Below are 267,627 nucleotides of genomic sequence, written 5' to 3'. Positions count from 1 at the left end.
CTCCTCATCCCTGTCCTCACCCCAACCGCCAGCACCACCAGCCCCTGCACCCTCACACCCACCATCCTTGAGATCCTCATGTCACCCCAGACAGCTCCTCTCTTCCTTTCTAAGGCTTTGTAATCTCCATAATTTCTTACCTCTGTGTTAAGAGGAAACGACAGCCCCAATATTAGATTTTTCTCCCCAGGGAGAGAGCACACAGACAGCAGAAAAGGCTGGCTGGCTTCCTCTGCTCATCTCCCTTGGCCCCACCAGCACAGTTCAGCCTAGCAGAAACCAACCCAGTGCTGCCAGACCCTTCTAATTGAGGCCTAGAGCCAAACCCCACATAATCACAAAATCATTCAGCCCCTCGGGATCATCGAGTCCAACCCTCAGCCCGACTCTACAAAGTTCTCCCCTACCCCACATCCCCCCACAGCTCATCCCAACGGCCCTTAAACCCCCCCAGGGATGGGGACTCCCCCCTCCCTGGGCAGCCTGTTCCACTCTCTGACCACTCTTGCTGGGAAACATTTTTTTCCTGATGTCCAGCCTAAACCTCCCCTGTTGCAGTTTCAAGCCGTTCCCTCTTGTTCCGTCACTAATTCCCTGGGAGCAGAGCCCAGCCCCAGCCTCTCTGCAATGTCCTGTCAGGAGCTGCAGAGAGGGATGAGGGCTCCCCTCAGCCTCCTCCTCCTCACACTGAACACTCCCAGCTCCTTCCATGGCTCCTCACAGGATTTATTCTCCAGGCCCTTCCCCAGCCTCGTTGCCCTCCTCTGCCCTCGCTCCAGCCCCTCCAGATCTCTCTCGTGTTGAGGTGCCCAAACCTGGACACAACGCTCCAGGTGTGGCCTCACCAGTGCAGAGCACAGGGGGACTGTCACCTCCCTGCTCCTGCTGGTCACACTATTTCTAATCCAAGCCAGGAGGCCGTTGGCTTTCTTGGCCACCCGGGCACACTGCCGGCTCCTGTTCAGCTGCTCGTCAATGAGAACCCCCAGATCCTTTTCTTCCAGACAGCTCCAGCCACACCTCCCCGAGCCTGCAGCCATGCAGGGGGGGGTTGTGGCCCAAGTGCAGGACCTGGCACTTGGCCTTGCTGAAGCTCATCCTGTTTTACTCTCTTGCTCTTCAGACCTGACAACCTTCACCCCATCAACCCCCAAGCGCCTGGTCCTCACCCAGCTCTGCTCGGAAGGTCTGTCTCATGCTCTTCCACTCAGGCTTGTCCCCCTCGGCCTCCTGCCGAACAGTCTCCACGATCAGGTACATGATGTTCAGCAGCACCCTGCAAAAAGCAGAAGGTCGGGCGAATCACCAGAGGTTGGGATGAGTTATGGAGGCACTACCAGCACCCAGGGCTCTGAGAGGGGGGGCTGGAGCAGCCCAGACCACAGCCAGCCTCCATGCGCCCACTCCACACCAGGAGATTGGCGCTCAGGCACTGGGGAAAAAGGTCTCTGCAAATCAAAGCAGGAAAAAAAGTTGTTTTCCTGTACTTTACTGCTTTCATGTCCCCAACCAGCCACATGCCTGCTGTGCAGGCTGAGCACAAGGAGCATCTGCGGACTGAGCAGACCTGAGCACACCTGACGATGTTCATGGAGCTGGGGCAGAAGCTGGGACAGCCCCGGGACACCCTCTGGTGCTTGCTGGCCTGTCTCAGCTTGCCAAAGAAACCAGCAAACATTGGGTCCCCCTCCTCACCTCCCCGAGCAAACCCTCTCCCCAGGCCCTGCTCCGTACCTCAGGTCCGTGCTGTCAGCCAGGGAGATGGCAGGCTTCCTCACAGCACTGCTGCAAGCTGCACTGTTACTGCGGAGGGAAAACAGCCTCAGAGGGGCCTTTGGAGACATTTTAACTCTGCCACGAGCAACGCGCAGGCCAGAGCCAAACTCTGTAATAGATTTTGCTGCAGCAAGTCCTCTGTTCACAGTCAAGGGAGGAGGAACTGATCTGTATTTGCTGGCAGGCAGCAAGGCTCATAGGGAATTTCTGTATAAATCAGGCGTAATCCTACATTCCATATCCACCCAGAACAACAAGAGTCATTCCAGCGGCTGCAGAAATCAGAGTAGGGATAGACAGACCAGGAACGGGACTGCCACAAACTGGAAAACTCCTGCCAAAGAGCTCCAGAGCCATTTCTGAAGTGCTTTCCTCACTACTCACTCAATCTCCATGTTCAGCAGCTCCACCAAAGCGTTGAACGTCCCCACTTCCAGCAAGAGGAAGATGTTATACCTCATCCAAGCCTGCACCTCAGCCTCGGAGCCGCACTCCCCAAACGTGCCTGCAACAACACCCTCGCTGGATCCCACCTCCGCAGGGATCTCGAGGCCCTCCCATACTGCCAGAGCACTTTGTAGGGGAAATTACAAACACACTCTTAATTTTAAGGCAAAAAGTCAGATGCAGAGGACAGAAATGCCCACCAGTGGGTAACTCAGCCCACGTCTGGCAGAGCCGGGATAGCACAGGAAAGTCAGCCAAATTTTGGACCAAACTCCTATAAACTGCCTTGCTCCCACAAGAACAAGCTTCATTCCAGACATCCCAGGTGAAATCAACAATACAAGGGAAGAAGATTATTTTAAATATTTTAAATTGATAGCCTCCAATCCTGGCGTCACCTTGGGCAACATAAAGGATGGCTCGGGCAACCCTGAGCCTCTTCTCCCGTGCAGTGACCTCCAGCCCGTCGAGAAGCCGCATGGCGTGGGTGCGGTGCTGGTTCTTGTCCAGCTCGGTCCATTTCTTCTCCCTCACTGAAAAGCCAAAGCAGGCAGGCTGAGGGCACGGGGCATCTCTGCCTGCCCTGGACACAAACATCAATGGAAAAGCTCAAAAGGATTCAGCATGATGGAAAACAGAGCTGCCCCCAGGGATCACAGCACTCCTGGGAGCAATGCCCAGGCGTGATCGGCCCGGAGGGACCCTCTCCTGCCTTCCGTCAGGTCACTGGATGAATCACATTTATCCGAACCCATGCTGGCGGCCAGTGAGAAATGAGCTGGATGCTCTTCATGCTGCCAGTATGTTCCAACACAGACGTCCCAGTGCCAATGAACCACCTCGGCCGTCGACATCAGCAAACGCTGAACACACAGGAGGCAGCGAGCTGCACTCCAGAACCAGCCCACGCACGTTAACAAGGTCTCCAGTACAAACCACGTGAAGATTAAGCTTTCTGACACTACACTAACACATCTATCCCCACGTCTCCTTCGGGAGATGACTGACCCTCCCTAGAGGGGTCAGAGGTCCAAGAGAAGGGTCTTACCGTGGATCCTAAAGTCCTCCTCAAAGCACTTGCGGTTGAGCAGGAACTCTGGCCCTTCTGTGTAGCTGTACAGCTCTGCCAAAAGAGCACAGAGGAGAATCTCTAACAACATGCACCAAGGTGCTGGAGAAAGCTGCAACCTGGCCATGTTAATTGTAATTCTATCTAAGATGAGGAAAATGCAAAACACACACCCAGAATAAGGCTAAAAAAAAAAATTGCATGATATCACTTCCCTTTTAACATGAATAAGGTGTTTAAAGACAATAATGGAGCAATACTGGAGCTGACAGCTCCTTTAAGCACTACCAGGAAAGAAAATCATGGCTGATTAATTGATCCATCAAGATGAGTCCCTTACCAGAGAGCTCTGCTGCCCACTTGTCGGTATCTGCATATTCAAACTCCAAGTCTGGGGACTCCGAATAACCCTGAAAGCAGAGGAAGAATTCAGTTAAATTACAGAGTTTTTTCAGGAAAACCAAAATCCCCCAAGACATTCACAATTCACCTCATGCTCCCGCGAATCCAGGATTATATCTTCTGTTTAAGAGACCAAAAATGTACCCGCAGCAGCGTAAACGTTACCAAGGCAACTCCTACCCACCTCCTGCATCTCCATCCCAGCTCCGCCGCATTGAGCCATGCTGCGCTTCGCTGGTGGGCAGCCCCTGCCACTGCACCACCTCTAAAACACTCCGGGAGCCCCAAAAGGCCAAAAAATAAAGCAGGAGACGGGGTGTATTTAATCTCAGGGTGGGAGAGACTTATGGTGGGACTAGGGAGCTCCCAGAGCTCACTCATTTTGTACAGATGTCTAAAAATTTGGGCTATCCCCCCAAAGGGATGCCAGCAGATGTGATTAGTGAAAATGAAACTCCAAGCAGCTTCGGTGAGCCTGGAAAAACATCCAGAAGGCTTACAGCCCAAAACATCTGCTTCCTTTAAGTAAGACATTGACGTGGATCCCCCAGCAAAACCCTCCCGAATCTCGGGGCACCTACTCCTGAGCGAGGGGCAGATCCAGGCCCCCAGATGCTTGACGGGTAGAAGGTTTGTGCTGCTCTGCAGGGCTGGGAGCCGTTTGCCAGCCCCCGAGGCTGCCGCAGCCCTCCTCACAGCCCTCTCCTGTCACTTCAGGGAGCGTCCCCCACCCTGGAGAGGATGCCCATGAAAGCCGATGGCTCTGAGTCACCCCAGGAATGAAACCGGGTTTGGGGGGCACGATGGAAAAGTCAAGGGATCCATCAGCTCCCCCCAGGCCCATACAACTCTGCTGATCCCCCACAGCTCAGGGGTCCCTGCCAGGACCTCGGTGTCTCTTTGGAGGGGTCGGTCACCTTCCGCCAGAGCCACCCCTGGACCGACCCGAGTCACCGGGACCCGTCAACCCAGCCCTCGCCGCGCAGGGCCGGTATTGACCGGCAAAACTGGAGAGAAGCCCCCGGCCCGGGCGGTGAGAGCCCAGAGCAGCCTGGAAGGAGAGTGACCGCTGTCGGGCCCATGTGGGGGGCTGGGACGGAGCCACCCTCATGCCCCTGACAGGACAAACCGACCCGGACTTGGGGAAGAGATGAACAGGAAACCGGCACCGACCCGAGCCCGGAACCGACCCAGGCGGGGCTCTGGGCAGAGCCGGTAACAAACGGGCCTGGCAGCGAGAGGTCTCTCGGCTCCGCAGAGCTGCTGCCGGCCCGCACAGCCGCCGGTTTTGGGCCCCAGGGGAACCGGCACCGAAGCACCGGCTCCTGGGGGAGCGGCCGGTCCAGGACCGGCCCGGGGGAAGGCGAAGCCCAAGCAGGGCGGGCAGCACCGCGCGGGTCAGGGCTGAAGAAGACGGCGGAGCCCACCGGCACCGCACGGGCAGGCCCCGGGCCCACGGCGGGGAGGACAACGCGGCCCGGCCCGGCCCGCCCCGCCCGGGAAGGCCGCCCCCACCCCGCAGAGCCGGGCCCGGCGGCAGCGGCGCTGACCTCGGAGTCCTTGCGCGGCGGGCGGCCCAGGTCACGGGCCTTGCCGGGCGGCGCCGCCCCGCCGCGGGGCTTGTTGTTGCCCGGGAGCGGCCCCGCGCCCCCAACGCCGCCGCCGCCCGGCTCCATGTCGGCCGCCCTCCACCGCGCCGAGCTCTCGCGAGGACTCACCCCTCCCTCTCGCGGGAGCGGCAGGGAGAGCCGGGGCAGCGCCGCCGCCATGTTGGGAGTGGCACCGCCGGGTGTGGAGGGGGTTGGCTCCCGCCGCTCGGGCCGCTGCGATGTGGCTCCGTCCGCCGGCCCCGCCGCGGCGGCCCCGTCACCGCCCAGCGCCGCCCGCCCCCGGCGGCCACGACCGGGGCGGCACCCGGCCGGCCGGCGAGCTCCGCCCCCGCGCGGCCATCTTAGGTGTGGCGCGCCGCGGGCCTCCGCCATGTCGGGAGCGGCACTTCCGCCTTCGCGGGGAGGCGGTGCCCGGCCGCCTGAGGCCGCCATGTTGGGAGTGGCAGGAAGAGGCCTGGAACAAGTGAAATGTTTAAATCAGGCGGCTTGGGGGGCTCAGACCCCAAAGAGAGCGAGTACTAGAGGGCTCAGAGGGGAGCCAGACCCCAACAGAAGGGCCTGATGGGGTTTAAACCCCAAGTGAAAGGGCCTTGAGGGGCTCTGAGGGCGTCAGACCCCAAAATCCAGGGCCTTGGTGAGGCCCAAAAAGCCCATCTGGAGGCAACCAAAGGCAGAGCCTAGGCCAGGGCTTAAATCTCAGAACGAACCCAGGGTCCCCAAGGGATTGTATGTGCTCAACTCTTCCAAATAAACTGCCCACAAGCAAAATCGCTTTGTTTTTCCTAATAGTTTAATTAGACTTTAATGATTTATTGCTCATCTGCAAGGATTAATATTGCATTCATTAAAAATCATTCATATACAAAATAAACCTCTCCCTCCCGGCCCGACGCTGCCACCGCCATCCCCGGGCTCCCCACCCCCCATGACATGGCTTATACAGAGATGGAGCCCTTAGGGTCAGACCTCGGCCTAACGTGGATGGGAAAGGGGGGGGACCATGACCCCCAAGCACAGGGGTCCCAGCGTGGGTCCCCTCACAGGGAAGGGGGATGCTCTCGCCCCCCTCTCCCCGCCCATCCCAGCTCACTGAGCCAGGCATTGAGTCCCTCACAAAGTTTAAGGGAGGGTAGAGGGGACCCTGCAAGGCAGGCGATCCCCAAAAATCTGTGGGGAGGGCAAGTGACCCAGCGACAGTCCAGGAAGAGACCGGGCAGGGTGAGAAAGAATAGTCTAAGGAGAAGGAGACTGAGGGGAAGAGAGGAGGGTGATTAAAGCCATGAGCACCCCTCCCACCTTCCTCCCATCCTCACAAAGGAGCTTTGCACCCCCTGGGAAACAGCAGCACCCCCAACCCTGCAAAGCCCCAGGGAGGGACCCAGCCAGGCAGCGCTAAAAAGGCAGCCCCAGTCCGTGGGAGGAGGTGACCAGAGGTGAAGGAGCAGCCCCAGTCACAGGTACACAACATCTCCATTATCTGTGTACCGGGAGATGCAGGCAGCGAGGGTCCTCCTTCCCTTCACACTCTGGCCTTGGCTGGGGGAAGAAAGAGGCAATTTGAGGAGGATAAAAAAAGCCAAGAGAAACCTCACTGGGTTGGAAGGAGCTTCCCCTGCCCTGGGACAAGCTGTAAGAGATGGAAAAGAGAAACAAGTCACCAGTGAGGACGGCAAAGGAGGATGAACCGATGAGAGTGGCTGAAACGCACTGCGAGAGGGCAGGGAAGGGCTGAGAAAGCCCAGCGCGAGGGCCGGGGCAGCAGAGGGCTTTGCGCAGGTCTGTGGTGTAGAGGGCCCAGGCTGGGGTAGGGGGAAGGCTCATCTCTGCGTCCGTCTCAAAAAAAAAAGTGAAACACACCACCCCACCCCCCAAAAAAAAACCCCACCCCAGACACCCTTAAAACCACGCCGTGCTTCTCTCAGTGGGAGATGGGGCCGCTCAGACACAGCGAGCATCTGCATTCAGCAGGCAGCTGCATCCTCGACGCTTCCCCCCTCCTCCCCGCCTTAAAACATCTCTTTAAGGATCAAAAAGAAAAAGAAGAAAAAACAAACAAACAAAAGATGTTTTTAACTCAATTAAGGTGCAGTTTGGCTAAAAAACCTAGGAGAGATGAGGATAATGCTGGGTAAGCGACCCCCGTCTGAATTCAGATTAGCACCCTGAAACAGTGAACTCCCCCATTCCCAGCCGGCCACCAAACCTGGGCCAGCGGCCACCAAACCTGGGCCACCTCGGCACAAGGACCTTGGCCAGGCTTGGGGACAGTCACCTATTCGCGAGGTGGCCAGCAGGTGCCACTCTGCTCCTAAACAGTGCTAGGAGCATTGATCTAGCAGCTAAAACTGGGCTCTTTAAGGCAATTTAGAAGTTGCAGATAATCCACACAAAGAAAGAAACATAAGATAAGGTAGAACAGCATCTCCATATCTGCAGGGATCCCGGCCGAGACTAACGCAGGCTGGAAAGGTGAAATTAAAAAAAAAAAAAAAAAAAAATCGCTGCAGGAATGAACTGCCCCTGGCACATCAGGAAAGGGAAACCTTCCCTGGGAGCCAGGGCTGGGAACCACCAGCGGCTTCAGCCACATGAAAGCAAGAAGCAAATCCCAGGTTGTCTGCCAAGATCAGACAGAGATGTGATCACGTAAAAGGGTGAAACTGAGAAAAAAAAGTGACCTTAAAATCACACTGATAAATGTAAAAACAGGTTCCTTTGTTGGTTTAAAAAAAGAAAAAAAGTAAAAGGTAAACCAAAATAACAATGATCTTTAAAAATAATCTCTCTAATGTTGCCTTGTGTGGTCTGGTCCTTCATGGGTATGGTCCATCAGTATCTAGAAGAGAAGGGAGGGGACTCTGAGGTCGTGGGTGCTTGGGGACACAGCTCCTGGGAGCTGCTACTGTCCCAGTGCCGGGAGATGTCCCCAACGGCACCCACTGGGTGAGGAGACAGCAGCTCCCTACCCCAGCTGACACTGACCTGTAGTAATTGGGTTTGAAAGGCCCATTTTTGTTGAGTCCCAGGTATTTCGCCTGATCATCCGTCAGTTCTGTCAGGTGGGCATCAAACGAAGGCAGATGCAAGCTGGCGACATACTCGTCTGGGAAGGGGGAGAGGAAAGAGGGGATCAGGGGGTGCACATCCCCCACTACACTGCTGGGGAGAGGATGGACAGACTCATCATATGGCACGAAAAAGGCTAGGGCCCCATGCTGGGTCTGGCTAGGCAGTCCTTGCATCTAGCATCACGGATTCACTGTCACATAAGCCTACAGCAGAGCTGAGCCCAAGCCCTGGTGCTGAGCAAGGCTGGATGTGCACCAAAAGGCACAAGGGTTGCATGAAAAACCTCAAGCAGGAAGGCTGCAGGATAAGGGGTGCCTGCCAACACTGCAGGTTAAGGAAAATAAATGAAACAACCTGCACGTGTTTTAAGGTTGCTGCCTCTGAGGGCCTCCCTGAACTTATTTTCTCTCTGGGAGTTTTTTCCAGCCCAGGTTTGAGTTTCTCCTTACATCTAAAACTGCTGCCTGTGGAATAAGTCAGTCTGGGTTCCCTTCACTCACCCATCTTCTTCGGCAGCAGGTACACGTCCTGTTTGTAACGGCCCTCGGGAGCGTTGTAAAGCTCAATCAGAGCCAGAGCCTGCAGAGATCACAGGGGACAGCCCGGGGACATCAGGGACAGCCACTGAGCTGGGCAGCACTGAACACCCGCAATGGCACAAAGCTCTCAGCAGCAGATAAAGGTTTGGGAGTTTGAGGATGGGGGACAACCATTTCCAAAATACCTTGAAGGAAAGGCTTCTACTTAAGGGTATGTCCCTCCCTGGGTCTCCATAATCCCACCACCACTGGGGAAGGACCAGAGAGATCAGCGAGATGACACCCAGCTTGTTTGCAGCATCTGAGCTTAACACCCTGGGAAAAACCAGAGCACAAGGACGGAGGAGAGAGGAGCAGCTCTGAGTCTCTTAAACCATACGGCTGCCGCATCACGCAGAAATGAAGGGATTGCTCGTTTTAAACTGGCAGCATTGCTCCAAAAACCAGAGCCACTCCTTCAGCATAAATCAAACTGCATCTCCCCCAAGTGCCAGTTCATGCAGCTGAGAGCCTGGCCCAAAACAAAGCCCTGGTCCCCATCAGCTTGGACCGACAAATGTGAGAAGGGAATTCCCCCTGTTCGCGTGGCTGTCCTCCCCCAGCCATCAGCCCCCTCTGTCTTTCCAGCCCAGCATGTTCCTTCCATCACTCGCCAACCAAGGGCCACACCAGCCTCGGCTGCTCGCACAGCCAGCACCGACTGCAGATCTCAGAGCAGAATCAAATTTAATCACCGTTTTCTTTGGACAGGCAGAGTCACGACAAACAGCACAAGACATAAGCTGTGTCTGCCCAGCTGAGCTGGCACTGATGCTGGGGAGCATTTTAACCACTGACCTCCAGATCCCCAAAACTCACCCCAGGGGAGATTTTTGTGCTGTTGAAATTAAAGAGTCCAAAGACAAAACAAAGCCTTGCTTTGAGGTAAGCTTAAACCTGTGCTGAGGGAGCTCTCCAGTGGCTTACAGCACAGCAGGAGTTCTGCCATGAAGCCTGGCCCATTTAATAGCTCTCCCAGCTGTAAGCAAAGCAGTGAGTTCATGCCATCATTAACTGCATCCCAGCCAAGAGGTGATGGCTACAGTATTTCTGGCAGTGGTGCCATCCCAAGGACCCATCCAACTGCGTGCTTCCAGCTTCTTCAAAACCATCCCCACCCCAAGGCTCGTGCAAGGCCCCAGATCATCCTCCGTCCCTTGCGCCCCAGCCCTGCAGCGTACGGACCTGAGTGGTGGCTGTGATGGAGAGAACGAAGGTGGGAACCGTGGAGCAGCTCAGGTTGAGAAGTCGGCCCTAGGAGACAGCAGGAGGAGTTTGCAGAGAGCTGAACTTGTCCTCAAAGCCAAACTGAATTGAGTCTCAAGACAGAAACCACATCTACCCCCTCCCCGGGGCAGGGGGCAACCACAGCACAGTGATTCAAAGCCCACCTATGTGACCAGAGCATTCCAACTCTGCCTCAGTTTCCACCCTAACCCTTAGCTTTAAGGCAGGGAAATGTTGTGGTCCCTAGAAAGAGCAAGTCCCTCCTACTGCCAGAAGAGCTCAAGTGGGAAGAGGAGACACCCAGCCAGTTTGCTGCGTGGGAAACCCTGCCAAAGCCAGAAGCAGACGGCATTTGGCTGATGGGGATGGCTCCCAGCTCAGAAGAACAGAGCCAGATGGCACCTCTGTGGCTGCACGTGGTACACGATACCTCCCCTGCCTCAAGAAAAGGGGAAAAAAAAAAAAAAAAAAAATCAAGAAACCCTTTCTCAAGCTCTGAACCTCCTCCTAGCACCCTTCCACCTGGTTAAATCTCTGTTACAAACTCCGGCGCACAGCAATTTCCTGAGTCAAGCAACACTGTGGCAGGGTTCTCAGCGCACCTCGGCCAGCAGCACCACCCGCTTCCCATCCGGCCAGATGACGTGATCCACTTGGGAACGGACCCGCTCCCAGGTCAGCTCCGGGGTCCGGAGGCTGGTCTGCAAGAGCAGGAGGAAGAGGCTGGAGTCACGGCGGGAGCGCAGCGGGGCAGGCGCAGCCGTCGAGGCCGCAGGCAGACTCACCACGTCGATCTCTGTGTTGGAGTGGCCCATGTTGCATACGATGCAGCTGTTCTTCATCCGGTCCAGATGTTCTCTGGTCACGACATTCTTGTTTCCTGCAGGCAGAAAGGGCACAGATGAACCCAAGGCAGTGGAACTATAAACCCTCTGATTTCTCCTTCCCTGCGCTCGAGTCAGAGAAGCTCAGATTGGGGCAACATCAGATGAACTTCCATGAGGATGAGAGCCCTCCTGGCTGTGACAACGGAGAAACACATGGGATGAGTGCTGAGCATTGGTCCCACAAATTAACAAGGCTCTAGGAGACCCCCAAATACCCTTGAGACACACAGCTGTGATGTCCCCTCCTCCTCCCAGGGACTGAGGAGGACTGTGGCCATATAGCAGACTGGGGGGTAGGAGGAAAAGCTCTTGCCAGAGCAGAGCTATTGCTCTTATAAAATTAGCAGCACATGGCAGCGAAGCGTCCTCCATCCCCAGCTCCCCCAGCACCCTTGAGACCCCCGCTTGGGAACGACTGCTCCTTCTCGGCCTGCTCCAAGGCTCACCCACAACCTTCTCATCCCTACCTGTGCAGGTGATGACGACATCCACCTGACGGATTACTTCACTCAGCTTCACCACCCGAAATCCGTCCATGCTGGCAAAAAAGGGGGAGAGGGACCACGATGAGGAGGAGAAGCCTGCTCCCTCTCTGCCCCAGGCCAGGAGGGATGGTGCTGTATTGCTGCAGCAGCTCCCAGCTGCTCACACAGCAGACAGGCTGTCCCTTCCACACCCCCAGGGACGCCAGATATGTGAGGAAGGGCAATACAAAGGATGCGGCATCAAACCTGCTCTCACAAATGTTGGAGGAGCCTGGCAATGTGTGGAGCATTCAGCCAGCCCTGCGTGAGCCCTTGAGCAGCCTTCCCAAGCCAGCTGGGGCAGGTGCCTACTGCCTGGTACCCCACCACTGCCCCAGCCCTTCCCCATCACACCCCAACAAGATTTATATTCTCTGAGATGAGCCACAGATCCTCCTGGCTCTGCTTCAGCCTCTGTCAGGGTTTAAAGGAAGCCAGAGAGCAAACAAAGAGATGCTCACAAGCAACATATAACATCTTACCAAGCTTGAAGAGCGCAGATGGGGTCGATCTCTGTGACGTACACGATCGCTCCCAGGGCTTTCAGAGCAGCACAGCATCCCTTGCCGACCTGCCAAGACAAAGCATCAGCGTGAAGCTGAACACAGGATGTGCAGAGCTCTACAATCCCTTCCCTAAAACAGCCCAAGCACATCCCAGGCTGGGAGATGCTCATCCCGGCCACCTGCCCGATGCCAGGAGCAGCTCAGCGATGTACCCGGCAAGTGGCACTTCTGCTGCAAGGCCAGCTCCCCCTCCACCGCCACCAGCCCTCCAGCACAGCCACCAGCTGGCAGGAGCTTTCCAAAACCAACACGCTTGCAGCCTGCAGAGCCCCCAGCACCGCAGGAGCCTTTCTGAGCTCTCCTCCAAGAGATTAAAGCCAGTCTGGATGAGCATGCACGTCCCCCCACTTGCCTTTAAGCCAAAGGCTTTCTTTGGCATTCAGAGCTGTCCTGAACTGATTGGGGGACAAATCCTTCATCTGACGTTCCCCACTTCAGCATGGGGGAGAGCAGAGCTCCTGTAACAGCACCTCTGACTCTATCCCTCGCCTCACTACAAAATTGAAGTGAAGTCTATCTCTCCACACCACTTACCCACACTGGGGCCTGGCTAATCTGCATGTACCCATGCTCAGCCCTGTTTTCTGACCAGCAAGACACTGCCAGGCAAGAAACACCTCCAGAGACCCCCTCACTTATCACCAACTCCAACTTCAGGTCTACTGACAATAGCCAGGCAGGGTAAACTGGGACTCCAACCCACATCCAAATGGGAAACCAATGAAGGTAGGACTCCCTTGTTTTGAAGAAGTCTGGTAAAACTTGGGACAGGCCCTGGAAACTACAGCTCCCAGCACAACTCACGGCTGGACAATCAGACGCCACCCCAGAGCACCTGGGCGAGAGCCAACGCAGCCTCTTGTTGAGCAGAGCTGGGCTCCACTGGTGTCTAAATAAATTAGTAAGCATGTTCCTGCTGGGAAGAGCATTTGCAGCTACTGCCAGGCCCTTTGCAGCGCGGGAAGATAAACACCCACGCAGACAGCGCACAGACGGAGGGAAGGTGTCAGCTCCCGGCTCCATGCTCTTCCAGGGCAGAATCATTTACAGGTTCGTGATACAATTCCCCTCTGCCAGAACGTTATCCACCAGCGAGATGCAGCCTGCCCCTCTGCCTCCTCTGTCACAGGCTTGGTGACAGCCAGGCTGGATGCTGAACTCGGTCCAGGGACAGCAGATGGGAGCACCCATGGGTAGTTGTAATTCAGGCCAGCATTCCCAGCAACTGTCGTACCTGCAGCCCAGCTAACCTGCAGGCAAACTGGGGAATATGATGCTTGTTCTGCAGGCTCCCAGCAGGTTCTAGCAATATCTCCCTGGTAATCGCTTACCAGGTTTGATCTACTCCTGTATCAAAGGTAAGTGGTCTTTGCACAAAGAAGCAGCAGGATGCTGAGCCCAGGGGAAGGATGGCACAGGGGGAGGCTGACTCACAGCTCCGCCGACAGCCGCTTACGAAACTCACCTCCCCATAACCACAAACCACCACTTGCTTCCCTCCAAACATCACATCCGTGGTCCTCTTCAGGCTGGGGGACAGAGAGAGACCTGTGTTGGGATTAGTCAAGCGCACACCGCTGATGGCCACAGGCAGCGCTGCGCCGTGAGAGCCTCCAAAACCAGATCCTGCAAGCACACAGCAAGGGCAAAGCAGCGAAGAGCCCGATCCCTGCTCGAGAGGAGCCAGAGCCAAATCCACCGGTGTGAGCGACAGCACAGAGGGGAAGAAGGGCTGGACTCACCCGTCCAGGATGGATTCCCGGCAGCAATATAGGTTATCAAATTTCTGTTTGGTGACGGAGTCGTTCACGTTCATGGCTGGGACGCAAAGCTTCCCGGCCTTGGACAGCTGGTACAGCCTGGAAGAGGACAGAGTTGGGTCAGAGCAGAGAGCAGCAACCCAGTACGAGATCTCCACATCAGCCTTCCCAAACGTCCTACCTGTGCACGCCAGTCACGCTCTCCTCCACAATCCCTCGGATCTTCTTGAATACATTGGGGTATTTCTTATAAACCCAATGGGTCAGGTCCCCACCGTCATCCAGGATCTAGAGAATGGGCAAGGAAGAGCGTGGAGCAGTCAGGCCTTTCACTGGGAAAAGCACTTACTGGGGACAGGACAGGGGAGAAAAAAAAAAAAAAAAAAAAAAAAAAAAGAGATGCATCTTCAGGCACTGATGAAGGGCTGTTTGGGCAGAGGCCTGAGGGCCAGGACTCCTGGGTTGCCCTAGTTGCCAGCAATTCGGGGTCTCCTCCAAAACACAGAGGATTTCTTACCCCCTGCATGGAGCTGATGGATCCTAACAGGGTTTTCTGCCCCTGCTATTGCTCTGCAGCCTGGAAACGTGAGCACAGGCAGCACTAACTAAACAGGCTGAGATCAGAAGGACGCCACAACATTCATGCCCTGAAAGCAAACAGTGGAGAGGAAAGGCTGCGGGAGCTGTCACAGCCCACTGACACATGCTATCGTGTCGTTAGTGATCACAGACCATGCAGCAAGGCAGTGAGAGGCATCATCTGCTTTCAGCAAGGGAAAGGTCCCCTGCAGAGACCCTCTCGCCTTGGGAGAGCGTGGATGGGATCTGTGTCGAGAGAGGAGCAGCTGGGGCAGCTCCCGCAGGGCCGATCCCAGCAGGGGGAAAAGAGGTCCCGTGGTTTCTCAGCTCGTTGGCAGCTCCCATGCCACCAGGCTGCACCAGCCCAAGACAGTGTCTCTGCAGCTCCTCCAACCCCCATGGTTGCCCCCAGCTCCAGCTGCTATTCTCCATGACCCCCACTTTAACGGGGGCTCAGAGGCCTTTGCAAAGCCAGCAGGTGCCCAGGCAACCCCAGCAGGACCCCAGGGAGGGAAGGGTGAGGAGCACCCAGTGACCACTCCATGGAGGAAGAGGAAGGGCTGGAAGAAGGCTCATTACCATGTTGGCTTGCCAGCCATCTACGTTAACACAGCGGTCAATGCACCACCAGAAGTCATCCTCCGACTCCCCCTTCCAGGCAAACACAGCAACACCTAGAAGAAGATGAGCATCCTTGGCATCTGCTGTGTTTGGCAAAGCTCTCTCCTGCTTGGCTAGCTTAGGAAAGCCATGGATAGGAGGGCCAAGGGGCGACACAGAGCTCAAACCACAGCCCACAACAGGATCAGACCCGTTTATCCCTCCCCTAGAAGATATTTGGTCCAAACCACCCCTTAAACCAGCTGTCTGGGACAAGGCTGCAGAGCCAGGAGGGGCTGGAAGGGCTCTGCATCCCCAGGCTCGGCTGTACTCACCAGCTTCTGCTAAAGCAGCTGCCACTTCGTTCTGGGTGGAATAGATGTTACAGGCAGACCAGCGGCACTGCGCTCCCAGCGCACACAGCGTCTCGATCAGCACCTGTGAGACAGCGGGGTGAGAGGCAGGCCTGGGGCAGCGGTGAGGGGCCCTGGCACAGCCCTGCACAATGGGCAGTAAGAGACCCATCAGGGACCGAGGGACCCTTCGGGGACCCATCGGGGACCGGCTCCAGCAAACATTGCCCTGGGGAAACACACACAGCAGAACCTTTGCAAAGTGTTTCCAGAAATGTGAAGGTGCATCCTTGGATTCCCCAAAGCTGGGAAGCTTAAGGGACTTTCTTCCCCCAGGAAAAGCTGGTGTCTCCCACCCCAGACACCCCAAATAAGCAGCCACTCACCGCAGTCTGTGCTGTAATGTGGGTACAACCCACGATTTTAGCTCCAGCCAAAGGCTTCTCCCCTTGAGCACGTTTCCTGAGTGAAATCAGAGCAGACATGTCTGCAAAAGGAAGAGAGGGCTTTAAATGATGGCTTCGTCCAGAGAGGCCCCTCTCTGCCAGCCCTGCTCTCCTTTCCAGGGTCTCAGGCTACATCCAGCCCTAGAATTTTTGTTATAGTTGTTACACAGACAAGGAAAAAAACCCACATCCCTGGCTTGGCAGATCTGTCCAAAATGGGACCAAAACACCAGTGCCATCTGTCACAACCACATAACAAGAGAGGTCTGGGACAGGTACTGCCCAAGGAAGGCAGCTAGGGACAGTCACCAGCCCTGCAGCAGAACAGCATCAAGGACAAGCAGCTAAAGAAGCTGAGAACAGTGCTGCCACATCTCTGAGAAGCTTCTTTACATGTGCCTGGATTATCTTTTTAGGCTCTGGTAGCATGCGTCCAAAAGGTGCCCGAAAGCGAAGTTACCCAATCACTCCCCTGGAAATGGTAACTCAGCTTCCCACAAGCCCCAGGGGGAAGGGTTGGGACTGTCAGTTTTCATGTTTCTGAAGGTGTTGCAAGATCCTTGCCCATTGAGGTTTCTCATCCAAAGCCACCAAAACATTAAACCCTGCAAGAGCTCTGCTGCTGTTAGAAAATGGATGCCTCACGTTAATGTTTGCTGTCGTGTCTAGCTCTTCCCCACATCATCAGCTGATTTGGGGGGGGCATAAAACAGGGCATTCAAGGCTGTAACAAGAGTTGTGGGAATTGCCATGGCTCAGTTCCTTGTCTCTGGAGAGCACAAAGCCCCACAAACGCCATGCTCCACTTTTACCTTGTTCAGCGATCTCGATCTCCCGGCGCCCAAACTCTGCCTGCTTGATGTTCTTCACACAGAAATTGCTGCTGCCTTTGGAGTTGGTTTGTTGTTTCTCTCGGGGGGACACCTCATCATCGGAGCTGTCCGTGTAGGAGGCAGCTAAAGCCAGGAGAGGAAGGCATGTTACCCCAGGTCTCAGAGACCTCCTACCCTTTTGGGTGGGTTTCAGTTCCGTTTCACTTCCCAGCTTTCATGCACAGACACTCATGGCTCAAACTACAAATCTCCTAAGGAAAGTGAGTGTCCAGAAGGAATTCTACACTCTTGTTCTCTAAAACAACCCAGAGATAACTGGGTTATCAACTAGCAATCAATACCCAAGCTTCAGGAAAGCCCAGAATTATTGCCTCCACATCCAAGTACAACACAGCAGCATGGAGCATCCTGACAAGCAGGTGAGCAGCATGTTCACAGCGGCACCGATGCCAGATCTGGGAGAAGATCAAGCACTGACAAGGAGCCTGGCACCTACCAGAGCTGTAGCTGTCAGTGGAAGACTGCGAGATGGAGCGGGACAGGGACCGACGGCCCGTCTTGGTTGGAAACTTGGTGAACTCCTGCATGTCATCTGCAAACTGGATTTGCTGAGAAGTGCAAAGGAAGAGAAGTGCTAAATCAGCAGGTGCTCCTTACGGCATGTCCTCTTTCCAGGCTATACGGGCCCGTGGGTCCCTCCAGTCCACCTTAACTGCTGTAGTCACAGAAATAAACATCATCAAATGCATCAAGGAACTGATCAGTGGCTACATATGCCAGAAATTAAACCCCCTCCTCTGCCTGATCATCTGTCACCTGAATGTTGAAGATTTGACACTTAACACCTGGAGACAAAAAGAGCACCCAACAAGGCTTGCAACATCTCCTTTAACCCACCTCTGACTCCCTGAGGCTCCTCCAAGAAAATCAGACTGCTTGTACAACACAAATACTGTGCAGCCCTCCAGACAAGCCCCGCACAGGCAGAGACCCTGCTCCCGACAGACCCGTCACAACTGGTCCCAACGGATTTCTGCCCAAAAGCACAGCAGCAAGGAAGCTGGGGTGGTCCCAGCAGAAACTCAGATCCCTGGTGCTTCCAGGCCCTTCCTCAGGAACAGAGCATCCCGCAGGTTAAAAACACGGCACCTCCTTCCAAAACCGACACTAAAAGCAGGGGGAAAAACCCTCAGCCAGAGAGAACATTTCAACAAAAAGTAGTTGACATTGCATTGGCTTTCAGTCTCCTCAGTGTTACAGATGTTTCCATTGTAAGAGAAGCCCTAAAACAGCCACCCCTCCTTCCTCTCTCGGCCAGAGGCAACTCAAGGCTCCGGCACCTACCACCAGCACATCAAATCAAAGTGCATTGGGCGGAAAGGAAGGGAAAAATAGCCCCAAACTGCTCAGCTGCTGCACTTGCCCCATGTGATCAGCCAGCAAAAAGCCCTATTACTGCTTCTGCAAGAGAAAGACGACAGAGATGAAAGGGAATTAGGAAAAGCGCCAGCAAATCCAGCCTGATGACCCCCTCCTCGGCACACTGCCACGCAGGAGACCCTAACAAAGATCCCCAGCGTGGCCTCTTCCCTCTGATCACATCGCTGCAGGATTTAATTTTGCCACTTAGCAGGGATGAGACATCATTGCAGGGAGTGGGATTAACAAAGCATCCCCACAGACCCAGGAGATCTCCAGAAGAGTCCTGAAGAAATCAAAATGATGGAAAGAGACAGGCCACAGTGGCCTCAAGGAGGGGTTTTCCATGCCACAGCCATCCCGAAAGCTCCCTGAAAGCTTTGATGCAGGAAACAGCCTTCAAGGGTAAACGAATGAAACTATTTACTTGAGATGATCTGGCCCAGAAAGGAGGAATCTGCATACTCTGGGTCTGGGGTGTCTGCAGCACTAGTATGGCTTTTGGGCTGTAAAACGGAGCCACGGTTCCTGAGGAAACCCAGCTGATGGGCCAAAAGCAGCACTGGTATTCTGCTTAGGAGTGGAAACAAGGACACGAAACCCACTGCTCAACCCAAGGGAGGACATGGGGGTTGAAGAAGGGAACAGACTAGCACCAGATCAAGCCCATCACCACACCCAGGCAGGCATCCCAGGCATTTTTGTGGGTGCTGCTGCTAAAAGTTTTTTAGCCAGCTCCTCCATACCGGACACATTTCCAGCCTGGTATCTGCTTCCCAGAAGACAGCCGTGCGGTTCTGACACAAATTGCATGAATTTGCATTAGTGGAAAGAATGGGAACGCTAAATGGGAGTTTGCAGGTTTGGTTTTGCAACTGGCTTAGGTCCTTGGGTGCAGAGGGAGGAACCGGAGGACATCATAACCTAGAGCACTGCTGGGAGAGCTGGTACCGAGAGATAAGAGGTGCAGAAGCACTCCCAGAGAGCAACACCAAGCAGGTAGCAGCGGTGTCCTCAGGGCACAGGGCCGGAAGCTGGCAGGCACAGCGGTTTCCCAACCAAAGAATGATATTGCTGGAATTTGTTCAAGGTCTGTTGCTTGGATCAATCTTTCCTGGATGGCCTAAGAAAGGCTTGTGCCACTTCCGTGCTGGTGTATTGCTCATGGGCATTTCCAGGGCGGGGGGAAAACAAAAGATCAGTAATTTCAGAACAGCAAGATTTCCAGCCCTTCGCGCCCACCTCTTCCTCTGGCAACTCATCAAACCAGAGGGTGTAAAAATGCTCCATAAAACAGCTGTTGGCATTAAAATAGCTTAAAGTGTTAGCTGAGGAATTTTCTCCATCTCAGGGAGATATTTCCAGGGAAGAGGTGAACCCAGGAGGGCAAAACCAGATAACTCAGACTTTGCTGCTCCGGGCTAGGATGCAGGTGGGTGTCTGTCCTCTATCCTTGCTTACAGCATCCAGGACACAAGAGCCCCAGGTCAGAGCATTTCCCTGCGGTGAAACGTGCTGCCTGGATGGTCTTGTGGAGCAAAGCTCGTTTGGGATGCGATAGGAAGGAGAGGGTGGGATGGAGGGCTGCTGCGCTTCCCAGCTCCACACCATCCCCACACCACCAAGACAACAGAGATGTACCAAACACTGTCATCCCCTTCAAGGGAGTGGCTCGGGGTGTTAAGCCAGCTCCAAGGCACAGTTTTGAAGAGAAATAGCAGTTCTATAAATGGGGGTTTTGAATCCAAGGGGGGGAAAAAAAAAAAAAAAAATCACTGCTAAGGAAATCAAGTGCTGAATTAACCACAGTAATCCCCACCGTGGCTTTACCAGAGCTCATCTAAACTCTGCAGCTTAGCAAAATCTGCCCTGTCTAAAATTATCAAACATGGCAAGCAGCTTCCAAATCGAATGAACCATTCACACATCAAACCTCCTCCAAGCCCAGCAAATTAACTCAGCGTCCGGCAACCAGCTGAGAGGAAGATGAGGGAGGACAGGGGGTGCTGCGGTCAGGCGAAGCGACCGAGGCGACAGGCGACGCGTGTGACTGTCGGCTGCGTTACCTTCCACGTGCCAGGCTCTCTAGCTGCATTAAAGCAACGGAGAAAATCTCGTAATCCCTTGGCTTGTCATGGGAATTTGAATGAATGGCATCCCCGGCCGGGGGCTGCGAGGAGTCGGCTGCGGCTGGCCGGAGCCAGGCTGGCTGCGGCGAGAGCAGACCAGGATCGGGACCGTCCGGCTCCTGAGAGCACGATCACAGATCACATCCCAAACTTCATCCTGCTGGAAGCAGCTTTTCCAACCGGGTGGAGCACAAGGCTTTAAGAACAAGGAAAATATTTTTTTGTCCCAAGAATTCATGACCAAGGAGGCAAAACAACACAGCATCGATTTCTCCACACAGAAATCGAGCGGGGGTGTTTGCCAGCATCGCCACCCCCGACAGGAGGAGATGGGCCGGGGTTCTGATGGAGCCCTGGCCAAATCATTAGCTCCTGGCTTGGTACAGCGGGGGTTTTTTGGGAGATGCCTAGTAGTAAAACACCAGGATCCGACACCTCCTGCCAAGTTTTGGCAAAGCGACGCTGAACGCGGCCCACTCCCAGTCACACCTGCCAAGCCAGAAGTACATTTTCTCCCCTTGCAAAACCTGGTGCGACCGTGCCCATTCCCATGCAGATCCGACTCTTCCCAAAAACGGCCACTTGTTTTCAGCTCAACCCACCTTTCCATGCCCTGGGTCTGGCCAGGCAGGAGGAACATCATCCTTGCTGATACAGCACCCCAAAAAGAATCAAATGAAGTTCTAGGGACCCCCAGGCCCTCCCAAGGCAAAAAACCTTGACACTTCGTTTGCCTGCACCGTCTGGTGCTTCCCAAAACCACCATGAAGTGAAACAATCGGCTTCAGCAAGCCTCTCCCTGCATTGTGAGGTACCTGCCCACGCGTAGGCACGGTGGCCAGGCAGTCCTGAACCCAGCAGCACACGTGCCCCCAGCACATACAGCGGCATTTGTTTAATTATTACAACATATGAAGGGCAAACAGATTCCAGATCTGGACTGCTACCCCCTCAATGAACCAGCAGCTCGTGACTGCTGGGTGTGCCATCCTCAATGGTTTATCCTATGTTTTTCCTCAGCAATCAGGCTGGGGAGCAGCTTTCTGAGCTTATCGAGAAGTTTCCCTGCTGCCTCTGAGCTGCAGAGGACTCTATAAATCCATCTGGATTTACCTTGGGCACAGATGAGCCAGGCACGTCCCTCTCACAGAAAACAACCCCACTTTGAATTTTAAAACTCTTTTCATCCCCAAAACAGCTCCAGAGAGAATGCTCAAGCTCCTTCACCATGCTACACGTCCCCAGTTGTGTCCTATGCAGCTTCAGGGGGCAGCAGCGGAGCAGGTTGCAGAAGGAGGAGAAGGCGGTTTTGGAAAATATCCACCGATTCACAGCCATCCCCAGGGCCTCACCAACCACTGACCCTGTTCACCGAGGCACAGGCTCCACAGGGGAAAGGACACGTGCTAGGGAGCAGCTCCAGGCTTCCATATTGCCACCATCAGATTTGCCTTAGCAACTCTTTTTTTTTTTATTATTATTATTTTTCATTAGGAATGTGAGGGGTAGCACATCCACAGTGGTGTAAAAAAAGCATCCACTTCTGGAGTAACTGGGGAGCGGGGAGAGGAGGTCCAAGAGCAGGTTTTACACATCACCCAAGATAAAAAGGAAGCAGTGAGCCACCTAAAGCTATCCAACTTCCTAAATTTCCTCTACCACGTCCAGGGACGTGATGACACAGCACGGTCACCCAGGAAGAAACAGCAAAATCAGAGCAGAGCACATTCTCAAAGCAACACAACTGCCTGGAAAGCAAGAAAATCTCCAACCCACTTCCACCCTCCCAGGAGAAAGTCTGGAAGGATCCAGGGTCCTGGGACCTCTCCTTCGACTGCAGAAAGCCAGCAGCAGAGATCAGGACTACTCAGAGCAGCCAGTTCCCCTTATTTAATCTCCTTTCCCAAACAAAAACTCTCTGGCAGAGGCTAGGAGGGCACTGATGGTTGCCCACGCTGCTAAGCCCTGACGTGCCCTGTCTTTTAAGTTCATCATTTCTTTGTCATTCCTGGAAATTCAGCCAGACGAGAAATGCTTTATAGCTCAAATCAGCACTCATCCTCCTCACCAGCCCCACTCGCACGAGACGTGACCAGCAGCTTGTACCAGGGCTGAGTTTTGCAGATCTGGAGATGAGCCCCTTCTCACACCCAGGCTTCAAACGCTGAGGATTCGTTATGTGCAGAAGAACCGTTTCATCCCGGGTAGCTGCGGCTGGTTTCTCACGAGGACCTGGGTCCTGCCACACTGCTGAGTTCAGGCGTTTCTAAAGGACAAGTTGTTTTAATCCATGTATTTGCAGAAGCGAGTTGTCACGTTCAGTCAACGCAGCAGCAAGGGAGGGAAGAGGCTCCCAGGGGCTGAGGTCTCTCCAGCCACACAACAGCATAGGAAAATAATAAATAAAATAAAATGACCAGCATGAGGCTTTTCTTCTATTCCTAGGTCAAAAAGAAGAGATGAGCAGCAGGTTTGCTTGTGCCACCTCCTCAAAAAGGGGACAGCACTCTTCCAGGCTTTGCTCCTGCAATCAGCAGGTCCCGGAGGGGACCCCACATTTCCCAAGCAGAAGAAAAGAGCTCTCCCCAAAATCCAGCCACGGCCTCCTGCCACATTTGCCCTGCTTGGGCCGAGGGGCTGAGGCCACCCCAAGCCCACTCTCCACAGGTTCCCAGCGTCTCTCCCCTGCGCTGGCCCCGGGGCTGGCAGCAGTCCCGCCGCGTGAACCAGTGAGCGTGGCTGTGCCAGGGCGCTTGGTTTGTTTAGAGGACTTGGCTGCTGCTGTCCTCAGACCCCCTCTGCCCCGCTCCAGGCTGGGAGAGCCAAGCCCCTGTTCCCACAGGACAGTGTCCAGACAAGGGGCAGGGAACCCACTGCAGCTCCCAGCCCTCGGGCACACAGGGGGTGCAGCTCCTGCTCCACAACCCGACAGGATAAGTGTATTTTTCGGGTGGAAATCAGCAAGGCAGACATGGATGTTACTCTGCTGTGAGGTTACGTAGCCCTGGAGGGGTATTCCTGGACCACAGCATCCCATAAGGGTTGAAGGAAAGGAAATCTCAGGTTCTCGGAGCAGAGGGATGTGGGCAGCAGGATCACTCACCATCCCCACTCCCAAATCATGAGCAAGGGGCGGTTTTTGAGGTGGATTTGGCCTCATGATTCACAAACCACTCCATTTTACCACCTCCAAGCTCCAGCCAAGCGAGACAGCACATACCTAGATGACAAGTGGCTGCATGAATTCCCAGGAGTCTGTGGCCAGGCTCAGAGGACAATCAGATTTCCAGTTCAAATCAGCTCAGCAGCAAAAGACACCCCAGCCAGAGCACGAGGCTGGGTGTAGGCGGGAGGGGGCTGCATTAGCAGCACCCATGGCTTCAGCCCCACCGTGCTGCAGGGATGCTGGAGGAGCAGGTCGGCAGCCGGGCGCTCAGCAGGCATCTCCTGATCCTCCACACCCACTGGCAGAGCACCAATGGCCCTGGAGAGAGCTCCAAGTGGCACGGCCCCGGCTAGAGAAGTTTTATGGAGGAACAGGACCTGCTTCTGCCTCAGGTGTGGCTTTTGCAACAGGACAACTTCCACCTGACAGTTCCCCCAACTCAAACTTTTAGAAAAAAAAACTCAAAGTGCTTCATTCAGACAACACAGCTGGGAAGAGCTGCCTGAGGGTGCTGCTCTGCTTCAAGGATCAAAGCACAGAGCTGAATCCAGCGCCGCTTGGATCTGTACCTGTAGCTCGCAGAGGGTTCATGGGGCAGGTTTTTCCTCCCCAGAGAGGCAGAGACCTGCCTGGCACTCTCCCCACTGACTCCCTGAGAAGGAACCGCAGCCAGATCTCTGCCTGGAAACCTTTACACCGCTCCCAACAAGGAAATAAAGAGCACTTAGGTCCTGGCAAAGTAAACTGGCCAAGCCCTGACACCAACCTCCATCCTTCACTAGCAGAGGAGGGCTGGCTGGGTAAAGCACCGGTGGGGGCAGAAAAAACGTTTCCATGAGTACAAGAGGAGAATTAAGGACTTTCACACAAATCCCAAAGCTCAGCAGAGAAGAAGAAACACCAAGAAAGAAATGGGCCCATTCCAAAGGTTAATAGGCTGGAAACCACAGCAAGATCTCTGTCATCATGGGAATCACTGTAAATGCTAGTTAAAGGAAAAATAAACAGAAGGCGGGATTAAATAAAATAAATGTGATTTTGAGTGCCCAGCTGTTAAATAGTAACTGGGAATAACTACTGCCTTATAAACACCTTGGGGTCAAAGGTGCACTGCCTCCAGCAAGAGCAGAGGGAAAGCTCCCCACCAGCAGATAAGGCACCACTCCTTGGACTGCAGGAATTGAGGCAAAGGCTTGCTCCCGGCTGGAGTGCAGAGGAATATCTCCTTCACAGCTGGATCAGCAAAGGTTTGAGAGCTGGGATCTTTAAGGGCACTGAACTCCCATCAGGTTAACCCTACGAACCCAGCACGGCTACCCGGATGGGGAAACAGTGCTTTCCGCAGCACAAAAGCCATCAGCTTGGTTTGCCGGATCATTAGCTCACACACACATCTCCCCCCTCATCAGACAGCCTGGAGATATTAAGGTATGTGGAGGAGAGACTTGGAAATAGGGGAAGCACAGCCCAGAGGAAATCTTTAATGGGTGCAGAGGTGGCCACGATGGGTTTAAAGATATCCCAGACTTCTTGCCAATGAATTCATCTGGTGCCCATCCAGCAGTGTCCCTGTGGCAGAGCAAGTGTTTGGGCAATAAGGTAATGGGTATTAACTGGAGTTACCTTGCTGGGAGCACTGCAGGGACAGGACTGGGGGTTAAGTCATTCGCAGCCGCTTGATGGACAAACAAGGGACTAACGGCCTCAAACAGGCTGGAGCTGGAAACTCGTGGAAATGTATTTGTGTGTCATAGCTGATGGGGAATCATCTTTAGTTAGCAGCAATTTTTAAATTAATTAGAAAACTCCTCTACAACCACAGCTGTGCAAGACCAAGGGAACACTTGGAAGTGCTGTCAGAGGGCTCAATCAGCTCCACCACATGGGTCTGACGCAAGGGTTAGACACAAAAACAAATTGAAAAACCCAAACCTCTCCTCTGTAATACTAAAGCAGCCCTTGTGTTTTTGGGGAGGAATCAGCCTACCCGGCACCCCGGGTGCCCCACCTGCCTCCTTTTCTCCCCCAGAAGTGGCTTGCAGAATCAGAGCATTTCAAGACCTCTTTTGGCCTTTCAAGAGACCAACACAGCAACCACCACCCAGGCGAGGCTCCAGCTACTCTCAGCTACACCTCGAAGACCCTCCATCCCTGTGCCACGGCTCTAAGGGGAAACACCCGGCAGGATCAGCATCAGAACAGGCGCAGCCTGTTTGAAATACATCCCAGAGAGCCAGGAAATACAGCTGCGCAACTGGAAAATTGGAAACGCATCCTCCCCGTGCCCCTGCCCTGACTAATCCCTAAAAGCCCCTGACAGTGGTATTTCCACAAGTGCACCACGTAGAGCTGCCCTTTTCTCATTTACCAATATAACTCTGTTTCCAGCCCTGGAAAAGACTTCAGTTTTGATACATCTGGTTAGCAAGGCAGAATAGAAACCCCAGGCTTCAGCTTAGGCTGCTCACTGCTCAGGACTCAAAGGAATCACTACCAGGACGGACAAACATCACCCTCCCGGGCACCGACTCCTCATGTCGGAACAAAGTCAACCCCTTCCTGCAAACAGAGTTGATTCAATTAATCCTCTTTCTTTTAAATGGGGCAGGAAGGATAAGAAGTGACATCGTTGTGGGGTTCGCAAGCTTGGAGGATGTTTGGAGAAGGGGTTGGTTAATGTAGGGCAATGCAGGCTCCGCCGCCTGCAAGAGGCTGATGGCTCCAAGGTCAACAGGGATCAGCCAGATGTTCTCGCTCCAAAACATGCCCAGGTTGGATACAAGCCTCTCCCCACGGTGCAAGAAATGTGTGATATTCGGGGCTCCCTGTGGGGAGATGAAAGGAAGAGAGACAGAAAACAGCAGACACAGGTTCAACCTCACCCCAGGCCATCTGGAAGGAGGAAACCAAAACATGAATTTCAGCAAGGCAAAGCCAAGCCCAGAGGAAGCTCCTTTCCAGGCTGCCTACCTTCTCTCTCCTCACAGAAGGAGCTATTCCCTACGCCCACACCTTGCAGATAAAACCAGGCTCCCACAACCCCCACCCAAATCACAGCTCCTGAATTAAGGCGTCTCCTTCTCTGCCAGGCACGAGCGGGTCCTGCCAGCGAACTCCAGGTCCGCAGGAGGCAGCCAAGGGGAAGCTGTACCCACCTCGGAGGGCCGCGGGAGCCTCACCCGAATTACAATGCAGCCTGTTTGACAAGCTGGAACATCATGTCCTCGGCCACCTAAGTTCTTTGGCTGTCACCAACCTGAAGTAAACAGATTCTGCAGCAGCAATAAGCTCGTTACCAAGGCCACCGTATTGATCCCAAAGTGTAATTAAAATTCACAGTTCAAGCAGCCCAATGCGACAGGGCAACCGGGGCAGCTTCCTAAAGGCATGAATAGCCCCAGCTTCCGCATCCCGCCTCCTCAGAGGCAGGGAGCCCACAGGGAGAGACCGACTGCTCAAAAAACACCCCAAGGGGCAGCTTTCTCTTTGAACCATCAATCAAGATGCCCTAGAGCGTCCGTTCCCCGTGCCATGCCCTGCCAAGGGTTAACCACACTCAGATGATGCTTAGCCCAAGGCTAGAGGGGTACAGTGCACATCAGGTTCAGGCGCTGCTGAGCTGGCCAAGTCCCCAGGGCTTTGATAAGGGGCTCGAGCATACCCCACAGAGATGGTAACAAGATGCTCCTCCTTGGTGGGACTCCCCGACCCTCCTACAGCAGCCCCCCACTGATCCAACCCACAGTCCCATTGAGAAAGCTCGGGGTGACGCTCTGTGGAACCATCAGCACAAGGTCCTTTGCACCCGCGGCTCCACAGGGCCAGCAGGAGGCCCTGGGACAGTCACCTCAAACGTCACCACCATCTGCTGAGTGAAGGTGAGTCAGAGTCCCCAGATAAGCAGCTCTGATCAAAGGGCTCAGCAGGAAACGCAACAAGCCCTCTGCAAACGCAAACGTCGTTCGCAGGAAACTCCTGATGATAAAAGACACAGCCAGGCATGAACAAATCTCTTCAACTGAGTGCTGAGGCCCACACCTCCCCCTGCTCAAACACCTGCGACGAGGCACTCGCAGACTCCTTGGAGGAACAATGAGGACACGATCCTCACCAAAGCCCCACATCGAGCCAGCTGGTTATCCAAAAGGATCAACTCCAACCTGGCCTTGAAGAGCTGCTTACCAGAGCCAAACCTCTAGCAGGGAGCACAGGAACAGGCTCCAACATTTGCCCTGGGTGGAAAGCACAGTGAAAACTGTCTAGATCCCAAAGAAAGTATTGTGGTAGGCCGGTCCCAAGCGGAAGATAATCTTGCATTTTGGGAAAGGCTTAAAGAAAACACTGCGCTTCTGACACTCCAGACCTACCTGCTCACGTGGGAAGGAGGCTCCCACCAAGCACAGCGGGGCTCGTAGGAGAGCCAGTCCAGCTCACATGGGTGGCCCCCACACCATCAGAAGATGACAAGAGACACTTCTGCAGGCTGGGGAGAATGAATATCCAACTCATCTCCCATCTCCAGAGCCCAGAGATCAGAGTGGAAACCCAGCCTAACTCACAGGACTGCAGGAGCAGAATGGAGATGCAAGAGACCCATGCCCTGGCATGTCGTTTTGAAGATGGCTTGTGTCTGTCAAACCTGGAAAATCTCCTTTCTTCCTGCTCTCTGGTTCAGTAACTTAATTAAGCATCTTCTGGCCTTGTAGTAATGCTGGGTCACAAGGACAAAGCTCCCCTCTGGACAGCAATGAGACCCTCCAAAAAGCCAAACTGCTAAGGACCCAAGAGTGTCTTACAACAGAAAGAATTACAATTCTGTTACCTAACACAGCACCACTGGTGACCTGTCTGCTCCCAGCCCCCAATAAATCATCTCTGTTTAAAACACCCTCGTGGTTTGCTCTCACCACGGGTCAGGTTATGACCAGGCTCAGCCTGTGACCATCTAGCCACAGTGTGTGATCACTTATGAGGCTTCTCCTGCACCCCAAGAAAGGCCAGAGCCATCCCAGGGGGTCCTTACAGAGTAGGATGAGCCGTTCAACACATCCCAGCCCAGGCACCTCATTATGAGAAGGAAAAACTACAGTGAGAAGAGAGTGAGAAAGCAAAAAACCAGAGGACTTGGGCAAGGAAGCTAAAACAGTCGAGCATATGGCATATGGCTAAACTACCAGGCAAGGAGGTGGTGGCCGCTGCCCTGGACAAGCACACAAAGGCAGAGGAGGATCTATGAGCAGCCAGTGTAGGGGATGAAATTAAAGAAAGAGGAAGAACAAGTGACTGCAGAAGCTCCATCACTACAACAAGGACAGGCTCATCGCCCCCAACAGACCAAAGGGGAAGGTGGTTTATTATCACCCAGCCTGGCAGAGCTGCAGGGACCTGAGATGACTCGGGACTGAGAAAAAACAGGGCAGAAACCCCAGCTCTGGGAAGGGGCTGCGTGCAGGGCAGGGAAGCAGCAGGCTGCAGCAAGGTCAGGCACAGCTCAGGCAGCAGGAAAGCGGCTCTGCAGACAACAGCAAAAAGCAGCAGCAGAAATGATGCTCAGGAGAAGGTGTCCAGCCCTCCCCAGGGGACAGCAGCTCCCCACAGGCTCCATCCCCCTCTCCCCAGCCTTCCCCTGCTCCCATCTCCTGCCACCCCCGTGCCAGCCAGCACGCAGCTCGGCTTGCTACCACTGCAAAGCTGCAGCGCTGTGCATTAGCATTCCCCGCCGCACAGCCTCCGCGGGACTCCGCCGGTGCCAGCATCCGCAGGGGCACAGCACCAACCCAAACACACCGGCCGCAGCCTCCCCGCCTTCTTGGGGCACGTCGTTGCCCTGTAGCTCATACTCCCCGAAAGCAAATTCGAGCTTTTAGCCCATTTCACGCTCCAGGCGTGCTGCATGAGTAAGCAGATCTGTCTGCGGAGCGGCCGTCTGTCTGTCTGCTGGCACCCAGGTGTGAAGGAGCCCGCCGGGTGACGATCCCCACGCAATAAGGACGCAGCGGGGATCGGGTGAAGCGACAGACAGGGACAACACTTGCCAAACCCCCCCCGCTTTGCCGCAAGCACGGCGCCACGTCCTTCCCGCTCGAGGGTACCCACGGCTCGGCTCGGCCAGGGGTTTAAGGCTCCGCTGACCGACTGACGTGAATTCAGAAAGCAACTGCTGTCAAGGGCACCCGCCGTCTCCAGGGAGGCAGAAGAGCAGACGCCCGGACGCAGCAGTGGTGGCACGCAGGATCTGGAAGAGTACAACCTGCCCCCGAGCCCTCCTGTCAGCCCCACACCCTTATTCACTTAACCCGGGCAAGCCACAAGCCTCAGCGTTCCCAACCTTCCCCAGCAACACCAAAGCACACACTGGAAAAAGTAGAAAGCTCAGCATCACTTACCTCTGCCTTTAAACCACTCCCTGCCAAAGAACCGCCTCACTCTGACCAAAGCTGGTGTTATTTTGCTGACAGCCCGATTTCCCATAAACTGCAGTGAAAAAGGAGCTTCGGTAGAGCCAGGCAACCCCAGCTCTTGGGGGAAAACCCCCTCATTTTGACAGTTTCATTCACCTCGACTGCACTGGCTCCTACTTAAATCCAGAATTGATCATATTTAATCTTTTAATCTCTTACCTCCTGTTCTTTCACTTTTTCACCTTAAACAAGTCACTGACAGGAGAGGAAACAAAGACATCAGTGATCGCCCAGGCTGGCTGCACAGCTCGGGCTCGCTCCGGGCGCCCCGATGCAGCCTGCCAACAGCAAGGAGGATGACGACTTCTTCTCAGCACCCGTGGGGCTGATGTGCCCCCAGCTACGTCCAAGGTGCTCCCCCAGGTCCAAACTGGGCACGGGACACTGGCGGGCTCACGCTGGCTCTTCCGCTGCACACTGGCACGTTCCCCCAGTGCCAGCCCAAGTGAAGGCTCCTCTTTGAAAAGCTATTCAGTGGCAGGTCACACAGAGGAGACAGAGCCTGCACCAACCTTGGCCACACTCCCACCCTCCCCATCTACAAACTCCTTATGCAAACTGCATCAGCAAAGTACAAGGAGTCCAAAAACCCAGGGAGAGAGCTGCTTCAGCAGCACACCAAGACTTCCCCTCCCTCAATGCTGGTAAATCACCTCTCAACCATCTTCTTCGCTGGCCTCTGACCACGCTGAGAGCTCTAGGGGCAGCGAGCACAAAAGTCACTTCAACTTGCATTGAAACAGAATTGTTTTAATGGTTTAATTGCGATCCTGCTTCGAAGGCATCTGAGCTGGGGACACTCAACATCTTATCTCAGGAGGGCAATTCTCCCTTCCTAGTCCTTTTATCCTTCTGCCAACGCCTTCGCTATTACAGAGCACTATTCGCAGTAACTAGCCAGGCAAGGAAAACAGTGGCCCGAAGCATTCTGTTCCTTGACCTCAGCTGCTTCGCACACTCCCCAAGATCTCCCTGCCTGCCGACGTTATCAGCCTCAAATGTCGTGTGTTGCTCTGGGCACTGTTAATATCATCACCCAGCCAGGAAAGGCTGCAGCAGCTGCCGAACTGACCGTGGCTCCTCGTGCTGTGCAACAAGCCCATGTGGGCAGCAGCAAATTCAAGGTGATACAGCATCCCATACCCCCTGAAACACAAGCAAACTTTGCCTCTGAGGATGCTGGATCAACTCCCTCCTCCACATACATCACATTTCTTTTGACGACGCATATTTTGGCCCCATAGCATAGTTCAGGATTAGTAGTTTGCTCTCCCCTCTCAGATCAGCTGGCTGCAGCCTCACTCACACTGTTTAGCTCCTCAGCTTTAAGGAGGACAATGGTAACGAAAAGGTGAAAACAATTCCCAAGTTTGAGCTGTGCTGAGCCACTGCTGGAAGAGAAAGATCCCAGCTCTGCATTCCTCTGCTCCTTCCTCCAGGCTATGTCCATATAAACAGGGCTGGGGCGCAAGGAGAGCCTCCAGACGCCTGCTCCCCTGCAGCAGCCATCAGCCTGGGCAAGGAGAGATGCCTCAAACACAGCTACCTGACAGGAGCCCCTCCACAAGGGTCAGATGCTCCCCCAAACCCACCGCTGGCCGGAGCGGGCGAGAAGAGACATTCCCCCTTTCAAAGAACGTTTCCATTCCTGCGACTGCTTTGCCTTTGCTTCCAGAACAGAGGCAGGCGGCTGCAGCCCCGGGGGGAACACGATGTTCAGCACAGCAGGGACCTCCGGCCGCAGCTGCACGGATCCATGCAGCGCCCGGAGCACAAATCCGCCTCGCTGGCAGGACCCGGACTTCAGCAGCAAATTACTGAGCCTGGTGCGGCCGCACCAAGCTGGGAGCACAGGTCTCCGAGTGCTCACCCATCAAAAAGCCAGTTACCCGAATTAGTGGAGGTCCTGCACCCTGCCAGGGTGGCACGGCCAGTGCTCGTCCGCCTGCAGTGCCATCCATACACCCCAAAAGGTGTTATCCAACCCCCAAAGGGTTACACAAGCAGGGCCCACACCACGGGCAGCGGCACCGGGAGATCTCAGGAGCTCCTGTGAGAAGGCCTTCAAGGATGAAAGGGTAAAGAGGTGACTGGGGAGAGCTCAGCACCCAGGGCTGCGTTGGCAGCCTCTGCCCCAAGCCCAGACACGCTTCCACCCCCACTTCCAACAGACCCCTTGACCCAAAAAGAGCTCCACGCTCCCAATTTCCTCTCGTCGCCCTTCAGAGCGACCTACAGCAGGATCTCCAGGTGACTGCTGCCAGCTCGTCCTATTTAACGGGTCCCTCTCCTCTGGCCCCACTGCAGAACACTGTCACCCCCACACACACAGCCCCCACTGGGGTCCCAACACACAGGGTACCCCGACCTTACCTGCCTGTCCCCTTGCCCGGGGTCACCCTGTCCCCCAGGTATCCCTATGGCACAGTCAGGCCCCCCACTCTGCTCCTCAGCTTTCTGTTCCCCACCTTCCTCACCCCTAGAGCCAAACCAGGCCCGGCCCCAGACCCCCTGCACGGGGCCACGTTTCCCCCCTGCTGGTGCCAGCCCCCATCAGCACCCCCTCACTCCCATCCAGCCCAGGGCTGTACCCCGATACAAAGCTCTCTCTCCTCAGTACCCAATCCCTCCCTGTTTCACCCCAAACTGGGCCAGCATCCTCCGCCGGGCTCCTCCACCCCGGCTTGGTACCAGCCGCCTCTCGACGGTACCAGTCCCCGCCGACTTCCCTCCCACTGAATGGGGACAGCCCCCCCTTCCCACTCACCCCTCAAACCGGACCAGTTCCCGCTTCCACATTCCCCCCCCCCGCCAGGGCTGCCCTTCCCAGAGCCGGGCCAGCCCCTCCCGAAACCGGGCGCTGCTCCCTCCGAACCGGGCCAGTCCCCGCCGGTACCGGTACCTTCTTGGGGGCCTTGGTGACGGTGGCCATGAAGGAGTACTCGGCGTCCTCCACCTCCTTGGCCTGCTTCACCTCCTCGCCGCCGGCGGGCTCCGGCACCGACATCCTGAGGGGGAGGAGGAGGCGGCGGCGAGGCAGGCCGCGGCCGCCCGCGGTACCGGGCGAGGCGGGGCACGGCGGGCAGGTGGGAACGCTCCGGTTCGGTTCGGCTCGACTAGGCCCGGCCGGTCCCGCGGCGGAGGCTCCGGTGCCGCCGGCTCTCAGCGCGCTGCGGCGGGGACTGCGGCCGCCGCGCTCGGCGCCAGGGGCGGCCCTGCCGTGACGTCAGCGCGTACTGACGTCAGTACGCACCCGACGGGCAAGTGAGGCCGGACGGCGGCGCCGGGAGGAACGGGCGCAGCGGCGCGGCGCCCCCTGGCGGCGGCGGGAGGAGGAGGCGGTGCGGGGGGCGGAGTCGGGGGCGGGGCGAAGCCAGGGGGCGGGGCAATAGAAACGGAGGACGGAACAAATCGAAATTAAATCACAGAAGATAAAACGAAAGAATAAGGTTTTTCGGGGGGAAAAAATATGTTTATGCAGTGGAAACAAATTAAATCAGGGGAAAAAGATGAAAATAAAACAGTGAATGAAAAATAAATCGGGGAGAAAAATAAATTGAGGAAAAAAATGAAAAATTCAAGAAAACGGAGAAATCAGGGTGAAAAGTCCAATGACACGGGATGGTGGCAGGAGCAGGACATGGCCAGGCAGCGGTGGTGGCCCGTGGGAGCTGGGCACGGGGACAGTGAGGACACGGGGACAGCGGGGGCACAAGGACAGCGGGATCACGGGGGCACGGGGACAGTGGGTGCCCTTTGGACCGCCCAGCCCGGCCGGAGAGGAGACATGCTGGGCCTGATCCTGCCCTGCTGACACCTCTGAGCCCGGCAAGGCAGAGGGAGAGGGAGCCCCAGGGGACATAGGGGGTGGGTGCTCAGCCCGGGGTGGGTGCTCAGCCCGGGGTGGGTGCACGATTCAGGTGGGTGCCCGGCTCTGAGTGGGTGCCAGCACCCACCAGCATGGTAGCCCCTGGCTCAGTGTCAGCGTAGGGCCAGGTCCGTGACCTCTCCAGCCCTCGTTACCCATTAACAAGCTGAACGGGGCACCGAGGTCCCTGGGAATCACCTGGATGTGCTGAGCCCTCTTTGGGGGTGCTGGGCCGGGGCAGGGCCTTCCTCCCCCTGCTCTTCCTCGTCCCACTGTCCCCAGGCACCAGAGTGTTCCCCCCCACTGTGGGGTCCACACAGGCCCCTTCATTTCAGGCAAGAACACCCACACCTTGCCCATGGAATGCCCAGAGGATGCTGGGGGGCCTCATCCTGCACCGTGGCGGACTCGGGGCTGACCACCCACTGGGGCACCCATGTGGGACCCTCGAGAGCACCCACACCCCTCTGGGTGCTAGGGTTGGAGTCTGAGGGTGCAGGCGTGGGTCCTCCTGACCCTGCCCATGGGTGTCCATCTGTCCTGCCAGGTATCACCCCACTTCCAGCCCCACCAGTGGGCGCCCACCCACCCTGCCCAGGCATCACCCCCAGGTCCATAGCGTCCCCAAACAGTCTCTGGGGACAGGCTTGTGCCTCTGTCCCAGGACAGGCAGGAAGGCAGCAGGCAGCAGCTCTGCCTGTGGGGCACCATGACCCCATCCCCATCCCCAAATCCCTCACGGGCAACCGGTGGGAGGCCCGCGCCCCACTCAGGCTTCACTTTCCCAGTGGCATTCCCTTAAAATAAAAGCTGGGAAAACATCAGCATTTGGGTTAAAACCCCAGGGGGGGAGGTGTGCAGATAACCGTTTTTAACCAAAATCGCTGCGTCTGGCCACAAAACTGCCTCTGGCCACCAAAATCCTCCAGCAGCTCCTTGGCCAAAACCCTGTCCCGGACCCGCTGTGCCCCGGGAACCGCGGCCCCGGGGCCCTTTCCGGGCGCCTCTGCCCCGTCAGCAGCTCTGCGGTGCCCGCGGCGGCGCTGGGGAAGGTTTCCCAGGGTGGGCAGAGCCCTCTTGGGGCACTTGGGGGGGGTCTTGGGGTGCCTGGGGGGGTCTCAGGGCAGCAGGACGAGCCTGGGAGGTCCCAGCCCCTCCAATGCCGCGAGCACCGGGGATGTGGGGAATCTCCCGGGTTCGGTGCTGGGGTGCTCGGGGAGGGTGCTGGGGCAGGGTGACCCCACTCTACGCCACTCCGTGCCCCCCCCGTGCTCGCATGGTTCCCAGCAGGTCCCAGGAGCCGCTCACCGATGCCTTCTCCTCCCACCAGCCATCCTTTCCCCAAAATCGCCTTTTATCACCCTATCGAGGCAGCTTTTTAAGGCACAAACACCCATTTTTTGCACCCCAGAAGGGACCCTAGGGTGCCACCACACTCCATGTCCCTCCCAGCCCTGTGGGGGAGGGGCAAATTTATTTTCTACCCTCCCCTATAAGCTGGGGGGATGGGGATACAGCTCTGTGCACCCCCCAGCTATGGGGTCATTGATGGGGGGGCTGAGAGCAGATTTTGCCCCCTCCAGGTTGTGGGGGGCTGGGTGGGGGTTCTGCTCGGGGCAGGGAATCACCTCTCTGCTCCCAGCCAGGTCAGCAATAGGGTGGGGAAGAGGCCACCAGTTGGGGACATTGGAAGCAGAGGGACCCTCCTGGCCCAGACCCTGGGGCGGGGAGACAGTTTTTCTCTTTTTACCTGCATTTTGCATATGCCTTTATAGCTTTGGACTGCTCAAAGCAGCTTGGGGGTCAGGGATGAGGGTTTGTGGGGTGTAAATTTGGAGGGGGCAGGTATTGTTGCTCCTCACACACATACACCCCCAGCAGCCAGGGATGCTCCTACCTCTGCTCCTCCGAGCTCTACCAAAGCATTAAGCTGCTATCACAGCCCTGCCATCATTCAGCTCCAGAGTTAACACCCTCTCCTGTGCAGCCAGCTTCCACCTGGTGCTGCTGGCAAGGCAGGGGCTTGCTGCCCCCAGCACCCCCAAGCCTGGGCACCCTGCCCACCCATAAGAGCAGTCTCTGACCTTAAATACCCCCCCAAATCTGACCATAATGATTGTGGCCTGAATCCGGCGGGATATATATAGGTCCCACTTCCCTGGGAAGGGGATGTGGACCTGGGAAACCCCCGGCTGCTGCTGGGGAGAGGAAGGGCTGGGCTGAGTCAGCTCCCCTCGAGGAATCCTGTTTGTCAGCAAACGCGGCAGCAAGCTCAGCCCCGACACCCGCAAAAGGCTCCCGGGTCCCATCCTGCCCTTCCTGTCCCCACTGGGTGAGCAATGGGGGGGCCTTAACCCTGCATCCCCCCAACGCCCAACCTCCCCTGAGCACTCTGGTAAGGGCTCAGGATGGCGTCAAAGCCCCCTCATGCCCCCGGTACGCCCCCCCCCCGGGGCTGCTGGATCCGTGCAAGGGGAGCGGGATGTGGGACTCCCCCGTTCCTGGAAGGCAAAGGGGAGATGGGATGGGGGGTGGCGGGGGGGGGAGGAAGGAAATGCCTCTTTGAGCACTGCCTCTCCAACTGAAGGGCTCGCAGGAAGCTTTGCCGAGAGCAGCCTCAAGTGTGTTTGCTTTAAACAGCTGCTTCCCAACCCTCTGTAGAGATTTCGGGGGGCCCCGCCACCAGCAAAGGGGTCCCGTGCCTGGAGCCCCTGGCCCGGGCGCTGCCGGGGGGATGCGGGTGGGCTGGGGGGAGGAAGGCCGGATCCATCCCTCTGCCCTCGTGGCCTTGAACTCCAGCGTGTATCAACAGGAAAGCACGGCGGGCCAGGAGCCTGACCCCGAGCCCTCACACCCCCCCCGCACTCCCGGAGCGGGGGCTGCGGCTGATTTCCCTGAGTCCCCCACAAGGCAGAGCCCAGAGCCACCCCCATGAGCGATGGGCCCCCCCCCATCCCTTGCAGGGCACCAAAGCAGAGCCCCGGTGTGGGGTGTGAACAGGAGGAGACACAGCCCTGGGTCTGGGATCCAGCCTAGGAGCATCCTGGAGCCAGGATGGGGGTGGGGGAAGGCTCCATCCCCCCCCCTTCCTGCATGTCCCAGGGTGTGGGGACAGCTCCAGCAGCACCCCCTCTCTCCCCCCAATCAACAGCACTGGGGACGGATCTCTTCTCCCTCCCCACACCCCCAAGATGTCCCCTCACCACCCCCCCCCCATACCTCCCTCCCCAGCTCCCACCCTTACACAGTGCTACACATCTCTGTTTATTAATAATATTAAATATACAAGCTGTTTTCTATTATTTTCTTTAAATAGACTTTAAATGACTTTGTATAAAATATTTCAACATTTCATTGTATAAAAAAAAAAAATTAAAAAAAAAAAAAAAAGAGGCAAAATAAATCTGACACAGCTTAAAGGCAAGTTTTCTCCCCCAGGAAGGGGGTTGGCATGGTGTCAGCATCTCCTCCACGGTGCAAATTGGTGCCGAGCTGGTGACTTACACCAGCAGCAAGTTTGGCCCCAGCCTCCCTGCTGCAGTCAGGGCTTTCCTTCTGATTTACACCAGTCCTTTGTACTAGAAACTCCTCCTTCTGGCAGTCATAAATACACATATATAAAAAAAAAAAATAATAGTAATGCTTTCTTTAAAAACAGTTTGGTTTGTCCACATTTTCTTCCATCGTATAAAAATAATACTTCAAAACCCAAGAGCAGCGCAGGCCACGCTTCACATTTGGGGCTGGAGGGATGCTGTGGTGGGGCAGGATGTGGTCCCAGCCCGGGGTTCAGGGTTATCTCCAGGGCTGGTGCATCCTAAACCAGGCTCTTCCCTAAGCCAGGGAGGGGAGCCGAGCTGAAAAGCCCCGGGGTACCAGGCTGGGACATCTCCACCTCTTCTGCCCCTGTCGATCCAGTCCTTCCCCAGCCCCATTTCCCTTCTCTAAAGCGCAGTCACAAAAGAAATCCAGTTGCAGGCGAGGCCAGCTCGCAGCAATAACCCTGTGAGGGGGCAGGACAGGCACCCCGTAAAATACTTCTGTGGGATAAAGACTTTCATCCGCTATATTAAAAAATAAAACGCTAACGGCATGACGGCGAGCCGAGGCCAGCTCGGCCGTGGGACCAGAGCCAGATCTCCGGCGGCAGGAGGATGGGGAGCGGGACGGTGCCAAGCGTCACCCCCAAGCCCGGCCCCGCGTGGGGACACGAGCACGGGTGGGCTTTAAATATTCACAGTGTGAGGATTTAAGTTGCAAGTCGGGGCTGGGGTCGCAAGTCCTGGTGACTGACCTCCCCCCCCCAACCCAGCATTCAGGATGCTCCAGCTGAAGCCTGGGGAAAGGCAGGGTGAAGGGGGTGGGGGGCGATGGGTGCTGGTCCAAACCCCGCCGTGCTGGGGTGCGAGAAGAGCCAGGAAGATTCGGGGAGCTGGTCCCCTCCACCTTCAGCCAGCACCGGCCATGTCCGAGCAGGATCCACCACCCCACATCCAGCGTCGCCGTCGTCCTGCTCAGCCCCGTGGTGTCACATCAGCCACCGCCGCCGTCCCAGCAAAGCCCCTCGGTGACAGTCCAATGCCTTCCAGCCTTCCGCTTCCCAGGGAATCCAGCTCGAGGTGCATCCCCCCATCCTTTTGTCCTTGCCAGGGAGGGGTTTTTTTGCAGTCTCTGGCCGCCGGTGTGGGGCGAGGGAAGAGGGAGCGTCAGCATCACGGTGGGACCGTGGAGGGACCGTGTGTGCCCACCCTCCTTCGCACAGTGGGGAGCATCCGGATCCATCCCCCGAGCAGCTTCACATCCCGCCTTGGGCCCTGGGGAAAGGAGGAGAAAGATGAGTGGGAGCCGAGGCTCTGCCAGGGAGGGCGGGGAGAGCAGGAGAAACACATAAAAACCACAGGAAAAAATACTATATATATTAAGAAAGTGCTGGTAATGGATTAATGGGCTGCAAAACCGCACGCTGGCAGTGCTGGGGCGCAGACCTGCTCCTCTCCGTGTCCTCCCACCCCATCCAGCCCCCGCCAGCAGCCAAATTTCCCTTCCCGTGGCTGAGGTCAGTGACTGTGGGGACGGTCTGGGGACTCTACACCGTCCCCAGGATCCTGGAGCGGAGCCCCGCGAGGTCCCATCCAGCCCCTGCTCACCTCAGAGGTCCCGAGTCTCCAGCTCTGGACATCCCCTCGCTTCCTGCAGCACCCTGCAAGGGAAAGTTGGGGGAGTTTAGGGCAGGGGGACCCAGGGCGAGGGTCCCCAAAGCTCCCCCCAGGCAGGATGGTATCACACCCACCTGCTCTCTGTCTCCTCGGGGTCGCAGTTCCCATCTTCCAGCGGCCGCTCCAGGACCTGTGTGGAGGGAGGGGGAACAGGGAGATGAGCCCTGGGGAAGGGGAGGGGGCTGCGGCAGGGGGGGCTCTCACCCCCAGCACAATGAAGGGGGGAAATCTTCCAAATAACATCCTCCCACCCTGTTCAGCACCACCACTTGTCCCCTCCATCTCAAAATGATGGAGAAGGCGGGGCTCAACCCACCCAGACCAAGAGACAAGTGGGGAAACTGAGGCAGGAGAGGATGCTTGTGCCTGGGGAGGAGGGGGGCCTTACCCTGGATTTATACTTGTAGAAGAGCAGCCCTCCCATGGCCAGCAAGACAGCCACCACGCTGGCCACCGTGATGTATATGAGGGGCTCCCGGTGGCCCTCCCTGACGGCTGGCTCCCTCCCGCGCTGCTCTGCGCTCAGAACAAAGCCAGAGTCAAAGCTGGGACCAGCCCCGCCGTCCTCGGGCTCCCGCAGCCGGCTCAGCCCCCAGCCTCGCACCCTCGCCCCATCCCCGGGGCCACCCGGTGCTCGGCCCCGCATCTCCGGGGCCATCCTGGAGAAACGGAGCTGCGTGACGGGCTCAGGTGCCTCGGCGGGACGGATCCTGGCTCCGCCACCGCCTGCCGAGCCGGCGCTGGGGGATGCTGCCGGCGTGGTGGTGCTGAGCCCGCTGGAACGGTCCGGGAGGATGGAGGCTCCCTGCTTCTGGGCCGGATCCCGCGGCGAGTGGCCGGCCACCGTTTCGGTGCCCCTGTCCACCAAGTCTCCATCCCCACGCAGGATGGGGATGTCCACCACTGCCACGTTAAGGGTCCCGGCCGGATCCAGGAGGGCTTCGGCGCTGTCGGCTGGAGCTGTCTGCTGCATCGCGGAGGACGGCACCGACACCGTGTCACCTACCCCGGCACCCAGGACCTCCTCGGTCCCCGAGCCGCCGTCCATGCTACTGGGGGGCTGAGACGGGGCGTCTAAGTCAGCGAGGGTGGCACGGAGGAGGCTGTAAGGGACCTGGGTGCTAGCGGGTGCCACCTCCCTGCCAGCATGGGTGGCAGCGGAGAGGGAGGGCTGGGTGGCAGAAGGGAGAGCAGGGGACAGGCAATTGCAGTCGGGATCTGTCCCCACACCTGAAAGAAGCAGAGAGAAGAGATGGCCGTGGGGTCACCAGCCCCCAAGAGGGGCCCAGCCAGAAGATCTGAGGTCGGGGGCAGCATCCCCGTCCCTCCCCGCAGCCCCAGGCAAGCAGGTCTGACAGGACCCCAAAAAAAAAAAAAAAAAAAAGCGAGAGCAAAAGTGAGGCAGGGAACAGGAGGGAGCAGGCAGGGACAGACGTGGCAGCACAAAGATGACAAGCAGTGGGCAGGATGAAGCAAACCCGAATCGCCGGGTGCCCTGAGCCAATGGCAGCAGGTTATCTATGACTTGCAGGAGCCGAACAGCCACGTTTAACATCCCCCACGCACAGGGACACGACACAGCTCCGACACACGGACAACCCCGAGACATCTCCTCCATGGGCATGCAAACACACAGCACGGGTGCTCGCAAAAGCACGGACGGCAACACGGGGCTCTTCCACCCTGGCAGACAACGCTCTCCCAGAAGGCTTGGTCAGGGGAAACTGAGGCACGGGGCAGCTGAAGTGACACGGCCAAGGTCATGCAGCATGTCGGTGGCAGAGGGGTCCCAGCACCTTGATTTCTTTGCGTTACGCTCAGCCCAGGCGCTCGGGCTTTGAGACGGAGCCCAACCAAATGCCTCCAGCTGGGCCGATGGAGATGCCTCCTCATTCCCCCTCAGCATCTCTCTCTGGCCTTGTTTCCATCAGGATTCAGCCCAAATCTAAAGTGGGGCCAGCCCTTTCTCCCAAGCCCGGCTCTCCCCAAACACAGACACAGAGCTCGCCAACACACTGCCAAGGCCACCCCACGGGGATGGCCACCAGCCGAGCGACAGAGACGGGGACCAAGGCAGACACGTGCCGTGCCCACGGTGCCCGCATGTGCCCACGGACAAGGACACGCGCCTGTCAAGCTGCTCCATGCAGGCGAGCCCGAGCCCCCCGGCCCAGCACGGGTTTGCTGGGCAGAGGCAAAGCCTCAGTGTCTCACCTGGTGAGGCTTCAGCTTTCCTGGGTCCCAGGCAGGTCCTGCGGTAGACCTGGCTGCAATCCTTCTCGAAGGTCTCCTGCTTCTGCAGCAGCTGGTTGATGTCCTGGAAGAATTGTTTCACCAGCACCAGCATCTCGTAGGGGGAGGTGGTGAACTCCTCAAAGCACATCTGTGAGAGCTGGAAGAAGAGCTGGGCTCAGCACCGTCTCCGTGACCGTGCAGGGCAGCTGGTGCCATCACCACGGGTTTGACCCCCTCCCAGCTCCCTGATCTCCATGCGCATCCCATCGCTGCTCCACTTCAAGGTCCTGCCCACACACCCACCCCAGGATGCTCTGGACTCCCCATTTCACCCAAGGATGAGGACTCAGACCCACACCCCCACAGACCTGGCACCCCACAAGGCAGGGGACACCGTACCTGTCTCTCCTCATCATCCTCCTCCCTGATGCAGGGGTCGACGTTCTCGTCGATGCGGCTGTACATCCTGCGCACCATCTGCATCTTCTTGGCGTTGGACGAGTTCTCCTTGAACTCCGTTCGCTCCAGGATCTTGCCCAGCAGAGGAAAGGCAGCTTTCACATAGCAGACAGAGTCCTTCTGCAGGGACACAGACATCCCCCCCCCCCAAAAAAAAAAAAAGTGAGACTGGTGACTGGATGGGCAGAGGGAGCAGCACCCATCCCACTCTGCCTGGGGGAAACTGAGACCTGGAGCCACAAAATGCCTTTCTATGGTCCCACAGGCTGCCCAGGCTGGGACTCAACAGCCCCCTGGCCAGGCAGGATGGTCCCTCCCAGGCCACCTCCCGCAAAGATGGACAGGAGAGGGGAGACTGGGGACCCAGGGACCTGGTCCCTGTCCCTTTCTGTCCCCTGGTACCCAGCAAGGAGCCACTCACCAACCGCATCTTATTGATGAACTTGAAGGAGACCCTGCCCGGGTGCTGCATCTGGGTGTCAGCCTGGAAGGAGAGAGCAGGATGTGACCCTGCAGCCCCAGGGAGTAACACAGGGGAAGGGGCAGAGGAGCTGAGACAGGCACCCCGAGGGAGAGAAGAGATTGCCTAAGCCCCCCAAATCTGCAGGGCGTGGGGGGAGGGTGTGGGTCTGCTCCCACCCCTGCTTCACCCCACACCATCCTCCTCCTCACACAGACACTGCGCCAAGGTTGAACCTCCGGCAGGGGTGAGCCCAGGACCCCCTCTCCCACCAGGATAGTGCACTCCCTGTATCAAGCACGCCCTGCCTCTTCCTTCTCCTCCTCCTCCTCTTCCTCCCAGCGCCACGGCAGAGCCCAGCCCTGCTTGATTCTCCCATGATCTCCCCTGCTCAGCTCAAAGCCAGGCTGCGAAGGAGCATCCTGCCACGCAGGAGGTGGCCATGACACCAAGGTCACATATCCCCCGGCATCACACAACACCGGGGTCCCCGCAGCCCCCTCCCCGTGACACAACTCTTTCCGATGGGGGTGAAAACCCACCCCAAACAAGCCCCCTGCCTCCGGGCCGGCATCCCAGGCTGGGAGGGCGAGGGCTGCCAGAATTGCCGGCCGGCAATTCTGGCAGCCCTCGCCCTCCCAGCCTGGGATGCCGGCCCGGAAACAATTGCTCCATTATCCCACAGAGGCTGGAGCGAGGGCTGGCTCCTCCGCCAGTGAGAAGAGGAGAAGGCTGCAATCCCCGGCAGGGAAACCACAACTTCCATTCAAACCTGCTCCATCCCCTTTCTCCCCCCAACCACGGACCCATTTTTAATCCCCGAGGGTTGCAAAGCAAAGGCTCCTCGGGATTGTGGGGCGCTGGGGCTTGCAGGGACAGCTCGGGCAAAGGAAGCTGAGCTTGCACACATGCTATCTGCCAGCTCCCGCCACCGCAGCTCACTGCTTAAAGAGGAAGAGGTAAAGCGAGCCCCGACGCAGCGGTTACACGCTGCGAGCCGGAGAGCTCGGTGCAAAGCAAGCGGGCGGTGAGGATTCAGAGGCACCGCTATCGCCTCTCGCCCGCACGCCCCGTTCGCTGCAACGATGGAATTTAATCTGCGACAACCGTGCAAATCCCTGCGTGCCCCCAATTCCTGTTTCTCCCCTGAACATCCGCGTGATTCCCCACTCGGAGGTGAGCCAAGGGCCAGGGCGAGAGATATGGCCCCAGCAGCCGGGATGGGGCCAGGAGTTGCCTCCCTGTGGGGTGGGTGCGAGCACCCGGAGCTGCCCACAAGCCACGCAGGATGAAGGCACCCATCGCCCCAGCCCGGCTGGCTCCAGCACCCGGCTAGCCTGGCCGGCGGCCCCCCTCACTGCCTGCCACCCACCCACAGCCCCATTGCCAGCCCAGCTTCCAGGCAAGCAGCTGGACTCAGGAATGCAGCCGGATTCCTCGGTTTAACCCCTGCGCAGCCGCCCCGAAAACACCACAGCCCCGCAGCATCAGTCCCCTCCACCTCTTCCTCATCGCTCCTGCGCCCACCCAGCCCCATTCATGTCCCCCTCCCGGTCACGCTCCTGCCAGGTCCCACTTCCCCTCTTCCTCCACGTCTCCCACAGGCCCTTTTCTGCAGCCATTCTTGACACAGGCACGACAGCTCGTCACCCCCCCACCCCGTGCCCGCTTGTGTCTCATGCCCATGGATGCTCAGCTCCTGGGTACCACCACTTTGCTGGTGGAGTTGAGAATAAGCTGATTTACTTATTTTCAGCCCGAAATAATGATGGATTTGTGCCTGCCTGGTTCTGAATGAGCTCCTGTCCCGCAGCAGAGCCCGGGGAGGGCACTCACCAGCTCCTCCAGCTCGGCCAGGTGCTTCTCAGTGATGATCTGCTGGCAATAGCTGTTCTGCTCCGTCTCATGGATGCTGCAGACCAGGAGGAGGAGGAGGGACGACAGCAGGGTGCAGCGAAGCAGGCACACCTGAGCATGGCAGAGCAAAGGCTTGGAGCAGGGCTCAGCCCCCCAGTGCCACCCCGAGCCCCCTGCTCTTCCCCACCACCCCTCAGAGTGGCCACCTTTGTGGTGGACAGGGCTTGACCACGGGCCAGCTGGATAACCCCACCATGGCCCTCCAACCCCCACACCCATCCCCATCCTGCTATTTTTAGGAGCGCCAGGTCAGCAGGGAATTTCCCAGTCCCGGTGTGGGGACTGCGTGGCCGGGACCCGGCTGGTACAAGCCCAAACACGGCTCTTGGCCACCTTCACATTCCCCATCCAGCCCTTGTCCCCTCTCCCGCACCATTTCTCCGTCTCTCCTGCAAATCTTCTCCTCCACCCCGGCTCCAGGGAGCCGTCTGGCGCGCTGACCCACCCATCCCCAAAAATCCTCTTCCCACCCTCCGGACCCCCCCAGCCTCCAGTGCCTGCACCCGCCGGGCTCTTTCCATGCAGCGGCTCTGGCGTCGCCCCAAATTCCCCTCCCAGTCCCCCTGCAAAGAAACGGGGAGGCCCCAAACCACGGCGGGACCCCAGTGGGCAACAGGGCTTGTCCCAGGGCCAAAACCCCCGAGGTGGGGATGGAGCAGACCCCCGGGGTGGGTGCATCTGAGGGCCCCCCCCCCCGCCTCGGTGCACCGGCACTGAGAGGGTGCCTGGGTGATGGGTGGGGGGCGGAATTTCCCTTGGAGGTTGTCCAGAAATCCTCCCCTCTTGTGAAACTGCAAGATGCCGCCCGGGCCACCACCGAGACACGGCTACGGCTGGCCGGAGCCTCACCCCGCCGGCGACGAGACGGGGCTGGAGCGGGGGACGGGAAGCGGGGCGGGGGATGGGGCTTCACCCCGCGGCGCCGGGAGCCGGGACGGGGCTTCACCCCGCGGGGCCGGGAGCCGGAGCATCACCCCACGGGGACCCCCGAAGAGGGGATGTGCCACGTCCCCCTGCACGACCGGGGAAGGGGTCCGGGGAGAACCGGGTGTGACGGAGCGGCGGGGGCTGCCCCCCCCCCCGGGACCCCGCGCAGGTGGCAGCGGGCGCCGTGCCCCGGGGGGTTGGGGGGTTGTGTAGCGGGAGGGGCCGCCGTACCTTGGCTCCGAGGCGGGGCATGGGGGCTGCCGTGGGGCCGGGGCGGCGGCGGGGCCGGGCGGTGCGGGCGAGGCGGCGGCGGGGCCGAGCGGGGCCGGGCTGAGCCACCGCCGCCGCCGCGCTCCCCTTTATAGCGCCGCGGCAGCATGTGGTTTATGAGAAAGGGCTGGCGAGCGGCCAGCGCGGCGGCCCGGCCCCGCTCGGCTCGGCTCGGCTCGGCCCGGCCCCCTCGGAGCGGAGCGGATCGAATTGGCTCGGCTCGATCGGCCCCCGCGGCTCGGATCGACCCGGATCGGCCCCCGCGGCTCGGAGCCGAGCGGTTTGGATCGGCTCGGCTCGGCTCGGCTTAGCTCGGCTCGGCTCGGCTCGGCTCGGCTTAGCTTGGCTCGGCTCGATCAGCCCCCGCGGCTCGGCTCGGCCCAGCTCGGCTCGATGGGTCCCCTCTGTGTGCGCCCCCCTCCCCCTGCTCCCCGCATCATCCCATGGACACACACACACCCCCCAGGCGCACACACACACACATGCACACGCACACGTGTGCCCACGCCAGGGATGGACACACGCCCCTGGATGTGCATGTGCGGGGCTGGGGCCTGCACGTGTGTGTACGGTCACCCCTGGGCACTTGTATGCTTGTGCACACGCAGCACACACACACGTGTTGTGGGGCTTGCACATGTGTATGGGCACGCTTGTGTCTGCACACAGGTGACCATGCACGCACACACACGTCATGGGGCTTGCGCACATGTATGTGCTTGCTCATGTCTGCACATGGGTACCTGTACAGACACAGCGCACACACACACACCACACACACACACAACCCAGAGCACACACACACAGAGAACACGCACACACAGAGCATGCACACACACACACACACACACATGACACCACATGTTCATGTGTGCCCAGGCCCCACACCTGCATGCCCAGACCCGCAGGCACACCCATGTACATGTGCACACAGACACACACCCAACGTGCACACACGCACAAACTCACAGAATCCCAGAATCCTCGAGGTTGGAAAAGCCCTTGAAGCTCCTCCAGTGCCACCATGACCCTCACCCTGACCGTTCCCAACTCCCCCAGATCCCTCAGCGCTGGCTCAGCCCGACTCTTCAACCCCCCCAGGGATCCCGGGGACTCCCCCCTGCCCTGGGCAGCCCATTCCAACGCCCAACAGCCCCTTCTGCACAGAAATCCTTCCTCAGAGCCAGCCTGACCCTGCCCTGGGCAGCTTGAGGCCATTCCCTCGGGGCCTGGCGCTGGTTCCTTGGCTCCAGAGACTCATCCCCCCTCTCTGCCCCCTCCTGGCAGGGAGTTGCAGAGGGCCAGGAGGTCTCCCCTCAGCCTCCTCTTCTCCAGACTGAACCCCCCCAGTTCCCCCAGCCGCTCCCCAGCAGACCTGTGCCCCAGACCCTGCCCCAGCTCCGTTGCCCTTCTCTGGCCACGCTCGAGTCATTCAATGGCCTTTTTGGGGTGAGGGGCCCAGAACTGAACCCACTCAGCGAGGTAAACTCCTACATCCACACCTCGTAGCCGTGCAGCTGTGCACACCCCTACGTTCCACACCTCCACGTTCCACGTTTCTATTTGCACTTAAACCACCAACACCCCCCCTCACACACGCAGCTGCACACCCACAAGCACACTCAGCCCCGTTCCCATGCAGCCCCTGATCTGCCAGAGCATCTGCCAGGCCGACCTGCAGCCCTGATGCGACTTTGTGCCTTGCTCCTGGTCCACGCCAGAAGTTTTCCCACAGAAAATCCTGCGTGGGTTTGACAACGTTCCCCTTGCAGCACGTGCCCCGTCACTCCCCAACACGCCGCCGTCCGCAGCCCACCCCAGCCAAAATGCCCCCGGCGAGATGTTTGTGCCACGCACGGGGCTGTGGGTGATTCGGGAAACCCGGGTGCCCTCACCATGCTGGGGTGGTGGGTGCAGGGCTGGTGGGTGCACTGTGTGCTGGGAGAGGCGCCGGGGGGGGAATTTGGGGTGTTGGAGTGTGTGAGCAGTGCAGGGATGGAGGTGTCAGGGACAAGAGGCGGGGGAGAGGCCCCAGGGTTGCTCCTGCAGGGGCTGAGGTGCTCCCGCGGCTGCTTGTGCTGCTGGTGGGGCTGGGCCCGCAGCAGGCACGGAGGTGTGCGAGCAGATCCACGTGCACGGGCAGATCCCTGTGTGCAGGGACGGACCCATTTGAATGGATGGACCCACGTGTGCATGAATGGACCCACGTGTGCATGGATGGGTCCACGTGTGCGTGGATGGACCCACATGTGCGTGGATGGACCCACGTGTGCATGGATGGACCCACGTGTGCGTGGATGGATCCATGTGTATGGATGGACCCACGTGTGCATGGATGGACCCACGTGTGCGTGGATGGGCCCATGTGCATGGATGGACCCACGTGTGCATGGATGGACCCACGTGCATGGATGGATCCATGTGCATGGATGGACCCACGTGTGCATGGATGGACCCACGTGCATGGATGGACCCACGTGTGCATGGATGGACCCACGTGTGCGTGGATGGACCCACGTGCATGGATGGACCCACGTGTGCATGGATGGACCCACGTGTGCACAACAGATCTGTTGGGTGCATGGGTGTGCACAGAAGGATCCATGAGTGTGCAGATGGACACGTGTGCAAGGATGTGCACAAACAGATCCCCCTGGAGATGCATCTGGGGACAAAACCCACCGGCGTTGAGGCGCTGGGCACGCAGAAAGCCCCGTTTTCTGCTTTGGGGATTCTCCTCTTTGCTGCCTGTTTGTTTGCAGGCAACTGGAAACTATTAGTTGCCATGAGGTGAGCTGTTGCCTTACCAAGTGTTTGTCATCGCAACAGGGGAGCAGAAAGCAAAATACTCCACAAAACACAACTGGATGCAAGCGGCGGCCCCGGGCTGCGGCTGTGACAAGGGTACAATGACAACCGGGCCGCGTGTCGGTGACAGCCACCACATCCGAGCTTGGAGGAAGCAGTGGTATCTGCTCCCCGGGGCCAGAAATGCTGACGGAGTTTCAGAAGCTGCTGAGGGTTTTTCTTGTTGCTGAGATAACCCCAAGTTAGCGGAGGGCCAGGATCGGGGACCCAGCAGAGGAACGACGGATATTTGGGGTTGGGGAAGAGCCAGGAGCCGTCCAGAGGTGGGGACAGCAGTGACAGCCCTGCAATGGCATCAAATCTGCACTGGTTCATGGGTGCCACGTGTGTCCTTATCACCCATGGGTGGCCCTTAGCCGCTGCACACAGATAAATATTGATGCTGAGGACGCAGGGGGAGGAAGGATGCTGGGGTTAAAAATGAGCTGTACTCAGAAAATAACCCTCTTTCTCCCCCCAGATGCCAAGAGATTATTTTCATTTTCCACGATGAGTTGTCCTGGGAGTCTCAGCAGCACCCAGCAGTGGGAAGATGCCGGGGTGGGCACCCAAGGGACACAGCTGGGTGACGCCAGCCCCGGGGGGTGACTCACAGGGACCCCGTGCCAGCACATGAGACCTTTTTTCACCAGCTGAGGACCACACTCCTTCTTATCTCCCGCACACTCATTCCCTCCACGCCTCCTTTTAAGTGACCGGAAAAGTGTCACATCCCCGAGTCATGGGACAAGCGAGCGAGGGCAGGGGGACGGGGGGACGGACCGATGGCATTGCACTCGGGTTAATAATCCACCCCCCGTCTGACGGAGGCTGGGAGCAGCAGCTGCCTCTTTTCTTTGGCAGGGAAGTGGCTTCTGCCCCTCCTCCCCTCCCAAACCTGCCGAAATCCCTGAGTCACGGGGCAGAAATAGAGAGGACAACAAGAGCTGTGGTGGCGGGTAACAGTGGTGGCAGCTCCCCCGCCCCATGCCTGCACCACAGCTGGTAAAGTTGTGGAGCGAGGAAACAACACCTGCCTGTCCCTCTCCCAGTTGCAAACTGGGACCAGTGGCACTCTCACTGCTCTGGTACTGCCTGGGGGCTGCTGCCCTCATCTCCCCCCCAGCCATCTCCAAGCCCTGGTGCTGTCACCCACGGGGGAAAGGCAGGATGAAGCCGTGGGAGCTCCTGGGCATCCGGGGGGGCTCCCCACACCTGCTGGCCCCCAGCACAGGGGGATGCAGGGATGCAGGAAGGGGGATGCAGGTTGCTCCCAGCTCCAAAGGGCCTGGACCAGACACTGGTACCATCCCACTTGCAACCACATCTCCTCCATGTCTGAGGTTAGAGCATCCCCAGACCTCGGCCCTCCCGCTCAGGGAGCTGGTGGGAAGCTGGTCTGGCAGCAATTCCTCTTCTTCCCAACCCCGATGGCAGCAGGAGCACATCCTGACCCAATGCCTCATTTTGGGAGGTGTTTTTTGGGCCAGCGAGCACCAAAGAGGGGGTAGAACCTGCAGCGCATCCAAAGCCACCCCCGGCTGCGTCGGAGGACCAGCCTTGGCCTGCAAACGGCCCCTGTGGAGAAAGTTATTTCCAGCAAGAAAGTGCTGCAAGCTCTTAATCAGTTCCTTCCCCGGTGATTCACTGCGGAGCCAGGACACTCTCCCCGCGGCCGGTGGACGAGTCTCCCGGGCGCTGCAGCAGCCCCAGGACCGCGGAGCCCTCCCCCCCAGCACGCTCCGGGCTGGAGCGGTGTGTGCCCAGGCTGGAAATCCCCGTGGGAAGGTCCCAAACCGGTTCCCTGAGGAGCGGAGGAATGCTGGTGGCGGGCACTCCCCCCACCCCGTCCCGCTGCCAGCGGTGGGGACTTGGGATGTCACGAGCAGGCGGCAGGATGAGGCTGGAGCTTTCACCCCACAGCGAGCCCCCCACTTCCTCCTCGCCATCCCTCCCATCCTGCTTCCTCCATCCCTCCCATGCTGCCTGCTCCAGACTGGGACCCTCTGTCCCGCTCCGGACCCCCCCATCCAGCCCTGATCACCCCCATGCTCGGGGTCCCCCAGCAGCCACCCCCCTTCCCATGGGGTGGGCACCCACGGGAAGGGAGCGCTGGCCGGATCCCAGCTCAGGGGAATTGGTGGCTGTCACCCGGCCAGGCTGGGAGCAAGGGAACCGCAGGGTCAGGCTGCGTCCAGCACCCGCGGAGAAAGTCCCTTTTCAGAGTTATCATAACCCAGGGTCTGGCCGTCCTCAACCGCGGGGGCTCCTGGGGGACCTGTCATCCCCCCCGGGGCGAGCTGGGGGGTCCCTGGGCATGGATACAGCTCAGCCCCTTGGCTCGGGGTGGGGTTGCCCATGCCAGGCGGTGAGGGGGGACAGAGGACGGGTTGTGGCCCCACATGGGTCACCGGCGTGTCCCCAGCCCTCGTGGCTGGGGCTGAGTCATGCCAGGCTCCAGCTCTGCTCCTCCCTCCACGGAGGAATGCGCCTGGAGCTGGAGCCAAAAGCCTTCCCGGGCGGCTGCCCGCCGGCACCCACCGAGGCTGGGGGGGACAAGTGGGTCAGGAGGTGCCACCAGCAGCCCCTCAGCTGCAGCGGTTTTGGGGTGGCAGCAGGAGGCTGCCCACCGTGCAACATCTCCCTGTGCCCACGCTCTGGGGGGCTGCACTCCTGGGTGCCCAGGGCTCCCCAGAACCCCCAGTATACCCTGAACAAAGGTGCTGGGGGGGTGGGTCACAGCGCCCAGTGTGCCCCATCCCCTACTCAGCCCCACACAGGGAGCACCCACCGCCTTGGCATCACCCGGTGCCATGTGGGTGAAACCCCGGCACCCACCGGCATCACCCGGCTGGAGCCAAGAGGGTGCTGACCCACGGCAGGGGGGGTCTGGGGGCTGCGCCAGGAACAGCTGGGCTCAGGTGGGGGCGGGTGGTTGAGAAGCAGCGGGGGGAGCGCAGCTCTGTGCCAGGACCGGGGGCAGGATGGGCAAAGGGCTTGGGAATGTTCCAGGAACTCCTGGTCTCGGCGCCGCCATGGGGGGAGACCGGCAGCACCCACCTCGGGAGGGCTGGGGGGTCACTGGCTGTCACCAGGGTCACTGGCTGTCACTGGGGGCAGGCACAAGCTCCAGCCAAACCCTCGCTGGGATGTCACGGCCCTCAGGCTGCCATGATGGATGGAGCCAGCATCATCCCTGACCTCGGCGCGTGTCCAGGTGGCTCATCCCACCCTCTGCCCCCGAAATCGGTCATCTGCACCCCATACGGGTCCAGCCCCAGGCTGACAGGGTGGCACCCCCGTGTCACCCACAAATGCCTGGCTGGAAGGGGTGTTTCGAGCCACTGACTCTGAGCGATGGGGATGCTGCCGGGGCGTCGCAGGGAGGGTCAGGAGCCATCCCTCACGGGAACAGAGGAGCCATTTGTCCTCCCTGCCGGGGCTGGTTGTTTATCTGCAGCCGGAGCTGTTTACATCAGCGACTGGCCCCGATCTCCACCACGGACACACACACGCAGGGCCCCATTCCCGGTTGCACTCCCGGCTCCCCAGGTGCCGCCAAGGCTTTTCTGGGGAAGGAGGGGGGAGAGGGGATGGGTTGGGGCGTACGAGAGCCCTGGTGAAGGCTGAGTCATGGCCTCATCCTGCTCCACACCCAGCTGCCGTCCTGCCCCGCTGCTGACAGCGGTTCTCCCCCGCACAGGATCCATCCCAGGGAGTTGCTGAGCTCCTCTCCCTGCTTGCATCCATCCCCCAGCTCCACGGGATGTCCCTACTAGCCAAAGTGACACCCTAAGGGACAAGGAACCATTCCCTGGTGTTGCAGGGTGCAACGGGGCTCAAACACCCGTCATCTTCCTCGCTGCAGATGGAGGGAGACTGAGACAAGCACCTATAGGGCCAGCTAGGTGAACAGATGGGCAGGGGGCTGGACAAACAGACAGACCATTACCCACCAGACCTGCTGCAGCGTGCAAAACCCCATCATTTTATTGCCTGGCACCAGCCCCAATCCCCCAGGGGCAGCTGGGGGCTAACAGCCCCTGGGAGAGTCCCATGCTTGGAGGGGACACGAAGGGCCCTGCCTGCCGGGGAAGGAGCCCTCGCCTCCCGAAAGGAAGCAGCTCCTGCCAGGAATTCGAGGCATTACTCAGCTCCGCCGCCACGGATCAGCTGTTTGCCTGCACAGAGCCTGTTTTTCATTAGCAGCAGAGGTTTTAGCACCCTAAAGCTGCCTCCTCCATCCTGCCCGTGGCTCCGGGATGGCCTCTGAGAGCCTGATCCCTACCTGGGGGGATGAGATGCTGACGGCAGGTCAAGGGAGGCCGGTGGAGGTTTAGCCCTAATGAAACTTGGCCATGAGAGCTCCCTACAGCTGGATCCAGCCCTTTTCCATCATAGGGATGAATTTCAGGCAGCTCTTCGGAGGCATCACGGTGCTGGGGGAGCTGCCGGTGCAGGGTGTGCCAGTGCCACAGCACCTGCATGCTGCAAGACCACCTGTGCTGGGAGCCCGGTGCCCTGGCCAGGGGCCAAGTGGTTTGCTTTGGGCTGAAAATAGGATGTTTGGACCCACAGCAATGGCTGATGGTGATTAAGAGGAGTTTGGGGATGTTGCAAAAATCTCTCCAGCCACGCGCTTCTCCAGCCAAACTCTACACTTGGGAAGGGTCTGGAATCCACTCGTGTTTATTAAAAGCATCTTTCAGGCTCTGGGAAACCAAATAAATGTGTTAAAAACACCAATTCCAACCCCCCCATTTCCAGGAAGCCCCAGTCCAGCATCGTGAGAGGGGACATGGCAGGACCGAGTGCAACCGGCGTCGTGCCGGCATCTCCCCGGGCTGGCAAGCGCAGCCCACTCCCGCCGCTCCCACGCTCCCCGGTCAACGCTGATGCTAAATCCAGCCTTTCCCATCTCCCTCGCAGCTGGACGAGGTGCTCCTGCCTCCATCTCAGCAGCCTCAGCTTCCCTGCCAGGGGAAATTTCCCATCCTGACACCTTCACCCTTTTCCCCATCCTCTCCCCATTACGACCTCCATCCCCCTCCAGGAGCAGAGCCGAACAGCCCCCGGCCATGGGCTGAACCAACTCCAGCTGTTTGCATGTGATTGGAGGCTCCAATTTTGATGCTTTTGCTGCTTTTTCCAAGAAAACTAATGGTCCTTTCAGCAGGTGAACTGTTTCCCTGCTCAGCCAGGGAGCAAACACCCCATCCCGCCACGGGGAGCATCAGCCGTGCTGTGAATGCAAGGCAGGGGGTTGAGCAGCACTGGGAAGTGGGGTGCTTATGGAGGCATGCAGCAAAGCTGGTCAAAAATAGGGGTTTTCAGCAGTTTCGGGGGACTGCAGTTCATGTTTAAAGGAGGAGGTGCTTCGGAGTAGCCCGGAACTGCTTTCCTCCCAGCCGATAGTACCGCGTGTGCCCGGCAGCAGGGTTGTGCACCTACGCCAAGAGCATTGTATCATCCCCGGGACAGCACAAACAACCTTCAGCCACCACCAGAAAAACACAGGCTGATGCATCTTGGCATGTGCTGCTGCGCCTCCGCCCATCCTCCCGCCCGGCAGCCCTCCGGCCCGTGGGACCGCCGGCAAAAACGGCCCCTCGGCCCCTTTGAAACCCCATGGAGCAACACTCTGTCGCAACTGGGTGGGCGGAAACGGTGCTCGGCGAGGCCGAAGAGCACGAAACCATGATAGGGAACCTGCAAGGGTGCTTGTGGCCCCCGAGAGCAGGCGATGCTCAGGGGGAGCCTCTCGCCTGGACCCTCCATTTGGGTCATTTTCTGTGTCCTTGCACAGGGAGGATGCTGAGTGCCTTCGAATCACGGAGAAAGTCAGCAGCCTCCAGTGTGGCTCCTCCTACCCCAAGCAATGAGATGAACCGAAGATCCCCAAAGATCGAGGAAAGGCTTAAATTTAGAGGCTGAGATTAGCCAGGCAAGTCTCAGCTCAGCAAGGAAACCTGGGTGTGAGCTGTGGCCCATCTGTCCCTAGACCTGCTCCCAGCCATGGGGAAGGGGCTCCACACCACCCCCCCTCGCCCAGCGATACCACTGGGCCAGTCTGCTGCTGCCACCCCCCTCTTGGTGCTCATAATTAAATATAATCCAGTGGAATTTCATCCCGCGGCCACTGCTGTCGCATCTGGAGGCTGGTGTGGTCTGCTCATAGCCGTGCTTCATTTCTAAGCAACCACAAGAGTTTTCCATCCTCTTTTGATTAGCGTGCGGTTCCCGCCCCAGAGCCCTCAGCCAGTTTGCCCCGAGCAGGGCCAGCAGCCCCACGCTCAAGCCAAGGACCTTGGCTGTGATGTCCCCAGCAGTCCCCAAGCATCTCTGATCTGTGAAGATTCATGATGACCCCCTGGCATGGCTGTGCCATCACCCAGGGACAGAGCCTGGCTCCCAGCAGCTTGGCCGGGGAGGGTGGGGACATGGCGATGGGGACCTGCCTCCTGCGGACAAGCGATCCCACTTCCCAGAAAACAAACCCAGGATGGGAATTGGCAGCTGATCAAAGGGGAGCTGCCCCACGTCCTCCCAAGCCAAAGGCTGCACAGCCAAAATACCAGCCTGATGCCAGTGGCACTGCTCCATGGCCCAGTGACTGTCTCCAAGGAGGGGGGAGCTCCTGGGTGCCCCCATCACCTCTTCCTGGGGAGCACTCGGCTGCAGAGGACACTGTCACCCTGCCCATGCTCCCCAATGAGTGGGATAAACCCCCCCAGGAGCTACTAGCTCTCAGGTGCCGGCCACCCAGCAGGTCCCTTCTGCTGTCCCCATGTCCCCAAGCTCTCGCTGGGCCCCATCCCTGCTCATGGTGCTGCAGCAGCAGCGGCTCAGGCACATCTGGGGCTGATTTTCCGTGTAAAGCCACATTGGCCTCTGGGATGCAGAAGCCGCTCTGGGAAACCCCGCAGGGCCGGAGGAAACAGCCCCGGGGCTGGCTCAGGATGTGGTCGCTTGACCAGGAGGAAAGTGGAGCTGGAGGGGCAGTGGGGGAGCGCTGCTGGATGGGGGCAGAGGCAGGAGAAACCTCCCCCCACCGCTCGCCCAGACCCCGCCAAGAACAGTCTCGCCGTGGCCCTGGGGATGTGATTACGCCGAGCTGGAAGCACGTCCTGCTGCGAGCCCAGGCGCTCCATGACCTCATCACCACGTGCCTTCAATGAGGAAGGAAAAGAGGAAACTTATCTTTTCTTTAAGAATAACCTTTGCCTGAGATCTTCTTGGGGGAGAGAGTGTGACCTACGGCCAGCACCACTCACCCTTTCCACGACAGCGAGCAACACCCCAGGGTGATGGTGACACAACACCCCAGCTCACGCGCTGCTCCGGCTCCGCTCCTGCATCACCAGGCTGTGGGAACATCACTCCTGGCCATGATCCACCCCCAAAACCCACCTCCACCTTGTCCCAGGGGCACAGCCACCCCTCAGGGCCACCCTAGGCATTGGACAGGGTCATCACTGTGCACCCATGGGTGCTGCATCCGCCCCCCACCCATCGTACATCCTTGATGCACGTCAAGGCAAGCTTGAGCCTTTGCAGTGCAGCAGCAAGCGTTGAGCAACAAGGCCAGGGAAGTTGTGTCTGGGCTAATAAACACATCGAAACCGTTTGTGGTTTCCGCATGGGTCACATCCTCCCTCTTGCACCCCCATGGTCATGGGCCCGCAGGGCTCAGCTCATGGAGGGCAGAGCTGTATCGCTGCCCCAGCCCAGGGCTGATGCTGGAGCCACTGGCAGATGCAGGAAGGGAAATGCCAATTAAAAAGAAGGAAAAAAGATTAGTTACTTCCAGTGAGAGTGGCACAGAGCTGGGATGGAGCCCATCTGCATCCTCAGGGATGCCAAAATTACACCTGGCTGCAGCAGGGACTTGGGCAGGATTCGGAGCGGGGACACCTCAGTTACCGTGAGCTGATGGAAACATTGCAGAAAAGCAGGACATGAGCTGGGATCAGCTTCCCGGGGAAAACCCAAACCACTCAGAGCTGCTAATTCCTCCTGCCCAGCGCCAGGTCTCTTGGCTGGGAGGTCCTGGGGTGGTTTGGCTTCATTTCTGCCCTTCCCCTCGCAGATGAGGCTCGATGTCACTGCAAGGTACCTGACCCCTTGCTTCAGGGCAGGGGGGGAAAAAAAAAAACAAATCCCAGGAAACCAGAGCCATGGCTGCCCTGTGCCCCCCGGCATGGAAAAAATAAACTGGAGATGCTCAGGGGCTGAAATCCTTTTTTTTTTTGGGGGGGGTGAAGGGGAGCTGAGCAGCATGTGGGGTGCTTCCCTGTCCAGCCCCTGTCCTGGGGGAGACCTCACTTCACCCAGCCCCCCCAGACTGAGCATCCTGGGGTGCAGCTGAAACCTGAGTGTCAACCCCCTCCTGAAACACCCCACGAGCCACCTCGGCACCAGCCAGGAGCTGACAGTGGGTGATCCCAGGGACTCGGAGGGAGGGAGCACATGTCCCAGCCCCAGCTCAGGACCCCCCTGTACCACTGTGCTGCCCCCACTGTCCCTGCCCCCAAACCCACCTCCAGACCCCGGGGTGCTGCAAGGACAGACACAGCTGCCTCTGCCCTGTGCAATACCCACAGCCAGCCCCAAAGCCAGAGAACCCCCTTATTTTAGGGCAGGGGACATCAGCAGCAGGATCCTGCAGATTTAAGAAGAAATAAAGCTTAAGTCCTACCCACAAGAGTGCAAACAAACTGCTGGCTCCTCTTCATACAGTGCCTGGCACTAGGAGCAAGCAGGATCTGAGCTGCTGCTGTAACAGAGAGATGGACTGGGACTGGGAAGAGAACCCAAGAGCCTCCCTCCATCCCTCCAAAACCCTTTTACTGAGCCAGGAAGGCAAATTTATCCTCCCCAGTATCAGGACTAACTCTTGGCAGCTGGTTTCTCTCAGCTCCCAGGACTCACCTGGCCCAGTGCGGCTGCGCAGGATGTGACCGAGCAGCAGCCAAGCAGGTTTTTTTTTTTTCCCCTTGGAAAGGGAAAAGTGGATCTGGGTTTGTAGCAGGGCTGGGCAGGGGGATTTCCTGGGGCGAAGCACAGGAGCACGGCGGGGGGGTGAACTCAGCCTCCCCAGTGGCACCACGTCTTCCATCCCCTTCCCGTGGGCCGGGTGACAGGGCTGGTGCAGCAGGACCACCGCTGTCATGGGGCAGGATACGTCCCCTGGAGGGGCTGGGGTGGGGGGCTGGGTTTGGGGGTGTCTGGGTGGATGTTTTACATGATGGAGTCACAGCTCACCTCCCCCCACACCCCCAGGAAGCTGCTTTTGGGCCCTTTTCCCCCTCCCTGATCTTCACCCATCCCAGCCAGGCTCGGCTGCTGGGTTACACTTGACTGAAGGAGGGACAAGGGACCTGCCAGGGGACAAGGAACCTGCCCGCCATCGCGAGGAGGGACTCATCAAAACCACCCCAGGGAGGAAAACCACCAGGCACTCTCATTAATGGGGCACCCACATCTCCAGGGCACCCTTAGTAATGGGGCAGACACATTAATGGGGGACTGTCACCTCTGGGGTGCCACTGTCCCCAAAGCACCCTTATTAAATGGGGCACCCTCATCTCTGGGGCACTCTCACCTCCATGGCACCCTTAGTAATGGGGCACCCACTTTAACAGGGCACCAGCATATCTGGGACACCCTCATTAATGGGGCACCCACCATCTCAGAGCATTCTTATTAACTGGGCAGAGGCATTAAAGGGGGACCATCACCTCTGGGGTGCCCTTATCTTTTAATGGGGCACCCTCCTCACCAGAGCATCCTTGTTTCCATGGCACCCTTAGTAATGGGGCACCCACAGTAATAGGGTACCATAATCTCTGGGACACCCTCATCTCAAGGGCACCCTCATTTCAGGGCAGCAGCATCTCTGGGGCACCCTTATGAACTGGGCACCCTCATTAAGTGACACCCTCCCTCCCAAGGCACCCACCCCTTCCACTCCCACCCATGCCCTGTTTTGGCAGCCCCACGGGTGCTGCATCCCCCATGGGTGTTGGGGCTGGCACCCCGAAAGCAGCCGGAGCTGGGGAGCACCCGTCGCCTCTCTGCCCCTCAGCGCGTGAGCAGCTCCGGGCCTGGCTTTGTGCTTGCAGAGCCGGAAACCAGCTGCGGTTTGGAAAAAAAGAGGAAAATGTGAGTTTTCCTCCTCTATAGGAATGAGACTGGGGGAAGGAGAAGTGGCTCTGGGTCCTGGGCAGCCCCGGGGAGCCCCTGCTTTACTTTCCTCCCTGCGTATTTGAGGAAGGATTTTATTTAGCTGATATAGATGATAGTTGGGACACTTTTTATTCCGGTTTCCTCCCGGCAACAGTCCGAGATGAGTCAGAAATCCAAAATAAAGAAAAATAAATTTAAAAATAAAGGGAAGCAAAGGCGCAACGCCCACCCCTCTTGTAAATAATAAGGGTGCAGCTTGTGCCATTGCTGCCGGATGGAGCTGCGGAGGCTGGAGCCAGAGCAGGCACCCCAAGTGCTGGGTGGTGTCCCGGGCCAAATCCTGCAGGATTATGGGGTGGTGGCATCACTGCCTCAAGGCCGGGTTCTGCTGGGATGCGTTCCCTGCTCCATGCCCCTGCAGTCGGTGCATCAAGTATCGAGCACCGCTCCTCAGGCAGAAAAACCCCATGCCGGCCTTCAGCGCCGAGCAGGATTTTGGCAGGGTGATGGGTTTACTCAGGCTGGAAAGGAGCCGGCCCTTCCCAGGAGCAGGGGAGGAGATTTAACCCCTCCGGCCAGCTCTATCTTGCCTCACTGTGCCTGTACCGCAGCGCTGGCTGGGGACTGGAGGTGATACCAGCACCACTCCCCCCCCACCTCAGTGCGATGCAACCAGCTGCTTTCCATGCCCTTAAAATTTGGGGCTGAGCGGGTGGTCCACACGGGCATTTGAAAATAGCCAGCGTGGTTTGGCCAGACACACTGCCCGGCGCTGCCGTGGTGCTTCTCGTCCTGGCCACAGCCGCAAATCCCCACTGTCCCTCCAAGGGGTTTTGCCAAATATGACCCCAAAGTGGCGGGCAGGGACGGGGGTGGCTGCAGACCCCCCCAGTGCCTCCTCCACGGTTGGTTCTTGTACCAGCATCTGGGTAGCGTTGCTTGCCAGCTCTTACTTAACGAATGTTATCGAAACGACTTCTGGTTTGAGTGGTGCTGGTCCCGTGGGTTGAGCCGCACCGTCGAGCAATGCTGTTTACAGCCGAAAAAACCCCGCAACGGTCGTCGGCGCTGGGTTTTGGCAGGAGCATGGGGCTTACTCAGGCTGGAAAGGAGCCGACTCTTCCCAGGAGCAGAGCTTTAACCCCTCCAGCAAGCCAGGCTCCATCTCAAATGCATCTTCCTGAGCCCTTTTCTCTTGACGCAGGGTCACACTTGGGTGCTGGTGGGCGCGGAGCCCCGTGCTGTGCACCCCAGGGTGTCCCCCAAGGACCTGAAATCCCCATTTCTGCTCTTCTGAAAAGCAGCCGCCTCCTGCGTGCCGGGGCCGGGTGTATCTCGGTCCTCCCCAGAGGAACAAGATTGTGCTTGAAAATTAAAAACAAAAGGGGGAAAGTTATAAATAACCAAAGCAAATAACTGAGAAAAAGTAGCTGCAAGGGCGATGACGGGGACGGTGCCCTGTGGAGCATCCCCCCGCCGCGGAGCAGGGCTTTCCTCTCCCTCTGCCCCAGACTGCCCATGGCCCCAGGTCTTTGCCGTCTGCGTTCTTGATGTCTGGGTTTGCACCACCCTGAAAGCTAGAAGCATGCTGCTTTGTTATTTTATTTTATTTTATCTAAATGCAAGCTGACATTTTCAAGTAATTGCTTGATTTCAGCATCTGGAGCCAGAAGGTCCTTTGTTACGGGCTGGGGTGACTACGAGCTTGAACCATCCCGGCTGCTGCCCCAGGCTCAGCCCTTCTCCGTGGCCTCCTCCGCTGAGCATCCTGCGCTGCTGCTCCAGCCCTCACCTGGAGGGACTGAACCCCAGCTCCTCCACTGACACCTCCATCTGCCAGACCCTGAGATGGCTCAGAGATGCTCAGCTCCCTCCTGTCCCATAGATCAGCCTTGGCCAAGGTGTCTCCAACCAGACCAGTGCAGACCGGGAAGGTGTAAACCTGCAGGCACCAGCTCAGACCCACCACATCCCTCCAGGACCAGCTACATCCCCTGTGAGCGATGACACGGTTCAAGCTGTCACCCCAGGGAGATGCTGGACGCATCTCAGGAGGCATCTCCCAGCTTCATGGAACTTGGCCTTCAACTCTTGCCTGTCCCTTAAAAGCCACGTTGGAGGCTGAACTGAGCGCTAAGAGATGCTCAGGTGGCAAAAACCACCCACAGGGACTGCAGAGCCCCTTTGTCTTGCAGCTCCTCTCCCCAGCCCCGCTGGCTTCTCCAGCCCTTGCTCACAAGGGGCCCAGGGACTCGTAGGGATGAGCTAGTGTCAAAACCATCGATGAAATCACCATGTCCATCAGTGGCAAGGTCATCGGTCACCTTCCAAACCAGGAGAAAAAGACAGCAGCTTTCAGTTGGATTCATGCTGAAGAGGCTGCCTGGGGCTTGTAGACAGGAAAAGACCAGAGACTTGCCAAAAAAAGTGTCCAAGCCTTCAGGGATTTGGATACTCTTCTCTGCAAGGTTTCGCAGAGGAGTTTTAGGGCCCAATCAACCCTTTGCCAGCTGGCAAACAGTCTTGGATGCTCATGGCATCCAGGCACGCTTCCCTCCCGGTGTCCAGCAGAAGCTGCACTGGGCTGAATAAGAAGGGTGAGCCAATGGTTTCTCCTCCCCACCCAGCTTCCCATGGGAGCCGTAAGGAAGGTCAAACACTTTCCATTCCAATTATTTATCGATGGAATGACATTTTTTGGCAGGAACCAGTTGCCTTTCAGGGCGAAAAACAGCCATTTGTGTCCCAGTAAGCCCTGACTGTCGGTGTGGAAGCGGTGCTGGGGGACTTGGGGCACCCAGACTCCTGTCCTGTGTCTCCTGTATGATCTCCTGTATGACTGTGGGCAAGTGTGGGAGGTGCCACCTGATGGCAGGAGCAGGAGTTGGGATTTTACTTAAAACACCTCATAGTGCTCCTAATCCTGCTCCCATTGCCCCCACTCCAGCTCCTCACCCTTTCGCAACCATCTTTTACCCAACTCCCACCCCCGAGGGTAGGAAGGACCCAAGGCACAACACTGGGGACACATCCGATGACATGTAAAGAGGAACCCACCCCACCCCATGCCCTGGGAACCTCCTGCTGTGGGATTTCCCCACCCAACTCACGCCACATCTCCCACCGCCCCACGCAGACAACGTCTAGGTGCCCTTTCACAATTTCCTCCGAAGCTTCTCCATCAAGCGAGACAGCATGAACCCGTGCTCAGCAGCACGCTCCTCGCCTGTTCCCTGCCGGGGACCTCACGGGTCGCTCCCAAATCAATCCCACTGCCCACGAGGTCTCTTTGAGCATTGACTCAGCAGCACATCACCTCGGGAAGGGAACCACTCGCCACAACCCATTGCGGCATCGCCCGCTCGCAGCCTTTTTTGGCTGCGCTCTCCGCACACCGACCAGCTCAGCATCATGTGCTGCCATCACCCATGTGTCGCCTCATTCACCGCCTTCATCACCCTCCCTGGAAAGATGCTGGTGAAAATGTGTTTTCCCTGGAAACACGGTCGGTTGTACTGCTTGACCTTGTCCTCCTCCTCATCGTGGCCTCAGGCTCAATATCTAAAGGCAAATCTCCCAGCCAGGATGTATTGGTCAATAGTGATGGGTTTGGGTCACTGACCAGCTCTGACTGCTCTGTCCAGGAGAGAAACTCAGCTCATTTTCTTCAAGGGAAGAGTTGGGGCTCCTGGGTTTTGCTGAGCTCCTTTTGCTGCCGTGCTGAGACCCAGTGTGGTCCCTCAGCCTCCCAGGATGAGAAATTTGGTGGCTGAGCTCTGATCACCCCTGAATTTGTGGGATTTTTAGGGATGGAAGAAAGTTCTAAGGATCAGATCCTGCTGCTGGAGAGGGGGCTGCTCTGGCAGAGCACATTGGGAAGCTTTCAGGTTAGGTTCACCCCTGTTTTGGGCAGCAATGATGAGGAGGGAAGGGGTGGGAGCAGGATGGATGAGCAGGACCAGGGCAATGGAGACACCAGCTCTTCCCATGGGGGAATTCATCCTAAATGTCAATACCAGAGCAGAATAAACCCCTTTCCAAGCTCTCCCTGGGCTCGCTGGGGTCTCCAGGCTGCTCAGGCTTCCCCGCGCTCTGGACATCCCCATCCTGGAGAGGGACACGCCCAGGGGTAGGGATGATTTTGGAGGTCTAACCACCCTAACCCATCTCTCTGCCCTCTTCCACCCCAAGTTGCGTCTCTCAGATGGTGCTTACCCCGGCACCCAGCCTTCCCCCAGCACACCCAGAGCATGGGAAGCACCTCAAAAGCCTCCAGGAACTTGCAGCAGCTCAGCCACTCCCGAACTGGCTGTAACCTGCTCATTTGCATGCCCTCATCACCTCTAATTAAACCCATATGTTGCCAATGCCCTTTCAGCCCCCACCATCTCTGGAAATTCCCGGGCTGTGGCTGGGCTGTGCTGCCAGGATGAGAGACAGCAAAGCAGGACGGGTCCCACATATACCAGGGTGACCCCGGGAGCACCGGGTTTCCCCTCTTTGCCCCAAAAGCAAGATGCTTTTTTGTGGATGTGTAGCCAAAACCATGGGGCCAGCTGCTTCTCTGGAGGTAAAAAAGGCTTTTTATGTGGCCATATGTGCCTTCACAGAGCTCCAGCCCTGTCTGTGGACAAAGATAATGGCTCAGGATTTGGGGGAACCCAAGTGATTCTGCAGCACATGCAGCTCCCTGGCTGCTCTTTTCCATTTTAGCCTCTTTGAAGCAAAAAAACTGATGGTGTGAAGGTCACTGGTCTCCAGCCAGGTCACAGAATCATCAAGGCTGGAAAAGACCTTGAAAATCATCTAGTCCAACCATTAAGCTAACACTCAGCCAGGAGCTGCAGCCGTGTGTGTCCCCAGCTGAGCTGGGCACGGGTGTCTACCACCCTTGTAACCCCCCCAGTGCATCACCCACTAGCCAGCACCTTCTCCAGCACCCTCCAGATATAAGAAAGGGAAAAAAAATCAGCAGCAGATTAAAAAGCAGAGGAGGATGGTGCTGCTTTCAGGGTGTTTCTTCTGGAAAGCCTTTGAGGACATCATCAGAGGGATTTTGGAAAGCTAAAGATTTCTTCCTGTTCCTCAGAAGAGATGGGATTCTCTGGGGAAAGGCAGAGCAACAAGGACCAGGATGGCCCATGGCCACAGAGCTCATGGTACCAGGCTCGGGGCTGGGAACCCAAGGGGTGTCCCGAGGATATTCCTGGGGAAGTGAGGTGGCAGCATCATGCCAGTACCTCTGGGGATCACAGAATCATCTCGGTTGGAAAAGCCCTTGAAGCTCCTCCAGCCCAACCATGACCCTCACCCTGACCGTTCCCAACTCCCCCAGATCCCTCAGCGCTGGCTCAGCCCGACTCTTCAACCCCTCCAGGGATCCCGGGGACTCCCCCTGCCCTGGGCAGCCCATTCCAACGCCCAACAGCCCCTTCTGCACAGAAATCCTTCCTCAGAGCCAGCCTGACCCTGCCCTGGGCAGCTTGAGGCCATTCCCTCGGGGCCTGGCGCTGGGGCCTTGGCTCCAGAGACTCATCCCCCCTCTCTGCCCCCTCCTGGCAGGGAGTTGCAGAGGGCCAGGAGGTCTCCCCTCAGCCTCCTCCAGACTGAACCCCCCCAGTTCCCCCAGCCGCTCCCCAGCAGACCTGTGCTCCAGACCCTGCCCCAGCTCCGTTGCCCTTCTCTGGCCACGCTCGAGTCATTCAATGGCCTTTTTGGGGTGAGGGGCCCAAAACTGAACCCACTCATCGAGGGGCGGCCTCACCAGTGCCCAGCACAGGGCTCAGATCCCTTCCCTGTCCCTGCTGGCCACACTGGCTCCTGCTGGCTCCTGTTTAGCCGGGTATCGATCAACCCCCCCAGGTCCCTCTCTGACTGTCAAATGGTGGTGGAGGAAGAGACGAAGCCCCCAGCGAGCCCACAACAAAGGGACACAGAGGGTGACCAGGACCCGGCAGTGGCTCTGGGTGCCACACTGGCTCCGTGATGCCCTCCTGCAGTGGCCGTGCCAGGCGGTTGCCTGAACCCCTTGGCAAGATGCGACCAGGGTGATGCAGGAGCATCCTCCGGGCACCCACCTGGGGCTCCCCCTGCTCTGACTCCACACCTACTGGTTCAGGGCAGAGGGGTTAAAACCACGGGCAGGGAGGGGACACGGTGCACTGGGGTGGCCATGGACTGGGGACAGACTGAGCAGGGTGCAGGGAGACAGGGTGACAGCAGGGCTTCACTGAACATCCCTCCATCTGCCCCCCACGTGTCACCCCAAAACAGCTCCAGGCCTGGCTGCCATGACAGCTGGGACATCGGCTTGTCACCATCACCACTAAGGACACCCCGTGGGGGGCAGGGCTTGTGGATTTGGGCATCACCGAGAGGGACATCCCGACCCTGGGGGCTGTGCCGTGCCATTCCTCCGGCCCAGGGAGAACGATGAGACACAATTTCCCAGCCCCCAAGGGGTTAAACCATCCCCACGCATCCCCAAAATGACGGGGAGCCGCTGGTCCCCAGCAATTAGGCGGCAGGTCCTGGGTACACCGCGGTCCGCCCCACACTTCGCCTCGGTGACGTGGGGACGGATCCAGGCTGGCCGGTGGTTTGTGCCGCTGGCCGGCACCCAGCAGCCGGGAGCCACAGCTGCTTTCCGGCACCGCGGCCCCGGTGGCACCTGGCTGGGAGCGATGTGTCACCGGTTCATTCCAGGAATTGGCGGCCCCACAGTCCCCCTCTGCCTGGGCACCCCCAAATCTGCACCCACCCCGCGCTGTCCCCAGCGTGGGGACAGGGTGGGTGACTGGTGGCTGTGGCCCCAAGGCTGTGTTGGTGTCCCCCCACCCAGGAGCTTTACAGGGCACAAAAGGGGGTGCAGGATGGGGCCATTTTTCTCCCCAGAATACCTGTGTTTTGAGGTCAACTCACGGATTCGGCACATTTTGACGCTGGGGGTTTCCAAACCTGAAATGGCAAATGGCTGCGGTGTCACCCCGGGCTGGAGGGGTGGGCGAAGCCTCCGAGCCCCTTCCCGGCTCTTCCCAAGGGGGTTGGTGGCCCCTGGGTTCTTCCTGAGAGGGCACAGCCTGGCTGGGGCTGCGCAGGGAGATGGTGCCTCCAGCTGGAAATCAAGGGGAAGAAAAAAATTTTTTTTTTAATAATATTTCTGCAGCCGGTGCTATTCCCAGCTTAACCAGTGGAGTGACTGGGAGGAGCTGGGAAGGGGCAGGACGAGCATCCTGTCCCTGCAGAGGGGTGGGCCATGGTTCTCCCCGTGCTGTGGGTGCTGCTGGAGGGGGGGTCAAGCCCACCCCAGACCCACGAGTGCCATAAAGAGCCGGGGAAGGAGCCGGATTCCTCCAGCCTGACGCAGCCTCCGAGCCACGGCCAAGCCCGGAGGGGCAACGGAATGCGACTGGGGAAACTGAGGCACGGCCGAGCTTGCAGCGGCGCTGGGGGTATCGGGGTGCCTTGGTTCAGCCCTTGGGATGTGGCTGGGGTGCAGGGGGAGCTTGGGGGTGGTCGGAGACACCCCAGGGTGCACAATTTGGGGCCAAGCCAGTGCCACCAGCATCCCCAGGTAACGAGTGGCCCGTGGGGTTTGTTGTCCTCGGCACGGGGACCTGGCTTCCTCCTCACAGCTCGTCACCCCTCTGAGGCCACCCCGGTGCTGGGGACGGTCACCGGGAAGGGACCCAGGTATCCGGGAGCTCTGGGCAGAGCCAGAAATGCTGTGGCACCCCAGTTCCCTGCTCACACGGCTCCCAGTCAGGGGTGCTGGGTGGACTGGGTCCCCGCAGGGTGCTGGGGAGGGGTGCTGTGGTGGTGCTGCACCCCAGTGTAGCCCAGCACTGGCTGGCTGGTGGCACTGGGTGAACTGGGGAGCAGCACAGGGACAAGCACCCTTCAGCCAGCCAGCACCCACAATCCTAAACAGATCCCAAATGCCATTTAAATCCCTGACAGAGCAGGACAGGTCCCTCGGGGGGGGGGGTGTGGTGGTGGTGGTTAGGGGAGGAATTTTGGCCCATATCCCCAAATGCCCCCCCCCACTTTTCTCCCCAAACCTCTCCCCAAGCCCCCCCTCAAGGCAGGGTGCCCAGTCCCTAAGGAAGAGGGGGGAGGGGGCCTGTGTCAGGGGACCCCCCTCCCTCCAATTCCCTTCCACAGCAGTATATCTACTGGGGGGGGGTGCTCAGCTGTTGGGGGGCTGTAACCCCCAAACCTCCCACAGGGACTGTGACACCACAGAGCAGATGGCTGCTTGTGCCCCACCTCGAGAAGTGTCACCCAAAGGTCCCCCAGCGCCAGGGACCCCGGTGGGGTCGGCGCTGCCAGTAGTTCCTGGGGTGGCACCGGGCACGTCGGGGACCTGTATTGGGGGGGGCTGCGCATCTAGGGGGAGGGGGGGGTACACATCTGGGGACACGGGCGACGTGGGGACGTGCTGCCCTCCGGTGGCCGCAGGTGGGACTGCACCCCGCCCCTCCCTGAAATGGGGAAACTGAGGCACGACCCCAACCCCTACACCCGCTCCCTGGGGGCCATTCCCAGACACTCCCCCCCCCACCCTGTCACTTTGTCCCCTCGGTTCTGCTCGTACCTGTCCACTGATGGTCCCTGAACACCCAAAGGGGTGTCACTGCCTGCTCCGCGTGACGCTCTCGGGTACGAGGTCCTGGAGTCGGTGGGGCCGGTTTGGCCCAAAAACATGGAAAAAAAAATGGAGAGAGAGGGTCAGCCCGGATGTGACAGCTTGGGGGGCCATGGGGGGCACAGATGGGACCCCACACAGCCAGTGATGCCCTTAGGGACATAGTGGCTACAGCCCACCCACCCCATCACCCCTCTCAAGCTGCACCAGGACCTGCCCAGAAAAGCCAAAAAACTCAAAAATGAACCCAAAAGCCACCTCACTGTGCCAGGGGAGGAGGGCCAGCAGGTCCCCCCGCTCCCACGGACACGACACTCAGTGTCCCCTGGCTCGGGGCGGGGGACACACAGACTGGGGCTGGCGCTCTCCCCGATGATCCTGGGGGTGCCCAGGGGCGGCTCCTGCAGCGGGGACCCTGCGGGATGGAGCAGGGCTGGGCACCCGGGGGCGGGGGTGCCCCCGCGGCGCTGGGGACGGTGACCCTGCTGTCCCCAGCCTTACCCAAGGTCACGCCGGATCTGGGCCCTTCCTTGGCACAAACCACCCGGGAAGTTTTCCCCGAGTTTCGGGGCGAGCCCGGGGTTACCCGCTGGGCACGGGCACAGAGGTCTGTGGGAGAGAGGGTTGGGTGCTGCCATGTGGGACGTCACCGAGGCTCAGCCCCAGGGAGGGGGGGGTGTGGGTGTGGGTGTCAAGTTGGCCTTGGGGTGGGGGCACCCTGTCCTCTCCAGGCTGCAGCCCACCTGGGTGCCCTGAGGGGAGGGCAGGGTGGGCACCCCAGGGTGAACGGTGGGGGCTGTGCCAGGTGGTTGTGTGTCCCCCCCCCAACCCCGCCTTGAAGCAGACGCCATCGGGCAAAGAGCAGGCGGGTGCGGTGACGACGTCAAGGCCTTGCCCCCACCCGTGCCACCTTCCACTGCGCGCTCCCAGCCTGGGCGGCCGAGCCAGCGGCACTGGGATTGGGGTGAGTGGGGGCACCCCGGAACAGGGACCCCCACTTAGTGACATGTTGGGGGAGGGGGGGTTGGCTCTGGCTGCTGGGTGAACCCCGCGGGGCTAGGATGGGGCAGGATGGCTGGGGGTGGGTGGGCAGGGGGGTCCTGCTGGGAACCGGGGTGATGTCACCGTTCTGGGGGGCCCCTGGTGTTTGGGGACACACCGGGGGTGACACAGGGACCGTGTCCAGCCCAGAACCCCGTAGCAGCATCGAGCTGCCCTCACTGCCCCCAACAAGATGGGAGACCTCTTCGGCCACTGGAGCAACCCCCCACCCCGGTGAGTACCCTGGGGACCCCCCCGAGGGCTCCCCGAGAGGGGACCACGCCACAGGGCACGACGGTCAGTCCGTCCGTTTGTCCATCCAGGAACGAATACGACGACAGCTCCGTGCTCCAACGGGCCAACAGCTTCGCCCGCCCCAGCGGAAAAAGCATCTACAGTGAGTGAGGGCTGCACCCCAAAACCCTCCTCTGCTCCCACCCCCCAGCCTGTCCCCGTCCCCTGACCCCGCGTGTCCCCGCAGACCAGCGCAAGGACTACGGCCAGACCCTGCTCAAGCCCCAAAGCGATTTCCAGCACCACGTTGAGGTAAGAGACCCCCCCCCAACAACCCGCAAGCACCTTGCTAAGGTGCCCCGCTCCGGTTGGGGTGGTCACCGGGCACCCGGTGCCCCCCGGTGCTGTGTGTCTCCCCCCCCCAGCACCTGCTGACAATGCGCCTGGAGAGGGACGTCCGCAGCACCCAGGACTGCCTGGAGCGCCTCAAGGTGCTGGAGGCTCAGGGACGGGTCTGGGGGCAGGATCTCATCCTGCAAGTCAAGGACCAGGAAGTGGTGCTGAGGGATGTGGAGAGCAAGGTAACACACCGCCCCCCCCAGGGCCAGGGCACCCCCAAAACCTGGTGCTTCCCAGCCACGGCACCCAGCTTTGCCATGGCACACACTGTGGACCCAGCACCCCCATAAATCTGGTGTTCCCCCAGCTGTGGCACCCCCTGCAGCTCTGGCACCCCCATAACTCTGGGATCCCCCCCCCCCAAATGGCCCTTGACCCCACCCTTGGCCCTGACACCCACTCCAGCCAAGGCACCCCACGAATCCTGGTACCCCCCTTCACCCCAGCTTGCACATCAGCCTTCCAACACCCCCCCCAGCCCTGGCACCCCCCCTGCACCCCCAACCCTAGCACCCACCTTGGCCTTGACACCCATCCTGGACCCAACCACCCCCCAAATCCAGTATTCCCCCACCTACGACACCCCCATAACCTGAGTACCCCCACACCTCCTTGGCACTGGCACCAACCACCACCCTTGCACCCCTATAACACTGGCACCCCCATAACCATGTCACCCCCCAACCCCTGCACCCCTACAAACCTGGCACCCACAACCCTACCCCACACCACTCCCCCCGAGACTCAGCACCCCAAAAAACCTGATACTCCCCTCACTGTGCCACCCCACCACCCCCCTTAACCCTTACACCCCCACAACCCTACAAGCCCCCCACGCCCCAGCACCCCTCTACCCTTAGCATCCCCTTAACCCTTTACCAGCCATTCTGGGGGGGCTGAGCACCCCTTTTTTCCCTCCCCCCGGCCAGGAGGAGCTGGACGCTTACCCGCTGGGCAGCGTGCAGGGGTGCTCGGCCGTGCTGGACGTCGGCGGCTACAACTCGGTGTTGACCATCAGCGTCCAGGAGCTGAGCCCCCCGGGGACCAGCGTCCTGCTCTTCCAGTGCGAGCATCTGGGGGTGAGCCCTGGGGGTGGGGGGCTGGATGGGGGGTGGGCAGCACCCCGGGATGGGGGGGTTGATGGTGCTGGGTCTGTCCCAGGCAGAGATGCTGAAGAGCAGCCTGGAGAAGCTGCTGAAGCAGTGGAAGGAGGAGCAGAGGAGTCAGTACAGGCAGAGGTAAGGGCGTGCATGGACTGGACCCCCAAGTCTGCCCCCCCCTCCCCCAAGTTGTGGTGGGTCTGTGGGGGGAGGATAAGCCCACGCTGCCCCCACGTCCCCCAAAGAGACCCTCTTTGTGGGCACAGACCCCCTTCTGCCTGCTTTCCTCTTCCCTCTTGACAGAGATCCCCCCTCACCCTCCTGGGCAGTGGACCCCCCCTTTTACCCCAGTACCCCAGCTCCTGGCTCAGCCCCCCTCCTACCCCACACCCATGGGCACAGACTCCCATAGCCCACCATTGGGCTCAGCCCCCTTCCCACCTCGCCCCCCCAGACAGACACCCCCCCCTGCCCCGTACCTGAGCCGCAGGCTCAGCCCCTGCCCCATCCCTCCTTGCCCAGGAGCAGCCTGGACATGCCACCGGGCCCGGCCCCCCCGTACACGCAGAGTCTCTACACGGCCCCGGAGCAGTGGGCAGAGATCCCCGAACCCGACTTCCACACACACCCCCAGCGGGGGCTGCCCTCCTCGCACTACGGTGAGTCTCGGGTGGGGTTTGGACCAGCACCAGGGTGGCCAGCAGGGACAGGGAAGGGATCTGAGCCCTGTGCTGGGCACTGGTGAGGCCGCCCCTCGCTGAGTGGGTTCAGTTCTGGGCCCCTCACCCCAAAAAGGCCATTGAATGACTCGAGCGTGGCCAGAGAAGGGCAACGGAGCTGGGGCAGGGTCTGGAGCACAGGTCTGCTGGGGAGCGGCTGGGGGAACTGGGGGGTTCAGTCTGGAGAAGAGGAGGCTGAGGGGAGACCTCCTGGCCCTCTGCAACTCCCTGCCAGGAGGGGGCAGAGAGGGGGGATGAGTCTCTGGAGCCAAGGCCCCAGCGCCAGGCCCCGAGGGAATGGCCTCAAGCTGCCCAGGGCAGGGTCAGGCTGGCTCTGAGGAAGGATTTCTGTGCAGAAGGGGCTGTTGGGCGTTGGAATGGGCTGCCCAGGGCAGGGGGGAGTCCCCGGGATCCCTGGAGGGGTTGAAGAGTCGGGCTGAGCCAGCGCTGAGGGATCTGGGGGAGCTGGGAACGGTCAGGGTGAGGGTCATGGTTGGGCTGGAGGAGCTGCAAGGGCTTTTCCAACCCAGATGATTCTGGGATTCTGTGCCTCAGTTTCCACAACAGCAGGGGGTTGGAGTGGGGTGATGGGCAGCAGAGTTGGGACCCCCCCTCTTCTGTCACCAGGCCTGCAGGACACCCAGCAGACACCATGGACCAACCCCCCAAGCCAGGTCACATCCAGCGTGGACCGAGATGTTGTAAGTCCCACCCCACATCCCCCCCACCTCAGACAGGGACACCCCAGCCCTCCCCACCAGCACCCACCGGGTCCCATCCTGCTCCTGCAGGATGTCCTCAACCATGTGCTGAACGACTTGGACCTCTTCGTGGTCCAGCTGAAGACAGCCTTGGGCTTGGCCAACACCACCAACCAGAAGAAGAAGAAGAAGAATAAAGGTGGTGAGGGAGGGCTGTGTCCCAGGAGAGGGGCTGGCAAGGGTCCGGGGGGGCACATCCTGGTGCCAGCCCCCCGTCTCTGCCCCCCCAGCGCTGCCCTCCAAGGACGAGTACACAGACTTTTTCCAGAAGGTGAAATACGCCTTCAACCTCGTGGTAGGTCCTGTTGGGCTGGATGTGACCCCAGTGCTCATGGGCACCCCCGGCATGTCCCTTCCTGCTCCACTGCTGGGTTGGGGGGCTGCGTGGGGATGGGGGGGCTGCGTGGGGACACCCTTTCCCCCTTTCACACAGGGAAGGACCCACCGGCACGTGCGGGAGCCAGATCCCTCCGAGCTGCTGCATCTCATCTTCACAGCCCTCTCCTTCGTGAGTGCCCCCCAAAACAGGTCCCAACCTCTCACCCAGGGGTGAGCAGCAGCTCTTCCCCCCTCCCCACCCCCCCTCCGCCCGAGGGGTTGCAGAGGCGGGGGGGTGAGGGCACAGGTATGGGGGTTGCTGCTCCATCACCACCACCGGCAGGTCCTGGACCACTGCCCCAGCCCCAGCCTGGCGCCGGCGGTGGAGGCCCCGCTGCTGGTGCCGGAGGCGGTGGAGCTGCTGGAGAGGACCCTGCACCAGGATGACTACGGCACCTGGAAGAGCCTGGGCATCGCCTGGAACAAGACCAGGTGGGGCCCAGCCCCCCACATCGAGTTGGGGGGGGGGGGGGGAGGGTGTTCAGCGACACCCCCACCCCCCCACCTTGGCTTTCTCCTGCCCATCGCAGGGCAGAGTACCCCAACGGCGAGCTGGTGCCCGGCTACATCCCCATCTTCTCAGACGGGTGGCTGCCCCCCCCCATGGAGCAGGGACAGCCGGGGGGGGCTCAGCATCTCCCACCGCCTGCCTCAGTTTCCTCAACTCGCTCTCAACACTCGCCCTTCTCTCTGCTCCCCGCGCAGTCGCCGGTCACCGGCCGGAGGGACAATCCTGGCCAAGTGTAAGTGCTGCCCCGCAGATGATGAGGGCGGGGGGGGGCAGGATCCAGCCCCTGGCTGAGTGCTTCCCCCCCCTCCAAAAAAACAATCTCCAGGGCCCCCTTCCCTGCCCAGGGGCTGGTCCGAGCCCTGTACGAGTTTCAGGGCAGGAACCCGCAGGAGCTGAGCATCAGGATGGGGGACACGCTGCAGGTAGAAAGCTCCTGGGGAGGATGGACTGGGGAACCCACCCTGCCCTGGTCCTGGAAAGGGGGTGACAGCAGGGTGCTGCCCCCCCACCCTCCCCTTTTGTCACCACACCCCTCAGGTCCTGGACCAGCGGAGAAAGTGGTGGCTGGTGCAGGACAACCGGGGGGAGAAGGGCTACGTCCCCAGTAACATCCTGGAGCCCCTGGGGCAGGGGGATGGGGAGGGACACAGCGCCAGCCAGGTGGGTGTCCCCTCTCCCGCCCCCTCCCTGCATCCCCCTGCCAGGAGGGGGTGTCAGGGGGCCACCCTGCTGTTCCCTTCCTCTTATGCCCCGCTCCAGGACACCCCCCCTAAACTACACCCCAACTCCTCGCCGGCAGAGGTGACAGCCTGGCTGAAGGACAAGGGCTTCTCGCGGATGTAGGTGAACCCCTGAGCCCCCCCCCCCATACCCCCCCTGAGCCGTGTGGCTTCATTTGAGGCGGGGGGGGGGGTGCCCTGCTCACCCCCGTCTGTCCCTCCGCAGCACCGTGCGGTGCCTGGGGGTGCTGAGCGGGCACCAGTTGCTGCAGATGAGCCCCGAGGAGCTCCGAGCCGTCTGCCCCGAGGAGTGGCGGCGAGTCCTCTTCAAGCTCTCCTCCGCCAGGACGTCCCTGGGGGTGAGGGACCCCCCCCCGGCCCTCCACAGCCCCCTCCCCACCCTGGGGTCCCCCCACTCCCCCCCAACTGCTTCTCCCTTTCCCTTCTCTGCAGCTGGGTCCCAGGGATTGAGCCACCATGTCCCCAACTGTCCCCACCACACCCCTCCCAGGATGGAGCACCCCCAGGCACTGCAGGAATGGGGGGGGGGGGGGAACCCCACACCCCCCATCCCGCCTGGACCCCCCAAAATGGTGAGCTACACCGTGGGAGTAAGGGGACACGTCCCCCCTCAAAGCCACTACTGCCACAAGCCGGTGCTGGAGGGCTCTTGGGGACCCCCCCACCCCAGGAGATGCGCTACCAGATCCCCCTCCCACCCCCGGCAGGGAAGTGAGGGGTGGGCAGCCCACCCCCCCATCCCCCCCCGAGGGGGACCGGGCACGGTGGAATGTGTGTGCACCCCACAAAATGTAAAGCGACGGCTGTGGAAAATAAAGAGTGACGAGTAAAGGGTCTGTGGGGACATCACCCCCCCCCTCCTCCTGTGTCACCAGTGGGGCCATCCCGGGGGGGCAGGGAGGGGACAGGGAAGGGGACTCGGGGTGCCACACCCCCCCCCAGCAGCACCCAAGGGACACCTCAGGGTCCCCATTGTGGGCACACACACCACACACCCACCTCGTGCCGTGCCCCCAGCCCGGGCTCTGCACTGCGGGGGAGTCGCAGGGCACCAAGCCCCCCCCCTGCCCCCCCAACTTCATCAGCGCTGCCTCATTAGTGGGCAGGAATGAGCTAATGAGAAGGGGGGAGGGGCAGAGCTCCTTCCCCAGGGGAGCGAGGAGAGGGGGGCTGAGCTTGTGCCCCCCCAAACCCCATCCAAGCCAAGGCTGGGGGGGGGGGAGCTGAGGCAGCAGAGATGCCCCCACCCACCCCACGCCCACCCCGCAGCGCTCAGTGAGGGGGCTCCGGGTGCCACATCTAAATCACTTTATTGTGTCAGGGGGGGCCTCACGCCAGCGGTGCCCACCCCACCCCACAATGGAGGGTGCTGGGGGGGTGAGGTCAGGACCCCCCCTGCCCCCCCCCCTACTCCTTCTTGTTGCCCCACTTGGCCATCTTGTTGTTGATGGGCATCTTGAGGAAGCGGCTGGACTTCATGTAGGCAGCCACCTTCTCCAGGGCCTGCGGGGAGGGGGGGGGCAAGGGCGGGGGGGTCACAAACCTGTACCCCTCACCTCAGGGAGGGCAATGCCCGGGGCGGGGGGGTGTCCCAGCTCACCCCAAAACGATCCATGAAGTCCTTGAGGTTCTTGAAGGGCTCCAGGCACTTGGGCTCGAAGATGCGGTTCTGCTCCAGCACGTCGAACATGAGGAAGTCCACGAAGGTGAGCTGGAGGGGGGCGGGGGGGGACAGGGACACCCCGTGAGGACCAGCAGGGGGACAAACCCCCTCCCCAGCCCCCCCTGCCCCCCTCAGGGGTCCTGGCGGTACCTTCTCCCCCACAAACCACTTTCTGTCCCCCAAGAAGTTGGAGAAGAGCTTCAGCTTGCCCGGCAGCTGCTCCAGGTAGCCCGGCTTGAGCTTCTCCTGCAGGAGGGAGGGGTGGAGGGGTGAGGCTGAGCGCCCCCCCCAACCCCAAGTGGGGTCCCCAACACTGACACAAGCCCGGGAGGGGAAGGGCCGCCCCCCCCGCGCAGGGGACACTCACGAAGTCGGGGTTGTAGCAGACCATCACCAGGCTCATGCGGAAATCCATGATCTGGTTCTCCAGCATGTCCACGCGCAGGATCTCCTCCTCCGTCTCACCACCTGCGGGGGGGCAGCGCTGGGGGGTGTCCCCCAGCCCAGCCTAACCCCAGCCCAGCCTAACCCCAACCCGACTCGAAGCCCAACCCTAAACTCAAATAACTCCAAGCCCAAACTTAACCCCAACAAAACCCCAACCCAACTCCAGGATCAAACCTAACTCTATTCTAAGACCAAGACTAAAGAACTCCAACCCCGAGCTCAAGCCCAAGCCCAAATCCAAGTCCAACCCAACTCCAACCCCAAATCTAAGCCCAACCCCAACCCAACTCCAAGCCCAACTCCAACCCCAAATCTAAACCCAACCCAAATCCACATCCAACCCCAACTCCAATCCCAAACTCAACCCAAACCCAACCCCAGCTCCAAGTCCAAATCCAGTTCCAACCCCAAATCCAAGCCCAACCCCAGCTCCAAGCCTAACCCCAAGTCCAACTCCAACCCCAAATTCACGTCCAACCCCAAGCTCAACCCAACCCCGAATTCACATCCAACCCCAACTCCAACACCAAGCCCAACCCCAAGCTCAACCCCAAGGCCAAGCCCAAGCTCAACCCCAAGGCCAAGCCCAACCCCAACTCCAACTCCAAGCCCAACCCCAAGCTCAACCCCAAGGTCAAGCCCAACCCCAACTCCAAGCCCAACCCCAAGCTCAACCCCAAGGTCAAGCCCAACCCCAACTCCAAGCCCAACCCCAAGCTCAACCCCAAGGTCAAGCCCAACCCCACGCAAGCCCAAGCCCCACCCCCACACTCACACATCTTGTGCTTGCGGGCGATGTAGCGCATGATGGCGTTGCTCTGCGTGAGCTTGGTGGTGCCATCAATGAAGTAAGGGAGCTGGAGGGGACACAAGGCGTGGGGCCACCAGGGCTCGGGGCCACCAGGACACACAACCCCCCCATAACCCCCCCCCGGCTCCAGGCCACCTACATTGGGGAAGTCCAGCCCCAGCTTCTCCTTCTCGTTGATCCATTGGCTCTTGTCGTAGTCGGGAGCTGGAAGGAGCGGGGGGGGGGGGGGGGGGCGGTGTGACACCATATCCCCCCCCCTAAAAAACAGAGAGCTTGAAGGGGTCATGGGGACCCCCCCGGCCCCCCCCTTACCTTCCCCGCAGCTGTACAGCTTGTCCTCGTAGGGGGTCTCGGTGTACTCCAGGAGCAGGCGGATGGCGTGGGCGAGCTGGGGGGGGACACTGGGATCAGTAACCCCCAAAATGGGGAAACTGAGGCACGCAGGAGGGCGAGCCCCGCCCCCACCTCCAGTCCCGTCCCCCCCCAGCCCCCCCAACTCTCTGGGTGTCCCCAAAAGCAACGCACCCCCCCCTCCCAGAAATGCACGGGGACGCCCCCCGCAGCCCCCCTAAAAGACATGAGGGACCCCCCCGCTGCCCCCCTCCCCTAAACCAGGGGGTACTCCATGCAGGGGGGGGGAACAGGCCGCTGCACACACACACCCCACACCCCCCCAAGGAGAAGGCCCCCCCGGCCGGGCGCAGCCCCCCGCCCCGCTCACGCCGCGGATGTCCCAGTAGCCCAACACCGCCATGGCCGCGCGCGCCGATCGCTGGGGCCCCCCCGGCCGCGTGACAGCCCCCCCCGGCGGCCTCGCCCCGCCCCTTCCTCGGGGGCGGGGCTTCATCGGGGGGGGCGTCTTAAAGGGACACGGGCCGGGATGCGGCTGCAGAACAGGGGTAGCATCCCCCCCCCCCCCCCCCCAAGCATCCTGGGTGGGGTTACGGGGCTCCCCTGTTTGCATTGGGGTGCTCCTTATTCTGGGGGGGGTCTACGACACACACCCCCCTCAAAGGGGGTCCCCCTTATCCTGGGGGGTCATGGAAATTCCCCCCCTCCTCCCCAAGGTACGTGAGGATCCCCCCCCCCCCCGTTTTTGGGGAGCACGGACACCCCCCCTAGTCTGGATGGGAACCCTCGTATGCTGGAGGGGGCACGGGACCCCCCCTTAAAACCCCTCCCAGATGCACGTGGCCCCCCCCCTCCCCCTTATCCTGAGGGGCATGCCCCTCCCCTTGGACCCCCCAGTGTGCCTTGGGGGCTCTGCACCACCCCCCACTGCACGGGGGGGTCCCCCTCACCCAGACTGCATGGGTGACCCCCCCCCTTATCCTTCAGGGGGACACCCCCCCCAGCGTACCTTGGGGTTCCCTAGTCCTGGGAAGGGCATGGGCCCCCCCTTGACCCCCCAGTCTGCAGGGAAGGGGGGGCATGAGGCCTCATTTGCACCCCCCAAGATGTATGTGGTCCCCTTTATCTTCGGGGGGGGGGTAAATCCTGCCTTGCAGCCCCCTGGACTGCGTGGGGGTCCCCCAGTCTGCATTACAGACCTCGTCATCCTGGGGGGTGTGGGTCCCTCTGTGACCCCCCCCCAAGCTGCAAAAGGGTCCCCCTTTCAGCCCCCCCAAGCTGCCTGGGGGTCTCATTATCCTGAGGGGCATAGACCCCCCCCTTGGGCCCGTGGTCTCCACGGAGGGTCCCCCTTATCCTGGGGGGGGGGACATGTGGGGAATGGCTTCCTCTTTCCCCTGTTACCCCCCCCAGGAGTCACTTACACAAAATGGGGGGGTCCCCGCACTCCCTCCCCCTTCCCAGCCCCCCCGCAGCACCTCAATGCACCCCACGCAACAGCCATACAAGGGGCAGCCCCCCCTGGTTTATTCTGCAAGGGAGGGGACTGGGGGGCACGGCGAGGGGCTCAGGGTGGGGGGCTCAGAGTGGGGGGCTCAGCGCGGGGGGGGGGCACCCCGCTCACTCCTTGGTGTTACACCACTTCGCCGTGCGCCAGAAAACGGGGGTCTTCAGGCAGCGCCCCGACTTCATGTAGGCTGAGATCTTCTCCAGCGCCTGCGGGGGGGAGACGGGACAGGGACATCGGGGTGACAGGGATGGGGACAGGGACACTGGGGTGACAGGGACGGGGACACTGGGGTGTCAGGGATGGGGACACTGGGGTGACAGGGATGGGGACACCGTGGTGTCAGGGATGGGGACACTGGGGTGACAGGGATGGGGACACCGTGGTGTCAGGGATGGGGACAATGACACTGGGGTGTTGGGGTTGGGAATAGGGACGCCAGAGCGTTAAGGATGGGAGTGGAGACCCCAGGGTGTCAGGAATGGGGACAGGGACATTGAGGTGTCAGGGGTGGCAATGGAGATGGGGACACCGGCGTGTCAGGGATGGGGATGGGGGCACCAGGGTGTTGGTGACAGAGAGGGAGACAGGGACACTGGGGTGTTTGGGATGGGGACAGGGACTTCGGGGTGTCAGGGGTGGTGACAGAGATGGGGACACCGGGGTGTAAGGGATGAGGAGGAGGACACTGGGGTGACAGGGATGAGGACACCAGGATATCAGGGATGGGGATGGGGGCACCAGGGTGTTGGGGACAGAGATGGGGACAGGGACACCGGGGGTGTTGGGGATGGGGAATTTGGGGTGTCAGGGGTGGTGACTGAGATGGGGACAGCAGGGGGTCAGGGATGGGGACACCGGGGATTCAAGGATATGGATGGGGCTGGGAACACCAAGGTACTGGGGGTGGGGGACACTGAGGTGCCAGGGGTGGGTGCAGGGACACCAGGGTGTCAGGGACAGGGCCGGTGGCACCGGGGTGTCCCCAGGTGTCCCCCCTCACCTCGAAGCGCTGCAGGAACTGGCCCAGGTTGCCCTGCAGCTCGGGGCACTCGGGGGCAAACATGCGGTGCTGGTCCAGCACGTCGTAGGCCAAAAAATCCACGAAGGTGAGCTGCGGGGGGGGGGGTTGGGGGGGGTGTCAGCCCTCACAGCGACACCCCCCCCAAACCCCCAGCACCCCACATTTACCTTCTGCCCCGCAAACCACGGCCGGGAGCCCAGGAACTGCGACAGCTCCCGCAGCTTCTTCGGCATCTGCTCCAGGTACTTTGACTTCAGCTTCTCCTACATGGGGGGGGCACAGAGTTGGGGTGAGTGTCCCCCCCCCTCCAGCCCCCCCCAGCACTCAGGGGCATCACCCCCTGACTGCAACCAGGCACGGGGTGCACCCCAGTGCACTCCCTGTGCTGCCTGTGGTTTGATTCCCCTTGTCCCCAAAGTTGGGGATGAGACCCCCGGGGGGGTCCTTTCCCCCGTGCCCCCCCCTCACGGGGGTACTCACGAAGTCGGGGCTGTAGCAGAGCTGGGCAAAGCTCATACGCAAATCCATGAGCTGGTTCTGCAGCACATCCACACGCCACAGCTCCTCCTCCGTCTCACCGCCTGCGGGAGATGGGGGGGGACACACAAGTCAGCCCCCACCCTGGAGACCCCCCCCCCCTTTGGTGCTGTGCCCCCCCCTTTCATCACTCACCCATGTTGTGCTTGCGGGCGATGTAGCGCAGGATGGCGTTGCTCTGCGTCAGCTTGGTGGGGCCGTCGATGAGATAAGGCAGCTGCGGGGGGGGGTGGGGGGTGATGCCATTGGAGGGGGGGGCAGCCCCCTCCCCACCCCCCACCCCCCCCCGTTCCCCATCCACCACCTACGTTGGGGAAATCGAGGCCCAGTTTCTCCTTCTCGTTGGTCCAGTCACTCGGGTCAAAGTCAGGGGCTGGAGGAGGGGGGGGGGGGCAGAGAGATGGAGGGGGGGCTCCACCAGACCCCCCCCTCCATCCCCACTCATCCCACCCATAGCAAATTGACGGGTGGGGCGGGGTGCGCAGTGGGGGGGTCCCCACTCTGCTCCGGGAGCAGCCACGTGTGCCCCCACCTTCCTCCCCCCTCCCTGGGTAGATCAAGGAGGACGCTGAGCGGGGCCAAGGTCCAGGGCGGGGCACGGGGCAGAGGTGCCCCCCCCCGGCAGGAGGGGGATCGGGGGGGGGGGCAAGAGGACAGGCTGTGCTTTCACCCTGAGAAATGTTTCTCCTTTGGCGAGTTTCTGATCCAGGACAGAGTGGGGTGAGGAGGGTCCCGGAGGGGGTGGGCGGACATGGAGGGGGGGGGACACCCTATTTGCCCCCCTCACCTGGCCCGGGGCGGTACTGCCGCTCCTGGTAGGGCGTCTCCGTGTACTCCAGCAGCAGGCGGATGGCGTGGGCCAGCTGGGGGGGGGACACACAGCACCCACTTTTTGGACCCACCAACACTCCCTCCTTGCGCTCCCCACCCACCGTGGAACCCCCCCCACTCCTCTCCCCCCCAGTGAAGCATTGCCACCCCCCCCATCCCCACTCACCCCACGGATGTCCCAGTACCCCAATATCAGCACCATGGTGGCACCCGGCTGCGGCTCTGCGGGGACACTGGACTGGGGTGGAGAGGCCGAGCCCCCCCAGCACCCTCCCCTTTCCCCTCCCCGCTCCCGTGACCGGGCGCAGGCAGGGTGCCAGGGTGTCCCGCTGGGCCCGTGGCCAGCGCTGGGGCTGCCACTCGCCGCTCAGGAGCCGGCCCCAGGCACCCCCACCAATCTGGGGGGACACCCCATCCCCAAAGCCAAGCCACAGGGGCGGGGGGATGACCCTACGGCAACAATCTGAGGGGGGGGCACCCTCTTGCTGCCTCAGTTTCCCTCTGGGACTGCGATACCTCCCCTGCCACACTTAAATCTCAGCGTTTTACTTAAATACTTTATTTTTCATGCTTGGTTGGTTTTTTTGTTTTCTTTTTTTTTTTTTTTTTTTTTGTAGTCGCCATCATGTTTTCCTGGGAGCGTTGGCCGCCGGCTCCCGACCGCGGGGGAGGCAGGACTGGGATGGGGGGGACGTGGGGAGAGGGTCATGCCCCACTGGGAAGGGAGAAGCCTCGTCCAGCCCGATCCGGGCCACAAACAGCTCCTGGGAGCGTGGGGGACAGGGACACGTGTCACCCCGGCCCCTTTGCCTTCCTCCCTGCAGTGACAAGGAGGATGAACCATCCTCCACCAGGCACTGTCCCCTCCAGCCAGCACCCCGTGTCCCTTGGGCCACCGGGTCCCCACCGATGTGGCATCCCCATGGGAGGGTGCAAGGGAGCCCCGGTTTGGGTTCCTGGGGTGCTGCTTGGCGTGTCCCCATGTCCCCACGGGGCAAGAAAGCGGACGGAGAGAGGGGCAGGTGATTAAAAAGCATCAGAACCTGGGCCCTGCTCCTGGGCTGGGTCCCCCACAACGTCCCCATGCCCAGCATCGATGCCCCCTGACCTGTCACCATGGCCTGAGCCCAGGAGGTGAAGCCAGAACCCCCCCGGTGGTGCCGGCACCCATGTCACCTCCTGTAGCCTCACCCCATGCCACCAAGCCTGGCAAGGAGATACCAGTTAAAAAAAAGAACAACAAAAAACAGACAAAAAAAACAAACCAAAACAAACCCAAAAAACCCCCAAGAAACGGAGAGAACCCAGCAAACCCCACCGGCCACGGTGGCCCCGTCAGGGTGCTGGGGACAGCAGCAGGGAGCGTCCCCTGCCCAGGGCGGGAGGTAGCAGGAGGGGAACGGCGGCGAAGCCCTGGAGGGATGCGGGATGACGGAGGGGTCCCCGCGGCAGCCCGGGGAGGTGGCGGGGGTGGAAATCAGTGGGTGCCCAGGGTGGAGGTGATGGTGAGAGCGTCCTCCTCCTGGATGGTCTCCAGCTCCTCGGTCTGCACCGCCTGCGTGATGAGAGTCAGCTCCTGGCACAGCGTCTCGAAGCGGTAGCTCACACGGATGTCGGGGACGTTGGTACGACGGATGTCATTGCCCTCCGGACCCTCCTTCAGGTAGTGGGGACCCAGCCAGTAGCTCTTCACCTGGGGAGAAGAGGAAGAAGCTCCCACAGCTGCCTTCACAGAATCCTCAGGGTTGGAAAAGACCTTGAAGCTCCTCCAGCCCAACCATGACCCTCACCCTGACCCTTCCCAACTCCCCCAGATCCCTCAGCGCTGGCTCAGCCCGACTCTTCAACCCCTCCAGGGATCCCGGGGACTCCCCCCCTGCCCTGGGCAGCCCATTCCAACGCCCAACAGCCCCTTCTGCACAGAAATCCTTCCTCAGAGCCAGCCTGACCCTGCCCTGGGCAGCTTGAGGCCATTCCCTCGGGGCCTGGCGCTGGCTCCTTGGCTCCAGAGACTCACCCCCCCTCTCTGCCCCCTCCTGGCAGGGAGTTGCAGAGGGCCAGGAGGTCTCCCCTCAGCCTCCTCTTCTCCAGACTGAACCCCCCCAGTTCCCCCAGCCGCTCCCCAGCAGACCTGTGCTCCAGACCCTGCCCCAGCTCTGCACCCTTGGGTGCTGCCAGCGCCCACCGCAGGGGGCTGGGGGGGTCCCGGGGGGCGTTACCTTGTGTGAGAAGCCGCTCATCAGGACGCTGTTGCGGGCCAGCTCGCACATGTCGCAGGAGCTGAGCTTCCAGACCTGGGTGGCGATGCTGTACTCCTCCATCAGCGGCTCCTGTGGTGGGGGGGACACACATGGCCTCAGCACCCACCCATGAGCCACCTCCCAGGGGGTCCCCAGATGGGGTCCCAGCTTCTCCCACCCTCTCTGGACCCCCAGCACCCACTGGCCTCGTCTCATTGCCGGCCACCACCAACCCTTGTCTCATCACTGTGGCTTGGCTGGTGGCCACCCTGTAGCCATTTTTAGGGGAGGGGGTGGAGGGAGTCAGTGGCCCATGACCCCCCACAACCGCTCACCTTGGTGAAGTGAAACTGGAGGGGGTCGTCGGTGGAGAGGGAGACCATGAGCCCCCGCGAGAGGTACTCGGGCAGGGGGTTGCGGTGGTAGCTGAGGAAGAGGCTGTTGTTGCTCAGCGGGGACATGGCGATGCCGATCTGCGCCAGGTAGTAGAGGTACTGCAGGACGGGGGCCTGGGTGGGGGACAGGGGACAGCAGAGTGAGGTGAGGGGGGTCCCCAGCCACACCCCCAGCCCCCACAGGCCCCCCCATCCCCGCTCACCTTGCGGAGCAGCAAACCATGGGAGATATTCTCCGAGACCATGAAGCCCGAGACGAGGTGATGGATGGGACCGGCCTCGCCACAGTGCGGGCGCAGGACGAAGGTGTGGAAACCTCTCTTCCTGCAATGGGGGGGCTGCCCGTCAGCATCTGACCCCCCCCAAGACCCTCCCAGGAGGCGCCGGGGACCCCGAGGTGTCCTTACCGTCGGAGGTGGTTGAGCACCGTCATGTTGGCGTACATGTAGTACAAGTAGTAGGAGTAGGGGGGGTTGTCCTCCTCCACCCAGTTGCCCGGCAAGGGGCTGTCCAGGTTGAAGATATGATGCTCCGGTTTGGATTCATCATCCACGCTGTCGAAGCCGTCCACCTGCAGCAGAGACAACCCCGGGGTGGGATGGTCACCCCTCCAGTAGATCTCCCCCACCCTGGGTCCAAGTTAGGGGTTGCGGGTGTCACCGGTGTCTGCCAGTGTCAACCCCCCCGGGGAGCAGGACGTGGCGTGCTCACGTGCTCCAGGAAGAGGTGCAGCTCCGGGTGCTGGGCAGGGTGGACGGTGGCCTCGTAGAGGGGCATGAAGATGTTCTCCAGCATCTCCTGGAAGTTGGCCAACTGCTTCTTCGTCCGGTAGACATCGCTGCAGGGAGATGGACCCCGCTCAGAGCCGGCTGCCCCACCCCGCCCCAGCCATCCCTGGGGTGTCCTTGGTCTCCCCACCCAGACATGGCCCTGGTTGAGGGCATCTGCCCCCCCCGCCCCGTTACTCACAAGAGCCGGGGCACCTGCACGAGCCAGCGGACGTTGTTGGAGTGGACGCGGTGGTTGACGGCCCAGCGGGCCAGCTTGTCCCACTCGTCCCGGGAGCGGCCGTAGATGGAGAGTCGCAGCTCGGCATTTTGGTACTTGCTCTCCTCCAGGTCGGACATCACCTCCTGCCGGGGAGGGGCGACTGTCACCCCTCGGCCACCGGGAAGCGGGATGTGGGTGGCATTGCCACCACAGGCATCGGTGGGAGGGAGGGAGGGAGATGTCACCCACCGGGGCCGCTCACCTTGATGATGTGGGCAAAGTACTTCCCCGAGACACGGTTGTCCGTCTTGATGAAGATCTCCCGCAGGATGGACTCGCCGATGGGGTTGTACTTGGCGTTGAACTTGTCGAAGCGGTGGAAGGTGTTGCGGTCCTGGCAGGGGGACGCAGATGTGAGCTGAGACCCCTCGTCACCCCAGAACCACCACAACACCCCTACCCAGAGCCACCAGCATCCCCCACCCCACCCTGGGACAATCCCCTGAAGAAGATCCCCCACCCCTGAGGTGCCTCTCCAGGATTTGGGGGTGTCCCCCATACCGCGTGGACATCCAGCGTGTCCACGCTCAGGTCGTAGGCAGTGAGGTTCATCGTCTCGAAGACCTCCTTGAGCGTCTGCTCCTTGCCCTTCTCCACATGGACGATTTCATCCAGGTGCTTCTTCATGGCCCGCTTGATGAAGCGCAGGAGATGCTTCTGGTTCATGCAGGACGAGGCGTGGATGTGGGTGTCCACCTGCACGGCCAGAGGTGCTGCTCAAGCCCCTGCTCAAGCCTCGAGAGCCTCCACGAACTCCTCAGCCAAGCCAATAACCCCCACCCCCACCGCCACAGGTACCTACCTTGCGGATATTGTAGAAGTCGCGGTGGGGCACCTTCTTCTGGGCCGCCAGCTCCTTCATCTCGTTGAGCAGAACGTGCATCTGGAACTTGGAGCTCAGATACTGCAGCCGGCGGTAGCAGAAGGATTTGCTGCCCGAGGTGGGGAGGGGGCATCAGTTTGGGGGGGGTGGAGCGGGAGAACATCCAGTCCCAAAAGGGCTGATGCCCACCAGGATGAGGGGACGCAGCCCCCAACTCTTAGACCCCCCTCCCTGTGCACAGTGACCATGAGCAAGGACGGACACACGGATGTGGGAGCTGCACCGTGTCTTACAGCCACCACCATGACACAGATTCACTCAGGTTGGAAAAGCCCCTCGGGATCATCGAGTCCAACCCTCAGCCCGACTCTACAAAGTTCTCCCCTACCCCACATCCCCCCACAGCTCATCCCAACGGCCCTTAAACCCCCCCAGGGATGGGGACTCCCCCCTCCCTGGGCAGCCTGTGCCACTCTCTGACCACTCTTGCTGGGAAACATTTTTCCCTCATGCCCAGCCTGACCCTCCCCTGTGGCAGTTTCCAGCCGTTCCCTCTTGTCCTGTCCCTGATCCCCTGGGAGCAGAGCCCAGCCCCACCCTCTCTGCAATGTCCTGTCAGGAGCTGCAGAGAGGGATGAGGGCTCCCCTCAGCCTCCTCCTCCTCACACTGAACACTCCCAGCTCCTTCCCTGGCTCCTCACAGGATTTATTCTCCAGGCCCTTCCCCAGCCTCGTTGCCCTCCTCTGCCCTCGCTCCAGCCCCTCCAGATCTCTCTCGTATTGAGGTGCCCAAACCTGGACACAACGCTCCAGGTGTGGCCTCACCAGTGCAGAGCACAGGGGGACTGTCACCTCCCTGCTCCTGCTGGTCACACTATTTCTGATCCAAGCCAGGAGGCCGTTGGCTTTCTTGGCCACCCGGGCACACTGCCGGCTCCTGTTCAGCTGCTCGTCAATGAGAACCCCCAGATCCTTTTCTTCCAGACAGCTCCAGCCACCCCTCCCCGAGCCTGCAGCCATGCAGGGGGGGGTTGTGGCCCAAGTGCAGGACCTGGCACTTGTCCTCGGGTGCTGTCCCCAAAGTTTTGTGTCCTCCCCCCCTCCCCCCAAGGACACCCCCATGGTGGGACCCTTCTCCTTACATGGGCCCGTTGATGATCAAAGCCATGAGGAAATTCATGTCAGCGATGAACTCCTGCAGGTCGGGGTACGGCAGGTCCAGCTCCGTGCTCCTGGAGGAGGGGACACAGAGGTGGTTCACATACAGGGACCCCCCCGCCAACACCCTGTGCCACCCACCACGGTCCCCCAGCAACTCATCACACCAGCGAGCCCTTCCCACGACTGACTTGTCGGTGAGGTCCTGCTTGGTGTAGACGTGCACCACGCCGTCCACCATCTTCAGCCCGAAGCCCAGATCAGCCGGCATGGTCTGGGGGTCCCACGTCTCATAGGGGTGCTGCTCTGCGAACGGGGGGTGCACGGGGGCATCTACGGCCGGGAGACACCCACCAAGACATACATCATCGAATGGCTCCCCCAACACCTGGCGTGGAGAGCCCAGCACCCCGCGCTCACCGGCGGCCACGGGGGTCTCGGGCACCTCCTCGTAGCCGCGGGTCTCCAGGGGTTTCTCCGAGAGCTCCTGCAGGTACCGGGCTGTGGTTTTACAGAAACTCTGCAGCGACAACCCCATGTACTTCTCCCGCAGGAACAAGGCCTTCACCACGCTCTTGGCCGCATCCAGAAGGTCCGTGAAGGGCACCTGGGGATGGGGAACACCCCAAAAAGGCCATTGAATGACTCGAGCGTGGCCAGAGAAGGGCAACGGAGCTGGGGCAGGGTCTGGAGCACAGGTCTGCTGGGGAGCGGCTGGGGGAACTGGGGGGGTTCAGTCTGGAGAAGAGGAGGCTGAGGGGAGACCTCCTGGCCCTCTGCAACTCCCTGCCAGGAGGGGGCAGAGAGGGGGGATGAGTCTCTGGAGCCAAGGCCCCAGCGCCAGGCCCCGAGGGAATGGCCTCAAGCTGCCCAGGGCAGGGTCAGGCTGGCTCTGAGGAAGGATTTCTGTGCAGAAGGGGCTGTTGGGCGTTGGAATGGGCTGCCCAGGGCAGGGGGGAGTCCCCGGGATCCCTGGGGGGGTTGAAGAGTCGGGCTGAGCCAGCGCTGAGGGATCTGGGGGAGTTGGGAACGGTCAGGGGGAGGGTCATGGTTGGGCTGGAGGAGCTGCAAGGGCTTTTCCAACCTTGAGGATTCTGGGATTTTGTGAAAATAAAGCAACCCCGAAGACCCTCGCCTGGTCTCAGTGGGTGGGGGGGCAGTTGAGGGGGGGCTCACCCCGCACTTCTCCTCCCCGGAGATGGTGACCCGCTGGAACTCCCGCTCCAGCAGCGCCTCCCGCTCCTTGGGGACGTGGTCCACCAGGTCCTCATTCTGCTCCTTGAAGAGCCTGTGGGGCAGAGGGTGGTTGGTGAGATGGTGACATGGTCCATCCCCATCCCGATGTCCCTCTGTGTGTGTGTCCCCCCATAACCGCCGGGAGCAGCACCAGCACCTGCCCCCGGGACTGCGTCCGGCCCCGCGGGCAGCAGGAGGGTGATGATGTCCCTGGGGATGTCACCACCCTGTTTGGGCAGCCGGGTGCCACCCACATCCCCACATGCTCCCCCCAGCAGACACATCCCTCAGCCCCACACGAGCACAATGAAAAGTTGCGGGGGGGAAGGGGGGGGTGGGGGGGGAGGACAGAGGACGAAATAACTCGTGACAGAGACAACTCCCAAGCGGAGACAGGAGGGAGGAGGACACGCAGCATCGCACCCCCCCATCTGGGGGGGGACAGGGCCAGGATGGGGTCCTGTGCCACCAGCAGGGCTGGGACCCCCCAGGTCACCCCAAATCCCCCCCCATAACCCCCTCCCTGGGTGCATTAACCCCTTCAGTGCCAGCGAGAGCAGATGGGGGGGACACCTTTCAGCTCTGTGTTTGGGGGATCGGCTGGGGGGGGGCGCTGGGTTAGAGCAGGGCCGGGGGAGGTCCACGATACCCCACCCCGTGTCCCCGGCTGGTGGCACCGAGCCGGACACTCACTGTAAGTCCGTGGCACTGTCAATTTTCAAGAAGTCCTGTTTGGCTCTGAGCAAAATGTCGGGCTCGAGTCTGGGGACAAGCAGGCGGCAGCGGGGCAGGGTGGGGAGGGGAGGGGGGGGGAGACAGTCAGGGTGGGGGAGAGGAGAGAGGGGCCGGGGAGAGAAAACACCCCGTTAATGCCGAAAACAACAAAAACCACACAGAAACCAGAAAAAATGAATTTAAAAAAGGGACACCAAGCGCAACACCCACGGGAGAGAGGACACAGAGCTGGCACAGAGGACGGACAGCCCCGCCCCGGGGGGGCACCAGGGTGGGTGGCCCATCCCCAGGCGGGGACCCCCGTCCCGTGGGGGGGGGGGGGGGGAGACACGATGACCCCCCCCACCCCCAGCTTACTTGACGTCCTGGCTGATCTGGCGTTCGAGGCGCTGCCGCCGCTCCTCCAGCTGCTCGATGGGACTCTCCTCCGGGAACTCGTAGGGCGCCGTCCGCATCTCGCTCTCGGCCAGCGAGCGGCAGAACAGCTCCTGCCCGGATCATCCCTGTCACGAGCTGTGCCCGGTCTCAGCCCGCAGGGTTGGGAGGGGAACGGTCACAGGGCGGGGGGGGGGAGGGGGCGGGGTGTGTGTGTCCCAACTAAGCTGGAGGATTTGGGGGTGTGGGTGGGAGAGGATGGGAAGGGAAAGGATGGAGGTGAGACCCCCCCTCACCACCACACACCCCCCTGAGACCCGGCACACTCGGTGCGCGGGACCCACCTCCGCGATTTCCTTGTATTTGCCGTCCATGGAGGTGCGAAGGTCGACGGGGAAATGCTTCAGGCAATGGGGGGTCCCGGGCAGGGAACGCGCCGACTGCAGGGGCCGGGACCCCGGCCCGGCCCGCAACTCTGCAGACACCGGTATGGCATGAGCTGGGGGGGGGCCCTGAACCCCCCCTCCGGGGCAGGGAGGGGTTAATGAGCCCTTCCACAGCCCCCCACCCCCCCGGAATGGGGATCCTGGTCCCTGAAGTGGTGATGGGGAAACTGAGGCAGCTCAAGGGCAGGAAGGGACCCCCCCCCTCTACTCCCCCCCTCTGCTGCACTGAGGGTCCCCATTGGGGCTGGGGGGGGCAGAAGAAGCCAGAAGCGTTAGTGAACGAGGGGCTCAGGATGCCCCCAGTATGGGGGGGACAGGGCACTGGGGTCCCCTCCATCACACCCCCCCCTCCCACCTCTTCTCTCAGCCGGGCTGCTCCATCCACCCTCTCTGCCCCCCCCTCAACACAAGCATTGCCCCCTCCGGCCCTGTTCATCCTCCTGCCCCCCCCAATCCAGCACAAAGGGCACAACCACGGTGGGGGGCGTACCCCCAAACTGGGAGGGCCGGGAAGCAACGCCCCCCCCCCCCCCCCCCCCCCCCTTCCCCAGCAAACAAGCCCCATCGCCCCGACCCCCCCGAGCATCCCTGGCTCCTGCCTGCACTGGGGGCATGGGCTGGGGAGGGGGGGAGTGCTTCCCAAGCCCCCCCCACCTCACGCCTGGCCCGCAGAGTGTGTGGGGGGGGGCAGTGTTTGTGTGTGGGGGGAAACCGACCTGGCCCCCCCAGCACCCCCCCAGCGTCAGAGGACCCCTCTGGGTGCCAGTACCCTCCTCTGCACCCCCCCACCCCCCCACTGCCAAACCACCACAGACCCGCATCGGGGGGGGGAAGCACTGCAAATGAGGCCCCACTGGTTAAACTGGGGCCACCAGTAAGAGCCCCCCCACACCCAGCACAGCTTGAGGAGGTGAACCCCGGCATCCTGCCCCCCCACCCCATTTTCCCCCCATAGCTCATCCCGCGTGCATCACCCAAACTGGAATGGGCCCATTGCTGAGGTTTGGGATGGGAAAACTGAGGCCCGTCCCGCTGGGCTGGGGGTGGTTCCCTGCCCGGCACCCCCCGACGCACACGCGTGTGCGAGAGCCGCTCAGGCAGAGCCACCCTCTCCCCCTGCCTCAGTTTCCCCCCACCCCGGTACCTGTGGGTGCCCGCCCGCGGCAGGCAGCAGTGGCAGCTGAGGGCACCCGGGGCAGGGATGGCCCTGGTGTCACCCGGGGTGTGCCTCACCCAGGGCACGACTGGCACACGGTGACACCCAAGGGTGCCCCATGCCACCGGCATATGCCCATCGCCCTGTGCCACCCACCCGGGACACGCCTGCCACCCTGGTGCCACCCATGGCCTCGGGCAGCCCCGGTGGCACCTCACCAGCAGCAGCGACAGCCGGGTGCCAGCCACAAGGTGCCACCTCGCCCTCCCCGTGTCACTGTCACCCCGTGCCACCGTCACCCCGTGCCACTGTCACCCTGTGCCACCGTCATCCTCTGTCACTGTCACTCTATGCCACCATCACCCCACACCACTGTCACTCTGTGCCACCGTCACTCTCTGTCACTGCCACTCCGTGCCACCGTCACCCTGTGCCGTCACTCTGTGCCACCGTCACCCCGTGCCACCGTCATCCTGTGCCCCTGCCACCCTGTGCCCCTATCGCCCCACACCACCACCACCCTGTGCCATTGTCACCCGGTGCCACCGTCACCCTGTGCCACCATCACCCCGTGCCATGGCCCCAGCCGAGCCCACCCCCGGGATGACACGTGAAGCCGTGTCCCCCCCCCCCCCAACACCAGCACCCCGACACCCCGCGGGGGTCCCACCACCCCGCCCCCCCGCCCCAGGTCCCCCCCAGCACACACCACCCGCTGCGCCACCGCTCCGCCGCAGAGGCCCCCCCGCACCCCGCCCCGCGCTCCGGGGAGGAGGAGGAGGAGGAGGAGGAGGAGGAGGGGGGGGGGGGTCACACACAGGACACCCCAACACCACCAGCCCCCCCTCAGCCCCCAGCGGCGGGAGGGGCCCGCTGAGCAGCCCAGACGCCACGGTGATGGGCACCCCAACGCACCCCCCCCCCCCCCAGCACCTTCCTCCCCCAAATACAGACAGATAGAAGCCCCCCCCCCCACTTTTAGCACCCACACCAGCCCCCCCCTTACACCCCCCCCCCCGCAGCATCGCCCCTTCGGGCTCGCCGTGACCAGCGGCCTGGACCACCCCGGGGGCTACCGGCACCGCGCCGGGGGGTGCTGGGGGGGGGGGGGGGGATCAGCCCCAGCCGTGGTGGCGGGGTCGGTGGGGGGGTTTGGGGGGGTGTTGGGGGGGCTCACCTGCGGGGCTGGGGGCCTGCAGGCTGCCCCGTTTCTTGAAGGGGCACTTGGCCGGGGCGGCCGAGGCCATGGCGGCTCCTGGGGTGCCGGGGGAGGCGATGGCGGTGGCGGGGGGACAGGGGGAGGGTGACGGGAGCGGGGTTGGTGGCGGTGGCGGTGGCGGCGGGGGGGCCCCCGGGGGCCCCGGCGGGGACTCTTACGGCAGCAGGGCGGCAGGGCCGGGCGATGGCTGCCGCTCCCTCCCCTGGTTGATGATTGATGCAGGAAACCCGGGGCTGGACCAAAGTCCCCGGCGGAGCCAAGGCCGGAAGCCGCGGCCGAGGAAGAGGATGGGGCGGGAGGAGGATGTGGCCGAGGAGGAGGAGGAGGAGGAGGAGGAGGAGGAAGGTTGTCGGAGCAACCGGCCCTGCCGCGGCGCTGGGCGAAGGGCGGGGGGGTGTCGCTCCGGCACCGGTGCTGTGCACCCCGGGGATGCGGTGCTGAGCTCCCCGCCGGGGACAGCCGTGCCCCCCCCCCCCAAGAGGGGGTTCATCACCTCTGAGAGATGGTATTGAACCCCCCCAAAGGGCAGCGGGACCTCCAACAACAGGGTATCACCCCCCCCAAGACAGGCGTTGTGCCCCCTCCAAGACAGGCATTGCCCCCCCTCCCAAGAAAGGGTGTTATTCCCCGCCCCCCCGCAGAGACAGGCATCACCCCCGTCAGAGTCGGGGTACCCTCCCCCCCCCGGCAGCAGCTCCGCACCCCCCGACACGGGCACCCCTCTCCCCAGGGTGGGCGCTGCGCCCCCCAGCACGGACCGTCACCCACCCCCCCCTTAGACATTGTACCCCCAAAAAAGAGCCAATACCCCCCAAAATGGGGCATCACCTCCTCCGACATGAGCGTCCCCCCACCTCAAAAGAGGGGACTCGCACTCCATCACCAGCCCCCTCCCCGATCCTGCAAGGGGGGGTCGGGGGGCCTCAGCATGTCCCTCGACCCTTGTGGGGTGACAGCATAGGGCTTGACCCCCACAGCCCCCCCAAACCCCCCCTTACTCACCAGCCAAGCTGGAGGCACCATCATACAGGGGACCCCCCCCCCTCACCCCAGAAGCCGCGGGGGTGTCACATCCTTGCACGTGTGTCCCCGATCCCCACGTGTCCCTACCTGCGCCCGGAGGGACGGGGACGGGCTCGGGTGGGTGCTGGGGGGGCGTTTGGGTGGGTGCCGGGCTGTGTCCCCACCGAGCACCCGGACGAGTCCCCTAATCCAGCACCGGAGCCCGGGGGGGTATTTTTAGCCACTGCTGGAGCGGAGGGAATGTCACCCGTCAGGGCCCGTCCCCCCCCGCGTCCCCCACCCCATCCCGCTGTCCCACAGAGTGAGGGAAAAAGGGGACAACGAGGTGATGCCACCCGTCAGGGCCACCTCTGTGCCAGGCTGGGGGGGGCACAACAGCCATCGGGGAGGGGGGCGACAGTGGGAACCCCCAGCCTGAGGTGTGGGCTATGGGCAAGAGCCATGTCCCCTCCCCAGCACTGTCTGTCCCCTCCCTGTGACACCGGGTGGGGGAGTTGGTATTTTAATTGGACCCCCTTCATTAGCGCCAAGTTCATTAGAGGCTCAGAAGGGGCTTTGTGTCCGCAGGGACAGCGGGGACAGACTGTCCCCACGCCACGGTGGCTGGCAGGGATGGCGTGGGGGGGGAGAGCTTGGGGGGGGACACGCCAGGTGGGATATGGGGACCCCAGTAAGGGAACATAAAGATCCCAGTGACCCTGTGGGGTGTAGGGATTTAGGGGACCTTAAAGCCGAATACCAGGGACCTGCAGCACCTTTGGGGGGACCTGACACCCCAACCTGGGGCTACTGGTGGGTCCCCCCCCAAGGGGCCACCCCTGCACCCAAAATCAGCCCTGGCAGGACAGGGTGGGAGCACCCACCTGCCCCCCCGGGGTTTGGGGGGACGCTGTGGTCCCGCTGGCCTGGGGGATGGGTGCTGGGCTGGGGAGGGGGGTGCTGAGCCCAGGGGGAGGAGGAGGAGGAGGAAGGCTGAGCACACGATCCCATTAAAGAGCTTAGGCAGCAGGAGAGCGAGGGGCAGCACCCAGCAGGGCAGGACTGGGGGGGCTCGTTACCCACCCGGGGTAAATAGCTCCCTTTCCTCCACAGGAGGAATCCCCCAGTGCCCCCGCCCCCCCGCCACCACCCCCGCAGCACCCAGGGACCCCCCCGGGTCGGGGGGACACAAGCCAGGGGCTGACCCCATCCCCAATGCCAACCCAGCACATGGAGGGACACAGCCCACAGACTCAGGGGGGTGCCCCAAACCCCCTCCTGAGCCATCCCGGGGGACACGGGGTGTCCCCATCACCCGTGGGCAGAGGGTGTCACACCGCCTGCCCCCTTACGTAAAGCCCCGTGCCCACCTCCCCAAGATGCTCCATCTTTTTTTTTTTTTTTTTTCCATGAGCCCTAATCTTTGCCATCTTGGGCTAATTGGATTTTCTGGGTCACATGGTGAGATAAAAAGTCCCCAAATCCCACAGTCCAAAAAAATCAGGTTATCCATGGGGAGTTAAGGGAGACAGCGGGGGGCAGTCGGCTCGCAAGGACCCACTGAGCTCTGCCTGCTGCAGGGCCCCCCATATCAGGTACCTGGCTTTGCCTTTTGGGGCTCCTCTTTCTCCCTCCCGTCGTCCCACCACCCACCCTCGGGGTGCGCACACCGGGGAGAGCTGGAAGAGCCTGGGGACCCAGAGGAGCTCGAGGCGTTCGAGGAGGAAGAGGAGACCATGGGGAGCGGGGCCAGCGCGGAGGACAAGGAGATGGCCAAGAGGTCCAAGGAGCTGGAGAAGAAGCTCCAGGAGGATGCGGATAAAGAGGCCAAGACCGTCAAGTTGCTGTTGCTGGGTAAGCGTGGAGGGGAGGGACGTCCCCGGGAGGAAGAGCAGGAATTGTCCCCTGTCCCCACCCGGCATGGGGGACCTTTGATGCTGGGTGGGATGTGGCTGCTGGGGATGGGCAGGGGGGAAACGCAGCCAAGGAGAGGGGACAGGGATGAGGACAAGGACAGGGAGTCCCCAACCCCATCTGCTTTTCTTTGCTTCCCTGCAGCTCATTAGCCCTCATTAGCCTGATGAGTTGCCGTTAGGGAGCAGAGGTTGTCCCACCAGTTGGGTGGCCCCCAGGGTTGTGCCTGGGTGGTTTCAGCCCTTGGTGGCCACAGGACGGGTGAAGGGGACAGCGTGGGGACAGGACACTTGGTCCCACCTGGGCCAGGCTGTGGCACATCCCAGGGGGGTCAGTGACACCCCGGGGAGCTCCTGCCACCAGCACCCCCAAACCCTGTTGCTGGGTGCAGGGTGGGAAGGGACAGTTCCTCAGGGGACCCCCCCCCGCACCCTGCTCGGGCAGTGGGGTGACCCCATGGGGAGGCATCGGGGCCCCGCAGGGCAGGGACTGGCGGCGGGGGCTTATCCAGGTGGGGGGCCGGGGTCAAGGCGATTAGCACCCTAATTCTAAGCAGCTTCCTGTGCTGCCCTAAGCTGCTTACAGCACCGAAGCCATCGCCGGCGACGCCCGCGGCGGGTGGGAGGTGTGGGACCCCGGGGACCGCCAGCCCGATGGGTCCCCACCACCCTGGGGGTCCCCGAGGTGTGGCCTGGCTCTGGGTACAAGAGGTGGCATGGGGGTGGTGGCACTGGGAGGGAGAAGGATGGGCTGGGGGGCTGGTCAGGGGAGAGGGAAGCAGGAGGGGGAGCGGCTGAGTATGCCCATCACTATGGCATCAGGCCTGCGGTCTGTCCCACCCTGGGCAGCACTAAGGTTCCCCCCACCCTTTCCAGGGGCTGGAGAGTCAGGCAAGAGCACCATCGTGAAGCAGATGAAGTGAGTACGGCCCAAAGCACCCACATCGTGGAGTGGGGGACACGCCCACACCCCCCCCACCCCCACCCCCAGAATGAGCCCTGCAGAGGGGGTGACAGGACCCCGGTCACCCTACTGTGTCATGCTGGTGGTGGCACCCTGATGATCCCCAGGGTGGGGTGATACTGGGAGGAGACAGGGGGACACCCCAGCTTGAAGCTGAGGCCACTGTGTGCCCCCCCCCGTCCCCAGGATCATCCACCAGGATGGCTACACGCAGGAGGAGTGCATGGAGTTCAAGGCCATCATCTACGGCAACATCCTGCAGTCCATCCTGGCCATCATCCGCGCCATGACCACGCTGGGCATCGACTACGCCGAGCCGTCCTGCGCGGTCAGTCCCCACCCCCCCGCGACGTGGGGCTGGTGAACCCCCAGAACCAGGGTCTGTAGTGGCTTTGTGTGGTGCCTGCCCCCCCCCCCCCCCAGCCCCCTGCCCAAACCTGGGGGCTTTTGGGGGAACAGGGGCCACGGGGGGGACGGTGGTGATGGGTCCCTCTTGCAGGACAATGGCCGACAGCTCTTCAACCTGGCCGACTCCATCGAGGAGGGCACCATGCCCCCCGAGCTGGTCGACTGCATCAAGAAGCTGTGGAAGGACGGGGGGGTGCAGGCTTGCTTCGACCGAGCCGCCGAGTACCAGCTCAACGACTCGGCCGCGTAGTGAGTGGGGTCACCAGCCAGGGGGAGGGACACACACACACACACAGATGTGCCTGGGGACCCCCCCTTGCCTGCTCATTGCCATTTCCCACCCCATGTGGCAAAATCAATCCCCTCCCTACTCCTGAGAATACCCCGAGCCCGCTGTCCTCCATCCCACCGGTGTCACTGGGCTGCAGCCCCCCCCGGCTGTGCCCCTCCCCAATGTCCCCACAGCCCCCCAGCTCCCCCAGGATTGTGCTGCCTCAGAGTCCCAGCATTTGGCAGAGCTCAAGCTCCCCCATCCATCCCCAAAAAGCCGGGGGGGGGCGGGGGGGAGGGGAATGGGCAGGTCACATCCCCTTCCGTTCCCCCCCCCCAGTTACCTGAACCAGCTGGACAGGATCACAGCCCCCAACTACCTCCCCAACGAGCAGGACGTGCTGCGGTCCCGAGTGAAGACCACGGGCATCATTGAGACCAAATTCTCTGTCAAAGACCTGAATTTCAGGTGGGTGAGCCCCCCCCACCATGATCCCCCCGCAGTGGGGAAGGAGTTCGGGGTGAACTTGATGCTCCAGGGACCACCAACGCCCCCTGACCCTGCTGAGGACAGGGTGCTGGGACCACCATGGTGGGGGGGAGGGGGGTGTGGTGGCAGGACCAGATGTGGCACCCCCCCCCCGCCATCTTTGTCCCCTCCCCAGGATGTTTGACGTGGGAGGGCAGAGATCGGAGCGCAAGAAGTGGATCCACTGCTTTGAGGGGGTGACCTGCATCATCTTCTGCGGGGCGCTGAGCGCCTACGACATGGTGCTGGTGGAGGACGACGAAGTGGTGGGTTGGGGTCCCAGAGGTGCCCGGCTATAGATGGGGGGGGGAGAGGAGCTGGGTCACAGAGGGAGGGGGACCAACACTCTGTGCCATTCAATGCTCTGCGTGATCCGGGAAAGGCGTGGGAGAGGCAGGATGGAGCCAGCTCCCACCCAGTTGCACCCAGTAAATGTGTCAGCGCTTACTCTGGGGCACGAGCAGCCCAACCGAGCCACAACACAGGTCGTGGGTCTCCCCCCACGAGGAAACACCGCCCCCCCTGCGTCCTTCCAAGCAGCTGGGGGCAAAGCAGCTTCCAACCGACCCCCTCCCAGGAGCCACAAAACCACCCGAGCAAACCCAAAGGAGCCGGACCTGGCCCAGGAGGGGGAGGAAGAGGCACCACCCGCTCTCAGTGAAGGCAAATCTCACCCAGAGGCACCTCTTGCCTCGCTGGGCCCTCCGAGGTGGGCAGAAAGGCGGCAGGAAGGGGCAGCTTTTGCCCTCCCAGCAAGTGGCAGCGGGGGGAAGGACGGCACAAGAGCATGAAGTGCTCCGGGTGCCCAGTGAGGGATGTGCTGGCACCAGGGGGAAGCAGCTTTGAGGGCAGAGATCCAGAGAGGAGCAACATGACAGCCCCAAAACGGGTCATTTCTTGGAAGAAATACAGGGTGAAGAAGAGCAGTGCAGAAGCAGAAGCAGGCTGTCTTCTCCCCTGCCCGGGGGACTGTGGCAAAGCATCCTCGCTGGTATCTCTGACAGCAGCCGACCCCATGGATGCTCCCTGGTGCTTTGGGGTCCAAAAAAACTTTGCTGGGAGCTGGGTCAGGGTCCACCACACCTGGGCCTTGCCAAGGCTGGGCAGGAGCACGCAGCCCTTCCTCAGCCCTAAAGCTGCAGCGTGAGGCATGTGGGGGAAGGAGAGAGCATCTTTCCCATCGAAGCCCCCAGGAGAGGCTGTAATGCTTCCCCTGCGCAGGATAGGGCAGGATTTGGCCAAAGCTCTGGGTTTTTTTGGCACTTCAGCCCTGCTTGCTGCAGCTGTGTACAGAAAAGCTGCTGCAATGGGAAGCTGGACAAGGCGAAACAGTCCCTGACACCCCTACAGAACACACCTGCTGCCATACAAAGGTGGAGGAGACCCCCCTTCCATCAGCAAAACTGCAAAAGCCCCCAGTCAGACTTCGCTCCAGCTGGGTGGAGCTTCTTCTGCCCGAGCATGCCCCTGCAGCAAACTAGAAACTGCAAGTCTGCTTTAAAACTGGAACTTTCCCTTTTTCCTGCTCCTTTCTGAAGCTGTGATCCGGCAAGAGCATCCCGCAGCACGGCCTGGATGCTGTCCCCATCACTGAGCACCTTCCAGCAGGGCTGCGAGGTTTTTCCAGATAGTTTTCTTACCTTAAACCTTCGTTTCTGAGCATCCCAGAAGCTCCCAGGAGGGATCGGAGCATTGCACTGCCCGGAGCTGCTTAACACCACTCCCCACCCTGAGCATCACCTGGATTTACCCGAGTGCCCCACGGGATGGGCAAGAGGGACACTCAGTGCAGGCAGGGGACAGGCAGCACAGACCAGTTGCTGCTGCAGCAAACGGGAGCATCCCCCGCAGCACGGGGAAAAGCTCTCATCCCAGGAACTGGGGGGGTTTGGGAGGCTGCAATGGCCAAAAGGTGCCAACGAGCTTGTTTGCTTACAGAACCGCATGCACGAATCCCTGCACCTCTTCAACAGTATATGCAACCACAAGTTCTTTGCCGCCACGTCCATCATCCTCTTCCTCAACAAGAAGGACCTTTTTGAGCAAAAGATCAAGAAAGTCCACCTCAGCATTTGCTTCCCAGATTACGATGGTGAGTCCGTTCATTCCCCCTCCCTGAGACCCCCCCAGACCACGGGCTCCAGCAGGGAACCGCGTGGTCCTGACACAGACACGGCATCTCGGGTTCTGCTGGAGTCCAGTCAAGTCCCTGGAGGTGGGAGCAGAGGAGAGGACAGATGTGGCCTTGGGAATGTGTTTAGAAGGATTTAAATGGGATAAAAATGGCTTTTCTTTTAAAGTGCTTTGCTAGGTGCTGTTGCCACCCAGCCCTTCTCCCCCTCCTCTTCCTCCTCTGGGGAGAAATTTCAGATCTAGCTCTTAAAAACAAGCCTTAAGCATCCCCTGCACCTCGCCCCAGCTCCAGTGATCATCTCCCATGGCAGCAGCTCAGCAGCAGCTTCGTTTCCTCCCTCTGCAGGTCCCAACACATTTGAAGATGCAGGAAATTACATCAAGACCCAGTTCCTTGATCTCAACATGCGAAAGGACGTGAAGGAGATCTACAGCCATATGACCTGTGCCACAGACACACAGAATGTCAAATTCGTCTTCGACGCCGTCACGGATGTCATCATCAAAGAGAACCTCAAGGACTGCGGCCTCTTCTGAGCATCTGGGTGGCAGGTACCTGAGAAACAGTTGTTTAACCACAAAAGAAGGGCTGGGGAAGGGGAGGGAGGATGGAGGTGCAGCAGAGCCTGCTCCATCCTGCTCTGCAGGGTGATGGGACATGGGTCCCCCCAGGCTTTGCCATCAAACAGGGTCTGGAAAACCCAGCCTGCAGAGCAGGGGAGGGGAGGATGAGCTGGGATGAGCGAGGACCAGGGGGGTTGGTGACCCACCAGCCCTGGGGGGACGGCAGCATCCCCCTGCAGGGCTTGGGGGGGGGGGGGGGGTCCAGTTCCTATCCACAGCAGCGTGGGCTCAGCCCAGTTGTTATTTTGAACTCATGTCGCCAGAGCGCTTCACACCCTTGCGTGCAGAGAGAGATGAAAACAGCAGATTATAGCCCAAATTATGCACCTGAGCAAGATCAAATCATTTTATCTCGGGGCCTCCTGTTGCCACAACAGGGTCACTGGTGCTGTGGTGGTTTGCAGCCCGGTCGGGGAGGCTGTGACACAGCCTTGGCCCCGTGGGGAAAACCCAAGTGACAGTCAAGTGCAACAGGGAGAAGGCATGGGAATCCCAGGCTGCGCTCTGCTGCAGTTGGACTTTTAGCTCGTCCCCACAAAGGTTTAATTAGGGTTTATAACCCTAATTCTGACACCTGCGTTTGCCCGCTAGCCTGAGCAGCAGTGGGAACTCCTTCCCCTCTCCCCACTTTCTGAGCAGCTCCCAGCCACCAGCTTTGACGCTTTGTTCTTCAGGGAACCTCCAGCGTTTCCCTTGTCCCTGAACATTAATAGAGAAGCAAGAAAAAAAAAAAAGAAAAAGCAGGCAGGCAGCTTCCCCGCAGGCAGAGGCAGGCTGCGGCAGGACAGGGGGTGCAGCCTTGGCCGCCAGCTCTGCATTGTGCTGTGAACAAAGCTGCTTTCTAAGCAGAGCACTCGGCAGCCTTCGACTGTGAACCCGCTTCTAGCATCAAGGAAAATATATAAATACTGTGCCACGGCAGCACAGGAGGCCCTGCCTGCTCCCGAGGTTGCAGGCAGCAGCAAGAGCTGCAGGGGTTGATCAGCGAGGGAATACAAGTGTAACGCTCCAGGCTTTTTGCTGCCGTGCCTGGGTCAGAGGATTTTAAGGCAATGATTTTTTTTTTTTTTTCCATCACCCAGTTCGGTGCAATGAAAAGTTGCTTCTCTAAGCCCACCCTTCCTGCGCTTACAACCGTCAATGCGTTGTCTGAAAGCCTTTAACCCCTTTTTTTTTCTTCCTTCCTGCTAGAAGAGACTTCAGTTTCACAGCGCCGTTCTGCTGAGCAGAGCCAAATGGATTAACTAAAAAATAAAAGTTACTCGGAGCCCACTTTTTCTACGACCCGCCCAACCATACCACCTCCTTTCAAGCCCAAAATAAGAAGGGGCTGAAGCTGAACTTCCAGCTCCCTTTCGTGGCCATTTCCTCTTTTTTTTTTTAAAAAAAAAAAAAAAAAAAAAGAAGAAAGAAAACCTTGCTCTCTGCAGTGCCTGAAAGGCAGCGTTTATAAATGAGATCTGGAGTGGTTTGACACCAAAGAGCACACGTCCCTGGTACGCCTGCCAGAAAAATTAGTATTAAAGCATCGTACCCTGGCGCAGGCGGGCAGGGCGGCATGATCGGGGAGGGCAGCAGAGAGGGCTGGGCACTCCTCCCCTCTGCAGCCCCTTTCTTCCCTTTTATCAAAGTGGAATTCATCGAAGCAGGAGTTCCTGGAGGCTGGGTGAGCTGTGAGTCATGCCTGGGACACAAACCTGTCCTTTGGCAGGAGAAACAAGGGGGGGGGTTGTGCCCTAAGATTTGAATTTCTCCCCAAAGCACAGCCCAGGAGGGAGCCGAGGGTGGGCAAGCAGAGGCAGGAGCACCTGCAGTAGGGTCTGGGGGAAGCAAGGCCGCCTACAGAAACGGGCTGGAGAAAGAGGAAATGGTTACTTGAAAGATTTTCATTCAGCTCTTCAGAGCAGTATTTGCTCTTTACTGTTTGTAAATAAATCTGTAGATGAGTCCTGCATCCTCGCACTGTTTACTGCAGAGATCACACACGCAGCTTCGTTTAACTGTAGGAAAAAACAAAATAAAGAAAACTGTAGGAAAACCAAAATAAAATAAACGCATGACACGGCTGTCTATCATTTCTCCCACTTGGATTTCTCTGTGATGTCTGTTCCTAAGCCCCGTTCCTGTGCCCTAGAGCTTGGATCGAGGATTGTTTGACACTCTTTGCATTCATTCCGCCCTCGGATCTCCCACCCAGATCAACCAGAGGAGCGAGGCCACCACCATCCTCCCGGGCGGCCAGAGGTGCCTGAGGCCACTGTGAACCACAAAACCTTCCCGACCAAAGCCCCCTCCCAGCCGGGCAGGATTTGCAGCCACAACCCCCCCCTGCATGGCTGCAGGCTCGGGGAGGTGTGGCTGGAGCTGTCTGGAAGAAAAGGATCTGGGGGTTCTCATTGACGAGCAGCTGAACAGGAGCCGGCAGTGTGCCCGGGTGGCCAAGAAAGCCAACGGCCTCCTGGCTTGGATCAGAAATAGTGTGACCAGCAGGAGCAGGGAGGTGACAGTCCCCCTGTGCTCGGCACTGGTGAGGCCACACCTGGAGCGTTGTGTCCAGGTTTGGGCACCTCAATACGAGAGAGATCTGGAGGGGCTGGAGCGAGGGCAGAGGAGGGCAACGAGGCTGGGGAAGGGCCTGGAGAATAAATCCTGTGAGGAGCCAGGGAAGGAGCTGGGAGTGTTCAGTGTGAGGAGGAGGAGGCTGAGGGGAGCCCTCATCCCTCTCTGCAGCTCCTGACAGGACATTGCAGAGAGGCTGGGGCTGGGCTCTGCTCCCAGGGGATCAGGGACAGGACAAGAGGGAACGGCTGGAAACTGCAACAGGGGAGGGTCAGAGTGGGCATGAGGGAAAAATGTTTCCCAGCAAGAGTGGTCAGAGAGTGGAACAGGCTGCCCAGGGAGGGGGGAGTCCCCATCCCTGGGGGGGTTTCAGGGCCGTTGGGATGAGCTGTAGGGGGATGTGGGGTAGGGGAGAACTTTGTAGAGTCGGGCTGAGGATTGGACTCGATGATCCCGAGGGGCTTTTCCAACCTGAGTGATTCTGTGATTCTGCAGGGCCAGGCCCACAGTACAGCTCCAGCATTGGTCAGGGAGCACCATGCTGTAGCAATCCAATTGTGGGGGGATTTTGCATGAACTTACTTAAAACGCATTAGTGAGAAGCTGTAGTAAAGCCTCAAGGCTGGCGAGAAGGGAACTGTCAGGCAGTCAGAGCTCAAGGCAACTCGGGAAAGGCTCCAGAACAGAAATACACTCGTCGTAGCTGCAGAGCATACAGGCAGCAGACACCGGGGAGGGGTGTGTGTGTGTGTGTAGCCATTTACAGCATCCACAAGCATCTCTCACGTATTTCACTCTATTTCTTTGAAAGGGGTTCCATTGACATGACGTAGTGGCATCCAGAGCAATCATTTTCCCATCAGGTTCAACAGAGGCAGCGAGACTCGGGCTATAAATAAGCAGTAAAGGAACCACTTGCCAATGAGGCTGATGCAGGCCGGGATGCGGGTTGTCCTCTGTCTCTGCCAGCACAGCTTCGGGAGCTGCAGAACTGGCTGCACAGAGAGCACCAACAGGCATGGGGGATAAAAGCATGAGGAATCTTTATTTACACCCAATTATCACACCCATTTCCCAGGGTTTACCTTCCTTCTCCAGCCAAGCACAAAATGGGGGGGAACGTTCCCAGATAAAATTCAGAATAAAACCAGAGAAAAGGCTGAACTGTTTACTCACCATTTTAATACTGCCAACAACTATAACAGATTGAAACTGTACACATGACAAACTGGGAAAAAGAGTCTCGATGCAATGGTTCAGCAAAGGAATGTACTGACGGGTTATGAACGTTACTACAGTAAAAACAATGGCAAACAGGAATTTGGCACCACATATACAAAGTAAAGGCATGCTCGTCAATACAGTTTAGGAGTCTCTGAACAGAAAAGGCCATGGTAAATGCAGAACAAGGTGCACCCTTTACAAAATTACCCACCGGTTTAGACCAAAATGCACAAGAATCGAGAGTGGTTGACTGAGTAGCTCTGTAGCAGCACGTGTTTCCCATCCAGTTTGGAGCTCAGCGTTTCATCTCTCCGAGGGAGGCAGCACGGGCACACGCTGACCGAAGCTTCATGCTCAGCACACACAAGGGATCTCCGTGTGGCCATCAGCAGAAAGCAGGGTCACCCCTAACCGTAAGCTAAAAAGACTCACTCATCCCGCTGCAGAAACTTCTGCAGGACGGTGACTAATTACACACCAGAAGAAGCCGAAGCTATCGCCATAAGAGCTCTAAGAATCCTTTAAGTAGTTGCAGAAATATTAAATCCTGACCATACCAAGTGTTAAAAACAAAGAGTTCCTGCTAAGAGGAATACTTTCTGCATGATCTGGTCACATGTGCATAGTTAAGTGATTTTTTTGTTTGTTTTTTTATTTTTAAAACAAGATTTGTTTGCAAATAAAGAAATAAAATTTAGTAAAGTTATAGTTTTCTTGATGGAAAAAACCTTAAAAACAGACTAGTGGTGGCTTGTTAACCAAAGAAAGAGAGAAAGCTACATATCGAAGGTCTGGAATCCAGCACCTCAACTTCACAACAGCTGTACACATTTGAGATTACACCATCCAAACGATGCCAGGATGATCTAGTCACACTAACAGTTGTTCCATCTTGACCTAACTTCAACATCCCATATCAATAAAAAGGTCCCTAATACAGAAGATTGTGCTAAAGAATGCAACGATTCTGCATGCTGTTTTCATTTCCCTGGTCCTGTTCATGCTTGCAGCTGTCCCCACGAGGCAGCAAAGAGTCTGGTTCTCAAAACGCCACATCATAAAAAAAAAACAAACTGAAAAGAAAAGAAGGAGCATTAGTGAGGCGACAGGCAAAGCCAGCCCGAGCTGGCGTGCAAGGCTTAAAGGCTGCGAGCAGCCCGGCTTTACCTTCTTCCCACGCCCCTTCCTTCTCAATAGAGTCCACATTCCTTCAGGTTGTTTTTAATGATAACATCTGTAACAGCATCAAACACAAACTGCACGTTCTTGGTGTCGGTGGCGCAGGTGAAGTGCGTGTAGATCTCCTTGGTGTCTTTTCTCCGGTTCAGATCTTCAAACTGACACTGGATGTAGGCAGCTGCTTCCTCGTATGTGTTGGAGCCTGAAAAAGATAAGATCCCTTACTTCGGGCAGCAGTTCACAGCAGAGATCTTTTAAGCACGTATTAAGCTGCTTAAACCATCTGCCTTATTCAGCTACAAATCCAAATCCACCATTAACCCCTTCTTGTAAATCTGGAGTCTATTCCCAGCTTCTGATGAGTGACCTTGCACAAGTCACTTGCCAACTGCTCCCTGCCCCGGGGCGCATTTTATGGTAATCATGCTGGAAACGTGGCAAAGAGTGCCAAATCACAGGAATAAGCAGGTTTGAAGGAAGGACCATTTTTAAAAGAATTAAATTTAAAATGCCTCAAGCAGTGACTAGGTGAAGCATCATGTCCGGGGCCACTGCAGGGAGGGCTGCAAAACAGACCTGCTGCAACACAGACACACCAGAATGTGGATGAGTTTCACAGCCTCTGCAACTGAAGTTAAACTAAACCGTTGTCCTAATAATGTGGAAAATGCAGAGTGGCTTTGATTTGCTGGAGTGCAATACTTTGCTATTTGTACTCCGGGCCATAAAACACAGGGACAAAGGGAGTTCTGAACCACAGCTGTGCATGACCACATCTCTTCCAAGAAAATGCGCTATCAGTTAACTGGACAGCCCAAAGATGCTGCCCAAGAGACAGAGTTGAGGGAACTGGGGAAAAGATAAACTTCCAAATTATCTTGGATTGGTAGGCTTTGACTAACTCATTCCTGGCCCTGACAACAAACCAAACCCAACCTCCAGAGCCCAACCTCACCTGTGTACTCTGGATAGCAGATCGTTAGTGGACTTTTCTTAATCTTTTCCTCAAACAGGTCTTTCTTGTTCAAGAAGAGAATGATTGACGTGTCTGTAAACCACTTGTTGTTACAAATGCTGTCAAACAGTTTCATACTCTCATGCATCCGGTTCTGGAAAATAGAGAAGGGTGCTGCATCATTCCAGAGTCATGAGGGGAGAATGGGATGGGGGGACAGACAGGTTTTACTGTGGAGGCCAGACTAGAGTCAAGCGTCACTGACAGGTCCCTGCTGCTGCTTCATCAGGAAGAGCCCGGGCACAGCCCTGAGCTGTCACGTCACCTCCTCATTCCCCAAGTCCCCCCGGATGTGTTTGTTCCTCTCCAGAGGTACTCGCACCTAGGGGAACCGGCTCCTCTCTGTAAGCAGGGCCTGGAGAAAAATCTCATTGATGCATAGCAGGAGCAGGGAGGTGACAGTCCCCCTGTGCTCGGCACTGGTGAGGCCACACCTGGAGCGTTGTGTCCAGGTTTGGGCACCTCAACACGAGAGAGATCTGGAGGGGCTGGAGCGAGGGCAGAGGAGGGCAACGAGGCTGGGGAAGGGCCTGGAGAATAAATCCTGTGAGGAGCCAGGGAAGGAGCTGGGAGTGTTCAGTGTGAGGAGGAGGAGGCTGAGGGGAGCCCTCATCCCTCTCTGCAGCTCCTGACAGGACATTGCAGAGAGGCTGGGGCTGGGCTCTGCTCCCAGGGGATCAGGGACAGGACAAGAGGGAACGGCTGGAAACTGCAACAGGGGGGGTTTAGGCTGGACATGAGGGAAAATATGTTTCCCAGCAAGAGTGGTCAGAGAGTGGAACAGGCTGCCCAGGGAGGGGGGAGTCCCCATCCCTGGGGGGGTTTAAGGGCCGTTTGGATGAGCTGTGGGGGGGATGTGGGGTAGAGGAGAACTTTGTAGAGTTGGGCTGAGGGTTGGACTCGATGATCCCGAGGGGCTTTTCCAACTTGAATAATTCTGTGATTATGTTTATCAGTTTCTGGGGGAAGATACTGCAGGCTGCTGCAAGGAACTGCTCATCTTCACAGCCCCTGGACAACTGTAACAAGGGAGCAAGCCAGAGACATGCCCACCCCAGGATTCCACCTCCCTTCTCCTCCAGCACCACACAGCCAGGCACTGGTAACTCCTCCATAACATACCATTTCCTCATCCTCAGCCAAGACAAGGTCATAATCGCTGAGGGCCACACAGAAAATTATCGCTGTCACGCCTTCAAAGCAGTGGATCCACTTCTTTCGCTCCGACCGTTGGCCGCCAACATCAAACATCCTGGGAGAGGCAGAAGAACCATCTCAGGAGCTACACAGATCTCCCTCCCCAGCCACCACACCGCTCACAGCCGATGGAGGAGGCTCAGCTAAGGACTCTCAAACAAGCAGAATTTTGGGGAAAACAGGTACACAGCCTTCCAGCAGCAAGGCCAGGAACTCCGAGCCCTCCCTTCCTCAGGAGAGTGGATTTTAAAACCAGAATTCTTTTCTTTAGAACAGTTTCAGCAGGAAGAACTAGATGTTACCTACATCACTATCCAGAAGTCTGCTGATTCACCAGGGCATGCTTATTTTGTTCTCTGTCTCCTATTTCCTTAGCAACAATCCATTTGCTTGACTGGACTCCAAACACCTACTCATAGCTCTTCCAGTTAATTTACACTGCATCTGACAAAGGATTATCTGGAACATACTACCTGCATGCTACTTCTGGGACGCAGAAAAAAATTAATGAGGTTAAGGAACAGTTTTATGTATTTGAAAAAAAAAATCTGTAAGCTACTGAGGTTTAAAGGCTGTAGAGTTTCTTACAGAATTTCTGTCTATAAAAAAAAAGGCATCTTGGACAGTTGCAACACCCTGCTCACCAAAATATTTTGATGAAGAAGCAGGATTGCCCAGAATGTTCTGATTGACTGTGACTTAATTAAATCAAGCCAGAGAGAAGTCAATATCCAAGAGCTACGAAAATCATAAACATTGATTTGTTATCAGAGCAAACAGGCAGACAAGAGAGAAGCTGCCCAGGGTGGCCCAAAAGCAATGCAATTTAATGACGCCAAACAAGGCAGCCAGAAGCACCATTCAGCTCACTCCAATCTTCTGATTAACGTAAACCGTCCCTGCGGACCGCGGGAGGAAAGATGAAAATCTCGGGGAGGATACAGGCTATTTACTTAGCACGTATCATTTGCCATTACTCTCTGCTGTTAGCGCAGAGACATCTGGAAAGGAACAGCATCCCCGACAACCCGGCTTCGCCGAGCTAATCCAAATTCGAGTCACAGTTCTGCTGAGGTACCTCAGCCCGTTATTAATGTCTGAGATTTAACATCAAGGCTTCCATCGCGGGAAAGGTGGCAGCTGCAGGGTTTAAGACGTATTAATGCTTTCCTTTGTGGTGCAAATCCCTCCAAGACGAGACACCTCGTGTCTCAGGCTCTGCACATGATCAATGACTCCGGGCAGGCTTGGGAAAGAGCAATTCTCCCTCTTTGCATCAGGGAGACACGCCTGCGAGCACTCAGCCATTTCACTTTAAAAGAGGGGTTATAACGATTAAACCCAATATGCCTGCTACCTCCAGCTCACTCTTCCATTAGTCAGACGTGATGATTTTTGATGAGCACCCTACACTGCAGCTGGAAATGCTAATCCTAATACAGCACGACCAAAAGACAAGGTTTTTTTTTTCCCCTGGATGAACCAGAAGCCATGTAAATAGCTCAGTGATGCGAAGTGTTTAGGCCTTTTTGTTAAAATGGTTCATAAGTTAAGACAGTTCAGAAACCAAAATGCTACTATTCTCCCAAAAAAGCGTGCAAACAAATCAGATTTTATAAGCAACACTTGGATTTGTTACGGCTCTTTCAAACTCCAAACACAAACTAAAAATAAGCAAACAAATGCTTATTTAAAGGCTGTGAGCAACGAAGACTTAAAAACACTGCCACAGACAAAGTGAAGTCACCCAAGATACAGGTGCTAAGTTCTCCTACATCTACATTACAGGACACAAATACCCAACCCCACAGGGCTCCAGGCTGTTTGTCAGGAGCACGCTCGGGATCCAAAGCGAGGATTTTCTAATGAGCAGATGAAGAGCAGGGAGGAGAGCTAAACTGCAGGCTAGCAGCCGCTATGCGGGTTAGAGGGAGCTCGATTAGTGATACGTAAAGGGACACTGCCAAGACAAGGCTCGATACCTGAGCCCTGCTAGGACTGAATTTAGAAGGCAGAGAGGACGGGCCAGCGCCATCCTCTGAGGTGTCACACAAAGGCAGCCAGTCCCCAGCACGCTTTGGGCATGCCCCGCTCCTGCTCTGCAGCAAGTGTCAGTCAGCACAGTCACCTACAGCTTCGTGGAGAACACCATGCAGCCCAGAGCCACCACCGTGACTGTGGGGAGAGCTCCCGTCTCCCGCTTCAAAGGAAGGGGTTAAATTCAAACTCAAAATCCAGCAGTCAGTGTCCTTTTAGTATATATATATTGGTTTTTTAATCCTGTAAACAAGCAGCCAGTACCTGTGTCTGCGATTCCAACATAAAAGCAGCTGAAAAGAACAGAAGAAGGCAAATAAAGGTCAAACCGGTATCTCCAGTGTGCAATGCCAGTAGAGAGGGAGTGTAACGGAGGCAAGGAGGACAGTTAAAAACAGGGCAAGGCATTTTTACAGCGCAGGTGTGGGACCTACCGCCCCCACCACGCACTGAAGACATCACCCGCAGTCCACGGGGACAAGCGCTGCCCTTCACTTACTTGAAGTACAGGTCCTTGAAGGTGAAGTGAGTTTCCACAATGCCTGTAGTTTTAACTCTGGTCCGCAAAACATCCTGCTGAGTCGGAATATAGGTCGGCTGGGATATTCTATCCAAGTCATTTAGGTAACTAAACCAGAAGAGACAACACAAGATGCGCTTTTTTTAGTTTGCTTGCTTGCCATGAATCTTTTATAAACTGCAGAAGAAAGTCATCACACAATTTATTCATCATCTTCACATAGTACAAACCTCAAACATGCAGAAAAAAAAACCCAACAAAACCACCCTTGGGTCTATCCCAGGGTTGATTTGGTGGGGTTTTTTTAACCCCTCCCCATATGACCTTGTGTGCTGGGTAGAGTTCAGCTAGCTGGGGAGCGCCGCCCGATAAGAAGCGCTGCTGATGCAGAAGCCATGCCAAGACTGGTATCTCTTGGGGCAATTCAAAGGAGTCAAGGTCTTTCGCATCAAAGCACAAGGCAATAAATCCAGCGGCTCGCTTTGAAAGGGCAAGAATACATCAAATGAACCAGGAGGAAAGAATTAAGCGTCAAGAACTAGCCCTGACACAAGCAGGTTCATTCCCCTCCTCTAGCAGCAGCGAACGAACCCTCCGCTCGCCAGCTGCCCGACGGCACGGCCGCCGGGGGAAGCTGCTTCTCTGCGGCACCGAGGCAACGCACCCATCAAGACCCCAACTAATTCCAGCTACAGCAGATTCCCTTTGAAGTTCGGCTATTGGGCACATAAGTAAGAGGTATACATCATTTCCAGCAGCGTCAGAAGTCCCACTCCAGCCAGAAACACCTCAGAGCTCATTTTTCCTGTTAAGGGGAAGGCAACGGCCCCCTGCTTCCGCAAAGGGGACGAGGATTGCTCCAGCTCTGTTGGGAGGGGACCAGCCACGTCTTTATCAGGAGGGGTTTTTAATCAATACCGTACTGCATAACCGGGAGATTTTAGTGGTGCAATGGCTCTACACTGGTGTAATAACCCCGCCCTCCCAGCCAGACGTTATCCCCACAGATCTCTTCAGCCAGGGATCGCACCTTCCTGCACGGCGCATGCCTGAAGGCTGTGCCAGGAACCCCAAATTTCCACCTGCCTTCGTCACCGAGCAGGCAACATACTGAGCAAGATCTCCCTCCTCCGTCAGCCTCAGCACCTCCTCCGGCCAGGACTGCCAGCACATTTGCAGAGCACTGACCTATTTTCTAAACCCCAGAAGAATCCAGCCTACCTGCCAGCCTCCTGCCCGTGCTCGCCCAGTGCCGCGGGGCTTTTCTCACAGAGCTGGTATCTACAAGTGGTTTTAGCCCAGAAAGGGCCAACTCCTCTCCTCTTCAGTGGGATGACAGGTTTGTGCACTGCTCTTTGACCAGAAATGCAGCACCCAAAACTTACACTTGGGACTGGCTTTAGTTTCAGCTCAGTGAAATAGAATTTGGAAGGTACTTACCTTCACAGGGTTTCTGTTATAAATAACATGTCCGGATTCCCACACCCACATCCCCCCTTTTTCAGATCAGTAGGAGTTTAGCTGGGATATGGTGGTTCAAAAGCTGATGGCAGTGCTACCTAAGAACTGACCCAGCAGCTCCTACCAGCTTGGCTTTGGTACAGGTCACACAGCTGCCCCGTACCACTGAAGTGATAAATGTTCAAAGCTGAAGCTGTAAAGCATCTGCTCCTAATTGCCAGCTTTCAGCATCAGAAGTTTGGGCAGTGAAAGTGGTATAATTCCTACTTAAGGCTCTTTAGGCAGCCAGTGAGGAGTGAATGGAGTCAGGCAACTCCCACCAAATGAATTGCAAAGTGCCACTCGAACACTTGCACATCAATCAGGGAACAAGGTGTATCAGATTAAGCAAGGCTCTAACCGCAAGCTGCCTTAAAAATAAGCTTTGCTAGACTAATTCCAGAGAGATTCAAATGGTAAATCCCATGGAAATGCCCAAGCAGGGGATTTCTCTGCAGAAGAGCCGCCCAAGCGCACGTGCACACAGCTTCCTCCAGCCACCCTCGCCTCACAGGAGGCAGTTGACTTTCTGGGCAGAGGAGACCCACCCAACAAAGCCAGGCTCAGAGCCCAGCCCCCGTGCAGACTGTTTCCCCTCTACCACATACAGATTTAGTGGAACTTGGGAAAAAAACCAAACCAACATACACCACCCCAACTGGAAAAGCACAGTCTGAGGGTCATGGTTTTGAGCAACTCATAACCACAGTCTGTCAGAGTTTAAAGATGTTCCCCACAAATATTGTTTCAGGAACTGAAAACATATACCTTACTGAATCTCAATATATCCCACACAGTTTGAATCCCTTTTCACAATCTCCCTCACCACCAAGGCTTCCTTCATCCGCTGAGGTTGCAACACTTGTTCCCCACCTTGGATCCTTGTGTTTACAGAGCCAGCTATTTCTCATGCTTCAACACCACCTTGCAAAAAGATGGTTTTGTTTTGTTCCCCCCCCCCCCCCCCTTAAAATGAGAACTGGAGTACAAAAACAAGCTGACCAAAAGCCTACAGCATAACTCCTGTTTGTCTTAGTGACACTTCAAGCCCTCCCAGGACATCGTGTGCCAGGCTGGCACTGGTTCAATACCTGCGTGTGCAAGGATCTGTAATTCCAGTCTGGTCAGAAAACCTGCCAGATTGAGTGTCAGCCCATCTCATGCTCAGACTGCTCTAGGAAACAGGGACTGCAGGAGGAAGATGCTCTGAAGTGGACAGTGTTCACTTGGTGAAGATAACAGAGTTCCCCTCCTCCACACGCTCACATGAACCCTGGAATGGTATTTTCCTAACAATTCAGTCATGTTTCCTTTTAGCGCTGGAAAAGAATGCTTTCAAGGCCAAAAATGGCTCTGAAAGCTCTGAAAGATTCATACAAAGCATTTATTATGAACAGCTATCTGCAGCCTGAGCTACGGGAAGGAGGGGCTGTCACCATCATGCCTGAAGGCAGAGCAGCAAACAAAAGCCAGCCCTTGCCAGGGAGAGGAGACAAGAGGGCAGAAAGATGCAGGTTTGGTACCCAGGTGGGTCAGATGTGCAGCCAACACCAAGCTTTCAAGAAATATTATCACAAGCACCTGTGCCAGTCTGAAAACACAAACAGTATTCTTCCCACATCCAGAATTAATCATCTCTAGGCAGGACTTCCTGCAGCAAGAAGAAAACAAGTGAAGACCTGGTGAAACCTATATTTAAGAAATGCATCTCTTTTGCAGAAATCTGCTTCCCCCATCTCCTCATGTTTAGCTGGATTTTGGCAGATTAAGCAGCACAGAAAACAAGGTAACAGAGCAAGATCTCCAGGAAAAAGGAATGTTGTCTTTTACCTTTATCAATTTGAATGCTTATCTGGGCCTGCTAAGATAGACCCCCAGTCTGCAGCACAGACTTACAGGTGAAAAAGCTCACTCCAAAAACCCGAGCTGTGATCCCAAGGTGGTGCTACTCGAGGGGAATCACAAGAAAGCAGCAGGAGGACAATGCCCTGCAAGCTAGTGCTTGAAAGCAAAAGGGAGAAAAAACCCACATAGAAGTAATCCAGGTTTTATCCAGCATCATGTCAGGGAATTCAGGCCAAAACTGCCACTTGGGAACAAGACAAGATATGCCAGAATATAGTTGATCAGAAACTATGCTAATTGCCTGTGAGACTGCAGATAATTACCTACAGCATCTGCAGACTGGTATCTGCATGAACTTCGAAAAAAAAGTAGCGAAACCAGCAACTAAAATACTTTAAAGCATTATCTGCTTGCTGACATTTCCAAGTATCAGATAGAGGTAATTAAGAGATGTGCGAGACAGCAACATGCCTCAGCACCCCCGCTGCCACACCAGCAAACAGGTTTTTGTTCTTCGTAGCTATTGCACCAAGAATTGTGCACAAAGGTCCAAAACGCTTTTCCACAGCACTGACTCGAGATGGGTGGGGGGGGGGGGGTATGAGGTACAGAGCCATTTGCTCACAGCATAAGAAAAATGAGAAGTTGCAATAAGGCAAGTAGAAATGTAGATGTTTGCAATAGCACACCAAGAACAGGGTGGTTGCTAAAGGGATATTATCAGCTGGTGCCTGGAGAATACACTGAGTGTTTACACTAGTGCTTGAACATCCAGTTTAGACCAAGAGTTACTCAGCTGTTCTTAAAGAAAACACATAAACCACTACGATTTCGTGACAGATCACTTGGATTAGTGTCACAAGTGGTTATCTTTGGGTGCTCGCTGTGTTTGCATTATGACACCCCGTTATTACAGTTGCCTCCTCTCCTCCCACCCGGCCTCCTGCCTGCCAGGGCAGCTCTGACGGGCAGGATCCCTGCCTGCACAAGGGGAAGTAGTGCTCGAAAAGGCAGGAAACAGCAGGAAGAAAAAGTTTTCAGAACAATTCAGCGCTGCCCTGAAAACCTTGGCGTTCTGCCACAGCACCCTCATTCTTGATGCCACCTAATTTTCATAAGCAATCATTCATACGTTCCTCTGGTTTTTCCCCCGTTCTGGGTTTCTCAGCAGAGGTCTCGTGGTCTGATGTGAAGCAACAAACAGCACCCAGTCAGCCAGAACCAGGCTTGAAACACAGCACAAGACTGAATTTTAGCTGGAAAAACCAGTCATCTCAAATGGGGCATGTATTTATAAAGACTGCTAACCCTGAAGTTTCAGTCCTGTTTGTAGGAGATATTGAAAGGAGCAGGGAAGTGAAATTCCCCCAAGGAGAACTGCAACAAATGCCAGGACCTTCACAACCACCACAAGGGACTGCAAGACATCCCTCCTATAAGCATGGACAAGGGAACTAATTGCTTAACACCAGAAGATAAGGCAGCTCAGGAGCCACACGTGGAGCAGAGAAGAAACAATACTGACTGAATGCTCATCTGGACAGCTGGTACGACGGGGGTCCTGCAGGTTTTAATGCAGAACACGATCGTGCAGTTAAAAGGCACCAACTTGCAGCATTTCCTGATTGCCAAGCCGCTGGGCAACAGATGGAAAATGATGCTGCTTTAGTGCAACTTCCTGTGGTCTTAGGACAGGAAGCAAAATTCTCTGATGCACTTATCAAAAGTGACACACAGGTCATCGGGCTGCAATCTCTCTCCCACGCAGATGTGACACCAGCCCATGACAGCCATTCGTCACAGCAGCTGTGCCCACACGAACCAGTAACTGGACACGAGTGAGCTGCAGATATTCAGGAACAGGAATAACCCTCTGAAATCCAGTCTCCGGAGGGCAGTCAGGACAAGTGGGCACCTACTAAAGCACATCAATGTCCTTTCCTCCCAATCTGCTCTGCTTCTGACCCCTTTCTACCCTGTCTTCCCCAGCCTGCCTTCAATTCTTCTCTTTCAAAGCTGACCATCAAGACCACAAAGCCATGTTCCCCATCTTTAGCTTCCTCAAGCTCCACTCAACCACTCATGCCTTCTGCTCTAAATCCTCTGCTCAAGAAGTCCTTCAGCCTTCCTTCCCTTCTCCATATCTTTTCAATAAATTATTCCCTCATTCATCCTCCTCATCTATCCTTTTTAATCCCTTTGAATATGAAGTTTCCTCCCTGCATGCTGTAAAGGCACACGCAAATCTGAGAAAGCCTCCTCTTGTCAACTCACCTTGATCTAAACCCATGATAGCCTGCCAAGGTGTTACAAATTTAGAAAAATTCTTATTTTCAAGCTAAAATATGCTCTGCACAGAAAGAGCCTGCAGGCAACCGAGCTGTGACACATCTAAAGTTCCTTTACAAAGCACTTCCAAACTAATTTTTCAAAGGCTTAAAACTTGGCTAATTTGAGACAGGTTTTCAGCTGGACATCAGGAGGCACACTTAACCCCAAAGTCATCCTTTCAGAGTTTCAAATATTTGTTCTAGAGACTCCAAGCACATGACTACTTTTGTTAAAAAAAAAGCAAGCAGCAACAACTGTTTTGCTCATTAAAAGAAATAGTTTCCCCTCCCTGCACTAACCTGCCTCTTGGAAATACATGAGGCATTTAGTCAAAATTCTCATTAACCAGCCAGCAGCAGCCTATTTATCTAGTCATAACTTTCCAATTGTTAAGCAATTGTGTGCATTTTAGAAACAGAACAATAAGCAGGTTTATAGCTAGCCTGCAGCGCTGCCTGTGTGGTGTCAGGCACAGGAACTGAAGTGCAGTGAGAGCTGTTAAGGAGAACAACTATGTGAACATTGATCTGCCAATATCACAAGATCCCACTATTGGAAATTGTTGCTCATCAGAAATTTGGTAGTTTAATCAGGAGCTCGGTTTCAGGCAGTGTTAACGCCTTCCTGTAGGGATAATGAAGGTGACGTGGCTGATCACCTGCTGTAACAAGCCATTTTAATGCATTATTCTTCCACTGAAAACAGACTGGCAAATTCACCTAGGCACAGAATAAGGAATGTGGGGTTTTTCCCAATACCACAGACAGGGAAGATAAAAACAGTAGAACTGATTTTGATGAGCTGAAATGCTGAGTCACCCTGTGAGCCCCGTGTAAACCAGTTAGACTCAGGTTTCCATCCGCCCCCTCTGAAGGGGACCCTCACCACCCACGTGCCACCCTGCCTGCAGTCACACCGGCCCGTTCTGAACCCCGTTTGCTTAGCTGGCAAGAGCCCAGAAGCTGGTAACAGTTTCTTACTATGATGCAGAGTCGTTAAGCTGATATTCTCTGGATCTGCTGAAGCAAGCCTGAACTCCAGCATCTCTCCATAACCGCTTAATCACGCCAGCGAGCTCGGCAGTCATCACGCCTTCCTCTGCGCTTCCAGCTAATACAAACAACTGACGGGCATCGTCCTGCAAGAGGGGAAGACAAAACAAGTTAGGATGTACACACCTTTACAAGTGACAGGGAGGTTTCGTATCAAGTAACGATCCTAGGGGCTGCAGCAATAAGCAATCACAGTCCCCTCTCTCCTGTTGTCCATCCAGTTTTCTCCCCTAAATCAAGTCATTTTTCTCCTGCAGTCAGAAAGGCAAATGCTGGGCAAGAAGCTCCAAGCCCGTGGGACGAGATGCACCGATCACGGGTGGCACAGCAGATTCACCGCTCCAAAGTAACAGGCAGCATCCACATCAGAAACACGACATGTCAGTAACCTGGCACAACGCCTCAGAGAACAGGTAAGCATGCCAATGTGCCACTATAACCATAACTAAACAATAAATAATAGTTTTTAAACTGGAAAACCTCTGTTATAGTCTTGTACAGTATGGCAACAAGGAAAAATTCGGTATCACAAGGAAGCTTTGGATGATTATAGGTTTAAAGCTTTGAGGACTGCCCACCTGCTGCTATAGCTGGCAGAAGTAAGAGAGAGAGAGATTTCTTAATAAACCGTTTCATCAGGAGATGGGATGGACTGATCAGGATTTGAACGTTTGCCCTAGAGCACAAAAAATTCTTCTCAGAAGTCTTAGAGTAGGACCTCAACAAGCAGGTTTTAAAAGTGAAAAACAGGCTGACCTACATCCCACACCGATGTTTATTTCTACATTGATCAGATCTACCAGCATCCTTTCAGGAGATGTAAGAGACCTTTCACTATCCAAGCAAGTTCTCAGCTTCAGACTGTCTCCTCCCAACATTGGCTCCTCTCACTTGAGCCTTAAACTGTACCACCCAGCACGTACCTAAGCTTGGGCAAGAGTCAAGTTGACATGCTACTCCAAAGGGCACCTCCCTAGCACAAGCCACGGGCACTTAACTTAATCAAGGTCTGAACTGCCACAACAGAGGTGGACCTCAGTTATGGCTCTTTGCAGGTAGAGCACTTATGGGTATGCTGACAGGTCACTGCTGTGGTTTGCTGCCAGACAGTTGATTTGGTTACCCTTGGTCTTTTTCTAAGAAAGTGTGGCAAATTGTTTGCCCTTCAGCGTGGATTGGGCATGAGCAAATTCTTGGCACGTGTTTCATGTTCTGCTTTTAAGAAGCCAGATAAGCCTGGGCAGGTCAAGTGAGAAAGGAACTTGGGATTTTAATCTTCCTCCTTCCAGCTACCTTACTTAGGCTGAGATCAAGCACAGAGGAAATGTGGAGGGGAACACCAGGGAGGATTCGGAGCAGCGGTTGAAGAGCAGCCTAGGTTAACATGCAAGTGAAGATATGCCCTTCAGCCAGGATGCTTTGTATCGTAAATTCAAAATATCTGTGGTTGCATCACAAAGAAACAGATTAGGTTACTTCACTTACCATCTATTAATTGTAAGCACAAGGAATTAGTGCCAGATAGAAAGAGTCACAGGCTGTGCAGCCACTGTCCTAACTGATACACACAATTCCTTTCTCCTACCCATTTTCAGGAGTCCCAGACTTCCCATTCTGTCTGTGCTTTCGTCAACGTCACAGGGGTCAAGCCTTTGCCATTTCAATCCCTCCCATCTTGAAGTGTTGGAGGTAAACACCAGTAACAGCCCAAGTAATCAGCAGAACTAGATGTGCAAGGAAAAGCAGGGCCTCAAACCCCCCAAAACTCAAAGGACAATTACAAGTAGTGAAAATGATTAAAATTTATTTGGTTCATCTTAAAGATTAACTGGCACAATACTGTGAAACCCTACTGAAGAGCGATGCGAAGCACTTTAAACCAAATCTGAGAATTTTGTTAAAAGTTCAAATAGTTTAGACAAAGGTTTGGGGATTATTTTTTTTTTAGCATTTAAAATACTGAAGTTTCTTACCTGCAACCTCAGTAAAATACTTGACACTTTGTACTGCTAATATGTTAAAGATTATGAAAGGTCTTTTGCTTCTGTATCTTGTAAGAAACATATTTCCACTGTAAGGGGACTGAATTTCTAGGATTCATTAACACAATTCACAGCACAGACTCAGACTAAGAGAAATAAGTGAAATACTTACTGCTCTGGCAACTTCCCCAAAGTCTATCTTTAGCCTTCCCATGGCTCTTATGATTGCAATGATGGACTGGATAGTATTGCTGTAGACAACCACTTTATATTGTTTGCATTCTTCCTCTGAGTAGCCATCCTCATGAATAATCCTGGAAGAAAACCAAGTTATCATTCCCAAGCCAAACCAGAAGGGCACCGCAGATTTTTTTTTTATTTCATCTCATACAAAAATGAAGTTTACACGCCTGCACTCTCACTTACTTCATCTGCTTCACAATGGTGCTTTTCCCAGACTCTCCAGCACCTGAAAAAGCACAGAAATATTCTAGTTAGCAAATCACATGAAATTCAAAGGAAAAGCAGAATGTACTCCTTCCAGTTCCCACTCAGAAGTTGATGGGGTCTGGAGTAAGATATTTCTTGTGCACTGCTCAGAGCTCCACCGCAGCGGTCCCAGCCCCTCGGGAGGGATCACTGAAGAGCACAGCCACAGGTACCTCCCTCCTGGGTTTTATTTACAGATGCTGACAGCCATTGTGCATTCATCTGTTAAAAAACAAACAAACAAACTAGAATTTCTGAGTTTCCAGAGTACACTTCTAGATCATTGGGGCTAGGTCTGAAAAACTGGGACAAGGATTTATCTAAGAGACTATCTGCCAGCCCTCTCTTCCAGCTCAGTAACTACAGTCCAAGGCAGCCTGACAGTTAAGTGCATCGACGCCATCAGCTGCTGCCCACCATTACTGAGCTGTGCAAGATAAAAGCATTAGCCTTAAATAACCAGGTGGATGTTAATCACAGATCCCGGAGCATTTTTACGAGGAACATCAGATTCAGAAGCAATCTTGTGTGATATACAGTGGAGGGGAAGTAGACCCAGAACAGAGCTCAAAAGCACACACAAATTGCTCTTGCAGATCCAGGTGAAGCAGTTTAAGACATTCAAGCCCAGAAATATGTTACTATGGCAGAGCAGGAACCCCAAAAATGGATCTTGGAAGTTCTCTTGTCCACTTAGCACAAAGTCAGCCACATGTTACCCACAGTCATTCAAACTAATACTTTTTTTCCCTACAGAGGAAAGACTAAGTGCACTCCCACAACCCACTGCTGGTGCGTAGTGCACAGGGATATCACTCCTGAGCTAGATACCTCTTAAACAGCTCCGGCAAAATTCAAAGAAGATACCTGTCTAGACTTGAAGTGGCAACTATGGTGTCTGAATCACCAGCAGGTCATGGGCTCCTGCTCTAACCCTCCCACTGCCAAGGCTGGTTCCCACAGCCACCAGACAACTCGGGGATCTTTGCGGTGGCACACCCATACACATCTATCCACAGAACATGCAAGGCAAATTTTAATTGATTAACAAGCTCTATTCTCTATCATTCCCCACAATACAAGGATTGTTATTCTGGGAAACTGAGGATAAAGAGACCCACAGGTTTAGCTCAGAAATGAGCCCTCGCCACAGGATGATTTCCAGCTGAAATATCAGACCTGCAGGCTGTGGCACTTGGCCCTGCACTGCAAACAGCCTTCCTTCAAAGAAAGGCAGAGAAACCTGGCTTGCCAAATCTCTGCAGACCTGGGGGGGGCTGAGTTATCCCTGTCTGTCTGCAAAATAACAGCTACTTAATCTGTTTTTCACAGCTTTTTCTCTCGAACCACAGAGCACTCACAAACAGCGTCCCCCTCCCACAGGCACGAGGCAGGAGCCACCTTTGCCCACCCGTGCAGCAGCTGACAGGGCTTGGTGCAGCAGACGCCTCCTCTGGGATTCAAAACCACCCCGTTATCACGGTTTCCAGAGCTGTGCAGTCAGCAGCAGCCATGTCCCAGCCATGAAGCATGTAAAAGGCACACACGGCGTTACTGCGTGTCAGCAGAAGCGCAGGTCCTGGGTTACTCTACCTCCCGTGACCACAACACCAGGAGGTCACTGCGGAGGAGCCTGACCAGCCAGTGGCTTCAGGGTTCCACAGCCAAAAAGGCTCACGCTGAGCTGCAGAACTGGGTTTGCTGAGGGCAAAGGAATGAAGTCGAGCCTGCCTGGATTTGGCTATATGACTCGAGAGATCCTGGATGGACGAAAAGACCCAAGCTCCCATTCGCTTCCAGCATCAAGGCACCAGATGTCCCAGCCTGCAGAGCCTACACAACACAGTGTACTAACCCAGAACGGCACTGCTACAAGCAAGGCGAGCTTTGTTGGAAGAGAAAAATTATTTTTAGATTATCAGACCAACAGGGGAAAAAAAAAAAACAAAACAAAAAAACCCAAAACAGCTTTCAGGAATGCCAGGGTCAGGCTGCGGCATACTTCTCCAGAAAAAAAAAAAAAAAAAAAGGCAGAAAAGCTTTCTGGTGTTTTCTTTGGGAAACATGGCTTCCAGGAAAGATCTTCCCAAGCCTCTTGCAACACCCAGAGAGGACAACACCATGTTCCAGTTTCATTCCCACATCCCTAAGGCCTCAAGAAGGCCAGCTCCTAGGAGCAGCACCTACTTTCACAAACAGGGTGTGACAGCAGCAGTGCTTTTTAAAAAGCAGAATTCACTTCTGTCTCACAACTTCATGTCAGATCAGCAGAGGAACCAGGAAATCAAATCCCTGAAGAGGTCACTTTGTACGGTTTGTGATGGATATGAATTATTCCCTTGCTTGGACCTTTGTACACCTTTTTGCCTGCTTATTTCACATTCCTTCGGGTTTGTTTTCCAGTTTCACTAGGAAAACCCTTTTGGCTGATAAAGGAATTAAAAGCACTGGCAGGACCATTAAGGTGCAGGTTACAGCTGTGGCTGGGAAGGAGCAAACACAACTGCTGCTTCCTGAACGGTTACACAACAGCCAGATACAAGCAGCTCATTCACCAGCGACGAACACGTTGTGCCAACCTGAGCCCAGCCCTGTTGTTGGCACATCAGGACTGCACGAGGACAATGCAGCCTTTACAGCCATCCACTTGTATTTCCACTCCCAAGTTCACCCCGGTCAGTTCCCAGATGTTAGCAATGGATCCTCAGGAATCCTCAAGGTATTAAATTACAACAGAAAGTTTCCCCAACATCAGACAAGGTCATTTTCAAGCTGAAGGTGCATTTCCTATTTGCACTTAAGACAACTTCAAACCAAACAAACAGCCACGTATTTTTACAGCTCTTGGCGGCCAAACAGAGCAGATGCAAACCAGCCTCTTCACACAGCAAGAGCTTTCACAGTCGGACAAGCACTTTCATGGCAGGTCCTCAAGCTGCCAAACGGGAGGAAACTCAAGTCAAACGGTGCCTTAATTCGTTAAACCCATTTGCAGGTGTCACGGGGTTGAATCTCCATCGCAGGGTGGCTGGACAAGGATTTCTGCTTCTTTGGATCCATTTTGCACAAGAGAAGAGAGAGGCAACACGAGAAACATGCTGGTGTTCAACAAACAAGTACCCAGTGCCTCTCCTGCCCAGCTCCTGGGGGTGCCACAGCCGGGATATACATCTAAGAGCACCAGCACCTTTAAATGCTGATTGCTCAGATACTGCCTAGAGTTTATCTGTCTCGACATCCCCCTCAAGGGACTGTAACACTAACAGCTGCCCTGCACAGTAGGAGAACTGTTTCCAAGATAGGGCATGTAGTGCAATTTAAATCAATTAGCCTTTAGTTTAGGTTGAAGTATTACCAGATTAGAGCCTCTCATAACAAAATACTTCCAGGCTGCCAAGCTGCATGTCTGCAAACTGAACAATTTCAACTTTTAAGTTATTCCTAAGCATAAGGCAATTCAAAATTTTTTTTTTTTTCCCTTCCCTCAAGCCTTAAAAGAAAAGCTATTGCCAGTTCAAGGCTCAAGTAGACTAGATTCCACTTTCAAAGCCATTCAGGAAGCATTAACCAGGATGAAAAGTGAAGCACATTTTAAGGAGAATCCTCCAAAATCTGCTCAGATGTTGGAGTTAACACCTTCCACCCAAGCAAATCCCAGGGCCTGAAGCACACTATGCCAGCAGGGCGAGACTCTGTCTGAAACCAGCAGCTTGCAGGAAACATCCTTCCCTTCAGCAGGCGGCTTTTCTTTTGTTATCGCCTCTTCTCCCAGCTGCCAAGATGTCTGTGCCTCTCCTCCGGCTGGCACGGATTTTAACAGAGATGGCATCAGGAAGGGCTTGGGAGTATTTGTGTGCTCCTGATATAGCTTCTCAGGCGCTCAGCACGGCAGCATTTGTGGTCAGATGTAAAAACGTTAATGCTCTATAGACTCAGCACTTCCACCCTGGTGAGGAACACAAAACCTCATTTTTTCTTTTCCACAGCCATCCTCCACATTCTCTGGATTAAAGTGCTGTGATTTGAAAGCTTCTGTGCCCTAAACCAGCAGTGTTCAACCCAGTCCCAAGAGCAGGAGTTTAGAAGCAACTTTTGAATGTAACCTCTTTGGGTTTTATTGCTCGTCGTCATATTTGCTGTCATTTCCTCCTTAGATTATCTTAAAATAATCTGCTGCTGCAGCAGGCAATGCTGAACTTGTACTACCTGTCATTTGACTGACAAAACAGTATCAGATACAATTATGCCATGACAACATAGCCAAGTTGGTTATACAACACTAATTCAAACCACGTTCAGTTAACTCTTTCCCTTCTCATTTCCAACCCCCCCACACTTCAGTGGAGTTTAGAGGAGCAGCGATCTACACTCTCAGAGGTTACTCACCCTATTACTTCTAAGGGACTAGCAGAGGTAGGAAATAGTGACCCACAACCTCTAAACCTCTCTCCTTACCAACATACAACCCAGAGCTGGCTCCTACAGCAGACGCTATTAGCAGTCACAGCTACAGAGGCACGGCCAAGCAGTAAGTCACCACCTCCTAAAGGAGTTTTTCTTGATGTTCCAGGTCCTCTCCTAGGCTCACTCTCTGCTCTTGCAAGAGCCATCCAGACAAGGTACCTCATTAAACAGTCATTTAAAAACGTCTGCCCTCCAGCTCCGTAGTCATTTGCTGGGAGCTCCTGCTGGGGTGGCAGCTGCTTGCCAATGAGATGGCCAATGTCAGGCACAGTCTCATCTCAATTGCTCAGGAAAAAAAAGCATTAACATTGCCCTGGTCTATTCCGAGATACCTGTACCACATCCTCCCACACAGCATAAGGCTTTTTTCAGGGGCCTCTCTCACATTGTGCCTATGCTTTTACTCTTTACTCCCCCACCCCAGACAAGGTCCACAACCATTTGCATTCTACTCTTACTTTCCAGCTCTAGCTTCAACATCTCCAGGTCTCACTTCTGTTCTCTGACACTTGAAACTTCTCTAAACATTTGCAGATGTACACACCGCACCAGCTGCTATTTTCCTTTTTCCAACTCACTAGAGTGGCTGTAAAGGGTTTGCATAAAGAGATCCATATTAGACCTACTTGGTAAACAGCTTTTAATCTGCACCATTTGTTGCCTGCTATCATGCAGCTTCATTTACCCTGATACAGGTTGTTTACACTTACAGTGTGGCTTAAACCTTCAGTCAAGTACCTTCAGTAGGGGGAGAAAAAAAAAAAAGAGTAGGAATTTAAATGCTACTGAAACAGTGCTCCAACCTACAGAAAACCGATTCTTCGCATTAGAAATCAAGATGACAAGTGCAAGTGGATAGAGTTACACTGAAATTCTTACGGACTCTGCAGGCAAAGCACCCAGCCTCTGGGACTGCAGGCACGGACCAGATGGGGAGCTAGAAAGAGTTCAGAAATCATGAAATATGACACCATATCTTACTGGGTTCAAAAAATATGAAAGTCAGAGCATTACTGGGATGTTTCTCACTGTAAAAGGAAAAGCAAACCTTTCCTTTTTGCTCCAGTTAGCACAACTACACAGGGATCACATTTCGTCACAAGAAACCGAGGCTGACCTAAACGGGGATGTTGTAACTCCATGGAAAAATTGTTTCAGAAGTCTTAACTTCACTTTTCCCAAATTAGCAGCAAGGAACCTATCTATCCCACAGCTCTGCTTGCACACCCTAGACACAAAGAGCAGCTAAGCACTTGCTGCTTTTTGTCGTAGTGGCTTGCCCCACTTGATCGATGCACACTCCACAAAAAATTCAGTGGAGTCCTTGCTTTCCACCACGTCCTCCAGCTAGCAGCCCTTCCCTCCAGAAACCAGCCCCAGCCAGGAGTCTGCAGCTCCTGCAAACCCCAAACCATCCAAGTAACACCCCAAGCACTTAGGGGAGAGCTTGGCACCACCTGACAACGCTCAACTCCCTCCTGGCCGAAGGGTACCAAGCCCGACAACCAGATCCCTTTTTCCCCTCTGGATGGGGAAGGAACCTGAGCAGCTTTCAAGCCATGTTAGTATTGGCCCTGGGAGAGCGGATGCATACAAAGGGGGGAAATTATCACCCAAGCACTTCCCCTAAGGAAGCCAGAGGCCTTCCTGGAGCAGGAGGTGGGAAGCCAAGCAACTCAGCATGTCCACATGCTGGAGATTACAGGGAAACAAGCTACCAAAACACAGCCTAGACTCTGAATTACAGGTCTACGCAACTACACTCCGGATAAAATGTTTGCTTTTAAACCAGTTACTAATTCACAAGGAAGGTAGGTCAAAGACTACCTACGTCTTCCAGACATGAGCACCAGTTCGCTGTTTCTGAAAGTACTAACAAATCTTAAGTGCGTTTCTTCTGAAGCCGTATCAAAACTGCATTAAATTGTACTTCAGGTGAGGAATTTCCCACCCCTCATTTAAAGGGAAAAACCCTGCAGCATCTGCAAGTTTCTGAAAAGAAACCAGGTCACTGCTGAAAAATTCTTACACAGAAGAGATGCACCTGGAATATCCATTAAAGTACAAGCGAGGAACACAAAAATTAACAGACTGACATGTTTCTGATTTCTAGCCTCTAGAGGAGAGCATGCACAGCTTGTAACTACAGCAACAGCCTGTATCAGCTTTAAAATCTCAGCAGGGGTTTGGCAGAAACTTTGCCAGACCATTCCTGAGGCAGGGTGATGCTGCAACCCTTGCTGAACTCTGAAATCCACGGGAATTTCTCAGTGTTTCCAATATTCCCTCTTAAACAGCTCAGGAATAACCCCAGACACTTTACTTGAAGAACACGAAGTTGCAGGGCTGAGTTACAGACCTGGGAAGACAACACGACCCTTTCCTGCTAAGGTGCAGCTGTGAAGTGACACCGAATGGCCTGGCTGTGCTTACAGCCCACCTGCAAAACCCCAAACTGAACAATCTCCCCTCCGACAGACTAAAAAGGGCCCAAAGCAACAACATGACAAAGCTGTTGGGGAGTCCAGCCCCTAAAATATCAAGGGAGCCATTGCAAAGCATGGAGCAGGAGCGATTCAAATCATCATAAACCCCGCTGGATATCTCCCTGATAAAACAGATGTTTCCTTTTGTCAACATTTATCCAACATCCCACCCTAGCAAGGCTACGAATGCTTACCCTTACACACAAACACACTCCTAAGGTCATTTTCCACAACGCTGCCCTCCTGGTTTGTATTCCACCTGGAAAGGCTCTCGGACAGCCCACACCCCTCCTGTAGCCCTTGTACCTGGGCAGCCACATTTCTGGAAAGCTGAACTATCATGTCCTCTTCCTTCCTGGTTTTCAACCTTATCATGCTGAACTCAAACCCTGACATCCCCACCTTCTTGTATATGTATTTCTAAGCAAGGGCAAGCTGCCATCCCTGCTAACAGTCCTCCCATCTGCCCCGTCAGGATTTTTTTATTTCAATGCAGCCCTGGAAAGGTCTTAGATATCACAAGTCCAAGAGGGGTTCAACAAACTGCAGAATCAAATGCAGCAAAAGAGCTGCGCTGGGAATCAGGAAAAAGGGAAAAAAACCACTTTAGAGAGAGGAGTGGCGTCATACCACAGGGCCTCAAACAGGCAGCTATTGTTGGAAAAGTAAACAGGAACCAGGACAGCTTAGGCTGACACTTACACTTTCACAAGAATAACCACACATCAGAAAAAACAATATATACAAATAAAATAGGGCATATGGCCTGACTAAAGCTTAACTTTGGAGGTAAGAAGAGCCAATGTAACAGGACAAATCACTTCAAGTTGTCGCTGCCTTTGGATGAAATGAAAACAGAGGGTTGTTTAAGGAATGTCATTTTGAAATCGGAAGTCACACGAGCCCTAGGATCCCTTCAACAGGCCTTCCAACAAAACGCACCATACTGCTTTGCCTGCCGGCTTACCTGGGCTGCAGCTGATACAGCTTTTCTGCCCAGAAGGTACCTGGAAGATGCCCAGGAACAGCAGCAGCCCTGGAGGAGGATTTCCCAACATGGAGACAACGCAAGAGCCGTGTCCGGGTGGCTCTGGCCAGCCCAGCCCGCGACTCACCCTGCGGTACACGCCGAGGAGCTGCACGTTTCCACTTTGCTTTCACACGCTCACAACAGATCGCAGGCACTTCATGCTGCATGCAATTGCATTTATTTTCCATATGAATCTAATAACGTCCCCATAGGAAAAATATCAGGGAAACAATTAGTCTTACATATATCATTCAGCCTTAAAATGTTTGCATAAGCCAGAGAGCTGTAAGACTTGAAACCATAAAACTGTAAATGCCTCAGTGATGAGCATTAACCCCTGAGCACCCAAGCATTATGTTTTACAAGCCTTTTTCTTTTTGCCTTGAAACTTTTAGGGCATTACCCTTGTATTACTTCAAGGCTTCGAACACGTAACAATTGTCTTAAAGCTTTTTGCAGAGGTTTTTAACGGGTGCCTCAGAAGAGCAAGCCTTCGAGTGCTTGGCATGGCAACTGCCTCCACACAGGGCAGCGCCGAGGCCAAGGCACATCGATCAAACCAAGAGAGGATGCCAGGGAGTCTGTGCCAGCACGGGGAGAGACCAGCAACCCATTTAATTTGCAGCACTTAAAGCAGACACCGTACCACACCACAGCCTAACGGCAGCCAGGGACTGAGAAATGCTGAGTTCAAAGCGCCAGCTCTGCTTCACACTGGAGGGTGGCTAAAAACATCCCGTGACCATTCAAAAGACTGAAATACCCCCAGGAATTCTGCACCAGTCAGGCCGACCACTGGGAAACACCGGGCTGGTGGAGCTAGCTGCCTTCCAACGCACTGTCACCCACACACAGATCTGAGTGGCCATCGACGTCACCTAGAAATTGCTTAAGGAGCTGCAGAAATAGCCACAAAATCATGCAATTACAAAATTGAAGAGGTTAAGAGTTCTTTTCCTTATAAAATTAAAGATAGAAACTGGAAAAATGAAAAAAGGCTAGTATTGGAAGACAGTCAGACTTCTGGGTGTTTTTCCCCATTCTTGAATGACTGTTGCACTAGATCTTAATGATAACATAAACCTGCAGAGGCACAACTAAGAGAACAACTGGTTTACAACCACTCGTAGCGGTGAAGTGGACAGACACCAAGTGCTGATGTTCCTCCCCTGTCATGCCTCAAGCACAATAAATGCCAAAGAAGTGACTCCACAAGCAAGACTTCTGGTGAATACAGGACACTGGTCTTACAGGGGAGGTCTTCTGCACTCAAACTGCAAGGCCAGTGTGCGAGAGTACCCGGGTGACAGCATGAACATCCTGAACTTCGGCAACGTCCCTTTTCACCTTTGATACAAATAATTTCTTCTATAAAAAAGTATTTTCATCCGTGGCCAGAATCAAATCAAAGTTCAAATCAGATTGAGAAGAGGGATGCTAACAGCCGCATTACCTAATCCTGACTCTGACACCACTAGCATGGGGGAGAAGAGAAGGGCTGTCACAGCCGAAACTGCTGAGAGCCACGAACCCAAACGCAGGAGAAAACATTTCCCTGGTGGAAATGAAGCCTTTCATTCTCCCCTTGAAGTGGCCAACTGGCCCAAGGGTGAGAATCATAAATACCAGCTGTGCCTCTTCTCTGCGAAGCCAGCACCAGCTACACTCGTGGTAGGATGCTGTAACCACCTGCACCATCGCCAGCAACCTGCATCCTAAATGTTCACCAAGGGAGCCCCGAGATCCCTCCTCCCCAATCAAAGCATTCAAATCCTGTCTGAAATCAGCTGCAAACACCTTCTCTTCAGAAAAGTCCCCTCTGTTGCATTTTAAGCTACCCAGCAAAGAGCCAGCCCAGGACTTCTGTTTGCAGTTGGTTTTGCAGCTCTTTGAGCAACACTCCTGGGAGTGTTTTAAACTAATTGCACCTGCTGTTGAGCAGTGTGGACTCAAGACACCCACTGATACACAACACGCTGCTGCGATGTGTCTTTTGGCTGAAGATCAAATGAACATCTCTCCTGGCTGGCCCTCCCAGGCACCCCTTTCTCACCGACAGCTCCTTACGTTCAGACCCACGTTTTTATGTTCAGACCTAAGCTCAAGCATGAGAAGCAGCTTCCAGTGAAGTGCTGCAGCATGTCACAAGCACAGCAAACATCCTCCCTAACCTGTCACCAGAGTCATCCTGAAGATGCACTCCACAGCAGCTTTTTCATCCTCCAAATGCCATGGAATAACCCAGTAATACCAATCCTTGTCAGGCAGGATTCGCACAAGGGGATGCTCTCAGAGATACCGGATAAAAAAAGGCACCACCTGATCTGACTGGATACTAGTCTGGGTGGAAGACAACAGAGAAACAGCCAAGCAAGGCCTATAAAATAGGAGTTATATCAGAAAGCAACAGATGACTTGGAAGGGGAGGGAACAGCAGGAAGGGAGCAGCTTGGAAAAGATTTTCATTAGCCTGATCTCCCAAGTATCAAGTTTCTTTTTGTGATGTGCCTGTTTTTAAAAAGTCAAACATCCACTGAATTTGATGCAGGGACAACAGTCCTGAGCTGTTAAAAACACTTATCAAAATAAGCAGCTGGGTGGGGAACAGACTGTCAGTTCTCCCACTGAGGGAAAAGCTCATTCCTCAAACACGAGGGAGTTCGTGGTGGACGGAGACCCCAAAAACACAAAACTACAGGAGGCTGAGCTCCACCGGCGCCTCTGCTCACCCCAGAGTTTGGATCCTGCTCGTTGTTTGTTTTTAAAGAAAACCCAGCCAGTGCCACCCTTGTAACCAGAGAAGGTTAAACAAGGCAGAGAAGTTACTAAACACCAACTGAGAAAACATGAAATAAGAGACAGGCATCGGATCACCGCCATCACTGGTACCCGCGGGGGAACAAAAGGGGACGGCACAGAGGCAGGGTATCACCTGAGCCTCGCCACCCAGTTTATGAAAAATAATCATCATCTGTCAGTCATTTCAAATGCAAACCCTGTTGAAGTCATTAAGAGACACTGTTTGACCCACTTGCCTGAGGAACAAGCGTCTTACGTATCTGAAGTGGGGAGCATCGTGCCTTTACAGCTATAGTTGCTTAAAAGTTAAAAAAAGCCACGTTCTAATTAAAAAATTCTTCTTCACAGAGCGCTCCCCTCTTCCAAGAAAAGTTATTTCAATGCTCTGCCTCGGAATTTAATGAAACTTGAACCATGTCCAGAGGGCTCTTGGAGGGTAGGATGAAATCCCAATTCCCTAGCCAGTCATTCCATCTGTAGCTGAGCTGTGGGCTATAAACTGTCTGTCCTCAGCTCCCAGGGCTGTGCCCAAACACACTTGTCTGTCTGTCCACAAGCACATGATGTATACACAACCCAGGCGGCACCAGCCAGCTAGAAGACCCATCCCACAGCTGGCTGGTGGCACTGGATGTGCCATCGTGCAGAAAACAGAAGTTTGCACCTACGCAGCAGCAGGCAGGGTGGCAAGATGGTCTCTTTTCCGAGTTGATTACATCATGGCTGAGTCCTCAAAAGAATAGTGAGGTTAAGTCACTCCAAGGAATTACTGTTTTGTCGATAAAAAACACATTTTACCTGCCCTGCATCTGGTTTTGGTGGGCAAAGGGTTGAAGAACTGGCAGAAGGTACACAGGGATCCTGTGCTTGATCCTCACCCAGGCAGGTGGGAAAACACAGCTGTAGGCTGTAGCTCCGGCATCTGAACACAGGGAAATGCCAGCACCAAGACAGATACTACCTCCATCTCGGCAGAGGACAAGTGCATGGAGCCCTTCAAGAAGCTCAAAGCACAGACAAGAAGTGCTGTGTCTTCAGAGCGAAGATCTGACCCATTATCAAATTGCTTCAAGCATTCTCGGCTGGGAAGAGGTCACCAGAGGGCTGGGACACTTCTGCACAAAGATCAGGATGTCTCAGACATCAAGAGCACCTTTCCCAACCCAAGATGGGAGTCAGGCACTGAACTGATCCTATCACAGCTCCCACAGGTTAAGCTAATTGGATTGAGGTATTTAATTTCCATCTTACGAAAACGCAACTCAGGGCTGAGCCCGACTGCTGTGTGAGAAAAATCCTCCCGTGGCCACAAGTCACAAGATACACACTGTGCACCGCAGAGAGCTTGTGGAAAGCTCCAGATAGCTCAAGGATCAGAGAGGACAACAGCTCCCTGCAGGTCCCCTGCATCACCCCAGCAGCCCCAGCCAGGGATGATGCTCCGATTGGTGGCCAGGACGACCTGAGCTGGAGACCTGTGCCAAACCTCAGAGCTTCATGTCACCCTTCAAAGAGGGTTAAGCAGCTCCAGAGCCAAGGAACAGCTGGGTCTGACACCCTGATGGTACCTCTGAAATGGGGACCCACGACAAAGCTGCTCTGCTTCTAGAAAAGCTACTTCTGATTAACAATATTCTAATTAGCAGCAACAGCTTTGCCCTGATTTGCATCCCTAGAAGGTACTTTTCTATACCAAAACAACCAAATGATGTTAAACACCAGTGCTGAGGAAGCTTTGGCGAATTTGGGGGAAAAAAGTTTGGAAAAATCAGTCTCAGAAAAAAGCTGTGGCTCCAGAAGCAGCAGAGCTTGCAGTTTGCTTGGTTAGTTATGTAGATGAAGGCTATTTTAGAACAAACTTATGCTTTTAATTATTTTTGCATGAATTAGCAGGACGCTTCAACATAATTACACAGACTATCTAAACCCAGTAAAACTGTAACAGGCTGAATAACGGTGTAGGCACAAAGAGTTCAAGGCTGGCTGCACCCGCACAGCCGGAGCCACAGAGATGCCATTTGCACAGACCAGGCTGGGCAGAGAAGTGAAACTGGCTGGATTTGGCAACAGGACAACTTTGTGCATCCAGCAATGAGCTTTGTCACTCAATGTCACACAAAACCCTGCTGAGACAGCCCAGCACGACGTGCCAGACCTTCTGAAAGGCGCTGGAAAACAGAGTTATCCAGGCTAGCACCTAAACTAACCAGGAAGGGTTCCTGCACCCTCCTCCATTTTGCCTGCTCATCCCAACTGGAAAAAATCCCACAGGTTTCTACATCAGCAAATTGGCATGTCTGTGCCTGCAGAATAGCGTTTTCCTGGAGGCAAACTAAGAGCAAAGAGGCAGAGTTTAGCACAGGGATTTGAGCAAGGACTCCCAGGCTGGTCCCAGCCTCCCAGGAGAGCTGGCTTTTGGTGCAGAAAAACTCTGCTACTGAGAACATTCACACATGAAACAACCATCACACAGGCAGGGGTTGGCACGACCTCGGGTCAGTCGCTATTCAACGCTCAGGTTTACTTTTGTTTTATAAAAAAGCCAAAAGCTTAGGAGTTGCTCAACACGCAGAGTTGTGAAAGGGAAACATTATGAAGTGATTTGAAATTCCTGCAGAGAAGCTGCTGCACAAACAGCTCCAGGATTATCTTTCACCAGCAACCTCACCAGCAACCCCACAGTTCTCAAACCCAGATCACCTCCGCCAGCATCCGAACCACCTCCTGGATGGAAGGTGCTGTAATAATCAAACCCTCCTGGAGGAAGGGAGTGCACAGCTGAAACCCCGCTCTTTCCTCTTCTGCCCAAGAAAAGATGATGCGCGTGGAAGAAAGGAGGAAGTCAAATGCACCAAAATCCTCCTAGTTTTGGGTCTGTTGCTAACTCAAGCTCTCCTAACACCCAGGCTCGGTGAAGAGCAGAGCTGGGAAAGACCGACCACCCTTTGTACAAGCAGGAGCCTTTTCTTAACCTACATAACTCTGCAAAGCCCAAACTAGGGCAGTTATTTTAACAGAGCTGGGGAAGAACGTATGGACTCCAAACTTTTTCTGTAAAGAAATACATTTCTTCAGAACTTCACTGCATCAGCAGTACTGCAAGAGTCTCACTCCAGTTACATAAACCACCGCATGATCTCTTACAACCAGTTAATGATACGAGACACTACATATCTTAGACATTTTAATACTATGTTATAAAAAAAAGCTTGCTCAAACAATGGAAAAAACCTCATGAACTTTTTCCATCAGCTTCTTGATGCCTTACTGAAAGGATGTTTGTTCCCACTGCAGATATTTTTCTTCTGACAATTAACTGTTCTGCTTTACCCACACATTAAGAGGGTTGTGTGTGGGGAGAGCACATTTCAGCATTCCCTTTGATCGCCAGGAATCATTACACTAATTTTTAAAACAAGAAAACCATGACATTTGAGAGAGATTGCAGGTTACGGCCAGGCACAAACCTGATCTGAGATAGCTTTTTTTTTTTTTAAATGAGGGTAGATACAGATCACTACTCCAGTGTCATGCCACGTGCAAGCCCAATTATTCCAGAAGAGCTTCTCCAGAGTCAGGACATGCACAAGCCCTTATCTGAAGACATGCTCAAAACCACAGCAATCAGGTATTCTGCCACCAGTCCAAAAGGCAGCTGCTGCTTGTACTTTTAAAAACCTCACCTGGTCTCTAGTGCTTTGAAACCAGTTATCATACAACCTTTTGGATACTCCCTCCACTCTGTCATTTGCTGACGAGGTCAGTCTTGGCCCCAAAGCCCTTGGTGCCTTCCCAGCATCACCACAAAGAATGCAAGAGCGCAAAGCAAAAACCTGACGTACAAAAATGCGAAGGAAAAATTATTCCATCGAGAAAATTTGCAAGTGTGGCTTACTAACATCAAAACGAACACCTGGGAAATAAAAGATTATCTTGACCCACAGCCAAGAAGTTTTCTACATACACACAAGATTGCAAACCTTGGAGCACCTCTTGCAAGGGTACAAGTGAAAACAGGCTAAATGGAGCAAAAAAAGTATTCTCAGGACAAGGATCACTTGGGAAGCAGAACTGTTTGTTAACACAACCGGCTGCAACAGAGACACTTAACACCGTTCTGGTCCTCATGAACTCCATCTGTCTCCCCAAGATAGAAAATGTCAGTATAACAAAAAAAAAACCCAACCACCAAACCCCTAACCTAGACATTAGAAGAGAAGGACCTACATGACCAGATGGTCCACCTACCACCCTGCACTGCACTGCCTGGTCCTGAGCTCACACGAAGCTGCAAAGGAATGGCACAGGAGCCAGCCCATGTCCGGCAGACCTGAGATGGGCAGCTTTTGCCTGCTCTGGACTCTAGTTATCACCCACAAGAACTTCAAAACATGTCTACCAAAACAAGGACCAAATAAGGCAAGAGTTCTCTGCTGAGGAGAACCTGCAGTTCTTTGAAGGAGGAATGCTCAATTCAGCTCTTCTCAAAACTCATGAACGTATTTTAGCCGGAAAAAGTAAATGCAGAGAAGTGACACTTCCTTTCTCAGCTGCCTGTACATACAGAGGCTTCAGCAGGGCAGTGACAGCGCCGCGGGTTTTGTACTCCTGCAAGCTCTGCAGAACCAGCTCGGCTACGGCAGAGTACACCGAACTGAAATCATCTTCTGCACAGTCAGATCCTATCAGGGATCAGTGGCAGCATGAGGCACAGAGCACCCAGTGTGATTACTGTCCCCTGGCCAAGGCAGCTCACATGCCATCATGGGCACTTTGAGTCTGAGAAACACAGGTACACAAGGGCCATTTTCACCTGACTGCCTGATAAAAGGATTTAATTCCACTACCCCACAATAAGCAAAAAAGCTTAACAGCCAAGCCCCAATGATAAAATCTCTGTATCCAACCAAAAGCACGGGTGCTCCCTTCCTTCTCTGACCCAGGAACCCGAAGATGAAAGGACACCTACGCCAGCCCAATGAGCACCTTCTGCTCTCAGAGCCCCAGCCCAAAGCTACTGGGGAGGGACTGTCCCCAAGGAGCAGCCAGGGGGGAGCACTGGTAACATCCAGGCTAGAAACAGAAGAGTTATTTCATCAGGCAGCAGCCAGCTAGGAAAAAGCCCCACCCCAGGACAGCAGCATGCTCCCCTCACCCCCCAGGAGGCCAGGCCATCTCCTCCTCCCTCACCCCTGAGAGGAGGCTGGGGACCCACATGAGGGTGAGAGGACAGGACCACACTTGGTGTTGGGGACCTCATGGAGAGACAAGCCCTCACCAGTGACACAAAGGCAGAGCTGCCATTCTACGTGGCTTTATCCCACACCCACCCTGGACACCCCAGTTCCTCTCCACAGCTCTCCCAGGTCTCCCGTCGGGATCCTGTCCCAGCCCTTCATCTTCTTCACACCTCCCCAGACCTGACAGGGATCTCTCAGGCCCCTCCCCAGCCCTCCTCACCACTCCTCTCCCCACCACTCACCCCCTAAACATCTTTTAACCTCGTGGACACCCTCCTCATTCCCCACGTCCCCTCAAAGACCCTTTCAGACCCTCCCTAAAGCCCTTCTGAGCCAAGTATAGCCCCAAGCCCCCTTCCCAGGGACTCCTTCACCCTCTCCAAGCCCCAGAGACTCCTCCCGTCGCCTCTCCGCAGAGCTCCTTCTGCCCTCTCAAACCTCGGCAGGCCCCGGGGGCGCCCCAGCCCTCTCTCACCCCCTCCCTGAGCCCGCGAGATTCACAAACCCCCTCACTAAAGCTCCCTGCGCTTCCCCCCACCCCCTTCGCTGCACATCCCCCGCGGCACTACAGACCCCAAACTCTTCACCCCCCGCCCCAAAGGCCCTCCTGAAGGCGGGAGACCTTCACCCCTCTCCCGCGAGACCCTCCTCAGAGACTTTACCCCCCTAACACCCTCCCCTGAGGCACCTTACACCCCCCCCCCCCCGGCCCCTCCTCACCGAGCAGCAGCAGCTTCACCTCCTTGGCCGCCTTCTCGCCGTCCTCCCGCAGGTTGCGGTCGATCATCTTACTCCGCTCCACCGCCGCCTTGTCCTCGGCGCTCAGCGTACAACCCATGGCGGCGGCGGGAAAGGCCGGCGGGCGGCCCAGCCGCCGGCAGCGGGATGGAAGCGGGGCCGGTGCGGGGCTGCGCCTCTCGCCTGCCTCGGCCCGGGCGGCTCCCTGAGGCGGCGCCGGATATCCGGTTACGGCGGCGCGGGGCACGACGGGAAGTGCAGTCCGCAGGGGGCATGCTGGGAGCTGGGGGCGGGGCTTCCGCCTCGGTAGAGCGGGGCATGACGGGAGTAAGGGGAAAGGCCTCGCTTCCGCCTCGGTGGAGCGGGGCATGACGGGAGCTGTAGTCCTCCATGGGGGTGAGGGGAGGCCCCAGCGCCCCCCCGGGGCCCGACCCGGCCCCCGCAGCCCCGCGTCCCGTTTCCACCGCCCTCCCGCTCACGAAGGGGGGGGCTCCGGCCCCACGCCCCCCCCAGAGGGACAGGCTTTGGCCCCGCAGCCTGAGGGGCCCCCGAGGGGATGTGTGGAAGTGGGGGGGTGTTCCCCGCGGCTGGGGAGGGGGCTCAGGGGACCCAGAGGAGCGGGGCCACCCTGCTCCCATCTCCTGATGGCCGCACAGCGGGGAGGGGGACCTGGGGGACGCCCGCTCCCGAGGAGACCCTCTGTGCCGGGGCCGGAGTGACCCCAAAACCCGACAGCACCACCCCCCCACTCCCCCTCTCAGCTCCAGCACAGGATAACTTGTGCCCCCGCCCCCCCCAACCCCTCCCGGCGAGTGTCATGGGGCCCCCGATCCCCCATGGGGGTGACAAGGACGCCCCCCCCCCCCCCCCCCCCCGCACCCCAGCGAGGCACTCAGACCAGCTCTGCCCTTGCAGCCATGTTTGCCCCCAAACCAGCCCCCCCCGCTCCGCGCTACAGCTCGGGTTTGGGAGAGGCGACCACCGGCATGTAGACCCCGTCCCCACCGCGCCACTCCGTCCCCTCCACCGTGTCCTCATCGATCTGCCCCGGGATGCGAAAATCGACGGGGGGCTGGTCCCGCTTGGGGCTGGGGGTGCGGGGCCGGGGCTCAGTGGGACAACCAGTGCCCTGAAGGAACTGGAGGAAGTTCTCCTCGATGGAGCCCTCCCGGCTGGGCAGCCGCAGGTCCTCCTCGGGCGCCTGCTTGAAGAAACAAGTGAGGAGCCGCCCCAGCTCGCCTCGGATCTGCCGGTTGAGGCACCCGTAGAAGAAAGGGTTGGAGGTAAAGCAGAAGTAACCGAGCCAAGTGACCACGGTCTCAGCCGCCGGCCCCACCAAGGGCTGGGCGCTCAGGGCGGTGTAGAGGTGGAAGGAGAAGTAGGGCAACCAGCAGAAGAGGAATTGGCCTCCCACGGCCAACAGGATGGCGGCCGCTTTGCCCCCCCCGAACGTCCTCTGCGGGGTGGTCCGAGGAGCTCCCGAGGTGGTGACCATGGTGGAGCGGCTGCTGAGCGACTCGGAGCGATGTCGCGGCGTCTCCATCCAGGTGGGGAGGGGGCCGTGGTGCATGGCGGCCACCCGCGCGACCTTGAACATGCTGCAGTAGACCACCACGATGATGAGGAGGGGCAGGAGGAAGTAGAAAGCGGCAAAGAAGACCACGAAGAACTTGCAGTAGGGACCACGGCTCCATTGCAAGGAGCAGCCACGACCGGCGGGGACCGGCGGCCGGTCAGGGGACAACCAACCCAGCACGGGGACGAGGGAGGTGGCCACGGCTTTGAGCCAGACACCAACAAGGACGCAGGCCACCAGCCCCACCGTCATCCTCACCTCGTAGCGCATGGGGTGCACCACGTAGTAGTAACGTTCCACGTTGATGGTGGAGATGGAGAGGATGCACATGCTGATGAAGCAGACGCTGAGGAACAGGTAAACACGGCACATGGCCTCGCCAAAAACCGGGCTGTCAAAGACGGCCGAGCCGGAGAGCATCTCCAACGGCATCAGGGTGAGGGCAGCCAAAAAATCCACCAGGCAGAGGTGGAAGACGAAGACGAATTTACGCAACGCCGGCGTCTTCACGATGACGGTCATGACGGCGGCGTTGCCCACGATGGCCGTCAGGTCGATGAGCAGCATGAAGAAGAGCCCCACCGATTTGGAGGCCACATCTTTAGGTTTGCCGTCGGCTGTGCCATTGGGGGGCATGGGGCCTGGGGAGGGCTGGAGCCCCCGCGATGTCCTAGAGCCGTTCCAGGCCCACGGGGCGGGCAGGGAGGGCTCCATCCTGTGCCTCCGCGCCGGCGCTCACCGGCCCATTGCCCATCCTCGGGGCGGCCAGCGCGGGGTGGCCGGGCATCGCCAGGGAGTCACATCCTCGCCCACCCTACACCCGCCCGCCCGCCGGCCCCACAGCGTGGTCCGGGGACGGGTGCTGCCGTGGCGGTGGCACTCAGAGCACCCAAGGGTGCCCCCCGGCCCTGCTCATCTCCCTGCTCCTCGTTGCTGGGCAGCGCCGGGCACCTGCAGGGAAGGTAGAACCGTCAGTGGAGGGGGGAGCAACCCTGGGGGGACACGTGAGAGCCCAGAGAAGGGGTGGCAGCTTAGTGGTGACCCCCAGCCACAGCACCATCACCCCCAGCTCCCCCTCAGTGATCCCCACCCCCCGGCCCGCCAAACCGTTTTCTCAACCGAAAGCCTCATTCCCTCTGAAAAGGAACGATTCTGGGGCTAAAGCCCCCAAACTCCAATGTTTCAACCCAAAACACCCCAGTGGGATCCTTCACCCAGAGCCTGGGGACCACGAGGGGTTGCGGGGATGGGTGAGGGGTCACCGGCACCCCGGACGCCTGGGTTCACCCCTTGTGCTTTGATGGCCGTGCGTGACCCCCCAGCCCAAGCCCATCCCCAGGATGGGTGCTGCACCCCCACCCACCCCTATGGGTGCTACCGGCTGCAAAGCAGAGCCCAGCAGTGCGGGTGGGGGGCTGGCGGCCACCCCGGAGCCCCCCACCCATGGGTGCTTCCCCAGCGGGGAGGAGGTGCCCATCCCCTGCACCCCGGGGAGCCCTCGGGGCGGGGGGGTGTTTGCTGATGGAAGGGGGGTGCAGGCAGCGGGTGCCCCCTCCCCGCCTCTCCCCTCCATCCTCGCCGCCCCTGGGCGATGCCGCCGGCTGGGGTCCCCCCTCCCACCTCCGGAGGGGTCCCCCGGTGCCCCCCCACCCCCAGCCGCATCCCTCCCGCGTCCCCCACCTCCCGCCCCCGGGCATCGCCCCGGCGGGTCGGCTCGGCCGTGGCACCTACCCTGGGGGGCTGCATGGGGCCGCGGGCCGGGCCAAGGGCGGGGGGGCCCCGCGCCGGGCGGAGGACGGGGGGGGCCCCGGGCCGGGCGGGGATGCTCGGGGCCGGGCCGGGGCCGGAGCCGCTGCGGCGAGGGATGCTCCGCACCCGCCCGGCTGCTGGGTCCTAACGCCTCCCGCCAGCGCGGCGGTACCCCGGGCACGGCCCCCCCCAGCCCCCGGCCGCGCTGGAGCTGAGGGACCCCAGAGGTGGGGGGGTGGCGGCCGGCTGGAGCCTGATTTTGTTCCCTCCCACCCCGGATGGGGGATGGAGGGTGGGACCCCCTCCGGTTCTTGCCCCACGTGTTGCTTCAGGCCTCAGTTTCCCCAGTCGCCCCCCAAAGGCGTTGTTGAGGGGATGGGGGCAGGGGCACTGGAGGGGGTTGGGGGAGAACTGGGAGGGAGAGGCCTCTCGGGGGCCTTGGGGTGGGGAGGCAAAGGGGGAGATCTGGGGGAGAGGGGGGGTGACAGAGCAGGAGGCACCCTGGGATGGGGGGGGGTCGGGGAAGGAGGGGACAGGGGGCAGATCCGCAGTGCGGGGGCACAGGGTGGGGATGGGAACGGGTGCGGGGGGATGCACAGGGCCGGGGGGGGCGCTCAGAGGGGCCGCAGAGGCCCCCGGTTCTGCCCACCCCCAGCTCAGTGCCCCTTCCTTTTCTCCCAGTTCAGCAGTGGAGCAACTGGGATCAGGGCCGTTCCTCCCCCCCCCCATCCCATCACACTCGGTGCCTCAGTTTCCCCAGAGCCATTAGCTTACAGGGGGGGTTCCCCATCACCTCCAAGGACCAGCACCCCCCCAAAAGCCTTCACAGGCTGTGAACTTCCTCCTGGCAGAGCCCCGGCCCCCAGCCCAGGGGTGCCTGGCGGGGGGGGGACGCACAGGACGGAGCGGGCCCCATCCCCGGGGCCGGTGTGCGGAGGGCGGCGAGCGGCCGGCGGGCGAGGCGTGTGTCCCTGCCGCAGGCCCCGCGCGTCACGTGCCCATTGCTAGGTTACGAGGACCCAAAAATAAATCCATCCAAACCAGATTAGAAACGCGGGACCTCGAATGAACCGACCCCATCGTACTGGGGCCCGCAGACGGCTGCCGGTGGCTCCCCGGTCACCGCGGGCACCGGTCGCGTGGTCTCCCTATGAGCAGGATGCAGGGGACCTGTGGGGGCACCCATTCTGCCCCACATCCCCCCCACACCCCACCCTGGGTCCTTCCACTGCCCCGTGCAGCAGCGCAGGGATCAATCCTGCTCCCCAGGGTGGGGCAGAGCCCTGGGCCCCCCCTCCCCACTTGTCCCTGTGTGCACCAAAACCCAGGAGGGGCGCTGGGTGCTCACCCCAACCTGGGTGCCCACCCCACCAGCTCCTGCCTCCTCCCTCCCTCCTTCATCCTGGGTCACCCATCCTGGCCCCCACCCAGCACCCCAATGTTTTGGGGGTGTCTCACAGCGAGAAGGTCCCAGCACCCCCTGAGTCAGGAAGGACCCAGCTTCCCTCGCCGGGTGTCTGAAATGGGGGAGCACACGGGTGTATCCTGAGAATGGGGGGGCCCTGAGGGTTTTTCCTCCTCCTTGGGGAAACTGAGGCAGGGAGCCAGGGCTGCTCCTGCCCTGTCACGCCGGTGGCGGCGCCGGCGCAGGCAGGTTTATGGCTTTGCTGTTTCCTGCCACCGGAGCATCAATAATTCAGGGCCTGGGCAGCTGGGCCACGGCGGCAAAGCCTCGCAGCCGCCTGCAAATTCCCCCTGACCCCCACCCCAGGCCACCCTGCACCCGAGGGGGAGAACCCCCCCAAGTCCTGAGGGCACCCCACGCACCCCCAGTCCCTCTGCTCCAGCTGTGCTGAGCACCCTCCTTGGCACCCACCCTATGTGGGCCCCCCAAAACAGGGCCCCTTCGTGCAGCCCCTGAACCTGGTTCCCCCCCTGCCTCCCCGTCAGTTTTCCCCAGGGAGGTTCTGCCCCCCACAAAGGGGCTGGCTGCTGCCCCCACCCTACAGCCCAGCCAGACCCCTGGGACTCGGTATGGTGGGTGCTGGGGGGGGCTGCCTTGGCATTATGGAGCTTGTGGTGCACCAGCACCCACAGCACCCCATTATCTTGCCACCTCAGCACCGAGAAGCCATGGCACCCCAGTGCTCCAGTACCCTGGCACCCCAGTACCTCAGGACCCCGGCACCCCACCATACCAGCACCCAGTGGCCCTGGCAGCGCAGCGCCATGGCACCCCGGTGCTGTGGCACCCTGCTGTCCTGGCACCCTGGCACAGAGCACCCCGGCACCCTGGGATACCCACACCCCAGCACTCCAGCACCCTGGCACCCCAGCACCTCTGCAGCCCAGAACCCTGGCACCCTGGAATACCCATACCCCTGCACTACAGCACCCCAAAACCCTGGCACCCCAGTACCCTGGCACCCCAGTACCCTGGCACCCCAGCAGCCCAGAACCCTGGGATACCTGTACCCCTGCACCACAGCACCCCACCATCCTGGGATACCCCTACCCCTGGCAGCCCAGCACCCCTGGCACCCTGGTACCCCAGTACTCTGGGATACCCCTACCCCTCCACTCACCCCAGCACCCCAGGATGCCCGTACCCCAGCACCCCTGCACCCCAGCACCCTGGAATACCTGTACCCCAGCACCCCAACACCCTGGGATACCTGTACCCCTGCACCCCAGCACCCTGGCACCACAGCACCCCTGCAGCCCAGAACCCTGGCACCCTGGGATACCCGTACACCCTGCACCCCAGCATCCCAGAACCCTGGGATATGTGTACCCCAGCACCCTACCACCCCACCACCCTGGGATACCCCTACCACTGCAGCCCAGCACCGTGGCACTCCAGCACCCTGGTACCCCAGTACCCTGGGATACCCCTACCCCTCCGCTCACCCCAGTACCCCAGGATGCCCGTACCCCAGCACCCCTGCACCCTGGAATACCTGCACCCCAGCACCCCAACACCCTGGGATACCTGTACCCCTGTATCCCAGCACCCCAACACGCTGGCACAGCTGCCTGGCTCCTCCAGCACAGCTGGAGACCCCTGACCGAGCACGCCGGTCAATGTGTTTGCCCGTGTGTGCATGTGTGTGTATGCGTGTGTGTGGCTGGGGGGGGGGCCACACACCTGTGCCCACACCCAGAGGGTGCATCCATGTGCACACACCGCGCCGCCGTGTGAACCTGGGGGTTTGGCACGTGTGTGTCATCAGGGGGTGCACACACGTGTATGGGGTGCACACGTGTGTGCACGTGTCTCCGCTGCGTGTGTGTGTGTGTGTGTGTGTGTGTGCGCACTCAGGCATGTGAGGACCTGTCTGGCTGCATCTGTATCCTGGCACCAATCCTGCCCGACACATCACCGAGGGCACGGTGCTGTGCCAGCTGCCCCCATGACACCCTGGGTCCCCCCCAGGTTCCCTACTGAAGTGACACAAAGGACAGGGACACCCCACACACACACTTGGGGGCCTGGAGGGTTGGGGTGTGGGTGCTCGCAGCCTCCGGGGCTCCCCCACTGCAGGGGGGGGTCTGGGTGCTGGGTGGGGGCCGGGCTGGGCAGTGGGTGCTGGGCAGGGATTAGCACCTGGATTAAATCAGAAAAATCGAGGGCAATCAAAGGACAAAATTCCCCGTCAGCCGGCCCGGGGCGGGGGGGTAACAATAGCAGCGGTGAGGGGACAACATGGGGTGTCACCCAACCGGGGAGAGCACGTGTTTGGGGTGCAGGGAGCGGCTGAGGGGGGACACGACAGAGTGAGGGGCACCCTGGGGACACTCTGCTCCGTGTTGAAGGGGGTCCCCTTTAATTACTGCCCCCCACCCCCCAATAAAGTGCTGCATCATCTCAGCGCGGTTTGTTCCGGCTCTTTTCCCTCTAATTTTGGACCCAAAACCCAAGCACAAATGTTTTGCATCTAAAAATACACCCGGGAGGCAGAGACACGGCTGCGCGTGCTGGGGGGGGGGGAACGGGGGGGGCACAGAGCACCCCTGCCTGGCTGGGGGTGGCAGCACACAGGGGTGCCCCTCGGTGGGGACCCCAGGGCAGGATGTGTCCCCTCCATCCTGGGGGTGGTGGGTGTCACTGGGATGGGGCGGTACTGGGGAATTCGGGCTGGAACCGGGATGTGGGCCAGTGCTGGGGGGATGTGGGCCAATGGCGGGGGGTTTGGGCCAGTACCAGTGGGAGCCGGTGCTGGAGGGTGTGGACCCATGCCAGGGGCTGTGGGCCAGTGGCTGGGGCTGTGGGCCAGTGGCAGCGGGCGTGGGCTGGCACGGCGGGATGTGGGCAGGTACCGCTGTTGGGGACCAGCCCAGCGGGATGGGGCAGGCGCTGGGGCAGATGGATTTGGGGTGGGGTTGGGATGAGGGCGGAGGTGGAACTGGGGCGAGGAGGAGGACCGTGAGGGGATGGGGATGGGGATTGGATGGGGATGAGGGTGAGATGGGATGAGGATGGGGACAGGAAGGAGGATGAGGATGGGGATAGAAATGAGGATGATGGGGATGGGGACAGGGAAGAGGATGGGGATGATGGGAATGAGGATGATGCAGATGGAGATGGGGACAAGGATGGGGATGATGAGGATGGGGATGATGCAGATGGCGACAGGGATGAGGATGATGAGTGTGGGGGTGAGGATGGGGATGATGCAGACGGGGATGGGGACGGGGATGTGGCTGGGTGTGGGGATGGGACAGGGATGAGGACGATGGAGATGGAGATGGGGATGATGAAGAGGAGGATGAGGATGGGGATGATGCGGATGATGTATATGATGCAGATGGGGATGGGGACAGGGATGAGGATGATGAGGATGATGAGGATGATGGGGATGGGGACAGGGATGAGGATGATGAGGATGATGGGGATGATGAGGATGATGAGGATGATGAGGATGATGGGGACAGGGATGAGGATGATGAGGATGATGAGGATGATGGGGATGATGTGGATGATGGGGATGATGGGGATGGGGACAGGGATGAGGATGATGAGGATGATGAGGATGATGGGGATGGGGATGATGCAGACGCAGATGGGGACGGGGCTGAGGACGAGGGGGTGAGGACGGGCCCGGAGCCGATGCCGGTCGGGGGCCGGTTCCCGCCGGGGGTCTCAGCGCGGGGGGCGGGCACACACGCGCGGCCCGGGAGGGGTTAACGGCCGCTGCCGCCATTGGTGGCGGGCGCGGGGCGGCAGCCAATGGGCACCGGCCGTGCGCGGGGTGCGCGCGCCGGGGGGGCCGCCCCCAGACCCTGTCCCGGGGCCGCGGGAGCGCGCGGCGGCCGGCGGGGCCCGGCCCGGCCCGATCGGCCCCGATCGGCTCGGATCGGCCCGGCCCGGCCCGGCTCGGCTCGGATCGGATCGGCCCGGCTCGGATCGGCTCGGCCCGGATCGGCTCGGCCCGGCCTGGCCCGGCCCGCTCGGCTCGGCTCGGTTCGGCCCGGTCCGCTCGGCTCCGTTTGGCCCCGCTCGGCTCCGCCCGGATCGGTTCGGCCCCTCTCGGCTCCGTTCGGTCCCGCCCGGTTCGGTTCGGTCCCTCTCGGCTCGGCTCGGCTCGGTCTCCCCTGCCCGCCCTCCTCCGCACCGGCCCCGGTACCAGGCCCCGGTAACGCCCCGGGAAGCGGCGGCGGCGGGGGGGGGGGGGGCGGGGAGCATCCTCCCGCGGGCTCCGTCCGCAGCAGGGCCGGGACCGGGGACCCGCGGGGGGTGCGCCGGGGGGACCGGGGCCGCCTCCGCAGCGCGGGGGGAGCGGGGCTGCGGCGGGTGGGACCCCCGGGGTGAGTCACCGCCTTGGGCAGCGCTCCACGGGACACCGTGACACCGGGTGACAAAGCCACCTCTTCCCGTGACACCAGAGGTGAGCCGCAAGGCCCGTGCATGCTGTGACAACGGGTGGCCAAAGCCACCCCATGGCGTGACACCGGGTGACAAGGCCGACCCACGCTGGGACACCGGGTGGCCAAAGTCCCTCCATGGTGCTCGCTGTGATACCGGGTGACCAAAGCCACCCCACAGCACATGCAGTGACACCGTGCCGTGACCCTGGGTGGCCACAGCCACCGCAGAGCCCTTTCAGTGACACCGAGTGACCAAGCCACCCCGTGCCGTGACACCAGGCAAGCCTGGCACGTGCTGTGACACCAGGTGACCGAAGCCACCCCGCTCTGCAGCACCGGGTGACCGAGCCACCCTGCGCTGTGACACCAACCGAGCAGCGAGCCCGGTGCGTGCCGTGACCTCGGGGGACCGAAGCCACCCCGTGCCAGCCCCGCCCTGCACGCCAGCGCCCGCGTGACCCCCGAGGCAGCGCGTGGCCATGGGGGGCGTTGGGGGGCCGGTGGCCCCGCTGCTGCTGGCCCTGGCGCTGCTGTCTCCGTGGGGGCCAGCGAGCGGGACCTGCCCCCCGCGCTGCGTCTGCGCCTCCAACATCCTGAGCTGCTCGCAGGCGGTGCTGAGCGCGGTGCCCACCCCCCTGCCCCGCTTCACCGCCGTCCTCGACCTCAGCCACAACAACGTGAGCCGCCTGCGCGCGGACTGGGCGCCGGGGCGCCTGGCCCACCTCCACGCCCTGCTGCTCAGCCACAACGGCCTCTCCTTCGTCTCCACCGAGGCCTTTGCCCACGTCCCCCACCTGCGGCACTTGGATCTCTCCTCCAACCGTCTCCGGGCGCTGGAGGAAAATCTCTTCAGCGACCTGGCCGAGCTGGAGGTTCTCCTCCTCTACAACAACGAGATCTCGGCCGTGGATCGCACCGCCTTCGACAACCTCGGCCGCCTCCGCAAGCTCTACCTGGGGCAAAACCGCATCGCCCGCTTCCCGCTGGAGCTGCTGCGCGACGGCACCCGCTTGCCCCAACTGGCCCTGCTCGACCTCTCGGCCAACCGCCTCCGCAGCTTGCCCGTGGGTGAGCTGCAGGCGCTGCCCGCCTGGCTCCGCGACCGCCTCTACCTACACGGCAACCCGCTGGCCTGCGACTGCCCGCTTTTCCAGCTGGTTGCCCGCGGCCGGCGCCGCCGGTTGAGTGCCGTGATGGATTTTCAGGAGGAATTACGGTGCCTGTTGCCCAGCGCCACGGCGCCCGTCGGGATCCTCGCCCTGGCTGGTCGGCAGCCGCTCAACTGCAGCGAGGCGCGGGAAGCGGTGCTGGAAGCTCACTTGGGTGACACCGTCACCCTCAGCTGCGACACCCGGTTACGGGCGGTGCGGAGCCGGCACTGGGTGACGCCGGGAGGCGAACGGGTGTTGGAGGAAGGCGGCAATGGCAGCGCCGCTCTCCTGGCCAACGGCAGCCTGCAGCTGCGGGCACTACGCCCTGAGGATGCCGGCACCTACGCTTGTTGGGTGGGGGGTCCCCTCCTCAACGAGACCCTTTACGTGGAGCTGCTGGTGCACAACTTCACCCTGCACGGGCCCCACGACACCCTCAACACCGCCTACACCACGTTGGTGGGCTGTATCCTCAGCGTGGTGCTGGTGCTCATCTACCTGTACCTCACCCCGTGCCGCTGCTGCTGCTGCCGCGGCGCCGACAAGCCACCGGCTCCCCGCGACGACAGCATCAACTCCTCCGTCCTCAGCACCACCCCCAACCACGCTGCCGGTGTCCCCGGGGAGCCTTCTCGGTCCCACTCAGCCTCCGCTACCGGGCCGGGGCAGAACGGCAGGTTCAAGGTCGGAGGGACCCCGCAGCCGCCCCCCCGGCACGGCCCCAAGGCGCAGAGGAAGGTGTCAGATCCGGACTCGGTCAGCTCCGTCTTCTCCGACACCCCCATCGTGGTGTAGGTGGGGGGGGACATACACACACATCGTGGGGACTGTCCCCAGGGACACCCCAGGGCCCTGCCACTCTTGACACTTGTCCCCCGTGGATGCGCCGCGAGCAGGAGGGGGCAGCCTGGATCCCCACTGCCGTGTCCCCAGCTTGGAGGGGGGGAGTGTGACACGCCATCGCCCCCCCCACCCCCCAAAGACTGAGCGTCGCTGCTGTCTCCCCACACCAGCCTCTGCCAAGGTCACTGCCCCCACCGTGGGACCGCGAGGGACAAAGGGGCTCCTGGGGGAACAGCGTGGCACCACCCCCACTGCCCACCGGGCACCGCAGGACCACGGGTGACAGCGCTCGGGCCGGCTCAGGGGGTCCCCCCACCCCCCGCCCCTGCCCCACCAGGGACGGCAGCACCGGGGGGTCCCACTTTGGCAGGGCACCGGCCCCCCCGCCCCCCGCCCTCCCCGGCATGTGTATCGCGAAGCATGAGTCCTGCCGGGGGAGCATGTGCCACCCCGGCCAGCGCTCGGTGAGGGGGGGACACGCAGGGGGCACATCACCCCCCAGGGACCCACGGGGTGCAAACACCCCCCTCCCAACACCCGGCCCCCCATGCGACCCACAGCCACAAGCAGAACCCCTCACCCCACAGGGAGGGGGACCTCGGGGGCTTCAGTACCCCAAATGGGGGTACCCCCTGCACCCCCCCAGCCCTGCACCCTGACAGCCCAGCCTGTGTCCCCCGTGTTCTGCCCCCCCACCCCGGGCCGTGTCCCCCCCCACGCTGGCAGCTGCCCGCTGATGCCTTGGCCAAAATAAACGTGTTTCCCCATCGTGACTGCGCAGCCCTCGCCTGGTTTTGGGGGGCTAAAAGAGTCGTTCCCCAAAATGGGGTCCCCTCGCTGGGCAAAAGGGAGGGGTTGGGGACGGTGCCCCCAGGGACCCCCCCCTGGGATGGAGGGTCAGGCCTGTGGCAGTGGAGTCAGGCTGAGCCGGGGGCCCTCCTGCCACCCTGACCCCACATGGTGAGGGGGGGGGCGCATGGCAGGGGTGGGGTTGGGGGAACAAGGGGTTTGGGGGAGGAGGGGGCTCCCCCCCAGCACCCAGCACCCCCTCAGTGTGCCCACCCCAAGGCCCAGCCAACCCTGTCTCCTCGGGCTGCGCTGGGAGGGGGCTTCTGTGCAGCACCCCCATGACCCCCCTGCTCCCACCACCACCCCACTGACCCCCCCCCAGCACCCCACAGCCCCCCAGTGGTCCCCAGTGCTTCCCCATCCCCACTGACCCCCCCCAGCACCCCACAGCCCTCCCAGTGGTCCCCAGTGCTTCCCCATCCCCACTGACACCCCCTCCCGGCACCCCACAGCCCCTCATGGTTCCCAGTACCTCCCCATCCCCACTGACCCCCCCCCCCCCCCGGCACCCCACAGCCCCCCAGTGGTCCCTAGTATCTCCCCTATCCCACTGACCCCTCCCCACCCAGCGGTCCCCAGTGCCTCCCCATCCCCACTGACACCCCCCCAGCACACCACACTCCCCCAGTATCCAGCCCCCCAGTCGTCCTCAGTGCCTCTCCATCCCACTGACCCCCCCGCCCCGGCACCCCACAGCCCCCCAGTACCTCCCCCACCCCACTGACCCCCCCATCTCCCCTCCGGGGCAGGGCCATGCGGCGGGGGCGCGGGGCTTCCCGCTCTGCAGAGAGCATTGATGGGGGGGGTGTCTCCTGGGGACCCCCCCTCCCTGTCCCCCTCTCCCCTCAGGGCTCCTGGTGAGCTGGGGACACCCGCCATCCCTGTCCTCCCTGGGTGCAGGGGACCCCCATCCCTGCAACCCGAGGACACCCCAGCCTCTGCCCTCTCAGGGATCCCCACAGTCCCCAAACACCACGGGGACCCCCAGCATACAGCCCACCCCCCCACTCCTTGTCTACAATACCTGTTTTTTTCTTTTTTTTTTTTTTTTTTTAAAAAAAGAAACAAAAAACAGCAATAGTAATTCTTATAAATATCCGCGGCCGGTGGCAGCCAGCATGGTGGCCCGGTGGTGGCCCAGTGGCCAGTCCTGTGCCGGGACCCCCCCGGCCGCGGCCGCCTCCTCGCCCGGGGGCTGGTTTAGCAGCAAGAGAACAACTGAGAGTCTTGAGGTATTTTTCTGGAGGTTGGGTTTTTCCTTCTTGTTTCCTTGGGCGGGGGGGAGGGTTGTTGGTTGGTTTTGGTGCCCCCCCCCCCCCCCCGCTTCATCGTTTTTTCAGCATTTTCCAGTGGGGGGCTTCCTTGCGCCCACGATGGAGGGACACGGTGGGGGGGGACACCCTGTGCCTGGCGGGGGGTGGCCCCGGTGGCCCCTCTGTTAATGGGCTTTGGACTGTGGGAGAGGAGAAGCTGAGTCAGTCGTGGGGACCCACGGTGTCCCCAAAGTTCCCCAACTCATCCCCCACCCTAGGTTAAGGTCCCCACAGCACCCACCACCCAAGGACTCAAGAGCACGGTGTCCCCCACCCTCCACCAGGGGCACCCACAGTGTCCCCGTGGTGTCCCTCACCTGTGACACACGGGTACCCCCCTGGCATCCCCAACCTGGGGTCCCTATGATGTCCCCTACCTAGGACATGGGTGTCTTAGAAGGTTCCTGCGGTGCCCCCCACCCATGGTGTCCCCAGAGGATCCCCCCCTGTGTCCCCCACCCATGACCCAAGACCACTGTGTCCCCCGAGGCCGGGGGGGGTCCCCATGGTACCCCCAACCTGGGGCCACACTGTCCCCATGCTGCCCCCCCTAACTGAGACCACGATGTCCCCCTGGTCCCCCCCACTCAGGACCAGGGTGTCCTTCAGGGCGCGGGTACACACCAGCGGCCCCAACCCCTCGAGAAGGTGGGTCCCCACCTTGTCCGCTGTGGGTGCTGGTGGCTGGGGGGGAGGGTGTCAGCACCACTGTGCACCCCCAAGAGCACACCAAGCACCTGCCCCCCGCCCCGCCATCTCATCCCTACCTTCAGGGTGCTCCGCTTCTCCTCGAAGCCCAGGGGGGTCCCCGGTTTCTTCCTGCGGACGGAGCCACCCGAGTCGGGGGGGGCCGAACCGGGGGGTGGCAGGGGGCCGGGCAGGGGGGGCGCAGGCTTGGGCTTGACGGGCCGGCAGTACGTGGCCGTGTTCTTGCGTTTCTTGACTTCATCCTCGGAGATACAACGCGGGGGGGGCGGCGGTGGCACCCCCGGTCCGTGCAGCGGCGAGCCGCGGGGGTCCACGGCGGCGGCACCGGGGGGGCCGCGGCAGTCCGGGGGGGCGAGTCGTTTCACCCGCGTCGTCGTACCGTTGAGGACAGCGGTGGAGGAAGAAGCCGGGCAACTCGGGGAGAGGGTGGGTTTCGTTTTGCCAGGGGGGGCCAAAACCTGGCAGCTGGGATTTTTGCTTTTAATCCCGTCCCCCGAACAGGTCCGTTTATAGGGGGGGCCACCGGCGGCGAGGGGGGGCTTCCGTTTGCGGGTATCCGGATCCATCCCGCCGGCCGCTTCCCGGGCTCGGGAAGATTTGCTGGCCTTGGTGGAAGGCAACTTGCTGAAGGAGGGCGAGGGGATGTTGGCCGGCAGCGGGGAGGTGATGGACTGGCTGCCGCCCCCCCCGCACTCGGGCTGGCTGCAGGCGGCCGCTGCGTGGGGGGACCCCACCGTGTAGTTGAGGCTGGCGGGGACTCGGCCCTCCCGGGTGCCGGGGGGGGTCAACGCCGACGAGGTCCGTGTTGGGGGTGAGGGGGTCGGAGCAGCGGGGCCGCAGGGGGGGATGGCGGGGCTGGGGGGGGGCGGGGGGGTGTGGAGAGGGGGCTCAGCGGCTGGTGGGATCTTCCTGTGGGAGGGGAGGGAAAGGGTGAGTTGGGCCCCCCCCCAAAGCCCTGTTCCCATCCCTGCCCCCATCACATCTCCCAAAATTCAGGTGGGGAGGGGGTGAGATGGGACCCCCCCAAATCCCTGCTTCCAGCATCCCACCGTGTCCCCCCCAGTTCAGGCAGCGAGGGGATGAAACAGGACCCCCCCAAATACCCACCCCTATCTTTGCCCCCACCCCCATCCTTCCTGGTTCAGGGGCAGAGGGGTGAGACAGGACCCCCCAAATCCCCACTCCCATCCCTAAATTCCCACCATGTCCCCCCCCCAGTTCAGGCAGGGAGGGGTGAAACAGGACCCCTGCAAATCCCCACTCCCATCCTTGCCCCCCCCGCAGTTCAGGTATACCCCCTCCATGCCACGCTGGGACCCCAGGGAAGGCAAATCCCTCCTTGGAGCCAGGGGGGGCGTTGCCCTCTGGCACCCAGCAGCACCCCCCAGCACCCGCTGGGCCCCCCCACGGCTGCCCCCCCCCCTCACCTCCACATGTGGGAGCTGAGGTGCCGCTCCAGCATGGAGCCCAGCGCCGAGCAGAAGCGGTCGAGCCGCCGGTTGAAGACGTAACAGCCCGGGCTGACCAGGCGGCTCCCGAAGGTGCAGAACTGGGGGGGGACACGCACACAGAGTCAGCATGGTCCCCCCCCAAACCCGCCCCCCCTGACCCGGAGCGTCCCACCCAGCACGGGGCCAGCAGCGGGATGCAGCCGGGTGGGGGCTGACAGTGGGGTTGGGGGGGTCTCCAGCCCACACTTGGGGTCCTCTCACTCACCGCCTGGGGCCGGGGGGGGCGCGTGGGGGGCCGGGGGGGCTCCTCGCCACCCTCCTCCTCACTCTCCTCGCTCGACACCCGGCTGCCCCCCTTGGGCAGGGGGAAGGGGAACACCCCCGTGCCCCCCTCCCCGGAGGGGGCCGGCGCATCCTCGGGGTCGCTGTCAGAGGAAAGCCTGGCCCTGAAGCAGAGGCGGGGGGGGCGGTGAGAAATTTTTGGGGTGCTTAATATGGGGGTCTCTCCCCCGCCACCACCGCCTGGGTGCAGGGGGGTCCTCACCTGGGGAGCGGGCAGTGCGAGTGGGGCGGCTTGGCTCGGCAGGGAGAGGTGCTGGGGGGGCCGGCGGGGGTCTGCGGCAGCGAGGAGGGGTCCTGCTGGGGGGGGGGCAGCAGTTCCTTCCCGGGGGGGCTCCTTTCCTTCGGGGACTCGCCCTTACGGGAGCTGGCCTTCAGCTCGGCCACCAGCACGTCAAAGTCCTTGGCCCGACCCTGCACCTCGCGGCGCTGGTGAACCGAGTGGATCTGCGCCAGGCGACAGCGGGGGGGGGTCAGGGGGAGGGGGGGGCGAGAAAATGCCCGCCGGGACCCCCCCAAAAACCTCTGGGCAGGATGATGGGGTGTGTCCCACCCCCCCCCCGGCTACCTTGCAGGTCAGGAGGCGGGTGCAGATCTTCTTGGTGTCGGGGTTGAGCACGCCGCACTGCCTGTTCAGGTCGCACTCCTTGCCTGCGGGCAGAGGAAGGCAGCGGGATGCCGGGGGGGGGCACAGGACCGAGCTGTATGGGGGGGGGGGGGGGGGCGCGGGGGGGGGGGAACAAGTGGTTTGCCCCCCCCCCCACCATGTGGTTGAGTTCTCCGCCAGTGTGGATGGCAAGATGAGAGCGGCGGCGGCGGGGGGGCTCCAGTGGCTGGGGGGTGCTGGGGGGGGGCCATGGTGTCACTGGGACCGCTGGGGGTGGGGGGGTCTCTGTGAGGGTCACCCCAACCCACCCCAGCCAGGGCTGGAGGTGGAGACCCCCCCCCTCCTCAGAGCGAGAGGCTGCAGCATCCCTGCTCTGGGCAGGGGGGAACAACAGCCCCAAGAGTCATCCTCTGTGGGGTGGGGGGGCCACCATCCCCTGGCCCCCCCATTTCACCCCCTCCCTGCGGCAAGGGCCCCCCCCCCTTTCACCCCCAGCCTGGGTTCTGCTCATGGCATCGCTTGGGGTCACCCGAGATCATCGTGTCCGACTCCCATATCTGGCGGGGGGGGGGACAAGGGGTGACGGACACGGGGACGCGAGGCGGGATTGGGGGGGCGGAGGGGGGTGTGTGGAGGGGGGTGTTCAACCCTGGCTCACGCTCTTGCCGCACGCCGCCGCCGCCGTTCCTCCGGGCCAGCCGGCACCGCGGGCAGAGACCCTAAACCTGCCGGGTGAACGGAGCTGCGGTCAGGGCACGGCCCCCCCGGGGTGCAGGAGGAGAGGCGGGAGATGCCCCCTCGGTACCTACCCCGCTGCCAGACCCGGCCGCCGAAATAACGGGACCGGGACGCCGCGCCGGGATCCGGTGCCGCGCGGCACCGACTTGCCGCCCCCACCCCGTCGCCGGCAAGGAAAGGGGGACTCACGCGCCAGCTTCTTGTGGGACCTGGGGGGCGGCTTGGAGGCGCCCGCATCCTTCTCCCCCGGGGCGGGCGCGCTCTCCGGTTTGCACCCGGGGCCGTCGGCGGGCATCGCCGAATCCCCCCCGACCCCGGCCGACACCGGGGGCTCTTTCGGCACCGCGGCGGTGGCGGGTTTCCCCAGGGATTCCTTGGAGTTGGTGGGTACGGCTTTGGGGGGCACCTTGATCCCGTGCCCGTCCGGTTTGGGGATGCTGGGAATCTTCTCCAGGTTGACCACAGGCACGAACAAGCTGTGGAGAAAATTTTGGGGTGGCGGTGGATGGATCGGGGCGGGGTCAGGGCGGCCCCGTGGCAGAGAAGGGGCAGAGCCACCCGTCCCGGCGCTCACCAGAGGTTGTTGTCCTTGTCCGGCCGCTCGGGCAGGGGCTGGACTCGCCCGCGGGGGCCCGGGGGCTTCTCCCGCAGAGCCTTGGCCGTGCCGGGGGTCCCGCCGGCCGCCGCCTGCCCGTTGATGGCGACGTGGCACTTGGTGGTGGCGGCGGCGCGGGCGTACAGCTTGCTGAGCGGGCCGTGGCGGCGTTCTGCAGGCACACGGGGGGGTTTGGGGGGGGAGATAATGAGAGGGGGGGAAGCCCAGCGTTAGCCCCAACGGCTGTGAGCCCCCCAACCCTGGGCTGTGCCATCACGGCTGCCTTCTTGCATCCCTCCCGGTGCCAGGGCAAGGGTTTGCCATGGAGAGCTGTTACTGGGGGGTGGGGGTGGGTATAGCCGTGGAGCCCCCCCCCGCCCCGGCTCACCGCAGTGTTTCTGGAAGGCCTGGGGCTTCACCACCTGGCTGCAGTGGTTGCAGACCACCAGGTAAAACTCGTCGTGCGCCGGGCAGTGGCCAAAGATGTTCATGTCTGCGGGGGGAGAGTTTGGTGAGCAGCACGGCCCAAACCGCCGGGTTTTCTCCCCAAAGGAGAGAGCTTACCTTCCTTAATCAGGGTCATGGCGTCCAGTTTCTTGCCACCACTCTTCCCGCTCTCCTCCAGCTCCGACCCTGATCCTGCCGGAGAGAAAAACCCCGTCAGGGTCCCGGCTTCCCCCGGCCGCCGCGTCCTGGCCGCTGCTCCCAGCACCAAACGCCGCCGGCGCTCCCGGAACAATTAAACCGGCTAAAATTAGACCAGAGGGACGACGGATCCATCCTGGGATCAGGGGCGGCTTCGTGGCGTGTCATCGCCTCCGAGGTCCCTGTCCTGTCACCCCAGGGCCGGCGGGATGTTCCTGGGGACAGGCCCCGAGCTGGCTGGGATGTGACACTCTGGGGACACCCCGGTCCCAACCCGGCCGTGCCCCGCAGCCCGTGGCCTCGCTGGCTGTGCCTGGCAGGTGTCCCAGCCCCAGCGCCTGCACTGGGCCAGCAGTGACGCTGTCCTGGCCAGCTGTGCCATACTGGGTGCCCAGTGCCATCCAGCAGTGCTACACTGGGCACGCAGTGCAGTCCAGCAATGCTATACTGGGTGCCCAGTCCATCCCCAGTCCTATCAGACCGTGCTATACCAGGTTCCCAGTCCTGTTCAGCTGTGCCATACTGGGCACCCATTCCTGTCAGGCCACGCCATACTGGTGCCCAGTTCCATCCAGCTGTGCCATACTGGGTGCCCAGTCCCATCCAGCTGTGCCATGGGCACCCACTCCTGTCCAGTTATGCCATACTGGGTGCCCAGTCCTGTCTGGCCGTGCTTTACTGGATGCCCAGTCAGTCCCATCCAGCTGTGCCATACTGGGTGCCCAGTCCTGTCCAGCTGTGCCATACTGGGCACCCACTCCTGTCCAGTTATACCATACTGGGTGCTGAGTTCTGTCCGGCCGTGCTTTACTGGGTGGCCAGTCCTGCCCAGCCGTGCCATACTGGGCACCCAGTCCCATCCAGCCATGCTATATTGGGCGCCCAGTCCTGTCCAGCCATGCCATACTGGGTGCCCAGTCCTGTCCAGTTATGCCATACTGGGCGCCCAGTCCTGTCCGGTTACGCCATACTGTCCAGGAGTGCCTGTGTCCCATCCAGCTGTGCCAGGAACCCACCGTGCCCGCCGGCTGCCCAGTCCCGTCCAGCCGTGACACGGGGCCTGATCCCAGTGCCCGCTGGGGCCGTGCCCAGTTCCCAGTACAGGGCACCTGGTTCCCAGTGCGCAGTGCCCAGTTCCCAGCACAGGGCACCCCGGTTCCCTGCCTGGGGCTCCCGGAACCCACCACCCAAGTCTGGGGCATCCGATCCCCTTCTACCCGGTGCGGGGTAACGGCGATAACTGGTTCCCAGTTGGGGCTACCCAGTTCCTGGTCTGGGCTACCCAATCTGACACCCGGGATGGGGCACCCGGTAACTGGCTCCCGGTAACGGGCGCAGGGGGGGGACTAAACCGGGCTGCCCGCTGCCCGCCTACCGCGCGGCGGCGCTAGGACCGGGGGCGGGGGGGCGGAGGGGGGCGGCGGGCGCGGCTCCGTTCACGGCAGCCCCCCCCGCCCCCCCCAAGCCCATCTCCCGCCCGCCCGCCCCCCCCCTCCCGCCGCCGCCGCCGCCGCCGCCGCCGCCCCTCACCCGGCTCGGCCGGCGGCCCGGCCCGCTCCACCCAGGCGCTCCAGCTCTGCCCCGCGAACTCGTCGAGGCTGGGCAGCCGCCGCTCCGCCGCCATCGCCGCCGCCGCCGCGCGCCCACGCGCCGCCATCGCCGCCGCCGCCGCCGCCGCCGCGGGAGCGCGCGCGCCCCCCCCTCCTCCGCCGCCGCCGCCGCCGCCGCCGCCCCCGCCCCGCGCGCCCCCGCGCATGCGCCGCGCGCCCCCGCCCACCCCGCGGCCCCACGGGCGGTGTAGTCCCGCCGCCCTGCCCCGCCCCGGCGCCGTCCCGGGACACCCGGTACCCCCGGGAGACCGACCGGGGCATCCCCCGTACCGCTGGGCCGCGCTGGGCGGGCGGCGGGCACACGTGTGACCCTGGACCGGGCTGGGGCCCGGGGCCGTCGCTGTACGGGGCTGGGCACCCCGGGACAACACGGACTGCCTGTGCGGGACCGGGGAGCCGGGGGCCATACACATGCCCTATAAAGAGCTGGGGACCTGGGCGTCATATACATCCCCTATACAAGGCTGGTGAGCCGGGCTTACCCCTGCACGGGGCTGGGCCCCCGGGGACGACATATAGTCCCTATACAGGACTGGTGACTCAGGGGTTATATATAGCCCCTACATGGGGCTGAGGACCTGGGGTTCTTATATACCCCCTATAAAAAACTGGGGAGATGGGGTTATCTACACCTCCTATACAAGGCTGGAGACCCGGGTTACCCCTATATATGGCTGGACAGCCAGGGGAGATACATACCCACTATATGGGGCGTGGGACTCAGGGGTCCTATATACTCCCTATACAGGGCTGGGGGCCCGTGGTTATTCCCTATATGGGGCTGGAGAGCCAGGGGGAGATATATATTCCCTGTACAGAGCTTGGGGGGTGTATATACCTCCTATATAGGGTTGGGGACCCGGGGGTTATGCCTATAGGGAGCTGGACAGCCAAAGGTTACATATACCCCTTATACGGGACTGGAGAGCCACAGGTTATATACAGCCCCTGTACAGAATGGGGGATCCAGGGGTTACCCCTATACAAAACTGGAGTCCCAAGGGTTACATATACCCCCTGTATGGGACTGGGGACGTGAGGGTTACCCTTATACAGGGCTGGACAACAGAGGGTTACATATACAGAGCTGGGGACCCAGGGGTTACCCCTATAGCCGCTGGACTCCCCAGGGTTACATATACCCACCGACACAGGGCTGGACGGCCAGGGGCTATATACGCCCCCCATACCCAGCTGGGAACCCAGGGTTCATATACATCCCTATGCAGAACTGGCCATCCAAGTGCTATATAGCCCTCTCCAGAGCTGGACAGCAGGGGTTATCCCTTATATGGAGCAGGATGCCCAGGGGTTATATATAGCCCCTATACACCAGCAGGTATCCAGTGTTTAATTACTCCCTGGAGAGAGCTGGATACCCAGGGTTATACACAGCCCCTATAGAGAGCTGGACACCAAGGGCTTATACATCCCCTTCGGACATCAGGCGTTATCCCTTATGGAGAGCAGGACACCTGGGAGTTATATACAGCCCCTATAGAGAGCTGAGCCCCTGGGACTTACACATACCCTAAAGAGAGCAGGACACTCTGTGTTATGTATATCCTTACAGAGAGCAGGACATCCAGGAGCTGTATATACCCCCTATATAAAGCTCCTTACCACAGAGCAGGACACCCAGGGGCTATATAGACCCTTCCATGGAGCAGGACACCCAGGAGTTGGATATACCCCTATATAAAGCCCCTTATGCAGAGCGGGTCACCCAGGAGTTGGCTATACCCCCTATAGAGAGGCAGACACCAGGGGTTACACACCCCCCCATATAGAGCTGGTACCCAGGACTTTATACGCCCCCCCCATACAGACGCGGACGCCCCAGGGTTACACCCAGACCCCCCCTATACAGAAGGGCCCCCGCCGTGTTGCGCAGACCCCTATATACAGCCAGGCAGCACCGTCAACGCCCCCCCCCGCCCTGTACCCGGGGTTACACGTGCCCCCCCATAGCATCCATACCACCCCAGGGCCAGCGGCGCCCCGTCCCCGGGCTGGCGGCCGGCGCGAGGTCCCGGGGGACGGGGGGGGGAGCCCCCCGGGGGTGCTACTGGGGGGGGTGGGCTCCCCCCCCCGCGGGGTGCTACTGCTTGTCGATGGCGCCCTGCTCGGCTGCGCTGTCGCGGGCCGCGGCCTGCGCCTGCCACGGCGTCTCCTTCAGCACGAACCAGCAGTTCCCGGCCCACAGCACGAAGTTGAGGAACCCGAAGAGCTGCGGGGAGAGGAGAGACACCCCCCCCCAACACACACACATCAAACAGAGCGGGGGGCACCCATGGGTGAGCCCCCGCCACGGGAACCCTGTGTATCCAGTGCGCTCCGTGGGCTTCATGCAAACCATGTGGCCTGCTGGGCGCCCCGTGAACCCCACGAACCCTGTGAACCCGATGAACCCCGTGAACCCCATGAACCCCGTGAACCTGGTGAACACCACGAACCCCGTGAACCCGATGAACTCCGTGAACCCCACGAACCCTGAGAACCCCACGAACCCCATGAACCTCACGAACCCCACAAACCCCGTGAACCCAATGCACCCTGTGAACTCCACACACCCCACACACTTTGTGTGCCCTACGCACCCCATGAACCCCATGTTGTGTGCCCCACACACCCCACGCACCTTGTGTGCCCCACACACCCCACGCACCCAGTGAACACCACACACCTCATGCACCCCACGTGCCCCACTTCATGCAGCCCATGTGTCCCGCGCACCCCATGTTCCCCCTGCACCCCATGCACCTCATCCTCTCCATGTGCACACCACGCACCCCACACGCCTCACCCACCCCAAGCGCCCACGCCAGGGGCTGCATCGCCACCGCCCACCCCAGCGTGGGGGTCCCCTATGGCTGGGAGGGGTCGTCTCGGTGGTGAGGGGGGGCTCAGGATGGGTGCCACATCCCACGGGACCAACGCGTAGTTGGCACCGTGGCCACGCAGCGCATGTGCGCACGTTTCCCCCAGCCTCTCCTGGCTGAGCTCCAGAGCCCCACACGCATGTGCACGCACGAGGGCTCACGCGCGTGTGCGTCTGCGTGTGCGCATCCATGCATGTTCAGGCATGTCTGTGCCTATGGGCACAGGGTGTCCGGGTGTGCGTTTTCAGCCAAACGCGCATGTGTGTGGGTGCACATTCACGTGCAGGGGTTTGGCAAGCGTGCGCAGGCACACACACACACACGTGTGGGCACGGGTGTGCACACGCGTGTGCCCCTGCAAGGGCTGAGAGCCTCCGAGCTCTGCTTGAAGCACCATAAATCTCTCCCCCAAGCAAATTAATAAACACCCGTGTGCACATGTGGGTGCCTGTACATACACCTGCGTGTGAACACCCGCGTGTGCTGGCGCCCGGCTCTCACCACGGAGATGTTGGCCAGCCCCATGGCCGGCGTGGTGCCGGCGTTGCAGACCACAACCTGGCCCTGGCAGACCCCCATGGCGGCGATGAGGCTGGCAGGCCGCGTGGCCGCCTTCACGTCGGTGAGCCCCTTGCCCCACGCTGCCGCCGCCACCAGCCAGAAGAAGGCGAAGCAGACGGTGACACAGAAATCCTGCCGGGATGGGGACAGCGGGCTCAGCTCCAGCGGCGCAGGATTTGTGTGTGTGTGTGTGTGTGTGTGTGTGTCCCCACCCCTCTTAAGGATGCAGCTGCCTTACCGCGAAGGGGAGCTTCTTATTTTCGCTGTAGAGGGAATGAAAGCGCAGGTAAAGCACCAGAGCTGCCATGGCGTAGAGGAAGGAGAAGACCCCCAGGGTCACAAAAAATTCTGCAGGAGCGGAGAAATCGCCGACGAGGTGCAGGGTTTGGGTCTCTGACTCCCCCTCACAGGCCGGCATCTCGAAAGGAATCTGGTATAACCTGGGATGGTGGGAAGGGGATGGTGGGTGGCCCAGGAATGGAGGGAATCAGAATCCCAGAATCATCTCGGTTGGAAAAGCCCCTGAAGCTCCTCCAGCCCAACCATGACCCTCCCCCTGACCGTTCCCAACTCCCCCAGATCCCTCAGCGCTGGCTCAGCCCGACTCTTCAACCCCCCCAGGGATCCCGGGGACTCCCCCCTGCCCTGGGCAGCCCATTCCAACGCCCAACAGCCCCTTCTGCACAGAAATCCTTCCTCAGAGCCAGCCTGACCCTGCCCTGGGCAGCTTGAGGCCATTCCCTCGGGGCCTGGCGCTGGGGCCTTGGCTCCAGAGACTCATCCCCCCTCTCTGCCCCCTCCTGGCAGGGAGTTGCAGAGGGCCAGGAGGTCTCCCCTCAGCCTCCTCTTCTCCAGACTGAACCCCCCCAGTTCCCCCAGCCGCTCCCCAGCAGACCTGTGCTCCAGACCCTGCCCCAGCTCCGTTGCCCTTGGCTCTGCCAGCCCGACATAACGGCACTGGGGTGGTCCCCGGGGATGAAGGGGACAGACCCGCTGCTGGGGCGGAACCTGGACCCTTTGCTGTGGTCCGGTGTCCCAGCACGGGGCTGGTGGCTGAGGGAAAGGGTTAAAACTGTGGCTCACAGCTGGCCTGGCTCTGTCCTCGATTAACAAGGATCCCCCAGCTGGTGTCAGGAGCCGGAGCCAGGGGATGCCTCACTCTGCTGGGGGTGCAGAGGGTCCCTGGCCGGACACGGCACCTCCCTGGCCGCAGGGACCATGCCTGTGCTCCCATGGGGGTCCCAGCAGCGGGGATGGGGTTTAACCCCAACCCAGCACCCCACGTCCCCTCCAGTTTGCTGTGGAGCCATGCTGGGTGCCAGGATGAGTTTCTGGGGGTGGGGGTTTGGGCTTGGTGCCCTCTCACCTGAAGGGGTACCCGAACTGGACGGAAATGGCGCTCATCTCTTTGGTTTCGCCACCACAGTTCACCGTTGCCCCGGTCTCGCCGCTGAAGGAGCCGCAGGCCCCGAAGGCAAAGATGGCGAAGAGCTACGGGAGAGGAGCAGCGGGTCAGAGCAGGGAAGGTGCAGGGTGGGGGCTCCAGGGATGCACTCAACAGGGGGTTTGTACCCCCCGGCGCTGAGTCACGGTGGCCACGGCGGTGCAGGGCGAGCTGTCACCCTGCAGCTGTTGGCCTCGTGTGCCAGTGCCAGCACCAGGATTTGCAATTGGGGGCGAAACAGGGCAGCGGTGGGGGCGATGCTCCATGGGGGGGGGTGGTGGGCAGCAAGGCCAACCCTCCCACTTAATTTTAGGCAGGGTGCTGAGCGCTGGAGCAGGTTTCCAGCAAGCTGGGAGCGTCTTGGGGGTCGTCCTGCCACCATCGGTCCCCCTCCCGCTGCCATTTCCTGTTCTTTGGCGCCGAGCCGCTCTCGTCTCCGGCGGGGGGTGCCGGGAAAACACTGTTCCCAAAGAATTTTCTGGCAACTCATCCCAGCTGAGCTCACGGCCTCCTAGAGCCGGCTGGGGGGAGGGTGGGGGGAAGCCCAGCGGCCAGGCATGACGCCGTGGGGATGGGCAGGCCCACGTGCTGCACCGAGGGTTGAAGCAGGAGCGTTGGTGGTTCTCCTCCTGCTTTCGGTTTCGGGGTGTCTGTGCACGCAGGGCCTGATCCTGCACTGCGGCCCCACTGGCAAGGGGGTGCCCAGCACCTCCCCGGGTGGGATTATCCAAAGCAAAGAGCTGTGGGATCGGAGGAAAAGGCCCCTCGATCCGGCTCCTCCAGGTGGGAGATGCCTAAATGGGTCTGACCTCACGCCCCCAGAGCTGAGCAAACTCCCCCCCCGGCCCTGCTGCGCCTCAGTTTCCCCAGCGCTGGCCCCCAGGCGTGGGGCCGGCGGGGAGCCCCCCAGCCACGGCGAGGCCGTGCTGCAGAAATGCCGCCCTGAAATACAATCCCGGAGCCATTCATGGCACAGCCGGGCCGGGGCCGGGGCCGCAGGCGCTTGGCTCCCCCCCAACCTCCGTCCTCAGGGTTCCTCCCCCCTGCAGCCCACGGACCCCCTCCTCACCCACCCACCCAGTGCCTCCCGAGCCCGTGGGAATGATGGGGACGTGGGACCCCGATGTCACCGTCCCCTCTGGCACTGCCGGGCAAAGCCACCTGCTCAAGGTCACCGGGGGGGTCGCGTAGCCCAAACCCGGGTGGCCCCGCACCCCGCTTCCCCCAGAGCCCACTCAGGATGGGGTCCCCATGCACAGGGCTGCCAGGGTGGGGGACCCTCCGGACAGGCAGGGGGGGCCTCTAGGGCCCCCTCATCCTAGGGGGGGCTTTAGGAAAGAAATGGTGCACCCCGAATCTGGGGGTGGGGGGAGAGTGCTGGATGGGGTCCTGGGGGACCAGCACCCAGGGGTGCTGTGCCCGGCGAGGGGGAGCGGGGGGGGGGGGGGGGGCTTGGCGCCGGGATCAGGCCCGGATCGGGGGGGACACACACCGTGGGGGGACACACTCACCCATTCCAGCACCTTGATGAACCCCAGGGGCTCCAGGAGGCGGCCCCAGCGCACCCCCCGCAGGACGCGGTCCTGTGGGGAGAGAACGGCGGGAGCCGGGGCACCGGGGAGGCACCGGGGAGGCACCGGGGAGACTGCCCCGGGGGAGCGAGGGGCTGCACCGGGGGGGCTACACCAGGAGACCGGGGTGTGCACCGGGAGTTGCCTCGGGCGGGGGCGCTACACCGGGGAACCAGGGGGGCCGCACCGGGGGACCGGAGGGGCTGCACCAGGGGAGAGACGGCTGCACCGGGACACTGGGAGGCTGCACCGGGGGTCTCACCGGGCGGCTGCATCGCCTGTTGCACCGGAACACGGCGGGGGCTGCAGCGGGAGTTGCATGGAGGGGGACCGGGGGCTGCACCGAGGGTTGCACCGGGAGTTGTCTTCGGAAACTGCACCGGGCCACCGAGGGGACACATCGGGAGACTGCCGCGGGCACCGGGGAAGGGGCGGGGGGGCACCGGAGCCCTACCTGGAGCCGAGGGGGTTTGTCGCCGGCGGCGGGGGTGCCGGGCTCCGACATGGCCGGGCCGGGGGCGGTCGGTGCTGCCTCCACCGCCCGCTGGGACCGCTCCGCTGTCAGAGCCGCCACCGGGAACCCCACCGCCCCCGGGGCAGGCAGCACCGCCCCGCCCCCGGCAGGGCCACCGGTCCGCCCCCGGACACCCCCGGGACAGCCCCCCCGCTCCGGTCCGCCCCCGGTCCCTCCGCCCAGCGCGGACCCGGCCCACAGCGGGATGGGCAGCGCCCCCCCGGAGATGTCCGTCCGTCCGTTCATCGGATCGATCGACCCTCAATTCGTCTCCCCGTGCCCTCCAGCCCTGGAACGGGACGAGGAGCCCCGGGGCTGTGTCGGCTCCCGGTACGGTGCCCACAGTCCGGTCGGGGCCGGTAACGGGTCTGTGGGGACCGCACCGGGAGCCGGGTGCCGGCCCGGCCCCGGAGGATCCTGAGGCATCCCGATGCCTCTGCCCTGACGCCCCCGGCCCGGTACCCCCGGCCCGGTAACCCCCACCCGGTACCCGCGGTGCGCCCGCCCCGCCCCGCCCCGCCCCGCCCCGCCCCGCTGCCGCTCTGACCACGCCCCCTCGCTTTGACCACGCCCCCCTCCAGCCCTCTCTCCAATCCCCACTGGCAGCCGCTTCCCCCGTCTCCCCTTCGCCGAGCCCGCCCCACCCGTTTTTTCATTGGCCAGACGCCGAGCGGCGCGAACCAATGGGAAGGCGGCGCGGGGGGAAGTAGGGCGAAGGGGCGGGGCGGCGCCTGCGCGTTGCGGGCCCGTTGGCAGGAAGCGGCGGAGAAACCGGCGAGGGCAGAGCCGCGCTCCCGCCTCTGCCGCCCGTTCCCCCCCCGCGTCGCCCCGCCGTCGCCATGTTCCTCACACGCTCCGAGTACGACCGGTGAGTTTTCATCCGCCCCCGCTGCCCCCCGACGGCGCCGTCCCCACCGCCCGCGGCCTGCGGCTGAGTCACGGGCCTGCGGCCGGTCGCCACCCTCCCCATCCCGGTAGGCCCTGGCCGGCGTCTCTCGCCTGCAGCCGCCGTAGGGCCGCTCCGAGCAGCTGCCGGGGAGGCCGCAGTCCTGCTGGGTCCTGTCCAAGGGCCTGTGCTCATCCCCCTGCCAGCGCCGCCCGGGCCCGCGGGGGTTTGCGGCCGTTCCTTCCCTGCAGCGGCTTCTTCCCCATATTTTTGTTCTCTTGGGGTTTTGAAGAGCCCGGTTGTGTGAAATACAGGGGAAGGGTGGGCACATCCCGTGTGACCGGGGTTTTCAAGTGTTGGGAGGCCCCCGGTGCGGGGGGAGGCTGTGTGCAGTGTCCCTGTGTGTGTGGGTGTTTTGTAAGGCTGTAGTTTATTTTGCTAAATGTTTCCCGAAACTAGGTGGCTTTAAAGAAATCCCATAAAGTCCACGGGGTCTGGTGGAGGAGGGCAGAGTCATCTCCTGCTTTGTGTAGTGGGATGGGAGGAGCTGCGGGAGTCGGGCTGGCCTGGTGTGTGCGGGAGGTGGGGATGGGATGGGGTGTACGGGGAAAAGAACGGCTCTGTCCTGGTAAAACAAAATCTTGCTGCCTCTTGGCGCTGAGAGAAGGCGCACTGTTTGGAGCCCGAAGGCAGCGTGCTTTCAGCATCCACAGTGCAAAGTGTGCCATGAAAACAAACCTGACAGGTGACTAGAGCTGCTGGTGTTGCCTTTGTCCTCTTTCTCTGTAAGCATCCTGAATCCAAACCCTGCAAGTGTCTGCATCGAGGATGACGGGCTCCAGTGAAGCTGTGACTTGTTCCAGCTGCCCCTCCTGTGATACCTGTCCCCAGCTGGCATCACTCTTCCTACTGTTGCTTTTGAATAAGGAACTTTCTTGTCAGCCTTCAGTTTCCTGCCCTTTACACCATCTCTGATGTTGTTCTTGCAGGGGTGTGAACACTTTTTCTCCGGAGGGGAGGCTGTTCCAAGTGGAGTATGCTATCGAGGCCATCAAGGTATTGTCAGCTTCATCTGGCTGCCAAACTGTGACCTCTTAGGGCTCTTTCAACCCCAAAGCCTGGGTTTAGTCAGAAATAAAACCAGGCAGGTTCTGTTCCCTGGGGCTCTGCAGCGAGGCAGGCTTTGGTGGGCTCCCAGGGCAGTACACAGTGCTGGGTGGGAGCTGCTGCCTTTCCCCGTAGGTGCCGCTCCTGCACATGAGTGCTCTGGCAGCTCTTTGCCAGACTTTCACCTACGGTTTGTAGTAGGAGAGTCGTGTGTCAGTATTTGATTCCTTCTGCCCAGCCAAACCTCCTGCACCTCTGCCCTTTTATGGTTCGTGAAGAATCCAAAGCTGTCGATTTTGCCCAAATGCAGGGGAATTTTCCCCTCCCTGTCTCCTACCAACCAATTTGCCCCTGAACCAAACACAATCTGAAGATGCTAATCCCCAAATCAAGCTTACTAAACTAGCGTTAAAGCGAGAGGTCCTGAATGCCTGTTCACCGTGACACTGCCTACTGGAGCTGGCATTGCCCTTCATGTCTGTAAATGCTTCTCTAAGACCTGCTTTGTCCTCACCTCTCTGAGCTAATGCAGTGTTCCCTTCTGGTCTGTGGGCTTTGTAAAGATGGAGTCCCTTAAAAAACCCTAAAATGATGATTTTGCTAGCTCATCTTTCCTTTTCTTAGCTTGCTCTTGTTGCAGCTTGGAGTGGGTCACTGTTTGCTCGGGTGAATTTTAAACCCTGAAGGTGAAGATTATTACGAGCAAACTTACCTACCTCTGCAGAGCTGAATGGCCTTTCTGGGGTGTTAAGCGTTCTTAATTGATAAATGTTCTTGTTTCTGAGAAGGTGGGTGTTGATTTGGAGTAAGTTTAAACTTGGGGGAAACTGGTCAAGTGATGAAGTGAAGAAGCTCTGAGCAGGCCTCTGTTTGGATTGGGGTAAAGGAGGGTCCTGGCTTTGTTTTCCCTGTATTGCTTTGGCTCCTTGCAGCACTACTTAAATGAGGAGGCAAAAAGTAATAGTTTATTAAGGCACTGGGAAGTAAAACTCTCAGAAGGATGTCAGTCACCGTGTTGACTTTATAATTACAAATCCATTTACTGGAGAAGCATGATATAGAAGCTTTCTGGCTGGTTTGGTGTTTTTTTTTTTTTTTCCAGATCAGCCTATAAGCTTACTGATGAAATTGCTGCAGCTCAGGTGGCTCTTGCGACATGTACTGTGCGGTGTCTGTGTGTTAGGGGTGTAGGAGGAGTTTTTATTCATGTGCTGCAGCTCCATTAACAAATCCATCTGAAATGACATCAGGTGTCCCTTCTTCCCTTGGGGTTTGTGCACAGCCGTGGCAGGCTGCATGCTGAAAGGAGTGTGGGGTGATGTCTAAAACTGTGAGTGCCTGCAACGGGGAGATTCCTCTCTGCCAGGCCAGTGGTTAGAGGTGTACCTACCTGGGGAAGCTTGCTGCTAAAATTATACTGCTACAATTTGGACTCAGCATCTCCACACTGCAGCTTGTACAGTTATTCCAGTAAATTCTATTCTGGGAGTGAGGTAGGGGCTGGTGGGGGCTGACAGGAGCCCTTGAGATCTGACCCCCCCCCTCCCCTTGGCTATGCTCGTGGCTGTGGTGACGCTGTGGTGTCCTGCAAGACCATGGTAAAACTTGCTGCAGGGGATTCCCTGGAAAACAGCACGTGCAAAATGCTCTTGTTCCTGCTGTAAATTCTGTGGATATGAGGACGCTTGGGAGAAAAAGAGCTAATGGAAAGAAAAATGCCCAAGCCAGAAGTACAGATGCAGTCAGAATTAAGGCCATTATGTGAAATCCTCCTCTCTTGCTTTAAAATTTAATTTCTGTCTTTCAAAGGAAGATTTGCAAGGCCTTTTAAATTCATAAGGCTTTAAGCTGTAAAAATTGATGTTGCTCAGGGAAGAGATTAGTGATTTGCAGCAGCCCTGCTGGGTTCTGATGAACTAATCAGCTGGGAAGCAACACAGGTTTAACCTTCCCACTTTTCTAGTTCAGATTGTAACATTTAAAATTTGACCTGCAAAGCTGTAGAGTCCTGTGGGTGGGTTTCTGTGTTGATGATGTGATTGCCTCCAAAACAAAACGCCTCCAAATAATACAAGTCAAAATTAACGTTGCCCCGTTCATCTTGATACGAGCTGTCGTGGCTAGACCCCCGTGCTGGGTGCAGGAGGTGATAACCGTGTGGTGGTTTTCAGCTTGGGTCCACGGCCATCGGAATCCAGACCTCGGAGGGTGTCTGCTTGGCCGTGGAGAAGAGGATCACCTCCCCGCTCATGGAACCCAGCAGCATCGAGAAGATTGTAGAAATAGATTCCCACATAGGTAAGGAGAAAGAAGTGAGCTTTGGTAGAGTTCTGGGAGCATCCCTCAAGTTTTGGAAGTATATTTTTTTATATACATATATTTAAGACTCTGTCCCCTGGGAGTGTCAGAGTGGTGTTTGAGCTGGCCTACCCTGCAGGCAGCTCAGCCGAGCGGGAATGCTCATCCCTCCCAGTGAACACCAGGTCCTGGCCACTGGTTTTCCAGGCTCTAGGCCAGCAGGACATAGTTACAAGAGCAGGAAGAGGCAGCTGAAGCACCCCCCACTCCCCCCCCCCCCCCCCAATGACCTCCCTTATGAAGGCTCATCCCAAATTTAGATCTGGGAGGGCAGGGAATTACTGCAAAAGGCTTGACTCGAGGCCAGGTTTTCTCAGAGCACTAAGGTTAGCCTGTGCCCCTGCTCGCAGCAGCCTCCTGGCTGTGAGGGGGCTGTGACAGGCTCATTACCAAATATGTCGCCTTGAAAAGCAGGAGACTTCCAAAATACCCATGTTGCTGATGACATGGATCATGGAAGGAGCTCTTGAAGAGTCTTAATTTCTTCTTCCCGTGTGCTTGTGATACAGCCCCTCTCTTCCTGGAGCAGGATCTGTGCTGGAGGCTCCTGCTGCATCTTCCCCAGCTATGGGTTGGCCAGCCCTCCCCACAGCAGGGGATGAATGAGTTCCCCTTCCAAGCAGGTTTCTCTTGGTTAGCTTCTCTTGGAAGGCCTCAAATGTGGCTCCTTTAACTGGTTTAGACGTGGGGTGGGTAGGAGATGTGAGTGGGAGAACTCGATTATGTTCCTGCCCTTCAGCTGCGTGTCCATCCTTGTTCTTGAGCAAATCCATTTGGATCTCGTCCCCTGTCCTCTCCAGCACGCTGTGGCATGGCGTTGCTGTGTGCTCCCATGCAGGGACCCACTCTGCCCTGCAATGGGCTTTGGGAAGTCTGGGGGGATCAGTGAAATCACAGAATCATTCAGGTTGGAAAAGCCCCTCGGGATCATCGAGTCCAACCCTCAGCCCGACTCTACAAAGTTCTCCCCTACCCCACATCCCCCACAGCTCATCCCAACGGCCCTGAAACCCCCCCAGGGATGGGGACTCCCCCCTCCCTGGGCAGCCTGTGCCACTCTCTGACCACTCTTGCTGGGAAAGGCTTTTTCCTCATGTCCAGTCTGACCCTCCCCTGTTGGAGTGGTGTGAAATGACTTGTGGTTTCCCTCTCTGATTCCAGGGTGTGCCATGAGTGGCTTAATAGCTGATGCAAAGACTTTAATTGATAAAGCAAGAGTGGAGACTCAGGTAAGACTTGACGTTTTTTCTCTTAAGGCAACAGCACTAGGCTCAGGGGCACCTCGGAAGCCTCTGGCATGGGAAGATCATTACAGAGAGGAGCTGGTGTGGAGTGGGAGGCTTGCAGAGCTTGTAGCTTCCCTCATGGGGCTTTTGCAGATCAAACAGGTGGAGTCTCGTGTATTTTTTTTCCTCTTTGGCATTGCACGTTTGGGAATCTTCTGGAAGGTTCTCTGGTGGTGTCTCATCACTGGCAGATGTGCTCCAGTGAATGTGTCGGACCGTGTGTAACTCTGGACACAAGACTGGTTATATTGGTTATATTTTTGACCCTTTAAATTTACTCAGTGCCTTGACTACTTGGAGATCCCAGGTACAAATCTCGGTGCTATAGTAAAGACTTTTCCTGTGAGGTGTTTTTCCTGCACGTCAGCACTCTTCCACCCTCTGGAGAACTGGGTAACCCCATCGCTTCAGAAACAGATCATGGGATAAAGTGCTCCGGCCTTGCAGTTTCCTTCTTGTCATCCCACGGCCTAGGTATCCCAGAATTTCTGAGGGATCCCTGCACAAACTTCTTCCCAGATTGTTCTGCACTTGCCACTCTCTTCCTGGTGCATCCCTCTCGCAGCTGACCGGGCTGTGCCCTGGGTGCCAGCAGCCTGCTCAGAGGGGCCAGAGGGAAGTTGCCTTTGTGGCTACACAGGGCATTGCTCCAACCTGCCATGTGAACGTTCCAGGTTTGTCATATTTTTGGGAACAAGGTGATAATTCGATTTTTTTTTTTTCTTTTTCCTGCAGAATCACTGGTTCACCTACAATGAAACCATGACAGTGGAGAGCGTGACACAGGCTGTGTCCAACCTGGCTCTGCAGTTTGGGGAGGAGGACGCAGACCCAGGGGCAATGGTGCGGAGCTGGGGGTGTTCTGGGGAGGTGCTTTTGGCTCCCCTCTAACTTTGCCCTTGGCCTTGCCTAACCTGTCGGCTCTCTTCTGTTGCAGTCTCGTCCGTTTGGAGTCGCGCTGCTTTTTGGAGGAGTTGATGAGAAGGGGCCCCAGCTGTAAGTTCGGCTCTCTTAATCCAGGCCAGCACCAGGAAGAGACAAAACCTCTCCTGAAACTTCCTAGGACATCTTAAGCACTTGATTCTGGGATTTTACTTAAGCCAAACACTTGGGGTTTACCCGATTATGTACCTAATGTGTGTGTTAATGCTTTTAAACCCTTCCTTTCAAAGCAGGGGTTGTAGCGGCCTGAGCACTGGGGGCTTGTTTAGGGTTGAAGAAAACACTGTGTTTTCACTGAATCCTTGCTTACTTAATGTGGTTTCCTGAGCAGGAGGGAGGCGTTAAAGCTCTCCTCACCCTAAGTTTATTCTTACCTTTCCCTAAAGGACTAGCAGAGCCACCGGTAACATAATATGTGGAGCCTGCTGTAACATTCCTTGGGGAGGTGGAGGAGTGCTTGTAACCTGAACTCGCGTGCTTCAAACACTCAGCCTCTGCTGGAGGTGCAGAGCCACCCCAGTAAGGTCTCCCCACAGGAGAAGTAGTGAAAACTTGCTGGTTTTATTACCAGAAAAAAAAGAGGGTGGGAAATAAAAAGGGAGATGATTCTGCTCTGAGCAGGGAGTGTATAGCCCTCCTTGCTTGCCAGCCCCCCGTGGGTCTGCAGGTGGCTCTCGGGGTTGCTCCTCAGCCCTTGGTTGTCTCCGTGTGCCAGGAGCGACCTGCAGCCACCATGCTAATTGTTGGTCCCCCCCACTGCGGGGTGTAAAGGGGGAGGCTGGCTGCAGCGAGGGGCTGCTGCGAGCTCGGCCCCGCCTCGGCAGGCGAGCTGTCGCTCTTTGAGCAGCCCGTGTTCCTTCCCAGCGCCCAGCTGTGCGGGGAGCTCTGGTGGGGAAGCCCTTGGGGGTGCCACGGTGTGAGACGGGGGGGGGGCAGCGGCCATTTGTGCTCTCGCCCGTGTTCCTGCAGGTTTCACATGGACCCGTCGGGGACGTTTGTTCAGTGCGATGCCAGAGCTATTGGCTCTGCCTCGGAAGGTGCACAGAGCTCTCTGCAAGAGGTTTACCATAAGGTAAAAGGCTGGTTTGGGGTTGACATCTCATGAGTGAGAGGTACCTCACGACCCCTGTACCTTCTTAGCCCTGCACTCGACACTGGTGAGGCCGCCCCTCGATGAGTGGGTTCAGTTCTGGGCCCCTCACCCCAAAAAGGCCATTGAATGACTCGAGCGTGTCCAGAGAAGGGCAACGGAGCTGGGGCAGGGTCTGGAGCACAGGTCTGCTGGGGAGCAGCTGGGGGAACTGGGGGGGTTCAGTCTGGAGAAGAGGAGGCTGAGGGGAGACCTCCTGGCCCTCTGCAACTCCCTGCCAGGAGGGGGCAGAGAGGGGGGATGAGTCTCTGGAGTCAAGGCCCCAGCGCCAGGCCCCGAGGGAATGGCCTCAAGCTGCCCAGGGCAGGGTCAGGCTGGCTCTGAGGAAGGATTTCTGTGCAGAAGGGGCTGTTGGGCGTTGGAATGGGCTGCCCAGGGCAGGGGGGAGTCCCCGGGATCCCTGGGGGGGTTGAAGAGTCGGGCTGAGCCAGCGCTGAGGGATCTGGGGGAGTTGGGAAGGGTCGGGGTGAGGGTCATGGTTGGGCTGGAGGAGCTTCAAGGTCTTTTCCAACCTCGATGATTCTGTGATTGTGACCTACAAGGATCTGCTAGTTTCCTTCCCGATGAGTGATTTATAACTTGCGCTGTAGAGGAGGTGCGCGAGTTTGTCAGGGTGGGACTCAGTCCTTGGCACTTGATCCCGTGATTAGATGTCAGCACTGAGCTGCTGCATGGGGATCTCTACAACAAGGAGTACTACCAGCATCAGCTTCCCCCTCAGCTGCAGCTGGAACACGAGACTGGTGTCTGAGATGCCGGTCTCTGCCTCTAGCAAAGTGATAATTAAGACCATGTCAGGAAGCAGTCTATAAATAAAAGAACTGCTCTACGAACACCGCTGGTCGGCATCAGGGCTCAGTATGTGCAGCCTGAGCATAAGGAATTAAAGCAAGTGGCTTTGTTTCACCAGATCTGTTAAGCCAGTGAATTTAATGGCTTTTGAGCTGCAAATACTGGTCCTATTTGCTATTAAACAGAAACTTTCTTCCCCCCATGAGGAGGGAGCTGCCCATTTTGTGTGGTAAGAAACCAAACGCTAATGAAAAGCACAACTGATGGTGTTGATTGCTGTGAAGACTTCCAGCCTGAGACTCAATAACCTAATTTGTTCCCTACCAGAATCGCCCAAGTTGTGGGCTCCGTGGCTTGTTAACCATCTTCCAAGTGCAAGGTTACAGCAAACCCAGCTATCATCGCCCCCTGGCTCTGGTTTCCCCTCATGCAGGGATTTACATAATTAAAACATGAAGGCTTCTGCCAAGAGGGAGTCCAGCTTTTCAGAGCTCCCACTGGAGCTTACTGGGGGGAACCACTTGATAACCCAGTGAAGAGAAATGGACCCAGTCTGTGTCCCAATCCTGACATAAAGGTTTATGTGCCCAGATTAACAGTTCTTAAGCATTGTACAAAGTTATACAGAAGCAGAAAGTCACCATCCTTGCAATTGTCACTTTCCTGCCTGAACTGCGCTTTGATCTCTTGTTGATGCTGTAGATAACTTGATAAGCTTTTAAATTTGCTGCCAGTGACAGCTTAAAGGATTTGAGAAGAGCGGGAATGAGAGCAGCACACAGTCACAGGGGTAATGTACTAGTAGTTGCTTGACTATCAGCAAAGCAGTTAATGAGTGATTTGTTTTACAGTCAATGACACTGAAGGAAGCAATCAAATCTTCCCTCGTCATTCTGAAACAAGTGATGGAGGAGAAGCTGAATGCAACCAACATTGAGGTAACTGTGACTCGATTGGCAGCGTGTGGCACAGAAATCTGCACAGCCTGTGGGCTGCTTCCTCTGTGTGGGTCCTGCTGCCTGCACAGCGAGTGTCTCGGTAGTTTCTTGTGTTTTCAGTGTCCAGGGGAGAAAGCTGCCCTCTTGCTTTCTGGAGAGAAGGGTTCCCTCTGCTTCTAGAGCAAGGTATGAGTTGGTGGAGCAGCTCAGGACTTCCCAAGCTGACGGCCAGCTGGCTGCAGGTCTGGTGCTGTCAAGCTGCTCGTAGCATGTTGTGTGTGGCACGTTGGAAAGGTTGGAGCTTGCTTTTGACTTCTAGAGGTGTGCAGCCTGGCTGACCCACGTGTGCTGGCAGAAGCAGTTCTCAGGGGGCTCCCTGAACGCGAGCTGGAGCCCCTGCTGACCTTCCACACAGGCAGCAGAAACCTGTCGTGCCAGCCGGGTCGCTTTTTCTTCCCCTGGATTTAGCCATTCTTTTTTTCCCTGGTACTTGTAATATTAGAAGGAATGAAAATTATACAGCTTCTGGACTTGCTATATTGAGTCTTGGGTCAGTGCCAAAAATCTGTTGGACAGGAGGACCAAAGAGGTGAAGCCTTCAGGAACAAATGTGCTCCTCTAACCTCCAGCTTTCTCCCACAAGCAGCCAGGCTCGTAGAGCTCAGCTTGACCCGAGCACACAGTGCTCTCAAGATCCCCACAAACATAGTGGTACTTGTCCCCTTAAACCCTGCTCCTTAGACTTGTCATGCTCCTTTTTAGGTAGCAAAGGTAAAAACTTTTCCAGTTTGGTAGTGATAATGGATAAATGATGAGCAAGGCTGGCGTATAGAGTTTGCTTCTATTTCTGGTGGGTTATGAGATACTAGACCTTTTCAAATCATGTTGTTCCATCTCCTGAGCTGCTCTCCTCCTGCTGTTCTCCCTTTCCTTTCCTCTGAGCACTGGGAACCTGTTTCCCAAACAGCCTAAAAGTGTGCACCCCATTTTTTAAATTAAATACTGCTGCTGGGGGATCCTTCCTGACACGATTAACTGGATTCCTTTAAAGGGAAAGGGCCAACAGCATGCTGAAAAAGTAGATGCTCTGTCCAGAAGTGATGAAATCTGCTTCCCCAGATGCATTCCCAACCTGCACCGATCAGTTCTCTCTTGATCAGCTTCAGGTCTCTTCTGGAAGATCCGCAGTACAGTGCAAAGAAAATTGAGGCAGAGGAGCATGTACAGTATCCTTATGTCATGTCCCCGTTTAACAGGGCTTAACTGTGCTTGGCAAAGCTCTGAACATGTTGAGGAATCATATCAGGGTTAAGTATGAGAAGAATGTGCTGAGGATTAAAAGGTCTCTATTGACTCAAGTCACCCTTCTGGCTGAAAATCTACCTGAAGTGGCTGCTTTGCTTTCTAGCCTTGTAGAAGTACGTGGTGCTCCAATTTATTTACTCTAGCCACTTCCCTCTCTTGTGTGGGATTTTTCCATCTAGCAGCAAAGAGAAGGAGCAGAGTGTCGTCACGGAAGAGTTAAATCCCATTGGCAGCGAAGGTCAGGAGCCTTAAACAATGTTATGCTTTTAAATTAATTACTTCCCCATGAAGCCTGTAAGGGAATAGTTGAGTAAAGCTTTTGTTTGCAGGGAGGTGAGGCCCAGGTTCAGGCAGACATGGAAAAGCAGAGTAGTTAGTGTCTCTGAATACTTGTTTTGGGTTTCAGGGTGTATCTATGTGTGTTGTTGGGTCTAGAGTCAGGCCAGCGCCCATACAGGTGCCTAAAGTGGCATCTGCAAGTGTCTGACTTGTCTGAGAGCGCCAGCTGAAACCTGGGCTGCCAGGGGCTCTCAGGCTGAGTGCTTGGGATGTTTCTCCTTAAAGAAAAAAAAGCAGCTTATGGCTACCCTCCCTCTACCCCAAAAGCGTGTCTGACCATCTTGTGCTGTTTTACGGGTGACCTTGCAAGCAGAGAAGCCTTGGAGGAGCTCTGGGATTTGCCAGGACCCTCTGCACCTTTTCTTCATCTTATTACAACCAAACACTGATCCCTTAAGAGCAAAGACGTGTGCCTAGTGCCGTGGGGTGCCTGTGAGCAGGTCTGGAGCATCCCAGCTATCTCCTGCAGCTCTGCCCTGCCCACCCGCGGCAGCTGGCTGTATCTCGGGCTCTCACGCCATCAGCTAGGTGTGAACCGAAGTCCCGCTTGCGTTCCTCTTCCAGCCCTGTCATTCTTCAAGGAGCTCTTGTTCTGGTGCTCGCCCCGGGAAACGTCTCAGCTGTCTGCCCTGAATGCTGCCTCCTCCTGCTCCTGGCAGAGGGGCAGGGCGGAGTATGTTGTCCCCCAGCTTCGTCCCTGGGGCTTTACCTTGGAAGAGATTTCTGGCCCGCTTGTACAGGGCACCAGGCAGCTGCAGGGTGCACAAGGGCTTATTGTTGGCATTTGGCGAGCAAAATGCAGGTTTGCCTCTGCCTCAGTTTCCTAGAACTAACCCTCAGTCCTCTTTTGAGTGTTTTTTACTATTGTGGTTCTCTGAAGGCATGTAACAGGCGAGGATTTGTACTCTTGGTTGGTTACTAGGGGAGAGGAGACACTTCTGCTGAGGGCCACGCTGCCCTGCAGTGAGAACCGCCCCTCTCTGTGGAGTGTTTGATGAAGGACTCGTATTAACGGGGTCTTTCTCCCCAGCAAGCAGCAGCAGAGTCTGCCTGTTCCCAACAGACATTCCCCACTGCTGCTACTATGAGGAGACTGAGTCAATTAAAAGCTATTTCTGCAGCAGGCAGCTATTTTAGGGAATCAAAGAGCATGTTACGGGGTGGAATGATCTTGCTGGGCTGGCAGATCAGGCAGCCGAGAAGGAACAGCTGCTCTGTCTGCTGCGGCTGCTCTGTTCCCTGCCCCATGCTGTCACTTCACATATGCAGGCACACTTAACCCCTTGCTCCTTCTCTTTCAGCTTGCCACGGTGGAGCCCGGGATGAAGTTCCACATGTACACGAAAGAGGAGCTTGAAGAGGTCATCAAGGATATTTGAAAAGGAGACTCCCTCAAAGGCTCATTCCCCCCCTCCCGATCAAAGCGAACTGACTCTCGGTTCCTTCTAGTACCTGTGATTTTATTTTCCAGCAGCATCCATAATTGCTCTTCTTAGAAGGCTCTTAAGGTTTTTTTACAGTTTCTGTACATAACTGCTCTCTACAATAAGAGGAAATGAGAATAAATCATTTTGTTACTCTAGGCTGCGTTCCTCATCGCGGAGGCCTGAGGTGGGGGGAGCGCTTAGAGCTGAAATCGGGGGGCAGGTGAGGGGGGGGTGTGCTGCTGCAGTCGGGGCTGCGGCGCTGCGGTTCTTGCCGGCTGCAGCAGGAGCGAGTCTCCCTCTCGTGGAGAGCGTCGTGATAGCGCATCGGGAGATCTATGTGTCATTTCATGAGTCTTGAAAAACATTTAAGATCTTTAGATCTGCTCGCACCTGTTTGGTGCATTCCCTTTGTCCTTCTCCAATGTTTGGTTTTGTTTTTTTTCTGTAAAGGTTTTGCTGGAGCTCTGACTCCTTCCCAGGGAAGAAATCCATAACCAGGCCTGGGGTTTGTGTTTGTTTCTAGGGGGAGCCTGGAAATACCCCTAACAACTGTGCTAGACGAGAGCCCCCCTGAATGGGAGTAGGTTTGGGCTTAATGGGACAGCCCCTTACCTGTGAAATTGTGCAAATACCACTTAATTTTGAGAATAGACTCCTTTTGACCAGCAAACTTCTGCTCATCCACTTCACAGGGCTTACTGCTTTTGTTTCGTGTTCTCCAGCAGACACAGAATCATTCAGGATCCTTCGGGATCGAGTCCAACCCTCAGCTCGACTTTACAAAGTTCTCCCCTACCCCACATCCCCCCACAGCTCATCCAAACGGCCCTTAAACCCCCCCGGGGATGGGGACTCCTCTATCCTTGTCCTCAAAATAGCATCTGAGAATTGAAGATCAGTCTGATAAGGGAATAAACTGAGATTAGCAGAGTATTTTCCTACAAAATCATGCTTGCATGGTCAGCACAGCTTCAGGGGCTGGGAAGCCAGCTCTGCCCTGGCCCCTGGTAGCTTGTTCTGTGCCGCTTTGTGAACGCTGGCAGGCAGCGGAGGCTGCTCTGCTCTGTCCTATTTTGAGAAATAATAATTTCACCCTGAACAAAACAACGTTGTCTGCTGTGGGAGACAGACGTGGCATGTGCTGCTGCCAGGAGGGGGATTGCCCTGGTAAATGGGGCCATTTCCAGTGTTACGTTTGACTGAAATTAGTAACTTTCCTCTCAGTTCAGGGCTAGGGATCGTCTGCCGGTCTCCAGTGGGTGTTTCATCACTTGGCAAAACCAAACAGTCGCAGCAGGCTGCGGCTGGTCTCACATCTGCCAGCCTCTACCTTTTGCGGAAGGGAAAATGCCAATCCTATTAATTTTTTTCCTTTGTTGCTGTTGCCAGACAGATGCAGGAAGGGAAGCCAGGTCTTCATGGCTGGAAGATCAGTCCTTGGATAACCTCAGTTTTCAGAATAGCTGAGCACCCTCAGGAGTTCCTGCTGTGAGTTTCCCCTCTTTGCCTAACAGTCTAAAAGAAACAAATTGGATCATCAGGCAATGCCTGAGGTTGTGGTAGGGGTTGAATACAACGCCCCATACCTGCAGGTGGAAGAACAAACATAACAAAGAATTAGTTGATGGACTTTACCCTTTGGGAATGCCTTCCTTGTAGCTTATATGTGGGGAAACAAGCCTGACTCTGGCTCTGCCTGCACAACTTTGGAGCACCGTCCTTGGTCTCTGTGCTCCTTATCCCTGAAATGAATTTGAGGCAGGGGTGAGGGCGGCTCTGGTTTGGGAGCTCGCCTATCCTGAATATCCAGCAGGCCAGGATGATATCCAGGGCACCACCCCAAGCGTCACCCACATAAAACCACCCCACAAGCGAAACTGTGGCTGTATCAGCTGTTGTGTGTGTGTAAGATATAAACAGCCTTTATCTTTAATGTGCTTCAAAGCTTTATACCCTCTCAAAGCTCAGTCCTGTTCCCTTCTGCTTTAGGAGGGAGATGGGTGAGTGTCCCAGCTGTTGTAAAGCACCCAGCCCCATGATAAACCCTGCTGTTCTGGGAGGTAGTGCTCTTTTTAGATTTGTTTGTGTCCTAGGAAACACAAAAAGCTAATTATTCCCAATGTGGTGCTCAGCAGAAAATGGTCCTTTATGCCCTGCCCTCATCACATGGGTTGCTGGTGGCAGCATCACATGAGAGCAGCTCCCCTGTAAGTGAAAATCGAGCCTTTGTGCTCCTTATCTGATCTGTCTTGGCAAACGAAAAGCCCGAGCTCTTTCCAGACAGACAACAGCCTAAATGTGCGAGGGGCTGAGGGTAACGGAGCCCTGCGTGCTCACCTCCCGCCTGCCTGATTGACATTGGCCCCTCTGCGCCCTCGCTGGGGTTACCTGAGCCATGCCACCCCCACAGAGCTGGGTTTACTCGGACTTTTCACACATCAAACTTGTAGATTGTCTTCTTAGGGGGTGGGGGGGAAGGCAGCAGGATGGCCCAGCAGTAAAATGAAAATTCCTTTTTTTCAAAGTAAAAGGATGAGAGTGGGGAGGGTGGGTACGGGCTCCCTGAGGCTTTCCCTTAGGTGTGGAGAGTGTGAAACGGAAGACACCAAGGGGGGTGGGAACTTCTGGTCCCTTCTCCGCCATCCCCCTGCCCTGAGCCGGGCGGGGGACACACACCTTTTGAGGGGGGGAGCCCCCCCCTCTCCGCGGGGCGGCTGCCAGGGGTGTTTGTTGTTTGACATGTTGCAGCCACGCTCCCCGGGGAGGGCAGGGCCGCGCTCCAGCCCACTTGTGCAACGTGGCTGACGTGCAGGGGTGTAACCGTCACCGGGCACGGAAACACCCGGCTCTGCCTGTACCAGCCCGGGGGGAGCCAGCCCCGGGGGGGACATGCTGCTGTCCCCTGTCCCCCCTCCCCTGCTAGCTCTGCGCCCCCAAAACCAGGCGCTGAGCCCCACGGCCACCCGCAGCTTCCCCAGGCCTTGTGCCTCGCCCCCCCCAGCCCCGGGACCCCTTCGCGTCCCGCCGGGGGTCCCCGCGCACGTGGGCGGCTGCACCTTGTGAATGGGCCGGGGTGGGCCTGGCGCGCCCCCGGCTACCTGTCGCTTCGGCCAATCAGAAAATTGCTCCGCCGCTCCCCACCCTCGCCGCGCCGCCAATCAGAGAGCTGTCGCTAGGTAGATTAGAGCCCGGGGTTAAACGGCAGAGGGTGGGCTCGAGCCCATGGTGCAAGCGCTGCTGACCAATCACGAGAGGAAGAGGGCGGTGATTGACAAAGGAATGGGCTAACCAGAAGGCGCGGGGCGGGGCGGGCCTCGGGGGAGGTGTGACTCGGCCGAGAGCGACGTCTCCCGCAGCCAACCACAAGACGGGGGCGCGGCGCTGGGGCGTGGCGCGGGGCGTGGAGCGCCAATGGCGAGCGAGGGGCGGGCGCGGGCGGGCGGGTGGCGGCGGGCCCGGTGGCGGGGCGGCGGCGGCGGCGGCGGCCGGAGTCGCCATGGGGCCGCGCGGGGCGGCGCGGCTGGCGGTGGCGCTGGCGCTGGCGGCGGCGCTGGGGGCGGCGCTGGGGCTGCGGGTGAGGGCCCGGGCCCGGTCCCCCCGCGGCGGTGGGCTGGCGGCGGCGGCGGCGGGCGGAGAGGCCTGCGGCGGCCTGCGCGGTGTCCCGGCCGCCCTCGGCAACAACACGCACCAGGTGAGCCGGCGGGCGGGGCCGCGGGCCCGGGCGGACGGACGGACGGACGGACGGACAGCCAGCCAGCCCCCAGAGCGACCGGGGCGGGGGACAGGGGAACCCCCGGGAGCTACCGGGGAGGGCGGGGACCCTCCCGGGGTCCGGGTCAAGCGGACAGACTCCCCCCGCCCCGCCCCGCCCCGCCCCGCCCCGGCCGGAGTCTTGTGAGCTGGACGGGCGGACGGACGGACAGACAGACAGAGAGCTCCCCGCCCTGTGCCCTGACAGCGCCTGGCGCGGGGGGGGGGGGGGGGATTTCTTGGGGGGGCGGGACAGACAGACAGACAGACAGACAGACGTGCCCTTTCCTGAAGTCCCCCGGGACGGACGGACAGACACACAGACACCCCCCCTCGTCCCTACATCTCCCTGGGACGGACAGACAGACCCTGCTCTCCCTGTGCCAGCTGGGGCCGAGGGGGGGCGGACTGACAGACATTCCGCTAAGAGACAGACAGACGGACGGACAGACAAACAGACACTGCCCTGCATGCGCCAGCCGAGGCACCTGCTGCAGCGGGACGGGCTCCGTGAGCAGGGACGGACAGACAGACAGACAGGACAGACAGCGCGGAGCAGACACGCCTCCCCGGACAGACTCGGGGGCAGGGAAGGACACACGGACAGACGGACGGACAGACGGACACTGCAGGGGGATCCCGACCTTGTTCTCACCGCGGGAGCGGCTGCGAGTTGAACATTAACCCGGGGCTGGCGCCGCTCCCCGGGGGGGGGCGGATCCGTGCCGGGATCAGTGACAGGATCGGTACCGGTATCTGTGCTGGGATCAGTACTGGTATCAGTGTCAGGATCAGTGCTGGGATTGGTACCAGGATCAGTGTCGGGATCAGTGCCAGGACCAGTGTGGGATTAGTACTGGATCAGTACCAGCATCTGCGCTGGGATCAGTGTCGGGATCAGTGTGGGATCAGTACCAGGATCTGTGCTGGATCAGTGCCGGGTTCCGCTGGCTCTCGGCCACCATCTGTGCCCGCCCTGCCGGCCCGGCCGGTTGCCGGTTGCCACTGGTTGCCGCTTGGTGGTGGTGGCTTTGCCAGCCCAGTTTGACCAGTCCTTTGACTGGTCCTGCGCCAATTCACGTTGGTTTTCCCCTTTTTTTTCCCCCCATAAGGTGAAGCCTCCTGCCAAGTGGGATGTGGGGATGGGGTGACACCGTGGGGTTCCCTCCCTGCCATCTCACCCCCCCTCCGTGGGTGATGGGGGCAGCCATGGCCGTGGCCTTGTTCCCAGCACAGGGCGCCCCTCCTCCCCTGCCCGCTGCGGGCAGGGCGGGCAGAGCCGGGGGCTGCCAGCAGCTCTGTCCCCAGACACCCCACGAGTGTCCTCAGGCACCCCACGAGTGTCCCCAACTGCCCTTAACCTCCTGCCCACTTGTGTCCAGCACTCCGGTCCGTACCACTGCCCCCCATTGCCACCGAGGGGGTCTCTGGCTTGCGGGCAGCTGCCTGACACCCTGCCTGCTCCGGGGGGGATGGTCTGACACGGGGGGACATGGGCTGGGGGAGCCTTTTCCAGCGTCTGAATGGGGCAGGGGAGGGGGCCCCAGCACGATGTGGGTGGGGGCTGAGTGGCACAGGGGGGGACCCTCCCACACCCGTGTGCCATGGGGACAGCTCAGTGTCACCTTCCTGGGTGTCAGGGGGAGGCGCCAGGACTCCAGTGTCCCCTGGGAGGGGGTGGCCATGGGGCACACTGCAGCCCTGCCCTGCTCTGGGGGGGGGCCAGTGCTCACCCCCCTGCCCTGGCTCTAAGAGTCCTTCTGCCATCTCTTCCCTCACAGTGTGTCTTTGACGATCTCAGTGGCTCCGTGTCACTCTCCTGGGTGGGCGACAGCACAGGGGTAAGCACTGTGGCCGTGCTGGGGGGGCAGCCCCCCTCCCGCCCAGCAGCTGTGGTTCCCTCTGGCGGGGACAGATGGACACCACAGTTGCCCCCTCCTGTGCCCGAGGGGCTGCGGGGCCGGTGGGACCTGAAGCAGGGACTGGGATGGAGGGAGGGGAGTGCCCAGGGAGGCGACAGCCCTTTGTGTGGGGGGGCAAGACAGCCCTTCTTCCTTTGTGGGGGGGTGGGGGGGCTGGCCTTGGAGCTCCGGGTGTGACCCTGCCTGTCCCTGCCCAGGTCATCCTTGTGCTGACGACGTTCCAGGTGCCGCTTGTGATCGTGAGCTTTGGGCAGTCCAAGCTCTACCGCAGGTGAGCCCCCCCCTGCCCTGACCCGCTCAGGACCCTGTGGGTGGCACAGCGGGGACCAGCACGCATGGGGGGTGGGCTGGGGGCAGGCCCTGAGTCCCCGTGTCAGCTCACGGCCGTGCTGATTCCTCCCTTGCAGCGAGGACTATGGGAAAACCTTCAAGGACATCACCAGCCTCATCAACAACACCTTCATCCGGACCGAGTTCGGCATGGCCATCGGCCCGGAGAACTCGGGAAAGGTGGGAGGGGGTGATGTGTCACTCAGAGAGGGGCCTGGGGGGGTGATCGACACCCGGCTGGACAGGAGCCAGCAGTGTGCCCAGGTGGCCGAGAAGGCCAATGGCATCCTGGCTTGTGTCAGCACCGGCGTGGCCAGCAGGGACAGGGAAGGGATCTGAGCCCTGTGCTGGGCACTGGGGAGGCCGCCCCTCGCTGAGTGGGTTCAGTTTTGGGCCCCTCACCCCAAAAAGGCCATTGAATGACTCGAGCGTGGCCAGAGAAGGGCAACGGAGCTGGGGCAGGGTCTGGAGCACAGGTCTGCTGGGGAACGGCTGGGGGAACTGGGGGGGTTCAGTCTGGAGAAGAGGAGGCTGAGGGGAGACCTCCTGGCCCTCTGCAACTCCCTGCCAGGAGGGGGCAGAGAGGGGGGATGAGTCTCTGGAGCCAAGGAGCCAGCGCCAGGCCCCGAGGGAATGGCCTCAAGCTGCCCAGGGCAGGGTCAGGCTGGCTCTGAGGAAGGATTTCTGTGCAGAAGGGGCTGTTGGGCGTTGGAATGGGCTGCCCAGGGCAGGGGGGAGTCCCCGGGATCCCTGGAGGGGTTGAAGAGTCGGGCTGAGCCAGCGCTGAGGGATCTGGGGGAGTTGGGAAGGGTCAGGGTGAGGGTCATGGTTGGGCTGGAGGAGCTTCAAGGGCTTTTCCAACCTTGAGGATTCTGGGATTCTGTGTTGGGATGCTGCCGAGCCAGGATACCCCCCCGCACCCAGCAGCTCCCCACCCCAGGCTGGACGGGCTGTGGTGGTTTTTCCTTTGAGTTCCTGGCATGGCTGAGCACCCCCCATTCCCCCCCCAGGTCATCCTGACAGGTGACGTCTCTGGTGGCAGCCATGGCGGCAGGATCTTCCGCTCCTCTGATTTTGCCAAGAATTTCATCCAGACGGATTTGCCCTTCCACCCCCTGGTGCAGATCACCTACCACCCCCAAAACTCAGACTTCCTGCTGGCCCTCAGCACCGAGGTGAGGGGGGAGCCAGGACGAGACCCTGGCTGGGGACAGTGAAGGCTTTTGGCGGTGCTTCCACAGGGATCAGCTGGATCAGGGCTCTATGGGGCTCCGTGCCTGGAGGATGCGTGTGGCCCCGGGATGGGTTGGGGGGGACACACACGGTTGAGGATGGGGGTTTGCAGCCCCAGAGTTGGGGGGAGGCTGTTGGGGGTTGGGGAGCTTGTCCATAACCAACCTCTCGGCTCTTGCAGAACGGCCTCTGGGTCTCCAAGGATTTTGGGGAGAAGTGGGAGGAGATCCACAAAGCCGTCTGCCTGGCCAAGTGGTGAGTGGCTGCCTGCTTTTGGGGGGGGGAGGCAGGGAAATGATTGGGGGGGGTGGGGGGCTGATTGCAGCCTGAGCAGCAAGGGGACACCCACCTACCCAAGCCCCTCTCTGAGGGATGGGATGAATCTGTGGGTGGTGGCATCCTGGGCCACCCTGTCCCACCTGCTTTTGGGTGTGTGTGTGTCCCCCCCTCCCCTCCTCTTCCTCAGGGGTGTGAACGACACCATCTTCTTCACCACCTACCTGAACAACTCCTGCAGTAAGTGCTTCTTGATCTCCAGTCACCTCTCTGGGGGCCCCCCATCACTTTGGGGGCTCTGTGGGGGGCTCTGGTTTACCCCTACAGATCCACCCTCCAGCAGAGCCCCCCACAGAGAGCACGGTGATCCCAGCAGAAAAACTGGGATTAGCTGGGAGTACCCAGAGCTGGGACACCGGAGGGGGACATATCGGGACGCTGCAGGGGGACACAGCTCCCGTGGCAGCTGACGAAGCTGGAGGCAGCTCCGGGCTCGTTAATCCACTGTCCCTTCTTCTTAAGAAGCTGATCTGGGGTTACTGGAGCTAAAGAAAACCTCTGACTTCGGCAAGACCTTCAAGGTCATCGGCACCAAGATTTACTCCTTCGGGCTGGGAGGACGCTTTCTTTTTGCCTCCGTTATGACAGAGAAGGTCCTTGTCCCCCTTCCTGGCACTGCTGGAGAGCAGGCAGCAGTGGCTCGTCCCTGCCTGCAGCTCTCCCTGGCCTCCCCTTCCTCTCCCTGCGAGGAGGATGAAGGGTGACGATGCTTTGGCTTCCCCAGGGTACCACGAGGCGCATTCACGTCTCCCTCGACCAGGGCGAGACCTGGAACATGGCCCAGCTCCCCTCTGTTGGGCACGAGCAATTTTACTCCATCCTGGCCGCTAATGACGACCTGGTGTTCATGCACGTGGATGAGCCGGGCGGTGAGTGGGGCCCAGGCTGCGTGTGATGGGGACAAGGACACATCCCAGGGCTGGGGGACACAACTGGAAACTTCTCTGCAGCAAGCAAGCCAGCGCCTCACCCCAGCACGGGGCTCTCCACACAGCGGTAACTCTGCTGCGCCTTGGGGGAAGGACTGTCTCATTAAGGCATTGCTAATTAGCAGGCTGCTGGCTTGGGTTTGCAGTGCGCGGGGATCTGTGACTGCGCTGGGTCCCTTTTGCAGCATTTGGGGGTTTCTTCTCTTTCTGAGACACCCCGGGGATTCGCTGATGCCAGTCTGCGGTGGTCCCCCAGCCCCTCCCTCACTGCTGTCCCTGTGTCCCTCTTGCAGACACGGGTTTTGGCACCATCTACACCTCCGACGACCGCGGCATCGTCTACTCCAAGTCCTTGGAGCGGCACCTCTACACCACCACAGGCGGGGAGACCGACTTCACCAACGTCACCTCACTGCGGGGCATCTACATCACCAGCGTCCTCTCCGAAGGTGGGCGGCCGCGTCTCCGTCCCCACCCCGAAACTGGGGTTGTGCCTCCCCAGGGATGGGATCTGGGACCGGGGGTTGCTGGAGGGGAGCGTGACCCTAGTGCAGGGCGGAGTTAGGACGTGCTGGGCATCCTCCTCTTCCTCCTCCTCCCGCCAGACAACTCCATCCAGTCCGTCATCACTTTTGACCGTGGTGGGGAGTGGGTGCCGCTGCGGAAACCCAAAAACACCACCTGTGACTCCACAGCCAGGAGCAAGGAAGAGGTGGGTCTGTCCCTGCCCTGGGGGGGGCGTCCCATTCCCCTGGGTACCCTCTGTCCTGGCTCTGCCGAAGGGATGCTCAGGGGTGGGTGAATCCATCCTGCAGCTCCCACTGGGAATACTAAGGGTGTGGGGCTGGCTGGGTGTGGGCCTGTGGGTTTCACCGTGGGCCCTTGGGTCACGCTGTGGGGCTGTGTGTCTCACTGTGGGGCTGTGGGTCATGCTGTGGGCCTGTGGGTCTCACCATGGGGCTGTGAGGCTCACCGTGGGGCCGTGGGTCACACTGCGGGGCTGTGGGTCACACCGTGGGGCTGCCTGACAAGCCCTGAGCAGGCTGGGGAGGGTCCAGCACCCCCTCGGAGTTACCAGGCGAACGTTCCCCCGCGGCGCGTGGTCCCCGCGGGCTCCTGGACGAGCTCTCCTCTCGCGCTTGCAGTGCAGCCTCCACATCCACGCCTCCTACAGCATCTCCCAGAAGCTGAACGTCCCCATGGCTCCCCTCTCCGAGCCCAATGCCGTCGGCATCGTCATCGCCCACGGTAACGAGCCTGGCGGGGATGGAGAGTCTGTATTTGCATGTGTGTGTGTGTCCTGAATCACGCTGTGCTCCCCCCTTTTCCCAGGGAGCGTCGGGGGGGCCATCTCGGTGATGAGCCCTGACGTCTACATCTCGGACGACGGGGGCTACACCTGGGCACGGATGCTGGAGGGGCCGCACCATTACGCCATCCTGGACTCGGGCGGCCTCATCGTCGCCATCGAACACACCAGCCAGCCCGTCAATGTCATTGAGTAAGGCTGCCCCTCAGTTACCGGGTTCAGTTTTGGGCCCCTCACCCCAAAAAGGCCATTGAATGACTCGAGCGTGGCCAGAGAAGGGCAACGGAGCTGGGGCAGGGTCTGGAGCACAGGTCTGCTGGGGAGCGGCTGGGGGAACTGGGGGGGTTCAGTCTGGAGAAGAGGAGGCTGAGGGGAGACCTCCTGGCCCTCTGCAACTCCCTGCCAGGAGGGGGCAGAGAGGGGGGATGAGTCTCTGGAGCCCAGGACCCAGCGCCAGGCCCCGAGGGAATGGCCTCAAGCTGCCCAGGGCAGGGTCAGGCTGGCTCTGAGGAAGGATTTCTGTGCAGAAGGGGCTGTTGGGCGTTGGAATGGGCTGCCCAGGGCAGGGGGGAGTCCCCGGGATCCCTGGGGGGGTTGAAGAGTCGGGCTGAGCCAGCGCTGAGGGATCTGGGGGAGTTGGGAAGGGTCAGGGTGAGGGTCATGGTTGGGCTGGAGGAGCTTCAGGGTCTTTTCCAACTGGGACGGTTCTGTGGATACGCACAGGCTGTGGAGGGGAGGGGCCTCGCTGGATTTTGGCGGGGGGGCTCCCCAAGCAAAGCAGGGGCAGGGGGGTGCTGTGGGAGGTGCCTCCCAGCCCACCCCGGTGCTGATTGACCCCTCGCCCGGCAGGTTCTCGACAGACGAAGGGCAGTGCTGGTACCAGTACACTTTCTCCAAGGACCCCATCTTCTTCACTGGTCTGGCGTCCGAGCCGGGGGCTCGTTCCATGAACGTCAGCGTTTGGGGCTTCCGGGGGAGCTTCCTGTCCCGCAAGTGGGTCTCCTACACCATCGACTTCAGCGAGCTGCTCAGCAGGACCTGTGAGAGCTGCCAGGGGCTGGGGACAAGCAGGGCTGGGGACAGCCATGGCTGGGCTGGGGGACTCTTGCTCCCAGCCATCAGTGCGGGTGATGGTGGCAGTTTGTCCCGGGGGGGAATTGTGGCCTTTGGTCCCCAATGCAGGGGACACACACGGCGTGAGCAGTTGGGGTTCCCACGCCCTGCCCGTGGCTCTGTCCCCCTGGGGCAGTGTCCTGCTGAGCCCTGGGGCGGTTCTGCCCCCTTCCCCCGGGGACCCCTCCTCAGGCACAGTGCTGAGCCCTCTCCCTTGCAGGTGAGGACAAAGACTACACCATCTGGCTGGCGCACTCCAGCAACACCAGTGATCCCACTGACGGCTGCATACTGGGCTACAAGGAGGAATACCGACGTCTCCGCAAGTCCTCGGTGTGTCAGAATGGCCGGGACTACACGGTGACCAAGCAGCCGTCCGTCTGTCCCTGCACGCTGGAGGATTTCCTCTGGTAGCCTCCGTCTTCGTGTCTCCCTCCTTCTGTCCCCGTTTTGGGCCAGGCGTTACCCTCCTGCAGTCCAGGTCCCCAAGTGGGGTCTCATCTCCTTTTCTCACAGAATCATTCAGGTTGGAAAAGCCCCTCGGGATCATCGAGTCCAACCCTCAGCCTGACTCTACAAAGTTCTCCCCTACCCCACAGCCCCCCACAGCTCATCCCAACGTCCCTTAAACCCCCCCAGGGATGGGGACTCCCCCCTCCCTGGGCAGCCTGTGCCACTCTCTGACCACTCTTGCTGGGAAACATTTTTTCCTCCTGCCCAGCCTGACCCTCCCCTGTGGCAGTTTCCAGCCGTTCCCTCTTGTCCTGTCCCTGATCCCCTGGGAGCAGAGCCCAGCCCCAGCCTCTCTGCAATGTCCTGTCAGGAGCTGCAGAGAGGGATGAGGGCTCCCCTCAGCCTCCTCCTCCTCACACTGAGCACTCCCAGCTCCTTCCCTGGCTCCTCACAGGATTTATTCTCCAGGCCCTTCCCCAGCCTCGTTGCCCTCCTCTGCCCTCGCTCCAGCCCCTCCAGATCTCTCTCGTGTTGAGGTGCCCAAACCTGGACACAACGCTCCAGGTGTGGCCTCACCAGTGCCGAGCACAGGGGGACTGTCACCTCCCTGCTCCTGCTGGTCACACTATTTCTGATCCAAGCCAGGAGGCCGTTGGCTTTCTTGGCCACCCGGGCACACTGCCGGCTCCTGTTCAGCTGCTCGTCAATGAGAACCCCCAGATCCTTTTCTTCCAGACAGCTCCAGCCACCCCTCCCCGAGCCTGCAGCCATGCAGGGGGGGGTTGTGGCCCAAGTGCATGAGCTGGCACTTGGCCTTGCTGAAGCTCTCCTTCTCCCCGCAGTGATTTTGGCTACTACCGCCCGGAGAACCAGTCTGTGTGTGTGGAGCAGCCGGAGCTGAAGGGACACGACCTGGAATTCTGCCTCTACGGCAGACGGGAGCTGCTCAAGACCAGTGGGTAAAGCTTGGCCGGCATCGATGCTGGAGCCAGGAATGGGGGAGGAACTGGGTGGAACCCCCCCCCAATCCCTGGGGAATCCTTCACCCTGCACCCAGCGGGGACAGATCCTGCCCCTTCACCTTAGCTGAGGGCTGACAGGTCGCTGGGATGTGTCCAAGGGAGCGGTGGGGTCACCGGGCGTCACCTCCCCATCTCCAGGTATCGGAAAATCCCCGGCGACAAGTGTTGGGGAGGGGAGAGCCCGAGCCGGGAGGAGAAGGACATGAAGAAGAAATGCACCAGCAACTTCCTCAACCCCAGCCAGCTGGTAGGTGACAGGGACACTGGCCAGGCGCGGGGACAGCGCTGGGCACGGGGCCAGCTCCTGCCTGGACCCGCGGAGCCGGCGAATCTGGGATGGGCAGAACTGTCCTGCCTAAATCTGCCTGAGGCCTCTTGCCTGCCTGAATCCCGCCTGGGTGCTGCGGGCCATGGTGGCTTTTATCCCCGGGGTGCTGGCTGTGTTTAGGGGGGTACGTTGCACCCTCCAGCGGCGGAAGCTCCCTCCTCTCCCCGCAGGCAGCAGCCACCAGCTCCACTCCCATCATTCTGGCCGTCGTGGCCGTGCTGCTCGTCACCGCCGTGGCTGGAGTCCTCCTCATCAAGAAATACGTCTGTGGGGGCAGGTGAGGAGCTGAGCAGTGGCTGGAGGCCCCCCCCCAACTCTCCCACCCCCCCAGGGATGACACTGTCCCTCCCCACATCTCCCTGCAAACCACGGAGAGGCTTCAGAGCCCCCCCACACCCCGGAGCCCCCCCCCACCCTTCACCCAGCGTGTCTCCAGGGTGGGGAGGGGGGGCTTGCCGGGGGTACAGGCGGTGTGCTCACGTCTCTGTGTATGTGTCCCCCCCACTCGCTGCCCCCGCCAGGTTCCTGGTCCATCGTTACTCCGTCCTGCGGCAGCACGCGGAGGCCAACGGCGTGGAGGGGATGGACGCGCTGGACCCCGGCACCCCGGCCACCAAGGGTGGCTACCACGATGACTCTGACGAGGTGAGCGCAGGGTGGGGGCCACCAGGCCTGTTGGGTGGCAGGAGGGGGGGGCCTGGCAGGGGACACCGGTGGGTGACGGTCCCGTCTCTTCCCCAGGACCTCCTGGAGTAGCGGCGCCGCTGCCGGGGACACACCGGGCTGCCCCCACCCGCCTCCGCGCAGGCAGGGCCCCCCCGCACCCCGGGGGTCACACAGGCGGGCGTTTAACTTAATATTTCCTTCCAGCGGGGGGGGGCGGGCAGGGGGGGTGCTTTTAGGGTCTTTTATTTTTCCCTTTTTTGGGCTATTTTAAGGACAACTGAGTATGAACTGGTGTCCCCCGTGGGGAGCACCCCCCCAACACCCCCCCTATGACGGCAGCGTCGGCTCTGGGATGATGGGGATGAGCCACGAGGTGTCACTGCTGCCGGGGCGGGGGGGGGGCAGATGAGGGGGGGCACAGCCAGGCTTGCCTGCAGCTGCGGCCCCGCTGCCTGTTTCTTCTCCAAAGCAATACGAGCTGGGCTGCCTGCACTTGCTGCCAGGGCCCCCCTGTGCCCCCCAGCTTAGTGGGGGGGTCCCCATGACAGTGAGTAACAGCTTGGCTCTACCCCCCCCCGTCCCTCCCCCCCCTCCCGGGCTGGCCTTGGCCGAGGGAGATGCAGCAATAATGAATTAAAGCTTGAAACTCTTTAGCGAGGGTCTGAGGGGGGGCTCAGCCCCCTGCCCCCCCAGCTGGCAGTGGTGCAGGCAGGACACAGGCAGGACGGGAGGGGCTCAGAGCAGCCCCCCCCGCCCCGGGGCAGGTCAGTCCTTCTCTTGGCCCTGGCACCACGGGCTGGCAACCCCCCCCCTCCATCCCCCCCCCCCCCCGCTTTCACCCCGCCAGGTTTTGGTCCCAGCACTGTTACAGTCTCCTTACACTGGAAATCCCCTTTTTTTTTTTTTTTTTGGGGGGGGGGGGGGAAGGGCTGCACAATGGCCCCCCCACCTCCCAGCCAGGGTGTGGGGGCTTTTTGTGACCCCCCCCCCCTGCCCCAGCTGGGGTACAGGGGCTTTGCCTGCCTCCCCCCTGCCCCCTCCTTGCCCCCCCCAACACAGCACGAACTCCAGTGAGGTTTTTTTTGGGGGGGGGGGGGGCACAGCCCCAGCACCTCTTGCATGTGCTTCAGCGTCCCCCTCAGGACTTACCTGGGGACAAGGACAGGGACAGAGTGTAACCCCCTAACGAAAAGCCATAGCCCTGTGCCCCCCCTCCACCCCAGCCCCCCCCCACCCTGTGGCCTGGATGGGGAGGGGGGGGGGGGGAACACACACACCCCCCCCCCAAGGCCAGTGCAGAGTCCTGTAAATAAACCTGGATGTGTTATAACTTTGTACTGGTATTTTTCTGTATATTTGCAATATTTGGGTTATTAGAAATAAAGCCAAAACGGACCCTGTGTGCCCTGATCTGTGTCGGGGAGGTTGAGGGGGGGCGGGGGGGTCACCCCTTGCAGGGGTGGTGCTGGAGGCGACCTGGGCGGTGGCAGTAATTAAAAAGACTATAATTTATTCTGGTTTAAGGCAACTCAATACAAACCCACAGCAGACGCACACGCGACACGGGCCCGGGGGGGGGTGGCACGGAGAGGGACCGTCCATGCAAGTACAAAAGTGAGGGGGGGGACACACACACGACACAAAAAAGGACCTGGGAACCCCCCCGGGAGCAGCTGGCACTCATTGCTGGAGGATGGGGGGTGCCAATGGGTCTGGGGGGGGGGGGGGGCTGGCATGCGTCATGTCACCCCCTGGGACTGGGGACGCTCTGAATGTCACCAAGGCCACCGGAGGGGACCCCACGCCTTGAGCGGGGGGGGGGCAAAAGGGTAGGGCGGGGCAGTGGGGCTCTTGTCCATCCTGGCTCTGTGCTCAAGGGGGGGATTGGGGGGGGGGACGACCCCCATGCCCCTTTTTTTTTGGGGGGGTGGCAGGATGTGGACCTCAGCACCGGTCCAGGGGGTACCGGGATGGGGACGAGCCACCATGGTCCTGGCTGGGTGCAGGGGGAGGGGGGGGCCACCATGGCCAAGGGTGCTCCAAAACCAGCGAAGGTTCCACACACACCACCACCCACCCCCCCGCCCCGAGAACCCCAGAAAAGGTGATTTATGGGGCTTTGGGGTGGGGGGGGAGGAGATGGACACACACACACCCCCTCCCACCCCCCCCAGGGTCTTTCATCCCTTGCCAAAGAAAGGGGGGGGGGGGGCTCAGAAAAACATCCAAGCCCCGGGACTGGGGTTGGGGCGGGGGGGGCGGGGACGACGCGGGGTGCCAGCCAGGTGCGGTCAGGGCTCGGGGGGCACCGGGGGGCCGGGGGGCTCGGGGCTGGGGGGGGCGGGCTGGGGTTTGATGCCCCGCGCTTTCATGTAGGAGATGAACTGGTCGGGGATCTCGGCCAGGACGTCCTTGGCCAGGCGAGCCATGCTCAGCACCGGGCTGCCCCCCCCGTCCACGTAGTCACGGAAGGGGACGAACTGGGGGGCACACACACACACACACCCCCCAGGATTTGAGGGGACCCACCATGGCCCGGTGTGTCCCCCCCCCCACAGACCCACATCCCAGTGCCCCTTCCCCATCCCCAGTGTCCCCGCGTGTCCCAAATCCCAGTCCACTGCCATGTCCCAGTGTACCCCCCCCATCCCAGTGCACCCCCACATCCAGGTACAACCCAAGGCCCTGCGCACCCCTTTTTCCCCACTGAAGACACCCCCCCCCCTCCATGGCCCAGTGCATCCCCCCCATAGCCCAGCACACCCCCTCCACGTCCCAATGTCCCCCCCTCAATGTCCCAGCACACCCCCCCATGGCCCAGTGCACCCCCATTTCCCAGTACATCCCCCCCCCCATATCCCAGTGCCCCCCCATGTCCTGCTGTACCTGCCCCCCCCTCCATGTCCCAGTACATCCTTGTGTCCCAGTGCCCCCCCCATCCCCATACACCCCCCAACCTCCAGTCCATCTCACCGTCCCTCCATGCTGGGACCAGTTAGTGCACCCCAGGAGTGACAGGGCCCATTTGGGGTGCCCCGCTATGCCCCCCCCTGCTGGGCCAGCATGGGGGGGGGTCCCTGCTCCCCACACAGGGGGGGTTGGTACCTGCACGATGTCACGCTCGGCTACTTTGCCGCGGGAGGAGATGCGGATGTCGTCACCATCCAGCTCCACCATGGCTGCAGGGGAGGGGGGGAGCGAGGGGGGGGTCAGCAGCACCTGAGTCCCCCCCCGCAGGCTGGGACCCCTTTAACTCGCCCCCCCCAGCCCCCCAGCCAGCAGCCCCCAGCCCTGGCAGCTGCAGGCAGGCATGTGCAGGCAGGGGAGCGGGGCTGATTCATCAGTGGCAATTACTGGGGGAGATTTAATTTGGCTTCGCTGCCTGCCGGGTGGCAGAGCAGCCGGCTGCTGGGGGGGGGCTGGCTGTGTGTGTCCCCCCCCCGCCAAACACACCCCAGGGAGCTCATTCAGCCCTAATGAACGCCTCCACTCACAACCACACCCCCCCACACCCCCCCCTACAGCTTGCAGTGAATCCTGCTGAGCCCCAACGAATTCACCTCATATTTCCCCCGCAGCCAAAGGCAGCTGTGCTCCCCCCTCCCCAAAACCCTGCCCTGACCCCCCCCAGCCCCTCCTGGGGACAGTGGGGGGCTGTTGAGCGGGAGTGGAATGGGGACACCCCCAGTTTTACCGTCGAACTCGGCCTGGCCGACCCCCACGATGATGATGGACATGGGGAGCTTGGCAGCCTGCAGCAGCCAGGAGGGGGGGCGAGGGGAAAAAAAAAAAAAAGGCATCAAATTTAACACATGCAGCCCCCTCCCCAGCTCCATCCCACCTGGCATTAATCCCCCTGCACCCGCCGGGCCCCGGGGTGCAGCGTCTTTGCCACTGGGGGGAACAGGGTGACACCCCTCGGGTGTTGCAGTGGGGGGCGCACGGAGCACCCCAGAACTTTCTCTGCTCCGTTTTGGGCTTCATCACTGCCACCGGCTGCACTCAGGGTGGGGATGGGCACCCCAATGCTTTGGGCTGCACCCGGGGCTGTGATGGGCACAGTGACCACCCCCAGCACCGAAAACGGGGGATGGGGGCCTCTCGGTGCAGCACCAGCACCCCCAAAACCAACCCCAAAGAGCACCCGGGGTGTTAAATAAAGCAGCAAAATCCTATTGCCAGGGCTGCGCTCCCTCCTGCTCCTGCCGGGAGGCCCCCCCCGGGGACACCCAGCACTGGGGGGCCCACTGGCCTCCTGCCCCCCCCCCAGCACCCACGCTCAGCTCCAGCATCCCCAACCCTCCCGCTGCCCCGGGTATCGGGGAGCCAAGATGGGGCAGAGGCCCTGCAAGGGGGGGTGGGGGATGCAGAGGAGGAGGAGGAGGAGGAATGAAGCTCCCAGCTCGCCTGGGTGCCGGGGTGAGCCGGGGGGGCCCGGTGGGGAGGCCGGAGCACGGCGCTTGTGGGGGCAAAGGTGCTGTTGGCGCTTCCAAGAGCCGCCTTGGCACCAAACTGCTTTGGTTTTCTTCGCAGGCCCCTCGTGGGAGGAGGCAGGAGCTTCCCCCCGCCTCCCCCTCCAGGCGACACCATGTCCTTGACCACCGATGGCACCCAGCACCCCGACTTGCTCGGGCACCCCAACAGCTTGGGGCACCCCATCTGGCTGGGGGTGGCACCCCTCTTGGGGTACCCCATAGTGGTTGTTGCACCCACAGAGCTTGCTGCACCCCTGCCAGAGGCAACCCCAAGCCCCCATGGTTGGGGTACCCGGACATTTTGGGGCTCCCCAGCTGGTTACTGCACCCACACCGCACCGTGTGCACCCCAGATAGCTCAGAGCACCCCACCCTTGCCCCCCATCTGCAGGACTCACGTTGACAATGGCCTCCTTGGTCTGTGCCATGTCCGAGATGACGCCGTCGGTGATGATGAGCAGCACAAAGTACTGGGACCCATCCAGCACCGCCGCTGCCGAGCTGGGGGACACCCCATCAGTGACAGCGGGGTGACCAGTGACCCAAAGGGGTGCTGGGACACCCCCCCCCCCTTACCGGGCGACGTGGTTAACGACGGGGGCAAAGTTGGTGGGTCCGTAGAGCTGGACGCTGCGCAGGCTGCGGTGATACGCCTCCAGGACGCCCTCGATGCCGCTACACGCCGGGTTGGCCGCGTCCCCGTTCTGCAAGACCCCAACCAAGACATCTGCCGATGTCCCCAACCGTCCCCAAATCCCCAGGAAGGGACACACAAGCCCCTCACCAGCGGGAATTCATGGGACACGTGGCCATCAGGCGGGATCTTGGCGCCGAAGCCGAGGGCGGGGAACATCTTGTCGCTGTCGTAGTCCTGGATGATCTCGCCCACCGCCTTGAGGGCCATGGCGTAGGCGTTGAGCTGGTAGGGGCTCAGGTAGTGCAGCGAGGTGGACTGCGAGGGGTTCCCTGTGCGGGCAGAGGCGGGGGGGGCTCAGCCAGGCCAGGTCCAGCCCCCCTCAGTGATTCAAGGACCCCCCGCCTCGATCCGTAACGCCCACAGGGGACAGCCCCGCGCTCACCGTTGGATGCGGTGAAGTCGATGGCCACCGTGAAGTTGATTTGGGTCCTGGAAGAGGGAAGGGGGGAAGGGGAAGAGGCTTTAGGGACCTGGGGTGGGGGGCGCACGATGAGATCTGTGGGTATAGGTGGGGGCAGCCCCCCCCTCAGGCCAGCTCTTGGCCCGCAGACCCCAACCCAGAGCACCCCCAGGTCTCCCAGCACTGAGGTTTAACCCCCCTGCACCCAGCTGTGGGTGCTGGGAACACCCTGCCCAGGCCCCCCCCCGGACCCCCCAGCTCCGGTGCAGCCCCTGGGATCCAGATGGGGAAACTGAGGCTCGTCGCCCCCCCCCCCTTGCTCACCCGCCCCTGATGTAGTCCAGGAAGGTGTGGTCGGACTCCACGGCGAAGGACAGCAGCGTCACCTGCCAGGGACAGGGGGCTGAGCGCGGGACAGTGGCTGCAGCCCCCCGGGTCCCCTCCCCACGTCCCCCCCATCCTCACCGTCCCCGAGTTCAGGTATTTCTTCTTCTTCATCTTCTTCCTGGGGTTCACCACCTGGGAGGGGGGGTGTGTGTGTGGAGGGGTGCTGGGGTCACCCTGGGAGGGCTGTAACCCCCTTGGGGTGCAGCACAAGGACTGTGACACCCAGGGGTGCAGCTGGGACCCCCCCGCGGCCCCCGTGGGCCCCTGTCCCCGCTCTCAGCCTCACCTCGTAGACGTTGAACTGGCTCTGTCCCCGCGCCAGCTCCCGGTAGCTGGTGGTGAACTCCCCGATGAAGTCGTGGCTGTGGGGCGAGGGGGGGGTCACCGCCAGTTGGGGTGCAGGGTTGGGGGGTGGGGGGGTGTCCCCCCGCGACTCACCTGCCATCGCGGTCCCAGTCGTACACCTCCACCTTGATGGCTCTGCAAGGCAAGGGGGGGGGTGTCAGAGCCACCTCCAGGCACCCCCAAAACCCCAGACCCCCACCCCGGGGGCTGCGATGGGTCCCTGGGGCCGCCCCCAGCACCTGCTCCCCGTGGGTTTGTTTTGACGCCTCCATGGGCCTTTTCCTCCTCCTTCCTCCTCCTCCTCCTCCTCAGGCATTTTCGGTGGGATATTTTTATCCACCGTTGCCACAGCAACGTCCGACACGGGGCCAAGCCAGCGGCGCGACGCCGCTGAGCTTTGTTTGCCAGGACACGCAGCCGGCGACTCCGGTTTTAGGGGGGGACACACACCCCCCACCACCACCTCCCCGTCCTCCACCCACCCCTCCGGCGCTGCTCTGCGATGAAGCCCATTGCCCAGATGGGTAAACTGAGGCACGCAGCATAGGCGTGGGCATGCTGGAGGGTTTGGGTATCGGCGTGGGGACCACAGAGACTGTGGGAAGAGGGTGCAGAGCGGCCGCCCTCGCCTGCCCCGGGAGGACCCGGTGCTCACCGGTCGTAGTCGCCGTTGCAGAGGGCGCGTACGGGGATGGCGAAGGCCTGCCAGACCGGGTTCAGCGTGTTCCGCACCACCTCCGTCTTGTGGCAGATGGTGAAGCTGCCGGGACACACACACACACACACACACACACACACACACACACATGACACAAGGGGGTCACCCCCTGATGGCAACCCCCCACCCTGTCACCCCAGAGGTGATTTTTGGAGACCCCCCCTCCCCTCCAAAGCCAGCCTAGCCCCACTGCAGCTCCCTGAGGTGTGTCCCCTGGTCGGGGGGGGTGTCCCCACCCCACGCTGTGGTGCAAGGGGGGGTGTCACTGCGTATTTTTGGGGGGGTGTCACTCACGTCCCATCCTCGTTGCTGCGGTAGAAGACCATGAAGGGGTCGGATTTGCCGAAGAAATCCTTCTTGTCCAGCTTGTTGGCGCAAAACTGCAGCGTGGCCACGTCCTGCGGTGGGGACCGGGGGGGGGTCACCAGTGCCGCACCCCCGGGGACATCGGGGGTGCAGCATCCCGGGGTGGGTGCTGCTCGGGGGGGGGGGCTGGTGGACCCAGGACCCATGGGACACGCCACAGGGACAGGTCAGCCCTGACCCTCATCTTCCTCAGCCCAGAGTGAGGAAGGCCCAGGGGGGGTGCAGCCCGGGGGAGGCAAGGGGGGGGTGTCTCAGCCCCCCCAGTATGGTGTCCCCCGACTGTCCCTCGCCTCCCCGCAGCCGCGGCTCACCCGGCAGTTGCCCAGCTCTTCGGCGAGGAGGATGATGGTGCCACACTTCTTCCCAGGGATGCCGCTGCCGGGGGGGCCGTGAGCCGGGAGTGGGGACACGGACACACACACACACACACAGAGTGAGCCGGGGGGGGGTGTGTGTGTGTGTCCCCCCAGGGCTGAGCACAAAACTCACCCATTGGAGAGAGCCGGAGCGGGTCTCCTGCCCCGGGCATGTGTGGTGACTGTCCCCATCCTGCTGGGACACACACGGAGGGGGGATGGAGGGGACACCCCCCCCCTCCAAAAAAAAAAAAAAAAAAAAAAAATCCAGACACTACACACACACACACACCCCCCCCCGGGGAAACTGAGGCAGGGGCTGGTGAGGGACACGGGGAGCCCGGGGCAGCCCGGAGCCGGGGCTGTCGGCACCGGGGTCTGGTCTCCATCCCGGACACCCCGATAAGGACTCGGCACCCCGCCAGCGCTGGGGACGGGGGGGGACACGGAGATGGGGACACCGGGCAGCCAGCCCAGCACGGGGCCCCCCCCGGGGGAAACCGAGGCGCAGGGAGGGGGGGCTCACGTCAGGGGTTTCTCCAGGCGGCTGCCGGCCGAGCCCACGATCTCACCCAGGGTGCAGAAGGCCTGGCCGAGGAAATCCTGCGGAGCCGTGGTGTCACTGGGGTCTGTCCCTGTCCCCAGAGCCACGGGGTCTGGGGGGGGGCAGTGGGGGCCTCACACTTACGTGCTTGGAGAGGTCGGGGCTTTTGGAGTCCACATCGTACCTGGGGACAGAGCAAGGGAGCCATGGCTGAGGCAGCGGGGATGGGGTGGCCTTGGGGACAGGGATGGCGATGGCACAGGAATGGGGACAGAACAGGGAGGGGGACAAGGACAGGGACTGGATAGTGACAAGGACACGCCTGGGACGGGGACAGATGCCAGCGCCCGCGTGGCATCGCCTGAGCCACTGCACCCAGCCCCACAGTGAGGAGGTGGGGAGGGGGGTGCGGTGCTGGGGGCTGTGGTGGCCAGGGGGGTGACACTGGGGGGACAGCGGGGACACTCACAGGTCGAAGCGGAGGTTTTGCTTCTCCTCGAAGAAGTAGTCGAGGACGAACTTGCGCAGAAAATCGGGGTTCAGGGAGTTGTCGATGACCTCGGTCCGGCCGAACTGGGGGACACAGCGGTGACAAGGGGACATGGGGTATGGGGACATGGGGACACAGGGATGAAGGAATAAGACCAGAGGGGGGATGGAGCGAGGGACAGGGACAGCGGGGGGACGTCGGGGGACGTGTGGGGTGCGAGGTGCCGCAGGGCGCGGGAGGGGACACGCGGGCCAGGCACGGCGGGCCCAGGTGCCCCTTTGTCATCTGTCGCGGGGCTGGCGCCACGTCCTGCCCAGCCCCCGCCCGCTCATTAAGGCCCGAAGCCCCTCAATTAAGCGGCAGTTAATTACAGGGCACAGCGGGGCGGGGGGCGGGAGGGAGCAGGGAGGGGGGGCCTGTGCACCCCAAGGGGCGTCCCCAAGTGTCCCCTCCTCGGGGCTGGCAGTGCCCGGATTGGCCAGCTGGATGCACACCGACAGCTGATTGGCCGGCTGCCCGGCACCCCAACATGCTCCCCAGTTTCCCAGTGTGCTCATTGGCTGGCTGGCTGCACCCCAGCAAGCTGATTGGCCAGCACCCTGACATGCCAGTTGGCTGGCTGCTGTACCCCAATGTGTGGATTGCTCACTGGCAACTGGCTGACACCCCAACACCCCAACATGCTGATTGGCCAGTTGGCCAACACCCCAACGTGCTCATTGGTCAGTACCCCAACATGCAGTTGGCCAACAGGCTGTCACCTCAACATGCTGATTGGCCAGCACCCCAACAACCTGACGTGCTGGTTGGCCAACATCTCACATGCTGATTGGCCATCACCTCAACATGCTGATTGGCCAACCGGCTGGCACCCCAGCATCCTGATTGGCCAGCACCCCAACACCCTGACGTGCTGGTTGGCCAATATCTGACATGCTGATTGGCCATCACCCCAACATGTCGATTGGCCAACGGGCTGGCACCCCAACATGCTGCTAGGCCAGCATCTAACATGCTGATTGGTTAGCCGGCCAGCACCCCAACATGCTGATTGGCCACCCCGGCCCCCACCCCGCCGAGCGTCCGTCTGTCTGTCCAGGCACTCACCTCCCGCCACTGCTTGCAGCCGGGGCGCTGGGTGTAGAGCACACAGACTGTGGGCGGAGGCGGGAGCAGGTCAGGGGGTGCCCGGGGACCCCCCCAGATCCCCCTGGGCACCCCGAGATCCCCCAGCACCCCCCCCAAACCCCACTCACGTGGGTCTGACTTGGAGAAGGTGTCCTTGTCCAGGAGCTGCCTGTGGGGAGACGGGACGCTGGGGCACGGCTGCGGGCGTGAGCGTGAGTGTGAGCGCACAGCTGGGTGCGCAGGCGGGGTTGTGTGTGTGGTTGTGCGCCCAGCCGGGTGTGCGCCGGCTGTGTGTCACAGAGTGTTGGAGTGTGCCCGGTCACGGGTGTGCTGGGTGTCGGGGTGTCCACGCATCTGGGGGGTGCTGGGTGTCGGGGTGCACAGCCGTGTGACAGCACGCACAGGAGTGTGTCACGGGGTGTGTGGCTGTGTGACAGCGTGCACAGGCATGTGTTGGGGTGTGTGGCTGTGTGTGTTGGGGTGTACAGGCGTGTGACAGCATGCACAGGTGTGTGTTGGGGTGCACAGGCATGTGACAGCGTGCACAGGCGTGTCACAGGGTGCGTGGCCGTGTGACAGTGTGCACAGGCGTGTGTCGGGGTGCACAGGCATGTGTCGGGGTGCACAGGTGTGTGTCGGGGTGCGTGGCCGTGTGACAGCGTGCACAGGCGTGTGTCAGGGTGCACAGGCGTGTGTTGGGGTGCGTGGCCGTGTGACAGTGTGCACAGGCATGTGTCGGGGTGCACAGGCGTGTGTCCGGGTGCACGGCTGCGTGTGTTGGGGTGTACAGGCATGTGTTGGGGTGTGCAGCCGTGTGATAGCATGCACAGGTGTGTGTTGGGGTGCACAGGCATGTGACAGCATGCACAGGCGTGTCACAGGGTGCGTGGCTGTGTGACAGCGTGCACAGGCGTGTGTCGGGGTGCACAGGCGTGTGTCGGGGTGCACAGGTGTGTGTCGGGGTGTGTGGCCGTGTGACAGCGTGCACAGGCGTGCGTCGGGGCGCACGGCTGCGTGTTGGGGTGCAGGGTCGTGCGTCAGGGTGTGCAGGGCTGGGGGGGGTCGCGGGGTGCGGGACTACGTGCCGGGCTGTGCGCAGTTGTGGGGTGCCCCGTGTCGTGGGGGTGTGGGGGGGGTGTGGGGTGTGTGCAAAGTTGCGTGTGCTCCGTGATGCACGTGGGGGTGCACAGCTGCATGTTGGGGTGCAGCTCCGAGGGGGGTTGTGGGGGGGACGGGACACCCCAGCCCCCCCCCGCCGCAGCGCCCAGCAGTGTCCAACCGACGGGAATTTCTCCGGCCCACGATGGAGTGGGAGGAAAATAGGTCGGAGCGGCCGCAGGCGGCGCGGCCGGGGGGGCACCCGCTGCAGCCGGGGGGGCACAGGGCACCCAGCAGGGCCGGGGGGGGCACCTGATGCAGCCGGGGGGGCACAGGGCACCCAGTACGGTCGGGGGGGCACCGAGTGTGGGCAGGGGAGCAGGGACACCCCGGCACACAGAGCCAGCGGGCCCCCAGCTTGCAGAAAGGGGGGGCAGAGGGTGCTGGGGGAGGGGGGGCAGGGGGGTCATTCCCCGGCACCCCCCTACACGGGTAGGGGTCGGTGGCATTTCACACACCCCCCGGCCCCCCATTTTGGTCCCCAGCACCCCCAGGGACAGCTCCCAGCACCCACATCCTCCCCCCGAGCTCCCCAGGCTGGCACCCGCGGGGGGGGCAGGATCCCACCTTGGGGGGGGGGGGCACCCCCATAACCCCCACCCTGAACGACGAGTCGGCCCCTCCATGCACCCCCATCCCCAGAGCCCTCCACTCCTCCCAGTGCCTCCCAGCGCCCCACGCCCCGAGTGCCCCCATGTTCCCAGTGCCCCCCCGAGCCCCCCACCCCCCCAGTGCTTCCCAGTACTCCACCCCCCCAGCACCCCCGGCTCTCCCAGTGTCCCCCACGCCCCCAGTACCCGACCCCTCCCGTGCTTCCCTCCCTCCCCCAGTGCCTCCCAGTATCCAAAAACACCGACTCCCTCCCTCTGCCCCAGTGCTCCCCGTTCTCCCAGTATCCTACAACGCGCACTGCCGCCCGCAGCCCCAGTGCATCCCAGTGCCTCCCAGTATCCAAAAACACCGACTACCCACTACTCATCACTGCCTCCCAGTATCCAACAACGCCAACTGCTCCCGCTCCCCAGTGCCTCCCAGCGCATCCCAGTACGCTACAACGCCGACTGCCCCCGCTCCCCAGTGCCTCCCAGTGCATCCCAGTGCCTCCCGTACGCTACAACGCCGACTGCCCCCGCTCCCCAGTGCTTCCCAGTGCATCCCAGTATCCTACAACGCCGACTGCCCCCGCTCCCCAGTGCCTCCCAGTGCCTCCCAGTACGCTACAACGCCGATCTCCCGCCGCCCCCGGTGCCCGCTCCCGCCGGAGCCCCGGTACCTGCAGGACACCGTCAGCTCCACCCGGGTGGCCGGGACGGGGCCGGGGCCGGGGCCGCTGCCCGGTTCCGGGGCGCCCAGGCCCGCCATGCCCCGGGCTCCGCCGCTGCCCCGCTCCGGCCGCCCCCGCGCCCCGACACCGGCACCGGGATCGGCACCGGGATCGGGATCGGGATCGGCTCCGCCCCGGGACCGCCCCCGGCACCGCCCGGGGCTCCCGGCCCCGGCCCCGCGCCGAGGGGCTGCCCCGGTGTTTCCTACGATACCGCCCCCGGGGGCCCCCGGTACCGCCCTCGCACCGCCCCCGGTACCGCCCCCGGGATCCCCCCCAGGTCCCCGGGATCGCCCCCGGACCCCCGGTACCGCCCCCGGTATCAACCCCGGGGCCGCCCGCAGTCCCCCGGCATTGCCCCCGGAATCGCCCCCAGACCGCCGGCAACGCCCCGGACCTCTGGTACTGCCGCCGGTACCCCACCCGGTACCCCACCCGGTACCCCCCGGACCCCCAGCGTCCCCCCCGGCGCCGTGGGACCCCTCTGGGCACCACCCTGCACCCCGGGAACGCTCCCAGTCCACCCACTCCTCCCAGACACCCCCCAGTGCCTCCTCAGCCTCATCACCTGCAGGTGCAGGGTCTCCCAGTGCCCCCAGTGTGGCCCAGTATCTCCCAGTACCACCCCCACACCATCCTCAGTATCACTCAGGGGCTCCCGCTACTGTCCCAGATCCTGCCCTGGGATCTCCCAGTCCTCCCAGTGCAGCCCCCAGTACCTCCCTGTGCCTCCCCCAGAGCCTTGGCCATGGGGATGAGGGGACACTGGGGCGGTGCTGTACTGGGGGCACTGGGCAGACTGGGAGTCAGACTGGAGCCCCCAGCTCCCCCTGCTGCAGCCCAGGTGTTATTGTAGGTCCTACAGAAAGAGCAAAGGGACCCAGGGCAGCTCTGGGACCCCAAAAGCCACCAAGGGGGGACACCCAGTGCAAGGGGGGGGGACACTGCGTGCTGGCGTGGGGACCCCCACTCATGGGGACTCTGGGTGCCAGTCTGGGGGTCTCCAGTACCACGTGGGGAGCCCAGGTTTGGCGGGGGGGGGCAGCACTGCCACCCCCATCCCACCCACCTGAAGCCCAGTGACCTGGGGGGGGGAGCTGTGACAGGGGACACCCCCGGGGCGGTCCCAGGAGGGGGCTAAAATGGGGTCCCCTGTGTGTCCCCCCCCGGGGTATCCGACAACACCAACTGCCCCCTGCTTCCCAGTGCATCCCAGTATCCTAACCACCAACTGCTCCCTGCTTCCCAGTGCATCCCAGTATCCTACACCAACTGCCCCCTGCTTCCCAGTGCATCCCAGTATCCTAACCACCAACTGCTCCCTGCTTCCCAGTGCATCCCAGTATCCTAACCACCAACTGCTCCCTGCTTCCCAGTGCATCCCAGTATCCTACACCACCAACTGCCCCCTGCTTCCCAGTGCATCCCAGTATCCTACACCACCAACTGCCCCCTGCTTCCCAGTGCATCCCAGTATCCTACACCACCAACTGCTGCCTGCTTCCCAGTGCATCCCAGTATCCTACACCACCAACTGCTCCCTGCTTCCCAGTTCATCCCAGTATCCTACACCAACTGCTCCCTGCTTCCCAGTGCATCCCAGTTATCCTACACCACCAACTGCCCCCTGCTTCCCAGTGCATCCCAGTATCCCACACCACCAACTGCCCCCTGCTTCCCAGTGCATCCCAGTATCCCACACCACCAACTGCTCCCTGCTTCCCAGTGCATCCCAGTATCCCACACCACCAACTGCTCCCTGCTTCCCAGTGCATCCCAGTATCCTACACCACCAACTGCTCCCTGCTTCCCAGTGCATCCCAGTATCCTACACCACCAACTGCCCCCTGCTTCCCAGTGCAGACCAGTATCCTACACCACCAACTGCCCCCTGCTTCCCAGTGCATCCCAGTATCCTACACCACCAACTGCCCCCTGCTTCCCAGTGCAGACCAGTATCCTACACCACCAACTGCCCCCTGCTTCCCAGTGCATCCCAGTATCCTACACCACCAACTGCTCCCTGCTTCCCAGTGCATCCCAGTATCCTACACCAACTGCCCCCTGCTTCCCAGTGCATCCCAGTATCCTACACCACCAACTGCCCCCTGCTTCCCAGTGCATCCCAGTATCCTAACCACCAACTGCCCCCTGCTTCCCAGTGCATCCCAGTATCCTACACCACCAACTGCTCCCTGCTTCCCAGTGCATCCCAGTATCCTACACCAACTGCCCCCTGCTTCCCAGTGCATCCCAGTATCCTAACCACCAACTGCCCCCTGCTTCCCAGTGCATCCCAGTATCCTAACCACCAACTGCTCCCTGCTTCCCAGTGCATCCCAGTATCCTACACCACCAACTGCCCCCTGCTTCCCAGTGCATCCCAGTATCCTACACCACCAACTGCCCCCTGCTTCCCAGTGCATCCCAGTATCCTAACCACCAACTGCCCCCTGCTTCCCAGTGCATCCCAGTATCCTACACCACCAACTGCCCCCTGCTTCCCAGTGCATCCCAGTATCCTACACCACCAACTGCCCCCTGCTTCCCAGTGCAGACCAGTATCCTACACCACCAACTGCTGCCTGCTTCCCAGTGCATCCCAGTATCCTACACCACCAACTGCCCCCTGCTTCCCAGTGCATCCCAGTATCCTACACCACCAACTGCCCCCTGCTTCCCAGTGCATCCCAGTATCCTAACCACCAACTGCCCCCTGCTTCCCAGTGCATCCCAGTATCCTAACCACCAACTGCTCCCTGCTTCCCAGTGCATCCCAGTATCCTACACCAACTGCCCCCTGCTTCCCAGTGCATCCCAGTATCCTACACCACCAACTGCCCCCTGCTTCCCAGTGCATCCCAGTATCCTACACCACCAACTGCTCCCTGCTTCCCAGTGCATCCCAGTATCCTACACCAACTGCTCCCTGCTTCCCAGTGCATCCCAGTTATCCTACACCACCAACTGCCCCCTGCTTCCCAGTGCATCCCAGTATCCCACACCACCAACTGCTCCCTGCTTCCCAGTGCATCCCAGTATCCTACACCACCAACTGCTGCCTGCTTCCCAGTGCATCCCAGTATCCTACACCACCAACTGCTCCCTGCTTCCCAGTGCATCCCAGTATCCTACACCACCAACTGCCCCCTGCTTCCCAGTGCAGACCAGTATCCTACACCACCAACTGCCCCCTGCTTCCCAGTGCATCCCAGTATCCTACACCACCAACTGCCCCCTGCTTCCCAGTGCAGACCAGTATCCTACACCACCAACTGCTCCCTGCTTCCCAGTGCATCCCAGTATCCTACACCAACTGCCCCCTGCTTCCCAGTGCATCCCAGTATCCTACACCACCAACTGCCCCCTGCTTCCCAGTGCATCCCAGTATCCTAACCACCAACTGCCCCCTGCTTCCCAGTGCAGACCAGTATCCTACACCACCAACTGCTCCCTGCTTCCCAGTGCATCCCAGTATCCTACACCACCAACTGCTGCCTGCTTCCCAGTGCAGACCAGTGCATCCCAGTACCCTACATCAGCTGCCTCCTGCTTCCCAGTGCATCCCAGTACCCTTCACCACCAGGCTGGGACTGGTGACAGCTCCACGACCCCAGGGCTGGGCTGGGGGGGGGGCACCACAACAAGCCCCCCAATCCCCAACCCCACTGGGGACACTACAGCCCCCCCTTAGAAAAAATAATCCCACCACGGGGTGTGTGTGTGTGTGGGGGGGTCACCACCACTTCCCACCTCTTTTATTTCAACCGAGCGCTACAAATGGAGGAGCGGGGAGGAGGGGGGACACCCCCCCCCCCCCAACACCTCCCCTCCCGCCCCCCCTACCCCGAAGGAAAAGCCTTGATGACCTTGACGTCGTCGAGGGGCCGGTCCTGGGCGTTGGTCTCCACCATGGCGAGGCGGCCCAGCACCCCCATGCCCTGGCAGACCCTCCCGAAGATGCTGTGCTTCCCGTCCAGCCACTGCGCCGGGCCCAGCGTCAGGAAGAACTGGCTACCGTTGGTGTCCGGGCCAGCGTTAGCCATGGCCAAGATGCCGGCGCCTGGCAGGGACGGATGGACGGACGGACGCTGTTAATGTCCTAAGGGGTTTGGGGGGGGGTTGAGGGGGTATCAGGGGAGATGTGTCACCCCATGGATGTGGTGCGGGGGGACAGGGGGAAGGTGGCATCTCCACAGTTCTGGTACCATGGGGGATGTGTCACCCCATGGATGGGGTGTTGGGGGACATGGGGGACATGCCACCACATGGATGGGGTCTTGGGGGTCATGTCACCCCATGAATAGGGTCTTGGGGGACATGCCACCACACGGATGGGGTCTTAGAGGACATGGAGGACATGCCACCACATGAGTCTTGGGGGACATTTCGTCCCCATGGATGGGGTCTTGGGGACATGCCACCCCATGGATGGGGTCTTAGGGGACATGGGACCACATGCCACCACATGAACGGGGTTTTGGGGGCCATGCCATACCATGGATGGGGCCTTGGGGGACATGTCACCCCATGGATGGGGTCTTAAAGGACAAGGGGGTCACACCACCACATGGATGGGGTCTTAGGGGACATGTCACCCCATGGATGGGTCTTGGGGGTCATGCCACCCCATGAATAGGGTCTTAAAGGACATGGGGAACATACCACGCCATGAATGGGGTCTTGGGGACATGCCACCCTATAGATGGGGTCTTAGGGGACATGGGGGACATGTCACCCCATGGATGGGGTCTGAGGGATCTTCATCCCCATGGATGAGGTCTTGGGGGTCACACCACCCCATGGCCAGGGTCCTGGGGGACATGTCACCCCACGGGCGGTGTCTTAGGGGACATGGGGGACACGCCACCCCATGGATGGAGTGCTGGGGAATATGGGGGCCGTGACACCCCATGGCCTGTGTTCCGGGGGACACGGGGGACACGCCAACCTGTAGCCAAGGTCCTGGCATCATGGGGGGGCATGTCACCCTATGGATGGGGCCCTGGGGGACACGGGAGGAGATGTCACCCCATGGGTGGGGTTTTTGACCTCCTGGTGACGGTTTCTGCTCACCGGTGAACTTGAGCTCGGGGTGCAGCTCGTCCTCAAACTGTTTGCCGTAGATGGAGGCACCACCGCGGCCTGGGGAGGGGGTGAGGGGGGGTCAGCTGGTCCCCCGTGACAGCACGGGAGGGGATGTGGTGAGGGGGTGTCTCTCACCGGTACCGGTGGGGTCCCCCCCCTGCACCATGAAATCCTTGATGACGCGGTGGAATTTGGTGCCGTTGTAGTAGCCGCGGCGGCAGAGCTCGGCGAAGTTCTTGCAGGTGCGGGGGGCGTGCTTCCAGTACAGCTCCAGCACCAGCGGGCCCATCCTGCACCCGTACCCCCGCCGGGGGGTGTCACCCCGTGGTGCCCCCCCAGCCCCCACGGCGGCTCAGACCCGACGGAGGGGGAGTAATGGGGGCTGCCCAGGACCAGGGGGGCAACTGGGAGAGTGGGACTGGGGGATAATGGGGGCTGCCCGGTACTGGGGGTAACTGGGACTGGGTGGGACTGGGCAATAATGGTGGTTGCCCGGTACGGGGGGTAACTGGGAGGGGGATAATGGGGACTGCCCGGTACTGGGGGTAACTGGGACTGGGGGATAATGGTGGTTGCCCGGTACCGGGGGTAACTGGGAGGGGGATAATGGGGGCTGCCCGGTACCGGGAGTAACTGGGACTGGGGGATAATGGTGGTTGCCCGGTACCGGGGGTAACTGGGAGGGGGATAATGGGGACTGCCCGGTACTGGGGGTAACTGGGACTGGGGGATAATGGTGGTTGCCCGGTACCGGGGGTAACTGGGAGGGGGATAATGGGGGCTGCCCGGTACTGGGGGTAACTGGGACTGGGTGGGACTGGGGGATAACGGGGGCTGTCTGGTACTGGGCGATAATGGTGGTTGCCCGGTACCGGGGGTAACTGGGAGGGGGATAATGGGGGCTGCCCGGTACTGGGGGTAACTGGGGCTGGGTGGTGCTGGGAGATAATGGGGGCTGCCCGGTACCGGGGGTAACTGGGAGCTTCCCAGCACGCAGCGGGACCGTGTCCGTCCGGTGCCGGGGAGGGACACTGGGAGCTAACGGACACCGGGGTCTGCCCGGTGCCGGGAAGGGGCGCGGGCCGGGTCGAGGGAGCGGGAGGGGCCGCCCGCTGCCGGTGCCGCTGCCGGTACCGGGGGACCGACCCCGCCCCTTACGTGGTCTCCATGGAGACGGTGGGCGGCTGCCAGGAGTCGGGCGGGACGGCGGCCATGCTGCGGGGGGACCGGCGGCGGAAGGGCCCCGGCCCGCCGCGCGCTTCCGGGGACACGCCCCCCTCCGGGCGTCGGCCAATGAGAGCGCGCGGCTGGCGGGGCGGGGCCGAGGAGGCCAGCCAATCGGCACGGCGGGCGGGCGCGCCGCTATTGTGACGCACGGGGAGGGGGAATTCGAACGAGGCCACGCCCCCCGCCGCTAGGCCACGCCCCCTCCTCGCGCGCGCGCGGCGAGCGGGACCCGGGGGCGGGCGACGGTGAGCGGAGCGGGGGGGCGGGGGGGCACGGGACCGGGAGCGGGGCGGGGCCAACCGGGATGAGGGGGAGGGTGGAGCGGGGACCCTGCGGCGGGGGGGGGCTGGGGGATCCCCGGGGGGGCGGGGATGGAACCCCCCGTTGTGGGGCTGGGACCCCCGGGATCGGTGTGTGGGGGTGGGACCCGCCGGTACGGCGCTGGGATCCCCCCCCCCCCCCCGGGATCGGGGTGCTGGGCTGGGACCCCCGGTGTGGGGCTGGGATCCCCGCGGGGATCCCAGTGTGGGGCTGGGACCCCGCGGTGGGCGCTGGGACACCCCCCCCGGGATCAGCGTGTGGGGGTGGGACCCCCCGGTGCGGGGCTGGGAACGCCCCCCGGGATCGTTGTGTGGGGCTGGGAACCCCCTCCTCCCCGTCCCCGGGATCGCGGTGCTGGACTGGGATCTCCGGTGTGGGGCTGGGATCCCCCCCGGGATCGGGGTGTGGGGCTGGGACCCCCCAGTGGGGACTGGGACCCCCTGGCACCGGGATGTAGTGCTGGAAGCCCCCCCGGGATCGGGGTACCGGGCTGAGAACCCTCGGCTGGCTCGGGGACCCCCCCGGGATCGGTGTGTGGGGCTGGAATCCCCCGGGGATCCGGGTGCTGGGCTGGGACCCCCCGGTGCGGGGCTGGGGCTCCTGGGATCGATGTACAGGGCTGGGACCCCCCCGGTGTGGCACTGGGGACCCTCCGGGGTTGGGGTGCGGGGCTGGGGGCTCCCCGGTTGGGGGGCCATGGGGGTACCCCCGGTCTGGCCCCCCCAGGCCGTGCCGTGCCCGCGCCGGCGGTGCCGTCCCCGGTGGCACAAAGCCCCGACTGTGCCTGGCACCGGCGGGTGCCGTCCCCGGGCGCCGGCCGGTGCCACCCCGGCGCCCCACCGGGGATCGGGGACACGGGTGGGGACCGTGGGTCACCCCTCGCTCCCCGCCAGGCAGCCCCTGTGCCGGCGCTGCGGGCCGAGGCGGAGACCATGGCTGAGGAGCGAGGTAGGGCAGTGCCAGCACCGCGTCCCCTCTGTGTGTGGCGTCCCCCCCCCGGCGCTGGGGGGCCGGGGTTCACCCCGCGTGTCCCCCCAGATGTCCGCTTTGTCACCGAGGAGAGCTTCGACTTCGGGATCCTGTCCCCTTCTGACAGGTGAGGGGGGGGACATGGGGGACGGGAGGGACATGGCACCCCACTGACAGGGTCCTGGCGTCCTGGGGGACATGTCACCCCGTGGATGGGGTCCTGGGGGACATGGCACCCCATGACCAGGGACACTGGGGACATGGCACCCCACTGACAATGTTCTGTTATCATGGGGGACATGTCACCCCACAGATGGGGTTCTGGGGGACATGGCACCCTGTGGCCAAGGTCCTGGCATCATGGGGGACTTTGTCACCTCATGGCCAAGGTTTTGGGGGACATGGGAGACATGCCACCCTATGGATGGGGTCCCAGGGGACATGTCACCTCATGGATGGGGTCCTGGGGGACATGGCACCCCACAGATGTGGTTCTGGGGGACGTAGCACCCCATGGTCAGGGACACTGGGGACATGGCACCCCACTGACAGTGTTTTGGCATCGTGGGGGTCATGGCACCCCATAGATGGGGGTTCTGGGGGACATGGCACCCTGTGGCCAAGGTTTTGGGGGACACGGGGGACATGTCACCCCAGGAATGGGGTCCCAGGGGACATGGCACCCTATGGTCAGGGTCCTAGGAGACATGGCACCCTGCGGCCAAGGTTCTGGCATCATGTCACCCTGTTGCCAATGTCCTAGGGGACACGGGGGGGGCGCTGAGGGGGCCAGGGCTAACGCTGGCCTCCCCCCCCTGCAGCCAGGAGGAAGAGGAGGATGAGGAGAGCCCGGCTGGGGCAGGGGCCCGGGGGGGCAGCGGTCGCTGGAGCCCCCTGAGCGGGGCCCGGCTGGAGGAGATGGTGCGGGAGGCCACTCGCCTGGCGGCACAGCTGGAGCAATGTCACCTGCCCCCCCCGGCCCCCCCCGGCCCCCCGCCCAACCCCCGCAGCCCCCGCAGCCCCCGCCGTGAGACCTTCGTGGTGAAGGACAGTCCCGTGCGGGCGCTGCTGCCCACCGTGGAGTCTCGGGGGACACCCCCCCCCGCTGCCACCACCACCACCCGCCCCCCCGCCAAACCCCGGGGGCCCCCCGCTGCCACCAGCATCCCCAGCACCCGGAAGGTAGGTGGCACCTCGAGGTGCAGGGGCGGGGGGGGGGGGTGTCCCAGTGCTCCCAGTATAGCCCCGCACTGTTCCCACCAGGGCTGAAGTCCTAAACACACACACCCCCCCCCCACCCCCCATTTTGGGGCGGGGGGCTCCGAGTGCTACCCTCATGTCCCCAAGGGGGGGGGCATGGGCAGCCACCGAGCAGTGTCCCTGTGTGTGTCCCCCCCCTGCTCTGCTTCCAGGTCTCGCCCAGTTGTCACCCCACAGCAGCGCCGAAGGGACCCCCCAGGGCCAGGGTGCCCCCCCCTAGCCGGGTGGGCCCCCCCCCTCGGCCTTGCCCTCCCCAGGGGCAGGGGGCTGGGGCCCGGGGCAAGTCGGAGCCCCTCCAGGCGGGGACATCAGGTACCGGCTCTGCGGGGGGGGACATGGGCAGCTCCTTGGGCTGGGGGCACCCACGCCAGGGGTTGGGGTGCCCCCACTGCACCCCCACACCTTCCCCCCCCCATTCCCCGTTCTGTCCCCAGGCCAGTCAAAGGTGAGGGGGGCCGCTGCCCCCTGCCCCCCTGCCGCCCGCCAGCCCCGCACCAGGGCCACCACCGTCCCCTCCAGCCGCCCCCCCGCCCCCAGCGCCATCCCCAGGGCACCCGGACGGACCCCGGCGGGGGGGGCAGCAGCGGGTGGGAGAGCACCCGCGCCCAGAGGTAAGGATGGGTGCTGCTGGAGGTGTGGGGGGGGAAGGGGGCTACCCCCTGCCCCCCCCCCTCCTTCCCGTGCCTCGGTTTCCCCACGGCTGCTCTCCCCATTGCAGGCGGGGGGGTGGCGCGGACAGCCCCCCCGGCCGCTGGCTCGGGGTGCAAACCAGGACCCCCCTCCAGCCGCCTCCGCCCCCCCCGGAAGACGGCAGTGAGCAGCACCCCGAGGTGACAGAACCCCCCCCCCACCCAGAGGAGTTTGGGGTGCCCAGACCTGCCCCCCCGCCCCCGGTGTGTGGGTGAGGAGGGGGGGAACTGGGGAAACAGCGACACGGGGGCAGGGGGGGCAGAACTGGGGCCCCCCCCAGGGATGAGGCAGAGGCACAGGTTGGATTTTGCTTTAATTACAAAAGGTCACATCAGCAGTAGGAAACCCCCCCGGCCCCCCCCTTCCCCCCAGCACCCAGGGGTCCCTCACCCCTCCCAACACCCTCTGCCAGCTGCCACCCCCCCCGGGTGCCACCGCCTGAGCCTCACCCCTGGGGCGAGCAAAGTATTTGGGGGGGGCGGGGGCTCAGACATCCCTGCACCCCCCAACTGATTCCCACCACCACCACCATGTGCCCCCCTCCCCTGCCCCCCACCTGGGGGGGGGTTGACACCATGTGGGGGGGGGTTGTGTGTCTATATCCTTTTTTTTTTTTTTTGCATTTTTCATGTATTTTTTAAATAAAACCCTCCACTGGGCATGGGGGCTGTGGATGATGCTGGGGGGGCACCCTATGCCACATCCCCCCCCCCCCCCCCCCCCCCCCCAAGGTGCCGATGGAGTGAGGGACAAATCCCTGCCAGGATCCAAAGTGCAATGGGGGGGGGGGGGCAGAGTGTCTGCGGCTCCGTGCCCCCTCCTGATGCCCCCCCCCCCCATCCCGGTGCCACCCTCTGTCCTATTGCCCCCCCCTCTATCCTGGTGCCCCCCTCCTGTCCCGGTGTCCCCAGCGCGGTGGCACGGGCAGGGGGTGCCCACTGGGTCCCTGTTAGATGGAGGTCTCGTCGCTCCTGGGGGGGGGGGGGGGGGGGGCGGGGGGGGATGGGACAGGACAGACAGACAGGCAGGGGGGTGGGCGTGAAGGGTGGGGGGGTGGAAATAAAAAAATAAGACAGACAGATGCGTGATCGGGGGCGAGGTGGGTGCCAGGGTGCCCTCCGCGCCTGCAGCACCCAGCGCTCACCCAGACGGGGGGGGGGGGGAGATGGAAGGGGGTGGGGGGTGGCAGGAGGCCCCCAGCCCCCCGCTGGTTAATGGAGAAAATTAAAAAACAGAAATCTGGGCGGAGGGGGGGGGGCGGAGAGGAGAGAAGAGGGAGGGTTAGTGTCCGCGGGCAGGGAGCCCCCACCCAGCGCCCACTATGATGCCACCCTGGGCCCCCCCAATCCCATGAGCACCCTGACACCCCCTGGGCACTGAATGGGCACTGCTAGACCTGATGGGCACCCAACGGGCACCCTGGCACCCAGTGTGCACCCCTACACCCAATGGGCACCCAACAGACACCCAATGGGCACCCAGTGTGCACCCCTACACCCAATGGGCACCCCTACACTCAATGGGCACCCAACGGGCACCCAGTGGGCACCCCTACACCCAATGGGCACCCCTACACTCAGTGGGCACCCAATGGGCACCCAGTGGGCACCCCTACACCCAATGGGCACCCCTACACTCAATGGGCACCCAACGGGCACCCAGTGGGCACCCCTACACCCAACAGGCACTCAATGGGCACCCTCACACCCAGTGTGCACCCCTACACCCAATGGGAACCCAACAGGCACCCAATGGGCACACCCAGCTCACACCCACTGAGCACCCAATAGGCATCCTGGCACCCAATGGGCACTCTCAAAGCCATCGTGCACCCCTACACCCAATGGCACTCAATGGATGCTCTCAAACCCAGTGGGCACCTTTGCACATGATGGGCACCCAAAAATCACCCTTGCACCCAATGGGCACCCAGTGGGAACTCCTGCACCCTAGGGACACCCAACAGCCACCTTTGCATCTGATGGGCACCCTGGCACCTGATGGGCACCCAACAGGTACCCTTGCACCCAATAAGTGCCCAATGGAAACCTCAGCACCCAATAAGTGCCCAAAGGGAACCCTGGCACCTAATGAGCACCCAACAGCCACCTTTGCACCCAATGGGTGCCCACTGAGCATCCTGGCACCCAACAGCCATCCTTTCACCTGATGGGCACCCAACAACCACCCTTGCACCCAATCGGAACCCTGGCACCTGATGTGCACCCAGTAGGCACCCTTGCACCCAACAGCCATCTTTTCCCCTGTTGGTTGCCCAGTGGAAATCCTGGCACCCAATGGGCACCCAAGAGCCACCCCTGCACCCACTGGGAACCTAGGCACCTGATGGGCACCATCCAAGAGCCACCCTTTCACCCAATGGGCACCCAACAGCCTCCCTTGCACCCAGTGGACACCCTGGCACCCGATGGGCACCCAACAGCCTCCCTTGCACCCAGTGGACACCCTGGCACCCGATGGGCACCCAATGAGCACCCAACAGCCTCCCTTGCACCCAGTGGATACCCTGGCACCCGATGGGCACCCAATGGGCACCCAACAGCCTCCCTTGCACCCAGTGGATACCCTGGCACCCGATGGGCACCCAATGGGCAGCCAACAGCCTCCCTTGCACCCAGTGGACACCCTGGCACCCGACGGGCACCCAATGGGCACCCAACAGCCTCCCTTGCACCCCATGGACACTCAACAGCCTCCCCTGCACCCAACGGGCACCCATCAGGCACCCTGGCACCCATCCGCCAGCCACTCACTCGGAGCCGGAGGAGTCCTCGTCCACGGTACCCGCCTTGATGCTCATGGCGATGGGGGTGACGCCGCTGAGCTGCTCCTGGAGGGTCTGGCGGGGGCGGGGGGGGCCGGTGCCCCCCACCCGGCTGCCCTCGCTGCCCGATGAGGCGGCGGTGCCCGCAGGGGGGGGCGGGGGGGGCCCCAGGCGCTGGGTGCTGCCCCGTTCGCTGATGGGGGGCAGGCACTTCTTCTTCAGGATGCCTGTGGGGTGGGGGCATCACCCAGGGTTTCGGGGGGCGGGGGGGGGGGGGGGGGAGTTTGTCCCAGCCTTGACGTGCCCCCCCCCGCCCCTCACCTCACAGCACCCATTTGGGTGCGGGGCACCCCATACCTTTGTGGGGGTGGGGCAGGGGCAGCAGCGGGGGGTCCCTAGGGAGCGCCTCGCCGTTTTGGCGGGGGGGGTCGCCCCGGGGGGGTCCCTCGCCCCCCGCCGGCTCCACCCGCAGGGTCTCGCTGCCCCCATGCCCTTCGCTCTCACTGGCCGTGGTCGTCATGAATTCCCCTGGCCAGTATGGTTGCCCCGGGGCCACCAGGCTGTCACCTGCAGGCAGGGGAGGGGCTGCTGGGACGGGCAGGGCGAGGGACACCCCCCCTGCCATCCCCCCCCCACCCCATCATGCCCAGGGGGTGCTCCCCATCCACCCCTGGACACCCCCCGAGGCCACTGGGTGCTCCCCATCAGCACCCCAGCCAGGGCAAGAGACACCCCCCAACTCCACTGGGTGCTCCCCGGCCATGGTGAGGGACCCCCCCCCTCACCACTGGGTGCTTTCCTGGCAACCTGGACAGGGCAAAGGGCACCCCACCAAACCCATTGGGTGCCCCCCCATTGGCACCCTAGACAGGGGGAGAGACCCCCCCATCAGCACCCAGCCAGGCTGAGGGACCCCCATCCCCTCCTGGGTGCCCCCCAGGCTGGCGTTACCGGGGGCGGGGGGGGGCAGGGGGGGCCCGGGCAGGGTGTCCCAGCCGGCGGGGGGGGCCTCATCCTCGCTCTCGGAGGAGTGTGTGGAGCCGTAGGAGCCGCTCCGGTCGTCCTCCAGCGACAGGTCGCTGTCCGAGTCCGTGTCGTGCTCTGTGGGGGGACACACACCCCCACAGGTCAGGGGGTGCCCAGGGACCCCCCCACCCGGGCTGAGGCCGGGCGCACTCGTGACACACGCAGTGGCCTTACCCTCAGGCTGGTCTTGGGTGTCGAGGAAGAGCCCCCCGGGTTCAGCCAGCGCCCGCTGCCCCGGGCTGCCCGCCAGCCCCGAGTCCTCCCTGCCAGAGAGGGGAGACCGGCACCCATCGGCACCCATCGGCGCACATCGGCATCCATCGGCACCCATCGGCACCCATCGGCGCACATCGGAACCCATCGGCACCCATCGGCACCCATCGGCGCACATCGGAACCCATCGGCACCCATCGGAACCCATCGGCACCCATCGGAACCCATCGGAACCCATCGGAACCCATCGGAACCCATCGGCGCACATCGGCACCCATCGGAACCCATCGGCACCCATCGGAACCCATCGGCACCCATCGGAACCCATCGGCGCACATCGGCACCCATCGGCACCCATCGGCACCCATCGGCACCCATCGGCACCCATCGGAACCCATCGGAACCCATCGGCGCACATCGGCACCCATCGGCACCCATCGGCACCCATCGGAACCCATCGGCACCCATCGGCGCACATCGGCACCCATCAGCACCGCCCCGCCCCACCGCCCACCCTGTTGCGCCCTCTCTCCCCCACCACGTTGTCCCCCCTCCTCGCTGCCCCCTGTCCCCTGTTGCCCCTCACTATCCCCCTTTCCCCCCCACTGCCTCCTGCTGCCTCCTTTTGCCCCCCTTTTTTCCCCCCTTTGTCCCCCACTACCTCCCTTTTCCCCCCGTTGCCCCCCGCTGCCTCCCTTTGGCCCCCTTAGCCCCCCGTTGCCCCCCACTACCCATTTCCCCCCGTTTCCCCCTCTTGCCCTCCGTTTTTCCACCTTTAGCACCCCTTTTCCCCCCATTGCCCCCCGTTGCACCTTTTCCCCCCTTTCCCCCTTTTCCTCCCCTTTCCCCCCTTTGCCCCCCTTTTCCCGTTGCCCCCCGTTGCCCCCCTTTCCCCCCATTGCCCCCCTTTCCCCCCATTGCCCCCCTTTCCCCCCGTTCCCCCCCTTTCCCCCCGTTGCCCCCCTTTCCCCCCCGTTGCCCCCCTTTCCCCCCGTTGTCCTCCTTTCCCCCCCGTTGCCCCCCTTTCCCCCCGTTGTCCTCCTTTCCCCCCGTTGCCCCCCTTTCCCCCCGTTGTCCCCCTTTCCCCCCGTTCCCCCCCTTTCCCCCCGTTGCCCCCCTTTCCCCCCTTGCCCCCCTTTCCCCCTGTTCCCCCCCTTTCCCCCCATTGCCCCCCTTTCCCCCCGTTCCCCCCCTTTCCCCCCGTTGCCCCCCTTTCCCCGCAGCCCCGGTACCGCCGCACGAAGGGGATGTAGCTGTGGTGGCTCTTGCCCGAGCGCGCGGTGCTGTGCAGGGACCCGCTGGAGCCCCCCCCGGGGGCCGGGTACAGCCGCCCCGCCACGTAGGTGCTGTCACAGCCGTAGGCCTGCGCGGGGACGGGGACATGGCGGCCACGGTGGGGGGATGCCCCTCGCCCCCCCACCCCCCCCGCCCCCCTCCCACCCCCCCCCCACTCACGGGGGTCAGGGTGGATTTGGTGGCCAGCGCGGGGTCGGGGCCGCGTCTGCGGGTGCAGCTGAGCCGCAGGCTCCTCCGCACCTCCTTGCTCAGCACCACGCAGAAGAGGAATATGAGGGGGCCCTGGGGGGGGAGAGGGGGGGCTCGTGGGCATAGGGGGGCATTGGGGTGTGCCGACCAGCCCCTGTCTGCGCACTGCAGGGGTCCCTGCTGGCACCCCAGACAGGTTGAGGGATGCCCCCGTGCCCACTGGGAGACTCCCAGGGGCAGCCCGGACAGGATCAGGGACCCCCCATGCACACTGGGTGCCCCCCACCGACACCCCTAACTGGGTCAAGGACCCCCCATGCACACTGGGCGCCCCCCACCGACACCCCTAACTGGGTCAAGGACCCCCCATGCACACTGGGTGCCCCCCACCGACACCCCTAACTGGGTCAAGGACCCCCCATGCACACTGAGTGCCCCCCACCGACACCCCTAACTGGGTCAGGGACCCCCCATGCACACTGGGTGCCCCCCACCGACACCCCTAACTGGGTCAGGGACCCCCCATGCACACTGGGTGCCCCCCACCGACACCCCTAACTGGGTCAAGGACCCCCCATGCACACTGGGTGCCCCCCACCGACACCCCTAACTGGGTCAAGGACCCCCCATGCACACTGGGTGCCCCCCACCGACACCCCTAACTGGGTCAGGGACCCCCCCCATGCCCACTGAGTGCCCTCTATTGGCATCCCAGAGGACCCCCTGTGCCCACTGGGAGGGGTGTAGGGGTTTAGGGGTACAGGGAGGGATGGGGGGTATGCGGGTACACGGGTTTGGGGGTGTGGGGCTCTAGGGGACCCTGGTCACCTGGAGGCAGTTGGAGACGGCGAAGAGGTAGTGGAAGAGCAGCGCGTCGCTGTTGACGGAGAGCAGGGCCAGGAGCCAGGCCAGGCTGGGCAGCGCCAGCACCACCACGGCCGTCTGCAGCCCGGAGCTGGGGGCACCGCCGTCAGCCCCTGCCTGCATCCCTGCCTGCATCCCTGCCTGCATCCCTGCCTGCGCCTCTGCCTGCATCCCTGCCTGCATCCCTGCCTGCATCCCTGCCTGCGCTCTGCCTGCATCCCTGCCTGTGCCTCTGCCTGTGCCCTGCCTGCATCCCTGCCTGCGCTCTGCCTGCATCCCTGCCTGCGCCTCTGCCTGCATCCCTGCCTGCACCCTGCCTGCGCCCTGCCTGCATCCCTGCCTGCATCCCTGCCTGCACCCTGCCTGTGCCCTGCCTGCATCCCTGCCTGCGCTCTGCCTGCATCTCTGCCTGCACCCTGCCTGCATCCCTGCCTGTGCCTCTGCCTGCGCCCTGCCTGCATCCCTGCCTGCGCCCCTGCCTGTGCCCTGCCTGCGCCCCTGCCTGCGCTCTGCCTGCATCCCTGCCTGCGCCCTGCCTGCATCCCTGCCTGCGCTCTGCCTGCATCTCTGCCTGCACCCTGCCTGCATCCCTGCCTGTGCCTCTGCCTGCGCCCTGCCTGCATCCATGCCTGCGCCCTGCCTGCGCCCTGCCTGCATCCCTGCCTGCACCCTGCCTGCATCCATGCCTGTGCCCTGCCTGCACCCTGCCTGCACCCCTGCGCCCTGCCTGCGCCCTGCCTGCATCCCTGCCCGCGCTGCTGGCCCGGTGTCCCCTGCCCCGATCCGGGCACCGAGACTGCCTCCACTGCCATGGGCACCACGTCTGCTCTGCCCCCCATGTGTGCCCCAGCGCCCTGCCCCCCTGCCCCCCACAGGTGTCCCACCACCCCGTGCCCCCCTGCCACCCCTGGGTGCCCCACCACTGCCCCGGTGACTCACGCCGTGCCCTTCTTCTCGAAGCCCTGCGGGGTGGCGCAGGTGGCCCTGGCTGCCAGCACGAGGAAGAAGATGCTGACCTGCGGGGGCAGAGGGGTGAGGGGACGGGGGGGCACACAGGGGGGACCCGCGCACCCCTCGGCCCCATACGCACGGCCACGGCGCAGGCGATGGGCCCCGCCAGGCTCCAGACCAGGCTGTCGTGGATGGAGAGCCAGCAGAAGTCGGGGTTGCCGTAGCCCTCGGGGTCCAGCCCCACCGCCAGCCCTGCCCGCACACAGGCGCGGCTCAGGGGCGGGGCTAACCGCGGAGGGGCGGGGATAAGACGGGAGGGGCGTGGCTAATGCGAGGAGGGATATGGAATAGCCTGTGGGGGGTATAGGCTATGGGTTTGGGGGCGGGACCACGGACCGGGGGGCGTGTCTAAAGTCATGGGGCAAGGCTATGATCGGCTAAGGGCGTTGCTATGACCCTAGGGGCGTGTCCAACACACTGTGGGCGTGGTTATGATGCTAAGGGTGGGGCTAAAGCTCGGGGGCGTGTCTAAGAGGTTAAAGCAGGGCTATGGTGGATGAGGGGCTAAATGCTTGGGGGCGTGGCTAAAATGTTGGGGCGTGGCTATGAGGTACAAGGGCATGGCGATGACATCGGGGGCGGGGCTATGCTCTTAGGGACAGGGTTGGGGATAGGCCTACGGTTTTGGGGGGAGGAGCTGTGCATGGAAATATGACCCCACCCTGCACCAAGCTGATTGGGGGGGGGGGGGTGGGTGTGTCAGTGGGCGGGGCCAAACCTTAGGAGGAGGGCGTGGCCACCTTGGGGTGGTTAACCCAGGTGGAGGTGGGTGCTGCAGGGGGTGGGGTTAAGGCCGGGGGACGGGGCTAAGGGAAGGGGCGGAGTCTGGGCCTGTGGGCGTGTCCTCACCCGTGATGAAGGCGGGCAGCCCCCAGCCCAGCACGTGGTAGAAGCGCATGGGCCCGCGGTCGACGTGGCGGGGCTCGCTGCGGCGCCGGTAGAGGTGCAGCCCCTCGAGCAGCGCCCAGCCCACCGCGCTCATGTAGAGGAACTGCAGCAGGATGGCCACCACCGTGCACGCCAGCTGCGCCCCCACCGCCCCGCACGTCACTGCCCGGCCCCGCCAACCACGGGCACCGCCGCCGGAGACCCGCCCACGGCAGCCCCGCCCACGGCAGCCCCGCCCCCTCTGTGGCCCCGCCCATGAAGGCCTCCTCTGAGAGCTCCACCCCCCTCGGGAGCCCCACCTCCCCACCCCCCTTTGAGAGGCCCCACCCCTTTAACAGACCCCACCCCTTTGATAGACCCAACTCACAAGAGGCTCCACCCCCTTCGTAGGCCTCACCCTGAGACCCCACCCCATGATAGGCCCCACCCCTTATATAGCCCCCACCTCTATAAGACTCCACCCCACGATAGGCCCCACCCCTTCGACAGGCCCCACCCACAGTAGGCCCCACCCCTTTTATAGGCCCCACCCCCTTTGCAACCCTCACCCCTTAGCCCCTTTCCACCATGGCCCTGCCCACTGTAGCCCCGCCTACTGTAGCCCCGCTCCCAAGCCCCACCCCTTGGTGATGGTGGGATCCCCCCTACCCTGAAGCCCCTCCCTCTTTGTGCCCACCCCCCCGTTTGTCCCCGCCCCCTGGTCGCACCGGGAGGTCGGCCTGGTTGATGCCGAGCAGGAAGACGAGCTGTGCCAGGAGGAGGGCGGTGGCGCCGTGGCGGCGGATGCTGTGGCGGTTGGAGCGCAGCCCCCGCAGCCCCCCCAGCGCCAGCACGGCCAGCAGCAGCCCCGCCAGCCCCACCCCCAGCGAGGCGTAGGTCAGCGCCGCCAGCGGCAGGATCTCCCCGTTCTGCGACACCGCGGCACCCGTCGGCACACGCCCGCCATGTGCCGGGGGGACACGCCTCGTGGAGCCACGCCCACCCAGGCTGAGAAGCCCCACCCACAATGCCACCCACCTGCCTCCCCCCCCGGAGAGGTGCCTTTAACCCCTAGGGTAAACCCCGCCCATATTGCTTGTCACCGCCCACATTGCTCAACCCCGCCCTACGGGAGCCTTGCCAACACTGCTTAGCCCCGCCTACACGAGCCCTGCCCCACACGAGCCCCGCCCACATTGCTTGGGCCTGCCCCACAGGAATTCCGCCCACATTGCTTAGACTCGCCCACATGAGCCACGCCCACACTGATTAGCCCCACCCCACGGGAGCCCTGCCCACATAGCCTAACCCTGCCCCACCAGAGCCCTGCCCCTCTTGATTGGTTCTGCCCCATGGGAGCCCCGCCTACATTGCTTAGACCCGCCCATGGAGCCATGCCCACACTGATTAGCCCTGCCCCACCGGAGCCCCGCCCACCTTGATTGGCTCCGCCCTATGGGAGCCACACCCATGGGAGCCACACCCACATTTATTGGCTCCCGCCTACATTGCTTGGCCACGCCTCCATGGACACCCCCCCGGCTTGACTCCTCCCCTTCTGTCAAGCCCCACCCACCCCCTTGTTCCCTCCCCCTTAGCACAAGCCCCGCCCCTCCCACCCTCCAAGCCCTGGCCCCTCCCCGCCCGGCCTGGGTCCCACGTGTCCCTCCGCCACCCGCCGGGTGCCCCGTGTCCCCACGCCAGGGCCCTGTCCCGGGGTCACCCCCACGCGCCCGGTCCCCCCGTGTCCCCGCCGTGTCCCCGCCGTGTCCCACCTCGCGGCGGGAGATGTCCATGAGGACGGCGAAGCTGGTCAGGTGGTGGCACTGGCAGCTGACGTGGCTCCAGTTGCGGAAGACGACCTCGCAGCCCCGCGCCGACCAGCCGCCCGCGCCGCCCGTCCTGCGCCGGCACCCTCAGCCACCGCCGGGACACCCACCCGGGGACACCCACCCGGGGACACCCCCCCAGGGACACCCACCCGCACCCTCAGCCACCGCCGGGACACCCCCAACCCGGGGACACCCACCCGGGGACACCCACCCGGGGACACCCCCCCAGGGACACCCACCCGCACCCTCAGCCACCGCCGGGACACCCACCCGGGGACACCTACCTGCACCCTCAGCCACCGCTGGGACACCCACCCCATCTGGGGACACCCACTGCACCCAGGGACACCCACCTGCACCCTCAGCCACTACCAGGACACCCACCCTGTCCAGGGACACCCACTGCACCCGAGGACACCCACCCGCACCCTCAGCCACCGCCGGGTCACCCACCGCACCCACCTAGTGACATCCCCCCACAGCCCCCTCCCCGTGTCACCCCCCAAGGTCACAGCTGCCGCACATGGGCCTGTGCCCCTGTCACCCACTCAGCGCCACCCACCACGTGCCACCCCGCCCCTCCCTGCCCATCGAGGCACCCGCCCCGTCCCCGTGGCCCCTGTCCGGGCTCCCGGGGGTGTCCCCGTCCCCCCCGGCTCACAGCAGGGAGTGGTTCCAGAACACGCAGATGGGTTTGGAGCGCTCCTGGGTCTCCAGCAGCCGGAACTGGAGGGTGATGGGCTTCGCCAGCGCCCGCGGCGCCCGCGCCCCCCCCGCGTGCACGCTGATGCTCACCACCGGCGTGTTGATGACGGGGCGCTTGGGCACCCTGGGGTGCACCGGGGTCAGGGCTCCCACCCAGGCACCCTGACACCCTTCTCGGTGCCCCGCTGTGCCTGACACCCTCCCTGACTGCCCCCCCCCAACTCCCAGCACCCCATCAGCACCTTTCCAGTCCCTCCCCGGGGATCCCTGGGCACCCTGGGGGTACCCCCCTGCCCCGCCATGGCCCAGCACCCCACCTCCTTTGCCCTGGCACCCCACGGGCACCCTCCCAGCCCCCCTGTGCCCCGCCCTGCCCCCCCCCCCCAGGCACCTGAGGCTGCGCTTGTCGGTGTCGTACTGCTCGGGCAGGAGCCCGGCCAGGGTGCGGTAGATGATGACGCTGGCGATGGCCTGGCCCTCGCCCAGTGCCGGGTGCCGCTTGTGCCGGGTCACCAGGGTCACCTCCTCCTCCTCATCCTCCTCCTCTTCATCCTCATCCTCCTCTCCAGCCTCTTCATCCTCCTCCTCCTCCTCCTCCTGCCTGCCTGTGCCCTGTGCTGCCTGTCCGTGCCCAGCGGAGGGGTCTGGGGGTGTGGGAAGGGGGTGGGCATGATGCTCTGCCACCACCACGGCCGTGCCCATGTCCCCAACCCTGCCAGCCCCACAGCCGTGGGTCGCCCAAACCCGCCAGCCACATCCTGGGGTCCCCAACCCTGACAGTCAGCCCTGTGGCCATATGAGTGTCCCCCCAACCCTGCCAGCCACATCCTGGGGTCACTCACCCTGCCAACCCCATGGCCATTCCAGGGTCCCCCAAACCTTCCAGCCTCATGCCAGGGTCCCCCCAACCTGCCAGCCACATCCTGGGGTCACCAACCCTGCCAGCCTGTCCCATGGCCATAGAGATGTCCCCCCAACCCTGCCAAGCTCATTCCAGGGTCCCCCCAACCCTGCCAGCCACATCCTGGGGTCACTCACCCTGCCAACCCCATGGCTATACCAGGGTCCCCCAAACCTGCCAGCCCCATCCTGGGGTCACCAACCCTGCCAGCCTGTCCCGTGGCCACAGAGATGTCCCCCCAACCCTGCCAGCCCCATCCTGGGGTCCCCAGCCCTGCCAGCCCCATGGCCATGCTGGGGTCCCCCATCATCCTGCCCGCTCTCCAGCCCTGCCAGCCCATGGCTGTGCCAGTGTCCCCCACTCCGCGTGTGCCAGCGCCCCCTATCCCCCCATTCCCCGCCCCAGGACTCACGCCTGCCCTCGGGGGGCCGGAAGACGCTGTCGGGCAGGATGACGGTGGTCTCCAGGTCAGGGGGCTTCTCCCCCCGCAGCGCCTCGTAACGCGGCAGCCGGGCACCCGCGAAGCTGCCCTTGTCCAGCCGCACCACGGACACCACTGCGGCACCCGGGGGTCACCCGGGGGTCCCACGGACCCCGCTGACCCCGGCACCCACAGCCCCCAGCACCCTGTGTGCCCAGCACCCACAGCCCCCAGCACCCACGGTGCAGGTCCTGGGTACGTGTGCTCTGGGTACATGCATGTCCCCAGACACACAAATGTCCCCATCTCTCAGCACACAGGCACACACATGCCTGTGTCCCCAGGGACACATGTGTCCTTGGGCACACGCATGTCCCCAGGCACACGCATGTCCATGTCCCCAGCACACATGTGTCCTTGGGCACATGCCATGTCCCCCAAGCTCACATGTTCCCAGGCACAAACATGTCCCCCTAGCACACACATGTTCTTGGGGACACGTATGTCCCCAGGCACACACATCTCCCAGGCACACCCATGCCCATGTCCCCAGGCACACACACGTGTCCCCAGCATACACCCATGTTCCTTGGGCACACATGTGTCCCCAGCACATACACACATCTCCTTGGGCACACACATGTCTCCTGGGCACACATGTCCTTGAGCACATGCATGTCCTCAGGCACATGCATGTCCATGTCCCCAGCACACACGTGTCTTTGGGGACATGCCATGTCCCCCAAGCTCACATGTTCCCAGGCACACACATGTTCTCAGCTCAAACATGTTTCCAGCTCACATGTGTCCCCAGGCACACGCATGTCCATGCCCCCAGCCACATGTGTCCTTGGGCACATGCATGTCCCCAGGCACACACACATTCCTTGGGCACACACATGTCCCCAAGTACACACATGTTCTTGGGGACATGTATGTGCCCAGGCACACACATCTCCCAGGCACACCCACACCCATGTCCCCAGCACACACACATGTCCCCAGTGCACACCCATGTCCCCAGCACACACGCATGTCCCCAACACACCCATGCCCATGTCCCCAGGCACATATCCATGTCCCCAGAACACACACGTCCCCAGCACTCCCCTCCTTGAGCACACGCGTGTTCTCATCCCCGGGGGTCCCCGCTCACCGATGTTGGGGGTGACGATGGTGAAGGGGCTGAGGTAGGTCTGGGGCATGTTCTGCGCCAGGGCGCTGGCGTAGTCCTCGAAGTGCTTCAGCAGCCAGGCCGTGCCCCCCTCCGTCTGCTGGATCAGCTCCCAGTGCCGCTTGTTACTGGTGTCCAGCAGGGCACTGCCCACCCGCAGCAGGTTCTGCCGGGACGGGCAGGGTGGGCAGCGCCGCAGGGCGACCGTCACCCCGGGATCTGGGCGGGGGGGGTCTCTCCCTCACCCTGTTCCGCTTCCCTGCAAGGCTCTGTGGGTTGGGGGTACCCCGACACCGACAGCTGTACACTCCCCCCCCGTCCCCGCCACCACGCCAGTGAGTTGAGGGGGTGCCCATCCCCCTGGCATCTGGGCTGGCAGGAGGGGGGCTCTGAGCCCACCCCACATACCGCCCAGCGGTTCCCTGCGGAGCAGGGCACGGAGGAGGTGCCCTGGCCCTGCCAGCTGCTCCCCGGCACTCCCTGCCCCAGTGTGCACCAGCACCCCACTTCTGACAGGCTGCCCATCACCCTGGCGTCGGGCCTCCTGCCACCAGCCCACGCTCCCCTGCAGCTCAAGGGGAGGGGGCACCCCGGCACAGCCAGCCCGCCCCCCACCCCCCCTCTCCAAGCATCTGCCTGCGGACGCAGCAACCCCGCCAAGAGGGTGCCCGTCCCCCTGGCCTCAAGCCTCGTCCACCCCCCCCCACCCCCCTGCAGCTCAGCCCATGGAAAGGGCACCCCAGCACCCTTCTAAGGGCTGCCCACCCCCCTGGCATCTGGGCTCCTGACCAACCCTGCCCTGAGGGTGCCCCTCACCCTGGCATCAGGCCTCGCCCTGTCCCCCTTTCTCCTGGCTGCCCATCCCCCTGGCATCAGGCCTCCTCCACCCACCCATATTTTCTTTCTACACGAAGCCATGTAAGGGGCACCCTGTCCCCTTCCTACAGGCTGCCCATCACCCCGGCATCCACAAAACTACCCTGAGAGGGTGCCCCTCACCCTGGCCTCAGGCCTCCTCCACCCACCTCTGCTCAAGCTGTGGAAGGGGCACCCTGTCCCCCTTTCTCCAGGCTGCGCCTCACTCCGGCACCCACCACCCCACCCTGAGACGGTGCCCACCCCCCCGGCACCTGGGCTCCTGCACCAGCCCTGCCCTGAGGGTGCCCCTCACCCCGGCATCAGGCCTCCTCCTCTCCGCCATGCTCCCCTGCACCCTCAGGCGTGGAGGAGGTGCCCTGTCCCCCTCTCTCCAGGCTGCCCCTCACCCTGGCATCCACCACCCCACCCTGGGAGGGTGCCCCTCGCCCCGGCGCCCCCCCGCACCTCGGTGAAGTGGACGTCCTGGGTGGCGGCGAGGCGGAAGCCGCGCTGGGCGCTCTCGTGCTGCAGCAGGCGGCTGGCCAGGCGGTAGGCCAGGCGCAGGTCGCTGCCGAAGTAGGCCGGGGTGCGGCGAGTGGCGTCGTGCAGCTGCAGGGCCACGCGCCGCGACTGCGCCGGGTCCAGCGCCGACTCGTTCCGCGCCAGTCGTTCCGCCTGCGAGGACGCGGCGGGACGGGGGTGACGCTGCGACGCGTGTGTGTGCGCGTGCGCGTGCGTCCCCACCCCAGCCCCCGAGGACGCTCACCCAGGCGCGGAGGGCGGCGAAGGCCAAGGAGCTGCAGTTGAAGAGGTTGGGGGGCAGCCAGCCCTTGTGCTCGTCGCAGTGCCGCAGCGCTGTGCCTGCGGGGACGGTGGCCCAAGGGGTGACACGGTGGGGTCACCGCCACCACCCCTTCCCCAGCCCAGCAGTGACACCGTGGGGTCACCCCACCCTAGCTCCATCCCATCGGTGGCGTCAAGCTCTGTCCCAGCAGTGCCACCATGGTGTCACAACCCTGTCCCTGTCCTAGAAGTGCCATCACGGTGTCACGTGTCCCCCCACCTCAGTAGTGCCACCACGGTGCCACCCCCGATCCTGTCCCTGCAATTCCCCCACCTACCGACAGATCCCTTGGGGCAGGGGGCAGCCGCCGGCAGCCCAAAGCGGGTGCGGGGCCACCAAATGCCAGCCTCGATGGCACGGGGACAGCTGTCGTAGTTGACTGCGGGACAAAGCAGGGTGTCATGCCAGGGTGACAGCAGGGTGACATGGCGTGACAGCAGGGGCACCCAGTTGCTGGCACCCAGGGTGACATCAAGAAGACAGCAGGGTGACATAGGGCGACAGGAGTGGCACTCAGTCACTTGCACCCAAGGTGACAGCACAGTGATAGCAAGGTGACATAGGGTGACAGCAGGGAGATGGGAGTGGCACTTTGTTGCTGGCACCCACGGTGACATAAAGGAGACAGCAGGATGACACAGAGGTGACAGCAGGGTGACAACAGGGCAACACAGGGTGGCAGCTTGTTGCCAGCACCCAGACTGACAGCAGGGTGACAGTGTCACCCGGTGCCCGTCACCCACCTTCACAGCCACTGGACGTCACCTCGGCAAAGGGATTGTCACAGCGGTCACAGTGGCGGCCGATGACACCGGCCTTGCAGGGACACTGCCCGCTGGTGGCATCGCAGAGGCGGGACAGGGACCCGGTGGGGTAACAGTCGCAGAGCAGGCAGGAATCGCTGCCCGCCGGCCGGTAGTGGTTCTCCTGTGTGTGGGGGGTATGTGTCACAATTTTGGTGTCCCTGTCCCCTGAGGGCCACCGGGGATGTGCCCTTGGGGACAAGGCCTCACCTTGCAGCGACACTCGCCCGTCGTCTTGTTGCAGTCGGGGTCGAAGCCTTTGGTGACGTCGCAGCTGCAGGGGCCACAAGTGGGGTGGCCCCACCAACCCCGTGGGCACGGCTGGGCCTCCCTGCCCGGGTGACACCATATGACGTGTGGCACGGTCCCCAAGGCTGGCACTGCTACCCTGTCACGCCCACCCTGTCCCCTATTGCATGTCCCCAAAGACCCAGCGAGAGGGACGGGCACGCGCGAGTGCGACGGGCGCCCGTCTGGGCGCCCGTCGCACTCGCGCGTGTCCGTCCCTCAGTGTCACTCACTTGTGCTCGCAGTAGGGACCGAAGTGACCTTGGGGACACTCGCAGGTGTAACCGTGAGCCGAGCCCGGCTTGCGGGTGCAGGTGGCCGGGGCCTGGCAGGGGTTGAGGGCGCAAGCGCTGACGCAGCTGTCACCGAAGTAACCTGGGAGGGGGTGACACCAGGGGAGAGTGGCAGTGCCACGTGGGGATGGGGGTGGTAGTGCCCTGGGGACAGTGACAAGCAGGTGGCAGTGCCCAGGGAAGAGTGACAGAGCTGGCAGTGCCCAGGGAGGGTGGCAGTGCCCTGGGGACAGTGACAGGGGGTGTGGCAGTGACTAAGAGACAGTGACAGGTGGGTGGCAGCGCACTGGGGACAATGACAGTGGAGTAGCAGTGCCCAGGGAGAGTGGCAGTGCCCTGGGGACAGTGACAAGGAGATGGTGGTGTCCAGGGAGGTGGCAGTGCCATGTAGATGGCGACAGGGGTGATGGGACATTGGGGACAATGATGGGGGGGTGACCAGGGAGGGTGGCAGCGCCCTGGGGACCGTAACAGAGGTGACAGTGCCCAGAGAGGGCTGCAAAACACTGGGGGCTGTGCCGGGGGGGGGCGGCTGGCAGTGCCCAAGTGACAGTGACGGGGGGTGGCAGCACCTTGGGGACAGTGACAAGGGGGTTGGCAGTGCCCAGAGAAGGTGGCCATGCCAGTGGCAGCGGTGTTGGGGGGTGGTAGCACCAGGGGTGGCAGTGGCAGGAGTGGCAGCGGCAGGGGTGGTGGCACCAGGGGTGGCAGCGGCAGGGGTGGCAGAGGCAGGGGTGGTGGCACCGGGGGTGGCAGTGCCAGAGGTGGTGGCACTGGGGGTGGCAGCAGCAGGGGTGGCAGTGGCAGGGGTGATGTCCCCGCGGTGTCCCCAGGCGCTCACCGGGGTGGCAGCGGCAGGAGAAGCTGTCCCAGTCGTCGCTGCAGTAGCTGTGGGGGGGGCAGGGCCCCGAGTCGCAGGGGTCGGGCAGGGCGCAGCCCCCCTCCACGTTGACCCGCGCCGCCTGTGCCACGCTCAGGGACACCGCGCTGGCCGCCGTCTCGCCCACGCGCACGCCCTGTGGCACCGCCGCATCGTCACCCCCCCGCCGTGACTCGGGTTCCCGCGCCGTGACACCCCCGTCCCCACGTCAGTGTACCCCTCCCCCCCCCCCGGAGTTACGCCTGTGCCCGTGTCCCTGTCCCCATGCCCAGACCCCAGGGTCATGTCCCTGTGGCCCATGTGCCCCCTGTCCCCATGTCCCCATGCCTGTCCCCATCCCTGGTGCCCAAATGTCCCATGTCCCCATTCAGTGTCCCCACATCCCTGTGGCAGTGCCCCTGGCCCCCACCGCCGTGCCCATGTCCCCGTGCCCTGTGCCATGTCCCCACCGCCGTGCCCATGTCCCCGCACTCTGTGCCATGTCCCCAAGACCACACCCCCCTGCCCCTCTGCCACCACCCCTGTGGCCATATGCCCCATCCCCAAGCCCCGTGTCCCCGTGCCCAAATGTCCCACGTCCCCGTGCCTGTGCTCATACCCCTGTCCCCGTGCCCACATCCCCATATGCAACCAATGTCCCCCTGCCCATGACGTCCCCTGTCCCCAGGCCAGACACCCATGTGCATGGCCCTGTGTCCCTGTCTCCATTCGATGTCCCCATGCACTGTGCCCATGTCCCTGTGCCCACGTCCATGCCCCTGCTGCCATGTCCCCATGTCTTGAACCATGTCCCCACGCCCTGTGCCCAGGTCCCGGTGCCCATGTCTGTGCCCCCCTCATGACCATGTCCCCACATCCTGTGCCCATACCCATGCCCCCTCCTGTCCCCATGCCCCCTCGCCCTGTCCCCATGTCCCCACCACCATGCCCCACACCCTACGCCCTGTCCCCACACCCCCTCGTCCCTTTGCCACCACCCCCGTGCCCATACGCCCACTGTCCCAGCCCGTGCCCCCCCGCCCCTGCCCGTACCTGCAGGCAGCCGCGGAAGCCCTGTTCCACGGTGCCACCGTCGCCCGCCAGCCCCCCCACGCTCAGCGTCCGCAGCCGCAGCCCCTGCAGCTCCCCGGCCACATCGGCCACCGCCTGCGGGCACGGGGGGGGCGGGGGGAGCACAGAGACACCCGTGGGTGCCATGGTGGCACCCCTGGGGTGAGCAGGGCAGGGTGCCCGCCCCGTGCCTCAGTTTCCCCACCCTGGGGTCCCAGGCTACCTGGTGGCGGCCGTAGTCGAGGGCGAGGAGGAGGAGGGTGGCGGGGGGGGGCCGGCCGGGGGCCCCCCGCAGCTCCAGCTGGAGGTGGTGCCAGTCGCCGTCGTTGACCTTGGCGTGGGGCAGCCGCAGCCAGGCCAGGCGGGACCCCCCCTGCCAGACACCCGCCTCCGCCTGCCCCTCGCTCAGCTGCCGGGAGGGATGTCAGTGCACCCCAAAGTGGGGGGGGGACACCCCTGGCACTGCCCCCAGGGCACCCCCACCCCCCCAGGGACAGCCCCCTCCTCCAAGGGGAATGTCCCCCCCAACACTGTCCCCCAGGCCATCACCCCCCAAAGGGCAATACCCCCACCAAGGGTGGCACCTCCTTGGCACTGCCACCCCCCATCACCAGGGCAATACCCCCCCTCGAGGACAATACCCCCCCCAAGGGTAAGGTCATCACAGCAATACACCCCCCAAGCAAATACCCCTCAGGGAAATACCCCCACCCCGGGCAATAACTCCGTGCCAAGAGAAATACCCCCGAAGGACAATATCCCCCCCTGGCATTGCCCCCCGGGGCAATACCCCCTATGCCACCCACCCCATGCCACCCCCCCGCCATGGCCATACTCCCCCCCCCGTCCCCATGGGGCACACCTGGAGGGTGAGGGTGGCCCTGGGGCCAGCACTAGCCCGCAGCAGCAGCCCCCGGGGGTGGCGGGTGCGGAACATCAGCCCCAGGTGCCAGGGCAGGGTGATGGGCAGCGCCAGCCCGCTCCAGGACAGGCGGCTGCTGCCCAGGAACCGCTGGGGACTCGCCATCTCTGCGGGGAGACGGGGCGTGGGGTGGGTGCTGACCCCCCCAGAACCGCCCCCATGCCCACCCCGGTGTCCCCCCACCCCGGTACCTTCCTGGCAGGTCTTGCCCCCGAAGCCCAGCGGGCAGCGGCAGCTGAAGCTGTCCCACTCGTGCACGCAGGTGCCACCGTTGTGGCACGTGCTGGCGTCACACAGCGTTTTCTTGGCAGGGCAGCCTGGAGCGGGGGGGGACCGAGGGGCTCGAACCCCCCCCCATCACCCAGGACCCCCAGCACAGCCCCACGGCCTGGCATGCCCCAGCCCCACATCGCCCTGCTCGGGGGGCACCGAGACCCTCGGGCACTAGGTCCCAAAGTCCCCCTTGGGCCATTCTCCAGCACGGTGCCACCCCCAGACCCTTGTCCAGCCCCACACCCTCACACCCCACTGGCCCCATAAGCCCCAGCCCCGTGCCCAGAGGGCACAGAGACCCCCCAGGCACTGCCCCGGCCCCACATGCCCTCGATCCCCTCCATCCCTGGCACCCCCTGACCCCACGTCCCCACGGCCACCTTCCCATACCCCCCCTGGCCCCCCATCCAGCCCCACATCCCTGGCCCCCCCTTTACCCCACACCCCCCAGCCCCATGTTCTCATGACCAGGGGGCACAGAGACCCCCCCCCCCCCCCAAGCACTGCCCAGCCCCGTGCCCCCTGGCTCCCCCTCCAACCCCATACCCCTGGCACGCCGTAACCCCACACCCCCTTTTCCATGCCCAGGGGGCACAGCCCCCATCCATCCCCACCCCCTGACACCCCCCAACCCTCTACCCCCCATCCCCAGCCATTGCCCCAGCCCCCTGCCCGCCCCGCTGTGCCCCCCCCAGCCCCCCGCCCCACACCGGGCAGGGTGCCGTTGTTGGCGATGAAGGCGGCCATGTCGACGGGGCGCTGGTCGATGTGGAGGTGCCTCATGCACCCCACAAACTGCCGGCTGCGGATGGGGAAGCTCTCGGGCAGGGTGGGCACGCCGCCCAACAGCAGCGGCCCCGTCAGATCCAGCGACCTGCACAGCACCCACCGTCACCGACCCCGAGGGACCCATTTCCCAACCCACGAGGACCCCAGGGACACCCACCCACACCCCCTCCCACCCTTACTTCTTGCTGCCGGACTGGGTGCCCTGGGCGGCGCAGGAGTAGTTGCCCAGGACGGGGCCGAAGCGCAGGGCCATGCCGGTGTCGCAGTCGTCCACTGTCACCACGGCCACCTTCTGCTCCGAGGGGCCCTGGGGCAGCCCCGACCGCCCCAGCACCGGCTGGGGACAACACCCGAGCCGTGGGCCCCTGCTGCCCCCAGCCTTCATCCCGCTCCTCATCCTCCCTCTTCCCCCCCCGGCCCCCACAAACTCCCACCCCACTCCCCCATCCCTCCAAATCCCCATCCTGCCCCCCTCCATCTCCTCTCCTTCTGTTCCCCCAGACCCCCACCCTGCTCCCCCATCCCTCCATCCTCCAAACCCCCTTCCTGCTCCCCTCCATCCCCCCCAGAGCCCCACCCTGCTCCTCTTGCTCCCCATCCCCTCTTCTTGTCCCCCCAAATCCCCACCATGCTCCCCTCCATCCCTCCTTCCCCTATTCTTCCATTCCACAAGCCCCCCATCCCTCCCTCCCCTCCATCCCCCCACCCCCCCAGACCCCCTTCCCTGATCCCCTTCATTCCTGCCCCCCCAAACCCCCACCCTCCATCTGCTCCAGACCCCCAAACCCCCACCCCACTCCCCTCAAAACCCCCACCCTCCATCTCCTCTTCCTCCATCTCCTAAACCCCCTCCCTACTTCCCTCCATCCCCCCCAAAACCCCCTCCCTGCTCCCCTCCATCTCTGCCCCCCTTAAATCCCCCCTTTCCATGCCTATCCCCCCAGCTCCTCACCCTCCATCCTCTCCTTCTCTGTCCCCCCCAAACCTCACCCCACTCCACCCCTCATTTCCCCCCCTCTTCGTGTCCCCTGGGGCGCCCCCACCTTGTTGTAGTAGTGGAGCTGGACCCGGTGCCACTGCCCGTCGCTGACACCACCCGGCACGAAGGGTGACACCGTGGTGGTGGTCTCGCCTGTGGGCACCAGCTTTTGGGCAGTGGGCACAGCCCGGGGAGGGGGAATGGGGCTGGGGGGGGATCGGAGGGATGAGGGTGCCAGGGCTGCAGTGCGAGGGGAGCAGTGCCAGGGGTGGGATGCCCGGGATGCAGTGCCAGGCAGTGCCCAGGATGGGGGGCAGTGCCCAGGATGGGGGGCAGTGCCAGGGATGCAGCCAGGCAGTGGCGGGGATGAGATGCCCAGGATGCAGTGCCAGGGAGTGCCAGGATGCAGTGCTAGGGATGTACAGCCCCATGCAGTGCCAGGGATGCAACACACAGAATGCAGCGCCCAGGATGCAGTGTCAGGGATACTATGCACAGGATGCAGTGCCAAGATGCAGTGCCTGGGATGTGACACATGGGATGCAGTGCCCAGGATGCGATGCCCAAGACGCAGAGCCAGGGATGCAGCACCAGGCAGTGCCAGGGATGTACGGCCCAAGATGCAGTGCCAGGGACGTACCACATGGTACGCAGTGCCCAGGATGTGATGCCTGGAGTGCAGTGCCAGGGATGCAGTGCCAAGCAGTGCTGGGGATGTATGGCCTGGGATGCAGCACTAGGGATGCAGTGCCAGTGATGTAACACATGGGATGCAGTGCCAAGCAGTGCTGGGGATGTACAGCCCAGGATCCAGTGCCCAGGATGCAGTGCCAAGCAGTGCCAGGGAGGTACAGCCTGGGATGCAGCGCCAGGGGTGTAACACATGGGACACTGTATCAGGGAGGCAGTGCCAGGCAGTGCCCGGGATGCAGTGCGAGGGGCGCAGTGCCAGGGAGGCAGTGCCAGGCAGTGCCAGGCAGCACCAGGCGGCGTGGGGCCGCGGGGCCCGGCAGCGGATGCCGGGGATGCCGTGGCGGGGCGCGGCGGGCGCGGTGCCGGTACCTGCCGAGAAGCTGAGCTGGACCTGCTCGCCCACGATCTCCAGCGCCACGAAGTCGTGCTTCTCGTTGAAGCGCCCGTTGTAGAGCAGGAGCCCGTCCCGCTCCTTGGTGGCAAACCTGGCGCGGGGACGAGTGCCAGGCTCTGCCCATCGTCCCCTGCCCCCCCCCCCGTGTCCCCCCCAATGTGCCCCGCCACCCCCACAGCTCCCTGACCCACCGGGATACACTGGCACCCATCACCTCCTGACCCACTGCCCCCACGGGGTGCCCCCACCTCACTGTCCCCATGCCAAGGGGTCACCACCCCACGCCCCCTTGTCCCCCCCCCCGTGCCCATGGGGCACCCATCACCCCAAACCCCATCGCCCCAGATGATGCCTATGGGGTACCCATCACCCCACCCATCCAATGCCCACGGGACACACCCCCCTCCCGCCCCAGGTGATGCCCCCGGGACACCCCTCACCCCCACCCCACCCAAGGCCCCTTTGTCCCCCCCCCGGGGGCTCACGTCAGGGCGAGGGTGAAGTGGAAGCGCTGGCGGAGGCCGCGGAAGGTGAGGAAGGAGCGCGGGGGGAAGCTGCGGGTGCTCATGGTGCAGAAGGGTTTCTCGTAGTGCCCGGGGGGGCACTGGCAGCGGAACCCCCCCACCAGCAGGTTGAGGCAGGTCCCCCCGTTGCGGCAGACCCCCGGGGAGCAGCGGCCCCCCCGGGCGCTCAACTCGCAGCGTTCCCCTGTGTGAGGACCAGTTGACATCCAGCACCATGCCCAGGGCACCCCCCGGCACCCCCAAAATGGCAGGGGGGGGGGGTCCCCTCTCCCATCCCCCCCCATCAGCTCCAGAGTGGCTTTATCCCCAGCTCCATTACCATGGTAACTGCCTCCCATCGCCATGGCAACTGAGTCAAACCCCTCACACCCCCCCAGCATCCCCTCCTCCACCAGCTGGTACCCCCCCTCCCCCAAGGTGTCCCGTGGGGTGCCAAGGGGTCCCCAGGGCGGGTGAGGGCTGTCCCCAGTGTCACCAGTCTCACAGTGACCGTGTGTGTGTCCCCTGGCCAGCTGTGGTGGGAAGCAGATGGCCGGGCCACCACGGTGGGGACAGGGTGTCCCTGCACACCGGGGTGTCCCCAGGGTGTCCCCCAGGCTCCGCCCCCACCAGTGACCCCATGTTGTCACCTCCCACCGACCTCCCGCAGGGACCTCACTGGGGTGGAGGGACAGAGGGGACAGGGAGAGGGGACCTGACATGGAGGGTGATGGGAGGATGGGGGGACAGGGAGGGAAGCATGGGGGAGGTCTCACGCTATTCCCCCTGAATAGGGGGGCAGAGGAGTGGGATGGAGAGAGGAGGGAGGAAGGTGAAGAGATGGAAGAGAGGAAGAAGATAAAGGTGTTGGAGACAAAGAGGAGGAGGGAGGGAGGGAGGAGGGATGGAGAGAGGGAGGGAGGGACTGAAGAGGAAGGGAGGAGGGAGGGAGAGAAGGAGGGAGGGAGAGAAGAGGGGAGGAGGGAGGGAGGGAAGGAGGGAAGGAAGAGGAGAGGAGGGAGGGAGGAAGGCTGACTGAGCGACAGCTGAGGAAGGACAGGGTGAGGGAGGGCCAAGGGCAGCAGCGTGACCACGATGGATGGTGGAGGGGCGGCAGAGGAAAGGCTCGATGAGGAAGGCGGGCGAGGAAGGGGATGAAGGCCGATGGATGATGGAGGACGAGAGCGGGATGAAGCGATGCTGGGGACGGGAACGGGGGATGGCTGAAGGACAGACACCGAGATGCCAGGACAACCGCGGGAGGGCCGAAGGGGACAAGGTGACACCAGGGACAGCCAAGGGAGGGAGGCGACGCGCTCTCACCGGTGAAATCCTCGTGGCACTCGCAGGTGTAGCCGCCCTCACGGCTCCGGCACCGCCCGTTGCTGCCGCAGGGGCTGGAGTAGCAGAGGTCGATCTCCGTCTCGCAGTAGTCGCCGGTGAAACCAGGCGGGCAGCGGCAGCGCAGGCCGGTGACGGGATGGATGGGGCGGAAGAGGATGGTGTCGGAGGCGAGGAAGGGCGCCGAGCTGTCGAACTGGAGGACGGAGACGCAGCGCATGTAGTTCTCGCAGGGCTCCCGCAGGCAGATGTTGTCGTCGAAGGGCAGGACCCGCTGGGCCGAGATGGCGGCCAGCAGCGAGCGGTTGAGGTAGAGCCGCTCCTGCAGCTCCTCGGAGGAGAAGAACCGGGCGCCGTGCCCCGAGGCGGGCAGCAGCACCGAGAGGCTGACGTTGAGGATCCGGGCGGTCCCCACGTCCGTGTCCGTTTGGATGTTGAAGAGGACGACGCGGTGACGGGGGGCGGCCAGGACGGCTGCCACCCCCTCCAGGAAGCGGCTGAGCAGCGGGGAGAGGAACCGCTCCTGGGACATGTCGGCCAAGCGGAGGGTGATGCTGTTGCTCAACATCTCGTCCGTGATGACCGTCACCCGCAGCGTGCACTGGGCCGTCGCGCTGTGGACCCCGTCTGGGGGGGACACACAGATGGGGAGGGGGTCAGTGACAGCTCCGGGCCACCACGGGACGGGGACAAGTGGTGGTGACGGGGCACCCGTCCTGCTCGGCCACCTGGCCACGGGGCACGTGTCCTCCCAGCTCAGTCGGCAGCACCGTGGGGTGGGGGGGGTACCCCACCGTGGGGGGCGGGGGAAGGCTCTGCCCAGCACTGGGGGCACCCACCTTCCTCCTCCTGCTCTTCCTCCTCCTCCTCCCAGGCAGGATGAGGGGCAGTGGGATGTGGGACAGATGGGGAGCGGGCGGTGGGCGGACAGATGGACGGAGGCAGCGTGGGGACGGACGGGTAGGGGGCAACCGGGGGGGAGGGAGAAAGGGGTGATGCCGGGGTGGGGATGGGGGGTTGTGGTGGTGGCAGGAGGCCGGGGCTGCCCGGTGGTCCGTGGCCGGTGGCCGGCGGGGGGGTTGCCATGGCTGCGGCCGCGGGGGCCCAGCTATGGCCGGACCCTTTGTTCCCCTCCCGGCTGCCCCCGCGCTGAGGGGGGAGCACAGTCTGGGCATGGGGGGCTCCCTGCCCCCACCCTTTGTGTCCTGAGCCCCCCTCTTCGTGCAGCTGGAACAGGGACCCCAGCCAGGGGGGCTGGGGGGGGCTGGGGGACAGGGGACGTTGGGGGACACACGGCTGGGACAAGGGACATCACAACGTGGCCTGTGACTCAGTTTCCCTCCCTGCCCGGAAGCGGCCAAGGAGCTGCTCCCCCACCCCAAAGTGACCCCCCCGGCAGCACCCACCGGCCCCCCTGGCCCAAACCACACCAAGCGCTGCCAGCACAACCCCCCCTTGGCTCCCTCCCAGCACTGACCCCCCCAAACAGATGCGTTGGGTTTGGGGACCCCCCGATGGAGAGGCCAGGGTGCCAGAACTCCCCCAGATACACACACCAGGCCCTGTCTGCACCCCCCCCCCCCAAATACAAGCGTTGGGGCCTTCTGGGAACACACGCGTTGGGGTGCCCGGACCCCCCCCAAGGACTGCACTGGACCTTGAGTCTCCCCAGAATTCACCCATCCGCCCCCAACATACACATAAGGGTACCAGGGCAGCCCCCCCTGCACACACCAGGCTCTTCCCCCCCCAAATACATGCACAGGCCCTGCGCCCCCCCAAACGCACACTGGGTCCTGTGTCCCCCCGAACACACACAGCAAGGTGTCAGGACACCCCCCCCCCCAAATCCATACACATAGTCCTGCCCCCCAACCCCTTGCTACAAGGTCCTGAACCCCCCCAACACCGGGTTACTGGACCCCCCCAGACACTCCAGGGCCATAGCTGGGGGTGGGAAAGCAAAGGGGGTGCTGGGGCCCCCAACTGCCTCCATCTGGTATGTCAGGGTTGGGGAGGGGGCACAGCACCCCCACTGCCCCCCCCCAAACCCCAAAGATGGGGTGGTGGGCCCCCAAAACCTCTCAGGACCACGTAGAAGGGTGGAGGGCCAAAACCTTGGACCTCCAAGTCACCCCAGGCCAGGATGGGGGGGTCTTACCCGAGACGGAGACCCTCATGACGGCCTCCAGCGGGCGGTTGTTGTCCAGGGCGGGGCTGAGGCGCAGGTCCCCGCTCCGGGGGTCCAGCAGCACCAGGTTGAGCTCGTTCCCCTGCTCGAAGGCGTAGGTGAGGCTGTCGGAGACGTCGGGGTCGTGGGCCGGGATGCGGCCGATGACCCCCCCGGGGAAACTGCCCGAGCGGTTGGTGATGTAGTTGTTGAAGAGGATTTCAAAGTTCTTGAGTTGGGGGCTATTGTCGTTGGCGTCGCGAAGGCGGACGTGGACGGTGGCCCGGCTGACCAGCGGGGCCGAGGTGGCTTGGACCACCATGACGTACTCTGCCTTGGACTCGTAGTCCAGGTCGGCCAAGGCGGTGAGCTCACCGGAGAAGATATCCAGCTGGAAGACCTCAGGGATGTTGCCCTCCACGATCTGGTACATAATTTGGGCGTTGGTGCCCTCATCGGGGTCCGTGGCCGTGATTCGGGCCACCACTAGCCCGATGGGGCTGTTCTCTTCCACGAAGATGTCGAACTCATCACGCTCGAAGACGGGCGGGTTGTCGTTGACGTCTAACACCGTCACTTGGATCTCCACCGGCGTCCGCTTGGCCGGGACCCCCTTATCGACAGCGAACGCTCTCAGAGAGTAGAGAGGCACGTTCTCCCGGTCGAGACGGCGCAAGGTGCGGACGATGCCCGAGGTGGACTCGATGATGAAGTCGCCATCCCCATCATCACCCCCTTGGAAGGTGTAGAAGACTCTGCCGTTGAGCCCCGAGTCGCGGTCGGTGGCGGACACCTGGAGAACGCTGGTGAAGGCGGGCACGTCCTCGTAGACGGAGCCCTGGTAGGAGTCGCGGAGGAACTGGGGCGCGTTGTCGTTGACATCGCTCACCAGGATCTCCAGGTAGGTGGTGTCGGACTTCTGCGGGATGCCATTGTCACGCGCTGTGATGGCCAGGGTGTAGGACACCTGGTCCTCGTAGTCCAGCTCCATCTGGGTGGTGACAGCCCCCGTCTCGGCGGCGATGCGGAACTGGGGGATGCTGTCCTCCATCAGGTAGGTGATGCGGGCATTCTCCCCCGTGTCCTCATCCGTGGCACTGATGACCACCACTGTGGTGCCCACCGGCCGGTCCTCGTTGATGTTGACAGTGTAGTGGGAGCTCTGGAAGACAGGTCGGTGGGTGTTGGCATCGGTGACGTTGACGATCACCTGGGCCGTGTCCTGGCGGGTGCCATCAGAGGCAGCGATGGTGAGGAGGTACTGCCGCTCCAGCTTGTAGTCCAGGGGTAGGGCGAGGGAGATGAGCCCACCGCCGCTCTGGCTGGTGATGGAGAAGCGGTTGCGGGTGTTGCCATTGGAGATCTGGTAGGTGATGACGCTGTTGGCGTCGCGGTCGATGGCGGAGACTGTGAGGACGCTGGTGCCCACCGCCGCGTCCTCGTTCAGGCGGGCGCTGTACTCCCGTTGCGTGAACTCGGGGCTGTTGTCGTTGACATCCAGGACGGTGACGCTGACGCTGGCTGAGGAGGCCATGGGGGGGTTACCCTGGTCCTGCGCCTCCACCCCGAAGCTGTAGAAGTCCACCACTTCCCGGTCCAGCTCGGAGGCCACCACGATCCACCCGGTGCTGTTGTTGATGGCGAAGGGGAAGCCGGCACCGGTCTCCAAGAGGGTGTAGACCAACCGGCCGTTGTCACCCGAATCAGCATCGATGGCTTGAATGTGGATGACGGAGTAGCCCACCGGCACGTTCTCCAGCACGGTGGCCTGGAAGGGTGTACTCACAAAGATGGGGGCGTTATCGTTGACGTCCAACACCTGGACGGTGACCAAGCCACTGATGTTGGAGAGGGGCGGGCGGCCGCCGTCCTGCGCCCGGATCCGGAGGGTGAACTCCTTGCTGACCTCGTAGTCCAAGGGGCTGACGACGTCCAGCGCGCCCGTCTGCGCGTCGATGTAGAAGTGCCCGCGCGTGTTACCGCTGACGATGCTGTAGTGCACCAGGGCGTTGCTGCCCTTGTCGCGGTCGGTGGCCGTCACCCGCAGCACGGCCGAGTTGGGCGCCACGTCCTCGGGGACCTGCGCCACGTAACGCTTCTCGCTGAACTGCGGCGCGTTGTCGTTGTCGTCCTCCACGGCGATGCGGACGGTGGCCGTGGCACTGCGGGGTCCCGGCTCCTGGCCCTGATCCGTGGCCTCCACCAAGAGCTCAAAGGCCTCCACGGCTTCACGATCCACGGGGCCGCGGGTGCGGATGACGCCCGAGCGGGGATCGATCTCGAAGACCTCGTTGGCGCCGCCGGCGTTGAGGAGCCGGTAGAGGACGTTGGCGTTGGGACCGGCGTCGCCGTCGGTGGCTCGTACCGTCAGCACCTCGTAGCCCACCTCCAGGTTCTCCCGGACGCTCTCCCTGTACTCGGGCTGCTCAAAGGCCGGGTCGTGGTCGTTGGCGTCGCTCACCGTCACCGTCAGCGTGGCCATGGCGCTGCGCCGGGGCGTCCCGTGGTCCACCGCCGTCACCCGGAAGACATGGGTGCTCTTGCTCTCCCGGTCCAGGGGGGCGGCGGTGGTGACGGCGCCGGTGACGGGGTCCATGGCGAAAAGGGCGTCGGAGCGGCTGTCGAAGAGGGCGGCCATCGCGTAGCGCAGCCGACCCGCCTCCCCCTCGTCGGGGTCCACCGCCGTCACCCGCGTCACCGGCGTCCCCGCCGGCCGGTTCTCCCCCACCGAGGCCTGGTAGCTGGAGGGCTGGAACTGCGGCGCCGCGTTGGGGCTGCGGCGCCGGCGGGAACGGCTGCGGGTCACGGGGCTCCCGGTGACCCCCGCGCTCGGGGGCTCCTCGATATCCCCCGTGCCCATCGTCTTCCCGGCGCTCCTGGGGGCCTGCCCAGTTTTCCCAGTGCTTCCAGTATCGCTGGTGTCCCCGGAGTCCTCAGTGTGTCCAACACCCCCGGCGCTAATCCCGGCCCCCGCGCTCCCGGTGTCCGTGGGGATCCCGGTGTTCCCAGTGTCCCCAGTCTGTCCGGTATCCCTGGCGCTCCTGGCGTCCCGGCGTCCTCGGGCGCTCCCAGCGTTCCCAGTGCTCCCAGTGCCTCCAGCGTCTCCAGCGCTCCGGCCGCCGCCATAGCCTTGGGCACCCTCGGGGCTCCCGGTGCCGCCGGTGCCTCGGGATCTGCCGCCGCCCGGTGCGGTCCCAGCGCCGCCGCCGCCTCCGCCCGTAACCGGGGAGGGCCCGGCGCCGCCGCTGTCCCCGGTGCCGCTGGAAGCGCCGGTGCTCGGCGAGGGCCCCGCTCCGCCGCTGTCCCCGGTGCCGCCGCTGTCCCCGGTGCCGCCGCGGGGCTGGAGCGGAGGCAAGAACGCGGCGGACGGGCAGGTGCCGGCGGCGGCGCCGGCGGGTCCCGGGGGCGGGCGGCGGGGCTGGCCCGGCGCGGGCAGCGGCAGCAGCAGCAGCAGCAGCAGCAGCGGCAGCGGCGGCGGCGGGAGCGCGGCCCCGCGGGCGGGCGGAGCGCCCATGGCGCGGTGCGGCCGCTGCCGCCGGTGCCCGCTGCGCCCCGCGCCGCCGCCTGCGCCCCTCCCGCCCCTCCCGCCGCCCGCGCGCGCCCGCCGGGGCGGGGCCGCCGCTGCACCGACCTGCGCCGCGCTTAAAGGAGCCGCCGCCCCCCCGACACGCGCGCGCACACACACGCACGCACACGCGCGGGTCCCGCCCGCCCCGGGGACAGCGCGGGATGGGGGGGGGGGGGGGGGGAGAACGGCACCGGGGACGCCCGGGAGTGCGTGTTGCACGCGCACACACACGCGTGTGAACCGCACACGCTGCCGGCGCGGAGGACACGCGTGCTGCAGGCGCGGGGCCCGCGCACACGCGGGACAAGGACGGAGCACACGCACACCCAGCACAGCACGACGTGCAGGACATGCGTGACACACACGCAGCACACACGCAGAGGACACGCAGGACATGTGAGACACACGCAGCCCACGCAGAAGACACGCAGGACATGTGTGACACACACAGCACACGTAGGACACGCAGAGGACACGCAGGACATGTGAGACACACGCAGAGGACACGCAGGACATGCATGATACACACACAGCACACACAGGACACACAGAGGACACGCAGGACATGTGAGACACACGCAGGACACACAGAGGACACGCAGGACATGAGACACATGCAGCACACGCAGAAGACACACAGGACGTGTGACACACAGCACACGCAGAGGACACGCAGGACATGTGAGACACACACAGGACACGCAGAGGACACAGGACACAGAGGACACGCAGGACATGTGTGACAGCACACGCAGGACATGCAGAGGACAAGCAGGACATGTGAGATACACAAGCAGCACACGCAGGACACGCAGAAGACACGCAGGACATGCATGATACACACACAGCACACACAGGACACATGCAGAGGACACACATGGCACAGCACACACAGGACAGAGCACACGTATGACAGAGAACACACAACACAGCACACGCAGGACATGTGACACTTGGAGGACACATGACAGTGCATGCAGGACATGTGTGACATACAACGCATGCATGATAGTGCACATACAGGACACGCAGGATAGACCACACGTAACAGCACATGCAGGACATACATGACACAGCACACGTGACACGCAGGAGAGACACAAAGGACACACATGAAACACCCCCCCCCCCCTATGTCACTGCTGTGGGTTGTGACACCCCAATGCACACGGGGGGGTCCCCGCAGCACACAGGACACGTGACACACACAGAGCACACGCATGACACACAAGACACATGTGAAACACCCCCCTCCACGTCGCTGCTGCGGGCTGTGACACCCCAGAACACACGGGGGGGTCCCCACACCCCACCCCGGTCCCAGCCCTGTGACGCCGCTCAGGGGGGGCCTGGTCTGGCCCCAGCACTGGGACAAACTGGGACAGGCTGGGAGCACTGGGGTGGGCGGCAGGTGCGGAGGCCTGGGGATACTGGGGGGACTGCGGGAGGTTGGGGGGCAGGGGGGGCCGTGGATGCAGCCCCCCCGCAGCGCCTGGCACCCGTCCTGCCGGGCGGCGCCGGGCGCAGGGCGTGGGTGCTGGGCAGGACGGCGCAGAGCCGGGCCCGGGGGGGGCCCCGGCAGCGGAACGGGTCGGACGGGTGCGGGAAGGGGGGGGCTGGGGAACCGCCCGGGGACCCCCCGGCACCCGCCGAGGGCTCCGGTGACTCACCGGGGCCTCTCCCTGCCCTGGCCGGCGGCCCCGGCGCCCTTCAAACGGCGGGGGGGGGCCGAGCCCAACCGGCTCCCCGGGGTGTGCACCGGGGCGGGGGGGGGCGGCGCCGGGGCTCCCTCCCCAGCACCGTGGGTTTCCCACGCAGGGTCTGGGAGCAGCCGGACCCCCTTTCCTTGGGGAAACTGAGGCACGCAGCCCCCCCCCCCCCCCCCCCCCGCGTTCCCCTCCCGGGGGGGCCGGGCTGGCAGCTGGGGCCGAGGTGTGGGGGCCCCCCGGCCCCTCTTTGAATTACAAATGGGCTCCGGAGCGCGGCCTTTGTCTGGGCCATTGTGTGGGGCCGGCTGAGGCCCCGGGGGGGCGGGCGGGAGAGAAGGGGGACAGGCAGCTAAAGGCACCCCCCCGCCAGGCTGGGCCCCCCCCCAATACCTCCGGCCCCCCTCCCCACCAAGGACACGCAGCTCAGCAGTTCTTGGCTTTATTGGATGGAGGGGGGGTGCTTTCCCTCCCCAGGAAGGGGCCAGGGCGCAGGGGGGGTCCCCAACCCCGCTCGGCGGGGGGGGACACAAGATGGACGGGTTGGGGGCGGGGCAGAGCCCCAAACAGCGTCAGTCCTTGGGCCTGGGGGAGCGCAGAGCTCCGTGCCGCGGTGGGGGGGGGCCAGACAGTGACGGGCGGCTCCTCGGCCCAGCCAGGCCTGAAGCGAAGGTGATGGGCGCAGCCCCGGCGCTGAAGGCAGGATGATGATTCAGGAGGCCCCCGAGGTCCCCCGCAGGGGCGGGAGGGGGCCCGGGGGGTGTGGTGGCAGCAGGATTCAGGCGCTGTTGACACCCATATTCTGCATTTGCTCCTCCAGCACCCGCTCGCTTCCCCCCCCCGGCTTCTTTTTGCCCCCCTCCTGCTGCTTCTTCTGCTTCTTGGAGAGCTCCTGCTCGATGGGCGCCGGCCGGACGAAGGGGATCAGCTCCCGGAGGTCTGGGCAAGGGGAGTTGGGGGGGAGAGCGGGCACCAGCCATCACATCCCACCCCCCAACACACTCCAGGAGCAGTGGGGACCCCCCCCCGCCTCACCCCGGGGTGCAGGGGGTGTTGTTACCTGGGGGCATGAAGGCTCGGAGCTTCTCCGGGACGCAGACGCCCTCCTCGGTCTGGTAGTTCTCCAGGATGGCGCAGATGGTGCGGGTGGTGGCACACATCGTGGCGTTGAGCATGTGCACGAACTCCACCTGCGGCAGGGGGTACACGGAAAAGGTGGGAAAGGGATGAAAAGGACCCCCCCCCACCCTGCAACCCCGCAGCTCGGCCTCACCTTGTCCATCATTTTCTTGGTCTGGCCGTAGCGGATGCGCAGGCGCCGCGCCTGGTAGTCGGTGCAGTTGGAGCAGGAGACGAGCTCGCGGAAAGCGCCAGAACCGGGGAACCAGGCCTCCAGGTCCAGCTTCTTACTGGCAGCGTGGTTGAGGGAACCTGGGGGGGCAAGGGGGAAGCAGCGCTGAGTGTGGGGGGGTCCTACTCCCCGCCCTAAACGCACCCATGGCGGGGGCCGGTAGCACCAGCTAAAGGCGTGAGGCCTCCGAGGTGACCGCGGGAAGGGACGTGGGGTTCCCGCTCTGCAAGGGAAGGGGCGTTTAAATGGGATAATTTTCCTGGGAGGACTTTCCCAGAGGAGCTGGGACACTCAAAGTGTCCCTCTAAAGGGACAGAGGGGACAGTCCCAGCATGGCGGACCCAGAGCACAGCAGAGAATCCCTGCAGGAACGCAAACGTTTCCTTCCCAGCTGAGGCACCTCCTCCCCCTCGCCACTCTGGGGACAGACACCAGGGGAAGGCAATTCGGGGACAAAGAAAACTGAGCTGGGAAGTGGGTCAGGGCCACGGTGACACCCGAGGCGCTGGCAGAGGTGGCCGGTCTCCTCCTGGGCCAGCACAGCACAGAGAGATGGCCCCGGTGAGGAAGCCCCTGCCCCTACCCGACACGATGTTGACGATGTGGTAGGGGATGCCCAGGGACTGGTAGAAATCCTCCGCCGTGGCTATCATCTCCTCAAACATCTCCCAGGACTTGTTGTCGTGGGGCGAGGCGTAGACGAACTGCTCGATCTGTCAAAAGAAACGATTCCGCCGCCTTGGCACCCGCCTCAGAGGCAACCCCTAAATTCCCAGCGCGGGGTGGGGGGAATGTCACCCCGCTCCTCTCACCTTCTCGAACTGGTGCACGCGGAAGATGCCGCGGGTGTCGCGGCCGTGCGAGCCCACCTCCTGCCGGAAGCAGGTGGAGAGCCCCGCGTACTTGATGGGCAAATCCTCCGGTTTCAGCCACTCGTCCCGGTGCAGGGCGGCGATGGGCTGCTCCGAGGTGGCGATCAGGTATTTCTCATCGATGGAGCTGTCGTCGGCCTTCTCGCTGCCTTTGCCGATCACCTGAAGGGGACACAAGAGCCACCGTCCCCCTTTCCGCAGCTGCTCCCGCACCTCCGGGGACAGAGGCTCCCCGGCAGATGCGCAGGCAGCTGCTCTCCCTGCCTGCACGCCGACAGGCAGCGGGGCTTTCCGGGGCCGGTGCTCGGCGCGGGGACAGCACGGCTCAGGAAAGGGAGCAGCTGCCGTTTGCTGCTTGTTTGGCCTCTTTCAAAGGCCCCGATGGCCTCCCGCCAGCGAGGCTGGGGACAAGCCACCTCCCTGTCACCGCATCGCCATGACAACGGCGTCAGCCGTGAAGATGGACTCGGGAGATAGGGAGATAGGGAGCAGGAGGCGGCCGGAGCCTCGCCGGGGCAGAGGGGATCCGAGCCGGCTCCCTCGCCGTGGTGGGAGCTGCGTGGCGGCGGCTCGGTTGGAAGTCGGTGCCCGGAGGGGGCCGGCGGATGCCAGGTGCTGAGACACGGAGAGCCGGCGGGCGGGCACCGAGCTGCTCACCTTGTAGAGCTCCTCGTCGAACTGGCTGAGCTGGGCCACCTCCTGCATCACCTCCTTCCGCATGAAAAAGGGGGTGTAGACCGGAGTGTAGCCCTTGGCGCGGAGGCTCTGCAGGGCGTACTGGATAAGGGCCTGCTCCAGAAACACCAGAGGACCCTGGGGGACAAGAGAAGCCACCGCCTGTCACACACACAGCCCCCCACCCCCCTGTGTCATCCCTTCTTGCTCAGCATCACCCTCCCACCGCGGCGGGGATGCTGGAGTGGACCCCAAGGCTGCCCAGGCCGTGGTGGCAGCACCAGCGAGGCCAACGTCCATCCCACGCGATGAACAGAGGCTCCTGTCACTGCAGTGAGCTCAGTCTGGGGAGGGAGAAGCCACGACCCCCGTCTCCTCTTCGTTGCCCTCAGCTCTCCCTCTGGCTCCGATCATTTCCGTGCCCCCACGGGGTCTGGGCTCGTACCTTAAGGAAGTAGCCCCGGCTGCCTGCGACGATGGCCCCCTTCTCCCCCTCGTAACCATCCACCATCACCACCAGGTCCACGTGGGAATATTTCTTCCTGCAGCTGCAGTCACCCCACACCCGCTCCACTTTGTTGTCCACATCCTGCACAAAGACGGGAGAGAAGAGGAAAGGGTACTTGTCACCTCAGCTCCCCAGGGTGGCAGCCACACCAGTTTCTCCATCTCAATGGGCCCAGTTTGGGATCTCACACTCCAGAGCTTAGAACCCCAAGTCCTAATCTCGGCCAGTCGCTTATTATGCGGCCACTTGGCAGCCGGCCCAGCCCAATTGTGTTCCCCCAGCAAAATATTCCTGCTGGATGAATGAAAGCAGCGGAGGGAGATCCCAGCCCCCCGGCTGGAAGCGAGTTTCCCATGTATTCCCCCAACAATGGCCATGTCCAGTGTTGTCTGAGTTGCTCTTTGTCTGCTCCCAGCAGGAAACGCTGTCTTGTCATGCAGATTTCATTCACCGCCCGCCCGCTGATCTCGGCTTGGGGGACCTCCCCACAGCGAGCCCCCCGCCTGCCGGCAGTTGTCTGGCTTTGATGAACCGTCGCAGCCGGCCCCGGGCTCACTCTTGTCCCTACCTCGTCATTGCTGATGGGCACCGAGGGGTGGAGGAGGTTCCCGATCTCCCGCAGGCTCTCGAAACGTTCCGCCTCCAGCCTCACGCGCTCGGCATCACACTTGAGGATGGCTTCGTCGATGAGGAGACGGACTTTCTTGATTTGGGACACCTGAAGAGCCTGAGCAGGGACCCAGGTCAGGTGGGGAAGAAACCGCCAGGGAGAGGGGGCTGGCAGCCAAGGGCCGTTAATCACGGACCAACACGGCTTCTGGAGCCAACCCGTGGACTGAACACATCAAACAAGAGCCCAAAGGGACAAAGGACCGACATAAGTCAGGCTCACGGCATCACACAGCGCCCGGCAGGGATGGGGGGGAGCAGTCAGCTCCCGTGGCAGCAAAAGCCGGCCAGCGCCACGCTCATTAAACATCGCAGTTAACGAACCGGGAAGGGGATCGGGCAGGGAGGGACTTGCAGAGGACACATAATGGCTGAGGCTGCTCAAATCTCCCAGGGAAGCAGAGAACAAGCCCTGGGCTAGCGAGCTGCCATGGGCCAAGGCTGAAACGGCCTTCAGATGAAGGACACTGAGCAAGAGCTGGTCACTGCTGTGCGGGACAGGGGGAAACAAGGATCCTCCTGGCAGGGGGTTCAGGCAGTGCCCCCTCGCTTGGTGCTGGGGCTTTGGGCACCTCACACCGCCCACTTGGGCAGTTACAGGCGAAGCTCTGGATGAACTGGGTGGCCCAGCAGCACAGTGAGGGGAGAGGGGGTCAGACTCACCCCAAGGACATCGATCGTGAGCTCGTCGAGGTTCTGTGCGCTCTCTGGTATGGACTCATCCGTCCCCACTGGCTCTTTTTTCTGTGGAGGAAGGAAAAAGAAATCCCAGCAGGGTTAAAGAGTAAAGCTCCAGGGTAAAAATATTCCTCGATGATGTGAGGGAGGGGCCTGGAGAGCAGAGACCTGGGGGAGATGCCACCAGTTAGTAACGTCCCACCAGTGAATCGCTGCCAGCACCGCCTGCCTTCATGCCTCACCTTCATCTTGTCTCCAATGGTTTTGCTGCACAGGTTCTTCAGCTTATTCAAGTTATCGGCACGAAACCTACCTAGAAAGTAGAGAGGAGGGAGCAGTCAGCCAGTTGCGTGAGGGGGAGCGGGGCTGGGATCCCCACCCGGCACTGAGAGGGGCCGCGAAGCCTCAGGCAGGAGTGGGAATAGGGGCTGGGAGCTCCAGGGATGCCTAGGGCCACCGACCCCGGGCGTTTCACAGAATCACCAAGGTTGGAAAAAAGATCCACCAGTCCAACATGAACCTCACCCTGACCGTTCCCAACTCCCCCAGATCCCTCAGCGCTGGCTCAGCCCGACTCTTCAACCCCTCCAGGGATCCCGGCGACTCCCCCCCTGCCCTGGGCAGCCCATTCCAACGCCCAACAGCCCCTTCTGCACAGAAATCCTTCCTCAGAGCCAGCCTGACCCTGCCCTGGGCAGCTTGAGGCCATTCCCTCGGGGCCTGGCGCTGGCTCCTTGGCTCCAGAGACTCATCCCCCCTCTCTGCACCCTCCTGGCAGGGAGCTGGAGAGGGCCAGGAGGTCTCGGGAGGACAGGGGAGGGTTTGGTGGTGTGAGAGCGCCGTGTGGGGCCAGCCATAATGTGGGGCAGGGATGCGGGGAGCAGAGGGCTCCCACGCAGGGGGGTCGTTTGAAAACACCCCAAGTGATGCTGCACTGGGCCATGGCCCCACCAGGACCCCCACGCTGGGCTGGGGCTGCTGAGGGCTGAGCGGATGCAGAGCTCAGCGAGATGAGATTGGGGCTGTTTGGTGAGGGGACCGGGGAGGTGGCCCTTGGTGACACCAAGGTTGGAAAGGGCAGAGCCCAGGACACAGCCTGGCAGGACAGCCTAAATCAGAGACACACCAGCGCCAGGGATGTGTCACCTCAACTGGGCGACACCCCCATCTGCAGGCAGGATCAGACCCCCGGGGGTGATCCTGAGTCAGGAAACACGAAGGGTTAAGAGCCAGGGAACAGGGAACGGCAAACACGACCCTGGCAGCCTCCCACGGACCCCACGGCACCGGCAGGCGCCGGATTGCATCAGCCGGCTGCTCGCCCGCGCGTCCTGCCAGCCCTGCGCCTTGCGGTTCCGCGCCAGCGCACCCCTCCGCAGCACCCACCGCCGCTGGGATGGGCCAGAGCCCTGCGGGGAGGGGGCCGCGGCGCAGCCCCCACCGCCGGCCTGGAAAGCCGGCTGGTCCTGCAGGATGAAAGGTCTTCGGATAAAATTAAGGCGGCGATGAGGGCACGGCCGGAGCCAGGGGACGCGCCGGGCGTGATTAAGCAGGGCCGGGCTCATTCACATCAAGGCAACGGGATTAAAAGAGTGTTTAAAGCTGCTGCTTTCATCCCGCGGCGGTGGCGAGGGGGACCGCGGCGCCCTGGGAACTGCGGCTTTCTGGGGCACCCCCCCCCCCGCCTCCCACCACACCCTCCTCCACGCCCGGGCACCCAAATTGGGGCTGAACGGCAGCTTCTGCTGCCCGACCTCCCACCCAGGCCGGGGGGTGACGGGGCCTTTGTTCCTGCTGCCCTCGAACTGCCCGGGCACGGGTTTACGCCAACGTGACGGGGGTGGCACCGCGGGGGATCCCCCGCCTCGCCCGGCCGGACCCCGCGGCAGCGCGGGGAGCAGATCCCTGCGGATCACCGGTGGAGACCCACGCGCAGGCCATGGGGAACCGGGACCAGGGATCTGCCCCCAGGTCTGGGTGAAGGGAAGGAGAGATCCACAGCGAAAACCTCTCCCTAGCCCTAGGGAAGGGGGTGAGGGGGATCCAGCCAGGGACAGGTGCCCGCCCCCTCAGGGATCCACCCACAGGATCCCCCAGTCCCAGAGGGGAAAGATCCACCGAGGAGACGCCCCGGGGCTGGGGAGGGGGGTGGGAGAGATCCCCTGAAGGTCACCCCACCTTGGTGAGGGGGTCTGGGGGGGTCAGTCTGCGGACAGGTTCCCAGCCCTGGGGGGGAGGAGGGGAGATGAGGGGGGGGGGGGGGATCACCAGGCTGGGGGGGCTGAGAGAGGTCACCCACCCCGGGGGCATGTAAGTGCGGACATGCCCAGCCTGGGACAGAACGTCCCCTCTGGGGGGGTGTCACAGGCCCTCCTGGGAACCCCCAGCCCCGGGGGGGGGGGCGGGGGGGGATGCCAGGTCCCCTCAGGTCCCCTGAGCCCCTCCCGCAGCCCCAGGGCTGCCAGCCCCCGGCCCGGCCCGGCCCCTCCGCCCCACGTACAACTCCGCCAGGCGCTGTCGGCCCGCACCAGCGCGTCCACCAGCGCCGGATCCTTGAAGCGTTTGCGCTGCATGTCCCGCACCATGGCGGGGTCGCCGCCCTTGTCGGCGCGGAACAGGTCCAGGTCCAGCACCATGATGGCTGCTCCGGCGGCTCCGCTCAGCCCCGCCGGCCGCCGCGCCTCAGCGCGCATGCGCGGGGCAGGGGGCGGCGCATGCGCAGAGACCCGGCCTTGCGCGAGCAGCGCCGCCGCTGCCCGCCAGGGGGCGCTGGGGGGGGGGGGGGCGGCGGGGAGCAGCGCCCCCTGGTGGAGCGGCGGTGCAGCGGGCGGGTCCAAGCACCCCTCGGCGTCCCCCGGGGTCCCCGTGGACTGTGGGTGTCTGCTCGGGCGTCCCTGAGCACCCCCAGGTGTCCCTCCAGCCACACCCGGGTGTTCTGGTGGCCTCTAGGTACCCCCATCCTGGCCCCCCCCCTCTCCCGCCAGCACCTGGTGTCCCCACGAGTACCCCCTCCCCGGCACAAACACGGCTCCCCGTGACACCCTACGGCACCACAACGTTCGTCGTCCCCCACCATCTGATCCCTGGGGGGCTCCTGGAGGGGTCCTGGGTGCCCCCACCCCCCGAGATGGAGGGGTCAGGTGGGAGTCAGACCGGTTTATTGTGCTGCCAGGACACGCGGGTCCCCCGGCACTGCCTGGAAAATGTGGGAAAGTGTGTAAAAAGGTCGAAGGGGGCTGGAGGGGGTCAGAGAGGGCTGGCACCAGCCCCCCCCTCCCCCGTTCCAGGGGACGCAGGGCTCTGTGGGACCGAAGGGCTTTGGGAGCAAGACCCCAGGGGACCCCAGGATGCCCCACGCTTGGGGGGGCACACAGTCACCCACCTGCCACCGTGGTGGTGGGAAACACCATGCCGGGAGCTCCCAGCATCAGGCACCTGCTTTGGGGCAGAACTGCTCAATTTGGTCAATTTGTGCAGGTGGGCTAGTGAGCCTGGGCAGGGAGAGGCGGGTGCGGGGCTGGTGCAGGCCGTGGAACAGCACGGCCTGGCACGGCACAGCACGGCCTGGCACGGCATGGCATGGCGTGGTGTGGCCCGGGACGGCACAGCATGGCCTGGCACGGCATGGCCCTGTGTGACCTGAGATGGCACAGCATGGCCTGGCGTGCGCTGGCATGGCATGGCACAGCATGGCCCGGTGTGGCCTGAGATAGCACAGCATGGCACGGTGTGGCCTGGCATGGCATGGAATGACACAGCATGGCCTGCTGTGGCCTGGTATGGCACGGCACAGCCTGGCACGACACAGCATGGCCCAGTGCAGCCTGGCATGGCATGGCATGGTGTGGCCTGGCATGGCACGGCACAGCCTGGCACAGCACAGCCTAGCACGGCACAGCATGGCCCGGAGTGGCCTGGCATGGCACGGCACAGCCTGGCATGGCCCAGTGTGGCCTGAGATGGCACAGCATGGCCTGCCATGGGCTGGCATGGCCTGGTATGGCATGGCACAGCACGGCCCGGTGTGGCCTGGCACGGCATGGCCTGGCACACCCGGCACAGCCCCGGTCCACCGGGCACTCCCCTCAGCCCCCCGACCTGTGACAGCCGCGCAGGAGGCAGCCGTGCCGCGGCCAGAGCTCACACACGCGTGTGCACACCCCCCCGCGTGTGAACACACACGTGTACACACATCCCCACGCTACCCCACACACGAGCACCCCGACACGCGTGTGCCACCCCTGTACGTGCACACCATGCGTGTGTCCCGGGGGGCGCGGGAGGGGGACACACACACACGCAGAGCCGTCGTACAAACCCCACACCTGTATTTGGCATTTTTCGGTGCTTGGCTGAGGGGGGGGACACGGAGATGGGGGGGGGACACACGTACAAAAGCCGTAACGAAGCTCCAGTCCGAAGCGGGTCCCTAAGGCCACGTTGGGGGGGTGGGGGGGTGGGCACGGGGGCCCCCCCCGCCCCGTCACAGCTCCATGGCGGCGCTGCCGGACGACGTCTTCAGCGGGACGGAGTCGAAACCATCCGGCGTCCTCTGCGGTGAGCCCCGGCGTCAGTGAGCACCCCCGGACCCCCCCTCGGCGTGGGGACACTGAGGCACGGGAGCAGCCCCAAACCACCGCTGTGGCTTCTCTGGTGTCTGCTCCGGGGTTGTGCACTCCTGCGCCCCCCTTCCACCCCCCCTGCTTTACCTTAGACGTGAGGGACTTAATTTTGCCAAAAAGCGACTTCTTGGTGGCAAAAACCAGGTCATCCTCGGCGTCCTCCCCCTCCATGATGGCGCAGCTGTCCGGCGCCGGCAGCTCGCTCTCCTTGGCCGCCGCGTTCATCACCAGTTTGGAGTATTTATATTCCAGCCTGGGGACAGAGAACGGTGACATCAACCCCCCCACTGTGACAATGCTCGTCCCTCCGTCCCCCCAAAATCCCGATGTCACCACACACTTTTGGTTCTTTTTCCAGAAGTAGGCAGCGAGGGCGGCGAGCAGGACAGCGGCGCAGGTGCCGGCGGAGATCCCCACCTTCAGCCAAAAATCCACACTCCTACAGCCCCTCACCTTCTGCGCCGGCAAACTCTGCCCCCCGCGGCACAGCCGGGGCTCCCGCCAGACGTAGGTGGTTCTCTGGGGGGGGTAGGGAGGATATGGGGGGGTGTCAGTGAGGTGGGTGACCCCCCAGTCCCAGCCCATCCCCGTGGTGTCACGGTCGTACCTGGACGCCGCCGAGGCAGGCGCCGACGATGGGGCGATAGTGGCCGGCGGAGCAGCGGGGACAACCCTCGCCCGTCACCCAGAGGAAGTGGAAGGTGCAGCCGTCGCAGGTGCCCTCGGGGCATTTGCTGGAGGGTGGGAGAAGATGGGGGGGCAGGAAGAAAAAAGGGGTGGGGTGGGGAATGGCTGGTGGTGACAACGCGGCACACCGTGGTCCCCAAAGCAAAGCACCCAAGGGGACGCACCCCGCGCCCTGCCAGCTGGGGTGCGCAAGGAGGTGGGGGTGCTACATTTTTTGGGGGGGATGAGGATGTTCCCCCCAAAAGCCCCCCCCCCAGCACCGTCCCCCACCTACCTGGGCACGGCCAGGGTGCCGGCGCCGGGGCGCAGCGGGTCGCAGCGCAGGCGGATGGCGGTGGCCCGTCCCCCGCTGCAGGGCTGCGTCACGTCGTTGGACCTGGCGAGGGGGACACGGGGTGGGGGGTGTCAGCGTGGGGGGGGCGGACAGCGGGGTGTTTGTCTGTGTCCCCCCCCTCCCCGGGCCAGCCACTCTCACCTGTAGAAGAAGACGATGTCGGGCAGGTCGGGGTGGCCGGGGGGGAAGTGCTCGGGGGGGGAGGTGATGCCGTCCAGCGTGGAGCTGGCCGTGACACCTGCGGCGAGAGCGGGGCGGCCCAGTGGCAATGGGGTGGCCCAGTGGCAATGGGGTGTCCCACAGGAGGGGACGGTGAGGTCAAATCACGGAGCTGGGGGGGGTTTGCTGCGGGTTTGGGGAGCTCGGAGAGGTTTGGGGAGCTCACCCACGAGGCGGTCGGCCAGGCTGACGGGCTGCGAGGACACGGCCATCTTGTAGCCCATGACGTCGGGGGGCACCAGGATGGACTGACAGACGTAGGCCGTCACCACCCGGGCAGGGTCCCCCTCGCCCCGCGCGTCCGTCACGTTGTCGCTGCAGGAGGCCATCTTCCTGCCCTGGCGCCGGGGGGAGCGGGCTGAGGCCGGGCGGCGGCAGCACACGCGTGTGCACACGTGTGACGGTGCACACGTAGGTGTGTGCGCGCTTGTTGGCGGGCCCGCGGGTGCGCGCAGGTGTTTGTGTGTTTGTACATCTGCGTGCATGAGCGGGCAAGTGTGTGTGAGTGTTTGTATGACTGTGTGTAGTTGCATGTGTTTGCACGACTACGTGCATGTTTGCACTAGCGTGCATGTGTGTTTGCATGAGTGTGCATGTATTTGCATGAGTGTGGGCATGTGTGCACACATGACCACCTGCACAACTGTTATCACAACTGCATGAGTGTGCATGTGTGTTTGCACTAGTGTGCCTGTGTTTGCACAAGTGTGCATGTGTGTTTGCGTGAGTGTGTGCATGTGTTTGCACAAGTGTGTGTGTTTGCACGTCTGCATGTGTTTCTGCATGAGTGTGTGCATGTGTGCACGCTTGACCACCTGTACATCTGTGTTTGCACGACTGCATGTGTGTGTGGCTATGTGCATGTGTCTGCATGTGTGCAAGTGTGCATGTGACTGCATGACCACGTGCATATATTCATGTGTTTGCACAGCTGTGCATGTGTGCATGTATGACTGCTTGACACCTGTGTTTGCACAAGTGTGTGCATGCATTTGCATTACTACGTGCATGTGTTTGCACGTGTGCATGTTTCTGCATGAGCGTGCACGTGTGTTTGCACAGCTACCTGCACGTGTGCACGTACGCCTGCCTGCACACCCGCGTTTGCACAAGCGTGCATGCACATTTGCCACGACTCCCCGCATCCCTCGCACGTTTCCACGACCGCCTGTGCTTGCATGGGTGTACGTTTGCACTCCACGTGCCTTCACACGTGCGTGTTCACACCACGGGCACACACACACACGTGTGTCTTTGCACTATAACACGCGTGTCCCCACTCCGCCCTCACCTGGTTGCCGCAGAGGCTGATGTTGAAGTGGTGGAAGTACTTGAGGCCCTTGGCCGTGAAGCTGGGCCCGCTGGCGAAGGCCGTGCCGGCGCCCAGCGCCGAGAAGTCGTAGCGCAGGACGCGGCCCGGCAGCGCCAGGGAGAAGCTGCAGTTGTTGTAGCAGAGGGAGCGGAGCTGGGGGGGCAGGAGGTGGCGGTCAGGGACAGCCCGGGGCTCGTGTCACCCAATGGGGACAGGTCGTGTCACCCACTGGGGACAGCGCCTTGGGGACAGCGGAGAGCTGGCGTGGACCGTCAGAGACAGATGGGAGAGGGGTGTCACCCACCCAGGGTGGCCAGAGGGGGCTGGTGTCACCTCCCTGGGGATGGCTGGGGGGGTGTCATCACCCACCCAGGGCTAGATACTGTCACCCACCCAGGATGGCCAGAGGGGTTGGTGTCACCTCCCTGGGGACAGCTGGGGATTGGCATCACCCACCCACAGTGTCACCCACCCAGCGTAGCCAGGGGGTGTTGGTGTCACCTACCCATGATGGAGTGGGGGGGTGGGGGGCTGGTGTCACCCTCCCGGGGCTGGCTGGTGCCACCCAGCTGGGACATCTTGGCAGGGCAGGGCTGGTGTCACCCCTCTGGGCCCCACAGCACCCCCCATTTGGGACTGACACCCCATGCACCCCCACCCCCGGGGGGACACGCAGGGATGGGCACCTGGTTGCTGTGGGTGCCGGGGCCGCAGGGGTGGCAGGTGGGGGTCCCGTCGGAGGGGTGACCCCGCAGGTAGGTGCCGGGCGGGCAGGGCCGGCAGGACCCGCGTTCCACGGCGTTCCCGGGGGGACACGGGGCGCAGGATCCGGCCGGCTCGGGGGCGCAGCGCCGGCAGAAGGATGCCACCCCCCCCAGCACGTTGGTGACGTTGACAGAGTAGAGCTTGGCCACGTCGTTGGTGTATCGCCGGCCCTGGCACCGAGAGAACCCATCACCCGTGTCCCCCAGCACCCTCCCACGGCGGGGGGGCGTCACCCCCCCTGTCCCTCACCGCCTCGTGGTAGGGGGTGCGCTGGAAGGCCCACGTGAAGCTCATGGTGGCATTTTTCTCCACGATGTACGTGTAGGATTGCTTCCCCCTGGGGCCCGTCCACGTCTCCACCGGCGTGTTAGTGCGGGAGTTGATGCCCTGGGGGGGACACAGGGATGGTGGGATCCCCTCCCCCGATATTTTTTGCCCCCCAAATCTTCCCCCCATGTCCCCTCCACTCACCACCATGAAGTAGAGCTCGCAGCTGACACTGCAGACCGTCTCAAAGACGAAGGTGATCCTGGCCACCTCCTTGCTCTCCGCATCCTCCAGCACTGGGCTCGGAGGGCTGGGGACAGTGTGGGGACAGCGTGGGGACGCTGCCAGGCTCTGCCCTACGGTGCTCTGTGTGTGTGTCCCCTTCCTGGGGACACCCCAGCGCTGCTCCCCACCTCACCTGAAGCCAGGGACCACCAGCGTGAGGATCATGAAGTCGTTATCGGAGGCTCCCGCCGCTGTGTAGATGTAGTCCCCGGCCACCTCCCAGCCTGCAGGGACACGGTGACAGCTCAGGGTGGTCCCCAGCCCCCCCTGTGGGAGGGGACAGCGAGGGGACAGTGTCCTGGCGCTACCTGCCATCCCCTTGTACTCAAAGTTGATGCCGCTGAGGACGGTGGTCTCCATGTTGGGGGGCAACACGTTCCACCACTTGTACTCCAACCCCAGCGCCGGCTCGGTGCCCGCCGGGCAGCTGAGGCAGCCTGGGGACAGGAGGGGACAGCCCTGCACTGGGGTGGCACCCACCTCCCCCCCCACCTTTCCCAGCAGCTCCGGGCACCCCGGGCACCCCTTGGGGACAGTGACAGGGACATCCTTACCAGAGCCGTTGGAGTAGGAGCCGTAGGGGCAGGGCTGGCAGGTGCTGCCGTTGCTTTTGGCAAAGCCGGGGTTGCAGGGGGGGCACCTGGTTTTCACCCCGGACGGGGGCAGCTTGGCCGCCTGCGGAAGCTCCTCGCTGCAGATTTTCGGCTCTGCCCACTTGAACATCAGCTGGGTCTGCCCAGGCGGGAGCAGGGGAGGGGGCTGAGCTGGCGCGGGGGGGGACACGGGGACAGCAGTTGCCAGCCCCCTGATATTCCACACTCCCCCCCCCCCCCCGGCCGTACCTCCCCGCTGGCGTCGCAGGCGGTGTGGGTGTAGAAGTAATCCTTGTCGGTGCAGGGCGGCCGCGGTTTGCAGGACGCTGAGCCGGGCTCTGCCGACCGCAGGGGAGATGGCGGCTGAGCCAGCCCGGCGAGAGGACCTTACCGCTGTCCCCACGGGTGCCACCGTGTCACCAGCGGGACGCCCCCCCCAAGGGATGACAGGTCCTCCCTGCCCCTCGCATCACCTCTCCCTTCCCCAGGGGCATCCCTGCAGGGTAGAGGGTCGGGGTGGGGGCCAAGGGGACCTGGCGGCTGCCACCTCTGGGTGAGGGGACAGGGGAGGGGACGCGGCGGCCACCTCTCACCGGCGTAGGTGGCGGGCTCGCAGGGCTGGCAGGCGGTGGCTCCTTTGCTGGAGAAGGTGTCGGCGGGGCAGAGCTGGCAGGCGGAGGAGCCGGCGGCGGGCGCGTAGGTGCCCGGTTTGCAGGGGAAGCACTCGGAGGTATAAGCCACCCCTGGCAGCGGGAGGGTGCTCAGGGTGTGGGAGCTGGGGGGGGGGGTGTCAGTGGGACCCCCCCACACCCTGCACCCACCTACCTGTGATGCCGATGTTCCTCACCAGCACCGGTTTGGGGACCTTGGACCACACAGAGAAAGCCGTGGTCCGCCAGTACAGCACGTTGTTGCCACGGCTCAGGTCGACCTGGAAAAGGGGTTGGGGGGTGCTGGGGGGGGGGGGGGGGGGGGGCGATGGGGCGTGGCAGGGTCGGGTAGTCCCGCTGCTGGGGAGGGGGTACCCCTGGGTGGGGGGCTGAGGCACTAATCCCTGTCTGCCATCACCCACTGCATCCTCAAGGAGCATCTTCCCCCCAGGGGAGGGACAAGGGACCCTGGGGAGGGGGGAGTGCTGAGAGACACCCCACACACACCCCCTGTCACCCCCAGCCCCCCCACTCACGCTGTGAAACTCCCAGCCCTTCTCCGTCGTCCGCATCCAGCGCGACTCCTCCACCATGGGCTGGCACTGGTCGTTCTGCACCTGTGGGGGTGGCGTGAGGATGCGGACGCCCTCCATGTCCCCAGAGACCCCCCCACCATGTCCCCAGAGACCCCCACCCTCCACCCTTGCACCCCTCTGGCCCCCCGTCACCTACGAAGAACTCGAAGACGATGCTGCTGTCGGGGTAGATGTACTCGAAGGAGACGGTGCCCGACTGCTTGAGGTTGACGGCGTACATGAGGGTGGCTGTGCACTCGTCCGTGTTGGAGGCCACGTAGTCCCCCAGCGGCACCCACGTCGACCTGGGGCGGGTGACACAGACCGTGGGCTCTGCCACCGGTCCGAACCCCATGGCAGCCGGGATGGGGACAACGAGGATGGCTGTGACGGTCCCCAGATGTGAGGTGGAGCAGGGAGGGAGGTGTTGGACACAGGGGCTTGGGGACAGCATGGGGTGGGGGACAAATGATGGAGAGCTGAGTGCTGGGGACAGCCCTGGGGACGTGTCACTGTGAGGTGCCCGGACACTTATCTCTAAGGGACCCTTCCCCCCCCCCAACCCTGGTGAGATGCGGGTGGGCTGCAGGGAGGAGGAGGGGGGATCCTCCTGCGCCGGAGCTGCACTGGGGACGGCGACTGAATAATTAAAGTGCTGCTGGAAGTAGGTTACATTTGCAAATTGCATAAATGCTGCAGCGCGGGGCAGCTCAGTGTCCCCCGGTGTAACGGGCTGTTGGGGGGGGCTTGGTGGCCACCAGAGCTGATCAAAGGGCCAGGGTGGAAAATAAAGGTGCTGGATCGTGGCGCAAAGGTGCGGGGACACCCATGGGTGCTCCTTCTCCAAGGAGGGTTGGTGTGGGTGCCCCAAGGGGTCCTGTCACTGCGGGTGGGGGCGGTGCTGCCGGGGTACTCCCCCCATAGCACCCCGCCAGCATCGCCTCGCAGAGAAGGGTGGCAGAGAGAGCGTGGGGGACGGGGTGTCGGGGAGACAGGGTGCCCTCGATGCACAGAGGGGTCACAGCACCCATCCTGCTCACGGCTGCCGTGCCCATCCCTGCCACGCCGGGGTGGCCAAGTCCCCGAGCATCCTCCCGGGGCTCCAGCCCCCCCGCCCATTAAGGCAGAAGAGCCACGCCGCCGGCAGCAGGACGACTCACGCTGTGCAGTTCTCTACCACGTCGCCAAAACCGTCGTCGACCTCCAGGTTGGTGGCCACGTTGGCGAAGCCGTGGGGCACCTCGTCCCACTCGTCGAAGCGGATGCCGGTGCCCAGCGAGTAGGTGCCCTCGGCGCAGGGCTTGCACGCCTGCGCCTTCATGTCCAGGAACTCGCCCGCCTTGCAGGAGAAAGCTGCCCACGTGCAGCAAGGGGGGGATCAGGGTGGTCACCCCCCTGCTCCCCCCGGCGCTGCTTCAGCCTCATCATCTTCATCACTGCTTTTCGGAGCGCTCCCTGCTAGTGGAGGGAGGCTCAGAGTGGAGGGAGGCTCAGAGATCCATCCCTCCGAGCTATGATTTTTGGCAGCTCTACAGCACTTCCCGACCACCAGCGCGCACCAGGCAGGATGCGCCCCTCTGCCGAAGCGCGCTGCAGAGCCACGGCACCCCTCAAGGCTCGGGGGAGTGGGGCAGGGAGGGGGGTTTCCATCCCCCTCACCGCATCCCGGCCTTCCCCGTGAGGAGCTGACAGCGCTAACGAGGGCTTATTGCTGCCGCGCAGACAAGTCCGTCACCGCCTTTGAAGGTACAGCGCTGCGACGGAGCTGATGGAAAGCTGCGCTTCGTCTCGCCCTCCTCTCCCCCTACTTCGCCCTCATTTCCCACCTCCTACACCCCCAGCCCCCCCATCCCCCATCTGCCCCCCCCGATCCCCCCAGCCTTACAGCACTCGGTGCCCTTGACGGGGTCCGGCAGGCCGGTGCAGAGTCCTGGCGTGTGTGGCACAGCCACCCTCCACCGCGAGCCCGTGCTGTCACACGCTGTGTACTCATAGTGATACTCAGACTGGAAGAGAGAACACACAGGGAGAGCTGCGGCCCTGAGACCCCCATAGTGCTCCCCCCCGCGGGGGGCTTCCCCCCCCCAGGTGTGTGCCCGGCCACCTTTTGCATTGGGATTTTTGGTTTAAGGTGTTGCAAAGTCCTGCAGCACCCAGTCCCCCGGCTCAGCACAGGGACCAGCCTGTGCAAGGGGAGAGGATGCTCGGGGTGGGGGGTGCTCAGGGTGAGGGGGTGCTCAGGGTGGGGGGATGCTCAGGGTGGGGGGAGCTCAGGGTATGGGGAGCTCAGGGTATGGGGAGCTCAGGGTGGGGGGATGCTCAGGGTGGGGGGAGCTCAGGGTGGGGGGATGCTCAGCCCAGGGTAATGCTCAGGGTGAGGATTCAGGTACAATGACCCCCCCACCCCAGCACATGCACCCCATAAGATGCCAAACCCCAGGGAGGGCCGCGGGGCCACCCAGGCCACACGCACGCACCCAGGATGTCCCTGACCACCCCACGGGATGAGACAGCCCTGGCACAGCGTGGGCACCCGGCACTGCTGCTCCCTCCCCGGGGTGGCGGGGGGGTCAAACCCCCGACCCCCCTCCAAGCGCCAGCGAGCTGCTGGCACCGTCCCTGGCACAGCACCGTTTGTTTTGGCGTGGCCCGAGCGCGACGGCACGTGTTGCTCGTTAAACTGCTCCTTGGCGCAACCCGGATGCACCGGGACACCCACCCCGCCGCGGGCACCCCTCGGCAATGCCGCCGGCTGGGTGCAGCCGGGAGGGAGGGAGAAAGGAGAGCGGGGCAGCATGACCCCCCCTCCCCGTGCCGCCGGCTGCCTCCAAGCTGGGACTGGCTCAAGGCCGGCGAGGAGGCGACGCCGGGGGCAGGCGAAGCCCAGCCGGCGCCGTTAATCTCCCGGGCAGGGCGAAGGCCGTGTCCGGTTGCTCCGGTGTGGTGGGGGGACTGGGGGGGGGTGTGAGGGAGCGATGCCGCAGCCCCCCCACCCCGCTGCCTCCGCTGCAGCATCTCTGGGGTGTCGGAGCCAGGCGCCGTGGCTTCGTGCTCCTGACAGACGCCGGAGCGTGGCAGGTTGGCGAGAAAACAAAGCTTTGATGTTCCCGTCAGCTGGAAACGGCGGCGATGGGGGGGAAAAGGGGGGACGGAGGGGGGCGAAGGCTCTGCCTGCAGCACCCCCTGCCCACGTACGGGCAGCACTGAGCCCCCCACAGCCCCGGGACGGGGACATAGAGGGGGGTGTCCCCCGCCACGGCCGGGGTGGGGGTACTCACGGGGTCACCCCGGCTCTCAGCAGCCCCAAGCCCCCAACATCGCTCTTGCTCCAGAGGGATTCCTTTGGGAAAAAGGTGGGTTTTCCCTCTTCCCAAACTTTCCCCGCCCCTGGCACGGAGCTGAGCGGCTGGAACGAGCTGATATTAATCACTCTCCTTTGTCAAAGCTTTGAAATTGTTTTAAAATCTAAATAAATTGACCTGATTCAGCCCCGGAGTGGCTCCGTAGCGGGAAGGGGGACCCCGGGCTGTCACCACCACCCTGCTCCAGCCAGGGCAGGGAGAGGGTCTGTCCCCAACGGGGGGGTGACAGGGACGGGGACAGGGGACACAACCTCCGTGGGAGTGATCCCTCCCGGGGACGGGTGCCAGCCCCAGTCTATTGTTTCCAGCTCCGGGCCACAGAACACACACGCACAAAAAAAAATTAAATTGGATCACGGCACAAAAAAAATGACTGGCCCAGATGAAAAGCGGCCGCAGGTTTGGGAGGGGGGGGGTGGGGGGGCAGGTGAGGATCCCACCGAGGGAAATTGGGAAGCTGGCTGTGGGGTCACCCCGGCACCGCTGTCCCCGAGCCGGCCGGGTCCCCGCGAGCGGCAGAGCCCCCCCGGTTTCTCCTCGCAGGACACTTTGTCCCCATGTGCCAGGCTGGGAACGGCACGTGGCCGATGGGGACATGTGTGCGTGTCCCCCCCCGGCTCTGCTGTCTCCACCCCCGGCAGCGCTGCGAGGGTTTGGGGACATCCCAACGTCTCCCTGGGGTCAGCAGCTGACCCGGACATGGGGACACAGACATGAGGCTGGGGGTGGCCCCGGGGACCGCCGGGATGGCTCCGGTCGGGGGAAGGGGTGTCCCCGAGGGGCCCCCCAGCAGCAAAGCCACCTCCCCTTTTACCCACCGCGACACTGCCCATCCCTACAGGGGACCCCACGGAGTCCCCCCTCCCCTTCCCAGGCAGCACAGCCCGGTCCGCACGTTCCCTACAGGTGACGGACCCCAGAGGAGCCTCCCCCAGGTAGGACTGGAAGCCCCGGGGGGCAAAGCCCCCCCCCAGGGACCGGCCAGTCCCCCCACGCTATAGGGACCCCCCCATCCCCGTCCTCCCTATCCCACAGGGACCAGCCCCGGATCCGCATCCCCCGTGCTGCAGGGATGAAGGTTTCATCTACCGGCGGGTACCCGTTGCCGGTTCCCCCGTTGCCGGTTCCCCCGTTGCCGTTCCCCCCCGCCTCCTTCCCTCCCCGCCCCCCCCCGCCCCATCTGCCGGTTCCGGTACCGGTACCTCCTTGCAGACGTGCAGCCGCTCCCCGGCACGGCCCGGTGACAGGGCGGTCGCCAGGCACAGCGTCAGCAACACCCACCGGGCCCCGGTACCGGCCATGGCGCAGCGGCGGCGGCGGCAACGATCGGCCCCGCGCCGGGTACCGGCCCCGCGGCCCCGCCCCCCGCCAACGGCCCGGCCCCGCGCGCGCACCTGCCGCCACCTGCCCCCGCCCCCGGGCGCGTTATCCCGGGCACGGCACCGCGCGGCATCCCCGGGAACAACACCGGGCACACCGCCACCCCCCCCGGTGCAAAGGCACCGCGCCCCCCGGTAACGGCCTGTCCTCCCGGAACCCCCCCGCCGCGGCCAGCCCGAGCAACGGTGCCTGGGGCGGCGGGGGAGGTGTCACGGCTCCCCCCGCACCCTGAAGCCGCCTCCATGCCACGCTCACGGGGGTGGGTGTCCCCGTGTCCCGTGGGGGTGTGTGTCGTGTGTGTGTGTCCCCCCCCGGCAAGGAGTTGGTGCACCGGGGGCAGGGAGATGCCGGGGATGGGGCAAGGGGGGGGCACGGAGGGGACACACAGCTGTGTGTTCTGGGCATGGGGGACACAGGGAAGATGGGGGACACTGGGGATGCGAGGTGATGAGGACATGAGGGACACATGACATGGGGACAGGCATGACATGGGGGTGGCATGTACCTGTGGGGATGGGGGACACGGGGGACATGGCTCCATCTGTGGGGGCAGAGGGACACCAGCACGTACCAGGGGGACAGAGGACATGGCCATGACGCGGGGCTATGCCTGCGGCCATCACGGCGTGGGGACACGGTGGCGTGGGGACACGGTGGCGTGGGGACACGGTGGCGTGGGGACACGGTGGCGTGGGGACACGGTGGCTGTGCCCCAGAGACCCCACAGAACCCCGCCGAGCTGGCGTGTCCCCCCTGAGAAGTGTCCCCACAGCGTGGCCACTCCCAGCCAGGAGCACGGCAGCTTTTCGGGGCCGTGCCACCACCGTGGCTGTCCCCTGGTCCCCCCCAGCTGCCGGGGTGTCACCCGCGGGTGTCCCGGGTGGGGGCCACGCTGCCACCCGCCTCCTGCCAGGCCCGAGCACGCCGACGGCGCTCACACACCTCGCACGGGGCTCGCGCGGCCCGGGGGGTGACACTCGGAGGTGGGGCCCGTGCGGCCGCGGGTCCCCCCCAAACACCGCGCGGGACTCTCGCCCGCCGCCGCACGGAGCCGGCGGCGCCTCACGCGCGGCACGAAGCCACGGGCGCGTTGCGCGGTTGACGGGGCCCTGGCGCGGGGCTCGGCGCGGCGGCGGGTCAGAATCGCAGGGCGCTCAGCGGCCGCGGCCTCGCCTATCTGATCGACTCATCCCGCCCGCCGCCGGCCGCCGCACAGCGCCCGGGGGCTTCGCGGTGCCGTTTTTCTCACCTCGGCCCGGCCTGGCCCGGCCCGGCCGATCGAATAAGATCAACGTGTAGGGGAAAGGGGGGGCTGGCGCGCGCCTCGCGCACCCGCACACACACACCCGCACACACACACCCGCACACACACACCCGCACACACACACCCGCACACACACACCCGCACACACACACCCGCACACACACACCCGGGCCTCGCCCGCCCCTCGCACGCTCACGCACACCCCACCCGCCCGCGCGGCCGCCGCACCCCACCCGCCCGCGCGCGCCCCGCGCCGCCATTTTATAGCGCGGCCGCGCGGGGGACGACGGGAAGAGGCGGGGCGGGCCACGCCTCCCTCTGGCCCGCCCCCTGGCGGCGGGAGGAGCCGCTCGGCGCGGACGGACGGACGGAGGCGCCGACACACGGACACCTGCAGATACACACGTACACACGTACAGATACACATACACACACGTGTACAGATACACATACACAGGTACATACACCTACATGCAGACACATGTACACATACATGTACACAAGTACATATACACGTACACACCTACACATGTAAACATGTACAACATGTACAGATACACACATACACACGTGTAGACGCGTGTACAGACATACACGCGTACATACACACGTAGATACATGCGTACACATACACACGTACACACCTAGAGATACACATATGTACACGCACACATGCATACACACATGTGCAGATACACACAAATACACACGTACAGATACACATGTGCACACGTACACACACATAGATACACCCACGTACAGACATACCCACATTCACATGTACAGATTTACATGTACATAGATACACACATACACAAACATAGATACACATGTACACACACATACACAGATACACACCCATGTACAGACATACCCATGTGCACAGATTTACATGTACACACGTACAGAAACACACAGATAAACACATGCACACACACTCACACACCACCCATGTAGACATACATACATACACACTCCCACATATGCACACCCCCCCATGTAGACTCACGTAGATATAACCACACACACATATATACACCCATGTACACACCCACATACACTCACATGCACATGTATACGCACATGTACACGTACACGCACAAATACCCGCATACACATATATACACATACAATTATAGACATGTACACACCTACATACACACATATACACACCCATGTACATATATAAACACATACACACACCTACATACACACATATGCCACCCTCCCATGTATGCATATATACACATGTACACATGTATACACCCACATACACATGTACACACCCACGTACACACACTTACACATGTACACACACATACACATATATACACACATGTATAAACCCCATACACATATACACACTCACACACACATGTGCCTGCCCCCACACATACTTGTGCCCCAGGAGTGAGTGTGTGCATTCACACCCCCCTGGCAGCCCCGTGTGCTCACGCTGTGCACGTGTGTCCACACAGCCCCGCTCTGCACACTTGCCCCCCCGGGTGTGCACATGCAGGCGTGTCAGCACGTGCAGCCCCACACGCCTGTGCAGCCCCACACGCGTGTGCAGCCAGCGCACCTCGGCATTATGCTGGCACCCCCAGGCAGGCGGGCACGGCCTCGCACCCCCCCCCACCCCCGCAGAGGCAGGTGCTGTGCACGCCTTGCACACTCACACCCCGTGTGCACCGCCCCGGAGCCCCTCACCCCACAGCCCCCCCTGCCCCACAGCCCCCCCCCAACAGGGAGCCATCGCTGCCCACCGGGGCACCCCCACTTTATTTGCACATTGCGGTCCGGCGTTCACAAACGGGGGGGGCGGGGGGGTGCGGTACAAACCCCACAGCTACAGTGGGGAGCAGACCCCCGCCGAGGCACCCCAGGGGAGCATGGAAATCCCACTGGTGAGGGGGGGCCCTGCCCGCCCCCCCCAGTCCTTGCAGCGGGGGGGGCACAGTCCCACCAGGACACGGCGTTGGCCCCAGGAGAAGGCGCTCAGGGGCACATCAATTCCCTTTCCGACCGCCCCAAGGCTGCCCGGCCCGCCGAGGGGGGCGAGGCGGGTTTAAGCCGAGTTTAAGCCGGGTGCTGGGCCATGGCGGCTCCTCGGGGCGGCCACAGGTGGGGGCCAGGCCGGCGGCGGGGCGGACAGTGTCGGTACCGGGGTCTCTGGCCGCGGGGTCCCCGCGGGGTCACTTCACCACCAGGACGTAGAAAGCCATGAGGAGGCAGGAGACGGCCACGGCCACGTGCAGGCGGGTGCCGATGACGGCAGCTGTGGGGTCAGGGGGTGAGGCCGGTGGGTGCCCCTGTGCTGGGGTGAGACCCCCGGGGGTGTCCCCATCCCGGACCCCAAGATTGCCCCCGACTCACAGAATCCCAGAACCCTCAAGGGTGGAAAAGCCCTTGAAGCTCCCCCAGTGCCACCATGACCCTCACCCTGACCCTTCCCAACTCCCCCAGATCCCTCAGCGCTGGCTCAGCCCGACTCTTCAACCCCTCCAGGGATCCCGGGGACTCCCCCCTGCCCTGGGCAGCCCATTCCAACGCCCAACAGCCCCTTCTGCACAGAAATCCTTCCTCAGAGCCAGCCTGACCCTGCCCTGGGCAGCTTGAGGCCATTCCCTCGGGGCCTGGCGCTGGGGCCTTGGCTCCAGAGACTCATCCCCCCTCTCTGCCCCCTCCTGGCAGGGAGTTGCAGAGGGCCAGGAGGTCTCCCCTCAGCCTCCTCTGCTCCAGACTGAACCCCCCCAGTTCCCCCAGCCGCTCCCCAGCAGACCTGTGCTCCAGACCCTGCCCCAGCTCCGTTGCCCTTCTCTGGCCACGCTCGAGTCATTCAATGGCCTTTTTGGGGTGAGGGGCCCAGAACTGAACCCGCTCATCCAGGGGCGGCCTCCGCACTGCACTCACCCTTGTAGAAGACGCCCCAGACGCCGCGTTTCTCGGAGAGCAGCCAGGCCTTGAGGCGCGGCACCTTCCGCAGGTACGCGCAGGTGCAGACCAGGAGCAGCCCGAAGACCAGGAGCCCGTCCAGCGAGTACACTGCGGGGGGGCTCAGTGGGGCACCCCGGGGGGACCCCGGCCCCCCCACTGCCCCCCGACCGCGGCTTCCCAGCTCCCCCCCAGGAGGGGGACCCAGACCTCCCAATTCCCCCCCCCACCTCTGCAAAGACACACAGGCCCCCCAGTTTCCCCCAGCAAGGGACTCCAGTCTTCGAGCTCCCCTCCCAAGGGGGACCCAGGCCCTCCAGCTCCACCCCCCACCCCTCAAAAGGGGGACCCAGGCCACCCAGCTGCCCCCACAGAACCCAGCCCCTCAGCTCCATGCCCCCAGCAAAGGGGGACTCACTCCCCCCAGCTCCGCTCTCACAAAGGACTCCAACCCCCGAGCTCCCCCCCCAAGGGGGACCCAGACCTTCCAATTCACCCCCACCTCCACAAAGGAACACAGACCCCCCAGTTTTCCCCAGTAAGAGGACCCCAGCCTTCAAGCTCTACCCCCCCCGGGGGGACCCAGACCCTCCCAGCTGCCCCTCAACGGAACCCAGGCCCCCAACTCCACCCCCCCAAGGGGAATCAAGACCTCCGAGCTACCCCCCACCCAAGGGGGACCCCGGCCCCCCAACTGTCCCACCAAAGGACTCCAACCTCCGAGCTCCCTCCACAAGGGGGACCCAGACCTCCCAGGTCACCCCCCCCCACCTCTGCAAAGGGACCCAGACCCCCCAGTTTCCTCCACTAAGGGGGACTCCAGCCTCTGAGCTCCCTCCCCAGGGGGGACACAGACCTCCCAGCTGCCCCCCAAAGGAACCCAGACCCCCAACTCCGACCCCCCAAGGGGAACCAAGATCTCCGAACTACCCCCCACCCAAGGGGGACCCACACCTCCCAGTTCCCCCCCGCCTCCCCAAAGGGACACAGACCCCCTAGCTGTCCCCACTAAGGGGACTCCAGCCCCCGAGCTCCCTCCCCACGGGGGACCCAGACCCTCCCAGCTGCCCCTCCACGGGGAACCAAGGCCTCCGAGCTCCCCCCCCAGGGAGGGCCCAATCCCCCCCAGCCCCCCTCAGAGGGACTCGGACCCCCCCAGCCTATCACCTCCCCCCCTGCAGCGACCCGTCCCCTGAGCGGCCGCGCACCCCCTTCTTGCCCCGCGACACCGTGAAGTGTCCAAGGAGCCGCGCCCGCCCCCCCACCCGCGGGCCCGGCCCGGGCCGCCCCTCACTCACCGTTGGTCATGGCGGCGGCGGCGGGGGCCCCCCCGGCGCTCCCGGGCCCGGCGGCACTGCGCATGCGCGGAGCCCCTTCCCCGCCCCCCGCGGCCAACGCGACACCGGAAGCCGCAGGCGCGGGCAGTCGCGTGCCGATGGCGCCAGGCACGACCAGCCGAACGCCGAACCGCCAGGCGGGGAGATCGAGCGGAACAGGCGGCCTCAATCGAGCGCCTATTGGTGGACGGAGGGGGGGGGCGGGGGACACACGACACCACAATACCAGTATCGCCCGGTATTCGCCCCAGCAGCCCCAGCGCACTCCAGCCTCCCTAACCCCCAGTACGCCCCAAAACTACCAGTGTGCTGGCTCCTCCGCGCCCAGTCCCCATCCCAGTGCCCAGCCACTCCCAGTAACCCCTGAGTGCAACCAGACCCCATCCCAGTCACCAGTCACTCCCAGTCCTCCCAGCAAAACCAGTCCCCATCCCACCTCTTCCAGTAACTGTCAGTCCCCCAGGTTCACCGATAACCCCCAACGCCCACAGTATCCCAGTCCATCCAGTAATCCCCAGTCCCCCAGTAGCTCCATGTGCCTCCCAGTCCCCATTCCAGTCCCCCCATAAGCCCTGTCTCCTAAATGACCCACAGTGCACCCAGTAACTCCCAGCACCCACCTTAATCCCCAGTGCACCCAGTCCCCAACCCAGTATCCCAAAACACCCCCAGCCCCCCCAATAACCCCATAATCCAGTGAGAACGGTGCTCCCAACAGACCTCAGTGCCACCAGTGAGACCAGTGCCCCCAGCAGACCCCAGTGGGCCCAGTGCCTCCAGCAGACCCCCGTGTGCCCAGTGTGCCCAGTGTCCCCAGTAGCAGCAGCAGCAGGTGTGGTGCCGCCAGCCCTGCACAGGACACGTGTCACTGTCCCCTCAGCCCCGTCAGGGCTAATCCCGGGCTTAGTGGCTTTTGCTGATAGGAGTGGGGCCACTGTCACCGTCACCGTCACGGGTGGAGCACACGGGGTGATCAGCCGGGCTCCGTGAAGCCGGCACCCGGCCCCTGTTTCCTGCGTCCTCAGGCCCCCAGGACGCAGGGACGAGGACCACCAGCGTTGGGGACATGGGGCTGTTGCAGAGCAAGAGGGTGAGTGGTGGCAGCTGACTGGGATGCCCAGGGGACAGGAACACCCCCGAGCCCCGGGCTGGGCCCCCCATCTCCCGTGCTGGCGGTGGGAGGGGACAACAGAGGCCACCCTGAGACACGTCCCCAGGGCAAATGTCTGTCCCCATGCTACCCCTGGCATTAAGCCTGGGGACCCCTTGCCATCCTTAGGTTCCAGTGTTAACGTGGAGAATGTCCATTCTCCTCTCCCTCCCTTGCAGCCACCCACCACAGCCAGCCCTGAGCTCCCAAGGGGGAGGAACACTGGGGGGTCACTCAGTCCCCAGGGGTGACAGCCATGGAGGGACGGGG

The 267,627-nt window shown here is 61.4% G+C and overlaps 22 protein-coding genes and 1 non-coding gene across 46 annotated transcripts in view; 6 read left to right on the top strand and 17 right to left on the bottom strand.

Moving 5' to 3' along the window:
• STRIP1 (striatin interacting protein 1) overlaps positions 1-5,402 on the bottom strand; it is a 13,409-nt gene extending 8,007 nt beyond the window's left edge. The window contains exons 1-7 of the mRNA XM_074925629.1: positions 5,245-5,402; positions 3,633-3,702; positions 3,272-3,346; positions 2,622-2,756; positions 2,161-2,281; positions 1,735-1,803; positions 1,170-1,276 (exon numbers count right to left, since the gene is read on the bottom strand). Coding sequence (XP_074781730.1) covers positions 1,170-1,276; positions 1,735-1,803; positions 2,161-2,281; positions 2,622-2,756; positions 3,272-3,346; positions 3,633-3,702; positions 5,245-5,370 — 703 coding nt within the window. The 5' untranslated portion in view covers positions 5,371-5,402. The remainder of the gene's footprint in view (positions 1-1,169; positions 1,277-1,734; positions 1,804-2,160; positions 2,282-2,621; positions 2,757-3,271; positions 3,347-3,632; positions 3,703-5,244) is intronic.
• Positions 5,403-6,076: 674 nt separating this feature from the next.
• Positions 6,077-33,110, bottom strand: AHCYL1 (adenosylhomocysteinase like 1). Of its 7 annotated transcripts, none has more exons than XM_074925272.1 (17): positions 32,804-33,110; positions 17,223-17,334; positions 16,706-16,849; positions 15,834-15,934; positions 15,430-15,532; positions 15,074-15,168; positions 14,097-14,203; positions 13,898-14,014; positions 13,621-13,684; positions 12,072-12,160; positions 11,533-11,603; positions 10,964-11,058; positions 10,781-10,879; positions 10,137-10,205; positions 8,874-8,952; positions 8,287-8,407; positions 6,077-8,140 (listed from the first exon to the last, which is right to left on the bottom strand). In XM_074925272.1, the coding sequence occupies exons 1-17, from the start codon at positions 32,906-32,908 to the stop codon at positions 8,134-8,136; spliced, it is 1,578 nt and encodes a 525-aa protein (XP_074781373.1). In that variant the 5' UTR covers positions 32,909-33,110; the 3' UTR covers positions 6,077-8,133. The 7 variants fall into 7 exon arrangements, 6 of the variants coding, with proteins under 6 accessions (XP_074781373.1, XP_074781377.1, XP_074781375.1 ...); XM_074925276.1 differs by lacking the exon at positions 32,804-33,110 and adding an exon at positions 30,061-30,081; XM_074925274.1 differs by lacking the exon at positions 32,804-33,110 and adding an exon at positions 29,737-29,768.
• A 4,018-nt stretch (positions 33,111-37,128) lies between these two features.
• CSF1 (colony stimulating factor 1) lies at positions 37,129-45,305 on the bottom strand. 2 transcript variants are annotated; one of them, XM_074925712.1, is made up of 9 exons: positions 45,215-45,305; positions 43,976-44,107; positions 42,101-42,163; positions 41,620-41,799; positions 41,200-41,377; positions 39,374-40,215; positions 39,060-39,115; positions 38,917-38,969; positions 37,129-38,583 (listed from the first exon to the last, which is right to left on the bottom strand). In XM_074925712.1, the coding sequence occupies exons 1-8, from the start codon at positions 45,233-45,235 to the stop codon at positions 38,918-38,920; spliced, it is 1,524 nt and encodes a 507-aa protein (XP_074781813.1). In that variant the 5' UTR covers positions 45,236-45,305; the 3' UTR covers positions 37,129-38,583; position 38,917. The 2 variants fall into 2 exon arrangements, with proteins under 2 accessions (XP_074781813.1, XP_074781815.1); XM_074925714.1 differs by having other exon boundaries at positions 39,374-39,501.
• Positions 45,306-68,169: 22,864 nt separating this feature from the next.
• EPS8L3 (EPS8 signaling adaptor L3) lies at positions 68,170-73,268 on the top strand. The gene is given in 19 exon segments (XM_074925822.1): positions 68,170-68,210; positions 68,300-68,373; positions 68,458-68,522; positions 68,636-68,791; positions 69,539-69,688; positions 69,771-69,847; positions 70,232-70,409; positions 71,009-71,038; positions 71,040-71,129; positions 71,220-71,328; positions 71,420-71,484; positions 71,623-71,697; positions 71,851-71,999; positions 72,098-72,310; positions 72,404-72,500; positions 72,616-72,744; positions 72,838-72,917; positions 73,024-73,156; positions 73,251-73,268. Coding segments are annotated over 19 exon segments (1,929 nt in total).
• An 848-nt stretch (positions 73,269-74,116) lies between these two features.
• On the bottom strand, positions 74,117-76,582 carry LOC141969539 (glutathione S-transferase Mu 1-like). The gene is made up of 7 exons (XM_074925432.1): positions 76,461-76,582; positions 76,052-76,127; positions 75,879-75,943; positions 75,704-75,785; positions 74,849-74,949; positions 74,632-74,727; positions 74,117-74,321 (listed from the first exon to the last, which is right to left on the bottom strand). Exons 1-7 carry the CDS (start codon positions 76,491-76,493, stop codon positions 74,226-74,228), a joined length of 549 nt encoding a protein of 182 aa, XP_074781533.1. The 5' UTR covers positions 76,494-76,582; the 3' UTR covers positions 74,117-74,225.
• A 1,009-nt stretch (positions 76,583-77,591) lies between these two features.
• LOC141969662 (glutathione S-transferase 2-like) lies at positions 77,592-80,264 on the bottom strand. 5 transcript variants are annotated; one of them, XM_074925676.1, is made up of 8 exons: positions 80,156-80,264; positions 79,946-80,021; positions 79,467-79,531; positions 79,294-79,375; positions 79,102-79,202; positions 78,789-78,884; positions 78,601-78,711; positions 77,592-78,513 (listed from the first exon to the last, which is right to left on the bottom strand). In XM_074925676.1, the coding sequence occupies exons 1-8, from the start codon at positions 80,189-80,191 to the stop codon at positions 78,463-78,465; spliced, it is 618 nt and encodes a 205-aa protein (XP_074781777.1). In that variant the 5' UTR covers positions 80,192-80,264; the 3' UTR covers positions 77,592-78,462. The 5 variants fall into 5 exon arrangements, with proteins under 5 accessions (XP_074781777.1, XP_074781780.1, XP_074781781.1 ...); XM_074925679.1 differs by having other exon boundaries at positions 77,592-78,006; XM_074925680.1 differs by having other exon boundaries at positions 77,592-77,908.
• A 287-nt stretch (positions 80,265-80,551) lies between these two features.
• On the bottom strand, positions 80,552-92,060 carry AMPD2 (adenosine monophosphate deaminase 2). Of its 3 annotated transcripts, none has more exons than XM_074925532.1 (18): positions 91,933-92,060; positions 88,346-88,476; positions 87,984-88,114; positions 87,585-87,653; positions 86,832-86,943; positions 86,076-86,262; positions 85,847-85,988; positions 85,640-85,729; positions 84,477-84,606; positions 84,176-84,370; positions 83,877-84,008; positions 83,594-83,757; positions 83,336-83,462; positions 83,032-83,195; positions 82,828-82,948; positions 82,565-82,738; positions 82,209-82,319; positions 80,552-81,682 (listed from the first exon to the last, which is right to left on the bottom strand). In XM_074925532.1, exons 2-18 carry the CDS (start codon positions 88,373-88,375, stop codon positions 81,467-81,469), a joined length of 2,295 nt encoding a protein of 764 aa, XP_074781633.1. In that variant the 5' UTR covers positions 88,376-88,476; positions 91,933-92,060; the 3' UTR covers positions 80,552-81,466. The 3 variants fall into 3 exon arrangements, with proteins under 3 accessions (XP_074781633.1, XP_074781634.1, XP_074781632.1); XM_074925533.1 differs by lacking the exon at positions 91,933-92,060 and adding an exon at positions 91,825-91,916; XM_074925531.1 differs by lacking the exon at positions 91,933-92,060 and adding an exon at positions 90,781-90,970.
• A 1,262-nt stretch (positions 92,061-93,322) lies between these two features.
• Positions 93,323-100,725, top strand: GNAT2 (G protein subunit alpha transducin 2). The gene is made up of 9 exons (XM_074925266.1): positions 93,323-93,678; positions 94,614-94,656; positions 94,888-95,029; positions 95,201-95,358; positions 95,720-95,848; positions 96,045-96,174; positions 97,847-98,000; positions 98,388-98,593; positions 99,857-100,725. The coding sequence occupies exons 1-8, from the start codon at positions 93,561-93,563 to the stop codon at positions 98,576-98,578; spliced, it is 1,065 nt and encodes a 354-aa protein (XP_074781367.1). The 5' UTR covers positions 93,323-93,560; the 3' UTR covers positions 98,579-98,593; positions 99,857-100,725.
• Positions 100,726-102,384: 1,659 nt separating this feature from the next.
• On the bottom strand, positions 102,385-134,587 carry GNAI3 (G protein subunit alpha i3). Its single transcript, XM_074925784.1, has 9 exons — positions 134,335-134,587; positions 117,533-117,575; positions 117,279-117,420; positions 115,053-115,210; positions 108,376-108,504; positions 105,765-105,894; positions 104,583-104,736; positions 103,616-103,829; positions 102,385-103,521 (listed from the first exon to the last, which is right to left on the bottom strand). Exons 1-8 carry the CDS (start codon positions 134,450-134,452, stop codon positions 103,639-103,641), a joined length of 1,065 nt encoding a protein of 354 aa, XP_074781885.1. The 5' UTR covers positions 134,453-134,587; the 3' UTR covers positions 102,385-103,521; positions 103,616-103,638.
• Positions 134,588-135,301: 714 nt separating this feature from the next.
• GPR61 (G protein-coupled receptor 61) lies at positions 135,302-137,790 on the bottom strand. The gene is made up of 2 exons (XM_074925559.1): positions 137,660-137,790; positions 135,302-136,879 (listed from the first exon to the last, which is right to left on the bottom strand). The coding sequence occupies exon 2, from the start codon at positions 136,640-136,642 to the stop codon at positions 135,305-135,307; it is 1,338 nt and encodes a 445-aa protein (XP_074781660.1). The 5' UTR covers positions 136,643-136,879; positions 137,660-137,790; the 3' UTR covers positions 135,302-135,304.
• Positions 137,791-143,355: 5,565 nt separating this feature from the next.
• On the top strand, positions 143,356-146,312 carry AMIGO1 (adhesion molecule with Ig like domain 1). The gene has a single exon (XM_074925682.1). The coding sequence runs from the start codon at positions 144,025-144,027 to the stop codon at positions 145,489-145,491; it is 1,467 nt and encodes a 488-aa protein (XP_074781783.1). The 5' UTR covers positions 143,356-144,024; the 3' UTR covers positions 145,492-146,312.
• A 1,136-nt stretch (positions 146,313-147,448) lies between these two features.
• Positions 147,449-154,441, bottom strand: ATXN7L2 (ataxin 7 like 2). Its single transcript, XM_074925668.1, has 11 exons — positions 154,315-154,441; positions 152,704-152,778; positions 152,528-152,632; positions 152,119-152,311; positions 151,734-152,020; positions 150,768-150,850; positions 150,405-150,646; positions 150,126-150,306; positions 149,837-149,958; positions 148,469-149,318; positions 147,449-147,841 (listed from the first exon to the last, which is right to left on the bottom strand). The coding sequence occupies exons 1-11, from the start codon at positions 154,439-154,441 to the stop codon at positions 147,827-147,829; spliced, it is 2,280 nt and encodes a 759-aa protein (XP_074781769.1). The 3' UTR covers positions 147,449-147,826.
• Positions 154,442-156,362: 1,921 nt separating this feature from the next.
• On the bottom strand, positions 156,363-161,462 carry SYPL2 (synaptophysin like 2). Its single transcript, XM_074925669.1, has 6 exons — positions 161,307-161,462; positions 160,793-160,864; positions 159,204-159,328; positions 158,076-158,277; positions 157,778-157,969; positions 156,363-156,624 (listed from the first exon to the last, which is right to left on the bottom strand). Exons 1-6 carry the CDS (start codon positions 161,355-161,357, stop codon positions 156,496-156,498), a joined length of 771 nt encoding a protein of 256 aa, XP_074781770.1. The 5' UTR covers positions 161,358-161,462; the 3' UTR covers positions 156,363-156,495.
• A 628-nt stretch (positions 161,463-162,090) lies between these two features.
• Positions 162,091-174,048, top strand: PSMA5 (proteasome 20S subunit alpha 5). Its single transcript, XM_074925650.1, has 9 exons — positions 162,091-162,234; positions 163,242-163,308; positions 165,531-165,657; positions 166,879-166,946; positions 167,739-167,846; positions 167,941-167,999; positions 168,915-169,017; positions 170,739-170,825; positions 173,771-174,048. Exons 1-9 carry the CDS (start codon positions 162,206-162,208, stop codon positions 173,846-173,848), a joined length of 726 nt encoding a protein of 241 aa, XP_074781751.1. The 5' UTR covers positions 162,091-162,205; the 3' UTR covers positions 173,849-174,048.
• A 3,344-nt stretch (positions 174,049-177,392) lies between these two features.
• SORT1 (sortilin 1) lies at positions 177,393-188,688 on the top strand. The gene is made up of 20 exons (XM_074925615.1): positions 177,393-177,587; positions 179,428-179,487; positions 179,766-179,839; positions 179,976-180,078; positions 180,909-181,073; positions 181,313-181,386; positions 181,598-181,647; positions 181,930-182,060; positions 182,192-182,336; positions 182,690-182,845; positions 183,002-183,108; positions 183,542-183,644; positions 183,729-183,897; positions 184,555-184,745; positions 185,039-185,228; positions 186,114-186,230; positions 186,432-186,540; positions 186,792-186,898; positions 187,143-187,266; positions 187,363-188,688. Exons 1-20 carry the CDS (start codon positions 177,393-177,395, stop codon positions 187,375-187,377), a joined length of 2,385 nt encoding a protein of 794 aa, XP_074781716.1. The 3' UTR covers positions 187,378-188,688.
• A 119-nt stretch (positions 188,689-188,807) lies between these two features.
• Positions 188,808-199,818, bottom strand: CPNE5 (copine 5). 6 transcript variants are annotated; one of them, XM_074925199.1, is made up of 21 exons: positions 199,625-199,818; positions 197,322-197,362; positions 197,173-197,219; positions 196,045-196,148; positions 195,720-195,759; positions 195,558-195,634; positions 195,165-195,269; positions 194,987-195,050; positions 194,604-194,707; positions 194,247-194,351; positions 193,685-193,726; positions 193,533-193,608; positions 193,325-193,378; positions 193,184-193,245; positions 192,842-192,888; positions 192,547-192,728; positions 192,339-192,466; positions 192,161-192,263; positions 190,982-191,039; positions 190,393-190,466; positions 188,808-189,767 (listed from the first exon to the last, which is right to left on the bottom strand). In XM_074925199.1, the coding sequence occupies exons 1-21, from the start codon at positions 199,711-199,713 to the stop codon at positions 189,579-189,581; spliced, it is 1,791 nt and encodes a 596-aa protein (XP_074781300.1). In that variant the 5' UTR covers positions 199,714-199,818; the 3' UTR covers positions 188,808-189,578. The 6 variants fall into 6 exon arrangements, with proteins under 6 accessions (XP_074781300.1, XP_074781302.1, XP_074781305.1 ...); XM_074925201.1 differs by having other exon boundaries at positions 195,165-195,224; XM_074925204.1 differs by lacking the exon at positions 195,165-195,269 and having other exon boundaries at positions 195,714-195,759.
• Positions 199,819-203,481: 3,663 nt separating this feature from the next.
• Positions 203,482-206,042, bottom strand: PPIL1 (peptidylprolyl isomerase like 1). The gene is made up of 4 exons (XM_074925438.1): positions 205,922-206,042; positions 204,899-205,053; positions 204,752-204,820; positions 203,482-203,738 (listed from the first exon to the last, which is right to left on the bottom strand). Exons 1-4 carry the CDS (start codon positions 205,975-205,977, stop codon positions 203,518-203,520), a joined length of 501 nt encoding a protein of 166 aa, XP_074781539.1. The 5' UTR covers positions 205,978-206,042; the 3' UTR covers positions 203,482-203,517.
• Positions 206,043-206,172: 130 nt separating this feature from the next.
• Positions 206,173-209,851, top strand: PSRC1 (proline and serine rich coiled-coil 1). The gene is given in 7 exon segments (XM_074925624.1): positions 206,173-206,235; positions 207,205-207,259; positions 207,350-207,407; positions 208,102-208,462; positions 208,693-208,962; positions 208,965-209,151; positions 209,259-209,851. Coding segments are annotated over 6 exon segments (1,008 nt in total). The 5' UTR covers positions 206,173-206,235; positions 207,205-207,243; the 3' UTR covers positions 209,375-209,851.
• A 246-nt stretch (positions 209,852-210,097) lies between these two features.
• On the bottom strand, positions 210,098-239,108 carry CELSR2 (cadherin EGF LAG seven-pass G-type receptor 2). Of its 2 annotated transcripts, none has more exons than XM_074925419.1 (35): positions 235,586-239,108; positions 233,407-234,051; positions 232,066-232,288; positions 231,556-231,671; positions 230,558-230,646; positions 229,694-229,851; positions 229,436-229,599; positions 228,644-228,769; positions 228,393-228,559; positions 227,754-227,939; positions 227,513-227,626; positions 226,442-226,616; positions 225,541-225,682; positions 225,230-225,350; positions 224,960-225,143; positions 224,494-224,595; positions 224,139-224,233; positions 223,838-224,047; positions 222,497-222,680; positions 221,332-221,475; positions 220,410-220,662; positions 219,975-220,142; positions 219,257-219,383; positions 218,210-218,410; positions 217,464-217,638; positions 216,694-216,806; positions 216,543-216,619; positions 215,568-215,694; positions 214,710-214,832; positions 214,487-214,617; positions 213,216-213,304; positions 212,967-213,116; positions 212,373-212,582; positions 212,005-212,242; positions 210,098-210,201 (listed from the first exon to the last, which is right to left on the bottom strand). In XM_074925419.1, the coding sequence occupies exons 1-35, from the start codon at positions 239,106-239,108 to the stop codon at positions 210,180-210,182; spliced, it is 9,072 nt and encodes a 3,023-aa protein (XP_074781520.1). In that variant the 3' UTR covers positions 210,098-210,179. The 2 variants fall into 2 exon arrangements, with proteins under 2 accessions (XP_074781520.1, XP_074781519.1); XM_074925418.1 differs by lacking the exon at positions 210,098-210,201 and adding an exon at positions 210,266-210,469.
• A 2,193-nt stretch (positions 239,109-241,301) lies between these two features.
• Positions 241,302-248,304, bottom strand: SARS1 (seryl-tRNA synthetase 1). The gene is made up of 11 exons (XM_074925725.1): positions 248,122-248,304; positions 245,864-245,934; positions 245,607-245,687; positions 244,843-245,001; positions 244,212-244,355; positions 243,749-243,904; positions 243,032-243,253; positions 242,803-242,932; positions 242,142-242,299; positions 241,929-242,058; positions 241,302-241,807 (listed from the first exon to the last, which is right to left on the bottom strand). Exons 1-11 carry the CDS (start codon positions 248,255-248,257, stop codon positions 241,647-241,649), a joined length of 1,548 nt encoding a protein of 515 aa, XP_074781826.1. The 5' UTR covers positions 248,258-248,304; the 3' UTR covers positions 241,302-241,646.
• Positions 248,305-249,962: 1,658 nt separating this feature from the next.
• On the bottom strand, positions 249,963-262,097 carry ELAPOR1 (endosome-lysosome associated apoptosis and autophagy regulator 1). Of its 5 annotated transcripts, none has more exons than XM_074925350.1 (22): positions 261,922-262,097; positions 257,816-257,936; positions 257,091-257,283; positions 256,088-256,235; positions 255,892-255,972; positions 255,531-255,636; positions 255,299-255,448; positions 254,955-255,043; positions 254,667-254,844; positions 254,421-254,549; positions 254,246-254,336; positions 254,032-254,137; positions 253,810-253,947; positions 253,482-253,730; positions 252,775-252,948; positions 251,650-251,821; positions 251,406-251,502; positions 251,205-251,306; positions 250,851-250,977; positions 250,584-250,762; positions 250,331-250,496; positions 249,963-250,173 (listed from the first exon to the last, which is right to left on the bottom strand). In XM_074925350.1, the coding sequence occupies exons 3-22, from the start codon at positions 257,249-257,251 to the stop codon at positions 250,105-250,107; spliced, it is 2,712 nt and encodes a 903-aa protein (XP_074781451.1). In that variant the 5' UTR covers positions 257,252-257,283; positions 257,816-257,936; positions 261,922-262,097; the 3' UTR covers positions 249,963-250,104. The 5 variants fall into 5 exon arrangements, 4 of the variants coding, with proteins under 4 accessions (XP_074781451.1, XP_074781453.1, XP_074781452.1 ...); XM_074925352.1 differs by lacking the exon at positions 261,922-262,097 and adding an exon at positions 261,615-261,656; XM_074925351.1 differs by lacking the exon at positions 261,922-262,097 and adding an exon at positions 260,495-260,626.
• LOC141969757 (small Cajal body-specific RNA 2) lies at positions 261,805-262,100 on the bottom strand. Its single transcript, XR_012635090.1, has one exon.
• Positions 262,101-263,695: 1,595 nt separating this feature from the next.
• Positions 263,696-267,048, bottom strand: TMEM167B (transmembrane protein 167B). The gene is made up of 4 exons (XM_074925518.1): positions 266,928-267,048; positions 266,169-266,384; positions 264,850-264,981; positions 263,696-264,214 (listed from the first exon to the last, which is right to left on the bottom strand). Exons 2-4 carry the CDS (start codon positions 266,230-266,232, stop codon positions 264,132-264,134), a joined length of 279 nt encoding a protein of 92 aa, XP_074781619.1. The 5' UTR covers positions 266,233-266,384; positions 266,928-267,048; the 3' UTR covers positions 263,696-264,131.
• Positions 267,049-267,627: the final 579 nt, after the last annotated feature.

This window comes from Athene noctua, chromosome 23 (assembly GCF_965140245.1).
Source record: "Athene noctua chromosome 23, bAthNoc1.hap1.1, whole genome shotgun sequence".
Taxonomy (NCBI): domain Eukaryota; kingdom Metazoa; phylum Chordata; class Aves; order Strigiformes; family Strigidae; genus Athene; species Athene noctua.
This window is presented reverse-complemented; position numbering and strand designations above follow the sequence as displayed.

Excerpts from the sequence above, each read along its gene's own strand:
- AHCYL1 (XM_074925272.1), bottom strand. The coding sequence starts at position 32,908 with ATGTCGGTGCCGGAGCCCGCCGGCGGCGAGGAGGTGAAGCAGGCCAAG. Across the intron at positions 15,169-15,429 it reads AGCTGCTTTAGCAGAAGCTG|GTGTTGCTGTGTTTGCCTGG; the intron begins GTGAGTACAGCC and ends ATCTTCTTCTAG. Across the intron at positions 10,206-10,780 it reads GGGTGGTGCTGCTGGCCGAG|GGCCGACTTCTCAACCTGAG; the intron begins GTGCGCTGAGAA and ends GCTGTCTCCTAG.
- CSF1 (XM_074925712.1), bottom strand. The coding sequence starts at position 45,235 with ATGCCCCGCCTCGGAGCCAAG. Across the intron at positions 41,800-42,100 it reads TCATCAATAAGATGCGGTTG|AAGGACTCTGTCTGCTATGT; the intron begins GTGAGTGGCTCC and ends GTGTCCCTGCAG. Across the intron at positions 39,116-39,373 it reads TCTACAAGTATAAATCCAGG|GTCCTGGAGCGGCCGCTGGA; the intron begins GTAAGGCCCCCC and ends CCCTCCACACAG.
- LOC141969539 (XM_074925432.1), bottom strand. The coding sequence starts at position 76,493 with ATGGCGGTGTTGGGCTACTGGGACATCCGCGGC. Across the intron at positions 75,944-76,051 it reads GCTGTACAGCTGCGGGGAAG|CTCCCGACTACGACAAGAGC; the intron begins GTAAGGGGGGGG and ends CGCTCCTTCCAG. Across the intron at positions 75,786-75,878 it reads TGGGGCTGGACTTCCCCAAT|CTCCCTTACTTCATTGATGG; the intron begins GTAGGTGGCCTG and ends TGTCCCCTCCAG.
- LOC141969662 (XM_074925675.1), bottom strand. The coding sequence starts at position 80,191 with ATGGTGCTGATATTGGGGTACTGGGACATCCGTGGG. Across the intron at positions 79,203-79,293 it reads CGCCCGCAAGCACAACATGG|GCGGTGAGACGGAGGAGGAG; the intron begins GTGAGTGATGAA and ends CATCTCCCGCAG. Across the intron at positions 78,885-79,101 it reads TCTGCTACAGCCCCGACTTC|GAGAAGCTGAAGTCAAAGTA; the intron begins GTGAGTACCCCC and ends CCCCCCATGTAG.
- AMPD2 (XM_074925531.1), bottom strand. The coding sequence starts at position 90,850 with ATGGCCTCGGCCGCCCCGGCCAAGTGCCCCTTCAAGAAACGGGGCAGC. Across the intron at positions 88,477-90,780 it reads GCAGGCCCCCAGCCCCGCAG|AGTTGCGGGCCGGGCCGGGG; the intron begins GTGAGCCCCCCC and ends CGGTGTCTGCAG. Across the intron at positions 83,196-83,335 it reads TGCACCTCTTCCTGGAGCAC|GTGGACGGCTTCGACAGCGT; the intron begins GTGAGCACGCCA and ends TCTCTGCTGCAG.
- GNAT2 (XM_074925266.1), top strand. The coding sequence starts at position 93,561 with ATGGGGAGCGGGGCCAGCGCGGAGGACAAGGAGATGGCCAAGAGGTCC. Across the intron at positions 93,679-94,613 it reads CGTCAAGTTGCTGTTGCTGG|GGGCTGGAGAGTCAGGCAAG; the intron begins GTAAGCGTGGAG and ends CACCCTTTCCAG. Across the intron at positions 95,359-95,719 it reads CTCAACGACTCGGCCGCGTA|TTACCTGAACCAGCTGGACA; the intron begins GTGAGTGGGGTC and ends CCCCCCCCCCAG.
- GNAI3 (XM_074925784.1), bottom strand. The coding sequence starts at position 134,452 with ATGGGTTGTACGCTGAGCGCCGAGGACAAGGCGGCGGTGGAGCGGAGT. Across the intron at positions 115,211-117,278 it reads TTGGGGAAGTTGCCAGAGCA|GACGATGCCCGTCAGTTGTT; the intron begins GTAAGTATTTCA and ends CCCCTCTTGCAG. Across the intron at positions 104,737-105,764 it reads TGGCTGAGGATGAGGAAATG|AACCGGATGCATGAGAGTAT; the intron begins GTATGTTATGGA and ends TCTATTTTCCAG.
- GPR61 (XM_074925559.1), bottom strand. The coding sequence starts at position 136,642 with ATGGAGCCCTCCCTGCCCGCCCCGTGGGCCTGGAACGGCTCTAGGACA.
- AMIGO1 (XM_074925682.1), top strand. The coding sequence starts at position 144,025 with ATGGGGGGCGTTGGGGGGCCGGTGGCCCCGCTGCTGCTGGCCCTGGCG.
- ATXN7L2 (XM_074925668.1), bottom strand. The coding sequence starts at position 154,441 with ATGGCGGCGCGTGGGCGCGCGGCGGCGGCGGCGATGGCGGCGGAGCGG. Across the intron at positions 150,647-150,767 it reads CCCGCCTCCTGACCTGCAAG|ATCCACTCGGTTCACCAGCG; the intron begins GTAGCCGGGGGG and ends CGCCTGGCGCAG. Across the intron at positions 150,307-150,404 it reads TCGCACTGCCCGCTCCCCAG|GGCCAGGCTTTCCTCTGACA; the intron begins GTGAGGACCCCC and ends CCTCTGCTTCAG.
- SYPL2 (XM_074925669.1), bottom strand. The coding sequence starts at position 161,357 with ATGTCGGAGCCCGGCACCCCCGCCGCCGGCGACAAACCCCCTCGGCTC. Across the intron at positions 158,278-159,203 it reads CAGTTCGGGTACCCCTTCAG|GTTATACCAGATTCCTTTCG; the intron begins GTGAGAGGGCAC and ends CCACCATCCCAG. Across the intron at positions 157,970-158,075 it reads ATAAGAAGCTCCCCTTCGCG|GATTTCTGTGTCACCGTCTG; the intron begins GTAAGGCAGCTG and ends CCATCCCGGCAG.
- PSMA5 (XM_074925650.1), top strand. The coding sequence starts at position 162,206 with ATGTTCCTCACACGCTCCGAGTACGACCG. Across the intron at positions 162,235-163,241 it reads ACACGCTCCGAGTACGACCG|GGGTGTGAACACTTTTTCTC; the intron begins GTGAGTTTTCAT and ends TTGTTCTTGCAG. Across the intron at positions 165,658-166,878 it reads AGAAATAGATTCCCACATAG|GGTGTGCCATGAGTGGCTTA; the intron begins GTAAGGAGAAAG and ends CTCTGATTCCAG.
- SORT1 (XM_074925615.1), top strand. The coding sequence starts at position 177,393 with ATGGGGCCGCGCGGGGCGGCGCGGCTGGCGGTGGCGCTGGCGCTGGCG. Across the intron at positions 179,488-179,765 it reads GGGTGGGCGACAGCACAGGG|GTCATCCTTGTGCTGACGAC; the intron begins GTAAGCACTGTG and ends GTCCCTGCCCAG. Across the intron at positions 181,074-181,312 it reads TGCTGGCCCTCAGCACCGAG|AACGGCCTCTGGGTCTCCAA; the intron begins GTGAGGGGGGAG and ends CGGCTCTTGCAG.
- CPNE5 (XM_074925199.1), bottom strand. The coding sequence starts at position 199,713 with ATGGCGGGCCTGGGCGCCCCGGAACCGGGCAGCGGCCCCGGCCCCGGC. Across the intron at positions 193,727-194,246 it reads TGCAACGGCGACTACGACCG|AGCCATCAAGGTGGAGGTGT; the intron begins GTGAGCACCGGG and ends CTTGCCTTGCAG. Across the intron at positions 189,768-190,392 it reads CCGAGCGTGACATCGTGCAG|TTCGTCCCCTTCCGTGACTA; the intron begins GTACCAACCCCC and ends TGTGCCCCCCAG.
- PPIL1 (XM_074925438.1), bottom strand. The coding sequence starts at position 205,977 with ATGGCCGCCGTCCCGCCCGACTCCTGGCAGCCGCCCACCGTCTCCATG. Across the intron at positions 205,054-205,921 it reads ACCGTCTCCATGGAGACCAC|GATGGGCCCGCTGGTGCTGG; the intron begins GTAAGGGGCGGG and ends GTACGGGTGCAG. Across the intron at positions 204,821-204,898 it reads GGGGGACCCCACCGGTACCG|GCCGCGGTGGTGCCTCCATC; the intron begins GTGAGAGACACC and ends CCCCCTCCCCAG.
- CELSR2 (XM_074925418.1), bottom strand. The coding sequence starts at position 239,108 with ATGGGCGCTCCGCCCGCCCGCGGGGCCGCGCTCCCGCCGCCGCCGCTG. Across the intron at positions 224,596-224,959 it reads GACGTCCAGTGGCTGTGAAG|TCAACTACGACAGCTGTCCC; the intron begins GTGGGTGACGGG and ends TTTGTCCCGCAG. Across the intron at positions 210,470-212,004 it reads GAGGACTCCTCCGGCTCCGA|ATTTCTGTTTTTTAATTTTC; the intron begins GTGAGTGGCTGG and ends CCCTCCGCCCAG.
- SARS1 (XM_074925725.1), bottom strand. The coding sequence starts at position 248,257 with ATGGTGCTGGACCTGGACCTGTTCCGCGCCGACAAGGGCGGCGACCCC. Across the intron at positions 243,905-244,211 it reads GCCGGGGCTACTTCCTTAAG|GGTCCTCTGGTGTTTCTGGA; the intron begins GTACGAGCCCAG and ends CTTGTCCCCCAG. Across the intron at positions 242,933-243,031 it reads GCGTGCACCAGTTCGAGAAG|ATCGAGCAGTTCGTCTACGC; the intron begins GTGAGAGGAGCG and ends TTCTTTTGACAG.
- ELAPOR1 (XM_074925351.1), bottom strand. The coding sequence starts at position 260,593 with ATGGCCGGTACCGGGGCCCGGTGGGTGTTGCTGACGCTGTGCCTGGCG. Across the intron at positions 257,284-257,815 it reads CGTCAAGGGCACCGAGTGCT|CTTTCTCCTGCAAGGCGGGC; the intron begins GTAAGGCTGGGG and ends GCACGTGGGCAG. Across the intron at positions 250,497-250,583 it reads TTCTGGAAAAAGAACCAAAA|GCTGGAATATAAATACTCCA; the intron begins GTGTGTGGTGAC and ends CTCTGTCCCCAG.
- TMEM167B (XM_074925518.1), bottom strand. The coding sequence starts at position 266,232 with ATGCGCAGTGCCGCCGGGCCCGGGAGCGCCGGGGGGGCCCCCGCCGCC. Across the intron at positions 264,982-266,168 it reads CGCCGCCGCCATGACCAACG|TGTACTCGCTGGACGGGCTC; the intron begins GTGAGTGAGGGG and ends GCCCCCCCGCAG. Across the intron at positions 264,215-264,849 it reads CTGGGGCGTCTTCTACAAGG|CTGCCGTCATCGGCACCCGC; the intron begins GTGAGTGCAGTG and ends CTGACCCCACAG.